Source organism: Mastigoproctus giganteus, chromosome 12 (assembly GCF_048544385.1).
Source record: "Mastigoproctus giganteus isolate SK-2022 chromosome 12, ASM4854438v1, whole genome shotgun sequence".
Lineage (NCBI taxonomy): Eukaryota > Metazoa > Arthropoda > Arachnida > Uropygi > Thelyphonidae > Mastigoproctus > Mastigoproctus giganteus.
Genome location: NC_143586.1, coordinates 10,269,544 through 10,557,901, shown reverse-complemented (window position 1 = coordinate 10,557,901; position 288,358 = coordinate 10,269,544).

The window sequence follows — 288,358 nt, the reverse complement described above, 5'->3', positions numbered from 1 at the left end:
AACTTTTGTCTATCCACCGCTAGAAGAACTGCAACCTGGTTTCTTCTTGCAGCAGGATGAGGCCCCGCCACACTGGGGCTTGATTGTGCGCGAGTCTCTCAAAGAGAAATTTTTTAAACTAAATAAATATAGCGACCGAGTTATTATAAACGCAACATCATAAATTAATATAAGTTGAGAGGGGATAAGAAAGTCATATAACGTAACTCGGAGATAATATTCGGTACCGAAATACTATATATATATATATATATAGTGTTATAACTGCATTGGGATGTAGGTTTAGGGCTAAAGTTAATTTTATTGAACTTGAACAGAAATCATGACTCAGACCAGAGCAGCAAAGCAAAAGGCTCAAACTAGTGGAAGTGCTGTGGCTCAGGGGAAAACTGAGGGGGGCGGTTGTCCTCTGAATCACAGTCTATTGAAATGCACTGCTTGTTTCATGTTTGTGGAGTAACCAGGAACGGGACATGATATTGCAAAGGGGAATGTCTTTGTGTTGCGCGATGTAAGGAGTGCGAGGAAATCAGGCGCCAACTCGGCATCGTTATGGGCTTATATGAGAGTTTGAAGGACAGGGTGGATACCCTCGAAGGATTTAAATTGAGGGCCCATCAAGCTGTCATCTGCCCACATCAATGCCAGAGCTTGCACTTGAACATCATGCAACACAGCGGCAACACCCAAGGCAGAATGCGCTGGTCCCAAAGGAACTAGTTGTTGTAGGTGACTCTATTGAGAGGGAAACTGGGAACGTATTGTGGAAAAGGATAGGTGGAACAGGACCAGGGTATGTCTGCCAGTGGCAAAGGTTGATGATGTTGTAGAGAAGATATCATCTTTTAAGGGCACAAAAGGTGATATTGTTGTACATGTTTACACTAATGATATTAAGAGCAGGAGACCAGCGGAATTGCTTAACAAGTACAGGTCACTGCTGAAAAAAAGCTGTGAATTAGGGTTGAATCTGAAAGTGTCTACAATTCTGCTCAGACACAATAGGAGGGAGTATATGACGAGAGCCTTGTCGATCAATTCGGCTCTATAAAGATTGTGCAAGGCTCAAGGGGTAAAATTTTTCTCAGCCTGGACTGTACTTGTTAACAGGAGAGACTGTTTTTAGAGGGATGAGATACATTTAAATAGAAAGGGTGCAAGAATATTTGCTGATGCTATCGAGGTAGTGTTAGGTGGATCGGAAAACTGCTAGATTGGGAGGATACAAGGACTAATAGATTAACAGTAGCCACTGGCAGAGGTGAAAGAGATTCTTGCACTGCTTCTATTGGAATGAGCAGCAGCCTGGAAAGCAAGGCATTGGGAATTTCCAGGACTGCTGCGAGTCATAGTGGAACAAGTAAATACATGGGCTGTGTGAGAGTAGAAACAGGTGCATGTATACTTGCATGTACACCAATGCCAGGAGTGTAGTTAATAAATTCGATGAGCTTGAAGTGCTAGTCAAGACATCAAAGGCGGATATTGTTGGGATATCAGAGACATGGTGTCACACAGATATAAGGAAAGCAGAACTGGAATTTGGGGAGTACAACGTCTACAGAAAGGATAGACAGGATAGGAAGGGGGGGAGGGGTTATGCTGTTAGTTAAGAAACATGAAATCTAAGGAAGTACACCCAATTTATGTGGGTGGACAACGCAATGTTGAGTCTGTTTGGTGTGACATAAGCATTGGGAGATCAAAATTGAGAGTAGGAGTGTGCTATAGCCTAATGACTCTGATGAGTATAAGAAGAAACTGTACAGGCAAATAGAGTGGGCCAGTAAATCAGAGAGTCTTATAATGGGGGATTTTAATTTCCCAGATATTGACTGGAATTTGGGGGTTGGTCACTCACACACTAGCAAGGCTTTTGTGGATTTTTTGGATGATTTTTTGCACAGCAGCATGTTTGTGAGGCAACTAGAGGGAGGAATACTCTTGATTTGATTATCAGCAGTTATTCTTTATGCATTAAGAATCTGCAGATATTTTTTTCACAGTAATTGTATGAGTTATTAGCATTAAGTTCTCTTTATATTACAGGGGATCTGGGGAGACCAGCCACGAGAACAAAAAAAAAAAAAAAAACCACTAATTTCTGTTGATGGGCATGAGCAATTCTCATTTGTTAATGCATGTGAAATCGTTTAGTAATATACGGGACTAAGATTGTGTTTAAGTCATGCCAAGTGGACAATTATTTATTTTTCGAAAGCAATGCCCAATGGGTGATAAGTGTTTTTATTATTTACTCAGCGTAAGTATTTAATTCGCAGAATAGCAGCGCCACCGTACAATCACATGAGTTTCAAGGAATTTCCAGCAGATCTAGCACAGTTTATGTCCATGCTGAAACAGCTGCAAATGAGCTGTTATGAGCTGTAAGTGTGAACCGCTTTGTGTCTGCATAATGGCAGATTTGAAGACTGGACATCGTTTTGTTATTCGCTGTTGTGTTCGATGTGGTCTGATTGCTGTCAGAGAAATGTCAGAGATTACGGAGACTTATGGTTTTAAGAAAACTGCAAATGAAGTTGCACAGTGAAGGGATCATGGATGGCACAAGCGTATACACTTCGAAGTAGATAATTTCGGAAAAGAACAGCACCAGCAGACTTCAGCGACGATGGTTAAAATTAATGTAGGACGTTTCGCTAATTAAATGATGAACGTGTGGCATTTGAAGAAATTTTTGCAATCACTATCTCAGTAACCAAAATGAAGGCAGCTATAGCGTAGTTAGCCGCCAGGAAATATAACGCCATCCGAATGTGCTTCACCTTTAAAGCCGTATTACTTTCAATATCTTCAACTTGGTTCCTCTTCTTTTCCTTAGTTCCTTTTAGTTCTTCTCGAAGCCGGTATTCATTCAATATCTGCTTTACCAATCCTGCCTCAATAATCTTCATTGTTCTGTTGATAAGAAAAAATAATAATAAATAAATAACAGAGATCAATAAAAGTGTAAAGCCATGCTTTTATTTTTTATAACATCTCCTCTCTCATAGCTTTTCGACTGCTTTCGCGTTTTTAATATACAAAATTTCAAAGTAATCGGAGGAGGAGGAAGGGGGGGGGGACAATCGTCAAAAGAAAAGTTAAAGCAGAAACTTTGAGGAATGGACTATAAACAAAAATACCAGGAAGATGTAGCTGCGTTTTGAGTGGATAGCAGTACCTTGCATTAAAAGAGGATGAGAAAGGAAATGCTTCTTTGGGGCCATCTACTCGTTAACAGATTAACAATAAATATTTAAATTAAAAATAAACCCGTTTATTTGGTTTTGTTATTTTTAACTGTTCGAGTAAATATTGGGAAATGCAGTTATCAGATTATCAGAATAAGAATTATTTAAGAGGAAGAATCAAAATAAAAAATTGCACAACGTTTCTTTTCCACAATATATAAATCAGATAACGGACTACCTAATCCTTAACTTAAGTTCATCATCATATGATGGTGAAGAAAACGTTCATTTTTTTGCTTTATTTTTTTATTCTTTATTTATTTATTTTTCACTTTAATAATTCACTACGTTTAATATCCAGAATTCCGGGAGGTGTGTAGTAAAGTATACAGTAGTATTAGTATTAATAGTGGCAAAACTGATGTAAGAAATCAAGCTTATACATTAGCTTGCATTTGCCTAAAACAATAAAAAAATAATAAATAAATAAAAAACCCATTTCGCCTATCCATGCTCTCTAATAACTTGTCTAGCTCTTCCTTGAATTCATTGAAACTATCCACTTCCACAACGACGGACGGAAGTTTGTTCCAGCAATCACCACCCATTGGCTGAAGGCAAACTTCGACACATCTATTCTGCAACCATCCTTCTTCAATTTGAATCTAGGCTTCCTCGTGTGCACAGTGTGGAAGGAAAAAGAATCCCATCAGCATTGAGCTTGCTCAATCCTTTCAAAGCCTTAAAAACCTCAGTCAGATCACCTTTCAGGTGCATAATCTCCAGACCCTGCAATTTGAAAAAATGAAGTCTTTCTTGGTAAGGGCACCTCTTTGTTCCCCTCACCAATTTCGTTGCCCTTCTTTGTACCCATTCCAGCAGCTCTACATCTTTCCTAAAATGAGGGTTTCATATCTGTATGAAGTTCTCACGGTGTGGCCTGACCAATGCCTTATACAGTTACATAATCACCTCTTTATCCCTTCTGGCAAAATTCCTGTGTATCATTTACAAATCCAATTAGATGTCCTGTCAGCCTATCTTCATGACTGTAGTACTACACACTTTCATTACTGTCGTTAACTACCGTGCCAACCTTTGTATCATCAGAAAGCTTAGAAATTAAGCCTGATATGACCTCATCCATAAATACAGAAAACAACAATGGACCCAGCTCTAAATCCTGTGGGACTTCATTAATTACATTAACCAAAGAAGAGCAGCGTCCATTGATAACCACTCTCTGGTTTCTTCCACTGAGCCAACTTTTCATCCACTGAGTCAACTTTTTATCCACTGAGCCAACTTTTTATCCACTGAGCCAACTTTTCATCCACTGAGTCAACTTTTTATCCACTGAGCCAACTTTTTATCCAAGCAGCAACTTTCCCTTAATGCCACACTGCTCCAATTTATGCAACAGTCTCTTATGTGCGTGCAACAGTATCAAAAGCTTTCCTGAAATCTAAGTATATGATATCAAAATTGTTTTTTGCATCCAGTTCCCTTTTGACTGCTTCATAGTTATTCAATCAAATTGGTCAGAGAAGATCTCCCCTTAACAAACCCATGCTGTGACTGAAGTCTAATTACATTCCTATCCAGATGGTTCTGCATTACTTCTTTAACCAGTGACTCCATTATTAATTTCCCTAGAACAGACGTGAAGCTAACAGGTCTAAAATTACTCGTGTCATCTTTTGATTCCCATTTGTAAATTGATGATACATTCACACATCTCCAGTCCTCACGGACCTCCTCTGAATCCAAAGATGCTACAATAATTATGGATAAGGGTTTTCTTACCTCCTTTGCTGCCTCCCTTAATGTAATTGAATAGAGCCCATCCAACCAAGTTGTCTTTTTATGTTTAACGTCAGCAATTTCTCTTCCACTTTCCTCTCGCTTAGCACAAAATCCTTTAGCTGCTTCTTAGAATTTGATAAATTTCTGACGTTTCATAAACTTCGCGTGTGAATGACCAACCATCAATTTCTACTCTATACTTGGAAAGTTAAAAATCCCTCATTAAAAGATATATTCCGATTTACTGCTCCACTCTATTTCTCTGTACAGGGTTTTCTTGTAATCATCAGAGTCATTAGCCCTATAACACACTCCTACTCTCAATTTTGTTTTCCCGGTGCCTATGTCTCGCCACGCTGACTCAATATTGCACTGGTCACCCATGTAAACTGGATGCACTGCCTTAGGTTTTATGTGCTTCTTAACTAAGAGCATAAACCCCCTTTCCTATCCTGTCTGTATTTTCTGTATTATTACAGTATAGTATAGTATAGTTTTATTTGACATCCCAACAATGACCTTGGCTGCGCCGTGAGTGTACGCAGAATGGCTCCAACGCGCACCAACTCCTCAGTCAGTGTCAGTAAGATGGCCACCAAGAAGTCACTCAGTCAGTGTCAGTAAGATGGCCACCAAGAAATCACTGTCAGTGTCAGCTTTGGTCAACAAGAAGTCCTGACCTGACACCATTAGACATTTTCTTGTGGGAGCTACCTAAAGAACATCGTCTACGCAGAAAAGATTCGCGATCTGCACCATTTAAGAGAGAGGATCACAGCTGCAATAGCAACGGTTACGCAGGAAATGATTGAGCACTCATGGACAGAACGGTGCTCATATTGAAACATACTAAGGTATGAAGTAAAACTTGAGATATTTCTGTAGATATTAACAAATAAATCAATTGATAGAAGTATTTGCGTTGTTATTTTATCATGAAATCACGGGCACTTTTTTCGATGACCCTATATATCCTTCCTTCTCAAATTTACATCTTTTGAAAAATCAAGAAACCTTTTATAACTTTGTTCATTGTTAATGAACTCCTGAGGCTCCATGCTATCATTACATTCATTGACTATTTCCCTTAATCTTCCTAGAAAAACGAGATTGCCTCATTCTATGATCCGTGGGATCAATATTACCACAACCACAATTGCGATTCTGCTCAATCCCTTTTTAACACAGCTCAGACTTCAATCCACGCTCAGTCAAAATTTTAATTGCAAATACCCCTAAAGGCGCTGTACGCCTAAATTAATACCCCAAAACGGCAGTGTACTCATAAATACGATGAGGAGGAAGGCGATGGCTTGTTTTAGCAGGTCAGCGCCTTACCTTCATCGTGTTTACCCGCAGCAGAAAGCCATAGGTGACCCCGCTCTTTGCAGAAGAATCCCAACGTGCCTGCCATTTTTCCATTATTTCCTTTTGCAACCTTTTTATTCTCACGTTTTAATCTGCCTTTCTATGTTCTTTATTCAATCTTAAACATGATGTTATTCCAATCATCTCTTTTGAAAAATTATTCTTTAGTGCAAATTCTAAATTCCTTTTCACTACAACCAAATCTGTGGACTCACGTCCCGCCAATACTTGCAGAGCAACATTACAATCGATCTGCAGGCCCATGTTACCTCAAGAAGGGCAAGTCTCTGAGCTGTTATTAACACTCTTCTCACCATTACATTACTCATTCTATGATCACACGCGTATGGGGAAATAGAAACTAATACATTTATAAAACATATCAAGGGACCTGCCCTTTACTCCCCATTCCACTCTCACTATCTTTCTTATCACAGCATATACATTTCTTACCCTATCTCAAATTTATTTAACACGGGGAAAAGGTGATATATTCATCAACTACCATCCCTAGGTACGGGCATAAGGGGGTATACGAAACAGGGCTTTCAAGGATCTTAACGGTGGGGTGTACTTAGCTTACCTTTCGCCATCACCATTTTAGTTTTATATTGAGAGATTTGCATCTTATTCAGCTCCATTCAGTGTTCCACACCAGCAACCGCTGTACTCTAGTTGTTTCCTTGAATTACTGTGCTATGCAGAAGCAAGACTAAATTCCACGCATGTGCAATAAACTTTACACCATGACACTGCTCATGTAACAGTTCATCCGATACACAATTACAGGAGTACGGGCCAACTAAGGAGCATTAGGGAGCCCATCGAGTTACCCTCTTCCTTATTTCAGTAAATCCTGTTTTTTTTTTGCTTACATATATATTAGAAAATAATCTCCCATCAATTTACATAATTGTTTAGCGCTCTCCATGTCATTAGTCTACTAAGGAGGCTATGCCACCAGATCCCTTCTAGTATACCTGGACCCGTTCTTACTCTTAGTTACCCTAACACAGCCTATGTATTTCCTTGTCCATGATGATCCATCGAGGCATTGACAAGATCAATTTCTGAAGATAATTAACTGATAGTACACGAATTATGGCTTCCACGAAGGGTCTTTGGCTCTTTCTGGCAACTGCAGATTCCACACGATGCCAACAGTTCTGTACAGGATTCAGGTCCCGGCTGTTTCAGGTCTGGCCAGCTAACAGTTGTGATGGTCCTTCCAACCATTTTTTCACCTGTAAAAAATGTAAAAACATTACTATCGAACCTCTAATGCATAAATGAAGCTAAAGTAACTACAGAAGTGCCTACTTACACATTTCGCCTCCCGATGACAAGAGCAGAGTCGTCCTGAAAGAAGAAGTTACTTGGCAGGTTGAAATGGTGTCTAATGGTTGGCAGAAATTTGCCTTCCAATATAGCCAGGTATCTATTGGCATTTATGGAATCTTTTATAAACTACAGGTGATACGAAATGCACACCCATATCATTTGGGGTGCTGGTAGGGAATTTCGCTATAAACACCATACAGTCTGGATGGTATTCTTCACCACGTCTACGGCAAATCGTTTGTCTCCTATCAGAGCCATTCAGGTTGAATTTCTTCTCATCCGAGAAAATAACTGACTTTCAATGCTGTGGGATCCATTGCAATGGGGATCCATTTTACATGCTTCTTACACCAAATTAATCGGGCCTTTTTCATTTTTTGTGTGAGGACGGGCTACAAGTCCATTTTTGAAGAGGCATCTTCTGATTGTTACTGCACTTGCTACCACTCCTGTACGTTCTTCCCATTCTCTTTTCAGCACACAAGAAGAAGCTTTACGGTTTTTAAGGCATAAGCGCTTCAAAATGTTGTGCTGTCTTGGCGTAGAGAAACTGCTTGTAATTCGCCATCCTGAGACAAGCAAGGAATGACTGCAACTCTTGCCGAGCGTGCTTATATAGTTGAAAGTAACAACTGATGCAATATTACGTCATCGCCTACGTGTGCCAATCTTCTCTGATGCAATCTGTAAGAAATATTGCCATATACTTGTAATTGTCTTCCCAATAACGTAAGTTATTCGGACGCAATTTTAAAGGGCGATGCACTTTCTTTGAACACCAGTGTCGAACATCGAGTTTATGTTATTTATATTAGGTTTTCGGGTTTATATTATACGTATTACGTTATTGGGTTTACCCTATACCGTTACGCTTGTAAGGTTATAAGTTAACAGTAAACATAAATAAACAGAGAAGTAATAGTAATCGTACTTAATGTCAAACTGCTCCCTGCACTGATGACCTTTTGGAAGAAGGAAACCATACATGCTAAGGTGCCATGGTTCCTTCGATATGAAGAATTTATCCGCTTCATTAAAACTAGCCAACATTTGTAAATTCACGATGTCATATAGAAAAGCGAACTCCCCCTTGAGAATTCTAGGGATGTACTTTGTCTCCTGTGCTTGCGGCGCAAGCAATGACTTATCTTTTGCAAATGCTTCTTTGATAACATCAAAGGCATCATCAGTGGATACCTATAATTGAAAACAACATTATATTACAAATCATAGATAGAATCGTGTATTATATTAGACATTGTAGATACATCACAGCTTAAATCAGCTAAATAGATCCCAAAAACTATCCTCCTTCTACCCTTGCACATCAAACTGGGTTTGATGAAACAGTTTGTGAAAGCTTTACCTCTGGAAGGTCTCTGTTTCAACTACCTTTGTACTAAATTCCCACCGATCACTCAACAGAAGCTAAAAATGAGGGACTGTTTGTTTTTAGGGAACTATGAATAAAATAGAAAAACAGGCATGGATTAACATCATGTTTGGTGTTGAGAACTTCTTATTGAAAAACAACGATCCTGATTACAAAAATATAGCTGAAAATATGTTCGCAAACTGCAAGTTGTTGTTTTCGTTCTTCTTCTAGTGCTTGAGGAGCATCATCGACAAAGGCGTGTTTAGTGTTTGTGAATTGCTTCGTGTTTAGTGACTGTAATTTGTGTGTGTTCTAAGGGTTTATTTTCTGTTTGCTGGACGAAAAACCAAAGTTTCCAGGAGAAAAATCATGCTACCTTCGCCTGAGGCTGACTGATTCAGCCACGTTTTGAAAAATGTTCATAAAGTCCTCAAGTCTTCTAAAACTCCCCCCCTCCGTTCTAACTAAACAACTTTTCCACATCAGCCTTTTCAAATCCATTACTCCTTTCCTCATAGATCCATTGTGACTAACCTGTAAGCCATCACCAGCTCTATCCTCTCTCTGCATTTGATCTCAAGCCGAGCTTGCAGTCAGCTATGTAGACATTGAAGCAGCTTTAGACTCTATAAACGTTCCTGCAACTGAAGCTACTTTCAGACCATTATCACATCAATGGAGACACTCTACAGTTCCTCACATCACTCCTTCAAAACATAATAATCCAGCTTACTGTCCATGAGCACATATACGAGCGATGTATTTCTTCTGGCGTGCCACAGGGTATCGTCTTATTTGTGCCTTTTTTTACAGAGCTTATCTCCCCACTTCTTGAGTCAGGCATGATAGTTCATGTTATGCAGTTGCTATGAAGCTCCTCATTCTGATTTATCCACACGATGATCTTGTTGTGATAACCGCATCAATTAATAATACACTCATGGAATTCGCAAACTACCTCAACCAGTTCGGATTAAAATAAACCCAGAAAAGTCTGAATTTATGATATTCTCCTTAAAGAAAACGCATTCCTATACTCAGCCAACACTGTGTAATTCTACTATTCTCGTCGTCAACAAGCATACTGATCTCGAGGCTGTTTTTGATCCGAAGCTCTGTTTCAGTCACCAAATAGACAAGTTTCTCGACTCCGATGGATTGCCAAACAGCATTTACATCACGTTAATGAAGTCACAACTACTAGAAAACATATAAAAACTACAGTATATACTCTCCGCTTTTATATGCTGCAAAGGTATGGGCATCCATCTGCTCTTAGCACAATTCGACCACATTTTTCTACTGAGTTTTTGCTCTTAAACTGAGCCATAAACAAACACAAACTTCCTTCATAGTTGTCCTTAGCTATGTCCAGTTTGGTACAAATTCACAGGCTCCCTACGCTGATTAGGGTGAAAGACTTACCACGACTGTCAAAATGATCGTTGGCAAGATTTCGGCACTATCATTCTGGGGCTTGTGCTCTTAGAGAGTCCCTCAGAGCAACTCCAACTCTGTGCTCAAGTCTCAGCCTTCTCCACCCTGCCTTTTCAGCTACTTTCATATACCCAGTTTTTTGATGCTGATCTTAATAAGTTTGCTTGTGATAGGGAATAGACGCCGCATCCTTGTATTGTACTTCCCTGATCCTTCTCCTCGAAGCTCGTCTTAATGCTGCAAGCCAACAATACCATCTGATATAAAGATGGCTTACTAACGTTTCAGTATTACAGTGAGTAATGATGAACTAACTTCTGTTCCGTGCAAAGCACGTTGCCTGTTTTATATTACTATATATATTCCACCTGTATCTTCTTTGTGTACTGTGACGTATATAACTGTATTATACTTTGAGTTTTGAGCTGTACTTCCTTTTATGCCTCCACATGTGTATTTCTTTATGTTCGATTTATCAATTTTCCCTGTTTCTTATAATATTGTGTTATCACTGTCAACCCTTGGCCTGGTGGCCGAGGTGCCACCAGGTGTGAGAACAGTGCCAATGGAAGTATCTGTAGAAAAGGCATGCAGCAGAAACAGAACACCTATGAGACAGAGTGTGTGAGACTCTGTTAGAGATGAATCATTAATTAACCAAACTACCCTCTTTTGAATGGAATCCAGAAACCTGAGAGAGGTTTTGGGGGAACGGCCCCTAAAACCTCTCTCACTTGTTTACGTGGCTCACTTCCAAAGTGAGTCATGGAAACAGGTTTTTTTATCGACAAAAACATTGCAGTCTTTCTACACCCACCTTATTTCTTGATTTGACACATGTGACTTTGGCTACGCCACAATTAAAAGAGGATACGAAAGAAAAATAATTTAGTCAATTAAAAAAACCCAACCAAACCCGAGGGACCAATTTCCACAACTGATCATTGGCAGGCACGATGGAATAAGCTTGTTTTTGCGGATGAAAACAGTATTGAAGAATCAACAATGTAGACATCCATCATTTAACAAATTAATTTTTTGCAACATTGACCGAACATTTATATCAAATCTGGTACATATGTATACTGTCCTGATTCTTTTCCCACACTGGAATGGACAACCACTAGTGTGCACTGGATAGAAATATATAGTATGAACCAGAGCTCATTATGGTAAGAAATACTTACCATAATTGCGTAGTAAGGGGAAGAGTCTGCCATTGTTGCTATGGAATATTCTTTGTCTTTTATGGCATTAATTAATTCTTCCATTGTCTCTATTGGTTTCTCTTTCTCCAGGATGGTGATCGATGAGAGCAAATCTCCGCTGTATATTGTGGCCATCATGAAGGCAAACCACCACCAAAACACTGAGAATGTCCGGAAGGACTCATTTCGAAATAAGGACGTTGGGATCCCTGAAAAAATATGGATAACAATCAGAAACAGAAGAGACGGATGAGTTGATTTGTTGTAATTTACACACAAGAATAAAATTATTTAGAAAATAAAACTAAAATTCAGAAAAGATGTGGGAATGAATACCATAGCCAAGCTGGAATGATTTACATCCGTCGAAATAAGTTGGTGGCATTATAAAAAAAAAGATATCATTATATATCACCCTGATTACCAGTGTGAAATTAGTTTCGAATAGACTTTTATTGAGAAAACAGTAAGTAACAAAATACACGTATACAAAACGGGACAAAAATACGTCATACAAGATGGGGGTTAAAAACAGTTACAGAATATTTTATTTATGTATAATAAATGCTAGTATGAATCAGAGCTGTAATACTCAATATGTTCTACGTTGATAATAATATTAGTAAATTAATAAGAGGAGTTTACCTCAATATAGTACGTGGAACACTTCCGCACGGAAGTGTTCCACGTACTATATTGAGGTAAACTCCTCTTATTAATTTACTAGTATAATAAATGCATAAACAACACCACATATTTTGTTAAAATCTATCGGTTGGTTGGTTGGTTATTGGACGTTTAATGGCGCATCAGCAACTAAGGCTATCATGCGCCAATAAAATCTATCGACTAGGTACAATAAGTAACTCATAATTTTAACACATACAAATGAAAAAACGTTTTGGATAAAATGATAATGCTAGATCTTTCTTCTTATATCAAGCAAGACTTAGCATTATCAATTTGTGCCGGCTCAAGGAAATGCATTCCCAAAAAGCTGGATGGTTTCTGACATTGCATGCAAATTTTTAAGGAGAAAAAACGGTTTGACCAATTTTTTTTATTAGCATCTGACCATCTTAAATCAGCATTGACGCGACTCCAAAATGAACATTCTAATTTAGGAGAAAGTTGAAGGTTACAATTTTTCCCTCCTTTCCACTATTTAACAAATATGATGTTTGTCGATGATATAATCTTTCTGGGTGACAGGAATCAATATACAATATAGAAATGATATTAGTTTCAACTGTTTTCGGGATTTTCCAGAATTTTGAAAACTGGAACTATGGTGGTAGACTTTTCGGATGGAAATCGGTTACATTACATAATAAACAAGGACGAAAAATGCTAAATTTAGAATATTATTTGCTTTTATCTGAACAGTGTTTTGAGAAAAACGCAAGAATGAAAAAAACTCCAATGAATACCATTCTGTCGTGTCGAATCTGCAATGCTTCTCATTTTCCGGATTAGAATGAATTCTTTTAGGACGAAAACGCAGCTCTCCACCTGCAAAAATTGCATCTCAATGGTTCGACGATCAAGAATTCCAGCATCTCCCCTTGCTGCCTAATTCTCCATTTGAATACAGTTGAGAATGTCTGGAATATATAGTAAGGGGCTGTTCGGCTTTGCAGTTCTCTACCGACCACGATACAACAGCCGACAAATATCCTGATGGAAGAATGACGAAACATGGAGCTAAATCTCCTCAGATATCTAGAAAAATGCAGACCACGACGTGTACGGATTGTAATTTGGGAAAAATGTGGACCTCTCAGATATTAAAAAAAAGAAAAAAGTTAATTTTTTGGCTAATGATTCTATGTTGTTCTAGTGTAATTTACAGACACCAAATCCAATACATCATACCTGTAAATTACACCTTACGTTGTAAGTCGCCGCGATGTAGACTCTAAGGTAATACAAACCAAAGGGAAGTAGTAACGAACGAAATGATTATGGAGAGTTCATTACCTTTCAGGGTTAGAGTTCCGAAGTAGAACCACGTAACTTCAACAAATGAGATTCTTCTACTCTTGAGAAGCCAACTGGGCTTTAGCAAAAAGAAATATGCGAAGAAACTGGACAGAAGGAGCGTTGTAATCAGCATCACCCACAGCTGCAGAGGAAAATGCATTGAAATTGCGGTGGAACATGAATTATTATTATTTTTTTAAGTTTCTGTAATCTTATTAATTATTTAATTATTTCTCATGCAGTAATACGGTCTTAAAATTAAAGTTATAAAATCCTTTGTCTGTTACAAGGCATGCAAAGAGGGGCGAAATACTCAAATTATCTGCGATAACTAAACGCTCACCCGCAGAGAAAACGGATGGATGATTGCTGATGGTCTTAGAATTGAACGTGGAGCCCTGGTGATGAAGGTTATTGGAGTTATCCATGCTGGAAATACCAACTCAGTTGCTAAGCCTGATTCGTAGGACAAATCAAATGTAGGAACATTGATGTCAGCCTCCTGGAATTGTAATTATGGATATAATTGGCGACGAAATTCCTATAAATATTCTTAGAAACACATGAAATTAAAATGCATCTTACGTGAGTGAATATCATATCTAGAAATCCAGTAAAACTATTGTTCTTTAAGTCTCCATATTCTCCATCTTTGGAATCGATGAGCTTGTAACTGTAAAAATAGTTTGTAACTTTGTTAACATATAATTCGAAGCGCATTAGAAGAGACATTTCCATCAAAGAAATTGAGTATCACAAAGATGTTAACCACTAAAAACATTCTCCATCAGACATATTGCAACAATTTTTTCTAATTATTAAACATAAAAGTTTGTAAACCTTTAATGAAAGATCCAATCCTTGGAAAACATTTATATCCCGTTTCAAAAACTGACTATAACATTGGCATTTAGGATGATGTGTTTTAATTTGTTTCTCCCAAATCAAATAAAGAACATTATCAAACATTCAGCAATTCTTTTCCTTCCTCCACCAATAAAAAAAGGGGTTTGGTTTTAGTTACGCCCTCCAGTATTTCAAAAGCCTACTTACAATCAAAGCATTCATCCTTTATTAATCGGAGAAAATGGCTGCCCAAAATTAGACTTCCTGGCTCATCTTCACAAGCTTAAACAAAATCAGTAATCTAAAAACCAGATATCAGCTTAGAAGCTATGCATCTTTCAGCACACTAATTAGAAGAAAATTCAAAGAGGAAAATCAGTATCTTTAAAGAATATTAAAAGAACAAATCCATTCACCGGTGGATAAATTAATGCGGTCGTCCTCAAAACAAGATTCACAGAATTACATTATTCTTGACCCTCTAAACGTCAGTTCATAGAAGTCCTCGTGGGTTGCACATTTGGTATAATCGCCCTCCTCCTACTGGTTCGGGCGAGTGTAGCATGGTTATTTCGTTTGGAAACTCGGGTGTTTCGTCCAAGAAACAGCAAATCGACCACAGAACACACGTAATTGTTTAAGGCGCATTAGCATAAGTGGCTAATGCGCCTTAAACAATATTCGAGTTCATCCGGTTAAAATTAACTCCAAATGTCTTACCAAAAATACTTTAGAAAGTATTCAAAGGAGTTCAAAGGAGCCAATTGTATGTTATAAATTGTTTATGTCATATTCACCAAGAACATGACCCGATCTCCTAGAGTCCTTTGAAATTCATGCTTTGTATACAACAGTTTCCTTAAACAAAGCAAAATGTTCTTTAAGATTCTCTCGACTTTCTTAAATGTATAATTTAAGACGTCATGTTGCCAAGGACATATTCTTTGCAGTCAGTTGATCCAAAGAGAGTTGCACACTCTTTGGATTTGAAAAAATAAAATAAAATAAATATTGTGTCAATAAAAGGTTAGCTGGAACGTGCAGGTATCCGGTTACTTTTGGCAATATAGCATAAGTTACAGCAGGCCCATCTCTATAAACTCATTTCAAACCTTACTGACCTTTCGGCTGAAGAATTATGTTTAAAGGTTTTTGATTCCTTTTACCTTCCATGATCTGAACTAATCACGATTACATGATAGGAGTTTCCCCTCTTTTTTTCTACGACATTTGCAACTCATATTGATTGCAATTGAAACAGTTCATCTGATGAAAAGGCGCATAGTTAGCTCTAACTGAAAATCAAAGATACCATTCTGAAAGTTCTTTCTGAACCGTTCAAATCCGAGAAAAGAAACCCGTGAAACTTAATGATTCGGCTTTTTTTAGGATGTTAAAACTCAGAAGATTTGGGCATGGTCGGAATGAAAGATCACGGGTCTTCATAGTGTGAATAGTGTTAGGGTCAGGCGCCACATGTGGTTTCCCACATCTGCGCGATATGTACGCTGTGAAGAAATACAGAACTACTATAAATGCCAGAAAAGTGTTGCTTGTTGAATGTGTAGTATTGTTTTGGGTTCTGTTGCGAGTCCTGGCATTTGACCGCAGGGCCCCTGCTAGCACAACCGCTAGGTAGTAGCCAGGCTGCCCATAATTCTCTGGCTGGTCTGTGTCAGGGTCGCCTCAGCTTCCTGGGCGGAGACTATAAGTTTAAAAAAAAAAAGCCGATTAGATAGAGTGTACCGAAGAAGGGAGGGTTGAAAGTAAGAGTAAGGGAATGTAGGCGAAAGCATCCCCAAGCGGTCAATGGAGACTAAGTTCCATCAGGCAAAGAAAGGGGGAAGGGATGGGGTCGAAAGTGACTGTGCAAGGGAGCACAGATAGGATCGCCATTTGGCGCCTCTGTCAAGTCCGGGTGGTGTCCAATCCAGAGGTTTAAGTCAATCGGATGGTAGCTATCAAACTACAATGGTAGGGTAGTTTTCCGTTTAGTGGTGTGATGGTCAAGTTCATGACATATCAATTCTGGATGGTAGCCCATCATGGTCTCAAATCGTCTATTGTCTTCCTCGGAACCGTTGTGGTGGCAGTACAGGAACTGTGGATAAGGATTTCCTTCGGCTGAAGAGCTCTTGCGCGAAACGCGTAAAAGCTATATGTCCCTCCCTACTATCAAGTAGGTATGCTTCTTGATCTTTGGGTATGTAGCTCAAGGAGGTGATAAAGGCGCAACGGAGATCCTCATACAGAGGGCAGTCATACATGAGGTGGGACCAACTCTTAGTGCCACCACAGGTGCAAGTGGTAACATCGGTGATTCTCAGGGCCGTCAGTTTGCCTTTTAATGATTAATGGCCAGTTAACAGGTATGTAACATATAGGCCAGGCGAAAACCAGGGGGAGGAAGCCTGGGGGAACACCCTGCCGATGTGAGGGAAGAACTTTCTAATGATTTCACCTTTGTTGGAGGTGAAATCTCGCTTGCCATGTCTACTGCAGAAGTGTGTTCTTACCAAGAAAGGCTTCTGTTCTTCAAATTGCAATGTCTGGAGACTAGGCATCTGCGAGAAAATCTGATTGAGGTGATGAAGGCTTGAATGGATTCAGCAAACTGAATTCTAATGGCATTTTTCCCTCTTGATCAGATCACACATTTTTAAATTGAGGAAGGATGGTCGCAGGAGACAGATGTGTGGGAGTTTGGCTGTGTTCCAACAATCAACCAACGGCTGGCTGGCTGGTTGATTGTTGGAACACACTGCCATCTCTTGTTGTAGAAGTGTGTAGATTTATCCAATGATTTATCTTCAATAAATTCTAGACAAACTCTTGGAGAAATGTACAAATGTGGTGGGAGTTTTTTTTTTTTTTTGGATGATTCTATTTAAGCTTGCTTTCTTGCATCATTTTCCACTACTAACATTGATACTATTTACATTACTGAGCAGTGCTTTTGGCAAAAGCAGCAAAAGTAAGTTACCTAATTAATTACAACTTATTTCATAATAGAAATAAATTGATTTCAACAAGCCCTACAGCTAATATATACCAGTGTATATAAAGAGAAGTACTGTACTTACTCAAAATTCAAATATTCGGCGTTTAGGCCTAGGAGAAATGCATCCATTCCATTTGACAAGTCCTTTTTCCCTTTGCTGTTTCTTGATATCTCATAGTAGAACGGCCACTTAAAAGGCAAATATAAATGCGGTATAAAATATCGCTAATATATTTTATCTGTTATTATTAAATTATTATAAAAAGCCTTAATTGGAAAGCTAAAACTCCGAATTTTTCATAGATGGGAGTGTGTTATCACCAATAAATCCTTTTTGTTACTACAGAAGGAACGTGAAAAATACCACGTCTTAGGTATCACAAGGCCAAAACGAATTTGTAAACTTACTTCGAGCGTGGCCACATTCAGCGTAGCGTGATTGAGGTTTTTGCAGTGGTAGAAAAGCAACGACCTCATCGGACGAAAATGGCTCAGCGTGTATGATTTTCTGTGAACATCCTTAGAATTCGATGGGAAAGCTGGCCTTCTGTAACTATGTATTTCGTAGAGGACATCCTTCCTATTCTTTCGAAGTTGAGAAGCTTCTCTCCCTGTTGTCTGAAATATAATCGGAGGTAAAAAAAAAAGAGCAAATTATACGAGTTGTTAAAATAACTCAGCGATATTAAAATCCTTCACTTATGAGGACACAAACAGTTACTTACATTTCGAGATATGCTTTCTGTGTGGGAGAAAACGCTTACAAAAACGGCATGGTAAACTCCACTCATTGCATTTGAAAATTCATTTGATAATTCAGCAGTGTTCACTTCTCCATCTACGAAAACTAACCATCTCATGTAAAACTTCGCAAACACAGGAACCTGTGATCAAGAAAATATGAACCTAACTACCACTCGTCCAGTAAGCATCAGTGTATCGTTAAGGCAATGAGGTTTTTTTTTAAATGGAAATGAAAACATGTAAAATTCCCGGTTTCGATTTCCGGGACTTTTCATCCCAAAAATTCAATTCTTTATCATAAAATGCATTTAATTACGATTATAGAAATTGAAACAAAAAAAATATACGACCTTCATAAAAATCCTGAATTTTTTTCTAACACACTATAAATAAATGGCATAACTATGTTAACTGGAGAGGGCTGGAACTGGACAATACCGATACATGCAATATCCAACATATTATATAACATACCCACTGTCTTACTAACTCACCTCATTTAAAAAGCGTTTAGTGTCGTCTTGGGATCCGGCTAAGTATATCACGAGGAATTTCTTGTTCAAAATGAAAGGTTTCTGTTTGAATGGATCGTACATCTTGATGATTAAAGCCAACCCTCGGTGATCTTCTAAAGTCATTATTGAAATCCCAAATTTGAAGATCTCTTCCGAAATACAAGCGGTCGTGACTCGTTCTGTTAAAAACATAAAAAAAAAAAAAAAAACCCACATTTATTAAGGTCACTGGGGTGACCTTAATTTGGTGTATTAAGGTGTATTGTGTCTGTAAATTGCGTGTGTTCTCTGGTCGATTTGCCTGTTTTTGTGGACGAAACACTCCAGTTTCTGGAGGGAAAACTTGCTATCTAAGCCTGACATCGACAAACTCAGAAACTAAGTGAAAAAAACTCACAAGTTCCTCGCGTCATCGAGTTTGGAACCCAGGCCTTTTTCATCCGGTGTGAGAAGGACGGCGACGCTACAACTACGCTACGCACAGACGACTCAACATAACGTTTTCCCATACCATCAAATAAATGAGCATATGCATTAATGCTAATTCTGCTGCCTCCCTTAAATAGTGATTTCCTCAAACTCTTAAAGGATTCTCAATGATATTAGCAAAGACCCTTACGCCAAATGTATTCCTTCTCAACAAAATAGATTTCTTATGTCTATTAGGAGGGCCATTATTATAAAAAACTTCCCTAAAAGCCTTACAGATTCCCTGAAGCCTTGAATTAATCTTTAAGGTTCCCAATCTATAGTCCCTCATATCGCTCGTCAGACTTACAGACACATACTCACTAGTTCCCAAAACGTATCTGGACATTGCCTTCCTTATATATCAGTCTGACTCAATTGATTATCTGGGATGGTCCAATGGACTATGAAAATATCTGTCCAGATGGTTTTTTTTTCTTTTTTTGGAGGGTAGCGAATATTCTTCCCGAATTCCGGCATGGGCCTGTATTAATCCAACAAATGGTCAGTTCGTTTTTGTTTAATATCATTAATTTTCCCCATATGTATAATAATGAATTCTTTATCCCTGGTTAGAATCAGCTGGTAACAGCATCAATTGTTCTCAGCAGATACACTCGAGGTTCTAGCCCAAACAGGGAACCTAACTATGAGAACTGAAATGTAAATAATAGGTCATTTTAAGAAATTCTGTTCAAAATTATCGTACTCGAATTTTTGTTCATACTTGCATTGTTTTTCATTTTTTATTATATTCATATTTTAAATACTTAGCTAACTGCTCAACTCAGTTGTAGTTATTATAAACATGTACCTGATTTCGAGGAGAACAAAATAAGGATATGAGATTCCGGGCGTAAGTAGCCAGTATACACATCGCTGACCGCCTTCAGTACAGCAGAACATTTCCAGAAAGAGAGGTGGTTTACTCCGGGTGTAGTAAGAAATTTTCCTTCTGTAAAAGATAGACGGAAAGTCATAATAAGGATATCAAAATTAACAACGATTCTCCCACACAGTAAAAAGGGCCTGTTTTTAACCCCACTGAACTCAATCCACCAACCCAACCCAACTCTTGCTAGATCATCAATGACAATCAATGCAAGCAGTGGTCAAAATTTAACAATGTACTACCTCAAATGCGTTATCATGCACTTGAACCTTTTAAATTTCACATGTTTGTAGCACGCAAAGGTACCTTAAAAATTCAAGCTCAAGAATAATTCAGAAGTCCAACATGTAGTACATAATTCCATGCACTCTTTAAAAAAACACCCTCTCCTGGCGGCTAGTATGCTCTGATGATGGGATCACAGCATGCTAGCTGCCAGGGTTACAGCATTCTAGTCATTAGAGAAACAGACCGGCAGTCCACTACCAAACGATCAATGTAATCCTACCAGGCTATATTTGAGGCAAAACTGCACCTTGAATTCTTTTGAATACACTTCTTACCATTTTGATGTGCATCGAGGACGGCACACATAATTGGGATTAGAATCCTCCAAACTCTCCAAGTTTCTGACATGCCACTTTTCTTTCCTTTCTTTCTGAACTCCAAACTAGTGATGTGCCTTCAGCAATCATTCTCCTCACTATAAGTAAAGTTGTCGTGAAATGTGCTTCGACTTCCCTCCTCTGACGTGTTCCCAAACACGTCAGAGGGCTGCAGTAAAATCAATCGGTTACGAAATTTTCAGACGCAAATGACGTAACTTCCTAAATGGCACTAGCAATGCTAACTCAGTCACTAGCATTGATTCAGTAGAGTAAGTAGCGAGAGTAATATTATGTAAAAATAAAAGCCTCAGAGCCACCGAAGAAGCCTCTCATGTCGACAAAAGAACGAGTTCAAAAACATAGCGAACGAAAAAAAAAATGCAGATTTTAATAAAATCTGCTTCTCAAGATTTTGATCAACATCAACCTTCTACATCGACTTTTCTTCAAGTAGCTGGAGCGTCAACATCAGGAAATTATATTCAAGAACTTCCTGATGATTTCGATCCAGAAAATTTGAGTTCATATCAATTACCTGAGGATTTTCAATTGATTTCAGAACCGGCTAGACAGAGTATACTGCAACAACCAGTTTCGATTGCATCATCCAAAAAGAAACAAAATCATATTTCAGCTCAACCTCGTGTTGTACACCCTCCACAAGTTTCAACAGTAGTCGAGCATGAAATCATTTACAAGAACCTCGTACAACATGACCGTAACTCCTATAAAGAATTTGGACTACAATTTCTGTAAAATACATTTGCATCTGTTTGAGATATCTGTGATGATTATGGTATGAAAATGATGTAAAATTGTGATCTCCAGAAAGTTATCCGTTAGTTCTTTTAGAATTTCCAACTGCAGATGTAACGAGTAAAAAACAAAAAAAAGGAAAAAAAAAACTATTATATTCAGGCCACCAGAATAATTAACTTCATCTGCCGTGCTGTGTGTGTGTCTATGTCTGTTAATTGCGTGTGTGTTCTATTGTCGATTTGTCTGTTTTGCTGGAAGAAAAAACCCAGTTTCTGTGAGGAAAACCTTGCTGTCTACGCCTGAGACCAACTAACTCAGCCACGGAGTGTAAAAAGTCAATTAAAGTTCCTCGCGTTTTTTTTTCACAATGTCGCTCGGTAAGTAGGTTCAGGCGAAAGTAGCGTGCATTTTTCTGCCTGAAACTCGTGTTTATCGTCCAGCGAAAAAATCCACCAAAGAACACACGCAACTTATAGACATTTAATATGTTTTCTAAGTTTCTAATATCCTTAAAAGCCTACGAGAACAACATATCGAGAAAAAGACCGCTCTCTGAAAGTTAAAATTTGGGAATCGACAAGTTACATACGCCTATTTCAAGACTTGTATATGGTACTCGCGTGTGCACAGTCTGTATAAAATCGTTTTGGAGAAAAACAAACATCGCTTAGTTGTGTACTTTCTGTTATAAGCATTAGTAGAGGCATATGATGCAAGAAAGCGAGCTTATGCGCAATCAACCAAAAAAAAAAAAAAACTTCCACTTCACCCCTCAGTTCGTTCAAAATACCTATCCAGCTGAGCCTTAAACTTACTTAGGCTATCAACTTCCACGACAAGGGATGGAAATCTGTTCCACCAACCAACCAACCAACCACCCGCTGGTTAAAGGCAAATTTCCGCACATCTATTCTACCTCTGTCTTTCCTCAATTTGAATTCATGCCCTCTCAGGTGATTATTCTTAGCCAGAGGCAGAATCGCATTAACATTGAGCATGTTCAAACCATTCAAGGCTTTATACACCTCTATCAGATCACCTCGCCAGTGCCTAGTCTCCAGACACTGTAATTTGCAAAACTTAAGCCTTTCTTCGTAAGAGCAACCCTTTGTTCCCTTCACTAATCTTGTTGCCCTTCTCTGTACTCGTTCCAGCAGCTCAACATCCTTCTTGAAATGAGGCCTCCAGAACTGTATACAGTACTCGAGGTGTGGCCTGACCATTGCCTTATACAAGGGAATAATCACCTCCTTATCCTTGCTAGAAACATTTCTGTATATCATTGACAAGACACCATGAGCTACTCTTGCAGCCCGTCTGCACTGCTCAGAGAACTTCATATCCGCCTGCACAATTACCCCCAGGTCCTTTTCATTCTCTACCACTGTCAATGTAGTACCACAGAGTTGATGCGTTGCTCTGGGGTTGCTGTTTCCCATGTCTTGTCAATGTTAAACTTCATTTGCCACCTCTCAGCCCATCTGCTGAACCATTCCAGAACCTGTTGAAGCAGCATAGCGTCAGTAGTGTCCTTAACAACCCCGCCAACCTTTGTATCGTCTGCAAACTTGGACATTAAGCTTGATATACCATCGTCAATATTATTTATAAATGCAGAAAACAATAATGGACCCAACACTGAGCCCTGAGGGACTCCACTAATAACATTAGTCCACGATGAGCAGTGTCCATTGATTACCACTCTCTGTCTTCTCCCCCTCAACCACCCCTTTATCCATAGCAGCAATTTGCCACCAATGCCACACTGCTCCAATTTGTGCAGCAGTCTTCCATGTGCAACAATATCAAAAGCCTTTCTAAGATCCAAGTATATAATATCAAAGTTATTCTTCACACCAGTTCTTTTGTAACTGCATCATATGGCCGACCGGGCTAGCCGGGTGGGTAAAGTGCCTGCCTGGCAACTCAAAGGTCGCGGGTTCGAATCCCGCCTCGGGCTTGGATCAGAGTAGTGCAAAAACCTTGGGAGGTGCATTATGGCGACAGAAGCCGATGTGCCAACAACTAACAAAAAAAAAAAAAAAGCTGCATCATAGTATCCAGTCAAATTGGTCAGGCAAGACTTCCCCTTAAACAAACCATGCTGTGTCCGAGCTATAACTGAAGTCTTGTCTAGATGATCCTGCAGTGCTTCTTTAACCAGTGCCTCCATTAAATTTCCTGGAACAGAAATTAAACTCACAGGTCTATAATTACTTGTGTCAACCTTTGATCCTCCTTTGTGAATTAGGGTCACATTTGTACATGTCCAATCTATGGGCACCTCCTCTGAGTCCAAGGAAGTCTCATAATTATGGCTAAGGCTTTGCTTACTTCCTTTGCTGCCTCCTTTTATATAACTGGATAGATCCCACCCACCCGAGGTGCCTTTTTTGTGTGTACCTTCAACAATGTTTCCTCCACTTTACTCTCAGTTATGACAAGATTATCTAGCTTACTGCCACAGTTGAATATACCTCTAGCATTCCCCTCGCTGAATAACTCCTCATGTGTGAATGTCGATGCAAAATATTCATTTAGTTTGTTAGCTACCTGAGCAGGATCATCTACAGTTGACCCATCGATATCAAGTGGACCAATCTGATTCATCCCCTTCCTTCTAGAGTTTACATAAGTAAAGAACTCTTTGCTGTTTTTCTTTGCATCCCTTGCCAAAGATTTCTCGTAATCTGCCTTCGCCTGCCTAATCTACTTTGTAACTTGGTTACAGATCAACTTATATCTATCATAGGCTTCTGTGTCACGTGTTAATTTATATGTATCCCATGCATTTTTCTTCTCTGCCATATGTCTCATAGTTCATCTGACATCCATTTAGTTCTAAACCTTGATCAATATTGCTTAATTGGTATGTAGAGCCTAGTAGCTTCCAAGATAAATTCTTTGAATGCTTCCATTTTGATTTTGCTGTTGGTAATATCATCAGTTGTTCCCACTGTGTACAATTTAAATACTGTCTCAGACCATCGTAATCGTCTTTACGAAAGCAATAACCCTTCCTTTTACTCCTGATGGTAGTTACCTCTTTGAGTAAATCCCACTTCAGCATACTGTGATCACTGCCACCTAGTGGTTCCTTTACCTCCAGATTCTTAATGCATGAAGAATCACTACTGATAATCAAATCAAGAGTATTACTCCCTTTAGTTTCCTCCCGAACATGCTGATGTAGAAAACAATCATCCAATAAATCCACAAAAGCCTTGCTAGTGTGTGTGTGTGACCAACCCACAAATTCCAGTCAATATCTGGGAAATTAAAATCTCCCATTATAAGACTCTCTGATTTACTGGCACACTCTATTTCTCTGTACAGTTTCTTATTATACTCATCAGAGTCATTAGCTCTGATGCCTATAGCTCCTACTCTCAATTTTGATCTCCCAATGCTTATGTCATACCAAACTGACTCGACACTGCACTGCCTAGCGATGTCGACTGGCTTCACTCCTTGGATTTTGTGTTTCTTAACTAATAGCATAACCCCTCCTCCCTTCCTATCCTTTCTATCCTTTCTGTGGACGTTGTACTCCCAAAATTCCAGTTCTGCTTCCCTTATTTCTGTGTGACACCACGTCTCTGATATCCAAACAATATCCGCCTTTGATGCTTTCAGCAATACCTCAAATTCATCAAATTTATTAACAACTCCTAGCATTGGTGTACACGCAAGTATACATGCACTTGTTCTTTTTCTTAGCTACCCTAACACACCCCATGTGTTTACTTGTACTGCACAGATCCCCAGCAGTCTCTGAAATATTGTGGAGCACTATAGGCCAATATCTACTGCATCTACCTTGTTAAAAGTACTGGAGAAAGCTCTGTTGCCAAAGTTGTCGAATCAGATACTAGCTGGGCAGCCTCAACAAATTCATTATTCAATGACTGCAAGATCAACAATAACTAACCTCCTCACAGTTCAGGCCACGATATTAAATGCTTTCCAAGCCAGAAAGGAAATTGCAATAATTTATGCCGATATAAAAGCAGCATTCGATAGTCTAGATGTACATGCCTTACTTCATCTGCTCCAACACGCTTTCCAAATAAAAGGAAATTTGCTGAAGTTCCTACAGGCTCTACTTACTTGTCGGTCCATTTATTACCGCACAGATAATCAGATCCTCCAACGCCAACTCCATGCAGGAGTTCCACAGGGTGGAGTTTTATCAGGACTCCTCTTTACCGCAATGATGATCCCGTTCTGCAACGGTAGGGATGATGTATGCACTTATGCAGATGATATTAAGATCCTAACACCTATCCAACCGTCCATGAACAATTGGGCATTATGTGAGCAGATTAATTATAAGCTTCTGAACTTATTCGTGTACTTGGACAAATTTGGCTTGGTCCTAAATCCGCAGAAGACCGTAGTCATGGTGTACTCGCTCAAAAAATCGCCTACGCTCGTACACCCGAAACTTCATGGCAAACCTATCCCAGTTGTTGAGACGCATAGAGATCTCGGAGTAACATTTGATACGAAACTTTCGTTCAACTCTCATATTGACCTGACTGTAAAGAAAATGAACTACTTACGTTGGGCAACAAAACAGCACCTCTTGCACGTGAAACAGACTGCAACAACCGCACGATATTTAAGAACCACAGTGTATTCAGCCATTTTGTATGGCGCTGAATTGTGGGCGTCAGCCACCCCTACCCACATTAGGAGAATATATGCGAGTGAATTCTGGCTGCTGAAGTGGGCAAACCATAAGCACCACCTCCCACAACAGTTAAGGACCACGCAGCTCTCTGAACAGCTTAAACTGCAGCGTTTACCAGACATCATTGCCTGGAAACGATTGATAATCACCACCAAAATGATGACTGGCATGATATCATCACCATGCTTCTGGCAGCTTTGTGAGTGGCACATCCCGCCATCTGCATTAAGAGGTACAAAATCCTTGAGAATGAAGACCAACAGACTGAAGATGGCCGACAGGTTTATACCCGCCAGTGCGTTAGAATCAATTCAGTGCCTAACACATATCGGAATTGACCTACTAAAGCTCATAGAAGACCCGAATTATAGGAAACAAACCGCAGTGTGGCTCGCTGAGGCTACTGTTGCCTAGTAGTTGTGTGAATTTCTGTCAAGAACTGTGTGTACGCAATTGAACAATATATATCTCGCACAAGTTGATCAGTGGATGCGATGTTAAGATGAACTTTTGTATTACAATTGCCAGGACTCTAGACAGAAATGTAGTGAAGAGTAATGCAATTTATATGTCATCTTTTCGTGTATATTTATTGTATATTTGTTGCCCTTTCTTGTATATTTTAGACATTCTTTTATTCACATTTTATGGTAATCCCCTGGTATTGTCTGCCGTGAAGGGAATTTGTCGCTTACCAATGTACTCATATATTTTAAATTCGGTAGGACAAATAAAGATTTATTTATTTATTTATACATGCACTTGTTCTTTTTCTTAGCTACCCTAACACACCCCATGTGTTTACTTGTACTGCACTGATCCCCATCAGTCTCTGAAATATTGTGCATCTTGTTTTCCGGGCTTCTGCTCATTCCAATAGAAGCAGTGCAAGAATCACTTTCACCTCTGCCAGTGGCTACTGTTAATCTGTTAGTCGTTGTATCCCCCCAATCTAGCAGTTTTCCGACCCACCTAATACTGGCTCGATAGCATCAGCAAACATTCTTGCACCCTTTCTATTTAAGTGTATCCCATCCCTGTAGAAGCAGTCTCTCCTGTTAACAAGTACAGACCAGGCTGAAAACAATTCTACCCCTTGAACCTTGCACAATCTTTTCAGCGCCGAATTTATCAACACGGCTCTCATCATATACTCCCTTCTATCGTGTCTGGGCAGAATTGCAGACACTTTTAAATTCAACCCTAATTCACGCCATTTTTTCAACATTGACCTGTACTTGTTAAGTAATTCTGCCGGTCTCCTACTCTTAATATCATTAGTGCTAATGTGTAAAACTATATCACCTTTTGTGCCCTTAAAACATGATAATCGCTGTACAACGTCATTAACCTTTGCCTTGGCAGACATACCCTGGTCCTGTTTGCTTGAAAACTAAATTACGAATCATGAGGAAAAGTTTGGGAGACTTGATACTTTCATCCGAAACCGTTCACCCTCAGAGAACCATTTGTTGTTCGTTTTTGGTCCAAAGCGACTGAGGCTCAAAGGCATCACTGGCTGTTCTGTGGTAGATTTTTCTGGATGAAAATTTCGAATTTACGAGGGTGTTATAAAAGTGCGCAAATCTTTGTACAGAACATTTGGTCCGATATTAGAAAAACACCTACGGTTTTTTCCATTTCAGCAGATAAACTTCGAAGAAATTTATATATTTTTCAAGTTTGAAGAAATTTCAACATCAGAAAGTTTCAAATTTCTTGTGTTTCATTCGTTTTTATTTTAGATCTGTGTTGCGACGCGTTTATCATCGCCTCGCAACTAGCGCCACCTATTTCTTAAATTATAATAGCGAATTTCTTTGCGTTAGTAACTGTTTTTCATATATTAGCATTAGCATTAGCATTAGTAGAGGCATTTGATGCAAGAAAGCAAGCTTATGCAGCATCAGCAAAAAAAAAAAAAAAAAAAAAAATGTATCATTTTGATTCGAATTACGTTAATTAATCTTCTTTTCTAGTTACCAATATCAGTTAGCAGAAGAATAACCAATATTCGAAACCAAGGGAATACAACTTTAAATGTTATCATCAGATATAAAGCTAAGAATGAGACGAAGTTTCTTTTGATACTGTTATTGCCACATGTGATTCTATCAGTGCTCTTATAAAATTTGCTCGTAAAATAGAGTTAAAAGGAATTATATAATGGAAGTTACATAAGAGAAATTACATTATTTCTTCTGTTTTTTCACAGTATTTTCGTGTGGATAACTGCCCTTGAAAGAATCATTAAGCGAATTTAAGACTTAAAAACAAACCTATGTTGTAACGATATTAAGTAATTATCTGTAATTACGAACACATTAACAATTATGGTATTGCGTCATATAATTTTCCAAAACTCATAAACAATACAGGGTTACCAAATAATTATTCTTTATAATTATTCTTCTTTACGAAATTATTCGTCCTCGAAGCGAACCGGATGCTGAATTAACATAAAAAGCACATAAATGTGGCGTGGAGAAAGCAACTGCTGTCGATAAACAGCACCGCCTATTGCCAGCTGTTGTTGTGCAGGCGTTCAAAAAGGAATGGAGAGAGAAATAGTTTTTTTAAAACACACTGATTCTATATATGCGTAGAACGATGTGGGAGACTCATAAAGATTTTAGAAGCAGAACATTTTCTATAGACCAGACATGGTTCCGCCTAGTGCTAGCTGTTATTGCGCAGGTGTTCAGTAAGGAGGAGAGAAAGAACTAGTTTCTTGCATACATACTTATTCTAGAAATGCATGGGACGATGTGGGAGAGTCATGACAGAACGTTGCAAGCAAAGCAAAAGCAGTGTCTACGAACTAGAATCAGCTCCACCTACCGGTGACCGTTTGATAGCAGGTTTTCTATCAAGGAGTGAAGAGAGAATGCGTAGGATGATTTTTTTTTTTTTTTTTTTATGTGAACCCCGAAACACGAGAGGTATTAGAACCTATAGTACTTAGTACCGTGCTTGGTTTGGAGGTTGAGAAAACGAAAGAAGATATTTTTTGACATGGACTTGAACTTCTGCAGATTGTAATTTTAAGGAAATACATATGAAGGAAGGTTGTTCCAGAAACCGGCAGTTGAATGAATAAATGAGGAAGATGAAAAGTTGGTTCTGTGCGTTTGAAGTTGGACAGTAAATGGATGTTGGCTGTTGGCGCCACGTGTTCGGACTGTTTTGAAAGAGAGAGCGGGAATTATAGAAGCCAATTCAGCAGAACAGTGCCCATGGAAGTATCTGTAGAAGAGGCATGCAGCAGAAACAGTACGTCTATGAGACAGCGAGTGGAGAGACTCTGTTAGAGATGAATCATTAATTAACCTAACTGCCCTCTTCTGAATGGAATCTAGAAGCCTGAGGGAGGTTTTGTGGACACCACCTCGGATGTGGGAACAATATTCCATGGCAGGGCGGATTGGCGATTTATACAGTGAGCAGCTCTGTTTGGAAGAAAAGTAACGCCGAGAGCGAAAGAGAAAACCAAGTTTTTTAGATGCAGAGGAAGCAATATTTGTAATGTGCTTGTGCCAAGAGAGATTACAAGTCAGGGTAATCCCCAAAAGAGATACATCATTTTGCCTAGAAATCGTAGTGTCACTAAAGATAAGCATAGGAGCATAAGAATCCTTTTTGCGAGATATAAGACAAGACTGAGTATTAGAAGGGTTGAAATCAAATACTTTGTCTTTGCCCCACTGGAGAAATTACCTGAAGATCGGTATTTTCGGAATTGGTAGCAGATTTTTGAGAAGTTCAAGCTGATTGAACAGGTTAAGGTTTCTCAAAATGGAAAGTGGAATGCAATGTGCTATCATCGGCAAAACTATAGATAGTATTTCCAGTCAATGGAAGAAGGACATCAATATACAAAAGGAAAAGGGTGGGGGAAAGAACTGAACCTTGGGGACACCGGCATTAGTGGAGAAGTTAGAAGACATAGAGGTATCTACCATCACCCTCAGTGAGCGATCGGAGAGAAAATTGTATAACCAATTACTAAAAACAGTTGGCAAACCATAAGATGGAAGCTTGTTTAGAAGACCTTTATACCAAACACGATCAAAAGCCTTTGAGATGTCAAGAGCAACTACTTGTGTTTCACCGAACCTTTCCATTGAATTAGTCCATAAATGGGTAACATAAGCGAGAATATCACCAGTGGATCGACACTGACGGAATCCATGCTGGCGATCGTTGATCAGACGGAAGGTTTCTAGGTAGTTTAAGAGTTGGCGGTTAATTGATTTCTCCATTACTTTAGAAAGAGTAGAAGTAATTGCAATGGAACGATAATTGGATGGGAGGGATTGGTCACCCTTTTTAGGAACTGGCTGGATATGAGTAAATTTCCAAGCAGAAGGAAAAACACGTTTGGAATAAGAAAGTGCAAAAAGGCGGCAAAGAATAGGAGTAAGTTCAGGAGCACAGGTTTTGAGAACAAGTGGAGAAATACCATCAGTACCTGGAGCTTTGTTAGCATCAAGATTCATCAAAATCCTTCTGATATCCTTTTGATGGAAGACCACAGGAGGCATTGAATGGAGAGTGTTGGGAATGGTGGGAGGTGTTTTACCAAGATCATTAATACATGAGCTGGAAGAAAAATGGGTTGCTAGCAGGTCAGCTTTATCCTTGGCTCAAGTGACAACAGAATCATCTGGTTTGGACAGAAGTGGGAGCAGAGATGGGCAAAAGCTGCGGCCAATAACTTTGGCAAGAGATCAGAATGCTCAACTACCATCAGGGCAAGAAGCAAGTTTTCTACTCTTAGCCTGTTCAAACTCTAGTTTAGATTGATTAATAATTGCTTTACAATCGTTGCGAGCTTTGGTGTAGGCAGAAAATGAAACTGAAGAATTAGAAAGAAGCCACTTACGATATGCAACATTCTTCTCTTGAACAGCCTTAGCACATTTATTGGAAAACCAAGGTTTAGATAAAGGACGAAATTTTAAAGTGGAGTGTGGGATAAGGGATTCCATTCCTGCAAGAATAATTTCGCTAACACGATCTGAGCAAACGTTGACATCGGAAGTTTTGAAACAGTAATCCGACCAAGGAAAAGAAGAAAAGAAGTCTCACAGGTCATCCCATTTTGCATTATTGTAATGCCAAACAACACGAGGTTGGGAATAGCCATGAGATAAAGGTTCCATTGGTGAAGAGGCAATTACCAAGTTGTGATCTGAAGTACCTAAAGGACCTCTCACTTCGAGCGTGTACTTAGAATGGTTGTTTGTGAGAAAAAGATCAAGCGTATTGGCTGTATGATTAGCATTGTCCGGTTTTCTTGTAGGTAAATGAACAATCTGTGCTAGGTCATTGGTAGGCCGACCGGGCTAGCCGAGTGGGTAAAGTACCTGTCCGGCAACCCAAAGGTCGCGGGTTCGATTCCCGCCTCGGGCTTGGATCAAAGTACTGCAAAAACCTTGGGAGGTGCAATATAGCCACAGAAGCCGATGCGCCAACAACTACCAAAAAAAAAAAAAAAAAAAAAAAAAAGGTCATTGGTAATTGGAAAAGCCTCAGCATCTCGACCTGCTGGGTCGGTGTGACTAGAAAACGGAAGGCAGCTGGAGTTGTGAACATTAAAATCACCAAGGAAAATTACCTCACTGTTAGGAAAGTTGGACTGGAGAAAGTCAAGTTGCAAAGAGAGGAAGTCAAAGAGCTCCAAGTGATTAGTTGAGTTGGGAGAACGGTAGAGACAACAGATGAATTTGACACAATGAGGTAGAGAGATTTTCAGCCAGAGGAGATCAAAGAGAGGAGATTCCAAATTGCCAAGTCTCTGACAGGGAATATCAGAACGGACATATGCACAAGTACTGCCTTTGAGGTGAAAGGAATCATACAGCGAATAATTTGGGCATCTGAGATGAGCAGTAATTGAATCAACCGATAACTGATATTCTGTCAGAAAAAGTACATGGAAAATTCCGCTGTAAATTAATACTACTAACTACAATGAGAAGATCCAAAGTTAAAACCTATTTTGGAACAATTAGAAGGAAAAACAGAACGTCATTAACCCAAACTGGCGAATCAGTATTTTTTGAGAAATGAACTGTTATACTTTACCATTTGACAAATCGACTAGAGCTGAACCATTAGAACAACTAGTCGTACCAAATAAATTAAGGGGTGAGATTTTGAGAGCATATCATGATGCACATTGTGCAGGACATATGGCTCTTGCCAAAAACTCTTCATATAATTAGGCAGGATTATGTATGGGATAATATGTGTTCCGATACAAATTACTATGTTAGTTCTTGTCCAAGTTGTATGGAAAGAAGAGGTAGTAGTAGTAGTGGCATGTGATGCAAGAAAGCAAATGTATGAGCTTATGCAGCATCAGCCAAACAAAAAAAAAAAAAAAAAAAATCACACACCATTCCCTCTAAATGCCTCTCCAGTTCCTCCTTCAATTTATATAACCTATCAACTTCCACAACGACAGATGGAAGTTTGTTCCAGCAATTAACCACCCACTGGCTAAAGGCAAATTTCCGCACATCTATTCTACATCTGTCTTTTCTTAATTTGAATTTATGCCCCCTTAGGTTCGTAATCTGAACAAGTGGAAGGATCCCATCAGAATTCAGCGTGCTGAACCCATTCAAGGCCTTATGCACCTCAATCAGATGACCGTGCAGGTGCCTAGTCTACAGCCACTGCAATTTGCAGAACTTAAGCCTCTCTTGGTAAGAGGATCCCTTCATTCCCCTCACCAATCTTGTTGCCCTTCTCTGTACACGCTCAAGTAAATCTACATCCTTCCTAAAATGAGGTCTCCAGACCTGTATTCAAGGCGTGGCCTGACCATTGCCTTATACAGAGGTATAATCACCTCCTTTTCTCTGCTAGCAAAATTCCTATATATCATTGACAAAACCCCATGACCTGCCCTGGCAGCCTGTCTGCATTGCTCAGAAAACTTCATATCTGACTGCACAATTACTCCCAGGTCTTTCATTTTCTACCACCTTAAGTGTAGTATCACACAGTTGGTACGTTTCTATGGGGTTACTTCAACCCATATGCAGTACTTTTCATTTCTCAAGGTTAAACTTCAGTTGCCACTTCTTAGCCCATCTGCCCAAATGATCTAGATCCTGTTGCAGTAGCACACTGCCATTACTGTCATTAACAATCCTTTGTATCATCTACAAACTTCGACACTAAGCCTGATATACCTTCATCAATATCATTGATAAATATACAAAACAACAGTGGACCAACACCGAACCCTGTGGGACTCCACTAATAACATTAGTCCAAGAAGAGCAGCACCCATTGATTACCACCCTCTGTCTTCTCGCACTTAACCTTACTTTTATCCATTGTAGCAACTTACCCTTAATACCATTCTACTCCAATTTGTACAATAGTCTTCCATGCGCAACAGTGTCAAAAGCTTTCCTGAAATCCAAATATATGATATCAAAATTATTTTTTGCATCCAGTTCCTTTGTAACCACATCATAATATCCTATCAAATTTGTCAGACAAGACTTTACCTTAACAAACCCATGCTGTGTCTGAATTATTGCTGCAGTCTTGTCTAGATGATCCTGCAATGCATCTTTAACCAGCGACTCCATTATGTTACCCGGAACAAAAGTTAAACTAACTGGTCTGTAATTTCTTGTGTCACCCTTCGATCTCCCTTTGTGAATTGGGGATACATTTGCACATCTCCAGTCCGTGGGAACCTCCCCTGAGTCCAAGGATGCTCTCATAATTATGGATAAGGGTTTGCTTAGTTGCTTTGCCGCCTCATTTAATATAACTGGATAGATTCCATACACTCCAGGTGCCTTTCTTATGTTTAACTTCAACAATTTCTCCTCCATTTTGCTCTCAGTTATTACAAAATCATTAAGCACCCTACTCCAATTTGATAACCTTCTGCCATTTACAAACCTTAATAACTCCTCATGTGTGAATGCAGATGCAAAATACTCATTCAGTTTGTTTGCTACTGAGCAGGATCATCAACAGTCGAACCATCGATATCAAGTGGACCAATCATTCCTCCCCTTCCTTTTAGAGTTTATATAAGTGAAGAAATCCTTGCTGTTTTTCTTAGCATCCTTTGCCAAAGATTTCTCGTAATTTGCCTTCGCCGCCTAACCTTTTTTGTGATTTGATTACAGACTAGTTTATATCTGCCATAGGCTTCTAAGTCGCTTGATAATTTATATGCATCCCATGCATTTTTCTTCTCTGTTACGAGTCTTATTAGTTCATTCGACAACCATTTAGGCCTAAACCTTGAACAATATTTCTTAATAGGTATGAAACTTTTAGTAGCATTCACGATTAATTCCTTGAATGCCTCCCACTTAGAATTTACTGTTGGTAAAATCGTCAGTTGATCCCACTGTACCACTGTACTCGCCTTTACGGAAGCAAAAACCCTTTCCTTTACCCCTGATGGTAATTAAATCTTTAAGTAAATCCCACGTCAGTACACTGTGATCACTGCCACCTAGTGGTTCTTTTATCTGCAAATTCCTAATACATGAATGATCACTGCTGATAACCAGATCAAGAGTATTACTTTCTCTGGTTGCCTCTCGAACATGCTGCTGCAAAAAACAATCATCCAATAAATCCACAAAAGTCTGACTAGTGTGAGTGCCCAACCCACAAGTTCCAGTCAATATCTGGGAAGTTAAAATCCCCCATTATAAGACATTCTCATTTAGTGGCTCACTCTATTTCTCTGTACAATTGTTCATTGTACTGATTCGAGTCATTAGGCCTATAACACACTCCTACTCTTATTTTTCCTTTCCCAGCGCTTATGTCACACCAAACTGACTCAACAGTGCACTGTTCATCTATATCAACTGGATGCACGTCTTTTGATTTTATGTTTTTCTTCATTAACAGCATAACACCTCCTCCCTTCCTATCCTGTCTATCCTTTCTGTACACATTGTACTCCCCAAATTCCAGTTCGGCATTCCTTATACCTGTGTGACACCACGTCTCTGATATCCGAACAATATCCGCCTTTGATGTCTTGACCAACACTTCAAATTCATCAAATTTATTTACTACACTTCTAGCATTGGTATACATGCAAGTATACATGCACCTATTCTTATTCTGAGTTACTCTAACACATCCCATATACCCACCTGTTTCACGATGACTGCCACCCGTCCCTGAAACCACCAACACCCCTCGCTCCAGGTCGCTTCTTATTCTAATAGAAGTTGTGCAAGAATCACCTTCACCTCTGTCTACGGCTACTGTTAAACTATTAGTCCTTGTATCCCCCCAAGCTATCAGTTTTCCGACCCACCCAACACTGCCTCGATATCATCAGCAAATATTCTTGCACCCTTTCTATTTAAGTGTATCCCATCCCTGTAGAAGCAGTCTCTCCTGTTAACAAGTACAGTCCAGGCTGAAAAAAATTCTATCCCTTGAGCCTTGCACAATCTTTCCAGGACTGAATTGATCGACAAGGCTCTCATGATATACTCCCTCCTATCGTGTCTGGGCAGAATTGCAGACACTTTCAAATTCAACCCTAATGCACGGCTTTTTTCATCAGTGACCTGTACTTGTTAAGTAATTCTGCCGGTCGCCTACTCTTGATATCATTAGTGCCAACGTGTACAACTATATCACCTTTTGTGCCCTTAAAAGATGATATCTGCTCTACGACGTCATCAACCTTTGCTCCTGGCAGACATACCCTGGTCCTGTTCCATCTATCCTTTTTACAAAGCATGTTTCCCGTTTCCCTGACAATAGAGTCTCCAACAACTACTAGTTCCTGAGGGACCAGCGCATTCTGCCTTGGGAGTTGCCGCTGTGTTGCGTGATGACCAAGTGCAAGCTCTGGCGTTGATGTGGGCAGCTGAGAGCCTGATGGGCCCCTCAATTTAGATCTTTCGAGGGCATCCACCCTATCCTTCAATGGGCGCCTCCGTAGCCTGGTGGGAAGGAGCAGCAGTGTGTAGCACACACTTCTTGATTAGACTGGGGTTCGAGCCCGTCACCACCAAATACAGAGGATGCGGAAAGGTCAGGGAATGACCACCGCATATCCCGGAACAATATGGCCTTAGTTGCTAATGCTCCTAAAAACCAAATAACTAACTAAGTAACTGTCCTTCAAACTGTCATATAGGCCCATACCAACGCTGAGTTGTCGCATGATTTCCTTACACTCCTTACATTGCGCACACACACAAAGACATCCCCCATGGCAATATCATGTTCCGTTGCAGATAGTTCGGCAAACATTTCACAAGTTGCACATTTTTTTAGGCTGTGATGCGTTGGAGAATCGCCCCCCTCAGTTTTCTCCCGAGTCACAGCACTCCTGCCACTTTGTGCCCGTTGCTTTGCTGCTCTAGCTTGGGGCATGATACTTTAAATTAATAAAATCAATAAATTAAATTAATTAAATGTCAATACTACGCTATCTAATATTTAGGTTTTAAACCTAAAGCCAAAGCGAATTTGGTTCGAGCTGAATCAGTTGATGTGTTAGGGCCGTTACCAACTTCAGAAGAAGGTTATAAGTATATTTTAATGGTAGTGGCTCATTTCACACACTATGTGGAAGCATATCCTATGCGTACCCAAACAACTCAGCAAGTCGCAGAAACTCTCATTGATGGAGTAATAAGTCATCATGGGATACCTGCCATAGTACTCTCAGATCGTGGCAGTAATTTTGTATCACAGTTAATGAAGAAGTGTATACAAAGCTTGGAGTCAGAGGAGTACGCACGAGTGGATATCATCCCTCGAGTAATGGAAGATGTGAAAGAATAAATCATACATTAGAAAAGATCTTGTCACATATGATTGCTTCTACTCATCATGAATGGCCTAGATTTTTGCAGATTGCTTTGTAAGCATATCGCTCTGCCTTTCATAGTGCTACAGGAGAGACTCCTAGTTTTCTGCTGTACGGATGCGACATTGTGTTGCCACAGCATATCTGGAAGTCAGATAATAAACCAACGTACTCATCATTGGAGAATTATAGAGAAAATTGTGTGCACGACTGAAGAGAACTTATGAGATTGTCAAAGAAAATTTAGAGGAAACTTATAGACGTAAGAAAGCAGTTGATAAGCAAATACGTGTTGGTAGTATGGTTTATTTATATGTGCCTATTTTTGAAATTTGGATGTTTTCTTTTACGAAAAAAATTCTTTCAGCCTAGGAATTATTTCTTAAAGAGTGAGATAAATATTTTATCAGTAATGAAGAATTTAAAAAGAGGTATTTTCAGGAATAGAATTAAAATTGCATTGTGAGAACAGAAGAGACTAGGTGAGTGTCCCTGTTTCTGCTCGTCTTGATAAATTAGAATGAGAAAGGGAAAGGAACCAATCATTAAAATCCTAACCCTTCTAATCCTAATCCTAATCCTAACTTTTAAGGTAGAAAAGTAAAAGGGAGAAAAGGCTTATGTACCACCTTTCTATAATAAAAAAAAAAACTTTACTTATTGTCCTCTGTGAACACGTTTTTAGTTATTAGCATCATTCAATGCACAATTTAAGATGCATTCATCACCTTGCAGGAAATCAAGGCATTAGAGATATCTATTTTCACAGAAGGATTAAGTATTGTCATGGCAACAGGAGGAGTGGAGACTGAAACTGTCAAGAATCTTGAAGACGCATTAGCCGATCTCAGAGTAAAGAGTAAGCGGACCAGAGAATATTATTATGGTTCTGAAGTCTCTACGGGTATTAGTTTCGATTGTCAAGATTGGTTAGCATACGCATTATGAAATTCTTTGCGTATAGATGGTCTGTCCACATTGTGTGACTATCAAGCAGAAAAATTAAGTCCTACGCAAGTCGAACAAGCTGAAAAGGATTCATTATGTGAGTATATCAGGGAGCATCTACAGCAATTATTTCCTCAATCTTGTGTATCGATGATTCGATCATCTATGTCTCGACTCGATGTTTATAACTCAGATTTGGATCTGAATTTCAACCTCACTACTCATGGACCAAGATGTGGCGAGCAGAGATAATAAGAATGATCAAAGAACTTTGTGATAAGCTGAATAATCAAACCTCATGCCTAGGGGCAGAAGCTATCAACCGCACCCAGATGCCATTTGTTAAAGCAATGTACCCAAATCAATGTACCCGAGTGGGCCAGTAAATCAGAGAGTCTTATAATGGGAGATTTTAATTTCCCAGATATTGACTGGAATTTGGGGGCTGGTTACTCACACACTAGCAGGGCTTTTGTGGACTTATTGGATGATTGTTTTCCTCATCAGCATGTTCGGGAGGCAACTAGAGGGAGTAATACTCTTGATTTGATTATCAGCAGTGATTCTTCATGCATTAAGAATCTGCAGATAAATGAACCACTAGGTGGCAGTGATCACAGTGTGCTGAAGTGGGATTTACTCAAAGAGGTAACTACCATTAGGGGTAAAGGGAAGGGTTATTGCTTCCGTAAAGGCGACTACGATGGACTGAGACAGTATTTAAATTCTATACAGTGGGACCAACTGATGATGTTATCAACAGCAAATTCAAAATGGGAAGCATTCAAAGAACTTATCTTGGAAGCTACTAGGCTTTACATACCAACTAAGAAATATTGTTCAAGGTTTAGGCCAAAATGGATGTCAGATGAACTAATGAGGCATATGGCAGAAAACAAAATTGCATGGGATACTTACAAATTAACACATGACACAGAAGCCTATGATAGATACAAGTTGATATGCAACCAGGTTACAAAGGAGGTTAGGCAGGCGAAGGCAGATTACGAGAAATCCTTGGCAAGGGATGCAAAGAAAAACAGCAAAGAGTTCTTTACTTATGTAAACTCTAGAAGGAAGGGGATGAATCAGATTGGTCCACTTGATATTGATGGGTCAACTGTTGATGATCCTGCTCAGGTAGCTAACAAACTAAATGAATATTTTGCATCGACATTCACACATGAGGAGTTATTCAGCAAGGGGAATGCCAGAGGTGTACTCAACTCTAGCAGTAAGCTACAGAATCTTGAAATAAATGGGAGTAAAGTGGAGGAGAAACTGTTGAAGATAAACACAAGAAAGGCACCTGGGGTGGATGGGATCTATCCAGTTATATTAAAGGAGGCAGCAAAGGAAGTAAGCAAACCCTTAGCCATAATTATGAGAGCTTCCTTGGACTCAGGGGAGGTACCCATAGACTGGAAATGTGCAAATGTGACCCCAATTCACAAAGGAGGATCAAAGGCTGACACAAGTAATTATAGACCTGTGAGCTTAACTTCTGTTCCAGGAAAATTAATGGAGGCACTGGTCAAAGAAGCACTGCAGGATCATTTAGACAAGACTTCAGTTATAGCTCAGACACAGCATGGTTTTGTTAAGGGGAAGTCATGCCTGACAAACTTGATTGGATACTATGATGCAGTCACAAAAGAACTGGATGCAGGGAATAACTTTGATATTATATACTTGGATCTTAGAAAGGCTTTTGATACTGTTGCACATGGAAGACTGCTACACAAATTGGAGCAGTGTGACATTGGAGGCAAATTGCTGCTATGGATAAAGGGGTGGTTGAGGGGGAGAAGACAGAGAGTGGTAATCAATGGACACTGCTCATCGTGGACTAATGTTATTAGTGGAGTCCCTCAGGGCTCAGTGTTGGGTCCATTATTGTTTTCTGTATTTATAAGTGATATTGATGATGGTATATCAAGCTTAATGTCCAAGTTTGCAGATGATACAAAGGTTGGCAGGGTTGTCAAGGACACTACTGACACTATGCTGCTGCAACAGGATCTGGAAAGGTTGAGCAGATGGGCTGAGAGGTGGCAAATGAAGTTTAACATTGACAAATGTAAAGTACTACACATGGGAAACAGCAACCCCAGAGCAACGTATCAACTCTGTGGTACTACACTGACAGTGGTAGAGAATGAAAGGGACTTGGGGGTGATTGTGCAGGCAGATATGAAGTTCTCTGAGCAGTGCAGACGGGCTGCAAGAGTAGCTCATGGGGTATTGTCAATGATATACAGGAATTCTTCCAGCAGGGATAAGGAGGTGATTATTCCATTGTATAAGGCAATGGTCAGGCCACACCTAGAGTACTGTATACAGGTCTGGAGGCCTCATTTCAAGAAGGATGTAGAGCTGCTGGAACGAGTACAGAGAAGGGCAACAAGATTAGTGAATGGAACAAAGGGGTGCTCTTACGAAGAAAGGCTTAAGTTTTGCAAATTACAGTGTCTGGAGACTAGGCACCAGCGAGGTGATCTGATAGAGGTGTATAAAGCCTTGAATGGTTTAAGCATGCTCAATGCTGATGGGATTCTTCCTCTAGCTCAGAAAAATCACCTGAGAGGGCATAAATTCAAATTGAGGAAAGACAGATGTAGGATAGACGTGCGGAAATTTGCTTTTAGCCAGCGGGTGGTTGGTTGGTGGAACAGACTGCCATCCCTTGTGGTGGAGGTTGATAGCCTAAATAAGTTTAAGGCTCAGCTGGACAGGTATTTTGAACGAACAGAGGGGTGAAGTGGAAGTGGGGTTTTTTTTTTTTTTTTTTTTTTGGCTGATGCTGCATAAGCTTGCTTTCTTGCATCAAATGCCTCTACTAATGCTAATGCTAACAACCAAAGTCAAGGACTAAGGCGAGGAAAAATTCTCATAGATATTTATATCAATCATTTTTCAGCTGGAGCTAATAGTAAGTTATTGTATGCCTACACTCAAATTGATGTAAGAGTTAGAAATCTTATCTTAAATTTTAAATATCTGATTAGGCAACTTCAAGTTGAAGGGACTGGAAAGTATGGAGTTTCTTCACTTGGTTTGTCACTGTTAGTGGTGTATTTCTTACAAAGAATTCATCCACCGGTTCTTCTAGTGCTATCAGAACTACCTGGTGCGCCAAGAGACTATTGGATAGAAAGAAATCCGATTCACTTCCAAAATGAAGTGGAAAGAATACCAAGAAGTTGGGCTGGATATAAAAAGAACAAAGGCAAAGTTGGTGAACTATGGCTGCGAATGTTGTTATATTATTGTGAAGAGTTCGACCATCAGAATACAATAATTTCAGTAAGAAGGAGAATTAATTATTCACGAGCAGCGAAGCCAGGATGGAATTCGCCATTGGCTATTGAAGATCCTTTCCAGCTGGATTGTAATTTGGGAAGGTATTTCAACCAAGTAAATTTCGAAAGGTTTAAGCAAACTCTTAAAAGCAAAAGTATTCCTTTTCGATCTAGAAATCTGTACAAAAGAAAATATATCTATAAATAAAATATAAATATATACAAAAGAATATATATCTTAGTGAATTTAATATCCATTTAGGCTTAAGTTTTGAAGAGTACAATCTTTTTGCTTTGCATTAAGATGCATAAGGATGTGATAGAAAAAGAAATATGAAGTTCGTCGATATATTCCATAAAGTAAAATTGGAAAATGGCAGTTTTATCAACCCTTCGAGGATAGTACTATGGGAAATAGTAGTTCTTTGAAATCAACGCTAATCTTTTTAAAATGCTGCCCTATTTTGTGGCTTTATTCAAAGTCCACTTTTCAAGTGATAGCCGGGGAGATAGCTACATTTGTAGAGAGCTACTTTTAAGTAACAGAAAGAGAAATGATGTATCCTGTAATTTATTTCATGGAGTTGTTGTGCTTTCAGGCGTCAGCATGATTTACAATACAGTTGACGTGCAATATAGTTGACAAAAGCAGAGAAATGTGTAAAACCAAATTACAAGTTTGCCTATGAGAAAACTGCAGTAGTCATTATGGAGGAAGTATTTTATTTCGAAGTATTGCTCGTACATAATGTTTGGAAACCATTGAGATTCAATCTTTATGGATTAAAGTTATTTTTATTCCATTGAGCTATTTTTGTATACTCAAAAGAGAAATAATGGAAATATGGAATATGAAGAAATTCTTTAAGAAAAGCATCCCATATCATAAATGATGATGGATATTTTGTAAAAGAGAAGGGAAAATCAAATATGTCTATATAGAACTAAATCAACCAAAGTGGAAGTAGTATAAGTAAAAATATAACTTTCATCATTGAGTAAAAAAAGTGTCTAATAGTAGATTACACAATGCCTCCTCAAACCCCAATACGTTATGAAGGATGTATGAAGATCCGAAATAATCAGCGAGAATTTCGACATAGTAAATTTCATTTCTTAAAACATATCGGGAAGATTCAAATACCTTTTCTGCATATTTTGAGCAAATATGCAAGACCACAGATGAACCGTTGTCCTCTTATAAGGAACGTATCAACTCAAACGGATATCACTGTCAGAGAGCTCAAGATTAAAGGAGTTGCGTATACGATGTATCTTTATTATTCATTAAAACCACACCCAAAACAGCCAGTTAGTGCCGATTTGATCTATGACGACGAAGAGTTAGCATTAGCATTAGCATTAGTAGAGGCATTTGATGCAAGAAAGCAAGCTTATGCAGCATCAGCCAAAAAAAAAAAAAAAAAAAAAAAAAAAAAGTAACATAAATAAATAAAAATAACCACTTCCACTTCACCCCTCTGTTCGTTCGAAATACCTGTCCAGCTGAGCCTTAAACTTATTTAGGCTATCAACTTCCACGACAAGGGATGGAAGTCTGTTCCACCCACCAACCACCCGCTGGCTAAAGGCAAATTTCCGCACATCTATCCTACATCTGTCTTTCCTCAATTTGAATTTATGCCCTCTCAGGTGATTTTTCTGAGCTAGAGGAAGAATCCCATCAGCATTGAGCATGCTCAAACCATTCAAGGCTTTGTACACCTCTATCAGATCACCCCGCTGGTGCCTAGTTTCCAGACACTGTAATTTGCAAAACTTAAGCCTTTCTTCGTAAGAGAACCCCTTTGTCCCATTCACCAATCTAGTTGCCCTTCTCTGTACTCGTTCCAGCAGCTCTACATCCTTCCTGAAATGAGGCCTCCAGGCCTGTATACAGTACTCTAGGTGTGGCCTGACCATTGCCTTATACAAGGGAATAATCACCTCCTTATCCCTGCTAGAAAAATTCCTATATATCATTGACAATACACCATGAGCTACTCTTGCAGCTCGTCTGCACTGCTCAGAGAACTTCATATCTGCCTGCACCACCACCCCCAGGTCCCTTTCATTCTCTACCACTGTCAGTGTAGTACCACAGAGTTGATACGTTACTCAGGGGTTACTGCTTCCCATATGTAGTACTTTACATTTGTGAATATTAAACTTCATTTGCCACCTCTCAGCCCATCTGCTCAACTTTTCTAGATCCTGTTGCAGCAGCGTACTGTCATTAGTTCATTAACAACCCTGCCAACCTTCGTATCGTCTATAAACTTGGACATTAAGCCTGATATACCATCATCAATATCATTTATAAATACAGAAAACAACAATGAACCCTACACTGAACCCTGAGGGACTCCACTAATAACATTAGTCCACGAAGAGCAGTGTCCATTGATTACCACTCTCTGTCTTCTCCCATTCAACGATCCCTTTATTCGTAGCAGCAATTTGCCTCCAATGCCACACTGTTTCAATTTGTGCACCAGTCTTCCATGTGCAACAGTATCAAAGGCCTTTCTTAGATCCAATTATATGATATGGAAAGTTATTCTTTGCATCCAGTTCCTTTGTTACTACATCATTGTATCCAATCAAATTGGTCAGACAAGATTTTCCCCTTAACAAACCAATGCTGTGTCCGAACTATAACTGAAGTCTTGTCTAGATGATCCTGCAATGCTTCTTTAACCAGTGCCTCCATTAATTTCCCTGAAACAGAAGTTAAACTAACAGGTCTGTAATTTCCTGTGTCTCCCTGTGATCCTTCTTTGTGGATTGCGGTCACATTTGCACATCTCCAGTCCTCCCCTGAGTGCGGGGAAGCTCTCATAATTATGGCTAAGCGTTTGCTTACTTCCTTTACCGCCTCCTTTAATATAACTGGATATATTCTATCCTCCCCAGGTGCCTTCCTTATGTTTATCTTCAACAATTTCTCCTCCACTACTCTCAGTTATTACAAGATTATCTACCGTTATCTATTGTGTTACCTATTGCGACATCGTTACCTATTGTGAAAAAGTCCGTTTTTCCCATGTTCGTTCTCACAGTTCCTTCCTGTTCCTGGTACAGTAGCTTAATCAGCTGAATTATGTGGGTTGGGAAACCCATAATAGTCATCGTTTCCCATAGTTTCTCATGTTGAAACAATCAAATGCAAAGCATTTGATTGTGTTTGACAACGTTTACAACGTAGTAAATACGAATGCTGAATGAAAATAAGCAGTGCAGTGAATTGATGTCATCGAAAAATAAAAATATACCAAATCATTTAGAAATATCCATTATAGTGCGCATGAAGCACGTTGTTCTGAATAAAAAATTATTATAAGGCAGGCACATTTATGTTTTCTTGCAGCAAACATTTGTTTTATCATTAAAATGGTTTAATACGATTGTGAGTCAATGCATGATATCGCCACCTGCTGGTAATTTTAACAGTTGTCATGGAAATTGAGAATAGTAATAATAACGTGTTAAAATCTGGTATTTGTGTATAACGTCTAGTTCAAATGTGTATAATGAATGCTATAAGTAACAGAAATTAATTATTTACAACCAGATTTGGTACGTTTGTTTCATCCTTATACAGTATATTATATTATATTATATTTTATTATGTTAGTGACTATAACTGAGTTTGGAAACAGATTGTAATGTTGTGTAGGCTTCGTAACCTTATAGCTAGCAGACGAACTAGTCTTAACAAAAATTTATAATTATTTAAATTTAATAATTTTTTGCTAATACACCTGCAATTTAAATTATAAAAAATGTATTTCACAGAGCCTAAATGACTCAGTGGCCACTGGAATTAAATATTTTACAGGATTACTTAGCTATATAACTTTAGCTACGCAACTAAAATAAATTAAATTTACTTTAATTTCAACACTACTGTAATAAACTATGGCTTATGGAATCTTTATTGTATTCATGGTTTATACGGGCTTGTTTGTTCAATAGTTGTGCCAGCAAGGTGTTTATGCTTTTTACTGAGAATATCCTACCTTACATGTTATTTCATGCTTAAACCGTTATGGTTAGTCTTAGTTGGAGTGGTTTTTTACCCCCCCCCACTTTTCGTTGTTTTAAAATGGAAAACTCGTTTTCCGATTTTAAAACAATTCCTTGAGCGTAACGAGTTCATTTATAATACGCAATAATTCATATAATAATACACAAATAATTATTTGTGTATTATTATTAGCGTAGCTAGTTCATTTTTCATTGCATTTTGGTTACTATAATTATAATTATTTATGTGCATTATTATTATTTATTATTTATTTTTTTTTTCTGATACGGACTGGCTGAAAGCAGTTGGTAAGTATGATGGTATTCGACATCAAGATAATTATGCATCATTATTATATAATAATGCTAGACTGTGTGGAGCTCATCTTTATGATTGGTGTTTTCAAACCTTATCAAATTTGCTTGGCCGAATACTGAGTTTCTCCTTCAACTGATTGTGAGGCGTTCAGTCCATGTTTTTCAGCCATGCCCAAGGCTTTTGCTTTTAATGTTTACCTTCAAAGCCCAAGTTATTGAGAAGAAAGCTCAATTTACCAAGCAGAAAAACCCTGAAGAATTTAATGTTGAACATTGCTAATAAACCAGGATTCTGCCCTGTTTTGTTGAATTGTTTAAGGAAGCAAATAGCAGCTATGCAGGAAAAAGAAAAACTGTGCATGCAATGAATAAACAAAGTGGATTATCTAATTGTGAAAATGATACAATTTCATTTCGGTTGGATGGAATTCTATTGTCTGGTTAACTCCAAACCACTGAAGTGTCTTCTTCTGGTTTTCAGAGACATTCCAAAGTAATCTTCAGAATGTCTCTGAAAGCCAGACCCGAAAATTATTGTAAATATGAAAAATACCTGTTCCTTTTTATTAAAAAAAATAGTTCAGAATTGGCATCATAGTTTAAAAAAAGTTCGGATATTGTTGAAGATGACAGCTCCCACTTGTTTTAGTCTAGTGAACTGTCCACAGGAAAGTCTGAAGCATGTTTCAGTCTTTATCTGTATTAGTATCTTACAACTCCAGTATGAAAATTATCTAAATTTTGATGCTGGAGTTGTAAGAAAGATGCTGATTTTTCTGTTAGCAAAGGAAGCAAAGCTTATCTCTCAGTAACAGCACATCATCGCATCTTTACGGTTTATGAAATCAAGGATTGTATTGAAGACTGTGTGATACAGTGCTTTATTATTATTAATTTATTGTTTATGTTGCTTGTACTGGGCATATAAGTCTTGCTTTTAATTTTATGACAAATCAGTATGCTTTATATATATATTACAGGACAGTTCATGTGATGATATTACTATTTCAAATCTTTCATATGTAATGAGAAACTTTATAAATTAAAGGAATTTGAATAATAAAGTGTGAAGTTTGTCCTTTTTTTTTTTTTTTTGTAATGCTAACTGAAATAAATAGTGATCTAAGTGAAATAATGCTAAATTTTGTTAAAGAAACTAACTAACTCAGCAATAAAACAGTCAAAATTTAGTCACATAATTGTATTCCGAATTTTTCATTGATTCTATATTCTTTGTATTTTTGTGTAGTATACAAAAAACTATGCGTTTTTCTATGCGTTTTAACGTGTAACCCGAATTAACATTATCGTCTATGGGAGTTGACACTGTATCTTACTACTCTGTGACACTAACCATAGTGGGCTAAGGATGTCAATCACTGCTGCTCGAAACGATCAATCGGAAGAGGTACCAGATTGTAAAGTCTGACCAAAAAAATATATATATAATAATAAATAAATATATATACTGTATATAAATCCGCGGCCATTATCAATCCATTGCAGGATAGAGGCCTCTCAATACAACATGTTGAAGAAATGGACCATAATGTGCCACCCTGGCCCAGTGCTAGTTGGGATATCGACTGTATTTAGCAGTCCGGGACTTGAACTACGTCTACTCAAGTGACGTGCGTTATTCTACTTCCTCCACTGACCACTAGGCTATAGCGGGCGTCTTAACACATATTAAAAAAAAAAAAAAAATATATATATATATATATATATATATATATACGAGGGAAGTTTTCACCTTGGAAAAGAGGAAGAAGTTCGCTGGTGCTAGATCAGAGTAGGGTGGATGGTTCTTTTGTACAATGGCATGTTTCTTAGGTTCTTAAGTTCTTGTTGTTTTGACGGCTGACTCTTCAGAAATACGTTAAAATCATCGAATTTGAAGTATTAAGTACATTTAATGCATTATTCTTTATTTTTATTTTACAGGTACCTTTGTTTTATTTCATGATTTCGACTTCCGGTTTTGTTAGACTACCAACTCTCCCTTTACTACATTCATCTATCTTCTTTTTATATATATATATATATATATATATATACAGGGTGTCTCAAAAATACGCGGCATAACTTCAGGAATGAGTTTCTCATATGTAGACAATAAAAATATTTTATAATCAACGTAGTTCCGGAAATGCTTGGTTCCCGAGTTATTGACCGGAATGTCTTATCTCCCGCAGGTGATTTCTTTCATCACAAGATACTGACAGAATCTGGTGGTTTTCCATTCCGACCATGTACTCAAATCAGGAGCAAGCGGATTGGCACTTTATGTACGGTTTGGCGGACGGAAATGCTCTGGAAGCTCCTCGTTTGTACCACGAAAGGTTCTCAGAACGAAGATGTCCAGACAGGAAAACAAACATGCGTGTGCTGATTCCAAGTGTGTGCTGATTCCAAGTGTGTGCTGATTCCAAGTGTGTGCTGATTCTGCGTTTGCTGATTCCAGGAGTGGCATGCACAACATCCAAAATCTCCTCCTCTACTTCAGGAGTCGTATATCTTGGTCGTCCTCTGTCGGCAGCACGAGGTGTAAAAGTCCCATGTTCACAAAGGCGGAGATGGATACCTTCAAACGCTTTCCTGTTTGGACATCTTCGTTCTGGGAACCTTTAAATAAAGTGCATATCCGCTTGCTCCTGATTTGAGTACATGGTCGGAATGGAAAACCACCAGATTCTGTCAGTACCTTGTGATGAAAGAATGTCTTATCACCTGCGGGAGATAAGACATTCCGGTTAATAACTCGGGAACCAAGCATCTCCGGAACTATGTTGATATAAAATATTTTTATTGTCTGCATATGAGGAACTCACTCCTGAAGTTATGCCGTGTATTTTTGAGACACCCTGTATATATAACAATGAGATTTAGAATATACTAGTTTAGAAATTAAGTTATTATTATTTTTTTAAATTATAAAATGTTCCTTTACAATTCACTTGCATCAATCAGGATAATATGGAAAGAATTTTTATTCTACTGCATACACATATTGCTTCAAATACTCGTATTTACTGCATTGGCCTGTACCTACTTGAAAGGTGAAAGGACATTTTCCAAATTAAAAATTAGCTATGATTTTTTTGAATAAAGAAATGTTATCAATATTAAGGTAAGAGGACATAATATCGCCTTGGAGGACGTTTTAGACGAGGTTTGGAGACGCTCCAACATACTAGAAAATAAATTCTTTATTTGAGTGGTAAGTACTGTACAATTTATTAACAAGTAATATTTTTTCAATATAATTTTACAGTTCAGTTGTTATCACCCTCTCTATAGCTCAGTTTGTTAGTATTTCTGTTGTGAGAGTGTTTTTTTTTCTCTTTGTTTAATTATTTATATATTTTTTCCTTTAATTTTTCCCCTCTTCCTCCGTATTGCTGTCAGTGGAAATTGTTGCTATTATTTTTGTATAACAGCTCCCCTCAAGCATTAAGGTCCCCAAGCTGCCTGACTGCATCAAAACAAAAACAAATGTGTTGATTACGGGAACGGTTCTCCATGACTGTTTGGCTTCGGTGGATGTGTGTCATCGGTTATTTTCTCACCTGTAACACAGAGTCTGAACATTTGCTTATTTCTCAATTATGTTTTTTCTTTTGTTTTCCCTTCAAGACTACGCGCGCTTACCAGATACATCTTCCGGGCGAGTAACCACATCTCGATCTCCCCTCAGGCCCCTCTAAACTCCATTCTTACGCTTTACTACTTTCCCTCACTCACTTCGCTCTTTTTCTTTCTCTCCTCCCTAATTTTACGGACACATCTCATGGACACTGCTCTTCATGAACTAATCTTATTAGTGGAATACCCCAGAGTTGTATGGGGTATTTTATTTTCTATATTTATCAATGATATTGACTTAATATGATAGCATAGCTTAATTTATTATGGTATATCATTGATGATATACCTTCATCAGTGATATTGATGAAGGTATATCAGGCTTAATGGCCAAGTTTGCAGACAATACGAAAGTTAGCTGGGTTGTTAATGGCAGTGTACTACTGCAATAGAATCTAGATAAGTTGGGCAGATGGATTGAGAGGTGGAAACTGAAGTTTCACAATTGACAAATGCAAAATACTGCATATGGGTAGCAGTAACCACAGAGTAAAGTACTTCTTCTTCTTTCTTCTTTGGTCCTTAGCTGGCAGCTGGGGGAGGCGGTTGGCTATGCAACCAGTATGCTGTTGTAGGTGCCGCAGGGTTTCGGACTTGCTCTGTGATGTTCTTCCAAAAGTACTAAATGTGCGGCACTGCACTCAGGGTAGTGGAGAATGGAAAAGACCTTGGGGTTATTGTGCAGTCAGATCTGAAGTTTTCAGAGCAGTGTAGACAGGCTGCAAGAACAGGTCATGGGGCCTTGTCAATGATATTTGGCAAGCGAGTCAATGAGGCGGCAAGCGAGTGCATTGAACCACTGAGGCTGGTAATGCGAGCATCACTAGACTCTGGGGAGATTCCCTTGGATTGGAAAAGTGCAAATGTATCTCCCATACATAAGGGTGGCTCTAAAAGTGAAGTGGGAAATTATCGACCTGTCAGTCTGACTTCAGTAGTAGGGAAAATCATGGAGGCATTGATCAAGGGTGGAATTCAGGATCATTTGGATCGAATTGAAATTCTCAAGGATACTCAGCATGGTTTTGTAAAGGGAAAATCATGTTTAACAAATCTGGTTCGCTATTTCGAAAGGGTCACTCACGAGCTGGATTTAGGGAATAATTTCGACATGTTTATTTAGATTTCAGCAAAGCTTTTGACTCAGTCCCACATGAGCGGTTGCTTTATAAGCTGGAACAGGTTGGAATCACTGGGAAAATCCTTAGATGGATAGAAGGATGGCTTCAGGGCAGGAGGCAGAGGGTTGTGATAAATGGCTATTCCTCAGATTGGGTTGATGTAAGAAGTGGGGTTCCCCAAGGATCAGTATTAGGACCACTGTTGTTTTTAATTTTCATAAACGACATTGATGAAGGGATAGAGGGCGTGATGTCTAAATTTGCAGATGATGTTAAAATTGGTAGAGTAGTTAATGATCACTGTCAAGCTGAGCTTCTTCAGAGAGACCTAGATAGACTTCAAGAATGGTCAGAAAAATGGCAGCTGTGCTTTAATCCAACAAAGTGTAAGGTATTACACCTGGGAAACAGTAATCCCAAAATAACTTATTCACTTGGTGGAGCTCAACTAAACCCAGTACTGGAGGAAAGGGACTTGGGTGTTACGATACGGTCAGACATGAAATTCTCTGAGCATTGTAAACAGGTTGCAAGGAAGGCCCATGGTGTCCTATGGATGATCTATCGAACGTTTGCAAGTAGAGATAGGGACGTGATAATCCCATTATATAAGGCCTATGTTAGACCACACTTGGAATACTGTGTTCAAGTATGGAGACCGCACCTAAAGAAAGACATCGAGCTTCTTGAAAGGGTGCAAAGAAGGGTAACTCGCCTGGTGAGATCGGCAAAAGGGCGTCCTTATGAAGAAAGACTTCGAATATGTGGGTTGCAGAGTTTGGAAACTAGACACCTTAGAGGAGATTTGATTGAGGTGTTTAAGGCTCTGAGAGGCATCAGTAAAATGAATGAGGACAAAATTTTCAAGATTATAAATGATGCTAGAACTAGGGGACATAAATTCAATTTACGCGGGGAAATGTTTAGATTGGACTGCAGGAAGTTTTATTTTAGCCAGCGAGTTATAAATTACTGGAATAAGTTGCCTTCATGGGTGGTAGAGGCCGACAGTTTGGGGAAATTCAAAGGTCATCTGGATAGTACTTTCGGGTAAGGGAAGCGCATAGGATGATAGGATTAATTTCCTTTTTATTTAATTTTTAATTTCATTTTATTATTTTTATTTATTTATTAATTATTATTATTTATTTATTTAATTTTTGTTTTTATCATTGTTTTGTTCGGATTTTTTTTTTTTTTTTTTTTTTTGGCTGGTGCAGCATAAGCCATAGGCTTTCTTGCACCATACGGCCGTTACTAATACTAATACTAATACTAATATACAGGAATTTTGCTAGTAGGGAAAAGGAGGTGATTGTCCCTTTGTATAAGGCAATGGTCAGGCCACACCTTGAGTACTGCGTAGAGGTTTCATTACTGGAGGTTTCATTTTAGGAAGAATGTAGAGTTGATAGAACGAGTACAGAGAAGGGCAACAAGACTGGTGAGAGGAACAAAGGGATGCTCTTACCAAGAAAGGCTTAAGTTCTGCAAATTGCAGCGACTGGAGACTAGGCAAATGCGTGGTGACCTGATTAAACTGTATAAGGCTTTCAATGATTCTAGCAAGCTCAATGCTAATGGGATTCTTCCTCTCGCTAAGTTTACGTACCTGAGGGGCATAAATTCAAGTTGAGGAAAGCCAGTTGCAAAACAGATGTGCAGAAATTTTCCTTTAGCCAGTGGGTAGTTGATTGCTGGAACAAACTTCCATCTATTGTTGTGGAGTTTAATAGCTTAAATAAATTCAAGGAAGATGTGAATAAACTTTTGGAGCGAATGGTTTGCTGAAATGGAAAGTTTTTTTTTTTTTTTTTTTTTTTGGCTGATGCTGTATAAACTTGCTTTCTTGCTTCATATGCCTCTACTAATGTACTGCTGATTTCCCGGCGAAAACCGTATATATTTCCCTCTCATTTACATATCTCTACCTATCTAATTCGAAACTGACCTAATCAGGGTGTTATTTCTTAAACGTACTCTTCTCACACGTTGCTGACTCATAATTTTGTTTTTCCACACACCGGAAGTCTTTCACCTTTTACTCTTAGACCACCTGCTGACCATACTTTTGAACTGCCCCGTACCGACACACATTCCAAAAATAACTGTGCGTCCTTGAGTAACGGTGTAATAGAGGGATTAAATTATTGTTCTGACTATTTCCAAGAGCGCCTTTTAAATTTACCCTTTTTTTGTAGCATCTATTTGCTACTTTTTCTGTTGTTCCAATGCTTTTAACTTTAACTTACTTCTACACTTTATCATATTGTTGTTTACCCTATATGCCTTAAGTGCCCTATCGACAGGCCCACTCCCACTAATGGAAATATTTATGTAATGTTCTTTTCTTTTTCTTTTTTTTTTTCGCTAAGTCCTTTATTTCCACACACTATTCTTAGCCAGCGAAATAGATATTTGTAAGACTGTGTCTTACACTGTCCTTTTACACAGAAGAGTTGCCACCTCTGCCGAATTTAAGCATTCGAGTTCAGGGTTTTGTTGATATTATCGTATATATTACTATATATATATGTTTTTTTTTTGAATATATGTTTTTAATAAAACTATTTAATACCTGTACACGTACCACAATGTCGTGTAATTAGTAATGTACTCATTCTTCAGGCATCACTTCCCTGAGCCTGCGTAGATCAAGGAACCGTCCAAAAATCTCTTAAGCGTCAATTTGATTGGTATCGGGAACACGCACGTTTCGGAAAGTCACAACTTGGGATCGATAAAATACATATATCACAGGTATATTTAGCTGATTCAAGTGCGTGTTTTATAACGCTACAATCTTTCAAATCAAACTTAGAACTGAGACACGATATCCACCTTGATCTTTTAGGTACCAGGAGGGGTGTGTCTGTTTTATCACTATTTTTCAAAAGAGAAGGGGGGTGAGAAGACAGCACGCTGACATAAATGAATCTACTTGATACAACGTAGAAACTTGTATGTCAAGGCTAAAATCCATTGTAAATAATCAAGATGAAAACGGAGTCTTATATAATTCATAGCCTTAGTTGCTTTCTCGAAAAAAGGGGGATTCCTGCAAGTAAACAGCAATTTGCCTTAAAAGCCGTCACAAACTGCATACTTGTGCCGATTTTATATAGGTTTTCTGAAGGCTTTGTGATACGCCCAATAGGCAGTTACAGTTAACCACATTACTTACGATAATCTTATGGAAAAGGCCTGGTTTCCAATCCCATTTCGACCTGTGAAACTTTTATCAGATATTTTGTCAACCTAACCACGTTAGAACAGTGGTTCCCAATTTTTTGTCACTTGAATTGCCCAGTTGGTAGAATCACTATCCTCCTCAAACCCGGCGGAAAAGATCTGAGTTCGAGTCCCGTTGATGAAGTGCGTAATTTTTATAGCCCTTTTTCACAACGTTGCTGAATTGCTCGGTCTCAAGCGAAGGTAGCATGGTTTTTTCTCCAGGAAACTCGAATTTTTCGTCCAGAAAAACAGAAAATTGACCTCAGAACACACGCAATTTACAGACAATATGCACGGAACAATATGGCCTTAGTTGCCGATGCTCCTAAAATCCTTTTACATTTGAAATTAAAAGGCGAATATTCACGGCACACCTAAATGGTGATCGAGTTCAATGATTTTCCTTAATCTCGAGAAAAACGTTTATTGATTTTTTTACATACCGTGACCGTAGTTGGTCTCGACCGAGAGTTGCCTAGTTTTCATCCTGAAATGCAATGTATGAATGCCTCAGTGCTTTATTGCCCATTCTTTCAGACAACAACAACAAATTGCCCGAAGAAAACAATGCGTCCCTTGATCCATACTGACTAACTTGATGAGCTGTGAAAAAAAACCCCAATGTTGCACCCCATCGAGACGCGATTTGAACTCGCGCCTTTTCCACAACCAGCACTAGGAAATGTCTCGATTTAATTTGCAATGGTTTACTCTGAATGCTGATTGCTTCTTTGTATCTTGGTCTGATAATATTTGTTCTCCGAAACTTATCCTATTTTAGTTAATTAAAGCTGAAAGTCAATTTGCCTAAGGCAATATTTTCTGTTTATTTTACCGCACGTGACGTGCTGAAAAATGAAGTCTGTGAGGAACATCGTATTTTCTATTGCTGTGTTTTCCGAATGACGTGATTGTGGTTTTAATTTCGCCAGCCGGCAGTAAAATGCAACACGCGATGACTCCCAATACGGTTCAGATATAGATATTAAAATATGTCGCGAGAAGGAAAACATTGTCTCGAAAACAGATGGATTGTTTCTTTGGCAACGGCAGTGCGCAAAATTAACTACAATATACAATATATAAATAAATAAATTTTCGCTTATTTTTTATACAGCCAAGGAAACTCAGGTTTTCTTTCTAGCAAACCGGCCGAAGAATAAACTCAAAGCAACGAAAGCTGCGAGGCTCACCTCATAGCCTTAGTTGCTCTGCCGCTTGACACACACACACACACACACACACACACACACACACACACACACACACACACACACACACACACACACACACACACACACACACACACATACGTAATCAGTATACTATCATGCACTCACTGGCTAAAAATTAGAAACTTTTATTCAATATGTAGTAGGGCCAATTTTGCCAGCAAGTACCCCTCGTGGAATGGATTGTACTAAATGTGAGAAAGAGTACAGCTGTAGATTTGACCATTCTTCCCTCAGTATTTGTCAACTGTTGTATTGTGGTTAGTAGAGAATTGTGAAGCCAAACTGTCCTTTCCAATATAATCCAGTCATTCATAATTGGATTCAGATCTGGAAAATCAGGCAGCTAGTTCGATGTTGGAAACCTTGGGAATGTTCCTCGAACTGTTCAGATTTTGTAGGGTGGATAATTGCATTGTCATCCTGAAAGAATCCACCGCAGCCCAGATGAAAATGAAGCATTACAAAATGAAGTTGAACCGATACGACAGAAAGAATTTCATTGGAGGTAACACGACTTTCTAATGTTATGAGCGGAACCAGACTTTATCAACAGATTAACTATTATATTAGGTTCACCCGGAATGTTAATTCAACTACCCATGTGTATTGTGTGTGTAAACTGCTTGTATTCTCTAGTCGATTTGCCTGCTTTGCTGGACGAAAAACTCCAGTTTTTTTTCCAGGGGGGAAAACCTTGCTGTCTATGCCTGAGGCCGACTAACTCAGCCGCGGAGTGAAAATACCAACAGAACACACTCCATACAAAGATACCACCTCTGGACATTTCACGTCACAGTTGCGCTCTCTCTGTCCTGGTGCAAGTCCCAGATTCATCAGCTCCCGCGGCTTAGTTCGGATGAAAACCGGCCGTGCTTTACTTAAATTGAATTATTCAGTCGTTTGCTGCACACTGAACCTGCTGTTCTGGCCCACAATTCGTTTTAAATTTTTAGGATGTCGTTCATGGGGTACCGACTTTCTACTACATTCTCTTATCATCTTCCATTCATTGTCTACTTTTCAGATTGTTGCTTTCGACACATCAGTGATTTCCTTTATTTTCTCGATGTGACCGCTGCTAGCCTGCTCCAATAATAACACCTTTTTGAAAATCGGAAAGATTATCAGTCTTCCCCATAAATGTTCGTCTAAGAAGCCCCAGGAAAGCATGCAGTATTTATCTGATACAGAGGAACTGTTGATCATACCGTGTGAAAACTAACATTTGTATATTGTATGTTTAATCTTCTGTTGATGCCAGTGGCAGAAGGCTTTGTCTAGTAATATATGACCAAAAGTATTCAGACACCTCTCCATGAATCCTGTGTACTGTGCCAGAATATCCGCATGCAGTCGTATTGAGCCAATATAAATCTGACGGGTCTGCCTTTGTAAAAGCAGTACGTTTGAAGTATGGGTCGTGGATCTCAATTTAGAATTTCAACAAGGGACTGGGATTAGATGCCACTTCAGTATCTTTTCTGTTTGCGTTACTGCGACTCGTCTAAACTTCTCAAAATCCAGTGTGGATGATGTTAATGAGAGATAAAAAACCATAGGATCGTGATTGTTCAAGCTTTGTTATTATTATCTGCTGAAAGCAACACGCAGTAAGTCCATAAAGCCAACAGAAACTTTTTTCGCTTATCAGGTGGTCATTAAGCCTTCCATAGCAGGTGCATAGCTTGAATTCCCTCCTTCTCCGCAACCATCCTGGAGTCCATCTTGACAGTTATCCCAATGTGTTCACTGAAACATTTCGAGCGATAGAATCAAATGGTTTGAGCAATTGAATAAATTAAAATCCAAATAAACAATGTCGAAACTATTTCCTATCTTCAGCTTATGAGTAACTTTGTCAATATGCGCTGCCACTTAAAAGTTTGGAATCACGTTTCATTTTTTTTTTAATTTTCAAACTTTTTATTAAAATAGGACCAATTTTTAATGAAATAATTTCTATTATGTATAAAAGAAACTAGAATAATATTCAATATATATTTAAGAAATATCTAGAATATTCGAGAATAATACAGAAAGGTGTGGATGATTCCAGAAAGTGAGGGTATTTTTTCAGTATTATAAAAGATTGTAGATAATATGATTCCAGAATGTTTTTCAATAATATACGAGTGGTGATCATTTAATTCGCGGACTAGTGCAAGATCTTATAATAATTGTCATCATATGAATCTTCTGTGGATTTGTCCTTCTCGAAATACTCTTCCTTGTGCTTTACACACTTTCTCCACCATCGTACCATACCCACGCATTGAACGCTTCTTGCAAGCCATTTTTCGAGAGACTGTGAAGTGCTTCCGTTTTGGCTCTGCGAGTATCGTTGTGTCGCACGCTTATCCTTCAGAGCTTTCTTCACAGGTTGAAACAGGAAGAAATCACACGGGAAATCATTTCGGTGAATAAGGGGGGTGTGGCAGAACCTCGGTACCTATGGCAGTGATTACTGGCTGCCCAATATTAGCAGTATAGATCCTGATGCCCCAGAAACTGGAGTTTTTCGTCCAGCAAACAGACAAATCGACCATAGAACACACGCAATTAACAGACATAAGACCAGATGAGGATGGAGAAACCGCTTCACACGGGAAAGTTCTGTCACCCGGAATATGGTCACCCTACCAAAACACATTACCATACGCTTCATTCATCTCATTGTCAGCACACTAAATAACACTTATCATTGACCAGAATGTTAGCTTGGGTCTCGTTGCATAAGCTGCAAGTTTCTGCGCACAAGTCTTTGGCTGTGCTGCTGAGGGGACGCCTCAACTGGTCGCGGCTGCCCCTGTGCTGTTCTGGGATTTTTCCCTTCGAGTAGGGCGTAAAGTCTTGTATCTAGAGGTGTTCCTAGAGGAGCGTTTGACATTTTTGGCGCATGCCAATTATTTGCTGGAGAAGGTGAATTGGACATATGCCAAGCTCCAGCAAGTTACACGTGTGGATTGGGGCATTAAGGGAAGGGCCCTCCACTGTCTGCACGGGTAGCACAGTGTTATCGTCACCGTCCTCCCCACACCGGGTGGAAAAGGCCCGGGTTCGAATCCCGTCGATGACGCTGGGAACTTTAATGGGCTTTTTTCACTCCGTGGCTGAGTTAGTCGGTCTCAGGCGTAGATAGCACGGTTTTTCCCCCAGAAACTGGAGTTTTTCGTCCAGCAAACGTGGACCATAGAACACACGCAATTAATAGACATAAGACACAGCACGGCAGATGAATTTAATTATTCGGGTGGCCTAGATATAATAGTTTTTTTTTTTTTTTTTTGTTTTTTTTTTGGGCCCTGCACTTCCTTTATGATAATATCTTTGTCCAAATCCTGACATACGTAGTTGGGGCTTGGGGAGGGAGAGTTGGACATTCTCATGTCCGTTGGATCCTTCTCTTTGCTCAGCGTCCTGCTGTTCTGGCGATTACCAGGGCCTGTAGGACTGATGCTACAGATGCTTTGTGTGTTCTGGCAGAAAAGATGCCGGCAGATCTCAGCAAAGACCCACCTACTGTACCGCTTGAAGCCGGAACTTCTTGGACTGGTTTTCGCGTTCCAGTCGAAACACCTGATCATTTTCAAAGTTCTGCATGGGTTGGTGGATTTTTGTGATTCTAACACGCCTTTATTGGTCATTTCTCCAAGAAAACCCCTCTGCTGTATCAGTAAACTGCTCATAATAATAACTGGAAGTTCTCATATAAATAGAACGTATTGCTATATTCGTTTAATATACGTGGCGAAAACACAAATTGAAAGAAGAAACAGAGAGAAAGGGAGAGAGAGAGAGAGAGATCTTTATTTGTAGTAAGCGAATAGCAACTGGCGTGGGAAACAGCGACGTAAAGAAACATAATCCACCATAAATTACGCATTGATATAGTGTGGTAGGGCCTTTGTTTTAATCCCACCACAATAGAATTATCCAAAGGACCCATGTGGTGTGATAAAATTCAGGGCTTGCTGGTCATTTATCAATACGGTATACGGGGTGGTTCAGGAGGAACAGTATACAGGGTGTTTCAGTTAAACGTTTCAGAACTTCTAAGAGGGGTAGGGTACATCCTGACAACTCGAAATCATATAGCAATGTGGGGTCGGAAATGCTTTCCTGAAGCGGTGTTGTACACAGAAGCACCATAAAGAAAAGAGACCGTAAGTGAGAAATCGTTTTAATAATACATGAAAAGAAGCAAAAGGTACATGGATTAAAGTAAGTGTTCGAAGTTTCTTCCACGGGCTACAATGCACGCCTCACATCTCCGACGCATGGACATCCGAACATTCTGGAATACTCCAGGCGAATTTCGAATTTCTTCGGCAGCTACTGCGATTCTTGCAACCAGCTCCTCAGCATTGTCAACAGGGGTGTCATAAACTAGCGATTTCATATGACCCCAGAAATAAAAATCAAGACATGATAGGTCGGGTGACCAAGCAGGCCAACGCACGGGACCACCACGTCCGATCCACTGTTGACCAAATGTGACATCCGGGTAGTTACGAACATCTCCGCTATAATGGGCAGGGGCTCCATCGTGTTGGAACCACATTGTCTGTTGCGTCGATGCAGAAATCTGTTCATCTCTCAAAAGTTGTGGCAATACTTGCTGCAGAAAGATCAAGTAGATAGGTCCGGTTAGACGACACGGTAACAGGTAAGGTCCGAAGAGGTGATCTCCCATAATACCGGCCCATACATTGACCGAAAATCAAATCTGTGCTGCACGACGTCGTATTGCATGCGGGTTCTCGACCGCCCAGATATGGTCGTTATGCGTGTTGAAAATTCCTTCCCTTGTGAAGGATGCCTCATCGAAAAACAACACTTCAGCAGGAAAAAGGGGATTTGTAGCACATTTTCCAAGGTACCACTGTGCGAAAGAAATACGAGGTGCATAATCCTCCGGTTGCTGTGTCTGGACACGCTGCACGTGAAACGGATGCATGTCTTGTTCTCGGAGAATCCTCCAGACGCTGCAATGGGAAACCCCGACTGCGTTTGCTAGACTTCGTGTACTCGTTCTTGGATTCCCCTGTACATGCTGCAGCACATTCTGTTCGACGGCTGGAGTCCGTGCTGTTCTTACCCTGTCCCTGTCAGCTCTTTCAAATGAACCTCTCTCAGCTAACCTCTGGTGCAGTCTTGCAAAGAAATTATAACTGGGAATACGCCTCGTCGGATATCGTTCCGCGTACAAACGCTGTGCGGCTGGCCCACTACAATTTGCAGCCCCGTACGCCAAATGCATATCGGCTAACTCTGCGTTCGTGTAATCATCCATCCTACTAACTTGGCGTTCTTGTGCGAAATTAAGATTCCCTGCACTAAAGCTCGGAATTTTCGATTCTGCCCATTGGTATATGATTTCGAGTTGTCAGGATGTACCCTACCCCTCTTAGAAGTTCTGAAACGTTTAACTGAAACGCCCTGTATATTTTGTGAGGTTATAGTATCGATTATTCTGAGTAAAAAAATTCATATAAACATGTGTCCAATTCTGAATGGATACAGCTGTTTGAAACTGGAATGCACAAAGCCATTATGAGAGGTATTAAAGAACAATAAATGACTTATTGTTGGTATTTTTTGACTTTTTGAATGATACAAAGCACAAATAATTGACAATTTTTTTTACAGTTCACAATAAAAGTTCGAAAATTCCACCGCCAACCTCAATGCAATTTTCAACTCTTATGGTAATATGACTTATTCTTCTGAGGTCGTCTTGGCGTTCCTTTATGAGGGTAGCAGTATCCAAAATGCGAGCGAGAAATTCGTCTCTTGTATTCACCTGTTCTTTGTATACTGCGCCACATCCAGCCCCACAAACAAAAATCTAACGGAGTGCGATGAAATATTGGTGGCCAATGAACGGGACCACTGCGGCCGATCCATTGTTCAGGGAAAGTTCGATTTAGATTTGTATCACCAGACGAGTATAATGTGCAGGAGCTCCGTCATGCTGAAAGTACATACCAATCATTATAGCCAAAGGAACATCCTCTAATAGCAGTGGAAGTTAGTTTTGCAGAAATAGGTAAATGGGCCCTGTAAAACGATTTTGTAACACAACAGGCCCAATCAACTGATTTTCGATGATACCACACCACAGAGAAGCGATGTTGAAAATTTGTTTCTGCAGTGGTATGTGGATTTTCTTCTGATGAGAGTTATGGATGTTGTTGATACCGTCACAGGTGAAAGTAGCTTCACCGCTGAACAGGATTAATGGAATTAATCGGCGATTAGCATTTACCGACCGCTGGACAAAATTCCAGTCGTCTCCTGGTTGGTGTTGCACCCGCTGTATGTGAAATTGATACAGGCTGTGCTCACGTAATGTTTGCCATATTCTTGTCTGTGGAACACAAAAATTCTTCATGTGCTAATAGTAGGACTACGTTCTACCGACCAAAGATTGTGTTCTATTTCATCCACATTTTGTTCATTTGCACGTTCAGAAGAAATATGAATGCTGGAAACTGTACCAGTCTCAACCAGTTTTGTGCAAACACTATTAAACGCTCTTGAATCCGGTATTCTGCGATTAGGAAACCGTCGATGGTATTCTCTACAAGCAGCAGTAGCACTTCCACCACAAAAACCGTAGACAAACACCATATCGGCATATTGAGCATATGTGAAGATGTTCTTAACAACACGTCTAACACCAAACAGCGTCAGGTTATAGCTGCTTCTTGGTCACATCTGATTCAGGAAGCTATGTGTGCCAGTTTCAAACAGCTGTATCTCCGTATCCATTGAGAATTGGACACATGTTTATGTGAACTTTTTTAATCAGAATAATCGATACTATAACCTCCCAAAATATTTACTATTCCTCATGAATCACCCTGAATGTTTCATTATTTAAATAAAATCTGAGTGCTCAAGGCATAATATATTGAGTTTGAAACACTATAAAATATCGGTGTAAATACATCATAGTGAACTCATAATGAAAAAAAAAACTGCATAATTGTGTAAAGGCATCGATTTAATTGTATCTCATATTGTGACTACCTTGACAACGAGTTACCGTGTATTGCATTACCTCGAAGAAGACTATTGTCACATATTCTCAGTGGACACCACCACCACCACCACCATCCAGACGGCACCGTTTCAAGGCTTATTGGCCTATCCTCGGTGGGTAGACAGATACATTGGTGTTGTTGCTATCATGCCAACTCAGTTATGAAGTTAATTCCATAATATGAGAGTCGCCAAAGAGGTCCTTTTGGCATCTTTCATTTGGAATTAAATCGAAGCCTTTACACTACTTACGTAGTTTTTTTATAATGCTTTATAATTTATAATGTTTCATTACTAAAACTCTCATAGTAGGAAAAACAAACAATCTCAACCACGGCGAAAAAACAAAAAGATCTAAAATTTCCTTTTGTCTTGCGGAGTAGTATTTCTTAACTTCACTGTCGACATCAATCCAATCTAGAATGTGAGACGGAAGTGTCCTGACCCGCGAGAGGGTCACTAATTTGAGAATTTTGCAATTAAGAGTTCAGTAACCAAAATAAGAGTAGCTGCAGCATAGCTGGCTAGAAGTAAATACAACGCCATCTGGATGTGCTTCACCGTTAAAATCAAACTGCTTTCATTTTCTTCTGTTCGTAATCCCTGCCTTAGTCCTTTGATTTCCTCCCGAAAGCGGTATTCATTTACAATCTTATCCACTAAGCCGGCCTCATGGATCTTCACTGTCCTAAAGAAAACGAAAAGTATTAATGGTTAAGTGTGTGTTAAGGGAAAAGGCAACCAAGGCTAAGAAGTGTCAGTATGTATATAATCTTTATTGTACACAAAAGTGATATATGTATAATATACCCTTCACAGCAGCAAATGCCAGAGGTCTGTAACTGCGTGTCGGTGGTAAAACTATGCAGACCTTCCTGTGAGACGGACTTTTCAATCTAGTTGAACAAAAAATCCATAAAAATACCTCACGTCATTGACAGGATGTACTTTTCGATCATGGGTAGAAGAACGGCGAATGTTCCATTTGGTGATGGACATGTGTTATTGAAAAGGAGTGCTATTAAAACGTCAGTTCAAATCCGCCTTGTGTCTTTATGAACTACAGTACTACTGTCAATGGTCCAGGCATGTGATTTAGTGTGGTTTGTGTGTATATAGTGTATATAGTGTGTGTGTTATGTTGTTGTGTTCTTCTGCCCACTTGGCTATCCAAAAGCAGTAATCACCTCGAAAGCTGCTTCTCGATACTCGGTCACACCAAGGGAAGGCGGGTCAATCCATCAAATAACTCTCAAGGTCTTATTTTTGAGATGATTTCCACCCACAGGAAGTATTACCATACATCTGGAGAAGAGGATAATTGGAATTACAATTCTCAAGCTTGTTCAAGTAAAGCTCCACATTTCCCAATCAGCAAGAATTGAACAGACTTGGCTGCAGCCTGACGCGCCCAATGTAGTAAAATCCCTTAATTCCATGAAACAGTCTTGCTTTCACCACTCCATGCATCGGGTCCTCAACGTTTCTAAAATTTTCGGTTACAAAAGTGAATAATGGAATATTAACTGCTCCGCAAGTTAAGCGGATGTTAAGGAGACAACAAACAGAAGGCAAATTATTGATGCTGATCAAAATGCGTGGTAGGTGTTCGCTTTGTAATTATTGACTTTCTTGGAAACATTAAGAGTGAAAATTTCAAAGAACTGGTCAGCAAGTTGGTTTAAAATTGCAGAATGTCCACCAAGCTCTTATTTGCAAAACTTTCATCTGGATGTTTTAAAATGAAGTCTACAGTCAGAGATATTCCAGAGACACACAGCCAATGAAGAAGAGTGGAATGAGCTATGACAGGCGACTGTTTAGGATTATCACGATGACTAGAGACAAAGACGTTAAAATGTTTATTCTTAAGCTTTTGTTTTCTGATTAACCACAGAAGTGCTTCTTAATTTTAATTTTAGTAGTTTTTAACTCGTTTATGGTTTTTTTTCTTCAGCTCGATGAACCTCCAAGGTTCTTGCCTGCAAGCCACTCTTCCTCCATTCCTTTCTGTCCTTCACTCGATCGGTCCAGTCTGTCATTCCAAGCTCCTCAAGATTTTGCCGAATGCTGTTCTTCCATCGTTGATGGGGCTTCCTCTTGGTATTTTACCTGTTGGTATGCCTGTTTGGGTGCACTGGAGTCTTCCATTCTTTCAGTAGGTCCTAACCATTTAAGTCGCATCGCCTTCATTTTGTAAACGACTAGTGTTGTTTTGTTTTTAAAATGGTTACAAAATTTTATGGTTACAAAGATTAATATTCTATTCTTCCCGGACGTTAAACATTGTTAAGAAATCTAATCTGATATTGTATTGCAATTTTTTTTTGTTTTCATTACTTGGAACCGAATGATACCATGCAAATTCCAAGTTATAAGGTCAAAATCAAACTCGACTTTGGAAATTCATAAAGACATGTCAAGAAGTGCAAATAACAGAACTTTATTTTATTTATTTTTCTTTTGAAAATTTTTGGTCACCGTAGTCATTGGAATTCTTTACCGATATTAAGAATCTTTTTATTTTATTGTTCTTGGTAAAACTAAAAAAGGTAAACTGCAGTCATTATCAATCTACTGCAGGAGGGAAGCCTCCTCAACGATTCATGTTGAGGGAAATGGACCATAATCTGCCGCGCTGGTCCAATGCGGGGTGGCAGATCGACCGTATTTAACAGTCAGGGGCTTGGACCCCTGTCTACTCAAAGAGCCTGTGCTGTTTCATTCACGCTCCTGGCTACTCGGTTACGGAGGCTGTCCTTGGTACATTAAGCCTAAATTCCGTAATATTTATACTGAAGTCGAACATGTTTTTAATAACCAAAATTGCAAAAGTGCTTAGTAAAGTGGGATTTGTTCTTATAAATATAAAATAATTATCTTACTTGATGTCAAAAGCCTCCTTGCACGGATGTCCTTTAGGAAGAACAAAGCCGAACAGACTTAGGTGCATTGCATCGCTGGATATGCGGAACCTTTCATAACCGTTTGAACTGGCCAACATTTTTAAAGTGACGATGTCAAATAGGAAAGCAACCTTTCCCTTTAGAATTTTAGGGATACACTGTTGCTCCTGTCCGGAGGTGAGAAGTAGCGACTTATCTCTTGTTAATCCTTCTTTGATGGATTCGTAGTCGGACAGCTGTAATTGGAAAGAACGCTAACTTAGTTGAATTCAGTGAAATACATTTATCATAAATATTTGATATTTATGATAAATGTACTTCACCTTTCTATCTTGCAAATTACTCTGATCATATTTCCCAGATTCGCCCTAAGATTAATTTGTCACTTGGCAGGTGGGAAATATTTACTTTATAAACAGTTCAAATATTTGTTACCTCAACTTAGGTTTTGAAATCTTATTATCACGTGAAAACATATTGAGAAAAAAGGGAGCGGAATGCATAAAGAAATCATAAAAGGAAAAGAATTAGGATGAGGCAGGCTAATCTTATCTGACCCTGTAAAAAACGTTCCTGGAATGGTGCTGTTGCGGTCATGTTTGGTGAGTTTAAAAATAAACGAAAGTTATTTTTTATAGTTAAGACTTCCTCTAATAGATGGTGGTACAGAGGTTGTTCAGTAGGCTGAGCAAGTAACAACCAGTTTCATTAGTAGCTTTAACATTCCACGTCACGATTTTGCAATAGAGCAAGGAATGAATTTAAAATTTTTCTACAAACTGGGAAAATCTGTAACCGAAGCGTATGAAATGTTAAAAACCGTTTATTACGATGAAACGTCAAGTCGTACCACTATGTTTGAATGGTATAAGCAGTTCAAAGATGGAAGTGAAGATGTTCGTAATGACCCAAGAAGTGGGTGTCCGTTAACTTCTCCAACTTTTGAAAATCTTTTGCAGAGTTGCAAAAGTTCGAGAAATTTTGGCAAGACATCGTCGTTTGACATTCAGAATGATGCCTAATGAGTTGGATAGAATAAGGAGACGATTCATCAAATTCTGTGTGAAGATTTAAGAAAAAGGATTCTCTTTGGTGGGAAAACACACTCGAAATTCTTAGAACTTTAAACTACCCTGCTAACCTATACGATCTTATGAATCATTTTTCAGGTAGATCTGTTAAGGTTTACATTAAATTTTCACACAGGTTTTCAGAAAGTCTTACGTAGATGTCTGCAAGGGTCTATTCTTGGACTATTGTTTTGGAATCTTGTTCTCAACTGATGGGTGCTAAAGGTTTTCCAAATCTCTCTCTCTCTCTCTCTCTCTCTCTCTCTCTCTCTCTCTCTTTCAGGGTAACTCGGAAATTCTTTTTTGGCTGGTGCAGCATAAGCCTCAAGCTTCCTTGCAGTATATGGCTAATAATAATAATAATAATAATAATAATAATAATAATAATAATCTGTTATTGGTCCTGTTACTCCTGGTCAGAAATCTGTCTTCATTTCCTCTCTTGCTTTCTTTAAGTCCTTTCAGAATTTCTCAAGCTCTGTCTTTCTTAAAAGACGACAGTTATTGTCTGAATTATAAACCTATTTTGTATCTATCGATCAATACCTATATTTAGATTTAGATTTCAGCAAAGCTTTTGACTCAGTCCCACATGAGCGGTTGCTTTATAAGCTGGAACAGGTTGGAATCACTAGGAAAATCCTTAGATGGATAGCAGGATGGCTTCAGGGCAGGAGGCAGAGGGTAAATGGATATTCCTTAGATTGGGTTAATGTAAGAAGTGGGGTTCCCCAAGGATTAGTATTAGGACCACTGTTGTTTTTAATTTTCATAAACGACATCGATGAAGGGATAGAGAGCGGGATGTCTAAATTTGCAGATGATGTTAAAATTGGTAGAGTAGTTAATGATCACTGTGAAGCTGAGCTTCTTCAGAGAGACCTAGATAGACTTCAGGAATGGTCAGAAAAATGGTAGCTATGCTTTAATCCAACAAAGTGTAAGGTATTACACCTGGGAAACAGTAATCCCAAAATAACTAATTCACTTGGTGGAGTTCAACTAAACCCAGTACTGGAGGAAAGGGACTTGGGTGTTACGATACGGTCAGACATGAAATTTTCTGAGCATTGTAAACAGGTTGCAAGGAAGGCCCATGGTGTCCTATCGATGATCTATCGAACTTTTGCAAGTAGAGATATGGACGTGGTAATCCCATTATATAAGGCTTTTGTTAGACCACACTTGGAATACTGTGTTCAAGTATGGAGACCGCACCTAAAGAAAGACATCGAGCTTCTTGAAAGGGTGCAAAGACGGGTAACTCGCCTGGTGAAATCGGCAAAAGGGCGTCCTTATGAAGAAAGACTTCGAATATGTGGGTTGCAGAGTTTGGAAACTAGACACCTTAGAGGAGATTTGATTGACGTGTTTAAGGCTCTGAGAGACATCAGTAAAATGAATGAGCACGAAAATTTCAAGATTATAAATGATGCTAGAACTTGGGGACCTAAATTCAAGTTACGGGGGAAAATGTTTAGATTGGACTGCAGGAAGTTTTATTTTAGCCAGCGAGTTATAAATTACTGGAATAAGTTGCCTACATGGGTGGTAGAGGCTGACAGTTTGGGGAAATTCAAGGGTCATCTGGTAGTACCTTCGGGTCAGGGAAGCGCATAGGATGATAGGTTTAATTTCCTTTTCTTTTATTAATTATTATTATTTATTTATTTATTATTTATTTTTATTTTTATTTATCATTGTTTTATTCGGTTTTTTTGGCTGGTGCAGCATAATCCATAGGCTTTCTTGCACCATGCGGTCATTACTTATACTAATACTAATACTATTTAAATTTCTTAAAAACATTAATAATTCCCAAATGCTTTTGGAACCTCACCAAGCTTCTTCCCTAAATTTGATAAATTATTAATTTTAATACATTTTGTAAAAATTTGAGACATTCAGACACACTTTGGATATATTCCTAAGGAATGTATTCTGAAACTCCACGAGATTCATCAACGGGACTTCGTGTGATTTTAACAACCAATTCAAATGAAGCAGGTTCCCATAACCTTCCCCTTCCCCTTCCCCAAATGGTCCCCAAATTGTCTACACGAAAGCTTCGCACTGTTTAGCAAGAATTCAAAGAAGTTTTCATCGTAGGGTTACTTGCCATAATTGAATGGTAGGTATGGGAACCCTCCACTGTTGCGCAGGAATATCGTTTATCTTCTACGGCCGTAAGTAGCTCCTGAAATGTTCTTAGTAGTTGCTCTTTCTCAGCAATGGTAATGAATGACAGCAGTTGCCCGCTGTAAGCTGTAGAGATGACAAAGGCGAACATCCACCAGAACGCTGAAAAGGTCCGAAAGGGTTCGCTTCGAAATATAGAATTTGGAATACCTGAAAGATTATAGGAAACAGTTAAAATGAGGAGTGGAATGATATCTGAATCCTTAAAAACAAAAGGTTGATAAATTATTTTTAAATGAAAACTCCAAAAACGAAAGGTATTAGAACCTACAGTACTCAGAACTGTGTATGTGTGTGTGTTGAAGATCCAGAAGATGAAAGAAGATACATGTAAACTTGAATTTCTGTAGATTGTAATTTTCAGGAAATACGTATGAAGAGAGGTTATTCCATAAAACGGAGGTTGAGGAGATAAATGAAAAAGGACAATAGTTGGTTCCGTGGGTTTGAAATTGGACAGTAAGAGGATGATGACTGGAACGTGTTCTGACAGGTTTGAGAGAGAGAGAGAGAGAGAGAGAGAGAGAGAGAGAGAGAGAGAGAGAGAGAGAGAGAGAGAGAATTAAAATAAAAATGAAATAAATTAAAATATGAATAGAATAAGAAAAAGAATGATACACTGTGATAATACAGAAACCCTCCGGAAAGGCCAGAAATGTGTGCAATGCTGTGTTTGTGATGTGCTGTGCATATGTTGTTTCTGGCCACTTTGATACCAGGGAGCAACAAGCACCAGGGAGATGCATCTTGATACCCGTCGACTCCACGAGGAGGCGGGTATCATGACTATTGGCACAGTGAGGACAGGACGTGTCAGCTTCTTTCATACAGACTCGATGCCCTTTCGGTATCCACAATTGTCTCCTTCAATCCAAATGGAAGACTTACTTCAAAAGGATCGAATACCAGAAGCAAATTGGTAAATTACAAATATGTTAATGACATTTCCACAGTCTGCAAATCGACCTACTTATATTTTGCACGCAAACGGAATAGAGGATACAAATGCATTTACTTATACTCACATGTGATGGAATTATCTACGTTTCTAACTCCTTTAATAGCTTTAGTACTGTAGGTACCAATAACTTTCGTGTTTGCGGTTTTCATAAAAAAACAACAATTAGCTAGCGCAGGAGTTAGAAAAAGGAACTTACCGTTGAAAGTCAGAGTCCCGAAAAGTATCCACGTCACTCTAGAGTAAGGGATTCTTCTACTGTCATATACCCAATTGGACTTCAGTAAAAGAATGTACGCACAATAACTGGAGAGGAAAAGCACTGCACACAGCGACAACCACAGCTGCAGAAGAGAAAAAGTAAATGTGTGATACCATGGCGTATTGACATACAAATTTCAATTACTTAAAAAAAAGAATGCAACTCTGCGTTCATGAAACATTCAATGAAATATGCAATGAAAGATGCAGTGAAACATTAACGTCATTTATTATTAGTATTTGCAAAACTCATGCAGATTAAAGAGGGTTATAAAGAGCATAAAATATTTAGATTTACGTGTTTTCTTTTGACAATATAACACCACCGCAGTATACAACAAAAAGACACAAAAATGAACAATGCACTGTTCAGTCAGTTTGGTGTGACATAAGCACTGCGAAAGCAAAAATAAGAGTAGGAGTGTGTTATAGGCCTAATGACTTGAATGAGTACAATGAACAATTGTACAGAGAAATAGAGTGGGCTAATAAATCGGAATGTCTTATAATGGGGGATTTTAACTTCCCAGATATTGACTGGAACTTGTGGGTTGGTCACTCACACACTAGTCAGACTTTTGTGGATTTATTGGATGATTGTTTTCTGCAGCAGCATGCTCGAGAGGCAACCAGAAAGGGTAATACTCTTGATCTGGTTATCAGTAGTGATTCTTCATGCATCAAAAATCTGCAGATAAAGGAACCACTAGGTGGCAGTGATCACAGTGTACTGATGTGGGATTTACTCAAAGAGGTAACTACCATCAGGGGTAAAGAAAGGGGTTTTTCTTCCGTAAAGGTGACTATAGTGGTCTTAGACAGTTTTTAAATTCTGTACAGTGGGATCAACTGACGATGTTACCAACAGTAAATTCTAAGTGGGAAGCATTCAAGGAATTAATCGTGGATGCTACTAAAAGTTTCATACCTATTAAGAAATATTGTTCAAGGTTAAACGGTTGTCAAATGAACTAATCAGACTCGTGGCAGAGAAGAAAAATGCATGGGATGCATATAAATTATCAGGCGACACAGAAGCCTATGGCAGATATCAGCTAGTCTGTAACAAGTCACAAAGGAGGTTAGGCGGCGAAGGCAGATTACGAGAAATCTTTGGCAAAGGATGCTAAGAAAAACAGCAAGGATTTCTTTACTTATATAAACTCTAAAAGGAAGGGGATGAATGATTGGTCCACTTGATATCGATGGTTCGACTGTTGATGATCCTGCTCAGATAGCAAACAAACTGATTGAGTATTTTGCATCTACATTCACGCATGAGGAGTTATTAAGGTTTGAAAATGGCAGAAGGTTATCAAATTGTAGCAGGGTGTTAATGATTTTGTAATAACTGAGAGCAAAGTGGAGGAGAAATTTTTGAAGTTAAAATAAGAAAGGCACCTGGGGTGTATGGGATCTATCCAGTTATATTAAAGGAGGCGGCAAAGCAACTAAGCAAACCCTTAGCCATATTTATGAGAGCATCCTTGGACTCCGGGGAGGTCCCCACGGACAGGAGATGTGCAAATGTATCCCAAATTCACAAAGGGGGATCAAAGGGTGACACGATTAATTACAGACCAGTTAGTTTAACTTCTGTTCCGGGTAAAATAATGGAGTCACTGGTTAAAGATGCATTGCAAGATCATCTAGACAAGACTGCAGCAATAATTCAGACACAGCATGGGGTTGTTAAGAAAAGTCTTGTCTGACAAATTCGATAGGATATTATGATGTGGTTACAAAGGAACTGGATGCAAAAAATAATTTTGATATCATATATTTGGATTTCAGGAAAGCTTTTGACACTGTTGCGCATGGAAGACTATTGTACAAATTGGAGCAGAATGGCATTAAGGGTAAGTTGCTACAACAGATAAATGGATGGTCGAGTGGGAGAAGACAGAGGGTGGTAATCAATGGATGCTGCTCTTCGTGGACTAATGTTATTAGTGGAGTTCCACAGTTTTCGGTGTTGGGTGCACTGTTGTTTTGTATATTTATTAATGATATTGATGAAGGTATATGGCAGGCTTAGTGTCTAAGTTTGCAATTGATACAAAGGGTTGTTAATGACAGTAATGGCAGTGTGCTACTGCAACAGGATCTAGAAAATTTGGGCAGATGGGTTAAGAAGTGGCAACTGATGTTTCACCTTGACAAATGCAAAGTACTGCATATTGATAGAAGTAACCTCAGAGAAACGTACCAACTGTGTGGTACTAAACTTAAGGTGGTAGAAAATGAAAAAGACCTGGATGTAATTGTGCAGTCAGATATGAAGTTTTCTGAGCAATGCAGCCAGACTGCCAGGGCAGGTCATGGGGTTTTGTCAATGATATATAGGAATTTTTCTAGCAGGGAAAAGTAGGTGATTGTCCCTCGGTATAAGGCAATGGTCAGGCCACGCCTTGAGTACTGCGTACAGGTCTGTGGGCCTCATTTTAGGAAGGATGTAGATTTGCTTGAGCGTGTACATAGAAGGGCAACAATATTGGTGAGGGGAATGAAGGGATCCTCTTACCAAGAGAGGCTTAAGTTCTGCAAATTGCAGTGGCTGGAGACTAGGCACCTGCGAGGTGATCTGATTGAGGTGTATAAGGCACTGAATGGGTTGAGCACGCTGAATTCTGATGGGATCCTTCCACTTGTTCAGATTACGAACCTAAGGGGGCATAAATTGAAATTAAGAAAAGACAGATGTAGAATAGATGTGCGGAAATTTGCCTTTAGCCAGCGGATGGTTAATTGCTGGAACAAACTTCCATCTGTCGTTGTGGAAGTTGATAGGTTAAATAAATTTGAGGAGGAACTGGATAGGCATTTGGAGGGAATGGTGTAATTTTTTTTTTTTTTTGTCTGATGCTGCATCAGCTCTTATTCACTTGCTTTCTTGCATCACATGCCACTACTACTACTACTACTACTAAAAATGCAATTTGTTTTTGTTGACAAAGCACTCACCTTAAGAGAAAATGGAGCGATGATTGCTGATGGTTTTAAAAGTGATCGTGGAGCTCTGGTCATGAAACTTACTGGGATAATCCACGTAGGAAAAATCGAGTCACTGGCCATGCTCATTTCGTGGGACATACCAAATGTTGGGATGTTGATGTCTGCTTCCTAAAAACGTGTTTCTCGATATAGTTAGGCGTCAAAAATTTTAAAATTTTAAGAATGACATGCAAATATAACGCATCTTACTTGGGTAAACATCATGTCCAGAATCCCATTAAAACTGTTGTTTTCCAAACTTCCGTACATTCCATCTTTGGGTGCAATGAATTTGTAACTGGAAAAACAAAAAAATGTCATTGAGTTCATTAACAAAAAACAGTTAAACAAAATAACATATTATAATTATAAAGGAAGTTGCAATATGCTGATAGGGAGAGGATCATTCAAATAACAAATGCAATGAGTTCTTTGAATTCTTGTGTGGGTTTTTCAGCCCACAGGCGATCTGCCTGTGGGTCCATCGGTCCATGAATATAACTTCAATAGCCACAATACTCGTACATACTGTTAAGAACGCTCGCTTGGGGATCGTTAATACCAATATTAATATTATTAATTAGTCCGAGTTTGGACACTGAACACACGAGCTATTCCTTCCCATGACGTCACCCTTAAGCAGACAGAGCTGAAGAGAGAGAGAGAGAGAGAGAGAGAGAGAGAGAGAGAGAGAGAGAGAGCGAAGACTCCTTGGCAGTCAAGATGTGACCTGTAATTTCTGTATTTTGAAGCAGATGATTTAAAGAAGTAAAGAATTAAATTAAGAAGTAAAGATGGCTTAAATTATCTGAAAGTAGACATCATCATCATCATCATCAGCCATTTTCAATCCACTGCAGGATGAAGGCCTCTCCAGCAACTTTCCAGTTCCTTCTGTTTTGAGCACTGGCCATCCATTTACTACTCAAAAACTCATGAATTTCATCTATCCACCTCCGCCTTTGTCTTCCAGGTTTTCTTCTAGCTCCTCTTGGGTACCATTCTGTTATTTTCTTAGTCCATCTGTCATCATGTCTTCGAGCTATGTGTCCTGCCCAAGACCATTTTAGTTCTTTAGTTTTGATAAGAATGTCCTTTACTTGAGTTTGCTGCCTAATCCATGTGTTTCTCTTCTTATCTAACAGTCTGATTCCCAATATAATTCGTTCCATTCTTCGCTGTGTAGTTCTTAGCTTCTCTTCCATTCTTTTGGTGAGTGCCCAAGTTTCACTTCCATAAGTCATGGTGGGGAGTATACATTGATTCATTATTTTACGTTTCAGACAAACTGGGATATTGCTCTTCAGTATGTGACTATATTTCCTGAATGCTATCCATCCAAAATTTATTCTTCTCTTGACTTCCAGCCATTTATCATTATTACAGCTAATAACTTGTCCCAGATAAGTATATGACTCCACCTTTTCAATTACTGCTCCTTCAATCATTATTTCCCTTTCCGTGGCATACTTGTTCATCATTACTTTTGTTTTAGCCATATTCATCTTTAGTCCAAAATCCTTACTAACTGTGCATAACTGATTAAGATTTTCCTCTAATTCTTTGGGATCGTGGCTTATGACCACAATGTCATCTGCAAATCGTAAATGGTTTAGGTACTCTCCGTTCACATTGACTCCTTTCTGCGACCAGTCTAATCTTCTGAAAGCTTCCTCAAGGGCAGCAGTAAACAGCTTCGGAGATATTGTGTCTCCTTGTCGAACTCCTTTTTCGATTTTAAATTTGCTACTGTCTTTGTCTAGTCTAATAAAGGAGGTAGCACTCTCATATATTTTCTTCAAAATCATAATATATGGAGTATCTATGCCTTGTCTTTCCAGTGCCCGAAACATTGCCTTATGCTGTATGGAGTCAAATGCCTTTTCATAATCCACAAATGCCAGGCATAATGGTGTTTTATATTCATTCGCTTTCTCCATTAGCTGTGATATTACGTGAAGGTGATCCATAGTTGAGAATCCTGTCCTAAAGCCAGCTTGCTCTTTTGGTTGATTCTCATCAAGTATTCTTTCTAATCTGTTAGTAATGACCCTTGTGAACAACTTGTAGATATGGGATAACAAGCTAATTGGTCTATAATTTCCAATTTCTGATTTATCTCCTTTCTTATGCAGCAAAACTATGATTGCATTATTCCACTGCTTAGGCATCACACCTTTTCTAATGCACTTTGTGAAGAGCCTTGCCAGTTTTTGTGTTATGTCTCTTCCTCCCAATTTTAACAACTCTACAGTAACTTCATCTTCCCCCGGGGCTTTCCGATTCTTCATTTTCTTCAATGCATGTTCTACCTCATCAGGAAGAATATCGGGTATGTCGTATGTGTTGCTACTTTGCAATCCATGTTCCCCACTGCTGGTATCATTCCCTCGCTCCTTGTATAATTCTCTATAGTAGTCTTCTGCTATTTGAATTATGCCTTCTCTGCTGTTTATAAGTACACCATCGCTATTCTTCAGTTTCAGTATCATTTGTCTTTCTATATTACTGCTCATGGCTGCTGATTTAAATCCTTTGTTTTCCCTTAATGCTTGTTCTACGTTTCTTGTGTTAAATCTTCTTATGTCCTCCCTGAGTCTCTTTCTAATGGCTTTGCATAACTCAGTATACTCAATTTTCTCCCTGTCAGTGTTTTTCTTGCTCTTCATTTGTCGTCTTTGGTTCATCATGACAAGTGTTTCTTGACTAATTTTTTCTTCTTTGGATTTCTGTTTCCCTATAGGTTTCTTGGGCTTTATCACTTTCAGAAAGTTGTAATATTCCTCGTCGATATCTTGGTCCTGAGCAGTCTGCAGAAGCTCAAACTTGTTCTTAAGTTCCAGTACATACTGCTTTTTCTCCTCCTCTGTTATTTCAAAGACCTTTGTATTATTTACTCGAGTCAGTTTTTTCCTTTCCTTTCCTGCATCTATATCAAGTGTACATCTTACCATTCTGTGATCACTTCCAACATTTACCTTATTCAGGACGGTAACATCATTCACAATATATCTTCTGTTAGTGAGGATGAAGTCGATTTCATTAGTTGTTAATCCATTTGGACTCTTCCATGTCCACTTTCTGTTCGCCCTTTTCTTGAAAAAAGTGTTCATTACTGACAGTCCTTAAGATTCTGCAAATTCCACAAGTCTTTCACCTCTTTTATTTCTTTCACCAATTCCAAAATTTCCTATAGTTCCTCTTTCTGCGCTGTTTTGCCTTTTTCCAACCTTAGCATTGAAGTCCCCCATAATAATAGTGTAGTGGGTTTTCTGCTCATCTAGAAGACTCTCAATTTCAGTGTACATTTCTTCAACCTCTTCATCATCATGGCTTGATGTTGGTGCATAAATCATTATAATCTTTAGCTTATACCTCTTAGAAATCTTGAATATTAGTCTTGACACCCTTGGTGATGCACTTTTGAATTCCAAAATGTTGTTTTTTATATCTTTATGGACCAGAAAGCCAACTCCACCTTCACTCCTTTCACTATTTCCATTGGTGTACAGCAGATTTCCACTTGATAAACTTATAAGTGATTCATTTCTTCTTCTTGTTTCAGCCAAACCGATGATATTCCAATTCACATTTTCTAATTCCTTTTCCAGCTCTAATATCCTGTCTTCACCGATGAGTGATCGTACGTTATAACAGGCCAAGTTCAATTTCCGTGCATGGCAGCCTGGTCGTACCCAGAGATTCTTAGCACCCTCTGCTTCCACTCTGATCCTCTCGCTGCCGTAAGAGGGAGAGTGAAAGCTGCTGGGGACTGAGGGCCATTTGTATTGTTGTGCTCTCATTGCTGGAGGGTTTGGTCTTTTCCTCTTCACGCTGACCAGGCGTCTTGAAGAGAACCACTCTACACGTTCGTTGCCACCTAAGTGACGTAACAGGGCTTACCATCGAGAAGGTGTGGCTGAGTGGATTTTAGGGAGGCAGGCCAACCGGACTTCTCCTAAATCTTCTGTAATAGAGAGATATTGGATCCATCAGTGTTTTAGGCTGAGTGTCGGATAACACACAGGATACCTGTTCCCCTCTAAGCCCCTGAAAGTAGACATGTGAACGTAAATATGAGTCAGTGGCATTCAGAATATTGCAATGCGAAATAATATTTGGGAAATTAAATTTACTGGTTATTCAGACAGATTTATTTCTAAGTAATCTCCTTTTCTAAGTTCCTGAGTAATGTTTTTAATAATTTCTACCGCTGTGAAGCATCTGTGATGTTTCAGAGTGTTTTAAGCTTAGGGAAACTAAAATGTAATCACAGGGAGCTAAATCGGTGAATACGGTATATGGGTGGAACAAAGTGATGGAGTGTTTCGGGGAATTGGTTCCAGTCATGATGCAGGAACCAATTACCTGAAGCTCAAGTTTCCGACTGTTTTCTCAGCACAGCATTGCGCAATCTCAGAAGATCTGTTTTGTAATATTGTTGGTTCACTTTTTCACCGTATGGGACGCATACATAACGAACGATGACCTGTGAGTCAAAAAATGCCATGATCTTATGACACAGTTGATCGAGATTGTCTTGCTCCTTTTTGGATCTTAGAGTGCATGGAGTCTTCCAATGGGGGAGACCTGGCCGTTGTTTCCGATCAGAGCCATATACCCACGATTCCAAAAAAATTCTTCATCGTTACTGGTAATTAGAAATCACCAGTAATGATGGAAGAAACAAAGTGTGGGTCAGCAGTAGTGGATGCAGACAGACTGACGGGTGAGTTGTGTGTTGCTATGTATAGAGAGTCACCGAACATATTGCAACAAGTTTCAACTCGCAATAATGCCACATTTTCAAGATAGAAAGTTAATTCCCAAATATTTAATCGCTCTTCGCATGGATGTATGTATGTTGTTGTGTGCATAAAAGTCTTTCGTATGTAAACATATAGACTTTCATAAATAGAGAGAAAGTCTTACTTGAAATGCAAAGATTCAGCATATAGACTCAGGTAAAATGCATCCATTCCATTTGACAGGTCCTTTTCTCCTTCAGCATTTCTTGATATTTCGTAGTAGAGGGGCCACTTGAAAAGTAATTATAAACAAACTGTACGATTTTTATATTCAATAATAACAACAACAGTAATAGATGTGTACAGCAAAATTACTAGGTTCACATAGAAGCAGATTTTTCCAAACTCGGATTCTTCTTTTTTAATTCACACATATATATTATTTTTACACACATATTATTATACAGGAATTCCAAATAGAATGTGTGAAGAACATTTATGAAAAATAAGAATTAAAAAGATAAAAATAATCTTACAAGTTACAAATCGTCTAAAATGCATTATAGCAAGAGGAAAACAAAGAAAAAATAATAATAATATGATAAAATAAAAATAGCATGTATAGTAATAAACCTGGAAAAAAATTAAAATTCGAAAGATAACTATGTAAAAAGGGATACTGTAAAGAAGTGGCATCATATCCTATGCTGCAGGTACCTCTCTTATGCACCACCTCACTCGAGAAGGGGGAGTACCCAAAGGAACCAAGAAAATAAGAAAACAGTTCTCCCCAAGTTTACTGAAACAGAACAAAAAGGCTAGCAGAAGTTTATCCAATCAGAATCCAGTGTATAATATAGTCCATTAATCCAGATAGAGGTGAATAATATAGGACAGCCAGTGTTATGTTAATATCTACAGAAATTCAAGTGTAATATCAACAAGGCTGTAATTACTCTCATCTTCTCGACCTTGAAGAATGGGGAAAAGGAGTGATCTAACGGACTTCGAACGTGGCATGGTAGTAGGTGCAAGACGTGCTGAACAAAGCATCTCTGAAACGGAAGTTCTCCTGAACTTTTCATGCACCACAGTTTCAAAGGTGTATCGAGAATGGTGCAACGGAATGGTGTGAACAGAAAACCCACTCACAGTACTAAGTATGTAGGTTTAAATATTTTCCATGAACCCTTTCTTTCTAAGCATTCATTTTTGACTGTTTACAATAATTTTACAGGCATTCCAAGTTCGATATTTCAAAGCAAGCCTTTTCGGACATTTTCAGCGTTCTGGTGGATGTTCGCTTTCATTATTTCTACAGCTTTCGGTTAGACATTGCTCATGTCCAGCCAGTTCCTATAAATGGTAACAAATTCCTTCCATCCAATTATCATCCCATTTTACTTCCCCTCTTTCTAAAGTGATGGAGAAATCCATTAACTGCCAACTCCTAAACTATCTTGAAACGTTCCTTATGATCAATGATTGCCACTATGGATATCATCAGTGTCGATCTATTTGTGATATACTGGCTTGTGTTACTCATCTATGAGCAAATGCAATGGAAAAGTTTTGTGAAACTCAAGCAGTTTCTCTTGACATTTCAAAGGCTTTTAATCGTGTTTGGCATAAAGGCCTTCTAAGTACACTGTGCTGTCACTTTATTAGGTACAGCCCTGCTGTGCACACAAATGGTTTATCCCACAATGTTGCAAGTCACATGACCACAGTTGTGAATATAATTGTAGCAGAACAGCCTTTCTAGTATCAGTTAAGCGTACAAACCGTAGCAAGAATGGGGAAAAGAAGTGATCTAACGGACTTCGAACGTGGCATGGTAGTAGGTGCAAGACGTGCTGAACAAAGCATCTCTGAAACGGAAGTTCTCCTGAACTTTTGTTGCACCGCAGTTTCAAGGGTGTATCGAGAATGGTGTGAACAGAAAACATCCTCTCAACGGCACTCCTGTGGAAGAAAATCGCTTGTTGATGAGAGTGTAGAGTGTATTTAGTGTCAAGTGGCACCAGGGGTTTCCCCCATCTCCGCGTTCCTTTCATTGTAGGTGCGCCAGTTCACTGGAAAGGCCAGAGATTTAAAAGTGTGTGGATATTGTATATGTATAGTGCTATGTACCGTTGTTCTTCTGGCCATTTAGCCGCTGGATCCCTGCTGAGGCCCAACGTTGTCCACACTCAGCCCCGTGGAGGCAGGCCAGGTATATCAGCATTATAATTAATTACTCTGGCAGGTCCTGCCTCCTAATTTCCTGAGATTTCAGTGGCTAGGACCTAAAAAAAAAAAAATTTTTGATCTTTCGCGTGGGGGGGGGCGTTAAGAGCGCTAGGATTTGAAAGGCCGAAACTATTGGCAAACAGTAATTTGGACATGATTAAATTTGGACGTGTAGGGCAATTGCTTGTGTACAGATAGAGTAGGGGAGGGAGACTGAAGACTGGGGGGGGAGAGACAGAAATATGGAGTCAATAGGGAAGGCGACTCCAATAGGTGTCAGTGGGGCATGCCCATGCCCCACCAGAAGGGAAAATGGGGGTGGCGAGGAAGGGAGGAGACAATAGGACAGGCACCTCCCCCCCTGCCAGGGAAGTGGAGTGGAAAGAAAGCCAGGAAAGAGTGCCCAGCTCGGTCGCCAGTTGGCGCACTGGCAGCAAATCTGCTGTTCAATGTGGGGAAAAAGATATGGGTCCAACGAAGCAGTCGGAACCAGTTCCCCGATGTCATTCATTGGCTATGTGTCCATCCAGGTAAGTTGAGGTCAGTCACATTTATGGGTTATATACACGACCAGGGTAGTCTCGTGGAGTGTCTCTTTTGCATCCCGGATGGGTCTGGTCCGTTGATCCTGTTTCCATCATCAGGAAGGGTGGTCTAGTGCTGCTTATAGTCCGGTGTTGTGGAAGTTTAATGTCTGCTACAAGGCATACTGTGCCCTTAGTTCCTGATCGCAGAACAGGTTCTTCTTCTGGCAAAGAGTTCCTGTGCAAATCTGGTGAGGTTCTTATATTCTTCGCTTGTGTCCAAGAGATGATGCTCCTGGCCTCGCTGCACGTAGGTCAATCTTGTTATTAGATTTCCACGTAGGTCCTCGTAGTTTGTACATTCGTGCATGAGGTGGGTCCAGCTTTCCGGTTTGCCACATGAACAGTTGGGGTCTTGGAGGAGGCCCAGAGATGTTAGTTTCTCGTTGAAGGGGCCGTGACCCGTCAATAAGTAGGTGGCATTTAGGCCTGGGTGGAACCATACAGGTAGTTTTGGGAAAAACCTGTCTACATCAGGTATGAAGCGTCGTGTCACCTCTCCTTTGGTTGAGTCTGTCCACCTGTTTTGCCATTCCTGTTTTAAGTGTGCCAAGAGCCGAGCCTTTTCCATTTTTATATTGTGTGTGGGTTCAATCGTAAAGCCCGAGTAGGTCACAGAGATTCCTTTTGATATGTAGTATGCTAGTCCGCATCTGATCACTTCGAGATCTAGGGGTAAGGATCCAGTAAGAACCTGGAGCGCCTCCGTGCTGACAGTATTGCAGGCTCGGGTTGTTTTGAGCAATATTGTTCGTTGTGTTGAGTCCAGTATTCTTTTGTTGGTGGTCAGTCTGGTTCTATGGTACCATATTGGTGCACCGTATGTGATCGCTGGGAGAAAAGTAGTCTTGTAGTATAGCAACATGGTTTGTTTACTCAGTCCCCAGTCCTTGCGTGAGACTCGCGCAATCAGGCCTGAGTAGTTCCTAATCTTCGTCCTGAGTTGCCTGAGATGCGGTTGGAATGTGAGCTTACTGTCAAAAATGATCCCGAGGCATTTCATTTGTTGGGCGAATTTGATTGTAGCGCAATTTATTTTAATTTGCGGTGGCCTCCTTATGTCCAATGTTCCCTTAAGCAAGATGGAAGTCGTTTTGGCAGGCGAGATCTGTAGAAAGTTCTCCGTAGCCCACCGCTGTAGAGTATACAGAGCTTGATTTGCTCGAATCTCAAGTTGTGTCCTATTATCTGCCATCACAGTGAGAATTAAATCATCCGCAAATGCTTGAGTTACCACCTCCCCAAGGCCGGTGTTCAGAAAATCATCAAATACTATATTCCACAGCAGTGCACCGAGCACGGAACCCTGGGGGTTCCCTGTGGATGTTCCTGCTGATCTGTTGGTATGGTACTTTCACTTCTATTTTTCGGTGTGAGAGGTAGCTTTTGATATTATTTTAAAGGTTGCTTGGGACCTGTGCCATTCTGAGCCTGCCCAGGACGCTCGGCCACCAAAGTGAGTCGAACGCCCCGGCAAAATCCACTGCAATAGCGAGAAAGTACTTCTGTTGGCAATCATTCACTGATATCAGTAGGTTTCTCATCGCATCGATAGTCGAGTGACCTGGCTTGAATCCGAATTGGTTTTTTGCCTCAAGGTTGGCAGTGGAGTAGTAGTGTTGTATCCGTCTATGAAGGAGCCGTTCATATAGCTTAGTTAAAACTGTTAGGAGCGCTATGGGTCGATATGATTCCGGGAATGCCGGATTTTTGCTTGGGGCTTTGAGAATTAATTTGACATTTGCTGTTCTCCACTCCATAGGGAAGTAGCCAGCCTCCAGGAAGCAATTGTACAACCTTAAGAGAAGTTGGGGTTCTAGGTCAGCAACCTTCTTTATGATTTCAGGTTCAAGCATATCTCTTCCAGGGCATCTTTTGGGCCTAATCCGTGCAGTCACTTCTTGAAGTTCCTCCATTGTAAATGGTTGTTCTATCTGTTCCGTGAGGTATTCTTCATTTTCTTTGCACAGCTTGAGTTGTTGTTCACTGGTTGGCTGTGCTGGTTCGTTCAGTATTGCGTTTAGGAGGTTGTTGACTGATTCCTCCCACGTTGTTGTTAGAGTGCCTTGTGGAGTTTATTCGTAGTTACTTTGTATATAATCCCCCAGGGATCCGCATTTCCAGCTGTGGAGACAAGTAACTCCCAGGATTTTCTTTTACTCTTTTGGATTTTGTCTGTGTATAGATTTCTTGCCTCCCTATAGCGTTGTCTTAAGGCCTCTACCTCAGCCTGCGGCCAAGACTTGCGGGCTCTTTAGAATTGTTTCCTTCTATTTGTGACCTCCTTCCTAAGGGTCTGCAGCTCCCGGATCCACCATGGGACCATTCCTGGGGAGGGTCTCTTCTTCTTTATGGTTGCACTGCTGGACTCTGTGATTATGTTAGTCACTGTTCTTTGCAGGATGTCTGGATCAGTTTCCTTCTCTATTTGCTGTTGTCTAGCTTTGATAGCTATGGCTAGGTGAACCGCAAACTGATTCCAGTCCGCTTTGTGGATTGCAAATCTGTTGGTGAGATATCTGGTGATTGGGGTTCTGGTTAGCGTTCTTGAGACGAATCTCAAGCTGGTGAGAGCTCTACCACCCAGTTAGTGGCGTTTCCTGCTCTAGCTTTAGTACGTGATCACCCGGTGATAGGATGTTGTCCAGGAATTTTCGACTGTCCATCTGTCGATGTGCGCGGCCATATTGGCTGTGGCTATTGTTATGTCTATGTCTGCTTCCCAAAGCAGGTTGCAGAATGTGGGCAAATGGTGTGGCTGGTTAAGGATCATAAACGGCGAGGTGGCTAGGAAGTCTTCAAGTAGCTGACCATTGTGCGTAGCTCTTCTGCTCTCCGTTTTGCTATGCCATGCAGGCGACCGACAGTTCACGTCTGCTCCCACAATAATCCGCTGGTTTGGTAGGATGTCAAGTAGCTGTTGCAAGTAATTTATGGCAGTTGTGATATCCTGTCCCGGTCTAGAGTAGAGGGATATGGCATAGAAGGCTCCTATTGGTGTGATGACATGGGTGCAGGCTGCCCATGGTGTGTACAGCTGTGCGATCTTCGTTGCCGTGATGTCCGGGTTTCGGACCAGGACCGCGGCCCAGGGAGTGTCCTCATCAGATTGGATTAGTTTATATGCAAGTGGATCCCTTACTTGTTTGGAATGTGCATACGGTTCCTGAAGTAGCAGGATATCAGCGCTCTCTTGGTCGGCCTTAAGGCGTAGCTGGTCAGCCACAGCCCTGGCTCTCTGTGCGTTATGCTGGAATATTTTCATCTCTGTGGTGTTGAATTTCTTAGGTGTAGTCGCCATAATCAGTTCTAGTTTGGTGCATGCTCTTCGCTTTGATGTATGAGGGACAGTTAGGGTCCCTTATCGAGTGTTTGCAATCCATTTTTACCAACTTGCAATTAGCACAGATAGGGTCTTTGTCCTTATTTGGACAGTTTTTAAACTCGTGTCCTCGCTCTGTACAATGGCCACAGGTGGGCTGAGTCTGAGCGCAGGTGTGGGTAGTATGCCCGAATTTACAACACCGGAAGCATTTTGGGACGGGTACGTACTCCCTGAAGCGGTGGCTGCCCCAGTTGATAAAGACTCTGTTTTGCTGGCATATAGTCTTCCAGGCCGCTGGTGAGAGCTCTACCACCCAGTTAGTGGCGTTTCCTGCTCTAGCTTTAGTCTGAAATCTCGGAGTAACGATGGTTGATGGTGCCTTCCCTGGATAGTCTTGCTGTAGGTTTCTCATGTACAGCTCTGTTTGGATCTCAGTCGGGGTTATGTCCTTGTCCAAGTCGTATATAATTACACAAGGTCCCTTTCTTTTCGGTGGTAGGGCCTCTAATCCAAATGTGTGGATTCTTTGATTGTTTAGTATCAGGTTTGCATCCGCCTTTGTCTGGGTTTCAATAATAACACCCACATTTCTGGTTTTGCGAACCGATTTGATTTTTGCCGCTTTTAAGTCTTCGGTAAGGTTGTTTACTACTATGCTCTTTACCTCTTCGCTGGTGTGGACTTCATCTTTGGAGGTCGGTCTTACGATGACTAGGTGAGGGGTTGGCAAGAGGGTCTTGCGTTTAGTGGTAGATTCCTTAGTTACTGTTTGGTTGGTGGGTTGCTGTGTCCTCAGCACTTCAGCAAAAGTGGGGGCTCGCTGTTGCACTTTGTTCGCCCCACTTTCAAGATAGGCATCAAGCCTGGCAGTTATTTTTTCATTTTCTAGGTGCGTTTGGTCCAAAATTGTTTCTAGTTTGGTCCACAGGGAAACGATTTCAGCTCTTAGTCCTGTAGTCACTCTGCTGCTCTGCTTCTTGAATAAGTTTTCAAGGGCGGTTCGCAGGATTAGTTTCTGTTCAGGGACGGTGCCCCTGGGCAAGGTTGAATCCAGTGGTGGTTCCTCTTGTTTCTCTTCGGTAGAATCCCGTTGGGAGGCATGAATCTCTTGTGATTCTCTCGTGTCGGTTTGTGAGCGGGTTTTCCTTTTAGCGGAGGGGGCTCCGGCGCGGGGATCCACCGGCCCCTCGTCATGCTCGATGACTGTAATGTCGTCCTTGTTGGTATGCTGCAACGAGGTTTGGGTTTTATTGGTTTTACCTTCCATGTTGGGATAATTTCAAATAATCGAAGTAGGTCCGGATTTCCGAGTCGGTAGGGTGTTGCTTCGGTAGGACTTGATTTTTGGTGCAGGAAGACACCCGCTACAAGTTCGTAATCCAATTTTGTGAATTTTTGTGCACTAAAGAAGATTTTGAAAAGCAGGTGGTCGCTGCAAGGCAATTACTGCCAGAGGCGTAGAGTGCGCCCAAGTAGCGCTCGCTAAAGAAAAGCTTAAGCCGCAAGTGACCTTCAGCTATGACTGTGAGTGTGGCCCGAGACGTTGATATGCGCCTAGCAACTGGTGGCGGTGGCGAAGCTAGTGTCGAAGGCTGTAGATGGCAACCAGGAGCTCTCGCTAATAGAGGCTTAAGCATTAAAACATATGGGGGGTCACTCCCCCCACTCAATAATGCAGATTACCGTAGTCACGCCCTCCAGTTCAAGAACTATGGGTGAAGCAGTATGTGTGTCGTCGCAGGCCGTCCCAGTGTAGCACGGCGCAGTAAACAATAGTTCTCTACACTAAGTACATGTTCAAAGCACACGATTTTACACAATTCGGCAGTTTACGGTACAGTTTGGTGGAGCGGTCTTTCAGCTCAGTTTTAAACACAGTTTGGGCAACTCCCCAGTCAAGTGTAAACTACCAACGTGGCTTCTGCATTACATCAGTGCCTCTCTATGACCCTTCTGCCAGCCACATGGTGACCATTGTAGTCTGACAACAAAGGACACAGATAGAAACGCTGGTAATTTACTAAATTCCCAATAGATAATAAAACTAATCTCACCTACGGAATCCTCCAGATAAGCTCTTTCAGATGGAACACTTTTTTAAACTGATTAAACATTTTAAACACTTATTTTCCACACAAATTCAGGAGCGCGAAATAACGTGTCCGGTCGTAACCCGGTCAAGCGGACTAATCCTTGTTGATGAGACAGGTCAAAGCAGGATGGCTAGACTTGTGCAAGCAAACAGACGTGCCACAATGTCGCACATCAATTCAAAATACAACCTTGGTGCGCAGAACAAAATATCGCAACGGACCACTAGTCGCACTTTGTTGCGAATGGGCTACAAAGCCGACGGACACATCGCGTACGCCTTTGTTATCAATGAAGAACAAGAGAGTACGCCTCCTGTGGGCACAGAAACACTGGCACTGCACTATCGAGGATTGGAAAACTGTTTCTTGGTCTGACGAGTCAAAGTTTCTAGTGCATCACGTTGATGGAACACTCAGAATTTGGCGAAAAGAACATAAGTCCATGGACCCATCATATCTGACGACTACTGTGCAAGGTGGTGGGAGCAGTGTTATGGTGTGGGGAATGTATTTTTGGCACACGTTGGGTCCAATGATACTCATATAGATTCACGTCTGAATGCCACATTGTACCTAAACATCGTTGCTGACCAAGTGCATCCGTTCTTGTTGACAGTTTATCCTCAGTCAGATGGTTACTTCCAGCAGGATAATGCGCCGGTGCACAAAGCCCGAATCACTATGGAATGGTTCCAGGAATATGACAATGACTTTTCTTTGCTGCAGTGGCCTGCTCAGTCTCTGGATCTCAATCCTATTGAACATCTTTCGGATGAGCTGGAAAGGGCTGTTCACTGCAGGCTTACACCTCTGTCGAATCTCAAGGAATTGCGTGACACAGTCATGTCTGCATGGTACTCCATTCCTGCACAAGATGGTTTTCAGCATCTTGTTCAATCCATGCCTAGACGAATTCATGCTGTTTTCAAGGCTAAAGGAGGCTCAACACACTACTAGGTAGGTGTACCTAATAAAGTGGCAGCACAGTGTATGTTTCTGTCTTATTCATTTTCTGCTATTTTTTGTAATTGGGTATCCAGTTTTTTCTCTGACCGCTCACTGCGGGTGATGGAAGATGGCTCTTTGTCTTCTAACTTCTCCACTAATGCAGGTGTTCCCCAAGGTTCAGTTCTTTCTCCCACTCTTTCCCTCTTATGTATTAATGACTTTCTTCCATTGACCCGAAGTCCTACCCATAGTTTTACTGATGATAGCACATTGCATTCCACCTTCAAGTTTGAGAAACCTTGCCCTGCACAAGTACTTTTAATTTCTCGAATATCCACTACCAATTCCTTAAATGCTGATCTCCAGGTAATTCTCCAGTGGGACAAAGATAATTTAGTTAATTTCAATCCTTCTAAAACTCCATCCTGGTTTATATCTCTCAAAAAAAAGTCTTCTGCTCTTATGCTAATTTTCGATGACACTGAGATTTATAAACATGATCACATGTTTCTATTAAAACTTAAACTGTCTTGGCATAAGCACATCACAAATATTGCTTCCTCTGCATCCAAAAAACTGGGTTTTCTCTTTCGCTCTTGGTATTACTTTCCTTCTAAACATTTACACGCTCTGTTGTAATCTCAAACCCCCCCTACCATGGGTCATTCTTCCCAAGTCTGCGGCAGGTCTTTTGTAAACTCTCTCAGACTTTTAGACTCAGCTCAAAAAGGGACAGATAGGTTAATTTATAGCTCCTCTTTCTCAAATTCTCTTCACTCTCTGTCTCATATAAGTTTTGTTTTTGCTGCATGCCTCTTCTTTAGATGCAAAAAATGTTACAATAAATTTTTATTTCTGTTAAATATAAAATAACCATGGAGTAATCAAATAAAGGTTCATACAATTAAACAATGCTTTACCACATACGAAAATGAAATGAGAATTTTCTTGGTGTGTGTGAGGGAGGTTGGCAGTGAATGTCCTATTTAGTAAAGACCTTTTTGAATATTTTGAATGACATTTGGAATTTGACTATTGAGCCTGCTCAGATAGCAAACAAACTGACTGAGTATCGCATCTACATTCACACATGAGGAGTTATTAAGAGAGGAAAATTCCAGAAGTTGATCAAACTGTAACAGGGTGCTTAATGATTTTGTAATTACAGCAAAGTGAAGGAGAAATTGTTGAAGTTAAACTTAAGAAAGACTCCTGGGGTGGATGGGATCTATGCAAGACTGCAGCAATAATTCAGACAGAGCATGGGTTTGTTAACGGAAAGTCTTGTTTGAAAATTTCATTGGATACTATGATGTGGTTACAAAGGAACTGGGTGCAAAAATTTGATATCATATACTTGGTTTTCAGGAAAGCTTTTACCACTGTCGCGCATGGAAGGCTACTGTGAAAATTGGACCAGAATGGTTTTAAGGCTAAGTTGCTACAATGGATAAAAAGATGGTTGAGTGGGAGAAGACAGAGAGGGTGGTAATCAATGGACGCTGCTCTTCGTGGACTAATGTTATTAGTGGATTGCCACAGGGTTCGGTTTTGGGCCCACTGTTGTTTTGTATATTTATCAGTGATATTGATGACGATATATCACGCTTAGTTTCGAAGTTTGCAGTGATACTGATACAAAGGTTGGCAGGGTTATTAATAATAGCAATGGCAATGTGCTACTGCGACAGGATCTAGAAATATTGGGCAGATGGGCTGAGAAGTGGCAACTGAAGTTTAACTTTGACAAATGCAAAGCACTGTATATGGGTAGAAGTAACGCCAGAGGAACGTACCAACTGTGCGGTACTGCACTTAGGGTGGTAGAAAATGAAAAAAAAAAAAACCTGGGAGTAATTGTGCAGTCAGATATGAAGTTTTCTGAGCAATGCAGACAGGCTGCCAGATCAGGTCATGTGGTTTTGTCAATGATATACAGGAAGTTTGCTAGCAGGGAAAAGGAGGTGATTATCCCTTTGTATAAGGCAATGGTCAGGCCACACCTTGAGTACTGCGTACAGGTCTGGAGGCCTCATTTTAGGAAGGTGTAGATTTGATTGAGCGTGTATAGAGAAAGGCAACAAGATTGGTGAGGGAAATGAAGGGATCCTCTTACCAGGAGAGACTTAAGTTCTGCAAATTGTAGCGGCTGGAGACTAGGCACCTGCGAGGTGATCTGATTGAGGTGTATAAGGCCTTGAATGGGTTGAGCACGCTGAATTCTGATGGGATTCTTCCCCCTGCTCAGATTACGAACTTAAGGGGACATAAATTCTAATCGAGGAAAGACAGTTGTAGAATAAATGTGCGGAAATTTGCCTTTAGCCATCGGGTGGTTAATTGCTGGAACAAACTTCCATCTGTTGGTGTGGTAGTTGATAGGTTTAATAAATTCAAGGAAGAACTGGACAAACTCTTAGAGGGAATGGTTGTGTGAATTTTTTTTTTTTTTGGCTGATGCTACATAAGCTCATACGCTTGCTTTCTTGCATCGAATGCCTCTATTACTATTACTATTGTAAAAAGTGATTTCAATGAAAGTAATTTTTCAAAATGAACGCACGTTCTTCTAAAAATCCATATTAATCATTGCACCAATGAATGCTGTACTGCTCGACAAAATTAATACTGCTGTCACAATGAAAAACTGCCTTCTCTTTGAAATATGCAATTCCATAATGATGACATGTTGTGTTCTGTTGACAATAGATGTACAAGATTGTATTATTTCTTCACTTACCTCGAACTCCGCCACGTTCAGAGTAAGGTAGTTGAAGTTTTCACAGCGGAAGAAAACCGATGATTTTAACGGACGAAAATGGTTTAGCGTATACGATTCTCTCTGAACACTCTTGGAATTTGAAGGGAAAGGTGGCCTTGTGTAGCTGTTTATTTCGTAGAGAACGTCCCTCGGTTTCTCACGAATTGTAGTTGCTCCTTTATCTGTTGTCTGGAACATAAACGGAAAAGAAACCACGGTGCCTATTACACCATTTAATACGAAGAGACTTAGCGATGCTCATAGACTTCAGTTATAACAGAACACATTATTTAAAGAATAAATGTTACTCACTTTTCTCGAAATGTTTCCTGCAAGGGAAGAAACACTGACAAAAACTGCGTAGTAGAGTCCTTGCATAGCATTTGCAAAGTCGCGTGATAGTTTGGTAGCTTTGACATCCTCATCTATAAAGATGAACCACCTCACATAAAACTTGGCAAAGATAGGCATCTGAAATCAAGAAATGAACTGCTTAGTCACCAGTTGTAAAACGTATATCTTAATAAAACATAATTAATTATGTTTGGAAAATGATGCAAGAAAGAAAGCTATATAAAGCATCATTAAACAAAAAAAAACAATACTTCCCATTTTATCTGTCCATCCCCTATAACAGTTAACGAGTTCTTACTTGAATTTATTCAAACTATCCACCTCTACAAGATCAGACTGCAGTTTGTTCCAACGATTAGCAGCCTGCTGGCTCAAGGCAAATTCTGTACATAGATCCTGCAACCACCCTTCCTTAATTTGAATTTATACCCACCCGGGTGCAGTCTCAGCAAGAGAAAGGATTCCGTCAGCAGTGAGCTTACTCAATCCATTGAAGGCCTTAGACACCTCAATCAGATTTCCTTGTAGTTGCCTAATCTCCAGACGCTGCAATTTTCAGAACTGGAGCCTTTATTGGTAAGATCACCAGCATCAACAGATCTACATCCTTCCGCAAATTAGGCTCGAGAATTGTATTTAGTCATGATGCGGCGTAACCATTGCCGCCTTATTCCTGTTGGCAATGTATATATCATTGACAAAACCTCATGGGGGAGCTGGCAGCTTGTTTGCACTGCTTAGACGCTGGAACAATTGAGTGCACAATTATCCACAGGTCTTCCTTGATTCTCCACAGCATTGAGTGTGGAATCAGACAGCTGGTACGCTAATTTGAAATTACTGCTCCCACATGATGTACCTTGGATTTGTGAATATTAAATTTCAATTGTCACTTCTCAACACATGTGCCTAATTTTTTTATATCTGGATACAGCATCGTACTCTAGTATGATAAATTACCCTACTGATCTTCGTATGATCTGCAAACTTAGACTTGCATCCTGATATACCGTCATCAATATCATTGATAAATATAGAAAACAACAATGGGTCTAACACCGAACCTTGTGCGATTCCACTAATAACATTAGTCCACGAAGAGCAGTGTCCATTGATTACCACTCTGTCTTCTCTCACTCAACCATCCCTTTATCCATAGCAGCAACTTGCCCTTAATGCCAAATTGTTCCAATTTGTACAGCACAGCAGTCTTTTGTGTGCAACAGTATCAAAAGCATTTAAGCATTTCTGTATCATAGTATCCAATCAGACTGGTAAGACAAGACTGTCCCTTAACGAATCCGTGCTATGACTATAGTATACGAGTATCTGCACTTCTGTATAGATGATACTGCATTACTTTTTTAACCAGTGATTAAATTATTTTCCTTGGAATAGAAGTTAAGATTTCAGGTCTGTAATTACTCGTGTCTCCCTTTGATCTCCCTTTATGAATTGAGAGAAACATTTGCGCACTTCCAGTCAATGGGGGATTTCTCCTTAATCAGAGAATGCTCTCATAATGCTGTACAAACTGGAGCATTGTGGAATTAAGGAAAACTTGCTGCTATGGATAAATTTATGGTTGAGTGGGAGAACACAGAGAATGATAATCGATGGACGCTGCTCTTCGTAGATTAAAGTTGTTAGTGGAATCTCACAGGGTTCAGTGCTGGGCCCATTGTTGTTTTCTGTATTTATTAATGATGTTGGTGAGAATATATCAGGCTTAATATCTAAGTTTGCTGATGACATGAAGGTTGACAGGGTGATAAGGACAATAATGAAGGTATACTACTGTAACACGATCTAAAAAAATTAGGCAGACGGGCTGAGAAATGGCAATTGAAGTTTAACATTGACAAATGTAAGGTACTGCATGTAGGTAGCAGTAATCCTAGAATAACTTAGCTGTGTGGTACCACTCTCAAGGTAGTGGAAATGAAAAAAACTTGGAAGTAATTGTGCAGTCTGATATGAAGTTCTCTGAGCAGTACAGACAGGCTGCCAAAACAGCTCACAGGATTTTGCCAATGATATACAGGAATTTAGCTAGCAGGGATAAGGAGGATGTAGAGCTGCTGGAACGAATACAAAGAAGGGCAACGGGATTGGTGAAGGGAACAAGGAGTGCTCATACGAAGAAAGGCTTCAGTTTTGCAAATTGCAGAGCTGGAGACTAACCCCTTGGAGGTGATCTGATTGAGGTGTTTAAGCCTTTGAATGGCTTGAGCATACTGAATGCTAATGGGATTATTCCTCTTTGTACAGTTTTCAGAATAGATTTGTAGAAGTTTGCCTTCAGCCAGGGGATGGGTGATTCCCGGAATAAATTTCGAATTGGGTAGTTTAAATAAATTTAAGGAAAAATTAAAGAAGCTCTTGGAGGGGATGAATCAGTGAAATATGATTGTTTTTGGCTGATGCTGTATAAGCTTGCTTTCTTGCATCATTTGCCACAATTAATACTAATACGAATACTAATAATCATGGCTAAAGGTTTGCTTACATCTTTTGCTGCATCCTTTAAAATTGAATGGATCGCGTTTACTCCAGTTGCTATTTTATGTTTAGCTTCAAGAATTTCTCCTCCGCTTTCCTTTTACTTATCACACAAATAATTCAGCTCCCTTCTAAAATGTGACTCACTTCTGTCATCCCATTCCCTAAAATATTCATCATAGGTGAATATGAATGCAAAAGCAGAAAACCACTTGGCAATCATTCACTATCCAAAAAAATCTTACCGGAATTATCACTGTTAGTCCCTGTTGTTTAGAGAACAGCAGAAGCTCTGATGTATCCCTTATTGGTCTCCCAGGGATCTTCCTTTCACTCACAGAATAATCACCGTCTCTTCCTCATAGACAAATAATTCAGAGTCCAATAACTCGCCACTGATCTCCGATTAAAGAGCTGAAGGAAATGCTGACGTCCGGAATCAAATGAATCTAAAAACTCATTCATACCTTAAATCATAATGAAAATCAGCTTACCTCATGTAGAAGGAGCTGGGCCTCCTCCTGCGACCCGGCCAGGTATATGACGAGCAGTTTTCCAGTGTTCAAAAAGAATGGTTTCTGTTTGAATGGATTGTACTTCTCGATGATTAAATTTACGCCTTGGCGATCATTTATAACTATTGCTGAAATCCCAAATTTGAATATTGTTTCTGCAATGCACATGACCGTCAGTTGATCTGCAAAGAGTATCAAAACAGACATTTTACGAGAATTATTGCGTTTAAATCGAAATTAATCGCAACTTACACAATACTAATTAACAGAAGTTATCTTGTAGCAAGGTAGATTATCATTCGAAACCTTTCGGGTGATGTGATTACCATCCTCCCACACGGTGGAAAAAGCCTAGATTCGAATCCGTCTCGGAAGGAATATACTCACCTATATTCCTTCCGACAAACAGTAAATAACGGATTAAGAAATGTTATGTATGACATCAGATGAGGAGATTAAAAGTAAACATGCTGAGTGTAATTTATTTGAAAGACATTAATAAAATTTAGAGATTAAGCAATTGTGATTATAAATTTGTACCTATATTCGATGAAACCATAATGAAAATACGAGATTCCACACGTAAGTGTCCAGTATAGACGTCTCTGACCATCTTCCTTACCGCAGAACACCTCCAAGGTGGCGGGTTCCTTGCTCCAAAAGAGTAATGAAAATTTCCTTCTGAAAAAGAAGACAAAAGTCAGTTACCACATAATAAAAGTTGTGAAAGAGTGACGTTAGCATCAAAACTTTCCGACGCCAAATAGTGAGGCAGTTACAAAACTAAGAGACTCGGCTCAACGAATCAATGGTATGATACCTCAGTCGTTATCTAATTTTATTAATACGTGCTACTCTTTTTTTCACTTCTTGTAGCAGAAAGAACGAAAACAACATTTTTTCTCTGCAAATGAATCTAGTAAATATATCAAAACAAGAATATATCGATTAGATTGTGAAGGACTTAACTTTGAATATACTCAAAGCTAAGTGCTTCACAATCAATTCTTCTTTGACTTTAAATGAAATCTTCGGTTACGTGCACGCGAAAGCACATGCATTTTCATCGTCCAATATTAAAAAAAAAACTTAAAGCGCATTATCTGAGGATAATGGTCGGCAGGCAAGAAGAAAACATCCATTTAAGCGAATGCATTGCAGTTTTTTTTAGTGCAATAATGGTGTTGTTCGCAGCATTCACGACAGCTGAATTATCCATGCACTTCATTTAGCTAGCCAAGCTCGATTATACACTGCCCTACTGAAATATTATGAACGGTCCCTAATAGAATATACGACCCCTTCTTCCGGGTACAACGTCAGCATTATTGGACGAAGTTGTTTCTGTTGAGTGAGAGGGCAGCTAAGGCCTTAAGTGGTCAGCATTATGAATATAATGGCGTATATTGCTCAGTTTACCTGTTTGATGGATGGAAAACTCGATTTTCAGGTGGATGAACTAGGCCACTCCTACACCTCAACTGACTAGCTCAGCCGCAGTGGAAAACACGATACATACCATTTCTCCATTAAAACTAGATCAAGGGCACTCTCAATTATGGCTGCAACTATATGCTACCCATCGAGCAGAATAGTGTGGCCTATTTTCTGTCTTCACTGATGGCGCAAAGTTAGAATCGTGTATGGATTCTTCCTCCACTCACAGATAAAACTCTATCTGAAAATATTCCCCACTGTTGCAGTAAATACACAGCAGAGGTGTAAGTTCAACCTTTTTTTTGACTGAACTGGCGCATCTGTATTTTTTTAAGCATTTGGAAGATAGCATTAAAATTTAAAAAAAAGTTAGGTATATTCGATTTTTTCTTAATTTAAATTAACTTTTTTTTTTTCAGTGAATATAACTATCACTTAATAAAATTTTATAGTTTTACGTGCTCTAAACATAGCCGCTCAGTTTAATTACAACTGTATAATGTTTATTACTCTTCTCCCATATACATTTAAATCTCTCTCTCTCTCTCTCTCTCTCTCTCTCTCTCTGTTCAATAATTTGTCTAGATATTCCTTGAATTTATTCAAGCTAGCTACTTCAACAATAACAGACAGAAGTTTGTTTCAATAATCAGCCATCCGCAGGCTGAAGACAAACCTCTGCACATCTGCCCTGCAACCATCCTTCCTCAGTTTGAATTTATGAATGTGTGTGCGTATTTTAAGCAAGAGGAAGAATGCCATGAATCCCATTGCCCTTCTCTGCATCAGTTCCAGCAGATGCACTTCCTTCCTAAAATGAGGCCTTCAGACCTACACGCAGTAGTCAAGATATGGCCTAACCATTGCCTTGTACAATGTGATAACCACTTCCTTATCCCACCCAGAAAAGTTCCTGTGTATTATAGAATTTCATATCTGCCTGCACAATTACCCCAGATCTTTCTCATTTTCTACTACCTTGAGTGTAGTACCACACAGTTGGTGCGTTAAACTGAAACTACTGCTAACCATATGCAGTACTTTGTATTTATATGCATGCCGTGCATTTTTCTTCTCTGCTGCAAGTCTTATCAGTTCTTCTCACATCCATTTAGGTCTAAGAATATAACGGTATTTCTTATTTGGTATGAAAAGCCTGGTAGCTTCTACGATTAATTCCTTGAATGCTTCACATTTAGCATTTGTTTTTGGTAGCATCATCAGATGGTCCCACTGTATACAATTTAGTAACTGTCTGAGACAACTGTAGTTATCATATATAAGCAAAATCCCTTTACAGTAGTCGGCCCGCTGTGGTCACCGATATCCACAGGGTCGTTTACCTACATGCTCTTAATCCATGAAGAATAACAGCTGATAACCAGATCAAGAGTATTGCTTCCTCTTGCCTCTCTAACTTGCTGTTTTAAAAAGCAGTCATCCAATAAACCCACAAAAGTCCTTCTAGTGTGTGAGTGACCAACCCACGATTCCAGTCCATATCTGGAAAGTTAAATCCCCCATTATAAGACATTCTGATTTACTGCTCCACTATTTCTCTGTAGAGTTGTTCGTTGTACTCATCAGAGTCATTAGGCCTATAACGCAACCCTACTCTCATTTTTGTTTTTCTTAGTGCTTATGTCGCACCACACCGACTCAACATTCCATTAGTTACCAATGTCAACTGGATGCTTGTTGTTTGTTATTTGGTTTTTAGGAGCATTAGCAATTAAGGCCATATTGCTCCGGGGATATGCGGTGGTCATTCCCTGACCTTTCCTCATCCTCCGTATTTGGTGGTGACGGGCTCGAACCCCGATCTAATCAAGTAGCGTGTGCTACGCACTGCTGCTCCTTCCCACCTGGCTACGGAGGCGCCTTCAACTGGATGCACTACCTTAGGTTTAATATGCTTCCTGACTAAGAGTATAGTCCTCTTCTATCCTGTCTGTCTTTTCCGTACACTTTGCACTTCCTATATTCAAATTCTGCATTCCTTATGTCTGAATGTCACCATATCTTTGATGTCCATACAATGTCCGCATTGGATGACTTAATCAGTACTTCAAATTCATCAAGTTTATTTATTATGCTCCTAGCATTAGTGTAAATGCAAGCATAAATGCATGGGCTCTTAGCTGTAGATGATTATGTCATCTACAGAATTAGCTGTAGATGATTATGTCCAATTATTAACTGAAAAAATAATTCAATCCTGTAATTGTAGCATGAAGAAAATGCGAATATCTGGTAGGCCAGTCTTTTAGTGGTCTAACGAGCTAACAAAGATGAGAAAAGAGGTAAATAAATTAAGAAGGATATGTCAAAAACGACGACGGAGGGGCAATTTAGACATTGTAATAAATTATATAAGCATGTATCAAGAAAAAAAAGATTGTATATAAAGGCTATAAATGAATACAAATAATCACTGGAAGATATATGTCGATGAGCAAGGATCCCGGGACCTATGGGGTACAATGTACAAAATTTTTAATTCTAAGAAAAACATAAATTTAACTAACCTAACTACACGGTAGGATCTGAGGGAGATCAAACGTTAGGATGGAAGGAAACTGTAAGCAGGATACTTGGCGACCTTTTTCCAAGCTTAGACCAAGAGGAAAATATCATATCCAGACAGGAAGCGATCTAATAATGTAAAATGAAGAGTACTTAATGGAAGATGAATAACATTAGTTTACAACTCAGGAAGTTGAGTCCGCTGTAAACCAGGCAAAGGATGGTAAGTCCCCGGGCCTTGACAGAGTTGAAGTAGTAGGGCTAAAGAAAGTCTTTGTGTTGACACCACAAATCTTTGTAACTTTGTATAATACATGCCTAAGAGGGGGTTTTTTCTCTAAAAGCTGGAAGATAGCACACGTGAAGCTGCTAATAAAAGGAACAGACGGATTATTAAATGAGACTGATGCATACCGACCTATTGCTTTCCTCTCTGTAATGGGAAAAGTTTATGAAATGCTGTGTGTGAACCGGCTGATGATTCCCTATGAGAATAAGTCTATATCCTCAGAAAACCAGTATGATTTTAAAAAAGGAAGAAGTACTAAGGATGTAGTATATAGACTAACCAGAACTGTCGAGGAGAGCAATGCTAAGTATGTACTGGCCATATTTGTGGACTTCCATGGTGTATTTGATAGGCTCTGGTGGGAGAGCATCTTGTCTAGAACAAGAAGAATAGGTTGCACTAGGATAATGTACAAAGTTATAAAGGACTACTTTAGTGAAAGGAAAATCTTGGTAAGAAATATGTATGAGCAGATAGAAAAGGAAATGTGTCGGGGTTGTCCGCAGGACTCGGTGATGGGCCCCTTTGTCTGGAATATAGCGTTTGATACCTTCTTAGAGAAAGAAATTGATGGCGTACAATGTACAGCGCCAATGATCTAGCTATGTTAGTTCATGGAAGGTCTCGCTTTCAGATAGAGGCTAGTGCTGGAAATGCTCTAAGTTTATTGAGCGAATGGAGTTGCCGAAACAAACTGGAAATCTCTATAGGAAAAACTGTTCAGATGCTCTTAAAGGGTAGGCTGAGTATGAACCGACCTCCCGGCTTGCGGCTGAATGGGGATCCCGTTAGATGTCAGGATGATTAAGTACTTGGGCCTCCAGTTAGAAGAAAGACTCTTCTTTACTGAACATGCAGACTATTCGAAAAATAAGTTGACTCTTATATGCCAAGCTCCAAAGAGTTGTTAGGTCTGATTGGGTCATAAAAGGACTTTCACTGATCTTACTATATAACTGTCTATTTATCCCAATTGTGACTTATGCTTCTAGGCCATGGGTTCATAGAGTAGGAACTGTGATGGTCCAAAAGTACGTAACCCAGTCACAAAGATTCGCATTATTGGGAGTCACCAGGGCATGTCGGACGGTTTCCTCTGAGGCCTTGCAGGTGGTTGCAGGAAGGATGCCGGCCTACTTTGAGATTCTGTTAAAAGGATTATTATATTTTACTAAAAATAATATACGTAAAGTTATCCTAGACATCTGTTCATGTCCAGATGAGGAACATATATATTCTAGAAATGATATACGTATGGAGGGAAATATATAACCAATGGCAGGATTTGTGGGGTAACATAAATAAAGGAAGATAAACTTTTCTATTCTTAATAACTGGCCACGGATTAAAATTTAGACTCTTTGAGCTGGGTCTCCAAGAATCGGGGATATGCACCTGTGGATATGCAACAAACATATTATGTTGGAATGTACTCAATATACCAACATAAGATCAAAGCTGGAAAGATCGGTTGGTTGCTTGGATGAAGCAGAGCTAAGTGTCCTGTTTACTAATAGAGTACAATTTTCATACTTTAATGAATTTGTAAAAGACGTATTTAGAAGAAGAAAAAAACTTAATAGATAGTAGAAGTCCGCCTCCACGAGGCAGGGATGGAAATTGCGTTGATTAGGGCTAGCAGTTAACAAAGCTTAACAAAATGTTTGTCCTCCTCAGAGCAAGCTAAGTGGCTTTTGAGTTTATGTGTTAATTGTATTTTGAGTTTTAAATTTTTAAAATACTAACTTACTTCAGATTCAGAAACCAAAAAATTGAGACCCTAGCCACGGATGTGCTGCGGCACAGGTCGTGGTAGGAGCTGGTATCTTCAAATGGAAATGGAATGTACTTATGAAGTAAGTCCTCAGACCTCCTACACTTAATATTATTAGTGCCCGCGTATACAACAGTATCATCATATGTGCCCTTAAAAGATGATATCTGTTCTACATCATCATCTACCGTGGTCCTTTGCAGACACACCCAAGTTGTATTCCACCTATGCTTTTGTACATTATTAAATTATTATATTAGGGTTACTCGTAATTTAATATATTAACCTGTATTTGTGTCTGTAAATGGCGTGTGTTCTCTGGTCGATTTGCCTGTTTTTCTGGACGAAAAAATCCCAGTCTCTGGGGGGATAAAACCTTGCTGTCTACGCCTGAGACCGACTAACTCAGCCACGGAGTGGAAAAGGCTCACTAAAGTTCCTCGCGTCATCGACGAGATTTGATCCCTGGCCTTTTCCACCCAGTGTGGGTAGGACAGTGACGATACCACTGTGCTACCCGCGCAGACTATGCTTTTGTACAAATTATTTCCCGTTTCCCTGACAGAGAGTCACTGACCATGACTACCTCCTGTGGAACCAGCGCATTCTGCCTTGGGGATTGTCGCTATTGATTGCCACTCAGATAAAGAAGTATTGCAGAATCATTTTGGCAGGAATGCGATCGCTTAGAAATCATAGAACAGATTTGTTAAGGTGAAACACTGAGTAATTTGATTAAATACTATGTTTAAATACATACATAGTTAAATTCATAGTCACAAAGCAACTCGATGTAAATAATAAATAATATATTTTCTTCGTTCTTAGATTTCAGTAAAGCATTTGACATATTTTATATGAAACCCTGGTGTGCAAATTGGAGTGTCGCATTATTCAGAGCAAGGGTACTCCACTAACTACTTTATAAAATTATAAACTAATAAACTTATAATACTCGTAAAACGAGTGCTGTACGTTTGTCAGTTTAAATAATTGGAGTAAAACTTAATTAATATTGATCATTTACACGTCCGTATTTATTTAATTGGTTTAACGGACAGTAAGCTGAAATATTCTGTTCTAGCCAAAACCAGACACCATTATCCATAATCACCGTCCTCCTACACCGGTTGGAAAAGTTTGGATTTGAAATACACTTCTTACCATTTTGATGCGCATCCGTGAAAATACACATGACCAGAATTAAAATTCTCCAAATTCTCCAAGTCATTGACATTTCACCTTTTCTCTCTTTCTTTCTGTACAACCTCTTTGGTGATGACTCTTCAGCGATCAAACTTCACTCCACAAGAAATGCTTCAGTGGAATGTGTTTCCGATCACCAAAATGATTCCCTCTTAGTTACCTCTCGACGTGCTTGCTGGGTACATAGCTGTATAGCTACGTACCCAGTGTACCCACGTGCTTATGAACATTACTTGGTACATAGTTGTACAGCTATGTACTCAGTAAACTTCGCAAGCACGTGGATAGTGATTTAGTGTCAATACAAGTACATGCGATTTTCTAACCTCACAGTGTTTGAGATTTACGCGAAAAATATAATGTTTATGGCATCCAACATTGATCTGTTAGGGTGTTTCATTATCGAAATATCTCGTAAGGAGAGAAGTACAACTTGATAGTAATGAACGCATCTAAACATAGAAACGTGTACGATGTTGTGACAGAGAAACTCCTCTTAAAGAGTTTCTGTATTATTACTTTTATTGACTTTCCAATATGGAAGCTTGTTAAAACGTACACTATGTGCACTCAGCTTCACACGGAAGTTAGAACTTTAGGATGGCAAGTTATCAATTAATTACTGAAAACACTTTATAGAACTTCATACAACACTTAATAAAACTCAATTGGTTTACATTCTCTAAACTTAAAGATTTTGTTTAATTACAACTGTATAATATAGCCAAAAAACACAACAAAATGCACACTAATATTTCATTGGCTCATTCCTTGCTTTGAAGATTGCTGCACATCTTCGTGGCATCGACTGGATAAGGTTCTGGAAGTATTCCTGGGAAATCTCGTGGTACCAAACACGGATTAATGTCTCCTGTAGCTCTCCGAGTATTTTTAATTTCTTTTGCATTACTGAAAATACCCATTTTGTTCGAACAATTTTTAATTGTATTGAGGTCTAGACTGCTTCCAGACCATGTTATTGTGCGAATTAATTTATCCTCCAACCATTTTTTTCACCTGTGGATAGTAAAGACAGTGAAATAAATTACATTTATTTAAACAAGAGTGCGACGTTTCAAAAATTTAAAACTTTTGCTAATTTTATGAAGTAGTATTAACCATTTTGGCTCTATGACATGGAGCAGAGTCGTTCTGAAAAACACAATTGGCAACATCCCCAAAGGGATCGCTACTTGTGGGAAATAATTCTCAAGAATGTTCTTGTAAACTTCATTATTCACTGTACCCTTCACAAATTCAAGATGACCAACTCTTCTATGTGAAATACAGCAACATATCATTTGAGGTGCAGAATGTTGTCGTCCGAACCCTGAAAGCTGAATTTTGATTCATCAGAGAAAGTAACACATTTGCACTGATCCTTAGACCAACTGGCACGCTCATTGGCCCACTTTAGACGCTAGCCTTTCATTTTTGTGTCGAAAGTGGCTTTTTTCTTGAGCAACTACTAATTCGGATGAGAGAAGGCGTCTACATACTGTAGCAGTACTTGCCTTTACTTCTGTATCCTCCTACCATGCTGTTTTGAGATCTGTCGATGAGCATCTTCTGTTTCGGACACACAGACAGACTTGAAATGTGTCCTGCGCTGCAGAAGAAATCTGTGGACCTCCACTTCCTTTCCTTCTGTTAAGACTGCCAGTTTCTGATAATTTTCTTAATAAATACCACTGTTGGCGGTTCCCCTTTCAGTGGTGGTGGCGTGCAACGTAGGTTCCCATTAGGAACCTGCGACCAAGCAGCCAGACATAACACAATACTTCATAAAACAGACATTATACTTTTTTCTGGCCTTTGCAGTTGTTCTGAAATCCATCACAGAGTACATACGGCGCAGATGTGGGAAACAACCGGTGGCGCCAGAACATAAATACTATGCCACTATGTTGGCTGATTACATTAAATCAAATCTTTTAGCTATTTCATGCGTAGAATGTCCCGCTGCATTCAACGCAGCTGCAACACTTTCCCTGTGTGGTATTAATTGTGAAAACTAAGCCATTGTAACAGCACAGAATACTGGGCTCGTGGCATATCCCCTGCTGCTACGGTGATGCAATCAGGTATGGCACGTGACATAAATAAAATTTCTGTTTATACTCCGGGACGACCAAACTGTCAGAGGAGTTCACAAGATAGGCGGAATACAAGAAACATCACCGTTTCAAAATACAAGAAATACAAGAAACAGCACCGTATTTAGCAGTCATGGGCTTGAACTCAAGGCACGTGTACTTACGTTCCGTGCTCTGACCACTCTGCTACGGCGACATCATCTAAGAGATCTTTCTAGAGATGGATGATGCAATAGAGTAATGCTGTTACAAAACAGATATGATATATTGTTAAATTTCCCAGAAATTCGATGAATTTTACAAGGGATGCAATTTTTTGAGTGCCACTGTATGTGTATTTGTTCCCAAGCGACATCACATTCGCGTCTCTTGTATATCAATACACGAGAAACACGCATGAACTGTCTAAAGCTAACCAAACTGCATTAAACTACATTTAATACATGAATTTTCTTTCTTTCCATACGTGTGTTAACATGATACACTGGTGTGAAAAACTTAAGGACCACACTATTTCTAAAGTTTACAACCACAAAATCTTTACTTAAGGTACTCTTTACTGATGAGAGTAGATTCAGTCTCAGCAGCGATTCTGGACGTCAGCTAATCTGGCGAGAGGTTGGCACATGGTATCACCCGCAAACATAACTGAAAGGGAATGATATGGCGGTCGAGGTGTTCTCGTCTAGGAAGGCGTTATCTTGGATGGACGTACACAACTGCAGATACTAGAAGGCGGTACTGTAATCGGTGCACGAAGGATTACCTACAGTAGTGAGGTAATGCTTCCCCATGTGCGTCTGTTCCAAGGTGCCATTAGCCCCGAGTTCATGTTTATGGATGATAACGCCACACCCCATCGCACTGCAGCTGTTGATATGCTTTTGGAAAGTGAGGACATTGTTCGTATGGATGGGCCTGCCCATTCCACTGAGCTAAATCCCATCGAACACATATGGGACGCTCTGGGGAGACGCCTAGCGGCACGTCCACACCCACCAGAAAATATTCACCAGCATAAGATGGCGCTGCCAGAGGAATGGACGATGTTACCGCAAGAACTTATCAACAACATTGTTCGAAATACGGACAGGCGGTGCAAAGCCTGCATCGACATTAGGGGTGGCCATATCTCCTACTGAGGACCACCTCTTCCCTTTGTTCCATCTTTGGCAGTGATGCATCTGTATCATGACAGCCAGTACTATGTTGCCAATTTTGAATAAAGTTCCTCTGTACCGTAGTTTCCGTTGTTGTTTCCTTCATCATTTCTGCACCTCACGAGGTTCCTTTGGTATGCTTTTCCCATATCCAGGCCACTCCTATGAAAAGCTACAGGTGAAAACTTGACTGGTCCTTAAATTTTTGCACACCAGTGTATGATTTGTATAGAAAAAGAAAAAAAAATTTCAGGTTTTATATTGGTCTGATTTTAATAAAATTTGTTTCGATTCAACAAATGTTTTTAAGAAGCCCAAATATAAAATTTCCTGAAAATTCATCAAATGGAAGGCCCTCTGTTACACGCAGACGGATGGACGACATGATGAAGAAACTAGGCGCTTATCAGATGTATATGCAAACGCGCCTAAAAAAGAAAGGGGTCAGAATTATAGATGCCAAAATTAAAAATCATGACAGAAAACCACACTAACCGATTCATCTTAGAAGAGCTTTTCAACGTAACATCGTGATTCTCCTTTGGTCAAATAACAACGAATGTTGATAAAGCCATGAATGTAGAAACAGGCCTTGTTTATTTGCAGCACTTTGGCTAGCAACTCTGAATTTTTCCCAATTGTGATAAACAAATGTTCGTTTGCCTTAACACTTAAAATTATTTGGATATTCCTCTATGCAATATCCGGATTGTCCAGAATCGTCAATATACCCAATGACACTTATTGTTAAGGGAACATCTATAAATGATCCAAACTCAAACCACGAAGAGAAAAACAACCCTGACAACTTTGGGGACAGCACGTTCCCCAAACTTCATAGCTGGAATGAAACTCTCTCGTGAACAATCCGCCACACCTAAACACACTTGCAGGATAGATGCGCGGAAGTTCGCCATCAGCGAGCGGGTGGTTGATTGTTGGAACAGGCTTCCATCTGTTGTTGTGGAAGTGGATAGTTTGAATCAATTCAAGGAAGAACTAGACAGTTTTTTGGTTGATACTATATAAGCTTGCTTTCTTGCATCATTTGCGCTACTACATGTGTACTTCGGTTCGTCACTTCATAACCTCATCTTGAAATATTCCAGGGGGCAATTGCGATTATTTGTGCACCAAGAAAGTCGATACTGTGAATCGCGTTTGATTTATGTGCTGCAGCTCTTCGTAAGAATCCAATGCTATACAGCTCCCCCCACATATCATTGTACAGGGTTGGTTGTAGTGCTTCCCCTCAACTCCTTGTTAAGAGTACCCAGACGACTCGAAAATATGGGTCATATCTCATTCGGCTGAACAAACACTGAGATACAATGAATATGTTGAGGATTTTCCAAAAAATAATCTGTAATTTACTGTTTTCCTTTGGCTTTGTCCTAATCCCACAAAATTCTGCTTCTCTTTCAATCAAGGCGTGCTGCTCCATTTCAATTTATTCCTGTTATAGGAAATTTTAGGGTTGAAAATGCTGCAGTTCACAAGGGTCTTCGAATTTATTTTGATTGTAAACTTTCGTTTAAAACATGTCTTCAAAATTCCAAGACTAAATCTCTGAAATACGTATGAAATTTAAGACAATTTAATTCACATCTCTGGCTCTTCCACAATAGCAAAATTCGAGGGAGGGGACATTTGAAAATTTCTTGGCTTGAATATGAAGGTCTTATTTCATGAGTTTTGTAACATCTTTCTTTTCAACATATTCCTTTGGAGTCAGTATACTTTTCGCCGGATGCTGAAATGCGTTAATTCCAACTTCGAAGAAAGTTTCCCCTTGAGCCTCCAGGAATGCATCTGCTGCAGCAATGCCGTCACTGTCGGTGGGAAAAATGGATGCCAGCCAATTATTTTCTTTCAAATTAGTAAATAGGTGAAATTCCGATGGTGCTAATCTAGTGAATATTGGAGATGGTCTAAGATTTAAAAGCAGCACTCATTCAGTGCAACCATGGCAATGATAGGCTTGTGAGCAGGCGCGCATTCCTGGTGGAAAAAAGACTCCTTTGCTGAGTTTTTCTCTACATTTCTCTTCGTGTGACTGTCAGGCCTTTCTGAAGGTATTCCACTAGCAACACGCCATCAGCATCCCAAAAGACCTACGCCATCACCTTTCCAACAGAAGGAATCGACTTAGTTTTCTCTGGAAGGGGAGAAGAGCTGTACTTCCACAGTTTGAACACTGCTTCTTTGTCTCTTACAGAAAATGATGAATGTCTCATCCATGATCACAAACCGTGCAAAGAAATCTGCTGGGTCTTCTTGGAAATAATGGAAATATGCAGTTGACTTTTTCTTCTGCAGTTAGAAACTTTGGGACTGATTCTGCTGATACTTTTTTCATATGAGATGAGATACCTAAGATACCTTCAGATGAGATACCTAACGCACTGGCAATGTACCTAACTGTCATTCTTCCATCCATTAGTCCCTTTTTTTTGGATTACTGTACAGATTGATTTTGTCCATCTTTTCTCATTCAGAAAACTTTGTTAACTTCTAATTAAAAAAAAAGACTTTATTATATGGTTCCTTATTTTGTCTCCCTCTGCTAAAACTAACCTTAGTCTTTTCCTTTTCTCTAATGAATTCAGTGTTCTTAAATGGGCTAACTGTAAAACTGGATTTTCTTTCACATGGTCGAGAAACGTACAAAATGTACATTAGGCTTTTGTACAGAAATGTACAGAAACCTAGACTATACTGCAATCTTTAATGTATCAGTAACTGAATCTCATAAACGTTTTGCTCTGATGTATTTGTTAATTATTCCTTTTCTAAAATCGATTTCAAAATCCATTCTACCAGATATAGATGTTCTTTGTATTCCTTGCAGATGGATTGAAAATCGCAGATAGATTTTTCCTTTGTCCAGCTGTAAACTTAATGATCATGGCATCGATCTCCCTTGTTTATACAGAATAAAGAATGCTGTTCTAAAACTGTTTTTGCCATTTCCTCTAATGAAATGCATGCTTAAAAACTCTAAATAACTTCTTCACTATTTGCTTTTTCTTTGCAAGTAATAATACTGCGTGCGGCGCTTACCACTAATGGTTCTGTTTACTATCTTTCCGGGTTTTGTTTCCAGCTTAGACTGTTTGAACAATTCCTTTAACCTTTTTAGAGTTTTTAAAAAAAAAACTCAACGTATTTTTTTTAAACAGAAAAAGACAGCATCGACTACTACTCAACCATAGCATCAGGTTTAACTAACTAGCGTATCAGTCAATAGGGACTGAAATTAGACTTATTGATAAAATTTCATATAGACATAATAGGGTTAGGAATATAGACTGATAGATATAACAGGGCTAACAGAAACGTGGTGCCATCCGGAAATAGGGGATGAGAAGTTTCACTGTCGTGTATATAATGTACTTTTGAAATATAGAGAAGGTAGAAGGGATTCATCATCATCAGCCATTCTCAATCCACTGTAGGATGAAAGCCTCTCCAGCAACTTTCCAGTTCTTTCTTTTTTGCTCAATGGCCATCTATTTACTACCCACGAACTCTTGAATTTCATCTATCCATCTCCGTTGTTATCTTACTCCATCTGTCATCACGTCTCCGAGTTGAGTCCTGCCCAAGTCCATTTCAGTTCTTTAGTTTTGATAAGAATGAATAGAAGGGTTGGTGCGATTTAATCAAATTTCTTATCAAAAGCAGACTCTGCGCGAAATGTGCTTTTGCTCAGTCTGAAGCTATGTCTACCAGCAGCGAAGTCTGGTGTGAGCTAATTGGAAGCAAAGTAACAATGAGAGTAATCTACAGACCAGAAGATTGTAAAGAGTATGACGAGAATCTCTAAACGCAGATGAAATGGGAACGCAAGTGTGAATGTCTTATTATGGGCGATTTTAACCTTCCCCAGATAGACTGGAATAAGTGGGAGGGAAACACCATGGTGAAAAATTTTTTTAAATAAACTAGATTATTATTATTTGTACCAGGATGTTAGATGAAATACTAGGGATGAGAACATTCTTGACCTTATCATTACTCACGAACCAGATGGCATCACACTGCTTAAAGTGCAGGAACCAGTGGCAGGTACTGATCACTCAGTCATTAGTTGGAAGATGACGAAAAATGTTGCAGTAGTTAAAGATAAAGGCACGATTTTAATTCCAGAAGAGGGGACTATGGCAGTTTAAAGCGATATATGCCATCTATTAATTGGGCGGATTGCAGAGGAAGGGCGTATACATTTGAATCATGGGATACCTTTAAAACAAAAATCACAGAAACCGTGAACAAATGCATAACATCAAGAAAATATTGCAAGAGGTGGATACTAAAATAGATGAATGCCGAAGTAGCCGGTCTAATAAAGCAGAAAAAGATAGCATGGGAGTTACGAAGTGACGTAAAGTACTGAGGCCTACAAGAGCTACAAGTTGGTGTGTAATAGTACCACAAATAAGGTTAAGAAGGCCAAGGCTGCATATGAGGAAGTACTGACCAAGGGAGGAAAGGATGGGAAGAAAGAATTTTTCATGTAGGTGCATACAACGAAGAAGAATGCGAATCAGATCGGAATTTTGAAGAAGGCCGCCAGAGAGTCTGTTGAACCATTGAGGTTAATTATGAGGGCATCTTTGGATTCGGGAGAGACAATTGGATTGGAGACGGTGCCAAGGTATTGTCAATATATAAAGGAAGTTCTAAGAGTGAAGTCAGTAACTACAGACCGGTTAGTCTGACTTCAATTGTAGGGAAAATCTTAGAGGCGATAATTAAGAGTGCAATCTAGGGACACTTATATACATATGGCATTCTGAAGGACGCACATAATGGTTTTAAGAGAAAATCATGTTTAACTAACCTAATGTCTGCACGGGTAGCACAAGGTATGTTCGTGTCAGACGGCCTGGGATTTCTCCCATCTCCGCGTGTGTTTCGCTGTATCGAGGACAGTACACTGTCAAGCCAGAGACTTGAAAGTGTGTGGGTCGTGTCTATGCAGTGTGATATGTTGTGCCCATTGTTTATCCGGCTTACTGGCCGCCAGGCCCCTAGTGGAGCCCGACGTTGCCCATACCCTGCCACGTGGAGGCTATCCGGGTGTATTCAGTATCACAACAAATTGCTCTGGTAGGTCCTGGCACCTAGTTTCCTGGGATTTCAGTGGCTAGGACCTATTAAAAAAAAATTGCGTTTGACATTAATGCTTAATGGGATTGCAGTTAGGAAATCGCTGGTTGGGGTTGAACGCTAAAGAGATGTGTTAAAGGCCAAATAGGTCGGGCAAAATTTTGATGTTATTAAATTTAGACATGTGAGGCTATACGCTAGATAAAGCTAATAGTGTTAGTTAGTTGTCAGATTTACACAAAACCGGTAGAATTTAGACGTTGATTATAATTTGGCGGCATTGTTAAGGGTGTACTCGGTCGATTTAGTGAGAGGGGGAGATTGAAGACTGGGGGGAAAACAGATAGAAGAATAGGGACGATAGAGTAGGCAGCCCCAAAGAGGTCAGTGAAGACGAGCCCCACCAGGCGAAGTATGGGGGTAGGCAGGGAGGACATGTGGACATGTAGGGTGGCTCCTAGAACGTCCGTTCAAATCCACCTCGTTTCTTTGTACGTTGAACAGACTCTGTAAAACAGGCCAGCGTGTAATATAGTGTAATGTTCGTGTAGTTTAATGCATGTTATGTTGTTGTGTTATGCTGATCTCTTGGCTACGCAGAAGCAGCTATCACCAGGAAGGCTGCTTCTAGATACTCGTCCACACCACGGGAAGGTGGGCCAGTTCCAGTAGATGGGACGCATAAGGTCTCAGGTTATGAGACAACAACACTTAAAAAAAAAAAAAAAAAAAATCCTCTGGGGGCCCAATCCAGAGCAAAAAAAAAAAAAAAAAAAAAATATATATATATATATATATATATATATATATATATATATATATATAAATAAAAAGAAAAAAAATAAATAAAAAAAAATAATAATAATAAAAAAAAATAAATAAATAAATAATAAAATAAAATAAAATAAATAATATAAAAAAATTAAATAAAAAATAATAATAAATAAAATAAAAAATAATAATAAAAAAAAAATCCTCCTCATCATCACCATTAGTCTCTTGGGCATTCTGGACACACTTCGGTAATGTTTTCAGAACACTATTTTGGTTCAAGTGTTTAACAGGCGTTTCCTCAGTTCAAAGGCTCCCTTTGCAAACTCCTGGAATAATTGAAATACACTCCTATTAGATAAGAACACCTCTTCCCGACCTAACTCATTTTCAGCAATGATTTCCCTGATTATTTCCCTGACATTATCATAAATTGTACACACATATAATATATGGTGCCAACTTTCAACCTCACCACAAAAACAGAGATCTGTATCCGAAAGTCCCAACTGAAATAATTTCGCTTTCATCGAGCCGTGACCTGTTACTAAAAATGATGTTTGTAAACTTGGTGTAAACCAGCTTCGAACTGTTCTGTCACTTAAAAAGGTAACATCAGGAATAAATTTCTTTGTCACTCGACCAGAAGATACAGTGTCCCATCTTGTTTGTCACAAGTTAACAATCTCATTTAAACATCTTCTCTTCTCCCTCTTAATGTCAGAATTTATGTCAACTTCTATACCAACCAGTCTAGTAGATATTTTCTTCTTAATGCCATAGCACAGCACTCGATAAGCCACAAACAAATCCAAGGGGACTGCCCCAGCCATCACTTGAAGTGCAGTCGTAGCTACAGTTCTACATACTCTTAATATACTGAGAAGCATTGTTCTTTGTAGTGAGTTTAATTTAGCCTGAAATCTAACAAGAGCCACTCTGTGAGACCAAACTCCCGCTGCATACGTAACCATAGGCAGAAACACCACCTTATAATATAAAAATAAAGTTTTATTGGACACACCCCAATCTCCTCTTGATACTCTTATAATATAACCGGCAAATTTCCTGATCTTGCTATGTAGATGTGTTATATGCGCATAATAAGACAACTTGTGATCAATAATGAGCCCCAAGTATTAGTTTCAGAAACCATAGTCAACTGTCTCCCATGTAATTTTATTTGCGGCGGTCGTCCCAAATCAAGTTTTGTTTTAAAAAGCATCATTTTGGTCTTTTGGGGGCTAATGGTAAGCTTAAATCCTTGTGCCCAGGTATTAATATCATTTATTACACGGTTTGCATTTTGCTCCAAATCGTGTCGTGATCGACCTGCCACAATTAATGTGACATCATCAGCAAAAGTTATCACGTGACAATTTACTTGTGGTCGAACCAGCCAGTTCTGTAGCACCAAATTCCAAATGGAAATACCTAATACAGAGCCCTGAGGGCAACCTCGCGTGATTTGTCTTTGAAGGAGAAAATGTTTAGACCTTACAGTCACATATCTCTCAGAAAAATAACTCCTGAACACACTGTATAACTGCTTAGAACACTCAGCACGACACAGTTGAGAAAGAGCTGCCTCCCACCATACTGAGTCGAACGCACCTTCAAAATCTATATATATAGCAAGTTCATATTTTGAATCAGAGTTTGAAATGTATGAAAGTCCAGAAGAGCATCCTCGCACGATTTCCCCGGTGTAAAACCATACTGATTAGGTGTAATCATGTCATGGCGTTCTAACAATTCTTGTAAACGTATTGCCATTAACCTCTCTAACACTTTCCCCAGATTAGCCAACAAAGCAATTGGACGGTACGATTTAGGCTCAATTAAAGGTTTCCCAGGCTTCCTAATTAGCCTCAATAAAGCAATCTTCCATTTCAATGGAAACAGTCCTTCCTCTAAGCACTTATTATACAGGGTGTTTCAGTTAAACGTTTCAGAACTTCTAAGAGGGGTAGAGTACATCCTGACAACTCGAAATCATATAGCAATGTGGGGTCGGAAATGCTTTCCTGAAGCGGTGTTGTACACAGAAGCACCATAAAGAAAAGAGACCGTAAGTGAGAAATCGTTTTAATAATACATGAAAAGAAGCAAAAGGTACATGGATTAAAGTAAGTGTTCGAAGTTTCTTCCACGGGCTACAATGCACGCCTCACATCTCCGACGCATGGACGTCCGAACATTCTGGAATACTCCAGGCAGCGTGTCCAGACACAGCAACCGGAGGATTATGCACCTCGTATTGCTTTCGCACAGTGGTACCTTGGAAAATGTGCTACAAATCCCCTTTTTCCTGCTGAAGTGTTGTTTTCCGATGAGGCATCCTTCACAAGGGAAGGAATTTTCAACACGCATAACGACCATATCTGGGCGGTCGAGAACCCGCATGCAATACGACGTCGTGCAGCACAGATTCGATTTTCGGTCAATGTATGGGCCGGTATTATGGGAGATCACCTCATCGGACCTTACCTGTTACCGTGTCGTCTAACCGGACCTATCTACTTGATCTTTCTGCAGCAAGTATTGCCACAACTTTTGAGAGATGAACAGATTTCTGCATCGACACAACACACAATGTGGTTCCAACACGATGGAGCCCCTGCCCATTATAGCGGAGATGTTCGTAACTACCTGGATGTCACATTTGGTCAACAGTGGATCGGACGTGGTGGTCCCGTGCGTTGGCCTGCTCGGTCATCCGACCTATCATGTCTTGATTTTTATTTCTGGGGTCATATGAAATCGCTAGTTTATGACACCCCTGTTGACAATGCTGAGGAGCTGGTTGCAAGAATCGCAGTAGCTGCCGAAGAAATTCGAAATTCGCCTGGAGTATTCCAGAATGTTCGGATGTCCATGCGTCGGAGATGTGAGGCGTGCATTGTAGCCCGTGGAAGAAACTTCGAACACTTACTTTAATCCATGTACCTTTTGCTTCTTTTCATGTATTATTAAAACGATTTCTCACTTACGGTCTCTCTTTTCTTTATGGTGCTTCTGTGTACAACACCGCTTCAGGAAAGCATTTCCGACCCCACATTGCTATATGATTTCGAGTTGTCAGGATGTACCCTACCCCTCTTAGAAGTTCTGAAACGTTTAACTGAAACACCCTGTATAACAAAAGTAACATGTTAGGTATCAACTTAAAAAACCTCACTATAAATGCATTCTCAATCAAATCTATTCCTGGACATTTTGCAAAATTAAGTTTCTTTAACACCCCTGCCAATTCATCTATTGTAAACGCCATGGTATTACCTCTAGCTACATAATACTGATTTTTTTTCTCCGCAGTTCGGATTGGCACTGTGAGTCTAAGATGGGATCGTCAACCGGGAACAGCCTAGTTAATATTGTTTCCTCTGAAACAATATTATAATACTGAATCCTCCCAGCCAATAGTCTCAGTAGAATCCTCTTGAATTGTATTAAATACCTCCAAACTTCTCAGCTATCTCTTGATAACTTATATAGCAAACCCCAGGGATCATTTCTCCCCGATTCTTTTACAAACAATCGTCAGGTTTCTCTCTTCCGAGTTGCCATGGTTCTCTTGTAATTATTCTTAAGAGATACGTAATTTTCATGCAATCTAACTACCTCAGAATGACCCCAGTTCCGATGCCGCTGGTACTGTCTCCTAGCTCGATATACAGCCCGTCGTAAGACAGTCAATTCGTTTGTCCACCATGGGCAGGATTTTAGTTTAATTACCTTCTTCCTACCTGACTTATATGCCGCTCTTACTATTGAATCCTCTATAGTATTAGCTAAATATATTGCAGATTCACGAACTATCTGTTGTTGTTTATCCGAGGAAAAGTCCCGAAGAACACAAGCTTCACACATGGACCAATCAAACGATTTCAATGAAAACCGTACAATGTGCGGTATCCGATCTTGAATGCCAGTTAAATCCGGCACATTCTTCACATAAAACAATATGGCTCGATGATCACTTGATGTCCAATCAGGCATTACCTTCCAGTTACAAATACAATGTCTAATACCAGAAGTTGTTATAGTTAAATCAATATTAGATTCACCCATTGGTCCACAGAAAGTAGACAGTTGATTTTACTTGTTCATTACAAATAAATTATGGCTCGATAAAAACTCTTCCAGCAATAAACCTCTCATGTCAGATGTTGCACTATACCACAACGGAGACTTTGCGTTAGCGTCTGTCGAAATAATCACTTGTTTAGGCCTTAAAATGAGCAACACATACTCTAAATAATCCACGCAATTATTAAAGTCCATTGAAGGAGCACAATACAGAGATATAAAATAGAATTGAACATTTGCCGAGGCCACCATAACACATGTAGCGAACTGGTTGCATAACCTATGAACAACCACTACGTCTAGATCTCTATTATTGACCACAATTCCAGTTTTAGGCTCTTCCTGCACCGGTTGTATTATTCGTGACGTTAAAGGATAACCAAATATTCTAGATGTTTGCTCACCTGGAACTCTAGCCCAATAAGGTTCCTGTATTGCCACCAAATCAATTTGAAAATCCTCACTAATCTTCCTAATCTCGTCCGCTACCAATCTCGATCGTTGTCCATTAATCTGCATTATTTTAATTCCTGTAGAATAAAAAACTTCAGTTAACTCAGGATCTTCGTCCAACCCCCTTTCTCTTCGTTCATTACAACTATTCATTAGCAGTCCGAGTTCGTACCATTTCCAGTGCTCTTTGATATTCTGGGCATCTAACGTCCCTTACTGAATAGCAAAAATCCCGCTTACGGCGCTTGCAGTTAGCACAGCTTGGCTCCTGATCTTTGTTTGGACATTCAGCGTATACATGCCCCCCTTTTGCACAATGACCACAAGTAGGGGAGCTGTGAGTACAATATTTCGTAACGTGTCCATATCCAAGACATAAAAAGCATCTGGAAACTATAGTAAAGGGGCGGTGCCTATGCGCACCTACTGCCAAGTATAAACGATGCAATGTGGATATAAGCTTATATAACCTTGGGGAGAGAGTAATAACCCAGTGTACAAAAGCTGTACTTCTAGACTTGGTCGTAAACCTAAAACTTATGTCTTTCTTAACTTCCTCTAACGTAATCCCGCGTTCTTCCAGATTCTTACAGTATAATTCTTCAATGATATCTTCCTGACTTAACTCCTTAGGAATATCATATATAATCACTGATGGGTTGCCCTTTTTGGGAACACCCGTTGTTATTCCAACAGACGCCAAAGAATCCGATGCAGCTATATTCACCAAATCCGTCTTTATAGCTGTTTCTAATAACACACCTTTATTTCGCACCAACCGTAGAGCTCGGACTTTCACTGACTTAAATTCATTTTTTAAAGCATTTGCCACAGCAGTTTTCACTTCAGAACTCGATTTAAGCTCACTACTATCAGAAGCTCGAAGAATCATAAGATTTTCCCCAGACCTGGGTATTCCTTCCTTAGGACGAGTACCACTCGCTATCTCCGCATAAGTACGCTTTACTTCCACCCCCCTGCACTTGCGCGTGATTTTGACTATCTATTACACCCTCCTCTCCACTCACTACTTCTTTGTGGGCCTCAGTCTTACTATAAGGCTCAGACGAAAATGTTTGAATTAAGTGTTCTAATAAATTCGCCCGTTTACTAATCTCAGCATTTAAAGCTCTAAGTTTTTCATTTTCTATTAATACAGCCGTAGTCGCTGTTTCTAACTTAGCCCACTTGTCCATAATTATGTCTCCTGCCTTCTTTGTAACCTTATTAACGTCTGCCAAGAGGAAGCTCCTAATATCTTTCCTCATTTTAGAGATCTCCTCACACCTTGACGATACATCTTGTACATTGTATAGCTCATCTGTCATAGTTTCAACATCCTGACTTGGTATAAGTTGCACCTCAGTATTATTCACAGCTACTTGTTCACTAACTTCCTCTTCATGCGCTAACTGAATGTCCGTATTCCCATAAGCTCTAAACTGATCCTGACTACGTCCTCGAGAGTATACAAACTCCCCATATTTTATAAACTCTTCCCGCGACTGTGGCATTTTAGGTGGCAGTAGGGGGGAACCGTCTTCCCCTGTATCAGATCCCACTGTATGCTTCCTAACTGTTCCACTTGATCCTTCCATAATTCTTATTAAATTCAATTATCCAGCTACACAGCTAACAATATGTTAGTTCTTATTATTTTCAAACAGTAAACTCAAACTAATTACTTTGCAGTGAAAACTAATCAACTGCTAGATTATCCAAAAAAAAAAGAAAAAAAAAAAAAAACACATGCAGAACAATAAACCAGTACGCTATTCTTTTCTACTGATCCTTATTGATATTCTTCTTCTTCTTCTTCTTTGGTCCTTAGCTGGCAGCTGGGGGAGGCGGTTGGCCACGCAACCAGTATGCTGCTGTAGGTGCCGCAGGGTTTCGGACTTGCTCGGTGATGTTCTTCCATACCTTACGATCAATGGCGTCAGTCCTGGCCTGGTTAAGGTCGAGTCGTCTGCTCTTCAAGTCATTTTCCACTTGCTTGGCCCACGTTTTCCTAAGCGCGGTCTGTTGGATGCTCCATTGGGTGGGTCGTTGTCTCCAAAGGAGTCTGAATGGTATTCTGTTCGTGCCCATTCTACATACGTGGCTAAACCATCTAAGCCTTCGCTTCTGGATTTGGTCGGCAATGGTTGGTTGGTTGCTGTTGGCATCTGGCGCGGATGGTATCATTAGTGATGCGGTCGCGAAGAGAGATGCCCAAGATCTGCCGCAGGCATCGCATTTGGAATACCTCAAGTTTGTTCAAATCTAACTTGAGACAAATACATGTTTCCGATCCGTAAAGAAGAATGGGCAGGATCAAAGTCCGGAAGAGTCGGATTTTAGTCTTTGTGGAAATGTTGGTCCTCTTCCACAGACACCATTTGAGCGAGGCGAACGCAGTGGCCGCCTGTCCAATTCTGCTGTGGATTTCCATGGTGGATGCAACTTCCTTCTCCTGGACCAGCGACCCAAGGTATTTAAAGTCCTGCACTTGCTCGATCTGGACGCCTTCGAGATAGATGGTGGCTTGCGACCCATCTGTTGTCAGGGCCTTTGTCTTACCAGCATTGATCTTCAAACCGTATGGCCGGGCAATGCGGGCAATGTCGTAGAGGATGTCCGTGGCTTCAGCGTCGTTACTGGCAAGGATAGCACTATCATCAGCAAACATCAGGTCAGTCACATAGTGATCCTTGTCTTATTGATATTAATAAATATTAGTTTCCAAAAATAAATAGTTCTCAAACAAAACAGTAATTCTGACTATAAAAGCCGGAACAACCGCTACTATTTCTATCTGCTATGAGGCAAAGAAAACACGGAGCACAGTAGAAATGCGACCGCACCACACATCAAAATACAAAATATAAAATTGAGGCACGGAGGAGAGGAGACAGAGATCCGTCTCCTCCCTCCCCTGCCTCGGGATGGGGTTTTTAAAGGGAACCAGGTTGGAGTACCCAGTTCAGATCGCCAATGGCGTGTTGGCAGCAAAGCCGCAGAATGTCTTCGTCGGTGTCATGTCCAAGGAATGTCGAATCCGGTATGAAGATCAAGCTGCCCATCCCAACAGGCGAGGGGGTGGGAGAGACACACATTTACTTCATTCATAATCTGCATTCTCACTCTACTTGCATTCTTTTTTTTTTTAATTATTATTTTTTTATTTATTTATTTTTTTTAAATACTTTTTTTCTTATTTTATAATTTTTTTTCCAAGTTTTATATATATATATATATATATATTTTTTTTTTTTTTTTTACTCAACTCATTCATCTTTTTCTCACACACCAGGAGGGGATGCAATGATATGTAGTGTAGATTTAAATACTAATTAAAACTAGGGTTAGTGTGTACTTAACTGTAGCATTTATGATTTGTGTTCTTTTTCTCACACGCTTACACCTTTATTCATTCTTCTAGCTCTCATCTCATTTATTCGACTCTTACTTTCTGCACTGCACTCTCTGGGCACCTCAACTTACTGTTATTCTTCAGTTGTGGTGCAGGCCTAGCCGCAAGTTTTTTTTTTTTTTTTTTTTTTGTTATGCAGACCAGGGGAGAATGCAGTGATAGTGGTTATGTGGTTAGTAAATGTTTGATGGTACAGTATATATAAAGTAATGTAAGTTATTTTTAACTTTGTATTCTTTCGGCCAATTACATTTGCTCTTCCACTCATTCCCATTCACTCTCTCTTTCCCTCTCATGTTAGGTCACTCTTTTTTTCACCAAAACTGCCATTTCCCTTTTACCATAATTCCTAGTTCACTCAGTGCCCAGCCTATTTATTCTATCTTTCATTTTCATTCATTCATTCTATCTTTCATTCTCATTCATTCATTCTTCTTTCATTCTACATTGCATTCCCTTGCTACTAGCTTACTGATATTTTTCAGTTAATCTGCTTCCCTGGCTGCCTGTACATCTCCCTCCCCTACATGGTTACTTATTTGGTGTGGGGCCCCAGGTTCCTACACATGGCAGGGTAGTCCTGGAGAGTTTTGTTATGTCAGGTGTCTGTCAGAGTGCAGAATACTGCTGTCCTAACAGTTTTTAAGTCATCGTCTGGGCGTGGTGGGAAACTTGGGCAAATTTTACTATTGATTATTGTTTAATTCCTGGGGGGGGCTGAATTGCCATTCTTTGCATTGCTCTGCGCATTTCGAATACTTTCTGTGTGAAAGATGTAAAAGCTTTATAATTTTGCTCTTCTATGATGAACAGATGTTCTTCTCCCCTGGCAGCAGATTTGTGCCCACCTGGGAAAGGGGACCAATCTGTGTTATTAGCTGTGTTCTGGTGATGTCATATATTATACATTCATATACAATGTGTGCCCAGTCTTCACTTTCGCTACAGGTGCAGTTTGGGTCATCGGTCAGGCCTAAGGAGGTTAGTTTCGCCTTTAGGGAGCCGTGCCCTGTCAATATAAATGTTGTAAAAAGTCTAGGGGCATACCACTTAGGTGGCTTTGGGCTAACCATTGACACCCGTGGCAGAAACCGTTTGGTAACCAGACCTCTGGTTTCCTGCTCCCACTTTGTTTGCCATAGCTCGTGGAGCTTTATGGCTATTCTTTTTCTTTCATCATTGAAGGTGTTGGTTGTATCAAGGGCTATCCCCAGAAATTCTGTGGGTATGCCTTTTTAAATCTATAATATAAGCCTCTTTTGGCTACTTCCAGGTAAAGTGGGAGAGTTCCGGCCAGCAACTGTAGTGCAGGTGTGCTTACTGTGCGACATGCTCTGGTAATAGTGAGTAATATTGTCCTTTATATCGATTCTAATTTATTCCTATTTCTTACTATGGCCGAGCGGATGAACCACGCACCGGCTCCATAGGTGATAACAGGTAGGAACATTGCACAGTATATGATTGCCAGGGTCTTTCTTTTGAGTCCCCAGTCTGCTCGACTGATCCTGGCAATCATACCTGCATAATTTCTCACTTTCTTCGCCAAGTAGATCAAATGGGGGTAAAAAGTTAATTTTGAATCAAAGACTACTCCAAGATATTTTAGTTCTGTTACCATTTTTATAGTGGTTGTGTTAATTTTGATTTGTGGACGTCTTCTTATGTCCAAATTGCCTTACAGAAGTATTTGTTTGGTTTTTTCAGGCGATATTTTGAGCATGTGCATTTGTACCCACTCCTGCAGCTGCAAGAGGGCGGCATTTGATCTTTGCTCTACAACCACTCGTGAGTTACCTAACGTGAGTTACCCGGTCTAATCAAGAAGCGTGTGGCTTCTTGATTAGACCGGGGTTCGAGCCCGTCACCACCGGATGCGGAAAGGTCAGGGAATGACCACCGCATATCCCGGAGCAATATGGCCTTAGTTGCTAATGTTCCTAAAAACCAAATAACAACAACAACATAACAACAAGAAAAATCATGTCATCTGCAAAGGCCAGGCTTTCCACGGGGCCCAGATCCAAGGCCAGAAATTCGTACAGAACAATGTTCCAAAAGAAAGGGCCAAGGATTGAACCCTGCGGGAAGCCTTTATTCACAGGGCGTGTCAATTCCTGGAACCTTGTGCGTACTGAGACACTTCTGTCTGTAAGGTAGCTGTTTATTACCTTATAGAGATTTTGTGGGACATTTTCCTGGCGAAGTCTCCTAAGGACACTAGGTCACCAGAGTGAGTCAAATGCTCCAGCAAAGTCAATGGAGATTGCCAGTATATATTTCTCCTCTGTGTTTTTAACTGTTGTCAGTAGGTGGTGCATGGCATCCTCCGTAGAATTGCCCTGCTTAAAACCGTACTGATTGTTGGAATGCAAACCTGCTTCTGTGTAATATTGAGCTAATCTGCTATATATTAGTCTTTCATACATTTTCCGTAGTACGGGAGTAGGGCTATTGATCTATATGATTTGTGATCAGTAGGGAGTTTTTTAAGGGTTTTTGAGGATTAATTTTAACACAGCTTGTTTCCATATTTTTGGGAATATACCTTCTGTCATACAGTTATTAATTTATCTGGTGCTATTTCCGCTAATTTTTTGATAAGTTAAACCTCTAAGAGGTCAAAACCTGGGCATTTATTGTTTTTGGTTTTAGATAGCGCTATTTCTAAGTCTAGTATAGTGAACAGAGGTTCAATATTGGCATTGTCATATTCAGTGTTTTCTTTTTAATGTTTAGCTGGGTGGGGAAATGATTTCCAGTTTCAGTCTGAATGATACTGTCTAGGATGTTATTTACAGAATCCACCCAACACAGGGTTGGGGTTCCATCTGGTTTGACAGTAGTTTCTAAGACATCTCCTCTTGGCAGCTTGTTGGTCACTATTCTGTAGACAACTCCCCAAGGGTTATTATTTCCAGTAGTTCCCACCAAGTGCCTCCAGCATTCCCTTTTCTTGTCTCTTATGAGGGCTGTATACTGATTACTGAGAGTTCTATGAGAATCTCTCAGTGCATCCATCTCATTTTGTGGCCAAGATGTTCTGGTTCGTTGAAAATGTCTCCTCGTCTGGTGTACCCTACTTCTGAGTATAGTCAGTTCGGGGCACCACCAGGGAACTATCTGCTTCCTCGGTTTTTTCAGTGGTATGGGCAGGGTTGCGTTTTTGTTAAAATGTTTGTCATAGTCAGTGCTTGCTCATCCGGGCTACAGTTGTCTGATCTGGACCACTCATTTTCCTGTTTTTGCATCTCAACTGCTGTATGTTCTGCAAAAATCTGCCAGTTTGCCCTTTTAAGGTTATACCTTTTGATATCCAACAGGGAGTGTTGGGTTGTTTGTAATTGCCTGTTTAGTTTGAAGGAAATGGCTCTGTGATCTGATGTGGTCCAGGCTGGCTGGACACACCAGTCTGTGATTTTATAAGCTATTGAATTGGTGGCAAGAGTAACATCAATGTCACTCTCCCACACAGTACTGCTAAAAGTTGGGAGGTTATTTGGTTGGTTTAGCACTTGAAAGGGTGAGGTGGCTATATAGTCTGAAAGTATCTGGCCGTTGTGTGTGCCTGCTCTGTCATCCCGTACGGCTATGCCATAAGGCTGACCGGCAGTTGACATCAGCACACACTATGATATTTGCAGTAGGTAGCAAGCTTGTGACTACTTGTAGGTATTCAATAGTTGGATTTATATCTTCACCTGGTCTGGAATATAGTGAAATAATATAAACTCGTCCTACTGCACTGGTGATATGGGCACACACTCCCACTGGGGAACAGAGGTGACCCACCTTTGTGACTGTAAGGTCAGAATTTGTAACTACTATTGCTGTAGAAGGGACACCTGAGGTGTATTCTATTATTTTATAGCCTCTTGGGTATCCCTGAACCCTACCCATATGTGTGTAGGGTTCCTGGAGTACCAAGATATCTATATTATTTTCTTCCAATTTGAGTTTGATCTGCTCTACAACGGCTCTTGCTCTTTGAGCATTCAATTGGACAAGATTTAGAGCCCTAGTCACATTTACGTTTTTAATCTGGCCCATAGTTGGTTCTAGATTGAATAAGTTTTGCCATTTTTTTATAACTGGGGCATTTATCATCCCTGATACTATGTATATAGTTAGTCAGCCGTGCTGCCTTGTAGGTAGCACATTTTGGCTGCTGAGGCTTATTTTTGCAATTTTTGTAATCATGGCCAGTTACTGCACTGTGACCACAAACAGGTTCTTTCTGACTGCAGTCTCTGGCAATGTGACCATATTTATGGCAGTTAAAGCAACTTTAGATAGGTAAGTGTTCTCTAAATCTATGACTGGTTCAGCCAGCATAGATTCTCTGTTGTGCTTGCAATGCCTTCCAAATTTTTGGTGTAATTTCTACAATTATGTTGAGTTCTCCATTCCTCTTGTTTTTTGTTGCTCTTTTCAGCAGGAATTCAGCAGAAAATTCATCTATTGTCATTTCATTGTTAAAGTTTTTGAAGTAGATATCCATCATGAATTCTTTTTCTATTACTGACACAGGTACATCAAAGATTATAATATTAGGGTTTTTCCCTTTTGGTTTTTCAGGGAGCAAGCCCAGTTTTTCCATCTCGGGATGGTTTTCTATTTTTCTTAGATCTTCTTTGCTTGCTACCTCGATCAGGACTCCATTATTCCTGATTTTCCGCATGTTGTTTATCTTTATTTCTCTCAGATGAGGTCTCAGCTTTGTTACCACTGTGTCCTTAACTGCCTCACTGCTTTTATGAGTAGAGTCACTTTTTGCTTTCAGAATAATAATGTTGCTTTCCTTGTTTATATTAGGTTGCTTAGTAGCTATTTGTTTTGCTTTAGTTATGTCCTGTTTGCCATTAACCTTTGCACATTGGGCATAGATTAATGTGTTCATTGTTTTATAGTTGTTCTTCTCCTCAGTTGTAACCTCTAATTTTGATTTTAACACTTGGTTCTCTGTGTTTAATTCAATCAGGCGCTGCTCAAGCAGTAACCAACAGTTCACTATTTGCAGCCTAATTGCAGAAGTAATCCTGCTGGTTTGCTTGTGCATATATTCTTCTAGATACACTGTGGTTTCCTTTGCCTGTTTGATAGGGTCAGTCAAATTTGTTAGGTAGTCTAGTTTTAGTTTTTCTTCTTTTTTTTGTTGCATCTCTGGAATTTCTATAGTTTCTTGATTTTTTCCTTTCCTGCCCTTCTTAATACCGAGGAAGCCAGGAGGCCAGCTATCCAGTTCATTACCATTTTCGTCATTAACAGGGGCTTTCTCCCTGAGCACTCTAGCTTCATTTTCAGAGGAGTCTTTTAAGTCATTGTCCAGAATTTTGTCATTATTTGATTTTTCAGCCATAATTTCCGCATTAAATTCACTTTCGTAGCAATAAGTCAATTTCTGACGTTTTAAGTAGTGGTTTGAGGTACTTATTTCCAGTGTAGGCCCACTAGAAATCAGAAATCGCGATTTTGAAGTTTTGGCGGGAAACGACTGTAGACAAAGAAAGCTATCTTATAAACTAAGTACAAGTTAATTCTGTCAGTAGTATTATATTTTCCATACAAAATAACCTTATCACAAGTAGTTTGAAATATAATATATATTCAGATTTTTGGACTTTTGAGATGTACTCAAATCAGTGGATATGCCAGTGGGCTCGCTACCGCTGAAGCTGTAGCGATCTCGCTGAACAAAAACACTCCCAAAAGAGCAAAAATAGGCAAATACAATCACAAAAACTATTCTTGCCCGACTTAATTTACTTACCTTCATCTGTGCTACTCTTCAAACCTGAAAAATCCATGTTGTTATACTTGCCTAAATCGAAGATCGCGCAATGCCATCATCCTCCGTTTACATCAAGTGGAGCTTCGTGCCGCCGGTAGCACAAAAAATCAAATTATTTTAGCGTTGCCCGTAATTAAATACATTAACCCGTATTTGTGTCTGTAAATTGCGAATGTTTTATGGTCGATTTGCATGTTTTGCTGGATGAAAAAACCCCAGTTACTGGGGAGAAAAACCTTACTATCTACGCCTGACACCGACTAACTCAGCCACGGAGTTAAAAAAGCCCATTAAAGTTCCTTGCGTCAGTCATTGACGGGATTCGAACCCAGGCCTTTTCCAAACGGTGTGGGGAGGACGGTGACAATACCAATGTGCTACTCGCGCAGACTCCCCGCCGGTAGCACAGTGGTATCGCCACCGACCTCCCGACCAAGGGTGTGTAAGACACAAAGTCTTACAAATTAAATTAAATGTCTATATAATTTATGATAGAACGCTAGATTGAGTGATATTATAGACCTTACAAGAAAACACTTAAAGTCACAAATATTGTTTAAGATAATGGGTCTCGCGCTAATGGAATTAATTTAAGAGAAGGTTAAATTTAATGTACAAGCAAATATACCTTGAAGATAAACATTAGAAACAGATATACGATCAGCGCCCACTACCTGAAGCAGCAAGTGAAGATAACGAGACGGAACAGTGGGGGGTTAATTGAGGGCATGGCAAAAGGGACGGAGTGCTCCAGAGATTACAATAAGGGTAACAGGTGTAAGCGTTTTTGTTTACTGCAAACAGAGAGGTGTGTTCATTTTATAATAAGGCGAGACGAATCAAGAAAATGGACGCAGATGTTTTCCGGATGGATTCTGAGCTTCGAAATTTCTGGTCATTTCTAGAAGGATCGAGAATTCTCTAGAAACGGAAGTCCTCTCTACACCGGAAGGGGCTCGACCATCGTGTCATGGGTCATAGGCAAATAAGAATGGAGACGATGATGGTCAGATAGAAATGATTGGTCGAGGAAAGGAGGGGCGTTACGAAATTTTGGGAAATAAAAAGGCAAGAGCACGCGCGAATAAGGGAGCGATAAAGTTTTTTCGGAGTGTGATGAAGTATTTTTCGGAGAGGTATATTTTAGAAGGTGTGATAAAGGTTTTTTGGATGTGATAAAGTTTTTTCGGAAGATGATAAAGTTTTCTTCGAGGGTGATTTTTTGGAAAGATAGGCCCAGGAAACAGTCCCCGGAAGCGATCCACCAGTAGAACCAGTTATGGTGAGTTCACTAAATTCTGATAGTTTTAATAAAGTGTAGATGAGTTACAGAAAGGGGAACTTTCTCAGGATGAAATATAGAAGTCCGAAAGCGTCCACCGAGAGATATATTTGAAAGGAGGGCAGCGAGATAATGCTAACAGAAGAACACCGTACCGTCCTGTAGAAATAAAGTGATGGGAAGCGACTCCTACTGAATGATCCGGCACAGCAAAGAAGGATGCGACACCAGGATGATCGGCAAAGCGAAAAGTGTCCCTGGCAAAGTTTAGCATTCCAGATGAACGTTCCCAAACCAATGGAGGACCCGATGCAGAGCAGAAAGTCACAGGTCACACGTTGTATTAGCGGTAAAATCCAAATCCCCAGAAGTAAGTGGTTAAACAACGAATTTACCTCTATGTAATTGCAAAGGACTGCAGGGAAGATAGATAAATATTAAGTGAGATTTAGGGAAACATACAGTTAATTAAATGCATGTTGTATAGATAAGTAAGGAAATATCATAGAAATAGTTTAATGAAGGATGGTTTACAGTTGTGGTCTATTTACCGATCAATTAATGGAGTAAAAGTAATAATTTTGGACGGGTTAGCCTATAGAACAGGTACAGTTGTATGTTATTTATATAATGTTACTGAAGTAGAGAAATTAGTCGCTATATGCTGAAGTTTACCTGAGGGAATGAAGAAATAAATAATCCCATGTATATTTCATTAACATGTAACTTAAAGTGCTGGGGAGAGAATAGAATAGAATAGTTTGTAAAGTGGACATTAAATTCTAGAAGAAGAATTGTATCAACCATGAAGAAGAATGTAGGATTGTGCTAGATAGGTATGAAAAAGAAAGATATAAATAGGTAAATAATAAATGTCAATTGTAATTAAGAAAGAGTTAAATTAAACTGATTGTACGAGATGTTAGTGGGCCTATAGTAAGAAGAAGATGATGGATGGGAGAGCCTAATGACCAGGAACGTGATCCATGCCCTGTACCTATATATGAAGTGAATAATGTGTAATGATTTCTTTTATCTTTTATTTGTAAGTATGTATAATAAACTGATTGTATTTCACTTAATGAAAATGGAGTTTGGTCATTTCTGAACACACAGCAAAACCCAAAGGAGGAGTGCACTAATATAGAAACTCCCTCAGAACAGGAATTCTTCTGTGAGATAACAAGTCAGATGCAAAGTGGAGATTTATAATAATATAAAATAAATAATAAATAATATAAGCAAGAAACAATATAGAAATAATAAAACCCCACCCCCACAGGTGGAAAAGACCTGCGGTCGATGACGCGAGGATCTTTAATGGGCTTTTTTTTTTTTCGCTCCCTGGCTGAGTTAGTCGGTTTTGGGCGTAGATAGCAAGGTTTTTACCCCCCCCCCTGCAACTCTTTCGTCACAGTTTATTTTTGTTTAACAAAGCATTTCACTCAGTCCCTTATGGGAGGTTGCTGTATAAGCTGGACCATGGGGATTGCTGAAAAGATTCTAAGATGGATTCTGCTGGGTGACTGCAGGGCAGAAGGCAGAGTGTTATGATCAATGAATATTCTTAAGATTGGTGTAACGTCAGAAGTGGGTTCCCCAGAGATCGGTTTCTGGACCACTGTTGCTCTGATTCTCATAAACGACATCAACGAAGGGACAGAAGGAGTGATGTCAATTTGCAGACCACGTAACGATTGGGAGAGTCATTAATGATCAATGCCAAGCAGCGCCCTTTCAGAATGAGTTGAACAAATTCAAGAATGGTCAAAAAAGTGTCGGTTATATTTTAATGCAGCAAAATGAATGGTCTTACACTTGGGCAACAGCAACCCGAAAATGACATATACGCTTGGTGGGCTTGAATTAAAAACAGTGGAGGAAAAAAGGGATATGCTACTTACGATACTGGGTTACACTGCTCAGAAAACTTCAGATATGAAGTTTTCTGAGCAGTGTAAAGATGTGAAATATCACTAATAATGAAGAGTGAAACTAATTACAATACACGACCAACAAAACTAAAAATGAAAATAAGATAGTCAGACCATTATGTCCCATTTCGACAGAGGACCACAAGGCGAATAATAGTCAGGGAATCACTGCATTTCGAACATTAGACAGATACATGCACAGACGAACCGATACATTGATCGATCCGAAAATGCAATGGATTTGAATAATTGGTGGCCCTTATGCAGTGAAAAATTCTAATAGAACAGAACGTAGCACTCACATGGCAACACCATACAACTGACAAAGTCACTGCCAGATTTGATTTTGGTAGTGACAAAGTCAAACCAGAATATATACGGAATATTTTAGTTTATGTATGTATTGTATATATATATTTATTTTGTTTATTTTATTTTATTTCTTTGGCCGGGTCATCAAAAGCGTGTGGCTTCCTTGCATTATTTTGCTAGTACAAATACTAAATACTAATATCTCTCTCTTTTTTTTTTCATCAGTTTTCTGTGAATATCTGTTCCATATCTTTTCTCCATATCTGTTCACGCGTACGCCATTTTGAGTTGTTTTGATACTTAAAACCTGAAGGATCAATTTTGTCTGTTGCACAGAACTTGGCCTTCCTATTTTAATTAAAGATGTTGTCTTCTTAATGAAAAAAAAAAGTTTCTGTTTATTTTACCCTACACGCAATGAAAAAGTGAAATGTGTTAACAAAATATCATCACATTCTCTTTCATATCAGTGCTTTAGAATTTCTGGCCCTGTGACTTTAATTTCCCTTCCACCGGCAAGCAGAAAGTAAGAAAGTAAGAAACATGATTGCAACACGCGATGGCTAACAATAATTCCCATTTAGATATCAAGCTACGTTGATAATGGAAGAAGGTTGGGAAACCATAAATTGATGGATTTCTTCTTTGACGATTGTAAGCATGAGATTAACTCCAGAATGATGTTAAAAGCAAAAATTTATAGTTGAAAGAGTACACAAACTTTATCTTTTATATACACAGGCTGATAATTTAATTTCATTTTCTTTGCTGAAATCTGCCGTACACTTTCTTTTTTGGATCGATGAACCACTCGTATAAACAATCTAGAACCCATTTCTTGATGCCTTTGAGAGTGCTCGGAGTCACTGTAGTTTCTCGACAAAAATTGCACTTATGCTGCTTGTAAATCGAACGTTTTTACAAACACTTGTCTCCGTAAGCCTCTGACATTTCTCTCACAGTTGTTGTTGTTGTTGTTAATAGGGTTTTAGGAGCATCAGCGACTAACGCCATATTGCTCCATGTATATTATCTGTAAATTGCGTGTGTACTGTGGTCGATTTTCTGTTTGCTGGACGAAACACCCAGGTTTCCAGGAGAAAAAAACAATGCTACCCTCTCCTAAGACTACAAATTCAGCCACTTTGTGAAAAAGGCCCATAAAAATTCTTCACGTCATCGATGGGACTCGAACTCGGGTCTTTTCCACCCTGTGTGAGGAGGACAGCGATCCTATTATGTTCTCCACGAGGGCTTCTCTCACAGTCTCTGTAGCAATCGCACCACCTCGAACACAACAGCGAATAACAAACGTTGCCCAGTCCTTAAATCTCACATTTTGTGAGAGATATTCTGAGAATGGAGTCTTTCTCAATTTTAAATAGGTGGTAGGCCGATTTGTACTTAGACGTTTGACTGGAACAGTTTACTTGATTTCTATTTAAGTAATACCACTTATTTTCGTTCCTGCTCTTAGGAGTATCATATTTCTTCATTATTTCATCATAATATTTCTTACAAGCGAGCCCTTCAGCACAAAATAGCCATACATATCTGTTGTTGTGGTGAATTTTGTTGAGCCTGTTTAATAAATGTATACATCTGATACCGTGGACCTGTCGAATATTGGTTGCAGCACCTGCAGAAAGTTCTGAAATATGCTTTTTCTATATTAAAGTCTTAAGGAAGTTGTTTTCCATTTAATTTTTCTTTAATTGATATGAGAATTCTTTTACAACCTCATTCGATACTGGATATTCATTTTTGCCAGATTTTAACTCTGATAAGGATCTACTTTTCATGTTGTGTGCCAGAGGAATATACGAATCCTTATTTTTAATACAACCGTTATAAATAAATAGTGTTTATTAAATGCTAGATGCAGTACAGCATGGTAGTTTCATTGCTGTGAAATACTTTTTGTTGGAAGCTCTCCTTTCTCCTTCTCTTTTCGAGAGGAGAAACCACAGCTTTTCAATTTTTCATATAGAGAAAGTTACCGTGGACTTGCTGGCAATTGCCTAATAGACTCGTAGCAATCTACGGAGAAGAATGTAGGTTTTTTAGTGCAGGAAGTATAGCCTTTTCCATTAATTTCAATAGTGTTGACATTGAGGTAATTGATTGGTGTGTTTCAATAGCATGTTTCAATCTTCTTGATTGGATTGCATTTCCTTTTCGTGTACCGAGAAACGTTTGCGTGTCTACGTTGATAAAAACTGCCTCATTTTCATAGTGAAATAATAACTGGTATCGATTTCGCACCAAATATCTAGGTGCTCCTGGATGGTCCTGCATCCAGAGTTTTGTCAGACCTGCTTTTACTACAACCCAACTGAAGTAATTGGTCGGCCTCCTCCGTAGCCAGGTGGGAAGGAGCAGCAGTGTGTAGCACACGCTTCTTGATTAGACCGGGGTTCGAGCCTGTCATCACCAAATACGGAGGATGTGGAAAGGTCAGAGAATGACCACCGCATATCCCGGAGCAATATGGCCTTAGTTGCTAATGCTCCTAAAAACCAAATAACAAACAAACAAGTGATTGGTCCTTTTTGACCACTTCTACCTACTCAAATACTCTCTGATGTGCGCAAGAGGTCGCGGATGTCTATTCGCATTTCTTAAGAAATGCGAATAGACATCCGAATAGACAGAAAGGAAATCTTGCAATACCAGTTCACATTCAGTCAGCCAAGTTGAATTACGTGTTGTTCTCGCTGGCAAGATTCGGAGTAAGTCTTCGGAATAGTCACAATAACCAATTAGTATACTGCCATCTTTTGTCACTTCTCCTTTTAAATCTTTATGCCGAAGATATCATGCGTGAAGCTTTCGAAGATTTAGAGACTGGCATCAAAATTGTAGGACTGAAGATAAACAACCTTCGTTATGCAGATATTACTGTGCTAATTTGTAATTCTAAGGATCATCTTAAAGAAACTCTGAGGAGAGTATGTGAAGCAAGTTAGAAAAAAGGATTGTTTCTGAATGTGTGTAAAACTAAAATTATGGTGATTGGTGATAATCTCGATTCCAGTAAAGTGAAGGTTAATGGGCAAGATATCGAAGAAGTTGATGAATTTGATTACTTAGGGTCAAGAATAAATAAAAATAGTGACTGCCACTTACTGAAGGATGGAATCTGAAAAGAGTTGACAGGAAGAAAATTGAGGCATTTGAAATGTGGCGTTACAAGAGAATATTGCGTATTTCTTACTTGGATCGAAGAACAAATGAGTGGGTATTGAATAAAACTGGCAGGCCTAAAATTCTTCGACATAACATCAACAAAAGAAAACTCAAGTTTTTTGGTCATATAGTAAGTAAGAAGGGAAAACTTTCTGTTTAAGAATATAATGTAAAACCGAGGGGAAGATGTGCAGAGGAAGACCTGCAACTAGGTGGAAGGATGGGATCAGTGAACTTCTGGGCATGACACTTTGCGATGCCGCTCGTATAGCACACGATCGATGCAGTTGAAGGAATTTGTTGGTGGCCAGAACAGCTCCTCAGAGAGCTGTGTGACTGGAAGAAGAAGATACTTCCATCTACAAATATGGAGGTGCCTTTTCAAAATTTCCATTGATATCATTATTTATTGATTTGTAAAACATTGAATCAATGCATTTCCCTGAACTATAGCCTTTCGGTTACCCTGCACAAGTCTTTCTAGCCTCCATTGGTCTCTCACGTCAACTAGATGTGTCCGACCTCAGGATTGTCGCTGTCTGGATGTTGTTTGGCTATTGGACAATCTCGGTGCACCCGAAAGACAGTTGTAAGTGAAAACTCACCAACACGTCAAAATCCAAAAAGACTCAGAATGGTTGTGAAAGCACCACAATCTATTTCAGTTCGATATTTGAATCACATATACTTGCTTAGAAATTAGAAATAAGTTGTTTTATTAACAGGAGCTCCGTTTCGATCAGGAATTCATCTGTCTTCCCTTACTTGACAAAAGTACAAAACTAGATCGTTCTCTCTTATAATTTGTAGGGTCTTCAGTGCCATAAGTTGCTGTCCCCATCCTACTTCCTATAATTGTGCGCCTTTGTTTATGCAGACACAAGTAAAAAAAAAGGTCAATTTAAATATTTTGTAAGCCATTTTTTATTTAGTTGTTTCTTTCGTTTCTAATAGAAACGAAGGAAACAACACAGTAAAAAAAATAAATGTCAGATATGTGGATTAAATGTGATTAAATGTTAATAAATATGAAAAAAAGCAAGCTTATACAGAATCATACAAAAAATAACCACTTCCCAAGTAATTTGACCATATACTCTTCAGTTCAGCTTGTTCAGTTCTTTAAATTTATTCAAACCACCTACTTTCACAATACCAGAAGGAAGTTTCTTCCAACAATCAACCACCTACTGGTGGCTGAGGGCGAATTTCCGAACAGCTGACCTACAACCTTCCTTCGTCAATTTAAATTTATGCCTCCTGATGTGAGTAGTCTGAGCAACAGGAAGGATTCCATCAGTAGAGCTTACTCAATCCATTCAATCCGGCCATAAACACCACACTCAGATCGCCTCGCAGGTGCCTAGTCTCCAAATACTGCAATGTGCAGAACTAAAGCCTTTCTTGGTAAGAGCATACTTTTATTCTGCCTCACCACTCTCGGTGCTCTGCTCTGTACTCGTTCCAGCAGCTCTACATCCTAAAATGAAGTCCCTAGACCTATTTGCAGTGCTCAAAATGTGGCATAATCATTGTCTTCTAGAAAGGGGTAATGATCTCCTTATTTCTGCTGTAAAACTTCTTGCATACGATTGACAAAACAACATGAGGCTCTCCTGGCAACATGTCTGCACTCTCAGAGAGCTATATCTGACTGCACAGTTTCACCCAAGTCTCTTTCATTCACCATGAGTGTGGTACCACACAGATGGTATGTTATTCTGAGATTACTGCTACCCATATGAAGTACCTAGACTCTGTCAATTACTTCTCAAACCATCTGCTTTATATCATTTGCAAATTTATATATTAAGCTTGATATAACTTCATCAATATTATTTATAAATATAGAAAACAACAATGGGTCTAGCAGTGAACCCTAAAGAATTCCAGTAACACCTTTAGTTCAAGAAGAGCAGTGCCCATTGATACTTTACTCTCTGTTGCCTTTCTTCAACTATCCCTTTATTCATGGCAGTAATTTGCCTTTAATGCTACACTGCTACAGTTTAAATAGCAGGTTAATATTTACAACAATATCAAAAGCTTAGTCCTCGTGAGCAGCACAGTTGTTATAATTACCGTCCTCACCGCACCGAGTGAAAAAGTCCTGTGTTCTAATCCTGTCAGCAAATTGAGGAATTTTTATGGGTTTTTTCGTGGCTGAGTTAGTCCTTCTCCGGCGAGGGTCGTATGGGGTTTTTCCTCCCCGAAACATGGGGAACCTTGCAAACAGCAAATCGACCACAGAACACACTCAGTTTATCGACATATTATACACGGTGCAATATGGTCAATGTTGCTGATGTGCCTAAAATTTTACAAAAACCAACCAACCATCTATAAAGCTTTTCTAAAATCGAAGTATATGATGTAAAAATTATTTTTGCATCAAGTTCCTTTGTTACTGTATCACAGTATCCAATCAGATTGGTTAGACAAAATCTCCCCTTAACAAATCTATATTGTGTCTGTAGTATAACTGCATTTCTCTCTAGATGATTATGAGTTACTTCATTAACCAATGACTATATTATTTTCCCTGGAACAGAAGTTAATCTACACAGACCTGTGATTACGCATGTCTCCATCTTATCCCCCTTTCTGAATTGGGGATATATTCCCCATCTGCAGTGCATAGGACCTTCCTTGAGTCCAAGGATGCTCTCATTATTATGGCAAAAGAGCTTACCTCTTTTATCGCCTCCCTTAATATAACTGGATAGATAAATTTCTCCCTGTGTTCTGTGTCTCATTTGTTTTCTGGGCAAAAATCAGTTTCCTGCAACATGATTTTATGATTTTATAATTTTTTCCCTGAATGCTTCCCATTTAGAATTTGTTTTTGGTAACTTCTTCAGTTCGTCTCACTGTATAGAATTTACAAACTGTCTAAGACCACTGTGGTCACTCTTACAAAAGGAAAAGCCCTTCCTCTTTACCCTTGACAGTAGTTATGGCTTTAATTAAAGCCCACATGCTGTGATCACTGCTACCCAATGGTTCTTAATTCATGAAGAATCACTGCTGATAACCAGGTCAAGAATACTATCTCTTGTTGCCTCATTAACATGCTGTTGTAGAAAACTGTGATCTTATACGTTCAGGGAAGCCTTGTTGCTGTGTCAGACACCACCCACAATGTTCATTCCTTTAAACTAAAATAAACGCGTATCTCCTAATTATAAATACGACTTGTAAAATTTTTGTTACCCAATATTTTTTGTTCATATATATATATACTGTGCGTACAAGCAGTTCGCTACCTTTAAAAATAAATAAAACACATGTGGGAGTCAGAAAATCAGATAAATAAAACAAAGTATATCTCTTTACAAACACTGACAAGTAAGGAACAATACATAAGAAATATTGTTCAAGGTTTAGGCCTAAATGGTTGTCAAATGAACTAATGAGACTCGTGGCAAAGAAGAAAAATGCATGGGATGCATATAAATTATCAGGCGACACAGAAGCCTATGGCAGATATAAACTAGTCTGTAATCAAATCACAAAGGAGGTTAGGCGGCGAAGGCAGATTACGAGAAATCTTTGGCAAAGGATACTAAGAAAAACAGCAAGGATTTCTTTACTTATATAAACTCTAAAAGGAAGGGGATGAATCTGATTGGTCCACTTGATATCGATGGTTCGACTGTTGATGATCCTGCTCAGATAGCGAACGAACTGAATGAGTATTTTGAATCTACATTCACACATGAGGAGTTACTAAGGTTTGAAAATGCCAGAAGGTTATCAAATTGTAGCAGGGTGCTTCATGATTTTATAATAACTGAGAACAAAGTGGAGGAGAAAATGTTGAAGTTAAACATAAGAAAAGCATCTGGGGTGGATAGGATCTATCCAGTTATATTAAAGGAGGCGGCAAAGGAAGTAAGCAAACCCTTAGCCATAATTATGAGAGCATTATTGGATTCAGGGTAGGAACCCACTAATTGGAGATGTGCAATTGTATCCCCAATTCACAAAGGGGGATCGAAGGGTGACACGAGTAATTACAGACCAGTTAGTTTAACTTTTCTTCCGGGTAAAATAATGGGGTCACTGGTTAAAGATGCATTGCAGGATCATCTAGACAAGACTGCAGCAATAATTCAGACACAGTTAAGGGAAAGTCTTGTCTGACAAATTTGATTGTATATTACGATGTGGTAATAAAGGAACTGGATGCAAAAAATTATCTTGATATCATATACTTGGATTTCAGGAAAGCTTTTGACACTGTTGCAGATGGAAGACTATTGTACAAATTGGAGCAGAATGGTATTAAGGGTAAGTTGCTACAATGGATAAAAGGATGGTGGAGTGGGAGAAGACAGAGGGTGGTAATCAATGGGTGCTGCTCTTCTTGGACTAATGTTATTAGTGGAGTTCCACAGGGTTCGGTATTGGGTCCACCATTGTTTTGTATATTTATCAATGATATTGATGAAGGTATATCAGGCTTAGTATCAAAGTTTGCAGATGATACAAAGGTTGGCAGGATTGTTAATGACAGTAATGGCAGTGTGCTACTTTTTCCACTTGTTCAGTTTACGAACCTAAGGGGGCGTAAATTCAAATTGAGGAAAAGCAGATGTAGAATACCAGCCAAGGAATTAAACATTTTTACTATAAAAATAAAATATACAGAAATGCTGTGATACACTATCGGAAGACTAAAATATTGCAATAAATTACGATAAAATAAACTACGATAAAACGTTAAAAATATACCGAAGCAATAAAATTATCTAAAGTAAACTGGATTAAAAGCGATAAAACTTGAAGCTTTCGGAGACTGCTGTTTCCTTCTTCAACTTTTTTAGCGTTTTATCGTAGTTTATTTTATCGTAATTTATTGCAATATTTTAGTCTTCCGATAGTGTATCACAGCATTTCTGTATATTTTATTTATAGTAAAAATTTTTAATTCCTTGGCTGGTTTTTGTCTTTAATTATTGCAGTATGGAATTTCCCAGCCCCATAGGCCTGTTTGAAGATACAGATGTAGAATAGATATCCGGAAATTTGTCTTTAGCCAGCGGGTGGTTAATTGCTGGAACAAACTTCCATCTGTAGTTGTGGAAGTTGATAGGTTAAATATATTTAAAGAGGAACTGAACAAACATTTAGAGGGAATGGTTGTGTGGATTTTTTTTTTTTTTTTTTCTTGGCTGATGCTGCATAAGCTCATACACTTTATTTCTTGCATCACATGCCACTATTACTATTACTACTACTACTACATACTACTACTGCTACTACTACATGGATTGAGAACACATATATACAATACACGTTCGAATAAACGCTTATTGTATATATGTGAATATTGCTTATTGTGGCAAAACATTGTCACTTATAGTATTTCTGGCATGTAAAAAACCGAATACGAATATCTGAATTTTCTGATGCTTCAGAAAGAAGTAAGAAGAGTTCTTAACAAAAATCTGCTGCATAGTTGTGAGTAAAATCCTGTTCTCAGTAATGATGAACGGCAATGGATATCGCGCTTTGTAAACGAAAAAAAAAAAAATAGAACGACGAGTAACTACTGGAAAAAGAGTCAGTTAGGACCTCATCAACCGATTTCTAAGAGAACATTGCATATCATGGATGTCTGGATTTAGCTCCCCGAAAAAGAACAAGGTAATAGCTGCGCATAAAAGAAGCCTGGTAATTATAGACTAAAAAGTATAAAAAATGTACACTATTGATGACTTTGTAAAATAAAAAGAGGAGTTTACCTCAATATAGTACATAAATTTTTTTAAATTATTTAATTATTTATATTTTACTCTAATGTACCGGTAAGTTGTCGATTTTTTCGTTTTTTCCGTTTTAATTTCTGGAGAGTATCATACGGAAGTGTTCTACGTACTATATTGAGGTAACCTCCTCTTTTTATTTTACAGATATTAATATCAACCTAGAACGTATTGAGTATTACAGCTCTGATTCATACTATCTAACTATTGATGACTGCAAAGCTATGACGTGTTGTGAAGAAACAGAAATTTTCCCATACTCTAATGATCCCAGGCATCGAGTTAACAGGTAAGCCAGTTAGGCATTTCATTCTGGCTGGGTGTAAGATATCTTATAATCTCGAGTGGACCATTCATGCTTTGGCGATGTTTTAACTATTTAAACTGGGTTCCCTACTTGATGTGTTAACCAAGAAGAATCCGACTGGTTATTCAAATATTCTGGATGATCAGAAAGTGCCTTTTGCTCAATGTTTAGGGAAACTTTATTTCGATAATCGTATATTCCATGTTGACAACTGTCCGGCTCACACTGTCTTTGCCGATAGAAATAGCAGAAGGAACACGAGGGAATGGTAGGGCATTTAAATTGGTCAACCAAGTAACCAGCTAGAAATCCTAGAGAAAAGATATGGAATTATCTTGAATACAAAGCGAAAACACAACAGCATCCACGAAACCTGAATGACTTAGAGATCAGTTGTTTTCAAAACAGATTAATATTGAAATAAACTATTTAAGGATTGACTCCATTACAGCGAGAAATCATGAAGTGATTCTAACTAAATGAAGGGTTACATATTATTAATTTAAAAATTACGTAGGTACCTAATTTTTATGTCCGGTGTCTGTATATCAACACGCAGATTGTCTATTAAGTGATCCTGTTAATTACTTTAGTGTATTTCTTGACAATGTCCTCAGAGAGGTTTTTTTTTTTTTTTTTAACTCATTCTTTCTCACATGGATAAGCATACACCTTATAGACGTACGCAAAACTGAATTCTTTTGCAATAATAGTCCAAACCTAGTTCCTACACCGGACCAGAGTATTGTTCCTAATGTTTTTCGTGTTTGGGACACCATAATTAAAATATATATATATACATGTTGTACAAACCTGTTAGGGGAACAAGAAAAATTACAACAGAAGCAGAATTAAAGACATTTTATTAGAGTTCAGATACTCTTTAGGCAAGAAATACATAACACACTTCTTATGAAAGAGTCCACACAAAATTACGTACAATTCGATGAAAACACTTCATTCTTCCAGCAGTCTTCCTGATTCGCCCTCAGCGGTTTTGTGCTGCTTCCAACTACGCTATCAGCGTACTGATAACACTTGAAACGTTCTCTGCACAGAAACTTAAACACAATTGAACACAGGTGATCAACTTAAGAAAGGTCTGTGGGTATGGAAGAAGTGAGTGCATGAAATTTGGCGGTGTTTTGCACTCATATCAGAAATCTATACGAAATTTCAGATAGAAACTGGAATATTTTCACTTAAAAGAGTTTGCGGATAAATTTTAATATTAAAGTTTCAATAATTAGGTCTGCAAGACTACCAAGTTTCATGCTCCCAGCAATTTGCAAACAACATAACCCTCATTTGAAATGATTGCCGTCTATGGCCAAAAATGCTTGAGATCACGCAAATTTGGGTGGAGAATTTTTGTCATGCTTTATTCCTATTGTTCTAAACTGCAAGAAATAGCAAAATTTTAAATACAAAGATAATTTATTTTTTTATGATATTTTATTCAAAATCATTCTTTATTCTCCAGGAATTAAATTATAAAGTGGAGTTTATCATTAACACAAAGAAAATAAGATAGAGGGTATTTTATAGAAGTAACCAAATTCGCATGAAGAGGAACTCATATGTGTGGAAATTTACCGACATGCGGTGCGCATGTCAGCAGATTTCCACATCAACCCTCCACCCGCCCTATGAGCATCCTCTTCATGGATGGATACGCCAAATCCCAACTACGCATGACATTGTGTAGAAGATAATCTCGTGTCCTACCATCCGCCTAACGGTCATATTCGCTACAACAGTGTGCTGCTAGAATTGGGACTTAACATACCCATCGCTCATCCCTAAAAAACACTAAACCTATTAAACCTATTGGGGGGGTGGAGAAAAGTGTATGATGTTAATAATTCTAATTCTAAGGAATTCACAGCTAGTAAATCATAGCTGGTGAATTCTATAACTTCTATTCTAATTCTAAATTCACAGCTAGAAAATCATAGCCGGTGAATTGGCTTACATCTATGTGTAACTGTTCAAAATTTAACTAAATAAAAAAAGCAATTCTCTAACACAAGAAATAAACCTAACTACGAATAAATGAGTAATCCTAAAAAATGTATAGTTAGTTTTTCGAATGTGTGTTGGGTCAAGAGGTGAGGCGAAATCTTACCTGGTCTAGAGTAGTGGAACCTTCGGACAGATAGGGACATCAGGAATGACAGACAATGATCCGTTCCCTCCCCCAACCCCACGGGTCGGATGAATGCCACACTGATGCCCCTACCTGCCATCAGGTTCCAAACTCAATTATTGTGCTCCTGCTTGTCCATCGCGTTTTCTGGATACCGTGAATTCGTCTGCGAGATACTTTATGAAGAAAAAATTAATACTCATTGTAATATCCGTAAAGATAATTTATATTCTTTCCATAAAGAGAATTTCCAGGAAAAGGCCCGTAACCCAGGCAAAGACCATCAAGGCATCGCCGAATAGCTAACCAGTGCCCTCTGAACACACTGATTGTTCTTGCTTTGGATTGCAATCATTACTTGCCATATCGCCATTATGACGTACCATAGCCACAGTTGTTAAGTTTTACAGAAATTTCATGACTCGAACAAACAGAAGCGAACTTAGACAATGACGAAAAGTGTCTATTGTCATCGCGATTATTACGTTGTAATCTACGTCTTTACTGAACTGTGCAATTTATTGCAGTAATTATTTCGAAATATTAATTGGAAAGTATTTTTAGACGAGTTCGCAAAGGAAAATATGCCCCATTGTCTTTTCTAACTCTCCGTACAGATAGATTGTACCGAACTTTTTTTAAATGTGTATTTGGAAATATTTGTCACAGCAGATTAAATTTAATTAAACTGGGACCGGTAGATATTCGTATTTTTGTTTTCAATAAATTTAGAGTTATCTCTACAAAGAGCAGTTTCTGATACCTTGAGCATTACTCAACCAGAAAATTCGCCAATGAAAAAAAAATGATATGATATCACTAAGAAGTAAAATAAAGTATTTTCGGACCCATGTATTAAAGAGGAAATTTTAGGAAAAAAAAATATTTTATTGCTTCTATCAGAAGAATAAACTTCAAGCGGCTACTCAAGAAATCATCAGTGTAAAACGAATTGACTGGTCAAAGTATACCCATTGTGCTACCGCGCAGAATGTACAGGAAAGACAGGAGGGGTGGGAGGTATAATACTCTAAGTTAAGAAGCATATTTGATCTAAGTCAGTGCAACCATATGATGTGGGTGACCAGTGAAATGGTCTTCGTGGGTATCTCAGTTGGTAGGATCGCCGTCCTTCCCATACCGAGTTCTAATCCCGTCAATGATGGCAGGAATATTTTTGATGGGTCTTTTTCACAACGTGGCTGAGTTAGTCGCTCTCAGGCGACAGTAACATGGTTTTTCGTCCAGCAAACAGAAAATCAACCTCAGAACGCACTCGATTTACAGACAATATACACGGCCCAATATGGCCTTAGTTTCCGAGGCTCCTAAAACCCAAAAACAACAACGACGAGCGAAACTTTCATTCAGTTTAGTGGAACAAAGTAGAGGGGGAAAGAAAAATAAGAGTAAGAGTGCGTTAATGGCCTAATGAATGTTATACGTAAAACGAACAATTATACAGAGAAATAGAGCGGAAGACTGAGTCAGAATGTCTTGTAATAGATTTTAACTTTCCAGACATACAACTGGAACTTTTGTGGATTTTTTCGTTGACTGTTTTCTACAGAGGCGACAAGAAACGGCAATAATCTTCATCTGATCATCAGTGACTCCTTATACATTAATAATATCCCCTTGAACCACTAGGTGGCGTATATTGATCAACTTAAAAGTTATAACTATTGTTGAGGGTAAACAGAAAGGATTTTTCTTTTCGCGGAGGTGACCCCAATGGTCCAATGATGTTATTAAAAACAAACTATGTATGGAAGGTATTCAGACAAGTAATCGTAGAAGTTTCTAAATATTTTATACACTGGTGTGAAAAACTTAAGGGCCAACACTATTTCTAAAGGTTACAACCAAAAAACTTTACTTAAGGTACTCTTTACTGCTGAGAGTTGATTTAGTCACAGCAGCGATTCTGGACGTCAGCTAATCTGGCGAGAGGTTGGCACACGGTATCACCCCGCAAATATCACTGAAAAGGATCGATATGGCGGTCGAGGTGATCTCGTCTGGGGAGGCGTTATCTTGGATGGATGTACACAACTCGAAATACTGGAAGGCGGTACTGTACAGTACCGGTGCACGCTACTGTGCTGAGGTAATCCTACCCCATGTGCGTTGTTCCGAGGTATCATTGGCCTCGAGTTCGTGTTTATGGATGACAGCGCCACACCCCATCGCACTGTAGCTGTTGATTTGCTTTTGGAAAGTGAGGACATTGTTCGTATAGATTGGCCTGCCCGTTCTAACGATCGAAATCCCATCGAACACACATGGAACGCCCTGGGGAAACGCCTAGCGGCAAATCCACGCCCTCCAGAAAATATTCACCAGCTGAAGATGGCGCTGACAGAAGAATGGTTACCGCAAGAACTTATCAACAACATTGTTCTAAGCATAGACTGGCGGTGCATCGACATTAAGGGTGGCTATATCTCCTACTGAGGATCACCTCTTCCCTTTTTTTCCATCTTTGGCAGTGATTCATCTGTATCGTGGCAGCCATTTTTGAATAAAATCCCTTTGTACCGTTTTGTTTCCGTTGTTGTTTCCTTCATCATTTCTGTTCCTCACGAGATTCCTTTGGTATGCTTTTCCCATAACCAGGCTACTTCTGTGAAAATATCCTGAAAAAGGCCTCTGAGGTTGGGAAAATTCATATTTTAGTATTAAATCAGCTCACACCAACCATAAGAATAAGCATTTACTGTAACTAGAATATTTATTTACATATTAAAATAAAATAAATATTTACAAAAAACTGCTATTATATTAAATATACATGTAAAAACATTAAAACTGTGATAAAATCCTTGAGATAAAATACACTAAAATAAACCGGATTAAAAGCGATAAAAACGATAAAAATCTCTGGAGCTTTCGGAAGCTTGCGCTCCCTTCCTCAGCAGTAACAAAACTTCCTGCAGCACGTCCATATATAACAGGCTCACGGTACCTATACTCGTGGTGCAGTCGGCGCATGGTCTGAACTGGAAGCGGAAATAGCTCGGGAACGTGTTAAGCAAAACCGTTCATCCGTACTTAGGATAATAGTTTCAAACAGAGGATGCATACGCATACCTCTGTCCCTATTCATAATATTGTGGTCGGATGAACAGATTCGTAGGCTCTCGAGCCATTTACGGTTCCAGAACCCATGCGCTCGATCCATGATAACCGCATCCTCTGGGGAAATTTGATGCTGCTTCTCCCAAAAATGTTCGGCCACAGCAGATTTATTGTAATCAGCGGTTTTTATAGCATTTGCATGCTCCCCCAGACGATCCTTGAGCCGTCGTTTTGTCTCGCCCACATAACATTCCCCACAATCCGGGCATTCTATCCTGTATACTACTCCACTACTCAGGTCCTTTGCTATTGGGTCTTTTACCTGAGACAACACAGTGTGCAACCTCCGCCCGGGAAGCTGCACACAGCGTGTTTTATAGCCCCGCAAAATTCTAGCGAGATGCTCAGTAACGCCCGGATAGTAAGGAATGTATGCGGTAGCGACAGGAACAAACGGTTCCTGACGGTTAGACTCTATTCCTCTACTAAATCTGTCTATGATCCTCTGGGGGTATCCGCATTTTCTAAGGTCTGCTGTGACCCGTCTAATTTCACATTCTTTGTCCTCAGAGGTGGTGCAGTGTGACCCTGCTCTATCTAGTAGAGCTTTCACTACACTATTCTTATGCTGCCCAGCTTGTGCTGAACTATAATGGGTGTACTGGCCTCTGCACATAGGTTTTTTAAACACAGAAGTTTTTAGCCTAGGGCCTACCCTAGAGACCAGTACATCCAAGAAAGGAAGGGTACCTCCTGTTTCCACCTCTGAGGTAAATTGTATAAATTGGGAGAAGCTATTAAGCCAATGGAGTGCATCATCCTCTCTCCCCTTCTGGACCACGGTAAAGGTATCATCAACATACCTTTTCCATTTCTTTATGGGAAACTGACATCCACTAAAAACCCTCTCCTCTAACTCCTCCATGGCCAGATTGGCCACGATGGCGCTAATAGGAGATCCCATGGCTGTACCGTGAACCTGTTTGTACATAACACCTTGGTACACCATAGTGGTGCTGGCCAGACAAAGTTCCACACCCGAACAAATATCCTCTACGTTTAAAAGCGATCTACTACCCAAAGAGACATCATTACTCAAAGATCTTCTAACACAATATATTCCATGTTTAATTGGAATGCATGTGAATAGTGACACCACATCAAAAGAAATCATGCTCTCGTTTTCATTTACAGTCAAATCTTTCACAAAATTCACAAATTCTTTACTGTCTTTTATGACATAGTTGGACTGGCCCACTATAGGCGAAATCAATTTAGCCAAATACCCTGACAAAGCATATGTGGGGCTTCCTATAAATGATACAATAGGTCTGAGTGGGACTTCTGTCTTATGAGTTTTTGGAAGTCCATAAAACCTCGGGAGTTGACATCCAGTAGCATGTAAGAACCAAGAGGTCTCCCTGGAAATCTTCTCTGCCTTTAACCAATCCTGTACCAGTTTATTAACTCGCCGCTCTAGGCCAACCAACGGGTTTCTCTGAGTAACTTTATACGTATTATTGTTCTGTAAAAGGTCCATTGCTTTTTTGTGATAGTCTTCTTTGTTTAGGACAACCGTCGATCTGCCCTTGTCCGCAGGTAAAACCACAATTCCATCGTCTCTTCTCAGTTCATTCAAGGCCTTTCTTTGACTAAAGTTAAGATTCGGAGATACTTTCTTTACCTGGCTCAAAATAACGGCAGATTTAACCCGGATCTCATTAGCTAGGGCCTCCGGTAGCTTGCTGATGGCCCGTTCAATACCCATTGCTATCTCCGCAATGGGAGGTTTGGGAGGTACAAGCGTAAACTTAGGACCTAAATTTAAAACTCCCTCTTGCTCTTCCGTAAGTTGCCTATTACTCAAGTTGTAAACAACATTAGTACTTCTATCTGTACGTTGTACTGTACCTTCTCCCAACAACCTATTAAACTTCATAATCTGCCTCTGTCTATAGGTGTCTGCTATCCTAATAACTTTATCCAAAACTAATCTTCTAACGAGAGCCAAATGTCTAGAAGATACACTACTACTAATAACATCCAAGTACATACCTATTTGCCTCCTAGTATCTCTTAACTCCTCATGTAACTTACGGATCCAAATATTCATGATCTTCTTTTGATAACACAAAGTAACCCACTTTAGTCGGTCATCCTGAAATGGTGTTTTGACTCTAAAGCCATATGGTATAAGTCCATGCGTTTTGCATCGATGCGCAAACCTTAGATGCTGCTTCTGTCTGGCCTCTTTTATACAATACTTTTGATATTGTCGGACGTGTTGCACTACAAATTGGCCATAGCTGCGGACAAGGGCAGATCGACGGTTGTCCTAAACAAAGAAGACTATCACAAAAAAGCAATGGACCTTTTACAGAACAATAATACGTATAAAGTTACTCAGAGAAACCCGTTGGTTGGCCTAGAGCGGCGAGTTAATAAACTGGTACAGGATTGGTTAAAGGCAGAGAAGATTTCCAGGGAGACCTTTTGGTTCTTACATGCTACTGGATGTCAACTCCCGAGGTTTTATGGACTTCCAAAAACTCATAAGACAGAAGTCCCACTCAGACCTATTGTATCATTTATAGGAAGCCCCACATATGCTTTGTCAGGGTATTTGGCTAAATTGATTTCGCCTATAGTGGGCCAGTCCAACTATGTCATAAAAGACAGTAAAGAATTTGTGAATTTTGTGAAAGATTTGACTGTAAATGAAAACGAGAGCATGATTTCTTTTGATGTGGTGTCACTATTCACATGCATTCCAATTAAACATGGAATATATTGTGTTAGAAGATCTTTGAGTAATGATGTCTCTTTGGGTAGTAGATCGCTTTTAAACGTAGAGGATATTTGTTCGGGTGTGGAACTTTGTCTGGCCAGCACCACTATGGTGTACCAAGGTGTTATGTACAAACAGGTTCACGGTACAGCCATGGGATCTCCTATTAGCGCCATCGTGGCCAATCTGGCCATGGAGGAGTTAGAGGAGAGGGTTTTTAGTGGATGTCAGTTTCCCATAAAGAAATGGAAAAGGTATGTTGATGATACCTTTACCGTGGTCCAGAAGGGGAGAGAGGATGATGCACTCCATTGGCTTAATAGCTTCTCCCAATTTATACAATTTACCTCAGAGGTGGAAACAGGAGGTACCCTTCCTTTCTTGGATGTACTGGTCTCTAGGGTAGGCCCTAGGCTAAAAACTTCTGTGTTTAAAAAACCTATGTGCAGAGGCCAGTACACCCATTATAGTTCAGCACAAGCTGGGCAGCATAAGAATAGTGTAGTGAAAGCTCTACTAGATAGAGCAGGGTCACACTGCACCACCTCTGAGGACAAAGAATGTGAAATTAGACGGGTCACAGCAGACCTTAGAAAATGCGGATACCCCCAGAGGATCATAGACAGATTTAGTAGAGGAATAGAGTCTAACCGTCAGGAACCGTTTGTTCCTGTCGCTACCGCATACATTCCTTACTATCCGGGCGTTACTGAGCATCTCGCTAGAATTTTGCGGGGCTATAAAACACGCTGTGTGCAGCTTCCCGGGCGGAGGTTGCACACTGTGTTGTCTCAGGTAAAAGACCCAATAGCAAAGGACCTGAGTAGTGGAGTAGTATACAGGATAGAATGCCCGGATTGTGGGGAATGTTATGTGGGCGAGACAAAACGACGGCTCAAGGATCGTCTGGGGGAGCATGCAAATGCTATAAAAACCGCTGATTACAATAAATCTGCTGTGGCCGAACATTTTTGGGAGAAGCAGCATCAAATTTCCCCAGAGGATGCGGTTATCATGGATCGAGCGCATGGGTTCTGGAACCGTAAATGGCTCGAGAGCCTACGAATCTGTTCATCCGACCACAATATTATGAATAGGGACAGAGGTATGCGTATGCATCCTCTGTTTGAAACTATTATCCTAAGTACGGATGAACGGTTTTGCTTAACACGTTCCCGAGCTATTTCCGCTTCCAGTTCAGACCATGCGCCGACTGCACCACGAGTATAGGTACCGTGAGCCTGTTATATATGGACGTGCTGCAGGAAGTTTTGTTACTGCTGAGGAAGGGAGCGCAAGCTTCCGAAAGCTCCAGAGATTTTTATCGTTTTTATCGCTTTTAATCCGGTTTATTTTAGTGTATTTTATCTCAAGGATTTTATCACAGTTTTAATGTTTTTACATGTATATTTAATATAATAGCAGTTTTTTGTAAATATTTATTTTATTTTAATATGTAAATAAATATTCTAGTTACAGTAAATGCTTATTCTTATGGTTGGTGTGAGCTGATTTAATACTAAAATACTTCTGTGAAAAGCTACAAGTGAAAACCTGAATGTTCCTTAAATTTTGCACACCAGTGTACTGACAAAAGATGGGAGTGTTACACTCAGAAATGCCGATCGACAAGTCTCTAGAAATGTCTACAGAGGCTACCCCTATGGTTATGTCCTTGGCCCATTCCTATGGAATGTGGTTGTGGACGAGTAACTGAACCTAGACCTGGGCCTTGTTTCCACTGAAGTCTTTGTAGACGACCTGATTCGCACAGTCGCCGGAACCTTCAGAGCTTCGCTTGAAACAACAGCCAATGAAGCCTTAACAAAGTTACAAAAATGGGCCGGCCACCATATATTTCATATATCTCCTGAGAAAACCAGTTCAGTTCTTCTCAGAGGAACCCTTCAAATAAGCAGGCCGCCTCAGATTAAAATTGGTAGTAGGAAATACGCCGTAATGGTAAAGAGGATCAGCAGGAGATTGACGTAGCCCAGTGGTCAGGAGCGAGAGTGCATAGCACGCATTCCTTGAGTGGACCGGGGTTCAAGCCCGTGACTACTAAATACGATAAATATTTGTATTGACGATTTATTGTAAACTCTACTGACTGGGTTGTCGTGCCGGAGTATAAACAGAAAATTTATTTATTTGTTTATGTCCGACTGAGGCCTCAATCGTCACTCTCTGCAAGCGCTATTCAAAACTGTATTCATTCCCACTATAACTTATTGTGCAGGTGTCTGATATAATTTGCGCACTCATTGTTCGTAATCAAAGAAAGCTCACTTCCATTCAGCTTAATATCATTCTCACCTTAACCCGTGCCTGTTACATGGTCAGCAACTCAGCGCTCCAAATACTGGCAGGATTTCCCCCTCTGAACCTGGACGTAATTCTCAAAGGCGTGCAGTATCGTTTGTCAAAGGGTTCGCTGCCACCATCTGGATTTCACAGCTAACCTGTCTGTGTCGTAGCACAGTGGTATCGTTAATGTCTTCGCCACACCGGGTGGAAAAGGCCCGGGTTCGAATCCCGTCGACGAGGCGAGGACGTTTAATGGGCTTTTTTCACTCTGTGACTGAGTTAGTCGGTCTCAGGCGTAGATAGCAAGGTTTTCTCCCCAGAAACCGGGGTTTTTTCGTCCAGCAAAACAGGCAAATCGACCGAAGAACACATGCAATTTACACACACAAATATTGTTCGGGTTAATGTAATCAATTATGGGCAACCCTAAAATAATAATCTGGTTTTTTGTTCACTACTAACCCAGCAAACACCATCACAGAAGAAAAACAAACGACTTTCAGTCCACCTTCTTAACGTCAGGCAAAATAGATAGAAACCACCCCCGAAGGCTCCATTACAAAAAAATTCTTACCTCAAATATCCCAGATATACCCTAAAACTCCAGCATTGTACGGCCCACATTTATACACCACATTTCTGATAACAGACCATGGATCCATAAAACTCCAGCATGGTACGGCTCAGATTTATACACCACATTTCTGATAACAGACCATGGATCCATGAATCACAAACTTGTCTCTGTGATTATTGTGGCTGACCTCACTGCCTTTGTGGTTAAAACGAAGACTGCGTTTATGGATTCTATGTTTTCTCTCTCTACGGTGACATGCGAACATTGCTCATAACAAAAATACATGCCTTGCCTCGAGGTAATGAACATCTTTTGATCAATGAGGAAGACCAGTACCAAGGTTTCTCTACCGTCGTCCATGATCAGTTCACCAAAAGAGATCATTGGTACAGAGTCCTAAAACCAATGCACACTGATCGACAACTTCATCTCAAATATAGAACAATCCACCAGATTCGTTTGTCTTAACTTGCCTGTGAATGTCTTTACCTACATTGTAACAACTTCCACATACTGGACTTGACACTCAGGTGACTTGAATTGCTAACCCCGGTAATTTCACTTCGACTCCAGGGCATAATTTTTAAACCCTAAATCTAGGGTAGAATCTGTCCAAGCCACCTGACGATTTCACGTGTTTTTCTTTCCAATCCTCTTGAGGGCCCCCTTCTTCCATTTTCCGCCTAGGTGGAAGAAATGCTATCTTTACTTCCTCCGTCGCTCTATCTGTATGCCGTTTCCTTCACTTTCATCAGTACATCCTGTACTCCTATCCTTTTTCTTTCTTTTTTTTTTTAACTTGAAAAAACTATTTTATAGGAAATTCACTTAACTTGAAAACTATGTTCCAGGCATATGATGCAAGAACGCAAGCTTATGCAGCTGAAAAAAAAAAAAAAAACCTTCCATTTTACCCCTCCGTTCGTTCGAAATACTTGTCCAGCTGAGCCTTAAATTTATTTAGGCTACCAACTTCCACAACAAGGGATGGAAGTCTGTTCCACTAACCAACTAACCGCTGGCTAAACGCAAATTCAGGTGATTATTCTGAGCAAGAGGAAGAATCCCATCAGCATTGAGCATGCTCAAACCATTCAAGGCTTTATACGCCTCTATCAGATCACCTTGCCGGTGCGTAGTCTCCAGACACTGTAATTTGCAGAATTTAAGCCTTTCTTCGTAAGGGCAACCTTTTGTTCCATTCACTAATCTTGTTGCCCTTCTCTGTACTCGTTCCAGCAGCTCTACACCTTCTTGAAATGAGGCCTCCAGACCTGTATACAGTACTCGAGGTGTGGCCTGACCATTGCGTTATACAAGGGAATAATCACCTCCTTATCCTTGCTAGAAACATTTCTGTATATCATAGACAAGACACCATGAGCTACTCTTTCAGCCCGTCTGCACTGCTCAGAGAACTTCATATCTGTCTGCACAATTACCCCTAGGTCCTTTTCATTCTCTACCACTGTCAGTGTAGTACCACAGAGTTGATACGTTGCTCTGGGGTTACTGTTTCCCATATGTACTACTTTACATTTGTGAATGTTTAACTTTATTTGCCACCCCTCAGTCCACCTGCTCAACCTTTCCAGATCCTGTTGCAGTAGCATAGCGTCAGTAGTCTCCTTAACAACCCTGCCAACCATTCTATCGTCTGCAAACTTGGACATTAAGCTTCATATACGATCATCAATATCATTTATAAATACAGAAAACAAAAATGGACCCAACACTGAACCCTGAGGGACTCCACTAATAACATTAGCCCACGATGAGCAGTGTCCATTGATTACCACTCTCTGTCTTCTCCTCATCAACCACCCCTTTATCCATAACAGCAATTTGCCTCCAATGCCACACTGCTCCAATTTGTGCAGCAGTCTTCCATGTGCAACAGTATCAAAAAAGTCTTTATAATATCCAAATATATAATATCAAAGTTATTCCCTGCATCCAGTTCTTTTGTGACTGCATCATACTATCCAATAAAATTGGTCAGGCAAGAAAACCATGCTGTGTCCGAGCTATAACTGAAGTCTTGTCTAGATGATCCTGCAGTGCTTCTTTAACCAGTGCCTCCATTAATTTTCCTGGAACAGACGTTAAACTGACAGGTCTATAATTATTTGTGTCAGCCTTTGATCCTTTGTGAACTGGGGTCACATTTGCACTTCTCCAGTCTATGGGTACCTCCCCTGAGTCCAAAGAAGCTCTCATAATTATGGCTAAGAGTTTGCTTACTTCCTTTGCTGCCTGCTTTAATATAACTGGATAGATCCCACCCACCCCAGGTGCCTTTTTTATGTTTATCCTCAACAATTTCTCCTCCACTTTCCTCTCAGTATTACAAAATCATCGAGCTGACTGCCAGCGTTTACTTCACCTCTGGCATTCCCCTTCCTGAATAACTTTTCATGTGTGAATGTAGATGCAAAATACTCGTTTAGTTTGTTAGCCACCTGAGCAGGATCCTCAACTGTTGAACCATCAATATCCAGTGGACGAATCTGATTCATCCCTTTCCTTCTAGAGTTTACATAAGTAAAGAACTCTTTGCTGTTTTTCTTTGCCTCCTTTGCTAAGGATTTCTCATAATCTGCCTTTGCCTGCCTAATCTCCTTTTTGACTTGGTTAGACCAGCTTATATCTATCATAGGCTTCCATGTCACCCATTAATTTATATGTATCCCATGCATTTTTCGTCTCTGTCATATTTTTTTTTTTTTTTTTTTGGTAGTTATTGGCGCATCGGCTTCTGTGGCCATATTGCACCTCCCAAGGTTTTTGCAGTACTTTGATCCAAGCCCGAGACGGGAATCGAACCCGCGACCTTTGGGATTCCGGGCAGGTACTTTTACCCACTCGGCTAGCCCGGTCGGCCTCTGTCATATGTCTCATTAGTTCATCGGACATCCGTTTAGGCCTAAACCTTGAACAGTATTTCTTAGTTGGAATGTAAAGCCTAGTAGCTTCTAAGATAAGTTCTTTGAATACTTCCCATTTTGAATTTGCTGTTGGTAATATCATCAGTGGGTCGCACTGTATAGAATTTAAATACTGTCTCAGACCATCGTAGTCGTCTTTACGAAAGCAAAAATCCTTCCCTTTACCCCTGATGGTAGTTACCTCTTTGAATAAATCCCATTCCAGCACACTGGGATCACTGTCACATAGTGGTTCCTTTATCTGCAGATTCTTAATGCATGAAGAATCACTACTGGTAATCAGATCAAGAGTATTACTCCCTCTAGTTGCTTCACGAACATGCTGATGTAGAAAACAATCATATAATAAATCCCGAAAAGCCTTGCTAGTGTGTGAGTGACCAGCCCCAAAATTCCAGTCAATTGGTATGCTGGTAAATATCTGGTAAATTAAAATCCCCCATTATAAGACTCTCTGATTTACTGGGCCACTCTGTATTTCCCTGTACAGTTTCTTATTATACTCATCAGAGTCATTAGGCCTATAGCACACTCCTACTCTCAATTTTGATCTCCCAGTGCTTATGTCACACCAAACTGACTCGACACTGCACTGTTCAGCGATGTCGACTGGCTTCACTTCTTTGGATTTTATGTATTTCTTATCTAATAGCATAACCCCTCCTCCCTTCCTATCCTGTCTATCCTTTCTGTACACATTGTACTCCCCAAATTCCAATTCTTCATTCCTTATATCTGTGTGACACCACGTCTCTGATATCCCAACAATATCTGGCTTTGATGTTTTGAGCAATACCTCAAATTTATCAAATTTATTTACCAAACTCCTAGCATTCGTGTACATGCAAGTATACATGCACGTGTTCCTAATTTTAGCTACCCTAACACAACCCATGTGTTTACTTGTACCGCAATGACTCTCAGCAGTCTCTGAAATATCCTGCATCTTGTTTACCAGGCTGCTGCTCATTCCAATAGAAGCAGTGCAAGAATCACATCCACCTCTGCCTACAGCTACTTTTAACCTTTTTGTCTGTGAATCCCCCCAAGCTAGCGGTTTTCCGACCCACCTAACACTGCCTCGATAGCATCAGCAAATATTCTTGCACCCTTTCTGTTTAAGTGTATCCCATCCCTGTAGAAACAGTCTCTCCTGTTAACAAGTACAGACCAGGCTGAAAAAAATTCTATCCCTTGAGCCTTGCACAATCTTTCCAGGGCCGAATTGATCGACAAGGCTCTTACCATACACTCCCTCCTATCGTCTCTGGGCAGAATTGCAGATACTTTCAAATTCAACCCTAATTCAGGGCTTTTTTTCAACAGTGACCTGTACTTGTTAAGTAATTCCGCTGGTCTCCTACTCTTAATATCATTTGTGCCTACGTGTACAACTATATCACCTTTTGTGCCCTTAAAAGATGATATTCGCTCTACAACGTCATCAATCTTTGTCCCCTGACAGACATACACTGGTCCTGTTCCGCCTATCCTTTTTACAAAGGATGTTCCCGTTTCCCTGACAATAGAGTCACCAGCGACTACTAGTTCCCACAGGAACTAGTAGTTGTTGGTCTCCGGCAGTTATCGGATATTATCGACATATATCAGATGTCCGGCAATTATCGAGAATTCAAAGCTATTTAAGCAAATCTTATGTTGGAGAAGCGATATATTCTCTAAATGTTATATGTATTTTATTGTTACTCAATGGTTTCATTTTTTCTATGCAATTTTCTATTTTATCATCTTGTATGTAAATATAATTAATGTCTCCAATTAGATTGTTAGATTCCTCTGGATGCCTGTAACGGAATTTAAAACTTGAAAAAAAAATTGGGAATAAAGAATTTTATTATTATACACTGAGTGATCACTGAATTATAACCACCTACCTAATATTTCTTCGGTCTTCCTTTTGCCCTCACCTAGGTGTGGGCGCCACACCTCGACCCCTGCTTACTTTGGTTCACGCCTGGGTGGTCACCCATAGTGTGCTTATGCATTGAGGTTAAACCCGGGGTTACTAATAGTCCCACCATCGTGAAGGTGCAAGCAGAGGATTTAGCTGTCACAGACTGTCCGGACTTCGCCGGAATTGGGTCCAATTGACTTGAATGTCATCCGAGTTCCACCGCGTTTTAGACTCCCAGGTAGCAAGTTCAGCATGTCTGGCATATCTGAGAGGATGTCTGTGACAACTTCAAGGACCAATGCTGCATTTATAGTTTATTATTCGATTATATAATCTGGTTCAGATTACGTTTTGTCACTGGCGTGGCTTTGCATTGGAGTTCTGGTATCTGCGCTATTTTTAATTTTCCCTGCATTTGGTCTACCACTATTCAGGTCCTCTGCATTGGCGGTTCGACCTGGGATCAGATGGTGGACTGATATTTCGGTGGACTCGCATTTGCGGCGATCGAAATGCAGCGATTCCCTGACTATTATTGGCCTTGTGGTCCTCTGTTGAGATGGGGCGTAAGGGTCAGTCTCTTTTGTTTTATTTTATTGTAGTTGGTTTACATCTCTATTGGTGATATTTTCATAAATTTGGACATGTTGACTGTGAGGGTGGCGGAATTAAATTTCTATTTAATTTGCATTCAAAATTTAATTGATTATTATTTTATTATCTTTCCATTTAGATTTTCTTAATTATTGTTTTATTATCTTTGCATTTAGATTTTCTTAATTATATTGGAGAGTTTCTGCTGCATTATTTTTACTCTTGTTACTTTTCTCTTCCCTTCCTGTTGGTTGGTTTGATCATCATGTTTAATTTTGACTATTTACGCTCTTCTGTTTTGCCATGCTGTTGGCATTATTTTTATTTAATTATCGTTCTAATGTTTATATTTCAAGCATCATGTAGAGGAATATGCTTTTTGCTGCCTCTGATGTTTGTTTTTGTGTTTTATTTCTTGTTATGAAAGATTCAGTTTCAACTGTTTTAAACATTATTCAAATATATATATATATAGGTTATAGAAATAAGCCTTAAATTGACTTTTTAGTATTAGTATATTAATAGTGGGATTAAATGTGAAAATAGCAAGCGTATACAGAAACATACAAAAAAAAAAAAAAAAAAAAAAGACAATGCTTCCCATGTAATTTGTCCATATACTCTTAACAGTTTCTTCAGTTCTTCTTCAATCTATTAAAACTACGTACTTTCACGATACCAGAAGGAAGGTTCTCCAACAATCAACCTCTCACTGGCTGACGGAAAATTTGTGAACAGCTGACCTACAACCTCCTTTCATCAATTTAAATTTATGCCCTCTCATGCGAGTAGTCTGAGCAACAGGAAGGATTCCATCAGTAGAGCTTACTGAATCCATTCAACGGGGCCTAGTCTCCAAATACGGCAATGTGCAGAACTAAAGCCTTTCTTGGTAAGAGCATACTTTTCTTCCCCCTCACCACTCTTGTCGCTCTACTGTGTCCTCGTTCCAGCAACTCAACATCCTAAAATGAGGTCCCCAGACTTATTTGCTGTGCTCAAGATGTGGCAATGTCATTGTCTTGTAGAAAGTGATAATGACCTCCTTATTCCTGCTGTAAATTCCTGCATACAGTTGACAAAACACCATGAGGCTTTTCCGGCAGCCCGTCTGTACTACTCAGAGAACTCCATATCTGACTGCACAATTTCGTCCAAGACTTTTTCATTCTCCACTACCCTGAGTGTGGTATCACACAGATAGTATGTTATTCTGAGATTTCTGCTTACCTATATGAAGTACCCAAACTCTGTCAATGTAAACTTCAATTGTAACTTCTCAAACCATCTGCTTTGTATCATTTGCAAATTTAGATATTAAGCTTGATATACCTTCATCATGTGAATTGGAATATCATCAGTTTGGCTGAAACAAGAAGAAAAATGAAACACTTATAAGTTTATCAAGTGGAAATCTGTACACCAATGGAAAAAAAACAGTGAAAAGAACGAAGGTGGAATTGGCTTTCTGGTCCATAAAGATATAAAAAACAACATTTTGGAATTCCAAAGTACATTACCAAGTGTGTCAAGACTATTACTCAGGATTTCTACGAGGTACAAGCTAAAGGTTATTACTCAGGATTTCTAAGAGGTACAAGCTAAAGCTTATAATCATTTCTGCATCATCGAGCCATGATGATGAAGTGGTTGAAGAATTGTACACTGAAATTGACAGTCTTCTAGATGAGCAGAAACCCACTACACTATCATTATGGTGAACTTCAATGCTAAGGTTGGAAAGATACAAACCAGTGCAGAAAGGGGAACTATAGGAGAGTTTGGAATGGATTGGTCGTGGTGGATCGGTTACCTGGCCCCCACGTTCACCTGATTTATCGAACCTTGATTTCTTTCTGTAGGGGGACCCTCAAATATATCATATATGAATCGCCTGTGGAGACAGAAATGGATTTCGTGGCGAGACTCGTCTGCGCTGCTGCTGCTACTGTCAAAGAAACTCCAGGTGTTTTCGACCGTGTCCTCCAATCCATGCTACGTCGGTGTCACACATGCATCGCGTCTCATGGTGGAACCTTTAAGCATTTGTTGTAACATTATAAAAAAATGCATCCGTCTCGTACTACATTATTAATATTATGTCAAATAAATGTTTGCCACTAATTACTGTCTTCTGTCATTTCTGCTTCATGTGCCTCTACTACTACTTTCCCGTGACGTTTCCGGTTATGGGTTCCTATGCGATTCACATTCCTTTAGTTGTCACCTACCCCCTCTAAACATTTGTACCAATATTTGTGAGACATCCTGTATATATATATATATATATATATATATATATATATAGTCATATAAATTAGAATAAGGTTTAAAATAATAACATAATGCCAGCAGTACGGCAAGACAAGAGCGAAAAAAACAAAATTAAACCTAGATTCAAATCTAACAGGGAGGGAAGAGAAAGGTAACAAGAATAAAAATATATTGCAACTGAAACTAAATTAATTTAGAAAATCTAATTATACGAATAATAATTCATTGAAATTTAGGGCCAATTAAATAAAAATTTAGCGGTGCCCCCTCTGATGGGCACCATGTCCAAATTTATGTGAAATATCACCAAACAGAGATTTAAACCATTCACAATAAAAAAAAGCAAAACAAAATTAGAAAAAATAGACTGACCATTATGCCCCATCTCAACAGAGGACCACAAGGCCAATAATGGTCAGAGAATCGCTGCATTTCGAACGCTAAACAAATCGCCGCAAAGGCGAAACGATCGTAAGATCAGTCCGCCACACCTGATGCAGCGAAAATCAAAAATAGAACAGACAGAAGCACTCCAATACAAAGCCACACTACTAACAAAAGTAAACTTAACCCGTTTATATAAACAAATGATAAACTATAGATGGCAGTACAGGCGCAGCGTTAGCAATTCCCCCAATACTATCATGTGACATAATTATATTTAAATAATGTTGGAAAAGAAGTATTACTTAATAAAAATAAAAAGGATATTCTAATTTATATGACTGTATTTCAAGCATCATGTAGAGGAATATGCTTTTTGCTGCCTCTGATGTGTGCTGTACCCTCCTTTTTATTTTTATTAAGTAATACTTCTTTTCCAACATTATTTAAATATAATTATTTAAATATAATTATATATATATATATATATATATATATATTTTTTTTTTTTTTTTTATGTAAACCCCAAACACGAGAGGTATTGAAACCTATAGGTATTAATACTGTGCTTGGGTTGGAGGGTGAGAAGACGAAAGAAGATATTTGTTGACATTACACTTGAAATCTGTAATTTTCAGGAAATGCGTACTGGGGAAGGGTGTTCCAGAAAACGGCAGTTGAATGAATAAACGAGGAAGATGAAAAGTTGGTTCTGTAAGTTTGAAGTTGGACAGTAAATGGATGTTGGCTGGTGGCGGCACGTGTTCGGACTGTTTTAAAGAGAGAGAGAACGGGAATTATAGAAGACAATTCAGAAGAACAGTTCCTGTGGAAGTATCTGTAAAAGAGGTATACAGCAGAAAGTGTACGTCTATGAGACAGCGTGTGGAGAGACGCTGTTAGAGATGAATCATCAATTAACCTAACTGCCCTCTTCTGAATGGAATCAAGAAGCCTGAGAGAGGTTTTTGGGGCACCACCCCAGATGTGGGAACAATATTCTATGGCAGGGCGGATTTGCGATTTATACAGAGTGAGCAGCTGTTTGAAAGAACAGTAACGCCGAGAGCGAAAGAGAAAACCAAGTTTTGTAGATGCAGAAGAAGCAATATTTGTAATGTGCTTGTGCCAAAAGAGATTAGAAGTCAGGGTAATCCCCGAAAGAGATATATCATTTTGCCTAGAAATCGGAATATCACCAAAGATAAGCAGAGGAGCAGAAGAATCCTTTTTGCGAGATATACGACAAGGCTGAGTTTTAGAAGGATTGAAATCAACTACGTTGTCTTTGTCCCACTGGAGAATTACCTGGAGATCAGCATTAAAGGAATTCGTAGCAGATTTTCGAGAAGTTGAAGCTGATCGAGCAGGACAAGGTTACTCAAAATTCCACTGGGATGCAATGAGCTATCATCGACAAAACTATGGATAGGATTTCCAGTCAATGGAAGAAGGTCATTGATATACAGGAGGAAAAGAGTGGGGGAAAGAATTGAACCTTGGGGGACACCGGCATTAGTGGAAAAGTTACAAGACAGAGAGCCATCTACCATCACCCTCCGTGAGCGATCAGAGAAAAAACTGGATAACCAATTACAAAAAACAGTTGGCCAACCATAAGATGGAAGCTTGTTTAGAAGACCTTTATGCCAAACACGATCGAAAGCCTTTGAGATATCAAGGGCAACTGCTTGTGTTTCACCGAACTTTTCCATTGAATTGGTCCTAAATGGGAAACATAAGCCCGAATATGACCAGTGAATCGACACTGACGGAATCCATACTGACAATCGTTGATCAGACGTATGGTTTCTTGGTAGTTTAAGAGTTGGCGGTTAATTGATTTCTCCATTACTTTAGAAAGAGTAGAAGTAATTGCAATGGGACGATAATTGGATGGGAGGGATTTGTCACCCTCTTTAGGAACTGGCTGGATAAGAGCAAATTTCCAAGCAGAAGGAAAAACACCTTTGGAATAAGAAAGTGAAAAAAGACGGCAAAGAATAGGAGTAAGTTCAGGAACACAGGTTTTGAGAACAATTGGAGAAATACCATCAAAACGTCGAGCTTTCTTAGCATCAAGATTCGTCAAAATCCTTCTGACATCCTTTTGACGGAAGATCACAGGAGGCATTGAAATCAGCGTGTTGGGAATGGTGGGAGGTGTTTTACGAAGATCATTAATACATGAGTTGGAAGAAAAATGGGATGCTAGCAGGTCAGCTTTATCCTTGGCCGAAGTGACAACAGAACCATCTGGTTTGGACAGAAGTATGAGCAGAAATGGGCAAAAGTTGCAGCCAATAGCTTTGCCAAGAGACGAGAATCCTCGGCTACCATTAGGGCAAGAAGGAAGTTTTCTACTCTCAGCCTGATCAAACTCTAGTTTGGACTGATTAATTACTGCTTTACAATTGTTGCGAGCTTCGGTGTAAGCAGAAAATGAAACTGAAGAATTAGAAACAACCCAATTACGCTATGCAACATTCTTCTCTTGAACAGCCTTAGCACATTTATTGGAAAACCAAGGTTTAGATAAAGGACAAGATTTTAAAATGGAGTGTGGGACAAAGGATTCCATTTCTGAAAGAACAATTTCACTGACACTTTCTGAACAAACGTTGATATCAGAAGTTTTGTAACGGAATCCGACCAAGGAAAAGAAGAAAAGAAATCTCGCAGGTCATCCCATTTTGCATTCTTGTAATGTCGAACAATACGAGGTTGGGAATAGTCATGAGATAAAGGTTCCATTGGAAAAGGGACAATCACCAAGTCGTAATCTAAGGTACCTAAAAGACCTCCCACTTCTACCGTGTACTTAGAAGGGTTGTTTGTGAGTAAAAGATCAAGCGTGTTGGCTGTATGGTTAGGATTATCCGGTATTCTTGTAGGTAAATGAGCAATCTGTGCAAGGTCATCAGTAATTGCAAAAGCGTCAGCATCTCGACCAGTTGGGTCGTCGGTGCGACTAGAAAACTGAAGGCAGCTGGAGTTGTGAACATTAAAATCACCAAGGAAAATTACCTCACTGTTAGGAAATTTGTACTTGAGAAAGTCAAGTTGCAAAGAGAGGCACTCAAAGAGCTCCAAGTGATTAGTGGAATTGGGAGAACGGTAGAGACAACAGATGAATTTTACACAATGATGAGGTAGAGAGATTTTAAGCCAGAGAAGATTGAAAAGATGAGATTCCAAATTAACAAGTCTCTGACAGGGAATATCGGAACGGACATATGCACAAGTATCACATTTGAGGCGAGAGGAATCGTACAGCGAATAATTTGGGCAACTGAGATGAGCAGTAGTTGAATCAACCGATAACTGAGATTTTGTCAGAAAAAGTACATGGGGTTTGGCAGACTGCAAGTGGAAATGGACATTGTTGAGATTGGAATTGAGACCACGTATATTTGTGAAATAAACTAGGAAGTGTTGGGGAGGTTTCGATCTTTTCGCAGATAAGCTTACTCAATTAGTTTGACAATTCATGGTGTATTGAATGGTAAGAAAGAGAGAGTGGGACATGCTGTATGAAGTAATGAAATTTTTGAGTATGGCGTACACATGGTAAGAATATACCCAGATCCTTAATGGCAGTAAGGAGAATCGTCGAGGCCCCATAACGTGGCCTCGACAATGCCCCCCGCATACACACTACTCGGACTCCCTCCAATCACTATCTGGCAGAATAGAGGTAGCAGGATTATACACTAGCTGATCCGGAAGCCTCCTAGAGAGTTACCAATAGGTTCGGTCCGGTGTACTAACTAGCGGCCGGCCTGCAAACACCGTTTTAGAGCTATACTCTCGAAATGTAAGGAAGATTGTATCTCGCCACGATGTTCATCATAACCTCAAAGTCATCAATCATACTGCATAACGGAAGAGATGGGGAAGGATTGACCGGAACGTAGCACTGGAGTTCATGGGTTCCACCACTTCAAGCCTCCAATAAATAAAGTATGCACCGGTTGATGAGAGTCATCTCCCACCTAGTACTGCCTGGTAACACAGAGGGGCGGCATTCCTCCATGTTTTGTGGTGTGGGCGCCACACCTCCACCCATGCTTACGTTGGTTCACACCTGGGTGGTCATCCACCGTGTGCTTGTGCATGGAGGTTATAACCAGGATTACTAAAAGTCCAACCATCGTGAAGGTGCAAGCAGAGGATTTGGCTGCTACAAACCGTCCGGACTTCGCCGAAATTGGGTCCACTTGACTTGAGTGTCACCCGAATATCAGTTCCGTCAGGGTTTTAGACTCCCAGGTAGCAAGTACAGCTTGTCTAGAATATCTGAGAAAATCTGAGACAACCTCAAGGACCATATCCACCAAGAAGTATGGCAAATAAAGCAACTAGGGTTAGGTATATCAGTATTTCTGGGACATGTCCCGTTACAGATCAAAATTGTTTATGATGAACCTCCCGATATGTACAACAATTGATTATGGTAGAGGTACCTGTCGCCTAAACTCGGCTCTCTTGTAGGACGATTGGTATAACGTTGAGAGTTTAACGCATGAATTGGAGCAGTCTGAGCGCTGGACATGGGAAGTACAGGCAAATTTCAAGCAGGCAGTATAGACAGCATTCCAAAAATTAGTGAAGGAAAGAGGGGTCGAAAGTAGAAAAGTGCTAAGGCATCTGTGTGAAGTGAGGCGACTGTTAAACTATTGTTATGATGAAATGGGGGTACAACAGGTGCAAAAAGAAATACAATTGCATCCGGAAACGCAGGCAGAAAACAAAGGAGTCCAAATGCGATTGCGGTATAGGCTTGTCGACAAGAGGGAAGGGTTTATTTTCGTTCAATATAACAGGACGCAAAAAAGTCGTTGCCCCATATAGCAAATTCAATTGTCATCACGTCAATACGATACTACCGAGGACATCATGGAGTATTTTAATGAAGCGTACAAACAGACATATGCAGTATTCCAAGGGCCAGCTTTACCAGTAAGTTGGAACATGTCGTGGTTCTCTGTGGCTCATCGGCAGGAATATAACCAGCCAATCTCTTTGAAGGAAATGTCCCTGGTCTTGGGAGAAATGAAAGGGGTAAATCGCCAGATCCAGATGGGATAATAATCGAATTTTGCAATAAAGCTTGAGAAAAGATAGGGCGAAATTTGGCTGCAATATTTTCTAGTTTCTTCAAGGCAGGTCAAGTCCCGAAAAGTTTTCTGGAGGCCCAGACGATATTTTTACGAAAGCAGTGGAGAATGTGGAAGGAAGTGGGAGACTGGAGGCTGGTATCACTACTCAATGTATATTAGAAGCTATATGCCAAAATACTAAATAGTCACCTTAAAAGACATTTAGGATCCATTATACGAGCAATCAGATATATGGGGTCCCAGAAAGAGCTATGGGATCAAATCTGATTTTTTTTTTTGAGAGACTTGCAACCATATTGTAAGCGGAAAGGTTACAGTATTGTCTTAGAGGTGCTTGACCTAGAGAAAGCTTTTGGTAAATTTTCCCACAATTATCTTCAAAATTTGTTATATATTGTACAGATGGGCTCACAGTTAAGAGCAGCTATACAAAATATCAGCTTATACAAACGAGCAAATACTACTCTAGTGATCAATGGGTATAGCTCGGATAAAATAAAACTGGAGAGGGAGGTGAGACAGGGTTGCCCACTAAGCCCTGCTCTCTTCTCATTGGCGTCGGAGCCTATGCTTAGGCAGTAAGGAGTTCAACTCCCTGGATCAAATCCTGATTGCAAATATATAGCTCATGCCGATGATGTCATTTTAACCGTGTCTGATTGCAACGGTTAAAGAGATCCAACGATTGAAGAGATCCAAAGTATTCTGCAGGGAATGCGTTGGATCTCTTCAGTTACTATAGTTTGCCTAGTGGTCTATGTCTTAATAAAAACGAGGCAAAATGTCAACAATGGGGAAGGAATGCTCCACTGCAACTACCAGTGGGCCTCTCTTTCTCAGCGGAGCCCATCACCATTCTGGGGATACCCTTCGCAAGACGGCCAATAATAACAACCCGACAACTATTGAGCTTCTGGGAAGAAAACATCGGCCAGGGGAACCTAGGTCTATTGTCGTTCTATTAATCATGTGGATGATTCTCATCCCAATAGTGATGAATATTGTGACAGTAACCACTTTTAAATATCTCACACAGAAAAAGTTACATAGGAGACTATTTAAGCTATTTTTGAATAATAGGCAATAAGAAGTGAAGCAACAAAGATTGCATTGAAGAAAGGCTCTCGGAGGCTATGAAATACCACAATTAAAGTGGCTACGGTAGGCGTATGTAATAAAGAACGTCCGATCGGCTCTGTGGGACACACATCTAACTTCCACCCTAGTAAAAAACAACATTGGAAGGTTTACAAAGTTGTTAAGAGTTGAGTATACAGGCCCTACATCAGAAACAATACCACCCTTTTATAAACTGATTATCAAATATCTTCAGCAACTATCGGAAGGAGGTCTAGATATGGGAACAAAACTAAAAGTTTCAGAAATATAATGGAAATTATTTGACTTATACACACCACCAGTACAGAATCCCCGAGAATGGCACAGTTTAGACGAAATCCAGATGTTTACAAGTCTTCATAAACATATAGGGTATGGGTCAAGAAGCGACGTAGCTTGGAGGGTGATTTACGGGCATTTGCCGGTAGAGGTAAATAAAGCTAAGTTCCGGGGATACTCAAATACTGAGTGTCAATATTGTAAAGCGCAAAACAGTAGAACATGCGTTTTCTTCCTGTCCAGCTGTTCAACGTATCTGGAACAGGGTTCATTAAATTATGAAAGTACCGCGATTAACAAGGGATCAGGTGCTATTTTTGCAGTTTCCGGCGCCTTTCTCTAGAGCTATACATATATTGATGTTCGTAATAAATGAAGGAAAATACCAAGCATGGAAGGTTAGGAAAAGAAAAATAGAAGGAACTTGTATGGAGGTATACAAATATACTATTCAATCCATGCATGCTGCAATTAGAAGATTTCTGGTGTTAGAGTTAATTATTATTATTATTATTAATATCAATTTATTTCCGGAGAAATGTCCCTTTACAGCTATGCAGCTAGGACATGAATTACATACAAAGATAAAACATAAAATACAAACAAATACATTGTATACAGAGCCAGATACAATATACGGCCTTAAACAGCCACTGGTAAAGATACAAAAACATAAAGTTACAACAAATACAAAAACATAAAGTTATAACAGATAAAGTGCATACGGATACATCGGAGCGTGGATAGTGCGGCATCACAAAGGGTCCTCCTAGAGCATGACTAAGGAATACATGTCTGCAAGAATGGAAGCTCTGTATGTTCTGTCCTTGCAAAGTTTCTCAACGCCTATGGCTAATCTATTAAATATCTGGAAGGAGTTGCGTGGAAACATGTTGTCCAGGGAGGACATGCTACGCAGCTTCGATCTGTATGGGGAGGTGTTGGACTGGCATCTTCTCCTGTCGGATGGTCTGGCGATGATAGCCCATATATCGGGTGACTTCAGTTTTACGGATAGAAGCTGAGAGAGGGTAAGAAGGTTCCTAGAGATGATGAGATACCTCCAAGGAAGCGTATTAAGATTGGTGACCAGAACAGATTTTGAGATTGTAGGTGTTAGCCCGGCAACCCTATTTAGCCATTTCAAGATCCAGAATTCCAGGGAGAGGAACCTGGCTTGGTATGATGAGGGTGCTGAGGACCATATAGTCGAGGCATATAATGGAATTGGGAAAATGCAACGGAGAATGTATTTGATGATAAGGTCCGGGTTATGGAAGTTGGAGATCTCTTGTTTTACTGCCCATAAAGCCGAATATGTTTTCGTTCGAGTGGCATTAAAGTGAGGCAACAAGGTGAGGTCTTTGTCCCAGATGATACCCAAATCTTTATGTTGGGTGACTTTTTTAACTAGAGAGTTCGCTATAATGATGTTCACATCGTTGGTATTTTTCTTCTTGGTGAACCAGAAATTCCTAAAACAGTGGTGTTATCCCACACACACTACTGTGTTGGTTTGTAGATAATAAGGTTTATGTCCAGCTTAGGTGGTAAAATCTAGTTTAAGTTACGGATTAAGGGGGCAGTAATCTAACTAGCTTAGTCTAAAAGGGATATGAACCAAGCCGGCTGCAGGAAAATGGTCCCTTCCCGACATAGTGTCATAGTGGCATAGTGTTTTGTGGAAGGCGCCACCGGTGGTTTCCCACATCTGCACCATGGTACTTTGTGAAGAATTTACAGAATCTCTGTAAAAGCCAGAAAACGTGTGGTGTCTGGTTTGTGACAGAGTTGTGCTGTGGTCTGTTGTTCTGTCTCTGGCTGCTTAGCCGCAAGGCCCCTAAGGGAACCCCACGTTGCCCGCCACCAGCACTGTGAGGTGAGCCAGGCTGCCCATTTTACTCTGGCTGTTGCCTAAGCTTCCTGACGGAGACCAAAAAAAAAAAAATAAATAAATAAAAAAATAAAAAAATAAAAAATAAAAATAAAGTAACAGATTAAAAAATATATATAATAATAAAATAAAATAAAAATAAAAATAAATAAATAAAATAATAAAATAAAATAAGTAAAAAAAAAAAAAGAGAGAGAGAGAGAGAGAGAGAGAGAGAGAGAGAGAGAGAGAGAGAGAGAGGGGCATAGAAGAAGAGAGGATTAGAGGGGGAATGAATTTGGGTGGGTTGACAGGGGAGAATAAATCCACCCTAATTTAGGCGAAGTATAGGAGAGTGTGGGTTTAAAAGTCACAGTGGACAGGCGCCCTTGTGTAATTGCCAATGGCATAGTGCCTGTAGATCCCGCACGGAGGTCAGTGCCAGCAATCCCGCACCTAGATCGATGCCAGCAGTATATCCTACCCATTTCGGGTTTGCGATGACTTAAATCCCGCACTCCGAGGAGTGCCAGCATCCCGCACCTTGGATGGTGACTGCAATAGATCCTACCCTATTAGGGTTTGCATGATTATGTCTGCGTTTTTCCGGGGGAATGGAGAGTTATCCCACGCCGGTCCGGTTTAGTTCTTGGGCTCTGAGTTCTGCAATCTTAGCTCGCCTAAGTGCAAATGTTTCTTGCGCGTAGGTGGTTAATGCCTTACAGGTATCTTCCTCGAGTAGCAGAGTGGATTCTTGATTGCGAGGGTTTCTCTGTATTGTGGTGAGGAATTTAAGCCTAATGTCCCTTCCCGACAATGCGGCGGCTTACTTTTAAATAAAGCCTTGTGTAAAGATAAAAGAGTGAAAGAGGTGGAGGACCTGAGAACTCATGTATAGCAAGCCAACTCCAGGCGGCTGCCTTCTGAGCAGGCAGTCACTTGGACTGAGCCCTCCACGGAGTGTTTCTGAATGAGATTGACCCTATTGGGATATAAGATCATTATAACGAGTATAAGTGTGATTAGAATGTGGAAACTGCCCCTTTCTGTTTCTGACGGCGTTTTCTTTCTTCCCTCTGATGTCCCCTTTTTTTCTCTTATCTTTCTTCTTTCTTAAAGCTAATAAAGGCAGTAAGTATGGAAGAGGATTATTTATCCCTTACCCGTATACAAACGGTGCAGTCTGAGTGATAGTGCCCACTAACAACAAGTAACAGTAGTCTTCTCTTTTAGTAAAGCTTTATTTATTCGAGGTAGTGCAATACATGGCAACTCGTTGTGAAGGATGAGCACAATGTGAGATACAGATAAAATGATGCCCTTTTACACTACGAACGTAGCTTTTTCGTTTAAGAATTTCTATGGTGTATTTACACCAATATATTATAAATTTTTATTTTAAAAATTACGCAGGTACCTCATTTTATTGTCCGGTATCTGTATATCAGCACGGCAGTTGTTTATTCAGTGATCCCGTAAATTATTTCTTGACAATGTCCTCAGAGTGATTATTTTTTTAAACCATTCTTTCTCACATGGATAAGCATACACCCTATACACATACGTAGAATTGATTGCTTTTAAAATAATAGTGCAAACCTAGTAGCTACACAGGACCAGAGTATTGTTCCTAAAGTTTTTCGTGTTTGGGACACCATAATTAAAAAAATATATATATACATGTTGTACAAACCTGTTGGGGAACAATAAAAATTGCAAAAGAAACAGAATTAAAGACATTTTATTAGAGTTCAGATACTCGTTAGGCAAGAAATACATAACACATTTCTTATGAAAGAGTCCACACGAAATTACTTAAAATTCGATGAAAATACTTCATTCTTCCAGCAGTCTTTCTGATTCGTCCGCAGCGGGGTCGTTCTGCTTACAACTCAGCTCTGAGAGTACTGATAACACTTGAAACGTTCTCTGCACAGAAACTTAAACAATTGAATACAGGTGATCAACTTAAGAAAGATCTGTGGGTATGGAACAAGTGAGTGCATGAAATTTGGCGGTGTTGTGCACTCATATAAGAAATTCCAGATAGAAACTGAAATATTTCACTTAAGAGTTTTCGGATAAATTTTAATATTAAAGTTTCAATAATTAGCTCTGCAAGACTACCAAGTTTCATGCTCTCAGCAAATCGCAACCAACATAACCCTCATTTGAAATGATTGCCGTCTATGACCTAAAATGTTTAAGGTCCCACAAACGTGGGTGGAGAATTTTTGTCATACTTGATTCCTATTGCTCTAAACTGCAAAGAGATAGCAAAATTTTAAAAACAGAGATAATTTATATTTTATGACATTTTAATCAAAATCATACTTTATTTTCCAGGTATTAAATTATAAAGTGGAGTTATCACAAAGAAAATAAGATAGTGTATATTTTATAGAAGTAACCAAATTCGGATGAAGAGGAACTCATATGTGTGGAAATTCACCGACATGCAGTGCGCATGTCAGCAGATTTCCACATCAACCCTCCACCCGCCCTATGAGCATCCCTTCAAGGATGGATACGCCAAATCCCAACTACGCATGACATTGTGTAGAAGATAATCTCGTGTCCTACCATCCGCCTAACGGTCATATTCGCTACAACAGTGTGCTGCTAGAATTGGGACTTAACACACCCATCGCTCATCCCTAAAAAACACTAAACCTATTAAACCTATTGGGGGTGGAGAAAGTGTATGATGTTAATAATTCTAATTCTAAGGAATTCACAGCTAGTAAATCATAGCTGGTGAATTCTATTACTTCTATTCTAATTCTAAATTCACAGCTAGAAAATCATAGCCGGTGAATTGTCTTACATCTATGTGTAACTATTCAAAATTTAACTAAATAAAAAAAGCAATTCTCTAACACAAGAAGTAAGCCTAACTACGACTAAATAAGTAATCCTAAGAAAATTATAGTTACTTTTTTCGAATGTGTGTTGGGTCAAGAGGTGAGGCGAAATCTTACCTGGTCTAGAATAGTGGGACCTTCGGACAGATAGGGACATCAGGAATGACAGACAATGATCCGTTCCCTCCCCCAACCCCACGGGTCGGATGAATGCCACACTGATGCCCCCACCTGCCATCGGGTTCCAAACTCAATTATTGTGCTCCTGCTTGTCCATCGCGTTTTCGGGAACCGAGAATTCGTCTACGAGATACTTTATGAAGAAAAAATTAATACTAATTGTAATAATAATATCCGTAAAGATAATTTATTTTCTTTTCCATAGAGAGAATTTCCAGCAAAAGGCCCGTAACACAGGCAAAGACCATCAAGGCATCGCCGAATAGCTAACCAGTGCCCTCTGAACACACTGATTGTTCTTGCTTTGGATTGCAATCATTACTTGCCATATCACCATTGTGACGTACCATAGCCACAATTGTTAAATTTTACAGAAATTTCATGACTTGAACAAACAGAAACCAACTTAGACAATAACAGAAAGTGTCTATTGTCATTGCGATTATTACGTTGTAATCTACTTCTTTACTCAACTGTCCAATTTATTGCAGTAATTATTCCGCAATATTAATTGGAAAGTATTTTCAGACAAGTTCGCAAAGTAAAAATTGCCCCATTATCTTTTCGGACTCTCCATACAATGAACTACCTTCCAAGTGGATAGATTGTACCGAACTTTTTTTAAATGTGTATTTGGAAATATTTGTCACAGCAGGTTTAATTTAATTAAAATGGGACCGGTAGATATTCGTATTTTTGTTTTCAATGAATATAGAGTTATCTCTACAAATAGCAATTTCAGATACCTTGAGCATTACTCAAACAGAAAATTCGCCAATGAACAAAAATATGATATCACTAAGAAGTAAAATGTAGTATTTTCGGTCTATAAGGTGCACCCGTGTTTTAGAGAGCAAATTTTGGAAAAAAAATATTTTATTGCTTCTATCAGAAGCATAACCTTCAAGTGGCTACTCAAGAAATCATCAGTGTAAAACGAATTGACTCGTCAAAGTATACCCATTGTGCTACCGCGCAGACTGTACAAGAAAGACAGGAGGGGTGGGAGGAATAATATTCTAGTTTAAGAAGCATATTTGATCTAAGTCAGTTTAACCATATGATGTGGGTGACCAGTGAAATGGTCTTCGTGGGTAGCTCAGTTGGTAGGATCGTCGTCCTTCCCATACCGAGTTCTAATCCCGTGAATGACGGGAGGAATATTTTTGATGGGTCTTTTTCACAACGTGGCTGAGTTAGTCGGTCTCACACGAGAGTAACATAGTTTTTCGTCCAGTAAACAGAAAATCAACCTCAGAACGCACTCGATTTACAGACAATTTACACGGACCAACATGACCTTAGTTTCCGAGGCTCCTAAAACCCAAAAACAACAACAACAACGAGCGAAATTTGGACTCAGTTTAGTGGAACTGTCATTAATGGTCTAATGACTGTTATAAGTAAAACAAACAATTATACAGAGAAATAGAGCGGAAGAGTAAGTCAGAATGTCTTGAAATAGATTTTAACTTTCCAGATATACAATTGGAACTTTTGTGGATGTATTCGTTGACTGCTTTCTACAGAGGCAACAAGAAACGGCAGTAATCTTCATCTGATTATCAGTGACATTATGCATTAATAATATCCACATGAAGAAACCACTAGGTGGCGTATATTGATCAACTTAAAGTTATAACTATTGTCGAGGGTAAACAGAAAGCATTTTTCTTTTCGCTGAGGTGACCCCAATGGTTCGATGATGTTATTAACAACAAACGGTGTATGGAACATATTCAGAGAAGTAATCGTAGAAGTAACTAAATATTTTATACTCTGGTGTGCAAAACTTAAGGACCAACACTATTTCTAAAGGGCACAACCAAAAAATCTTTACTTAAGGTACTGTTTATTGCTGAGAGTAGATTCAGTCTCAGCAGTGATTCTGAACGTCAGCTAATCTGGCGAGAGGTTGGCACACGTTATCACTCCGCAAACATCAGTGAAAGGGATCGATATGGCGATCTCGTCTGGGGAGGCGTTATCTTGGATGGACGTACACAACTCAAGATACTGGAAGGCGGTACTGTATTGTACCGGTGCACGCTACTGCACTGAGGTAATTCATCCCCATGTGCGTTATTCCGAAGTACCATTGGCCCCGAGTTCGTGATTATGGATGATAACGCCACACCCCATCGCACTGCAGCTGTTGATTTGCTTTTGGAAAGTGAGGACAATGTTCGTATGGATTGGCCTGCCCGTTCCATCGATCGAAATCCCATCGAACACATATGGAACACTCTGGGGAAACGCCTAATGGCACGTCCACACCCACCAGAAAATATTCTCCAGCTGAAGATGGCGCTGACAGAGGAAAGGGAGATGTTACCGCAAGAGCTTAACAACAACATTGTTCTTAAGCATGAACAGGCAGTGCATCGACATTAGGGGTGGCCATATCTCCTACTGAGGACCACCGCTTCCCTTTGTTCCATCTTTGGCAGTGATGCATCTGAATCATGGCAGCCAGTGCTATGTTGCCTTTTTGAATAAAATCCCTTTGTACCGTTTTGTTTCCGTTGTTGTTTCCTTTCTCATTTCTGTTCCTCACAAGGTTCCTTTGGTATGCTTTTCCCATAGCCAGGCTACTCCTGTGAAAAGCTACAGGTGAAAACCTGATTGGTCCTTAAATTTTGCACACCAGCGTACTAACAAAAGATGGGAGTGTTACACTAAGAAATGCCGTTCGACAAGTATCCAGAAATGTCTACAGAAGCTGCCCCCTGGGTTATGTGCTTGGCCCATTCCTATGAAATGTGGTTGTGGACGAGTAACTGAACCTAGACCTAGGCTTTGTTTCCACTCAAGTCTTTGCAGACGACCTGATTCGGACAATCACCGGAACCTTCAGAGCTTTGCTTGAAACAACAGCCAATGAAGCCTTAACAAAGTTACAAAAATGGGCCGCCCCACATACTTCGTATATCTCCTGAGAAAACCACTTCAGTTCTTCTCAGAGGAACCCTTCAAATAAGCAGGCCGCCTCAGATTAAAATTGGTAGTAGGAAACACGCTGCAATGGTAAAGAGGATCAGCAGGTCCGACTGAGGCCTCAATCGTCACTCTCTGCAAGCGCTATTCAAAACTGTATTCATTCCCACTATACCTTATTGTGCAAGTGTCTGATATAATTTGCGCACTCATTGTTCGTAAACATTCAGCTTAATATCCTTCTCACCTTCACCCGTGCCTGTTACATGGTCAGCAACTCAGCGCTCAAAATACTGGCAGGAGTTCTTCCTCTGAACGTGAACGTAATTCTCAAAGGCGTGCAGTATCGTTTGTCAAAGGGTTCGCTGCCACCATTCTGAATTTCACTGCTAACCTGTCTGCGCGATAGCACAGTGGTATCGTCAACGTCTTCACCACACCGGGTGGAAAAGTCCCGGGTTCGAATCCCGTTAACGACGCGAGGAACTTTAATGGGCTTTTTTCACTCAGTGACTGAGTTAGTCGATCTCAGGCGTAGATAGCAAGGTTTTTCTCAACAGAAACCGGGGTTTTTTATTCTAGCAAAACAGGCAAATCGACCATAGAGCACACGCAATTTACACACGGGTTAATGCAATCAATTATGGGCAACCCTAAAATAATAATTTGATTTTTTTTTCTCTACTAACCCAGCAAATACCATCACAAAAGAAAAACAAACGACTTTCAGTCCATCTTCTTGACGACTGGAAAAATAGATAGAAACCACCCCAGAAGGCTCCATTACAAAAAAATTCTTACCTCAAATATCCCAGATATACTCTAAAACTCCAGCATGGTACGGCCCAGATTTATACACCACATTTCTGATAACAAACCATGGATCCATGAGTCACAAACTTGTCTCTGTGAATATTGTGGCTGACCCTCACTGCCTTTGTAGTTAAAACGGAGACTGCGTTCATGTATTCTATGTTTTATCGCTCTACGGTGACCTGCGAACATTGCTCATAATAAAAATACATGTCTTGCCTCGAGGAAATGAACATCTTTTGATCAATGAAGGACATTAGTACCACAGTTTCTCGGCCTTCGCCCGTGATCAGTTCACCAAAAGAGATCACTGGTACAGCGTCCTAGAACCAATGCACACTGATCGACAACCTCTTCACAAATATAGAACATTCCAGCAGATTCGTTTGTCTTAACTCGACTGTGAACGTCTTTACCTACATTGTAACCATTTCCAGATACTGGACTTAGCACTCAGGTCGCTGGAATTGCGAACCCCGGTAATTTCAATTCGAATCCATGGCATGATTTTTAAACCCTAAATCTAGGGTAGGATCTTTCCAAGCCACCTGACGATCTCACGTGTTTTTCTTAATAAGCGGCTTTCTTTCCAATCCTCTTGAAGGGCCCCCTTCTTCCACTTTCCGCCTAGGTGGAAGAAATCCTATCCTTACTTCCTAAGTCACTCTATCTGTATGCCATTTCCTTCACTTTCTTCAGTACATCCTGTGCCTCCTGCACTCCTATCTTTTTTCTTTCTTTTTTTTTAAATTGAAAAAAACTACTTTCAGGAGACTCTGACGACCCTGGCGGAGACAGGCAGAGAATTATGGGCAGCCTGGCTACCTCCTAGTTATATGTGCGGGTAACGTGGTGTACCAACAGGGGGCCCTTCGGCCAAAAGACAGAACATACAACAGAACCCAACACAATATATCAGATGTCCGGCAATTATCGAGAATTCAAAGCTATTTAAGCAAATCTTGTGTTGGAGAAGCGATATATTCTCTGAATGTTATATGTATTTCATTGTTACTCAATGGCTGCATTTTTTCTATGCAATTTTCTGTTTTATCAGCTTGTATGTAAATATAATTAATGTCTCCAATTAGATTGTTAGATTACTCTGGATGCCTGTAACGGAATTGTATACTTGAAAAAAAAATTATCAATAAATAATTTTATTATTATTATTATATACACTGAGTGATCACTGAATTATGACCATCTACCTAATACTCTGTAGGTCTTCCTTTTGTCCTCACCTAGCTCACCTAGGTGTGGGCGCTACACCTCGACCCCTGCTTTCCTTAGTTCACACCTGGGTGGTCATCCATAGTGTGCTTGGGCATTGAGGTTATACCCAGGATTACTAACAGTCCCACCATCGTGAAGGTGCAAGCAGAGGATTTAGCTGTCAGAGACCGTCCGGACTTCGCCGAAATTGGGTTCAATTGACTTGAATGTCATCAGCGTTTTAGACTCCCAGGTAGCAAGTACTGTACAGCTTATCTGGCATATCTGAGAGAATGTCTGTGACAACCTCAAGGACCAATGCTGCCATCTACAGTTTATTATTCGACTATATAATCTGGTTAAGATTACCTTTTGTCAGTGGTGTGGCTTTGCATTGGATTTCTAGTATCTACGCTATTTTTAATTTTCCCTGCATTTGGTCTACCACTATTCAGGGCCTCTGCATTGGCGGTTCGACCTGGGATCAGATGGTGGACTGATCTTTCAGTCGACTCGCCTTTGCGGCGATCGAAATGCAACGATTCCCTGACTGTTATTGGCCTTGTGGTTCTCTGTTGGGATGGGGCGTAATGGTCAGTCTCTTTTGGTTTTATTTTATTGTAGTTGGTTTACATCTCTGTTGGTGATATTTTCATAAATTTGGACATGTTGACCGTCAGGGGGGGGCGCCATTAAATTTCTATTTAATTGGCATTCAAAATTTAATTTATTATTATTTTATTATCTTTACATTTAGTTTTCTTAATTATCTTGGAGAGTTTCTGCTGCAATACTTTTACCCTTGTTACCCTTCTCTTCCCTCCCTGTTGGTTGCTTGGTTTGATCTTTATGTTTAATTTTAACTATTTTCGCTCTTCTGTCTTTCCATGTTGCTGGCATTATTTTTATTTAACTATCATTCTAATTTTTATATTTCAAGCATCATGTAGAGGAATATGCTTTTTGCTGCCTCTGATGTTTGCTTTAGTTTTTTAGATTTTCATCTTTTATTATGAAAGATTTAATTTCAACTATTTTAAACATTATTCAAGTATATATATAGGTTATAGAAATAAGCATTAAATTGACTTTTTATTATTAGTATATTAATAGTGGGATTAAATGTGAAAAAAACCCAACCTTATACAGAATCATACAAATTAAAAAAAATAAAAAAGACAACGCTTCCCATGTAATTTGTCCATATACTCTAACAGTTTCTTCAGTTCTTCTTCAATATCTATTAAAACTACCTACTTTCACGATACCAGAAGGAAGGTTCTCCAACAATCAAGCACTCACCGGCTGACGGCAAATTTGTGAACAGCTGACCTACAACCTTCTTTCATCAATTTAAATTTATGCCCAGTCATGCGAGCAGTCTGAGCAACAGGAAGGATTCCATCTGTTCAGCTTACCCAATCCATTCAACGCGGCCTAGTCTCCAAATACGGCAATGTACAGAACTAAAGCCTTTCTTTGGCAAGAGCATACTTTTCTTTTCCCTTACCATTCTTGTCGCTGTGCTCTGTCCTCGTTTCAGCAACTCAGCATCCTAAAATGAGGTCCCTAGACTTATTTGCAGTGCTCAATATGTGGCATTGTCATTGTTTTGTAGAATGGGATAATGACCTCCTTATTCCTGCTGTAAATTCCTGCATACAATTGACAAAACGCCATGAGTCTCTCCCGGCAGCCCGTCTTTACTACCCAGGGATCTCCACATCTGACTGCACAATTTCGCCCAAGTCTTTTTCATTCACCACTATCTTGGGTATGGTATCACACAGATGGTATGTTATTCTAAGATTACTGCTTACCAATATGAAGTACCCAAACTCTGTCAATGTAAACTTCAATTGTAACTTCTCAAATCATCTGCTTTGCATCATTTGCAAATTTAGATATTAAGCTTGATATACCTTCATCATGTGAATTGGAATGTCATCGGTTTGGCTGAAACAAGAAGAAAAAATTAATCACTTATAAGTTTACCAAGTGTAAATCTGCTGTACACCAATGGAAACAGTGAAAGGAGCGTAGGTGGAGTTGACTAACTAGTCCATAAAGATATAAAAAACAACATTTTGGAATTCAAAAGTACATCACAAAGTGTGTCAAGACTATTACTCAGGATTTCTAAGAGGTACAAGCTAAAGGTTATAATCATTTATACACGAACATCGAGCCATGATGATGAAGAGGTTGAAGAAACGTACACTGAAATTGAGAGTCTTCTAGATGAGCAGAAACCCACTACACTATCATTACGGGGGACTTCAATGCTAAGGTTGGAAAGAGACACCCCAGTGCAGAAAGGGAAACTATAGGAGATTTTGGAATTGGTGAATGTCAGTAATGAACACTTTTTTCAAGAAAAAGGTGAACAGAAAGTGGACATAGACGAGCCCAAATGGATTATCAACTAATGAAATCGATTTCATCATCACTAACAGAAGATATATTGTGAATGATGTTACCGTCCTGAATAAGGTAAATGTTGGAAGTGATCACAGAATGGTAAGATGCACACTTGATATAGATGTAGGAAAAGGAAGGAAAAAACTTACTCGAGTAAATAATACGAAGGTCTTTGAGATAACAGAAGAGGAGAAAAAGAAGTATGTACTGGAACTTAAGAACAAGTTTGAGCTTCTGTAGACTGCTTTGGACCAAGATATTGATGAGTAATATTACAACTTTCTGAAAGTCATAGAGCCCAAGGAACCTATAGGAAAAAAGAAATCCAAAGAACAAAAAATTAGTTAATCAACACTTATCATGATGAACCGAAGACAACAAATGAAGAGCAAGATAAACACTGACAAAGGACAAAATTGAATATACTGAGTTATGCAAAGCTATTAGAAAGAGACTCAGAGAGGCCATAAGAAGATTTAACACAAGAAAAGTAGAACAATCATTAAGGGAAAACAAAGGGCTTAAATCAGCAGCCATGGGCAGTAATACAGAAAGACAAATGATACTGAAACTGAAGAATAGCGATGGTGTACTTATAAATAACAGAGAAGGCATAATTCAAATAACAGAGAAGGCATAATTCAAATAACATAAGACTACTATAGAGAATTATACAAGGAGCGAGGAAATGAATCCAGCCGTGGGAAATATGGATTGCAAATTAGTAACACATACGACATATCTGACATTCTCACTGATAAGGTAGAACATGCGTTAAAGAAAATGAAGGTTTGGAAAGCCCCTGGGGAAGATAAAGCTACTGTAGAGTTGTTAAAATTGGGAGGAAGAGACAAAACACAAAAACTGGCAAGACTCCTCACAAAATGCATTAGAAAAGGTGTGACGCCTAAGCAGTGGAATAATGCAATCATAGTTTTGCTGCATAAGAAAGGAGATAACAGATTAGAAAGAATACTCGATGACAATCGACCGAAAGAGGAAGCTGTCTTTAGGACAAGATTCTCAAATATCGATCACCTTCACGTAATGTCAGAGCTAATGGAGAAATCAAATGAATATAAAAGACCATTATGCCTGGCATTTGTGGATTATGAAAAGGCATTTGTCTCCATACAGCATAAGGCAATGTTTGGGGCACTGGAAAGACAAGGCATAGATAACCCATATATTATGATTTTGAAGAAAATATATCGGAACGCTACATCCTTTATTGGACTACAAAAAGACAGTAGTAAATTTAAAATTGAGAAAGGCGTTCGACAAGGAGACAAAATCTCCGAAGTTGTTTACTGCTGCCCTTGAGGAAGCTTTCAGAAGATTAGACTGGTCGCAGAAAGGAGTCAATGTGAATGGAGAGTACCTAAACCATTTACGATTTGCAGATGACATTGTGGTCATAAGCCAAGATCCAAGAGAATTAGAGGAAAATCTTAATCAGTTATGCACATTTAGTAAGGATTTTGGAGTAACGACGAATATGGCTAAAACAAAAGTAATGATGAACAAGTACGCCACAGAAAGGAACATAATGATTGAAGAAGCAGTAATTGAACAGGTGGAATCATATCTAGGACAAGTTATTAGCTGTAATAATGATAAATGGCTGGAACTCAAGAGAAGAATAAATTTTGGACGGAGAGCATTCAGGAAATATAGTCATATACTGATGAGCAATATCCCAGTTTGTCTGAAACGTAAAATAATGAACTAATGTATACTCCCGACCATGACTTATTGAAGTGAAACTTGGGCACTCACCAAAAGAATGGAAGAGTAGCTGAGAACTACACAGCGAAGAATGGAACGAATTATATTGGGAATCAGACTGATAGATAAGAAGAGAAACACATGGATTAGGCAGCAAACTCAAACTCATTCTTATCAAAACTAAAGAACTAAAATGGTCTTGGGCAGGACACATAGCTCGAAGACATGATGACAGATGGACTAAGAAAATAACAGAATGGTACCCAAGAGGAGCTAGAAGAAAACCTGGAAGACAACGGCGGAGATGGATAGATGAAATTCATGAGTTTGTGGTTGTAAATGTATGGCCATTGCACAAAACAGAAGGAATTGGAAAGTTGCTGTAGAGGCCTTCATCCTGCAGTGGATTGAAAATGGCTGATGATGATGACACCTTCATCAATATTATTTACAAATATAGAAAACAACAATGGATCCAGCACTGAACCCTAAAGAATTCAAGTAATACCTTTAGTCCAAGAAGGGCAGTGCCCATTGATAATTACTCTTTGTCTGCTTCCTTCAACTATCCCTTTATTCATAGCTGTAATTTGATCTTAATTCAACACTGCTTCAATTTATATAGCAGATTATTATTTACAACAATATCAAAAGCTTAGTCCTCGTGAGCAGCACAGTTGGTATTATTACCGTCCTGTCACACCGAGTGGAAAAGTTCTGTGTTCGAATCCCGTCATGGTTCCCTTCGTGCTAAACTTGCTATGTTTATCCTGTCTGATTCATCCCTCTGTAACTGTTTGCAGCCCACAAGACTGCAGCATGTTCTTTTCACCTGTCCACATTACTTGGATCTTCGTCAGCCTCTGTCTTCTCTGTGTCAACCATTCTCCCCTGGCAATGAGTCTTCTCTGTTGGATTCCAAAAAAAATTTCATCTTCTGCAAGATTTTGCACTTAAAGCCTTTGCCAGACGTGGACAAATCATCAGCAGTGCCCCAATTTCAAGACCTACTATTCCAACTCTACATGCAGTCGAGACCAGCATCTCTATCATCGCCATCTCGTGATACCACCAGCATCGTCACTACCACCATTTGTTTAGCTCAATTACCATGTTCCTCACCATCTTCGACTTGGACAGTTGGTTAACAAACGTGTATGACGCCGAGTAACATCACGGTGCCTTCTTGACTTCTATTTCCTGCTAACCTTATACTGGTCCTGAGGCGGGGCCATCTGCTGGCACCACATGGTTTCCCCCCCATTTTATTAACTTATTTTTATCTTTATTTTTACTGAATTATATATATATATATATATATATACAGTGTGATTCGTCTGCGCGGGTAACACAGTGGTATCGTCACCGTCCTCCCCACACCGGGTGCAAAAGGCCTGGGTTCGAATCCCGTCGTTGACGCGAGGAACTTGAATGGGCTTTTTTCACTCCGTGGCTGAGTTAGTTGGTCTCAGGCGTAGATAGGAAGGTTTTTCTCCCCAGTAATTGGGGTTTTTTCGTCCAGCAAAACAGGCAAATCAACCATAGAACATACGCAATTTACAGACACAAATACGGGTTAATGTATTTAATTACGGGTAACCCTAAAATAATAATAATAACAATACAGTGTGATTCACTACCAGTGCGACAAACTTGCAGGAGGTGTTGGGGGTACAAAGACGAATCGGAATCACATAGCATTGCAGGGTCCGAAATGCCTTCGTCATGCGGTAGAGGACGTTGAACGGGAAATCGCGTAAACAGCGATCCCACTGGAAGTCAGCATTTGCGAACCGTTTCTGTTGAAGAAACCAAGTAGCAAAAGTCCTCCGGAGTGGATAATCCGCAGGCTCCAATGATTGGACGCGTTGCAGATGGTATGAACTCATTTGGTTTGTTGACAGTATCGTCCATACAGTGGATTGGGAAATACGCAATCGTTGGCCTATCGCTCGAGTACTCGTACTCGGATTGCCTTCTGCAAGACTTAGGACATTCTCCTTATTGTCTGGCGTCCTCGTCGTTCGCTCTCGATTCATGGTACCTCTCGTGAAACAACCAGTCTCACGTAACCTTCTGTGCACACGTCCGGAAATCGTATGATGAGGAGCACGCCTGTGCTGGAAACGTTCCTGGTACAAGCGCAGAGCGGCGCGCCCGTTACAGTCCGCAACTCCGTACGCGTGGTACATGTCGGTTAGTTCAACGTTTGAATACTCGTCCATCCTACTGCCTCGGGAACCGGTTGGCAAATGCTGATTTCCAGCGGGATAGCTGTTCACACGACCTCCCGTTCAACTTCCTCTACCGCATGACGAAGGCATTTCGGACCCTGCAATGCTATGTGATTCCCATTCGTCTTTGTGACCCCTACACCTCCTGCAAATTTTTCGCACTAGTAGTGAATCACCCTATATATTTTTAGTTATTTTTATTTTTAAGTTGTCTGATTTTTTTTAAAATTTTACCGTTAAATTTAATTTTATTTGCTCATATTTTGAATGATTTCGACATTCAGTACGTGACACTCGAGGTGTGCTGTGGTTCGCCCTCAATTGTGGCCCGCTTCCTCGCGGCGTAGACGTGTATCAGGACGAACCACCCGTGCTGGTTGCTTCCTGATAGCAAAGCGGCCAGAAAAAACAACTAAACAATATAACAAACATATACACGGCACAAACATAGCATTGCACACATTTCTGGCCTTTCTGTAGAGATTTTGTCACATCACAGTGTACCACAGCGGAGTTGAGTTAGCGTTTCCGAGCAGAATTACACAACATACTTTAAAAAAAAAATTGACTTTAAATATTCCTCTTCCATAAACCAACGTGTAATGTGATTGGGGTTCCATCTCATGGGACCAGATGGGACCACAGTTCACATTTCAAATTCCCGCTCAATACTGTACAATTTTTTAAAAGAAATATCACCACACATAAACAAAGAAATAACGATTTGTTGAATTACTTTAAAGATAACCGTTCTTTTGTGCCTTTTAAATGAAACAACCCTGTCGTGCTTCATTTTAATCCAACTACTTAGCTGCGTAATTCTCCAGGTCTTAATCCAATTGAAAATTTCTGGGATAAATTGGAAAGATCAGTTCGGCTTCGCAGTCCTCTGCTGTGAGGTCAAATAATAGAATACAGTAGCTGACAAATATCCTGATGGAAGAATGGTCAAACCTGGAACTAGATCACCAAGACATCTAGTGGAATCCATGCTGTGATGTTTAAATAGTTATTGATCAGGACTGTAATTGACGAGAAGTCATCGTAGGCAACTCTTTAAATATAAGAATCGTCCTCCTGAAAATGGTTGGGGAAAGTCTGAGTCCGAATTCCATCAGTGACCCGAGGAATTTCTGTATAAATTATATATTTTAAAAACACTTGCCTGGTTTTCGCCTTGGGAGATTGGGAATGCCAACTTCATATTCTTCTGGCAATGTTTATACTGAGCTAGATTAATATACCGCAGTTGAAGTCATTTACATCGATCTTTCCAGGGCTTCTGATTCGATTGATTATTCCTTGCTCAAGCAAAAAGCTAATCATATATGGAATTACCAACCCTTTATTAAGTTAGATTATATCCCAAAAAGAAAGAGTATGCTCCCAAATTAAATTAATTATTTTTGTGGGCTTCTTTTGAATAAGGCCCCTAAAAATTCTTGTCGACACTGATGCGGTTCGAACAGACTTCTTTTCAACCCACTCTAGGGAAGACGGTGTTTACATGTAGTTTTTGCAGTAAAACCCTTGTGGGGAGTGAGAATATGGCCGCCGTTGTGTTCGGACGTACGATTTATCGCTCCGTGATTTTTGTGTAAAAAATGTGTTTAAACTACAGATTATGTTCAACAGTGTGTTTAGCATTAGCATTAGTAGAGGCATTTGATGCAAGAAAGCAAGCTTATGCAGCATCAGCCAAAAAAAAAAATAAATAAAATAAATAAATAAAATAAAATAAATAAATAAAATAAAAATAAATAAATAAAAAATAACCACTTCCACTTCACCCCTCTGTTCGTTCGAAATACCTGTCCAGCTGAGACTTAAACTTATTTAGGCTATCAACTTCCACAACAAGGGATGGAAGTCTGTTCCACCACCCAACCACCCGCTGGCTAGAGGCAAATTTCCTCACGTCTATCCTACATCTGTCTTTCCTCAATTTGAATTTATGCCCTCTCAGGTGATTTTTCTGAGCAAGAGGAAGAATCCCATCGGCATTGAACATGCTCAAACCATTCAAGGTTTTATACACCTCAATCAGATCACCTCGCTGGTGCCTAGTCTCCAGACACTGTAATCTGCAAAACTTAAGCCTTTCTTCGTAAGAGCTCCCCTTTGTTCCATTCACCAATCTTGTTGCCCTTCTCTGTACTCGTTCCAGCATCCCTACATCCTTCTTGAAATGAAGCCTCCAGACCTGTATACAGTACTCTAGGTGTGGCCTGACCATTGCCTTATACAAGGGAATAATCACCTCCTTATCCCTGCTAGAAAACTTCCTATATATCATCGACAATACACCATGAGTCGACAATACACCAATACACCACTCTTGCAGCCCGTCTGCACTGCTCAGAAAACTTCATATCTGCCTGCACAACCACCCCCACGTCCCTTTCACTGTCAGTGTAGTACCACAGAGTTGATACGTTGATGGGTTGCTGTTTCCCATATGTAGTACTTGACATTTGTCAATGTTAAACTTCATTTGCCACCTCTCAGCCCAACTGCTCAACCTTTCCAGATCCTGTTGCAGCAGCATTGTGTCAGTAGTGTCCTTGACAACCCTGCCAATCTTCGTATTGTCTGCAAACTTGGACAAGAAGCTTGATATACCATCATCAATATCATTTATAAATACAGAAAACAAATAATGGACCCAATACTGAACCCTGAGGGACTCCACTAATAACATTAGTCCACGATAAGCAGTGTTCATTGATTACCACTCTCTGTCTTCTCTCTCTCAACCACCCCTTTATCCATAGCAGCAATTTGCCTCCAATGCTACACTGCTCCAATTTGTGCAGCAGTCTTCCATGTGCAACAGTATCAAAAGCCTTTCTAAGATCCAAGTATATAATATCAAAGTTATTCCCTGCATCCAGTTCTTTTGTGACTGCATCATAGTATCCAATCAAATTGGTCAGGCAAGACTTCCCCTTAACAAAACCATGCTGTGTCTGAGCTATAACTGAAGTCTTATCTAGATGATCCTGCAGTGCTTCTTTAACCAGTGCCTCCATTAATTTTCCGGGAACAGAAGTTAAACTAACAGGTCTATAATTACTTGTGTCGCCTTTTGATCCTCCTTTGTGAATTGGGGTCACATTTGCACATCTCCAGTCCATGGGTACTTCCCCTGAGCCCAAGGAAACTCTCATAATTATGGCTAAGGGTTTGCTTACTTCCTTTGCTGCCTCCTTTAATATAACTGGATAGATCCCATCCACCCTAGGTGCCTTTATTCTGTTTACCTTCAACAATTTCTCCTCCACTTTACGCTCAGTTATTACAAGATTCTCTAGCTTACTGCCAGAGTTGAATACACCTCTGGCATTCCCCTCGCTGAATAAGTCCTTATGTGTGAATGTAGATGCAAAATACTCGTTTAGTTTGTTAGCTACCGGAGCAGGATCATCAACAGTTGACCCATCGATATCAAGTGGACCAATCTGATTCATCCCCTTCCGTCTAGGGTTTACATAAGTAAAGAACTCTTTGCTGTTTTTCTTTGGATCCCTTGCCAAAGATTTCTCGTAATCTGCCTTCGCCTGCCTAACCTCCTTTGTAACTTGGTTACAGATCAACTTGTATCTATCATAGGCTTCTGTGTCACGTGTTAATTTGTATGTATCCCATGCATTTTTCTTCTCGGCCATATGTCTCATTAGTTCATCTGACATCCACTTAGGTCTAAACCTTGAACAATATTTCTTAGTTGGTATGTAAAGCCTAGTAGCTTCCAAGATAAGTTCTTTGAATGCTTCCCATTTTGAATTTGCTGTTGGTAACATCATCAGTTGGTCCCACTGTATATAATTTAAATACTGTCTCAGTCCATCGTAGTCGCCTTTACGAAAGCAATAACCCTTCCCTTTACCCCTAATGGTAGTTACCTCTTTGAGTAAATCCCAAGAAGTGTTCTCTCAAGAAGATATTGTAAGACACAAAGTCTTACAAATTAAATTAAATGTCTATATAATTAATGATAGAATGCTAGATAGAGTGATATTGTAAACCTTACAAGAAAACACTTAAAGTCACAAATATTGTTTAAGATAGTGGGTTTCACGCTAATGGAATTTAATTAAGTGGAGTCTATAGTTAATGTAAAAGCAAATATACCGTGGAAATAAACATTAGAAAGAGTTTTGAATCAGTGCCCACACCTGAATCAGCAAGCGAAGATAGCAAGACGGAACAGTGGGGGGTCAACTGATAGAATGGCAAGGGACGGATTGCTCCAGAGATGACAATAGGGGTACCAGCGGGGGGCGTTCTTGTTTACTGCAAACAGAGCGGTCGTGGCGAGACGAATCAAGTAAATGGACGCAGGTGCTTTCTGGATGATACTGAGCTCCGAAATTTCGATCACCTTCCAGAATATTCGAGAATTCTCTAGAAACGGAAGTCCTCTCTACACCGGAAGGGGCTCGACCATCGTGTCATGGGTCATAGGCAAATGAGAATGGAGACGATGATGGTCAAATAGAAATGATTGGTTGAGAAAGGGAGGGACGTTACGAAATTTTGGGAAATAAAAAGTCAAGAGCACGCGAGTTAAAGGTGTGATGAAGTTTTTTTTCGGAGAGGTATGTATTAGAAGGAGCGATAAAGTTTTTTTCGGGAATGATAAAGTTTTTTTGAGGGCGAGAAAGGTGTTTTTGGAGAGATAGACTCAGGAAACAGTCCCCGGAAGCGATCCACCAGTAGAACCAGTTATAATAATAAATAAATAAATTGTCTGTTTATACTCCGGCACGACAACCAAGTCAGTAGAGTTTACAATAAATCGTCAATACAAATATTTATCGTATTTAGTAGTCACGGGCTTGAACCCCGGTCCACTCAGGGAACACGTGCTATGCACCCTCGCTCCTGACCACTGGGCTACGTCAGGCCTTAATGGTGAGTTGACTAAGTTCTGATAGCTTTAATAAAGTGTAGATAAGTTACAGAAAGGGAACTTTCTCGAGATGGAACATAGAAGTCCGAGAGCGTCCACCGAGAGATCTATTTGAAAGGAAGACAGCGAGATAATGCTTACGGAAGAACACCGTACCATCCTGTAGAAATAAAGTGATGGGAAGCGACTCCTACTGAATGATCCGGCACAGCAAAGAAGGATACGACACCAGGATAATCGGCAAAGCGAATAGTGTCCCTGGCAGAAGTTAGCATTCCGGAATCGGGGAAGAACGTTCCCAAACCAATGGAGGACCCGATGCAGAGCAGAAAGTCACAGGCCAAACATTGTATTAGCGGTAGGATCCAAATCCCCAGACGTAAGTGGTTAAACAACGAATATACCTCTATGTAATTGCAAAGGACTGCAGGGAAGATTAGATAAATATTAAGTGAGATTTAGGGAAACATACAGTTAATTCAATGCATGTTGTATAGATAAGCAAGGAAATATCATAGAAATAGTTTAATGAAGGATTGTTTACAGGTGTGGTCTATTTACTGATCAATTAATGGAGGGAAGGTAATAATTTTGGACGGGTTAGCCTATAAAGCAGGTACAGTTGTGTGTTGCTTATATAATATTACCGAAGTAGAGAAATTAGTCGCTAAATGCTGGAGTTTACCTGAGAGGATGAAGAAATAAATAAACCAATGTATATTTCATTAACATGTAATTTTAATTTGTTAGGGTGAGACTAGATTAGAATAATGTGTAAACTGGACATTAAATTCCAGAAGAAGAATTGTGTTGACCATGAAGAAGAATGTAGGATTGTGCTAGATAAGTATGATTAATAAATAAAAAAAATGTCAATTGTATTTAAGAAAGAGATAGGTGAAAATGATCGTAGGAATGTGTTAGTTGCCGAATATTAAGAAGATGATGATAGGAGAGCCTAATGATCAGGAACGTAATCCATGCCATGTACCTATATGAAGTGAATAATGTGTAATGAATTGCTTGATCTTTTATTTGTAATTATGTATAATAAACTAATTGTATCTAACTTAATGCAAATAGTGTTCGGTCATTTCTGAAAACACAGCAAAAAAAATCCAAAGGAGGAGTGCACTAATATAGGAACTTCCACAGAACCGGAATTCTTCTGTGAGATAACTGGTCAGATGCAAAGTGGGGATTTTTAAGAATATAAATAATAATAAATAGTATAGTAATAATAAACAACAAAAAAAATAATAACAATAAATATAATATAAAACGCCACCCCCACAATATACGTGCATTAGTCCCTTGGTGAGAAACGTTTTGCATTCTACCGGGTATTTAGTTAGATCCCAGCGTCATTTATCTGTTTCCTTTGTTGCCAGACCGCACTGGTCACCATGTGGCTGATGGCAGGGAAATAGAGAGCCGACCAATATAACGTGGCTAGCACGCTGGTATCTGGCAGCTGACTGGGGAGGTTGGCTTCATAGTGATTGCCCCTTGTGTTAACTTCGACAAACACAATGTTCCAATATTTCTGGCCTGTGTTTAAAGCAATATTATAGAGGAAATTATGACTTTTGTGCTCCCCTCCCCCTCTCCCATAAACTTTCAATGGTGACGCGTGAATTTTCTTACTCGTGCGACACATTGAAATCCTAACGTCACCATCGTCTTCAGCGTTCCCAGAAAACACCACAGGGAACTAATCCGATTGCTCTGGGTGCATTTTAGTGCTTGGCTGTTCCTTCCCCCCCCACGTGATGAACAGGAAAACTTAAACTTGCGATTTACAGTTGCAAGACACCTAATAAGCCTACGGACTTATGGTTAATGTCCATCGACAGTTCTTCAAGCCATACTTTTAACAAGCACGCCCAAAACCCGATAATCCGGAAAACCACTTTAATGAAGAATACCAACAAAATGGATGGAAAATCGGACAGCTACCGTCGCTGCGGAACAAGATCAAAATAATGACTCGATATTGATAGAAACGGCCTCCGTAGCCGAGTGGTCAGGAGCGGGATTGCAGTAGCACAAGCTCCTTGAGTAGACTGGTGTTCAAGCTCCTGACTGCTGAATACAGTCGATCTGCCAACCCGAACTGGACCAGCGTGGCAGATTATGGTCCATTTCCCTCAGCATGAATTGTTCAGGAGGCTTCCATCCTGCAGTGGGTTGAAATGACTGCACTTGACCTTTTTTTTTATTATTGATAGAAAACCAAGAAGAGACGGAAAACCCCCGCTCAGGAGCCCCTCAACCAAAGGAAAAAATTGGAAAATGACCGTCCCGAAATCAGAAAGGAAAACACGCTCGCAATCCGAGCAAAAGGTGACAAATGAAGTAGCTGCCACACAGAATGACACTACAGAGGACAAACGGGATGCCAACGACGCACCAAAAAAGGCGGAGTCCCCTCCATGGAACATACGCTGCCCGAGGGTCCTGTTCTTGACCAGATGCTGGTCCTCCGGGTGCAGCTGGAAAACAAGCTGAAGGAATCCTCTAGCAGAATAACCGTTGCCCTCAGAGGAGAAATTGTGACCATCTGGACCAAGCTGGAAACAATTCTACAGAAGGTCCACGTAGACGCGGTAAGAAATAAGGCCTACATGGAATGTGGGGAAAACAAATGCCACAGCGGGCACCCACTTACGCAGAAACGCTGAAGAAACCTACAGATGTACAGACTAAAAGTCAATCGGTCTAAAGAAAAACCCTTCTGCCCACACCCACAAAGTGGTTGTACGATCAGTAAGGAATGAAAAATCCACCAGTGAGGTAATAAGAAACCCCAAGATCTTCACCCTAGGCCTTACCGCAGAGGCTCCCAAAAGAAAAACCTCCGAAACAAACTACCTGGCTAGGATGAAAAACAGCTCATTATACCCAAGTACAGAACATAATCAAGAAATAGTGGAAACTGCAACTGGGTGGTAAAGCTGGCCCCCTAAGCATAGCAGATGGTACGAATGCAAAACACCATATACATAGAGTGGAGCAGTGATAGATTTAGAGAATGTGTGGATGTACCAAGGTGCATCCGATGCTGCCGAAGGAACATGCGGTCACTGCTCAGAAATGGGTCAGAATGTGGTAACTGCCCCTTTGTTCTGACGGCGTTGCCTTTCTTTTCTCTGCTATCCCCTTTTTTTCTCTTAGCTTTCTTCTTTCTTAAAGCTAATAGAGACAGTAAGCATGGAAGAGGATTATTTATCCCTTACCCGTATACAAACGGTGCAGTCTGGGTGATAGTGCCCACTAAGCACAAGTAACACTAGTCTTCTCTTTTAGTGAAGCGTTACTTATTCGAGATAGTGCAATGCATGGCAACTTGTTGTGAAGGTTGAGCACAATATGAGATACAGATAAAATGATGCCCTTTCACACTACAAACGTAGTGTTTACGTTTAAGAATTTCTATGGTGTATTTACACCAATATTATATATATTATTAATTTAAAAATTAAGCAGGAACCTCATTTGTTTGTCCGGTATCTGTATATCAGCACGGCAGATTGTCTATTAAGTGATCCCGCAAATTAATTCAGTGTATTTCTTGACAATGTCCTCAGAGAGGTTTTTTTCTTTTTCAACCCATTCTTTCTCACATGGATAAGCATATACCCTATAGACGTACGTAGAACTGATTGCTTTTCCAATAATAGTCGAAACCTACTAGCTACACAGGACCAGAGTTTTATTCCTAATGTTTTTCGTGTTTGGGACACCATAATTAAAATATATATATATACATGTTGTACAACCCTGTTGGAGGAACAATAAAAATTGCAAAGGAAACAGAATTAAAGACATTTTATTAGAGTTCAGATACTCGTTAGGCAAGAAATACATAACACACTTCTTATGAAAGAGTCCACACGAAATTACGTAAAATTCGATGAAAACACTTCATTCTTCCAGCAGTCTTTCTGATTCGTCCTCAGCGGTTTTGTTCTGCTTACAACTCAGCTCTGAGAGTACTGATAACACTTGAAATGTTCTCTGCACTGAAACTTAAACAATTCAATACCGGTCATCAACTTAAGAAAGATCTGTGGGTATGGAACAAGTGAGTGCATGAAATTTGGCGGTGTTGTGCACTCATATACGAAATTGCAGATCGAAACTGGAATATTTCACTTAAGAGTTTTCTGATAAATTTTAATATTAAAGTTTCAATAATTAGCTCTGCAAGACTACCAAGTTTCATGCTCCCAGCAAATCGCAACCAACATAAACCTCATTTGAAATGATTGCCGTCTATGGCCTAAAATGCTTGAGGTCCCACAAACTTGGGTGGAGAATTTTTGTCATACTTTATTCCTATTGCTCTAAACTGCAAAGAAATAGCAAAATTTTAAACACAAAGATAATTTATTTTTTATGACATTTTAATCAAAATCATTCTTTGTTCTCCAGGAATTAAATTATAAAGTGGAGTTATCGTTAACACAAAGAAAATAAGATAGTGTATATTTTATAGAAGTAACCAAATTCGGATGAAGAGGAACTCATATGTGTGGAAATTCACCGACATGCAGTGCGCATGTCAGCAGATTTCCACATCAACCCTCCACCCGCCCTATGAGCATCCCTTCAAGGATGGATACGCCAAATCCCAACTACGCATGACATTGTGTAGAAGATAATCTCGTGTCCTACCATCCGCCTAACGGTCATATTCGCTACAACAGTGTGCTGCTAGAATTGGGGCTTAACACACCCATCGCTCATCCCTAAAAAACACTAAACCTATTAAACCTATTGGGGGTGGAGAAAAGTGTATAATGTTAATAATTCTAATATTAAGAAATTCACAGCAGTAAATCATAGCTGGTGAATTCTATTACTTCTATTCTAATTCTAAATTCACGGCTAGAAAATCATAGCCGGTGAATTGTCTTACATCTATGTTTAACTATTCAAAATTTAACTAAATAAGAAAAGCAATTCTCTAACAAGAAATAAACCTAACTACGAATAAATGAGTAATCCTAAGAAAATTATAGTTAGTTTTTTCGAATGTGTGTTGGGTCAACAGGTGAGAAGAAATCTTACCTGGTCTAGAGTAGTGGAACCTTCGGACAGATAGGGACATCAGGAATGACAGACAATGATCCGTTCCCTCCCCCAACCCCACGGGTCGGATGAATGCCACACTGATGCCCCCACCTGCCATCTGGTTCCAAACTCAATTATTGTGCTCCTGCTTGTCCATCGCCTTTTCTGGAACCGAGAATTCGTCTACGAGATACTTTATGAAGAAAAAATTAATAGTCATTGTACTATACGTAAAGATAATTTATTTCCTTTCCATAAAGAGAATTTCCAGCAAAAGGCCCGTAACCCAGGCAAAGACCATCAAGGCATCGCCGAATAGCTAACCAGTGCCCTCTGAACACACTGATTGTTCTTGCTTTGGATTGCAATCATTACTTGCCATATCACCATTGTGACGTACCATAGCAACAGTTGTTAAGTTTTACAGAAGTTTCATAACTTGAACAAACAGAAGCGAACTTAGACAATAACAGAAAGTGTCTATTGTCATTGCGATTATTACGTTGCAATCTTCTTCTTTACTGAACTGTCCAATTTATTGCAGTAATTATTCCGCAATATTAATTGGAAAGTATTTTCAGACAAGTTCGCAAAGTAAAAATTTCCCCATTATCTTTTCGAACTCTCCATACAGAGAACTACCTTCCAAGTGGATAGATTGTACCGAACTTTTTTTAAATGTATATTTGGAAATATTTGTCACAGCAGGTTTAATTTAATTAAAATGGGACCGGTAGATATTCGTATTTTTGTTTTCAATAAATTTAGAGTTATCTCTACAAATAGCAATTTCAGATACCTTGAGCATTACTCAAACAGAAAATTCGCCAATAAACAAAAATATGATATCACTAAGAAGTAAAATTTAGTATTTTTGGTCTATAAGGTCCACCCATGTTTTAGAGAGCAAATTTTGGAAAAAAATATTTTATTGCTTCTATCAGAAGCATAAACTTCAAGTGGCTACTCAGGAAATCATCAGTGTAAAACGAATTGACTCGTCAAAGTATACCCATTGTGCTACCGCGCAGACTGTACAAGAAGGACAGGAGGGGTGGGAGGAATAATATTCTAGTTTAAGAAGCATATTTGATGTAAGTCAGTGTAACCATATGATGTCACAGTGATAGAGATGTTTCCAGTCGGAGACAAAGCTAAGAATCGGTATTGCTTATTCTGAACTGGAAGAGTTTGGAGTTGAGCCATGTCCTGTTATGATAAATGATGTGTAGAGATTTCGCTAGAACCATAGGGAATATTTCTTGTTGGGCAGTAAAGGAGACATCTGGTATAAACTTATATTAGTTCTGCCTTTAGGAGTTGTATCCCAACGACCTTGCTAAATTATTATTAAATCACACCAAATCCGGTTTTATCAGCTTTGGTGTCTGCAAGGACATCATTCACCCCCAGGGACTCACATCTGGTGAGTATGGGCTTGGCACACCCAAGGTCCTGAGCTGGATATCATCATTCTTCTCTCCTGAGAGAGAGAGAGAAGTAGAAAGGTGATTCCTTTCTACTTCTCTCTCTCTCTCAGGGTAAAAGGGAAAATTTTTTTTGGCTGGTGCAGTATAAGCCTCAGGCTTCCTTGCACCATATGGCTAATAATAATAATAATAATAATAATAATAATAATAATAATGTGGGTGACCAGTGAAATGGTCTTCTTGGGTATCTCAGTTGGTAGGATCGTCGTTCTTCCCATACCGAGTTCTAATCCCATCAATGACGGAGGAATATTTTTGATGGATCTTTTTCACAACGTGGCTGAGTTAATCGGTCTCAGGCGAGACTAACATAGTTTTTCGTCCAGTAAACAGAAAATCAACCTCAGAACGCACTGGATTTACAGACAGTTTACACGGACCAACATGACCTTAGTTTCCCAGGTTCCTAAAACCCAAAAACAACAACAACGAGCGAAATTTGGATTCAGTTTAGTGGAACTGTCATTAATGGTCTAATGACTGTTATAAGTAAAACAAACAATTATACAGAGAAATAGAGCGGAAGAGTAAGTCAGAATGTCTTGAAATAGATTTTAACTTTCCAGATATACAATTGGAACTTTTGTGGATGTATTCGTTGACTGCTTTCTACAGAGGCAACAAGAAACGGCAGTAATCTTCATCTGATTATCAGTGACATTATGCATTAATAATATCCACATGAAGAAACCACTAGGTGGCGTATATTGATCAACTTAAAGTTATAACTATTGTCGAGGGTAAACAGAAAGCATTTTTCTTTTCGCTGAGGTGACCCCAATGGTCCGATGATGTTATTAACAACAAACGGTGTATGGAAGATATTCAGAGAAGTAATCGTAGAAGTAACTAAATATTTTATACTCTGGTGTGCAAAACTTAAGGACCAACACTGTTTCTAAAGGTTACAACCAAAAAATCTTTACTTAAGGTACTGTTTATTGCTGAGAGTAGATTCAGTCTCAGCAGTGATTCTGGACATCAGCTAATCTGGCGAGAGGTTGGCTCCGCAAACATCAGTGAAAGGAATCGATATGGCGATCTCGTCTGGGAAGGCGTTATCTTGGATGGACGTACACAACTCAAGATACTGGAAGACGGTACTGTACTGTACCGGTGCACGCTACTGTACTGTACCGGTGCACGCTACTGTACTGAGGTAATTCTTCCCCATGTGCGTTATTCCGAAGTACCATTGGCCCCGAGTTCGTGATTATGGATGATAACACCACACCCCATCGCACTGCAGCTGTTGATTTGCTTTTGGAAAGTGAGGACATTGTTCGTATGGATTGGCCTGCCCGTTCCATCGATCCAAATCCCATCGAACACATATGGAACACTCTGGGGAAACGCCTAATGGCACGTCCACACCCACCAGAAAATATTCTCCAGCTGAAGATGGCGCTGGCAGAGGAATGGAAGATGTTCCCCCAAGAGCTTAACAACAACATTGTTCTAAGCATGAACAGGCAGTGCATCGACATTAGGGGTGGCCATATCTCCTACTGAGGACCACCGCTTCCCTTTGTTCCATCTTTGGCAGTGATGCATCTGAATCATGGCAGCCAGTGCTATGTTGCCTTTTCGAATAAAATCCCTTTGTACCGTTTTGTTTCCGTTGTTGTTTCCTTTCTCATTTCTGTTCCTCACAAGGTTCCTTTGGTATGCTTTTCCCATAGCCAGGTTACTCCTGTGAAAAGTTACAGGTGAAAACCTGACTGGTCCTTAAATTTTGCACACCAGCGTACTAACAAACGTTGGGAGTGTTACACTCAGAAATGCCGTTCGACAAGTATCCAGAAATGTCTACAGAAGCTGCCCCATGGGTTATGTGCTTGGCCCATTCCTATGAAATGTGGTTGTGGACGAGTAACTGAACCTAGACCTTGGCCTTGTTTCCACTCAAGTCTTTGCAGACGACCTGATTCGGACAATCACCGGAATCTTCAGAGCTTTGCTTGAAACAACAGCCAATGAAGCCTTAACAAAGTTACAAAAATGGGCCGCCCCACATACTTCGTATATCTCCTGAGAAAACCACTTCAGTTCTTCTCAGAGGAACGCTTCAAATAAGCAGGCCGCCTCAGATTAAAATTGATAGTAGGAAATACGCTGAAATGGTAAAGAGGATCAGCAGGTCCGACTGAGGCCTCAATCGTCACTCTCTGCAAGCGCTATTCAAAACTGTATTCATTCCCAATATAACTTATTGTGCAGTTATCTGATATAATTTGCGCACTCATTGTTCGTAAACATTCAGCTTAATATCCTTCTCACCTACAACCGTGCCTGTTACATGGTCAGCAACTCAGCGCTCAAAATATTGGCTGGAGTTCTTCCTCTGAACGTGAACGTAATTCTCAAAGGCGTGCAGTATCGTTTGTCAAAGGGTTCGCTGCCACCATTCTGGATTTCACTGCTAACCTGTCTGCGCGGTAGCACAGTGGTATCGTCAACGTCTTCACCACAGCGGGTGGAAAAGTCCCGGGTTCGAATCCCGTTACCGACGCGAGGAACTTTAATGGGCTTTTTTCACTCAGTGACTGAGTTAGTCGATCTCAGGCGTAGATAGCAAGGTTTTTCTCAACAGAAACCGGGGTTTTTTCTTCCAGCAAAACAGGCAAATCGACCATAGAGCACACGCAATTTACACACGGGTTAATGTAATCAATTATGGGCAACCCTAAAATAATAATTTGATTTTTTTTTTCACTTCTAACTCAGCAAACGCCATCACAAGAGAAAAACAAACGACTTTCAGTCCACCTTCTTAACGACTGGAAAATTAGATAGAAACCACCCCAGAAGGCTCCATTACAAAAATATTCTTACCTCAAATATCCCAGATATACCCTAAAATTCCAGCATGGTACGGCCCAGATTTATACACCACATTTCTGATAACAAACCATGGATCCATGAGTCACAAACTTGTCTCTGTGAATATTTTGGCTGACCCTCACTGCCTTTGTAGTTAAAACGGAGACTGCGTTCATGTATTCTATGTTTTATCGCTCTACGGTGACCTGCGAACATTACTCATAATAAAAATACGTCTTGCCTCGAGGTAATCAACATCTTTTGATCAATGAAAGACATCAGTACCACGGTTTCTCGGCCTTCGCCCATGATCAGTTCACCAAAAGAGATCACTGGTACAGCGTTCTAGAACCAATGCACACGTATCGACAACCTCTTTTCAAATATAGAATATTCCACCACATTCGTTTGTCTTAACCCGACTGTGAACGTCTTTACCTACATTGTAACCATTGCCACATTCTGGACTTGGCACTGAGGTTGCTTGAATTGCGAACCCCGGTAATTTCACTTCGAATCCAGGGCATGATTTTTAAACCCTAAATCTAGGGTAGGATCTTTCCAAGCCACCTGACGATCTCACGTGTCTTTCTTGATAGGTGGCTTTCTTTCCAATCCTCTTGAAGGGCCCAGTTCTTCGAAGTTCCGCCTAGGTGGAAGAAATCCTATCCTTACTTCCTCCGTCACTCTATCTGTATGCCGTTTCCTTCAGTTTGTTCAGTACATCCTGTGCCTCCTGCACTCCTATCTTTTTTCTTTCTTTTTTTTTAACTTGAAAAAAACTACTTTCCAGGAAACTCAGACGACCCTGCCGGAGACCAGGCAGAGAATTATGGGCAGCCTGGCTACCTCCTAGTTATGTGTGCGGGTAACGTGGTGTCCCAACATGAGGCCCTTCGGCCAAAAGCCAGAACATACAACAGAACCCAACACAATATATCAGATGTCCGGCAATTACCGAGAATTCAAAGCTATTTAAGCAAATCTTATGTTGGAGAAGAGATATATTCTCTGAATGTTATATGTATTTTATTGTTACTCACTGGCTGCAATTTTTTTATGCAATTTTCTGTTTTATCAGCTTGTATGTAAATATAATTAATGTCTCCAATTAGATTGTTAGATTCCTCTGGATGCCTGTAACGGAATTGTATACTTGAAAAAAAAATTATCAATAAATAATTTTATTATTATTATTATATACACTGAGTGATCACTGAATTATGACCATCTACCTAATACTCTGTAGGTCTTCCTTTTGCCCTCACCTAGGTGTGGGCGCTACACCTCGACCCCTGCTTTCGTTAGTTCACACCTGGGTGGTCATCCATAATGTGCTTGTGTATTGAGGTTATACCCGTGGTTACTAACAGTCCCACCATCGTGAAAGTGCAAGCAGAGGATTTAGCTGTCAGAGACCGTCCGGATTTCGCCGAAATTGGGTTCAATTGACTTGAATGTCATCAGCGTTTTAGACTCCCAGGTAGCAAGTACTGTACAGCTTATCTGGCATATCTGAGAGAATGTCTGTGACAACCTCAAGGACCAATGCTGCCATCTACAGTTTATTATTCGACTATATAATCTGGTTAAGATTACTTTTTGTGAGTGGTGTGGCTTTGCATTGGATTTCTAGTATCTACGCTATTTTTAATTTTCCCTGCATTTGGTCTACCACTATTCAGGGCCTCTGCATTGGCGGTTCGACCTGGGATCAGATGGTGGACTGATCTTTCGGTCGACACACCTTTGCGGCGATCGACATGCAGCGATTCCCTTACTGTTATTGGCCTTGTGGTTCTCTGTTGGGATGGGGCGTAATGGTCAGTCTCTTTTTGTTTTATATTATTGTAGTTGGTTTACATCTCTGTTGGTGATATTTCCATAAATTTGGACATGTTGACCGTCAGGGGGGGGCGCCATTAAATTTCTATTTAAGTGGCATTCAAAATTTAATTTATTATTATTTTATTATCTTTACATTTAGTTTTCTTAATTAACTTGAAGAGTTTCTGCTGCAATATTTTTACCCTTGTTACCCTTCTCTTCCCTCCCTGTTGGTTGCTTGGTTTGATCTTTATGTTTAATTTTGACTATTTTCGCTGTTCTGTCTTTCCATGTTGCTGGCATTATTTTTATTTAACTATCATTCTAATTTTTATATTTCAAGCATCATGTAGAGGAATATGCTTTTTGCTGCCTCTGATGTTTGCTTTAGTTTTTAGTTTTTCATATTTTATTACGAAAGATTCAGTTTCAACTATTTTAAACATTATTCAAGTATATATATAGGTTATAGAAATGAGCATTAAATTGACTTTTTATTATTAGTATATTAATAGTGGGATTAAATGTGAAAAAAGCAAGCTTATACAGAATCATACAAAATAAAAAAAAATAAAAAAGACAACGCTTCCCATGTAATTTGTCCATATACTCTAACAGTTTCTTCAGTTCTTCTTCAATCTATTAAAACTACCTACTTTCACGATACCAGAAGGAAGGTTCTCCAACAATCAAGCACTCACTGGCTGACGGCAAATTTGTGAACAGCTGATCTACAACTTTCCTTCATCAATTTAAATTTATGCCCCCTCATGAGAGCAGTCTGAGCAACAGGAAGGATTCCATCAGTACAGCTTACCCAATCCATTCAACGCGGCCTAGTCTCCAAATACGGCAATGTGCAGAACTAAAGCCTTTCTTTGGCAAGAGCATACTTTTCTTCTCCCTTACCATTCTTGTCGCTGTGCTCTGCCCTCGTTCCAGCATCTCAGCATCCTAAAATGAGGTCCCTAGACTTATTTGCTGTGCTCAAGATGTGGCATTGTGATTGTCTTGTAGAAAGGGATAATGACCTCCTTATTCCTGCTGTAAATTCCTGCATACAATTGACAAAACACCATGAGGCTCTCCCGGCAGCCTATCTGTACTACCCAGAGATCTCCACATCTGACTGCATAATTTCGCCCAAGTCTTTTTCATTCACCACTATCCTGAGTATGGTATCACACAGATGGTATGTTATTCTAAGATTACTGCTTACCAATATGAAGTACCCAAACTCTGTCAAAGTAAACTTCAATTGTAACTTCTCAAATCATCTGCTTTGAATCATTTGCAAATTTAGATATTAAGCTTGATATACCTTCATCATGTGAATTGGAATGTCATCGGTTTGGCTGAAACAAGAAGAAAAAATTAATCACTTATAAGTTTACCAAGTGGAAATCTGCTGTACATCAATGGAAACAGTGAAAGGAGCGAAAGTGGAGTTGACTTTCTGGTCCATAAAGATATAAAAAACAACATTTTGGAATTCAAACGTACATCACCAAGTGTGTCAAGACTATTACTCAGGATTTCTAAGAGGTACAAGCTAAAGGATATTACTCACGATTTCTAAGAGGTACCAGCAAAAGGTTATAATCATTTATACACCAACATCGAGCCATGATGATGAAGAGGTTGAAGAAACGTACACTGAAATTGAGAGTCTTCTAGATGAGCAGAAACACACTTAACTATCATTACGGTGCACTTCAATGCTAAGGTTGGAAAGAGACACCCCAGTGCAGAAAGGGGAACTATAGGAGATTTTGGAATTGGTGAATGTCAATAATGAACACTTTTTTCAAGAAAAAGGTGAACAGAAAGTGGACATAGACGAGCCCAAATGGATTATCAACTAATGAAATCGATTTCACCATCACTAACAGAAGATATCTCGTCAATGATCTTACCGTCCTGAATAAGGTAAATGTTGGAAGTGATCACAGAATGGTAAGATGCACACTTGATATAGATGTAGGAAAAGTAAGGAAAAAACTGACTCGAGTAAATAATACAAAGGTCTTTGAGATAACAGAAGAGGAGAAAAAGAAGTATGTACTGGAACTTAAGAACAAGTTTGAGCTTCTGCAGACTGCTTCGGACCAAGATATTGATGAGTAATATTACAACTTTCTGAAAGTCATAGAGCCCAAGAAACCTGTAGGAAAAAAGAAATCCAAAGAACAAAAAATTAGTCAAGAAACACTTGTCATGATGAACCGAAGACAACAAATGAAGAGCAAGATAAACACTGACAAGGACAAAATTGAATATACTGAGTTATGCAAAGCTATTAGAAAGAGACTCAGAGAGGCCATAAGAAGATTTAACACAAGAAAAGTAGAACAAGCATTAAGGGAAAACAAAGAATTTAAATCAGCAGCCATGAGCAGTAATACAGAAAGACAAATGATACTGAAACTGAAGAATAGCGATGGTGTACTTATAAATAAGACAGAAGGCATAATTCAAATAGCAGAAGACTGCTATAGAGAATTATACAAGGAGCGAGGGAATGATTCCAGCAGTGGGAAATATGGATTGCAAATTAGTAACACATACGACATATCTGACATTCTCACTGATAAGGTAGAACATGCGTTAAAGAAAATGAAGGTTTGGAAAGCCCCTGGGGAAGATGACGTTACTGTAAAGTTGTTAAAATTAGGAGGAAGAGACAAAACACAAAAACTGGCAAGACTCCTCACAAAATGCATTAGAAAAGGTGTGACGCCTAAGCAGTGGAATAATGCAATCATAGTTTTACTGCATAAGAAAGGAGATAACAGATTAGAAAGAATACTCGATGACAATCGACCGAAAGAGGAAGCTGTCTTTAAGACAAGATTCTCAAATATCGATCACCTTCACGTAATGTCAGAGCTAATGGAGAAATCAAATGAATATAAAAGACCATTATGCCTGGCATTTGTGGATTATGAAAAGGCATTTGTCTCCATACAGCATAAGGCAATGTTTGGGGCACTGGAAAGACAAGGCATAGATAACCCATATATTATGATTTTGAAGAAAATATATCGGAACGCTACATCCTTTATTGGACTACAAAAAGACAGTAGTAAATTTAAAATTGAGAAAGGCGTTCGACAAGGAGATATTATCTCCGAAATTGTTTACTGCTGCCCTTGAGGAAGCTTTCAGAAGATTAGACTGGTCGCAGAAAGGAGTCAATGTGAATGGAGAGTACCTAAACCATTTACGATTTGCAGATGACATTGTGGTCATAAGCAAAGATCCCAAAGAATTAGAAGAAAATCTTAGCCAGTTATGCAGAGTTTGTATGAATTTTGGACTAAAGATGAATATGACTAAAACAAAAGAAGTGATGAACAAGTACGCCACAGAAAGGAACATAATGATTGAAGAAGCAGTAATTGAACAGGTGGAATCATATCTAGGACAAGTTATTAGCTGTAATAATGATAAATGGCTGGAACTCAAGAGAAGAATAAATTTTGGATGGAGAGCATTCATGAAATATAATCACATACTGAGGAGCAATATCCCAGTTTGTCTGAAACGTAAAATAATGAACCAATGTATACTCCCGACCATGACTTATGGAAGTGAAACTTGGGCACTCACCAAAAGAATGGAAGAAAAGCTGAGAACTACACAGCCAAGAATGGAACGAATTATACTGAGAAACAGACTGTTAGATAAGAAGAGAAACACATGGATTAGGCAGCAAACTCATTCTTATCAAAACTAAAGAACTAAAATGGTCTTGGGCAGGACACATAGCTCGATGACAGATGGACTAAGAAAATAACAGAATGGTACCCAAGAGGGGTTCGACGAAAACCTGGAAGACAACGGCGGAGATGGATAGATGAAATTCATGAGTTTGTGGTAGTAAATGTATGGCCATTGCACAAAACAGAAGGAATTGGAAAGTTGCTGTAGAGGCCTTCATTCTGCAGTGGATTGAAAATGGCTGATGATGATGATGATGACACCTTCATCAATATTATTTATAAATATAGAAAACAACAATGGATCCACCACTGAACCCTAAAGAATTCAAGTAATACCTTTAGTCCAAGAAGGGCAGTGCCCATTGATAATTACTCTTTGTCTGCTTCCTTCAACTGTCCCTTTATTCATAGCTGTAATTGCCCTTAATTCAACACTGCTTCAATTTATATAGCAGATTATTATTTACAACAATATCAAAAGCTTAGTCCTCGTGAGCAGCACAGTTGGTATTATTACCGTCCTGCCCACACCGAATGGAAAAGTTCTGTGTTCGAATCCCGTCATGGTTCCCTTCGTGCTAAACTTGCTATGTTTATCCTGTCTGATTCATCCCTCTGTAACTGTGGCAGCCCACAAGACTGGCAGCATATTCTTTTCGCCTGTCCACATTACTTGGATCTTCGTCAGCCTCTGTCTTCTCTGTGTCAACCATTCACCCCTGGCAATGAGTCTTCTCTGTTGGACTCCAAAGAAAAAATTCATCTTCTGCAAGATTTTGCACTTAAAGCCTTTGCCAGACGTGGACAAATCATCAGCAGTGCCCCAATTTCAAGACCTACTCCTATTCCAGCTCTATATGCAGTCGAGACCAGCATCTCTATCATCGCCATCTCGTGATACCAGCAACATCGTCACTACCACCATTTTGTTTAGCTCAAGTACCATGTGCCTCACCATCTTCGACTTGGACAGTTGGTTAGGAAACGTGTATGACGCCGAGTGACATCACGGTGTCTTCTTGACTTCTATTTCCTGCTAACCTTATGCTGGTCCTGAGGCGGGGTCATCTGCTGGCACCACATGGTTTTTTTTCCCCCATTTTATTAACTTATTTTTATCTTTATTTTTACTGAATTATATATATATATATACAGCGTGATTCACTACCAGTGCGACAAACTTGCAGGAGGTGTAGGGGACACAAAGACGAATCGGAATCACATAGCATTGCAGGGTCCGAAATGCCTTCGTCATGCGGTAGAGGACGATGAACGGGAGGTCGCGTGAACAGCGATCCCGCTGGAAGTCAGCATTTGCGAACCGTTTCTGTTGAAGAAACCAAGCAGCAAAAGTCCTCCGGAGTGGATAATCCGCAGGCTCCTATGATTGGACGCATTGCAGATGGCATGAACTCATTTGGTTTGTTGACAGTATCCCCCATACAGTGGATTGGGAAATACCCAATCGTTGGCCTATCGCTCGAGTACTCGTACTCGGATTGCCTTCTGCAAGACGTAGGACATTCTCCTCATTGCCTGGCGTCCTCGTCGTTCGCTCTCGATTCATGGTACCTCTCGTGAAACAACCAGTCTCACGTAAACTTCTGTGCACAAGTGCGAAAATCGAATGATGAGGAGCACGCCTGTGCTGGAAACGTTCCTGGTACAAGCGCAGAGCGGCACGCCCGTTACAGTCCGCAGCTCCATACGTGAGGTGCATCTCGGCCAGTTCAACGTTTGAATACTCGTCCATCCTACTGCCTCGGGAACTGGTTCGCAAATGCTGACTTCCAGCGGGATAGCTGTTCACGCGACCTCCCGTTCAATGTCCTCTACCGCATGACGAAGGCATTTCGGACCCTGCAATGCCATTGGTTCCGATTCGTCTTTGTGCCCCCTACACCTCCTGCAAGTTTGTCGCCCTGGTAGTGAATCACCCTGTATATTTTTACTTATTTTTATTTTTAATTTTTCTGATTTTTTTAAAAATTTTTACCGATAAATTTAATTTTATTTGCTCATATTTTGAATGATTTCGACATTCAGTACGTGACACTCGAGGTTTGCGGTGATTCGCGCTAAGTTGTGGCCCGCTTCCTCGCGGCGTAGACGGGTATCAGGACGCACCACCCTGGTGCTCGTTGCTTCCTGATAGTAAAGCGCCCAGAAACAACTAAACAACATAACAAACACATACACGGCACAAACATAGCATTACACACATTTCTGGCCTTTCTGCAGAGTTTTTGTAACATCACAGTGTACCACGGCGGAGTTGAACTAGGGTTTCGGAGCCGCCTTACATAAGATACTTTAAAAAAAAAATGTTACTTTAAATATTCTTCTTCCATAAACAAACGTGTAATGTGATTGGGGTTCCATCTGGTGGGACCAGATTGGGCCACAGTTCACATTTCAAATTCCCGCTCAATACTGTACAATTTTTTAAAATAAATATCACCACACATAAACAAAGAAATAGTGATTTGTTGAATTACTTTAAAGATGACCGTTCTTTTGTGCCTTTTAAATGAAACAACCCTCTAGTGCTTTATTTTAATCCACCTACTTAGCTGCGTAATTTTCCAAGTCTTAATCCAATAGAAAATTTCTGGGATAAATTGGAAAGATCAGTTCGGCTTCGCAGTCCTCTGGTGTGAGGTCAAATAATACAATACAGTAGCTGACAAATATCCTGATGGAAGAATGGTCAAACCTGGAACTAGATCACTCAGACATCTAGTGGAATCCATGCTGTGATGTTTAAATAGTTATTGATCAGCACTGTAATTGACGAGAAGTCATCGTAGGCAGATCTATAAATATAAGAATTGTCCTCAAAATGGTTGGGGAAAGTCTGAGAGCGAATTTCATCAGTGACCCGAGGAATTTCTGTATAAATTATATATTTTAAAAAGACTTGCATGGTTTTCGCCTTGGGAGATTGGGAATGCCAACTTCATATTCTTCTGGTAATGTTTATACTGAGCTAGATTAGGACACCGGAGTTGAAGTCATTTACATCGATCTTTTCAGGGCTTCTGATTCGATTGATTATTCCTTGCTCAAGCAAAAAGCTAATCATATATGGAATTACCAACCCTTTATTAAGTTAGATTATATCCCAAAAAGAAAGAGTATGCTCCAAAATTAAATTAATTATTTTTGTGGGCTTCTTTTGAAAAAGGCCCCTAAAAATTCTTGGGGTCACTGATGCGATTTTAACTCAGTTCTTTTCAACCCACTCTAGGGAAGACGGTGTTTACATGTAGTTTTTGCAGTAAAACCCTTGTGGGGAGTGAGAATATGGCCGCCGTTGTGTTCGGACGTACGATTTATCACTCCGTGATTTTGTGAAAAAAATGTGTTTAAACTACAGTTTATGTTAAACAGTGTGTTCTCTCAAGAAGATATACAGTGCATGAGTCCCTTGGTGAGAAACGTTTTGCATTCTACCTGATATTTAGTTAGATCCCACGGTCATTTATCTGTTTCCTTTGTTGCCAGACCGCACTGGTCACCATGTGGCTGATGGCAGGGAAATAGAGAGCCGACCAATATAACGTGGCTGGCACGCTGGTATCTGGCCGCTGACTGGGGAGGTTGGCCTCATAGTGATTGCCCCTTGTGTTAACTTCGACAGAAGCAATGTTCCAATATTTCTGGACTGTGTGTAAAGCAATATTATAGAGGAAATCATGACTTTTGTGCTTCCCCCTCCTCTCCCATAAACTTTCCATGGTAACGCGTGAACTTCTTACTCGTGCGACACATTGAAATCCTGACGTCACCATCGTCTTCGGCGTTCCCCGAAAACACCACAGGGAACTAATCCCAATGCTCTGGGTGCATTTTAGTGCTTGGCTGTTCCTTCCCCCCCCACGTGATCAACAGGAAAACTTAAACTTGCGATTAACAGTTGCAAGACACCTAATAAGCCTACGGTTAATGTCCATCGACAGTTCTTGAAGCCCTACTTTCAACAAGCACGCCCAAAACCCGATAATCCGGAAAACCACTTTAATCAGGAATACCAACAAAATGGAAGGAAAATCGGACAGCTACCGTCGCCGCGGAACAAGATAAAAATAATGACTCGATATTGATAGAAACGGCTTCCGTAGCCGAGTGGTCAGAACAGAGTGCAGGAGCACACGCTCCTTGAGTAGACCGGTGTTCGAGCCCCTGACTGCTGAATACGGTCCATCTGCCAACCCGAACTGGACCAGCGTGGCAGATTATGGTCCATTTCCCTCAACATGAATTGTTGCGGAGGCTTCCATTCTGCAGTGGGTTGTAATGGCTGCACTTGACCTTTTTTTCTTATTGATAGAAAACCAAGAAGAGACGGAAAACCCCCGCTTAGGAGCCCGGACCATCAGGACCGTCCCGAAATCAGAAAGGAAAACACGCTCGCAATCGGAACAAAAGGAGACAAATGAAGTAGCTGCCACACGGAATGACACTACAGAGGACAAACGGGATGCCAACGACGCACCAAAAAAGGCGGAGTCCCCACCCCATGGAACCTACGCTGCCCGAGGGCCCTGTTCTTGACCAGATGCTGGTCCTCCGGGTGCAGCTCGAAAACAAGCTGAAGGAATCCTCTAGGAGAATAACCATTGCCCTCAGAGGAGAAATTGTGACCATCTGGACCAAGCTGGAAACAATTCTACAGAAGGTCGACGTAGAAGCCGTAACAAATAAGGCCTATATGGAATGTGGGGCGAAACAAATGCCACAGCGGGCACCCACTTTCGCAGAAACGCTGAGGAAACCTACAAATGTACAGACCAAAAGTCAATCGGTCTAAAGAAAAACCCTTCTGCCCAAACCCACATAGTGGTTTCACGATCAATAAGGAATGAAAAATCCACCAGTGAGGAAATAAAGAAGAAAGTCACAGAGACCTTGACAGAGGACTTCGGCGCTACCAGAATCAAAGCTATCCGAAAAACCAGGAACCCCGGAATAGTTATTGAAACGGCAACCAAAGAAGAAGCACAGCAGGTAATAAGATACCCCAAGATCTTCACCCTAGGCCTTACCGCGGAGGCTCCTAAAAGAAAGGGGCCATCTGTAATCATTTTTGATATTGACCAGGACATGACATCTGAAAGTGTAAAGGTAAGAGATATACAGGAAAAACCTCCTAAACCAATTACTTGACAAGGATGAAAAACAGCTGATTATACCCAAGTACAGAACAAAATGGAGAAATAGTGGAAACTGCAATTGGGTGGTAGAGCTGGTCCCCGAAGCATGGCAGATGCTACGAATGCAAAACACCATACACATAGAGTGAAAACACCATACACATAGAGTGGAGCAATCATAGATTTAGAGAACCTATGGATGTTCCAAGGTGCTTCCGATGCTGCAAGTACGGCTACACAACACACCCCAGCACCCAAAAAGAAGCAACATGTGGCCACTGCTCAAAAATGGGCCAGAATGTGGAAACTGCCTCTTTCTGTTCTGACGGCGTTTTCTTTCTTCCCTCTGCTATCCCCTTTTTTTTCTCTTATCTTTCTTCTTTCTTAAAGCTAATAGAAACAGTAAGTATGGAAGAGGATTATTTATCCCTTACCCATATACAAACGGTGCTGTCTGGGTGATAGTGCCCACTAAGAACAAGTAACACTAGTCTTCTCTTTTAGTGAAGCGTTATTTATTCGAGGTAGCGCAATACATGTTGTGAAGGATGAGCACAACATGAGATACAGATAAAATGATGCCCTTTCTCACTACAAACGCAGTTTTTACGTTTAAGAATTTCTATGGTGTATTTACACCAATATTATATACATTATTAATTTAAAAATTACGCAGGTACCTCATTTTTATGTCCAGTATCTGTATATCAGCACGGCAGATTGTCTATTAAGTGATCCCGCAAATTATTTCAGTGTATTTCTTGACAATGTCCTCAGAGAGGTTTTTTTTTTTTTTTTCAACCCATTCTTTCTCACATGGATAAGCATATACCCTATAGACGTACGTAGAACTGATTGCTTTTCCAATAATAGTCGAAACCTAGTAGCTACACAGGACCAGAGTATTATTCCTAATGTTTTTCGTGTTTGGGACACCATAATTAAAAAAAAAAAATATATATATACATATTGTACAAACCTGTTGGAGGAACAATAAAAATTGCAAAAGAAACAGAATTAAAGACATTTTATTAGAGTTCAGATACTCGTTAGGCAAGAAATACATAACACATTTCTTATGAAAGAGTCCACACGGAATTACGTAAAATTCGATGAAAATACTTCATTCTTCCAGCAGTCTTTCTGATTCGTCCTCAGCGGTTTTGTTCTGCTTACAACTCTGAGAGTACTGATAACACTTGAAATATTCTCTGCACTGAAACTTAAACAATTGAATAGCGGTCATCAACTTAAGGAAGGTCTGTGGGTATGGAAGAAGTGAGTGCATGAAATTTGGCGGTGTTGTGCACTCATATAAGAAATTCCAGATAGAAACTGAAATATTTCACTTAAGAGTTTTCGGATAAATTTTAATATTAAAGTTTCAATAATTAGCTCTGCAAGACTACCAAGTTTCATGCTCCCAGGAATTCGCAACCAACATAACCCTCATTTGAAATGATTGCCGTCTATGACCTAAAATGCTTGAGGTCCCACAAACGTGGGTGGAGAATTTTTGTCATACTTGATTCCTATTGCTCTAAACTGCAAAGAGATAGCAAAATTTTAAAAACAGAGATAATTTATATTTTATGACATTTTAATCAAAATCATACTTTATTTTCCAGGTATTAAATTATAAAGTGGAGTTATCACAAAGAAAATAGGATAGTGTATATTTTATAGAAGTAACCAAATTCGGATGAAGAGGAACTCATATGTGTGGAAATTTACCGACATGCGGTGCGCATGTCAGCAGATTTCCACATCAACCCTCCACCCGCCCTATGAGCATCCTCTTCAAGGATGGATACGCCAAATCCCAACTACGCATGACATTGTGTAGAAGATAATCTCGTGTCCTACCAGCCGCCTAACGGTCATATTCGCTACAACAGTGTGCTGCTAGAATTGGGACTTAACATACCCATCGCTCATCCCTAAAAAAACACTAAACCTATTAAACCTATTGGGGGTGGAGAAAAGTGTCTGATGTTAATAATTCTAATACTAAGAAATTCACAGCTAGAAAATCATAGCCGGTGAATTGTCTTACATCTATGTTTTAACTATTCAAAATTTAACTAAATAAAAAAGCAATTCTCTAACACAAGAAACAAACTAGGAATAAATGAGTAATCCTAAAAAAATTATAGTTAGTTTTTTCGAATATGTGTTGGGTCAAGAGGTGAGAAGAAATCTTACCTGGTCTAGAGTAGTGGAACCTTCGGACAGATAGGGACATCAGGAATGACAGACAATGATCCGTTCCCTCCCCCAACCCCACGGGTCGGATGAATGCCACACTGATGCCCCCACCTGCCATCAGGTTCCAAACTCAATTATTGTGCTCCTGCTTGTCCATCGCGTTTTCTGGAACCGAGAATTCGTCTACGAGATACATTATGAAGAAAAAATTAATACTCATTGTAATATCAGTAAAGATAATTTATTTTCTTTTCCATAGAGAGAATTTCCAGCAAAAGGCCCGTAACCCAGGCAAAGACCATCAAAGCATCGCCGAATAGGTAACCAGTGCCCTGTCTCCCTCTGAACACACTGATTGTTCTTGCTTGGGATTGCAATCATTACTTGTCATATCCCCATTGTGACGTACCATAGCCACAGTTGTTAAGTTTTACAGAAATTTCATGACTTGAACAAACAGATGCGAACTTAGACAATGACAGGAAGTGTCTATTGTCATTGAGATTATTACGTTGTAAACTTCTTCTTTTCTCAACTGTCCAATTTACTGCAGTAATTATTCCGCAATATTAATTCGAAAGTATTTTGAGACAAGTTCGCAAAGTAAAAATTGCCCCATTCGGTACAATCTACCTTCCAAGTAGGTAGATTGTACCGAACTTTTTTTAAATGTGTATTTGGAAATATTTGTCACAGCAAATTTAATTTAATTAAAATGGGACCGGCACATATTCGTATTTTTGTTTTCAATGAATTTAGAGTTATCTCTACAAATAACACTGTCTGATACCTTGAGCATTACTCAACCAGAAAATTCACCAATGAAAAAAAAAATATATGATATCACAAGAAGTAAAATTTAGTATTTTCGGTCTATAATGTGCACCAATGTTTTCGAGAGTAATCATCAGTGTAAAACGAATGAAATCATAGTATACCCTTTGTGCTACCGTGTAGAGTGTACAGGGATGGGAGGAATAATACTCTAGTTTAATAAGCATATTTGATATAAGTCAGTGCAACCATATGATGTGGGTGACCAGTGAAATGGTCTTCGTGGGTATCTCAGTTGATAGGATCGCCGTCCTTCCCATACCGAGTTCTAATCCCGTCAGTGATGGGAGGAATATTTTTTATGGGTCTTTTTCACAACTTGGGTGAGTTAGTCGGTCTCAGGCGAGTGTCCAGCAAACAGAAAATCAACCTCAGAACGCACTCGATTTACTGACAATTTACACAGACCAACATGACCTTAGTTTCCGAGGCTCCTAAAACCCATAAACAACAACAACAACGACCGAAATTTGGATTCAGTTTAGTGGAACAAAGTAGAGGGGAAAAGAAAAATAAGAGTACGAGTGTGTTAATGGCCTAATGACTGCTATAAGTAAAACATACAATTATACAGAGAATAGAGCGGAAGAGTAAGTCAGAATGTCTTGTAATAGATTTTCCAGATATACTTATTATATCCAGATATAGACTTTCCAGATATACAACTGGAACTTTTGTGGATTTATTCGTTGACTGTTTTCTACAGAGACATTATGCATTAATAATATCCACATGAAGAAACCACTAGGTGGCGAATATTGATCAACTTAAAGTTATAACTATTGTCGAGGGTAGTAGTAGTAGTAGTAGCATTTGATGCAAGAAAGCAAGTGTATGAGCTTATGCAGCATCAGCCAAACCAAAAAAAAAAAAAAATCCCACCATTCCCTCCAAATGCCTGTCCAGTTCCTCCTTAAATTTATTCAACCTATGAACTTCCACAACTACAGATGGAAGTTTTTTCCAGCAATTAACCACCCGCTGGCTAAAGGCAAATTTCCGCACATCTATTCTATATGTCTTTTCTTAATTTGAATTTATGTCCCCTTAGGTTCGTAATCTGAACAAGTGGAAGGATCCCATCAGAATTCAGCGTGCTCAACCCATTCAAGGCCTTATACACCTCAATCAGATCACCGCGCAGGTGCCTAGTCTCCAGCCACTGCAATTTGCAGAACTTAAGCCTCTCTTGGTAAGAGAATCCCTTCATTCCCCTCACCAATCTTGTTGCCCTTCTCTGTACACGCTCAAGTAAATCTACATCCTTCCTAAAATGAGGCCTTCAGACCTGTACGCAGTACTCAAGGCGTGGCCTAACCATTGCCTTATACAGAGGGATAATCACCTCCTTTTCCCTGCTAGCAAAATTCCTATATATCATTGACAAAACCCCATGACCTGCCCTGGCAGCCTGTCTGCATTGCTCAGAAAACTTCATATCTGACTGCACAATTACTCCCAGGTCTTTTTCATTTTCTACCACCTTAAGTGTAGTACCACACAGTTGGTACGTTTCTCTGGGGTTACTTCTACCCAATGCAGTACTTTGCATTTGTCAAGGTTAAACTTCAGTTGCCACTTCTTACCCCATCTGCCCAAATTATCTAGATCCTGTTGCAGTAGCACACTGCCATTACTGTCATTAACAACCCTGCCAACCTTTGTATCATCTGCAAACTTCGACATTAAGCCTGATATACCTTCATCAATATCATTGATAGATATACAAAACAACAGTGGACCTAACACCGAACCCTGTGGGACTCCACTAATAACATTAGTCCAAGAAGAGCAGCAGCAATTGATTACCACCCTCTGTCTTCTCCCACTTAACCATCCTTTTATCCATTGTAGCAACTTACCCTTACTACCATTCTGCTCCAATTTGTACAATAGTCTTCCATGCGCAACAGTGTCAAAAGCTTTCCTGAAATCCAAATATATGATATCAAAATTATTTTTTGCATCCAGTTCCTTTGTAAATACATAATAATATCCTATCAAATTTGTCAGACAAGACTTTCCCTTAACAAACCCATGCTGTGTCTGAATTATTGCTGCAGTCTTGTCTAGATGATCCTGTAATGCATCTTTAGCCAGTGACTCCATTATTTTACCCGGAACAGAAGTTAAACTAACTGGTCTGTAATTACTCGTGTCACCCTTCGATCCACCTTTGTGAATTGGGGATACATTTGCACATCTCCAGTCCGTTGAGAACCCCCCCTGAGTCCAAGGATGCTCTCATAATTATGGCTAAGGGTTTGCTTAGTTGCTTTGCCGCCTCCTTTAATATAACTGGATAGATCCCATCCACCCCAGGTGCTTTTCCTATGTTTAACTTCAACAATTTCTCCTCCACTTTGCTCTCAGTTATTACACGATCATTAAGCACCCTGCTACAATTTGATAACCTTCTGCCATTTTCAAACCTTAATAATTCTTCATGTGTGAATGTAGATGCAAAATACTCATTCAGTTTGTTTGCTGAATAACAGAAATTTCTGGGTAAACAGAAAGTATTTTTCGTATCGCTGAGGTGACCGCAATGGTCCGATGATAAATAAATAAATAAATCTTTATTGTGAAGTAGAGTTACAGCAGAATATCCCATCACGGCGACAAGCGCCACGGGTTCACATCTAGATAAGATAAGTACGACATACAAATACAAAAGGCTACAAAATACAGCGAACATACAAAAAGGCTACAAAATACCGATCACAAATGCAACAGAAATACAAATACCGCATAAAAACACAGAGCTAGACACAAATACAGAAATAAATACATAAGAAATACAAATAAATAAATATCAAGGTTCAATGGCTTTGATAAAGTTGTGTCTGTCCTTCTTGTTACTTATTATGCTGTCGATGTCGGCATCCACAGGGTTAAGTACGGGGAGCATCTGCTTGGGAAGAAATCTCTCAGTGAGTACAAGCCTGTTGTGGTGAGCCACGAGTGCTGGTACCGACCTTAGGCTTGGCTGTGGAATCCTCCAAGAGCAAGCGTTCCAAATATTTGGAGATGATATCTGTCCCGTGATGAGTTTGGTTGTGAAGACCAGCCTCTTTTCCACGATCAGGAACTTCAACCTCGGGATGTCGAGTGCTTGTGCCATCATGGTGGTTGTGGTAGCAGGAGGTAGCCGAAGCTTGTTATTGGTCCATTTCAGTAACCAGTATTCAGCGGTGTACACCCGCTTGAGGTTTGTAGGTGCAGCAGAGGCCCATATTTCTGCACCATACAGAATGGCGGGGTAGACGGTGGAGGTGATGAACCTTTTGACAGTGACAGGATGTCGGACGTGTAGCAGCTGCTGCTTTGAGATCCACCGTAGACGAGAAAATCTGGTACTGATTTTGTCAATCTGGTTGACAAAGGACATCTTATGGTCAAACAGAACGCCAAGGTCTGTGCGCGAGGGTACATTTGGTATTCGTACCCCTGCGAGTGAAACGTTGAGTACTGTCGGCATGGATTTAAGGGAGAATATAACCTGAGCAGACTTCAGTGGGTTGATTTTTAGATTGAAGTTTGCCAGGTACAATTCTAGATCCTTAAGTTGGGAATTGATCCTGTTGCTGAGCTGACCGGGGTTGTCGCCAGGGTTAATTTGAGTCAGCAGTTTGAGGTCATCGGCATAGCATAGGAGACCATTCATTGAGGTAATAATGGGCACGATGATAGCTGTGAACAGGACACCGGATAGGACACCCCCTTGCGGTACTCCAGCAGTAATGTCGCAGGATAGGGTGTGTTGTTGCCGATGGAGAATAAGTACCCTGTGACAGAGAAGAGATTCCAAAAAGCACAGCATATCACCTCGAATGTGAAATTTCTCCTTAAGTAGGAGGAGCAAGGCCGGGATCGACACGGCATCAAAGGCTGCGCTTATGTCGAGATAAGTGGTGAGCTGAGCTAGCTCAGCTCTTTGTTCGAATGCTGAGAGGATGCGTTCTGTGGTGGCTGCCAAGTTAGTGATTGATGATTTTCCTGCGATGGCATAGTGAATTTCAGGTGGTTTCGTCTGGAGGATTTGTTGAGTGATTGTGGGTAGCAAAGCCTTTTCAAGCGTTTTTAACAGACAAGAGGCAACTGATATGGGTCTGAACTGGCTGACGTTTGTGGAAAATTGGTTTTTAGGGATGGGGTACACTCCATACTTATTCCACTGGGGTGGGAAATAATGCTCAGCGAGGCATCTGTTGTAGATCGAGAGAAGAGAGTTTATGATGAATGTGCTCAAGCATTTGATCATAAATTGCGGAATTCCATCCTCCCCAACAGTGGCTGTTGTGGGAAGGGAATTGATGGCACGTATGAGCTCCTGTTTCGTAATCTGGATAGTCCCTAGGACATCTGAAGGGTTTTCATAGTCAGGCTGGACAACTGTAGATGGGACTGTTGTTGTATTTGAAAACCTGGCGATGTATTTGAGCCATTCTTGAGGTTCAGGCATATGACTGAATCCACCATGTGGGGCAGCATAGAATGGCTTTCCTTTCCTCAGAGTCCGGTTTAGATTTACTTGAATTGCAGCAGCTTTCTTTAGATTAAAATGGGCCCTGGCGCGGGAAAAGGCGATTCTGTCTTGACTGCCATTCGTAAGTTTCCATTTCTTATGTAGGACTTGTTTCATTTTGAAGCTGTTGTTGAGGTCAGCAGTCCACCACGATCTGGAACGGGGAGTTACTGTTACTCGTTTGGTGGCAGCATAGTCGGTGACGGATTTAATCCAGTTGGACAGGAGTGTCACTGCGAGGCTGAGGTCGCAGTCAATGAGGACATCCCAAGGAATGCAGGATGCTGCTTCTACACAGAGTTGAGGATTAAGGTATTTAGGTGCTGAAACGTATTTGACTATTTTGTTGTCAGGGATGTTGAAGTTTGGCACCTGCAATGACCATGTCAAAACTATGGGCTGGTGATCGGACAGGAAGAATGCGACGGGATCATCCTCAGCTGTGCATGGTGTTGAAGCAAAAGCGAGATCCAGTAGGTTCAATCCCCTGGTGGGGTTCTTATTGACCCGTGTCATGTTGATGGATTTGAAGAACTCGCATAGCCTGATAAAGAGGTGATGTCGGTTTGGAGGCAGGTTAAAATCACCACAAACAAGGCGTTGTGCGGACGGACGAAGATAGTTTAAGAGCCAGTTCCCCAGATCTTCAATAATTTCAATTGTAGGCCCTGGGGGAATATACACAGAGGCGATATCAATGTGGCTAGAGTGGAAGTGTAGCGAGACTATAATCGCTTCGAAAGCTTGAGTTGTAGTTGAGGTCGAATTCTCATATGAGAATAAGGAGGTGTTGTACAGTATGGCTACTCCACCGCCTCTAGATTGCTCCCTGGAGGCAGACAGCATGTGGTAACCAGCAATAGCTGAGCAGAAGAGTGTGTCTTGATTAGGTTGAAGCCACGTTTCTGCGAAGCAGACCACGTCAGCGACCTGGGAGAGGAAGATCTGTTCTGCTGAGTCTAGTTTTTTCCTGATGGACCTGATATTTTGGAAGTACACCCTGATGACAGGTGTTCGACGAACTTCCGTCCTGATTGGAGGTGTTCTGAGTTGGCATGTTCTCGAGCGAACGGCACGACTTCCTAATGAAATATGGACTGGTATTTTATGGGGACCGTCGTATAGAGGACTCTGGATACTCTTATCATGGCGGGGTGGTGCTTTAACTGTGGGGCTTGGCAGAGCAGTGGTATGAAAGGAGGACTGCTGAGATCTTTGGAAGTTGTCCGGGAGTGAGTCCAGTCAGCTGTGGGTGGTGACGTTGCAGACTTGGTTTTGGTACAGAGGTGGAGGGTGGAGAAGGTGACTGGTTCTCCTATTATAGAAGGGTCTAATAATGGTGCCAATAGGCCAGATAGATTCGGTTCCAATCAAATTGAACAGGTCCTGTGGGCAGTCAACCCTGAACGATGCGCAGTGGGGGTTCCTGGTGTGAAGTTGCTGCACCTTTAATCGAAGGTTTAGTTGATCACGTAGAACCTCAGCGACATGATTTGCTGTGGTATTTGGGGCTAAGCGAGATATGAAAAGTCCACTAGAGGGTCTGGACTTCTGCCGTCTGGGAGGTGTGTGGGAAGGCTGCAGTTTGGAGTTAGTCGACGTGCCAATTCGAAGCCAGTCCCGTGAAGCTGCACTTGTTCGTTGGCTCACTCTGAGGTTCATACGTGTACTTTCCTCTGGTTGCATAGGATAGGATGGATTTGCAGTGGGGTGAACTGGGAGTGGAAATTGTAGTGTGGAAGAATCCGCTGGTTCGTATATTGAATTCACTCCGACACTGAGTCCCAGACCTTGTGAAGATGAGAAGTGCGAGTGAGGTATGACAGGACAGGCATTGCGAGAAGTTGGGTGTGAAGGTGGAAGTGATGACTTTTGCCTCCTTGGCATAGAGGTAGAGAATTCGTTATTGCAAGTAAGAGAGTTTCTACATGCGGTGCCATTGACCGTTGGTGGAGGCTGCTTCTGTAATTGTGGAAACCTCTCTTTCGTTGAGTGGCGATTAACATCAGTTGCCTTTTTCAGGTTCTTCTTGAGCGTACGTGAATGATGGGCTTTTGTGGGTGGTTTTTGTCCTTTCCCATCTATTTTTAGAAGCTGGTTGGAGCGAGGAGATGGCGCTCGACGATGTCCAGTGTTTGGCCGTTTTTCAGATTCATTCCTACCTGGAGCTTCTGATGGAGGACTGGATATTGATTTTTTGCTACATTCGGGGCAGACTGATACTGTAATGGCCTTTGGGTAATTTTTATATAATCTACGAAGATCGTCTGAGTTCAGAAGGTTAGTGAGTTTGCTCGGATCTGCTAGCTTACTCAGTTCAATCTTATTATAGATATCAAGGAGTATAAATTTCATCTCCTTGTTTTCTTTGTGTAGCACTGTGATGTCGTCTTGTAGCTCTGCCAGTTGTGCTTTTGAGATTTCGTTTCCATGATCTATTTTCGCAATTGCTTCTGATGAGGGTGTCCTGAAGTTTAATAATTCATTTTCGAGCTGATTAAATCTGGAGATCAACCGCTCGGTACTCTCAACAACTGCGTCCGTGGTTCCTGAACATGACACACCGGGTTCAGGTATCCTCAGTTCTAGAAGTTCATCAGGTTTAGCACCTGTGATGTCGGTTCTCTGTTGCACTGAGTCCTTTAACTGTGTAAACTCAGCAGAAAGTTGAGAGATTGCGGTCTGAATTTCGTTTACAGAATCACTTAGTTGAATAAAATCACGGCGGGATACGCACTCCGGATCAGTTTGTAAATTAGATGAAGTGTCATCGATATTCCTCGAGTCATTTTCTGCTTGTTTGCAAAGTTGACATTTCCAACAATTTTTAATTTTCTTTGCGAGTCTTTTCAGATCAGCGTATGGGCTACATGGCCCACAGAGGCGAACGGCTTTGCACGAAGTGCACGGGAGGACATAGTCAACTTGATAACCACACCCTGTGCAAGTAGTAGGTTCGCTCATGGCTGCAGAAACCGTAGATATTTGCGATTTAAAGGATTATCAGCGTCCTTGAAGACAGCGAAAAACTGAACGACGAGTACAGAATACGTGTGAAGTCGCTGAAAGCACCGTGAGTGAGTGAGGAGTAGTCAATGAGCCCTGAGGCGTAAATTCCAAAGATGTTTCGGACAAGATTAGTATCGGCAGCTCGATTTGCAGGCTAGGAGTTCTGTATGTCTTCATACAATCCGGAAAAGCAACGGACAATTGCCTTTATCACAGAGAACAAAGTAATATTCAAAATTCAAAATTAACCCGAATCGAATTACGAGCTGCTTGTAGTTACAGGTATAAGTGCGCTTTACTGTCACAGAAAGTTAGGGCTGTCTTTCAGCCTGGGTTTAGCATTGATGGGGGCAACCTCCCCAGTCAAGTGCAGGGTATTTACGTGGCGATCGCGAGATAGCGGCGCCTCTCTATATCCCTGCTGCCAGCCACATGGTGACCACTGCGGTCTGGCAAACAAAGGATACAGATATTAACGCCAATAACCTGCTAATTTCCCAACAGAAATTTCAAATTTTCTTACCGGGGGAGTCCAGTACTTGACATCTTTGAGTGAGAACACATTTTGAGACAAGAACTGAAGTTAAAACACATTTTTTTAACAAATTTCTACGGAGCGTTAAACTGCACGTCTTCACTATACGGCGTCCTGAATATGCTCAGATGTTATTAACAACAAACTGTGTACGGAAGGTATTCAGACAAGTAATCGTAGCAGTTACTAAATACTTTATACACTGGTGTGCAAAATTTAAGGACCAACACTATTTCTAAAGGTTACAACCAAAAAATCTATACTTGAGATACTCTTTACTGCTTTGAGTAGATTCTGTCTCAGCAGCGATTCTGAATGTCAGCTAATCTGGCGAGAGGTTGGCACACGGCATCACCCCGCCAACATCACTAAAAGGGATCGATATGGCGGTCGAGTTGATCTCGTCTGGGGAGGCGTTATCTTGGATGGACGTACACAACTCAGGACTTGAAGGCAGTACTGAACTGTACCGGTGCACGCTACTGTACTGAGGTAATCCTTCCCCATGTGAGTGACGCGAGGAACTTTAATGGGCTTTTTTCACTCCGTGGCTGAGTTAGTTGGTCTCAGGCATAGATAGCAAGGTTTTTCTCCCCAGTAACTGGGGTTTTTTCGTCCAGAAAAACAGGCAAATCAACCATAGAACATACGCAATTTACAGACACAAAATACGGTTTAATGTATTTAATTACGGGCAACCCTAAAATAATAATTTGATTTTTTTTCCCCATGTGCGTTTTTCCGAGGTACCATTGGCCCCGAATTCCTGTTTATGGATGATAGCGCCACACCCCATCGCACCGCAGCTGTAGATTTGCTTTTGGAAAGTGAGGACATTGTTCGTATAGATTGGCCTGCCCGTTCCAGCAATCGAAATCCCATCGAACACACATGGAACGCTCTGGAGAAACGCCTAGCGGCACATCCACAACCACCAGAAAATATTCACCAGCTGAAGATGGCGCTGACAGAGGAACGGGCGATGTTACAGCAAGAACTTATCAACAACATTGTTCTAAGCATGGACACGCGGTGCATCGACATTAGGGGTGGCCATATCTCCTACTGAGGACAACCTCTTCCCTTTATTCCATCTTTGGCAGTAATGCATCTGTATCATGGCAGCCAGTGCTATGTTGCCAATTTTGAATAAAGTTCCTCTGTACCGTATTGTTTCCGTAGTTGTTTCCATCATCATTTCTGTTCCTCACGAGGTTCCTTTGGTATGCTTTTCCCATAGCCAGGTTACTCCTGTGAAAAGCTACAGGTGAAAACCTGTCTAGTCCTTAAATTTTTCACACCAGCGTACTAACAAAAGATGGGAGTGTTAGACTCAGAAATGCCGATCGACAAGTGTCCAGAAATGTCTATAGAGACTGCCCCCAGGGTTATGTCCTTGGCCCATTCCTATGGAATGTGGTTCTGACGAGTAACTGAACCTAGACCTAGGCCTTGTTTCCACTCAAGTCTTTGCAGACGATCTGATTCGCATAGTCACCGGAACCTTCAGAGCTTCGCTTGAAACAACAGCCAATGAAGCCTTAACAAAGTTACAAAAATGGGCCGCCCACCATATATTTCATATATCTCCTGAGAAAACCACTTCAGTTCTTCTCAGAGGAACCCTTCAAATAAGCCGGCCGCCTCAGATTAAAATTGATAGTAGGAAATACGCCGCAATGGTAAAGAGTATCAGCAGGTCCGACTGAAGCCTCAATCGTCACTCACTGCAGGCGCTATTGAAAACTGTATTCATTCCCACTATAACTTATTGTGCAGGTGTCTGATATAATTTGCGCACTCATTGCTCGTAATCAAAGAAAGCTCACTTCCATTCAGCTTAATATCATTCTCACCTTCACCCGTACCTACTACATGGTGAGCAACTCAGCGCTCCAAATACTGGCGGGAGTTCTCCCTCTGAACCTGGACGTAATTCTCAAAGGCGTGCAGTATCGTTTAACAAAGGGTTCGCTGCCGCCATCCTGGATTTCACTGCTAACCTGCCTGCGCGGTAGCACAGTGGTATCGTCAACGTCTTCACCACACCGGGTGGAAAGGGCCCGGGTTCGAATCCGGTCGACGACGCGCGGAACTTTAATATGCTTTTTTTCACTCAGTGACTGAGTTAATGGATCTCAGGCGTAGATAGCAAGGTTTTTCTCCCCAGAAACCGGGGTTTTTCGTACGGCAAAACAGGCAAATCGACCAGAGCACACGCAATTTACACACGGGTTAATGTATTCAATTACGGGCAACTCTAAAATAATAATTTGATTTTTTTTTCTTACCTCAAAAATTTCTTACCTCAAATATCCCAGATAAACCCTAAAATTCCAGCATGGTACGGCCCAGATTTATACACCACATTTCTGATAACAGACCATGAATCCATGAATCACAAACTTGTCTCTGTGAATATTGTGGTTGACCCTCACTGCCTTTGTGGTTAAAACGAAGACTGCGTTCATGTAATTTATGTTTTCTCGCTCTACGGTGACCTGCGAACATTGCTCATAACAAAAATACATGCCATGCCTCGAGGTAATCAACATCTTTTGATCAATGAAAGACATCAGTACCACGGTTTCTCGGCCTTCGCCCATGATCAGTTCACCAAAAGAGATCACTGGTACAGCGTTCTAGAACCAATGCACACGTATCGACAACCTCTTTTCAAATATAGAATATTCCACCACATTCGTTTGTCTTAACCCGACTGTGAACGTCTTTACCTACATTGTAACCATTGCCACATTCTGGACTTGGCACTGAGGTTGCTTGAATTGCGAACCCCGGTAATTTCACTTCGAATCCAGGGCATGATTTTTAAACCCTAAATCTAGGGTAGGATCTTTCCAAGCTACCTGACGATCTCACGTGTCTTTCTTGATAGGTGGCTTTCTTTCCAATCCTCTTGAAGGGCCCAGTTCTTCGACGTTCCTCCTAGGTGGAAGAAATCCTATCCTTACTTCCTCCGTCACTCTATCTGTATGCCATTTCCTTCACTTTGTTCAGTACATCCTGTGCCTCATGCACTCCTATCTTTTTCTTTCTTTTTTTTTTTTTTTTTACTTGAAAAAAATTACTTTCCAGGAAACTCAGACGACCCTGGCGGAGACAGGCAGAGAATTATGGGCAGCCTGGCTACCTCCTAGTTATATGTGCGGGTAACGTGGTGTCGCAACAGGGGGCCCTTCGGCCAAAAGCCAGAACATACAACAGAACCCAACACAATATATCAGATGTCCGGCAATTACCGAGAATTCAAAGCTATTTAAGCAAATATTATGATGGAGAAGAGATATATTCTCTGAATGTTATATGTATTTCATTGTTACTCAATGGCTGCAATTTTCTGTTTTATCAGCTTGTATGTAAATATAATTAATGTCTCTAATTAGATAGTTAGATTCCTCTGGATGCCTGTAACAGAAATGTATACTTGAAAAAAAAATTGTGAATAAACAATTTTATCATTATTATATACACTGAGTGATCACTGAATGATTACCACTTATCTAATATTTCGCAGGTCTTCCTTTTGCCCTCACCGAAGTGTGGGCGCCACACCTCGACCCCTGCTAACGTTGGTTAGCAGGGGTCGAGGTGTGGCGACCACTATGGGTGACTACCCTGCTTACGCCTGGGTGGTCACCCATAGTGTACTTGTGCATTGAGGTTATACCCAGGGTTACTAACAGTCCCACCATCGTGAAGGTGCAAGCAGAGGATTCAGCTGTCACAGGACTTCCGGTCTTTGCGAAATTGGGTCCAATTGACTTGAATGTCATCCGAGTTCCATCAGCGTTTTAGACTCCCAGGTAGCAAATACAGCTTGTCTGGCCTATCTGAGAGAATTTCAGTGAAAACTTCAAGGACCAATGATGCCTTCTATAGTTTATTATTCGACTATATAATCTGGTTAAGATTACTTTTTGTCACTGGTGTGGCTTTGCATTGGAGTTCTAGTGTCTGCGCTATTTTTAATTTTCCCTGCATTTGGTCTACCACTATTCAGGTCCTCTGCATTGGCGGTTCGACCTGGGATCGAATGGTGGACTGATCTTTTAGTCGACTCACCTTTGCGGCGATCGAAATGCAGCGATTCCCTTACTATTATTGGCCTTGCGGTCCTCTGTTGAGATGGGGCGTAATGGTCAGTCTCTTTTTGTTTTATATTATTGTAGTTGGTTTACATCTCTGTTGGTGATATTTTCATAAATTTGAACATGTTGACCGCAGGGGAGCGTCATTAAATTTTTATTTAATGGCATTCAAAATTTAATTGATTATTATTTTATTATATTTTCATTTAGATTTTCTTATTTATCTTGGAGAGTTTCTGCTGCAATATTTTTACTCTTGTTACCCTTCTCTTCCCTCCCTGTTGGTTGGTTGGTTTGATCTTTATGTTTAATTTTGACTATTTTCGCTGTTCTTTCTTGCCATGCTGCTGGCATTATTTTTATTTAATTATCGTTCTAATTTTTTTTATTTCAAGCATCATTTAGATGAATATGCTTTTTGCTGCCTCTGATGTTTGCTTTAGTTTTTAGTTTTTCATTTTTTATTATGAAAGTTTCAGTTTCAACAATTTTAAACATTATTCAAATATATATATAGGTTATAGTAATAAGTATTAAATTGACTTTTTATTATTAGTATATTAATAGTGGGATTAAATGTGAAAAAAGCAAGCTTATACAGAATCATACAAAAAAAAAAAAAGACAACGCTTTCTATGTAATTTGTCCATATACTCTAACAGTTTGTTCAGTTCTTCTTCAATTTATTCAGACTACCTACTTCCAGAAGGAAGGTTCTTCCAACAATCAACCACTCAATGGCTGACGGCAAATTTCTGAACAGCTGACCTACAACCTTCCTTCATCAATTTAAATTTATGCCCCCTCATGCGAGCAGTCAGAGCAAAAGGAAGGATTCCATCAGTACAGCTTACCCAATCCATTCAATGCGGCCTAGTCTCCAAATACGGCAATGTGCAGAACTAAAGCCTTTCTTGGTAATAGCATACTTTTCTTCCCCCTCACCACTCTTGTCGCTCTGCTCTGTTCTCGTTCCAGCATCTCAGCATCCTAAAATGAGGTCCCCAGACTTATTTGCAGTGATCAAGATGTGGCATTGTCATTGTCTTGTAGAAAGGGATAATGACCTCCTTATTCCTGCTGTAAATTCCTGCATACGATTGACAAAACACCATGAGGCTTTCTCGGCAGCCTGTCTGTACTACCCAGAGAACTCCACATCTGACTGCACAATTTCGCCAAAGTTTTCTTCATTCACCGCTACCCTGAGTGTGGTGAATGAAAAAGACACAGATGGTATGTTATTCTGAGGTTACTGCTTACCAATATGAAGTACCCAAACTCTGTCAATGTAAACTTCAATTGTAACTTCTCAAATCATCTGCTTTGTATCATTTGCAAATGTAGATATATTCAGCTTGATATACCTTCATCATGTGAATTGGAATGTCATCGGTTTAGCTGAAACAGAAAGGAAAAATGAATCACTTATAAGTTTATCAAGTGGAAATCTCCTGTACACCAATGGAAACAGTGAAAGGAGCGAAGGTGGAGTTGGCTTTCTGCTCCATAAAGATATAAAAAACAACATTTTGGAATTCAAATGTACTTTACCAAGTGTGTCAAGACTATTACTCAGGATTTCTAAGAGGTACATACTAAATGTTATAGTCATTTATGCACCAACATCGAACCATGATGATGAAGAGGTTGAAGAAATGTACACTGAAATTGAGAATCTTCTAGATGAGCAGAAACCCACTACACTATCATTATAGTGGGCTTCAATGCTAAGGTTGGAAAGAGACACCCCAGTGCAGAAAGGGGAACTATAGGAGATTTTGGAATTGGTGAAAGAAATGAAAGAGGTAAAAGACTTGTGGAATTTTCAGAATCTCAAGGAATGTCAGAAATGAACACTTTTTTTCAAGAAAAAGGTGAAGAAAAAGTGGACATGGAAGAGCCCAAATGGATTAACAACTAATGAAATCGATTTCATCATCACTGACAGAAGATATCTCGTCAATTATTTTACCGTCCTGAATAAGATAAATGTTGGAAGTGATCACAGAATGGTAAGATGCACAATTGATATAGATGTAGGAAAGGAAATGAAAAAACTGACAAGTAAATAATAGGAAGGTGTTTGAGATAACAGATGAGGAGAAAAAGCAGTATGCACTGGAACTTAAGAACAAGTTTGAGCTTCTGCAGACTCCTTCGGACCAAGATATTGATGAGGAATATTACAACTGTCTGAAAGTCATAGAGTCCAAGAAACATATAGAAAAAGAAATCCAAAGAACAAAAAATTAGTCAAGAAACACTTGTCATGATGAACCGAAGACAACAAATGAAGAGCAAGATAAACATTGACAAGGACAAAAATGAATATACTGAGTTATGCAAAGCTATTAGAAAGAGACTCAGAGAGGTCATAAGAAGATTTAATACAAGAAAAGTGGAACAAGCATTAAGGGAAAACAAAGGACTTAAATCAGCAGCCATGAGCAGTAATACAGAAAGACAAATGATACTGAAACTGAAGAATAGTGATGGTGTACTTATAATTAGCAGAGAAGGCATAATTCAAATAGCTGGAGACTACTACAGAGAATTATACAAGGAGCGAGGGAATGATGCCAGCAGTGAGAAAGATGGATCGCAAATTAGTAACACATACCAGATATTCGACATTCTTCCTGGTGAGGCAGAACATGCGTTGAACAAAATGAAGGATCAGAAAGCCCCTGGGGAAGATGAAGCTACTGTAGAGTTGTTAAAATTGGGAGGAAGAGACATAACACAAAAACTGGCAAGGCTCTTCACAAAGTGCATTAGAAAAGGTGTGACGTCTAAGCAGTGGAATAATGCAATCAGTTTTGCTGCATAAGAGAAGGAGATAAATCAGAAATCAATGTATACTCCCCACCATGACTTATGGAAGTGAAACTGGGGCACTCACCAAAAAATGGAAGAGAAGCTGAGAACTACACAGCGAAGAATGGAACGAATTATATTGGGAATCAAGACTGTTAGATAAGAAGAGAAACACATGGATTAGGCAGCAAACTCAAACTCATTCTTATAAAAACTAAAGAACTAAAATGGTCTTGGGCAGGACACATAGTTCGAAGACATGATGACTGATGGACTAAGAAAATAACAGAATGTTACCCAAGAGGAGCTAGATGAAAACCTGAAAGTCAACCGCGGAGATGGGTAGATGAAATTCATGAGTTTGTGGTTGTAAATGTGGTTGTGGATGGCCATTGCACAAAACAGAAGGAATTGGAAAGTTGCTGTAGAGGCATTCATCCTGCAGTGGAATGAAAATAGCTGATCATGTAGATGATGATGATGATACCTTCATCAATATTAATTATAAATATAGAAAACAACAATGGATCCAGCACTGAACCCTAAAGAATTCAAGTAATACCTTTCGTCCAAGGAGAGCAGTGCCCATTGATAATTACTCTTTGTTTCCTTCCTTCAACTATCCCTTTATTAATAACAGTAATTTGCCCTTAATTCAACACGGCTCCAGTTTATATAGCAGATTATTATTTACAACAGTATCAAAAGTTTAGTCCTCGTGAGCAGCACAGTTGGTATTATGACCGTCCTCCGCACACCGAGTGGAAAAGTCCTGTGTTGGAATCCCGTCAGCAACGCGAGGAATTTTTATGGGTTTTTTCGTGGCTGAGATATTCAGTCTCCGGCGAGGGTCGCATGGTTTTTTTCCCGAAACTGTGGGAGCCCTGCAAACAGCAAATCGATCACAGAACACAAGCAGTTTACCGACATGGTATACACGGCGCATTATGGTCAATTTTTCTGATGGGCCTAAAACTATACAAAAAACAACCAACCACCTAAAAGATTTTTGAAATTGAAGTATATGATGTAAAAATTAATTTTGCATCAAGTTCCTTTGTTACTGTATCACACTACCCAATCAGATTGGTTAGACAAGATCGCCTCTTAACAAATCTATGTTGTGTCTGTAATATAACTGCATTTCTATAAATATAGTGCAAATGCATCAGGAATACATAGCTGTATATGAATAAATCAGATTATTAATAAAACGGCATCGTTTTAAGTTATATCTCACATTGTGAATACCTTCACAACGAGTTGCCATGATATTGCACTACTTCGAATAAGTAACGCTTTATAGTTCATAACTGTTTTGCCATCATTGCATCACTCGGGTACCTACCCACCCACCGAAGAAGGGCCAAATAGCCCTGAAACGGTGCCGTCTGGGTGGTGGTATCCATCTGAGAATAAGTAACATTAGTCTTCTCCTTAGGTGAAGCGTTACTTATTCGAAGTAGTGCAATATCATGGCAACTCGTTGTGAAGGTATTCACAATATGAGATATAACTTAAAACGATGCCGTTTTATTAATAATCTGCATTTCTCTAGATGCTTATGAGTTACATCATTAACCAATAAATATTATTTTCCTTGGAACAGAAGTTAATCTTACAGATCTGTAATCACTCATGTCTCCAGGTGATCCCCCTTTCTGAATTGGGGATATATTCGCCCATCTGCAGTACGTAGGACCTTCCCTGAGTCCAATGATGCTCTCATTATTACGGAAAAAGTGCTTACCTCTTTTATTGCCTCCCTTAATATAACTGGATAGATAAATTTCACCCATTCCACCCCATATACCTTTTTTTTTTATTTTTAGATTCAATAATTTCACAATTATCACAAAATCATTCTCTCCCTGTGTTCTGTGTCTAATTTGTTTTCTGGGCACAAATCCAGTTCCCCCCCCCCCCAAAAAAATTATGATTATTTCCCTGAATCTTCCCATCTAGAATTTGTTTTTGGTAATTCATTCAGTTCGTCTCACTGTATAGAATTTACAAACTGTCTGAGACCACTGTGGTCACTCTTACAAAAGCAAAAAGCCCTTCCCCTTTACCCTTGACAGTAGTTATGTCTTTAATTAAAGCCCACATGCTGTGATCACTGCTCCCCAATGGGTCTTAATGCACGAAGAATCATTGCTAATAACCAGATCAAGAATGCTGCTATCTCTTGTTGCCTCGCTAACATGCTGTTGTAGAAAACTGTGATCCTATACGTTCAGGGAAGTCTTGTTCTGTGTGAGAAACCACCCACAATATCTCGTCCTTTAAACTAAAATAAACGCGTATCTCCTAATTATACACATACGACTTTTTAAAAATTTTTGTTACCAGATATTTTTTGTTTATATATATAGTGCGCGTAAGCTGTTCGCTTCCTTTAAAAAATAAATAAGACACATGTGGGAGTCAGAAAATCACATGAATAAAACAGATTATATCTCTTTACAAACACTGACAAGTAAGGAACAATACGTGGATTGAGAACACACACATATATATATATATATATATATATATATATATTGGCGTTTCAATGTAAAGAGACAATTAAAGTTAACTTAAAAATTTATATAAAAATAGTGACTTATGAATAAGTAGCACATATAACTAGAAAAAAATTCCCAAACCAAATTTTAATATTCTGCGAAAAAATGTGCAGATCTAAATTTAAAAAAAAAAATTGTACGATTCGAATATTTTTCATTAATGGGATGAATACATATTTCTGAATTTTCCAAATCTATTTAAAGACGTATGTTCTTAATGATGAATCGTACCTGTCACACTGTCTCGACAGCTGCGCTCCAGGTTTTAAACGGTTGCCTAACTCTGGATCTCCAAATCGCATATCGAGGTTTTTGCTATTACCTTAGACATCCATTCCATTTGACTTTTTAAACCTCACTGCCGATATCCACTGCGATCCTAAAACCGAATAAACTCATTGCTGGAACCAGCTGGTTCAACTCTGGCAAGATCGGTGGTCTTTCTCTTCAAAAGGTATGTTTACAAGAAAGTTTATTCCATCTGTGTCCTTACAAAAGTCTATTCTAAAATGGTTCAGTCCGAGTCTCTGCACTATTTTTCTTCTAACTGGTTATGGTTCCCTTCGTGCTAAACTTGCTATGTTTAACCTGTCTGATTCACCCCTCTGTAACTGTGGCAGCCCACAAGACTAGCAGTATGTTCTTTTCACCTGCCCACGTTACTTCGATCTTCGTCAGCCTCTGTCTTCTCTGTGACAACCATTCTTCCGAGGCAATGAGTCTTCTCTCTTGGACTCCAAAGAAAAATTTCATTTTCTGCAAGATTTTGCGCATAAAGCCTTTGCCAGACTTGGACTATACTTGAAGCTGATTGAGCAGCACAAGGTTTCACAAAATGGAAACTGGAATATAATTAGCTATCATCGGCAAAACTATGGATAGGATTTCCAGTCAATGGAATAAGGTCATTAATATACAAGAGGAAAAGAATGGGGGAAAGAACTGAACCTAGCGGGGACACCGGCATTAGTGGAAAAGTTAGAAGACAGAGAGCCATCTACCATCACCCTCAGTGACCGATCAGAGAGAAAACTGGATAACCAATTACAAAAAAACGGCAAACCTTGTTTAGAAGCTTGTTTAGAAGACCTTTATGCCAAACACGATCGAAAGCCTTTGAGATGTCAAGAGAAACTACTTGTGTTTCACCGAACTTTCCCATTGAATTTATCCATAAATGGGTAACAAAAACCAGAATATCACCAGTGGATCGACACTGACGGAATCCGTACTGGCGATCGTTGATCAGAAGGAAGGTTTCTAGGTAATTTAAGAGTCGGCGGTTAATTGATTTCTCCATTACTTTAGAAAGATTAGAAATTATTTTAATGGGACGATAATTGGATGGGAGGGATTTGTCACCCTTTTTAGGAACTGGCTGGATATGAGCAAATTTCCAAGCAGAAGTAAAAACACCTTTGGAATAAGAAAGTCATAAAAGGCGGCAAAGAACAGGAGTAAGTTCAGGAGCACAGGTTTTGAGAACAATTGGAGAAATACCATCAGGACCTGGAGCTTTCTTAGCATCAAGATTCGTCAAAATCCTTCTGACATCCTTTTGACGGAAGACGACAGGAGGCATTGAATGCAGTGTGTTGGGAATAGTGGGAGGTGCTTTACCAAGATCATTAATACATGAGTTGGAAGAAAAATGGGATGCTAGTAGGTCAGCTTTATCCTTGGCCGAAGTGACAACAGAACCATCTGGTTTGGACAGAGGTAGGAGCAGAGATGGGCAAAAGTTGCGGCCAATAGCTTTGGCAAGAGACCAGAATGCTCGGCTACCATTAGGGCAAGAAGCAAGTTTTCTACTCTTAGCCTGTTCAAACTCTAGTTTGGACTGATTAATTACTGCTTTAGAATTGCGAGCTTTGGTGTAGGCAGAAAATGAAACTGAAGAATTAGAAACAAGCCAATTACGATATGCAACGTTCTTTTCTTGAACAGCTTTAGCACATTTATTGGAAAATCAAGGTTCAGAAAAAGGACGAGATTTTAAAGTGGAGTGTGGGATAAAGGATTCCATTCCTGCAAGAATAATTTCACTGACACGATCTGAGCAATCGTTGACATCAGAAGTTTTGAAACGGTAATCCGACCAAGGTAAAGAAGAAAAGAAATCTCTCAGGTCATCCCATTTTGCATTTTTGTAATGCCAAACAACACGAGGTTGTTTGGCATTACAAAAGGCTCCATTGGAGAAGAGACAATCACCAAGTCGTGATCTGAGGTGCCTAAAGGACCTCTTAATTCGACCATGTACTTAGAAGGATTAAGAGACCATTAACGTTTGTGAGAAAAAGATCAAGCGTGTTGGCTGCTTAGTTAGGATTGTCCGGTATTCTTGTAGGTAAACGAACGATGTGTGCAAGATCATAAGTAATTGCAAAAGCCACAGCATCTCGACCAGATGGGTCGGTGTGGCTAGAAAACGGAAGCCAGCTGGAGTTGTGAACATTAAAATCACCAAGGAAAATTACCTCACTGTTAGGAAAGTTGGACTTGAGAAAGTCAAGTTGCAAAGAGAGGAAGTCAAAGAACTCCAAGTGATTAGTTGAGTAGAGAGACAACAGATGAATTTGACAGAATGAGGTAGAGATATTTTAAGCCAGGGAAGATCGAAAAGAGGAGATTCCAAATTACCAAATTTCTGACAGGGAATATCAGTACGGACATTTGCACAAGTACCACCTTTGTGGCGAAAGGAATCATACTGCGAATAATTTGGGCATCTGAGATGAGCAGTAGTTGAATCAACCGATAACTGAGATTCTGTCAGAAAAAGTACATGGGGTTTGGCAGACTGCAAGTGGAAATGGACATCGTTGAGATTAGAATTGAGACCACGTATATTTGTGAAATGAATTAGGAAGTGTTTGGGAGCTTTAGATCTTTTCGCAGATAAGCTTGCTCTATTAGTTTGACAATTCATGGTGTATTCAATTGTAAGAAAAAGTGGGTGGGACATGTTGTAGGAAGTAATGAAATTTTTGGATATGGCGTACACATGGTAAGAATATACCCAGATCTTTGACATAACATGGCCTCGGCAATGCCCCACCCCACATACACATAACTCGGACTCCCTCCAGTCACTATCTGGCAGAGTAGAGGTAGCAAGATTATACACTAGCTGATCCGGAATGTTCCTAGAGTGTTACCAATAGTTTCGGTCCGGTGTACTAACTAGCGGCCTGAGAACACCGTTTCAGAACGGTACCTTCGAAATGTGAGGAAAATTGGATCTCGCCCCGATGTTCATCATAACCTCAAAAGACATTAATCATACTGCATTATGGAAGAGATAGTGAAGGGTTGACCAGAACTTAGGTCTGGAGACTAAACATGGGTTCCACCACTTCAAGCCTACAATAAGCAAAGTGGTGGTATTGCACCGGTTGATGAGAGTCATCTACCACCTAGTACTGCCTGGTAACATAGAGGGGAGGCCTTCTTTCATGTGGTGTGGGCGCCACACCTCGACCCCTGCTTACGTTGGTTCACACCTTGGTGGTCACCCACCGTGTGCTTTTGCATGGAGGTTATTCCCAAGATTACTAACAGTTCCGCCGTCGTGAAGGTGCAAGCAGAGGATTTGGCTGCCCCTGACCGTCCGGCATTCGACGAAATTGGATCCACTTGACGTGAGTGGCACCTAAATATCAGTTCCATCAGCGTTTTAGGCTCCCAGGTAGCGAGTACAGCTTGTCTGGAATATCTGAGATAATGTCTGTGACAACCTCAAGGACCATATGCACCAAGAAGTGTGGCAAATAAAGCAACCAGAGTTAGGCATATCAGTATTTCTTCGACACGTCCCGGTACAGATCACAAATTGTTAATGATGAACATTCCGGTATGTACAACAATTGGTTATGGTAGAGGTACCTGGCGCCTAAACTCGGCTCTCTTGAAGGACGATTGGTGTAACATTGAGAGTTTAACGCATGAGTTGGCGCAGTCTGAGCGCTGGACATGGATAGAATGGGAAAATTTCAAGCAGGCAGTAAAGACAGCATTCCAAAAATTAGCGAAGAAAAGAGGGGTGGAAAGTAGAAAAGTGCTAAGGCATCTGTGTGAAGTGAGGCGACTGTTAAACTATTGTTATGATGAAATGGGGGTACAACGGGTGCAAAAAGAAATACAATTGTATCTGGAAACGCAGGCAGAAAACAAAGCAGTCCAAATGCGATTGCGGCATAGACTTGCCAACAAGAGGGCAGGGTTTATTTTCGATCAATATAACAGGACAGAAACATGCAGTTGTCCCCATACAGCAGATTCAATTGGTATCCCGTCAATATGATATTACCAAGGAAATCATAGAGTATTTTAATGAAGCGTACAAACATGCAGCATTTCAAGGGCCAGCGTTACCGGTAAGTTTGGAGATGTCATGGTTCTCTGCGGCTCATTGTCAGGAACATAACCAGCCAATCTCTTGGAAGGAAATGTCCCTGGCCTTGGGAGAAATGAAAAGGGGTAAAGCTCCAAGTCAAGATGGGCTAATAACCGAATTTTACAAGAAAGCTTGGGAAAAGATAGGGCCAAATTTGGCTGCAATATTCTCTGGTTTCTTCATGGCAGGTCAAGTCCCGGAAAGTTTTCTGGAGGCCCAGACGGTATTTTTAAAAAAGTATGGGACAATGGGAAAGGAAGTGAGAAAGCCGGTATCACTACTCAGTGTACATTACAAGCTAAATGCCAAAATACTGAATAATCGTCTTAAAAGACATTTAGGATCCATTACAGGAGCAAATCAGACATATACGGTGCCAGGAAGAGCTATGGGATCAAATGTTTTTTTTTTTTTTTTTTTTTTTGAGAGACTTGCAACGATATTGTAAGCGGAAAGGTTACAGTATAGTCCTAGCAGTGCTTGACCTAGAGAAAGCTTTTGATAAACTTTCCCACAATTATATTCAAAATTTGTTATATACTGTACAGATGGGCTCACAGTTAAGAGCAGCTATTATCAGCTTTTACAAAGGAGCAAATACTACTCTAGTGATCAATGGGTATAGCTCGGATAAAATAAAACTGGAGAGGGAGGTGAAACAGGGTTGCCCACTAAGCCCTGCTCTCTTCTCAATGGCGTTGGAGCCTACGCTTAGGAAGTTAGATAACTCTAGAAATATCAAAGGAGTTCACCTCCTCCAAGGATCAAATCCCGATTGCAAATATAGCTCATGCTGATGATGAAATTTTAACGGTGTCTGATTGCAGTTCCCTACAGAATGCTCTGGATTTCTTCAGCTACTTTAGTTTGCCTAGTGGTCTATGTCTTAATAAAAACAAGACAGAATGTCAACAATGGGGAAGGAATGCTCCACAACAACTACAAGTGGGCCTCTCTTTCTCAGGGGAGTCCATCACCATTCTGGGGGGTACCCTTCGCAAGACGGCCAATAATAACCACCCGACAACTATTGAGTTCCTGGGAAGAAAACATCGGCCAGGGGAACCTAGGTCTATTGTCGTTCTCTAGAAGAGTATTAATCGTGGATGATTCTCATCCCAATAGTGATGAATATTGTGACAGTAACCACTTTTAAATATCTCACACAGAAAAGGTTACATAGGAGACTATTTAAGCTCTTTTCGAATAATAGGCAAGAAGAAGTGAAGCAACAAAGATTGCATTGTAGAAAAGCTCTCGGAGGCTATGAAATACCACAATTAAAGTGGCTACGGTAGGCGTATGTAATAAAGAACGTCCGATCGGCTCTGTGGGACACACATGTATCTTCCACCCTAGTAAAATACAACATTGGAAGGTTTACAAAGTTGTTAAGAGTTGAGTATACAGGCCCTACATCAGAAACAATACCACCCTTTTATAAACTGATTATCAAATATCTTCAGCAACTATCGGAAGGAGGTCTAGATATGGGAACAAAACTAAAAGTTTCAGAAATATACTGGAAATTATTTGACTTATACGCACCACCAGTACAGAATACCCGAGCATGCCACAGTTTAGACGAAATCCAGATGTTTACAAGTCTTCATAAACATATAGGGTATGGGTCAAGAAGCGACGTAGCTTGGAGGGTGATTTACGGGCATTTGCCTGTAGAGGTAAATAAAGCTAAGTTCCGGTGATACTCAAATACTGAGTGTCAATATTGTAAAGCGCAAAACAGCAGAACATGCGTTTTCTTCCTGTCCATCTGTTCAACGTATCTGGAACAGGGTTCATAAAATTATGAACGTACCGCGATTAACAAGGGATCAGGTGCTGTTTTTTCAGTTTCCGGCGCCTGTCTGTAGAGCTACACATGTATTAACGTTCGTAATAAATGAACGAAAATACCAAGCATGGAAGGTTGGGAAAAGAAAAATAGAAGGAACATGTATGGAGGTATAGAAACATACTATTCAATCCATGCATGCTGCAATTAGAAGACTTTTGGTGTTAGAGTTAATCCGCCCGGGGGACCAGAAATTCCTAAACCAGTGGTGTTATCCCACACACCACTGTGTCGGTTAGTACATAATAAGGTTTATGTCCAGCTTAGGTGGTAAAATCTAGTTTAAGTTAGGGATTAGGGGGCAGTAATCTAACTAGCTTAGTCTAAAAGGGATATGGACCAAGCCGGCTGCAGGCAAATGGTCCGTCTCCTGACAGTGCGGCGGCTTGCTTTTAAGTAAAGCCGTGTGTAAAGATGGAAGAGTGAAAGAGGCGGATGACCTGAGAACTCGCGTATGGCAAGCCAACTCCAGGCGGCTGCCTTCTGAGCAGGCCGTCACATGGACTGAGCCCTCCACGGTGTGTCTCTCAGTGAGATTGACCCTATTTGGATATAAGATCATTATAACGAGTATAAGTGTGACTAGAATGTGGAAACTGCCCCTTTCTCTTTTTGACGGCGTTTTCTTTCTTTTTCCCTCTGCTATCCCCTTTTTTTCTCTTATCTTTCTTCTTTCTAAAAGCTAATAGAGGCAGTAAGTATGGAAGAGGACCCTCTCGTTATCTACTTAATCTCATTAGGCTTAACATTCTGCTGACCGCATGCTAACGCGTTTTGCTGTAATCACATACGCATTGTTGAAAATTAGGCTTAGCGGTTTCACTATTTCAATTTAAAAATTAGAATCTGGGGTTTCAGTGATATTGGCTCGTTCCCACTAGATTGCTTCTTAGTTTGGACAATAACTATCAACCGTTTTTGCGTCCGTGGAGTTTTCATAACGACAAAGTTCATCCTGCCGCCTGAATCAGGTAAATAGAATTTACTGTTTTTCCATATTCGTATCACTGCAAACGAATAAGAACGCTATAGCACGTTGTATTCTGCCAGCCTTTGTTCACCAGCCATAGCCCCGGGTGCTGAAAAGCTTACTTTCTGATCACAGCATTAGGCTGAAGTGCGCCCTTTCTTTTCACTCAGCTTCCCGCTTACTCTGCTTGCCGTACTATTTCGACTGTGCGGAAAGTTCGCAACCCCTAGCCCGAAGCCAACTCACAGAAAGACATCCACGTAGACTACGCAAACGCCCGTCCATTGAATATCCCCCACTGCTTTCCTCCCAAATATGAGCAGAAACGGAAAACTCCTAAACTCGACACAGAAATGTGCCCTTTGCTATCATTTGGCTGTTGACGTCATCCTCTGTACCAGCTGTGATAACCCCATCTGTCCCGGATGTTCGGGCCTGTCCCCATCCAGCTGGAAGAAACTTTCCATGGCTGCCAGGCTGAAATTCAAGGGATCATGCTGCAAGAAGCTACGCTCATTAGGCCACAAGGACAACCCGAAAATTTCCAACAATAACTCACAGAACTCGCCATGCACAGCCCAAAGCGCAAAGCAAAAACAGCCCAGTGAGGTAGATTTCACGGAAGTCGCGTCACCACTAGATAATACTCAGCACTATGCCAAGCTGCAAGAAAATATGGGCGATAATACCTACGAGACTGACACCATCGCTACAGATATAACGCCTCATACCGGCGCCTCCTACAGACCAACACCAGGCCACCTGAACCTGCCCACATCGCATGCAAGCATCGATGCATCTTCAACAACCCCACAGACACCTTATATCATGCCAATATCTGAAAATAGCCAAAGCGCACCTGCGCGGAGGGACGAAGGGTGCCAAACCGAACCAGAAATTAACATCCAATACTTAAAGTCATCCCTAAAGCAAATCTTTGACAGCAAAATCAACGAAATAGTGGACGTCCTCATAGAGAAAATAACTAGTTGCCTAACAAGTCACGAAATCAATGCCAGTCCGCAAGCCAACTCTCACACACTGGAAAGCATGACGTGCAAATGTGCTGATACATCAGCATCACCCCAACATGGCTGCAAAGCCCTAAGAAACATCCATGATGCGCAACCTTCAGAGTCCCCCCGGGATAAGTCATACGCAGAAATCCTGGCCACCGAGGTGAGCAATAGTGGCAAAACCATCAAAGGTCAAGCTCTAACATGCACCACGATAAAATTGCACAGTTCCCTCCAAACTTCAATCCCTCACAGTGACCTAAACCCATCGCTGACTTCCCAACGCAGTCAAGAAAATATACCGACAATCTCATCAAGCCACGTCAACGCCCAAGCGAGCTCAATCGACATAATTCAAAATCAGACGAATGGCAACCACGATAACAGCACTGCCCAATCTGTAGCAGCTTCACTAAACGGCGATACCAGACAAGAAACCCGCACTCAGAGAAACTCTATAAAGTACGGCATAGCAATAAACTCCAAGCTACGAGCTTTCAGGACTCAAGACACTATCAGAAACAGTACAACCAGCCTTTTCGTATCTCGACTGGATCCATGCACAACCCCTGAACTAGTCAAACAGGTTATATATGAAGAGCTGAATCTACGGCCAACTGTACATAAACTACAAACTAGGAGTCAACAATATGCTGCATTCAAAATTGACTGTAGCCGACAGCAAGTAGATCTGATAGGAAGCGTCGCCATTTGGCCTGTCGGAACGAGAATCAGGCCATTTGTTCACTATCAATCAACCTCGAAACCTAAAGCGACTACTCAGATCCGACAAAAGTACTCCCACCGAAGTCCCAGCTGACTTGGCGAGTATAATTGCCTGCCAGAAAGGATGCCAGCACCAGAATCTTCCCACACCAACATACTGGAACAAACTCCGCCCAAGGTTGGTAATACCATCCTCCAACGCGAGAGAACCCGAGGTCGCCTCATCCCTGTCCTGATCTCTCATTATCGAGAGCCTCTACTTGTTCACAGCCGGGAAGCAAGGCTCCCTCCTGTGAGGATAAGCATTACAACCTCTCCTACCATCCGCGTAATGTTCCAGAATATCAGGTCCTTAAGAAATAAACTTAATACACTGGAAGAGATTCTACTCTCAAACTCACTAGACATATTGTGCCTCGCTGAAACGTGGTTAGAGGCGAACCAGACAGATATCAGCTGCTCCATTCCTGCAGGCTTTCATGTACTGGCTGCCTCTCGCGATAATCGCAGAGGGGGTGGAGTTGCTATAATTTTCAATACGACAAAGTTCTCCATCATACACTCTGTCTCAAATATCTCTCAAGACGTGGAAGCCTTAATGATAACTCTGGAACATCAAGGTACCACTATAGACGTCGCATCCCTGTACCTTCCTCCAACGCCAACTATGATGGCCATTGATACAGCCACTAACTGGTTAATAAATAATCTCCACCCAGCAGCCACTCACATCGTATGTGGGGACTTCAATCTTCCGCCATCTACCCAACACCTCAAAAGTCGTCTCACAGAATCTTTCCAATCAATCCAAATATTCCAAGTTAACTACCAGCCAACGAGAGACCGAAACCTACTGGACATAGTCTATTCCTCGGCAAGATGCCAAGTCGAAGAAACCACAGCCGACATGTTTCAATCAGACCACCAACCAATCATATTTACAGCTCTTCTACCCAAAAAAATATTTCAATACCCCCAAAACCAAATCTGTGAAAAAGGTCACCGCCCCAAAATTTCTGAATCCAGCACTCTGCATTGAAGCCGCATCCACAGTCCCTTGGAACATCTTAGATGGATGTGAACTGAGCCTCGCAATCGATTTAATGACCAAATGGATCAATACCATAGCCCTTCACACCGCTACCAAGACAGTCACCATTACTCCGCGCTCCAGAGCATTGTGGACTCCCCAGCTCAACCAAAGTTTCCACTACAAACAATTACTACACGCCAAGTGGAAAGCTTCCGGCGATGTCCAAGACCGCATTTCATTCTCCAAAGCCAGGGCCGAATTCAACAGAAACAAATCAGCTTCAATTAAAAAGCACCTCGAAAGAACCCTAAAAAGGGGAAAACCATTCTACAAAACAAAGGCTAGTTCTTCCAGCAACATCGACCCAATTGACTGGCTCAACTACGTCGCCAGATTTTCTAATCAACCTCCAGCTGTACCTAATCGGCCACTCCTCAACCGCTCTCATCTCACTGATAGTCTCGCTACGATTCGAATTTCCAAGCAACAACTGATGCAGGCCATTAATACTCTCCCTCTCACAACAACCACCGGTGACGATGGCATCCCCCAGTTCATAATCAAATGTTTAAGTGTCTTCATCATCGACTCACTCCTCAACCTATACAACAGATGCCTCGAAGTTCATTTCTTTCCACCCCAGTGGAACAGGTACTCTGTCTGGCCCCTTCCTAAGCACCAACAATCGACGCTCCCAAGCCAACATAGGCCCATTGCTTGCGCCTCTGTATTGCTAAAAATTCTGGAGAAAGCATTGCTACCGTCTGTCACCCATCAAATTCTCCGTGACAGTCCTCAGCAAATACACTATGGGATATCAGGAAGGTCAACTATAACTAACCTTGTAACAACCACTCTGCACATCTTAGATGCCTTCGAACAAAGACAGGAATTGTCAGTTATATATCTTGACATCCATTCCGCTTTTGATGCCATCTATATACCTAATCTCCTACGTCTCTTAGAAAACTACTTCAATTTTCGCGGCGATGTTCTCTGGTTCCTAGAATCTCTCCTATCGAAGAGGACCCTTGTTCTAAAGATCGGAACAAAGACCTTCACGCGCCACATAACTGCCGGTGTACCTCAAGGGGGGGTCCTGTCTGGCATTCTCTTCTCAGCAATCATGGTGCCATTTGTGACCAATAAGTGCAATTGGATCACATATGCTGACGATGTCAAGCTCCTTACTAAAATATCGCCATCCAACTCGGCAGCCGAAATCACTCAGCAAATCACTAGCAAACTGCAGGACATGGCTGACTACCTCAATACCTTCAACCTCCAAATCAACCCCCTAAAATCAGCACAAATAACTTACTCTCTAAAGGGCAGCCCAACAACGTTGGAGCCTGTGCTTAACGGCTCCTCAGTTCCAAGTGTTCAAACACACAAAGATCTGGGGGTCGTTTTCGACTCCAAACTATCTTTCAACGATCACATAAACCTCATACAGTCGAGGTTCAATTCACTACGCTGGGTCGCCAAACAACAGCTGCTCCACACCACCGACCCACAACTGGTAAAAAGATACATCGTATCAATCCTTTACCCGACAATACTGTATGCTTCAGAGATATGGGCCTCGGCCGCCGAATCCAACATCAAAAGAATATTCTCTGCCGAATTCTGGCTTCTAAAATGGGCCAACAGCAAACTCCACCTTCCCCCAGCTCTCAGATCAACGCAGTTAGCAGAAGCTCTTCAACTACGCAGGCTCCGGTCCTACATCGCAGAAAGAAGGCTGCTGTTCACCATCAAGATGGCCACCGGTAAAATTACAGAGCCGAACTTCTGGGATCACTGCTCTTTGCGCATTCCTCCCCCTTATCTCCGGTCTTCAGCACAGCTGCTAGCAAACCGTAACCGGCTAGTACTAACCGACAGATTCCTGCCAAAGCAAATGCTGCCCTCACTGCAAGCCATCGACGGGGACCTCCAAGAAGTGGTCAATAATAAAAAATACAGGAAGGGTATCCTCGTCGAACTGAAAATGTAAAACTGTGCTTTGTTAATAATCTGATTTATCTTTTTTCACATGTGTATCTCTTTTGTAAATATGTTTTGTTAACCCCTGGCACCACCATGCCGTGACGGGACTAATTGTATGTCTATCATTGCTGCAATTAAAGATTCTATTCTATTTATCCCTTACCTGTATACAAACGGTGCAGTCTGGGTGATAGTGCCCACTAAGAATAAGTAACACTAGTCTTCTCTTTTAGTGCAGCGTTAGTTATTCGAGGTAGCGCAATACATGGCAACTCGTTGTGAAGGATGGCACAATATGAGATACAGATAAAATGATGCCCTTTCACAATAGAAGCGTAGTTTTTTCGTTTAAGAGTTTCTATGGTGTATTTATACCAATATTATATACATTATTAATTTAAATATTACATAGGTACCTCATTTTTTTGTGCGGTTTCTGTATATCAATCAGCACGGCAGATTATCTATTAAGTGATCCCGTAAATTATTTCAGTGTATTTCTTGACAATGTCCTCCGAGTGGTTGTTTTTTTAACCCATTCTTTCTCACATGGATAAGTATGCACCCTATAGCCTTAAGTTGGACTGATTGCCTTTCCAATAATAGTCCAAAACTAGTCCCTACCCAGGACCAGGGAATTGTTCCTAATGTTTCTCGTGGTTGGGACACCATAATTAAAAAATATATACATACATGTTGTACAAACCTGTTGGGGAACAATAAAAATTGCAAAAGAAACAGAATTAAAGACATTTTATTACAGTTCAGATACTTAAATACATAACACATTTCTTATGAAAGAGTCTACACGAAATTACGATGAAAATACTTCATTCTTCCAGCAGTCTTTCTGATACGTCCGCAGCAATTTTTTTCTGCTTACATCTAAGCTCTGAGAGTACTGATAACACTTGAAACGTTCTCTGCACAGAAACTTAAATACAATTGAACACAGGTGATCAACTTAAGAAAGGTCTGTGTGTATGGAACAAGTGAGTGCATGAAATTTGGCGGTGTTGTGCACTCATATCAGAAATCTATACGAAATTCCAGAGAGAAACTGGAATATTTCACTTACGAGTTTTCGGATAAATTTTAATATTAAAGTTTCAATAATTAGGTCTGCAAGACTACCAAGTTTCATGCTCCCAGCAATTCGCAATCAACATAACCCTCATTTGAAATGATTGCCGTCTATTACCTAAAATACTTGAGGTCCCACAAACTTGGGTGGAGAATTTTTGTCATACTTTATTCCTATTGCTCTAAACTGCAAAGAAATAGCAAAATTTTAAATACAAAGATAATTTATTTTGTTATTATAATTTAATCAAAATCATTCTTTATTCTGCCGGAATTAAATTATAAAGTGGAATTATCGTTAACACAAAGAAAATAAGATAATGTATATTTAATAGAAATAACCAAATTCGGATGAAGAGGAACTCATATGTGTGAAAATTTACCAACATACGGTGCGCATGTCAGCAAATTTCCACATCAACCCTCCACCCGCCCTATGAGCATCCTCTTCAAGGATGGATACGCCAAATCCCAACTACGCATGACATTGTGTAGAAGATAATCTCGTGTCCTACCATCCGCCTAACGGTCATATTCGCTACAACAGTGTGCTGCTAGAATTGGGACTTAACACACCCATCGCTCATCCCTAAAGAACTCTAAAACCTATTGGGGTGGGGAAAAGTGTCTCATGTTAATAATTCTAATACTAAGGAATTCACAGCTAGTAAATCATAGCTGGTGAATTCTATTACTTCTAATTTAATTCTAAATTCACGGCTAGAAAATCATAGCCGGTGAATTGTCTTACATCTATGTTTAACTATTTAAAATATAACTAAATAAAAAACAATTCTCTAACACAAGAAGTAAGCCTAACTACGAATAAATGAATAATCCTGACCAATTTATAGTTCGTATTTTCGAATGTGTGTTGGGTCAAGAGGTGAGGTGAAATCTTACCTGGTCTAGAGTAGTGGAACCTTCGGACAGAGAGGGACATCAGGAATGACAGACAATGATCCGTTCCCTCCCCCAACCCCACGGGTCGGATGAATGCCACACTGATGCCCCCACCTGCCATCAGGTTCCAAACTCAATTATTGTGCTCCTGCTTGTCCATCGCGTTTTCTGGATACCGAGAATTCTTCTGCGAGATACTTTACGAAGAAAAATTTTATACTCTTTGTAATATACGTAAAGGTAAAGATAATTTTTATTTTTTCCATAGAGAGAATTTCCAGGAAAAGGCCCGTAACCCAGGCAAAGACCATCAAGGCATCGCCGAATAGCTAACCAGTGCCCGGTCTCCCTCTTCTGAACACACTGATTGTTCTTGCTTTGGATTGCAATCATTACTTGCGATATCATCATTGTGACGTACCATAGCCGCAGTTGTTAAGTTTTACAGAAATTCCATGACTTGAACAAACAGAAGTGAACTTAGACAATGACAGAAAGTGTCTATTGTCATTGCGATTATTACGTTGTAATCTTGTTCTTTATTAAACTGTCCAATTTATTTAATTTATTGAAGTAATTATCCCGAATTATTAATTGGAAAGTATCTTCAGGCGAGTTCGCAAAGGAAAATACATCCCATTGTCTTTTCTAACTCTCCATTCAGAGAACTACCTTCCAAGTGGATAGATTGTACCGAACTTTTTTATATGTGTATATGTAAATAATTGTCACTCCAGATTAAATTTAATTAAAGTTGGACAAGTAGTTATTCGTATTTTTGTTTTCAATAAATTTAGATTTACCTCTACAAAAAGCAATTCCAATACCTTGAGCATTACTCAACAAGGAAATTTGCCAATGATAAAAAAGATGTCATTAAGATGTAAAATACAGTATTTTTCGGACTATAAGGTGCACCCACGTTTTAGAAGACAAATTTTGGAAAAAAATATTTTATTGCTTCTATTAGAAACGTAGAATTCAAGTGGACAAGAAATCATCAGTGTAAAACGAATTGACTCGTTAAAATATACCATTGTTCTACCGCACGAACTGTACTGGAAGGACAAGAGGGAGGAATAATACTCTAGGTTAAGAAGCATATTTGATCTAAGTCAATCTAAGTCAGTGCACCCATATGATGTGGGTGACCAGCGAAATGGTCTTCGTGGGTAACACAGTTGGTAGGATTGCCGTGCTTCCCATGTCGAGTTCTAATCCCGTCGATAACGGAGGAACTTTTATGGGTGTTTTTCACAACGTGGCTGAGTTAGTCGGTCTCAAGCGAGAGTAATATGCTTTTTCTCCCCGAAGCTCTGGTTTTTTGTCCAGCAAACAGAAAATCGACCTCACAACTCACTCAGTTTGCAGACAATATACACGGAGCAACATGACCTTAGTTGCCGATGCTGCTAAAACCGAACAACAACAATCATCGAAATTTTGAGTAAGTTTAGAGGAACAGCGTAGTCGGAAAACAAAAGTAAGTGTACGAGTGTGTTATAGGCCTAATGACCCTGATAAGTAAAAGAAACAATTATACAGAGAAATAGGGCGGACGAGAATGCCTTGTAATAGAGGATTTTAACTTTCCAGATAAACAACTGGAACTTGTTCTTCGGTCATTGGCACACTGATAAAACTTTTGTGGATTTATCAGATGACTGTTTTCTACAGCAGTATGTTAGAGTCGACAAGAGAAGGCAATAATCTTCATCTGATCAGCAGTGACACATTATGCATTAATAATATCTACATGAAGGAACCAATAGATGGCGTATTGATCAACATAAAGTTATAACTATTGTCGATGGTAAACAGAAAGGATTTTTATTTTCGCAAAGGTGACTACAATGGTCCATTGACGTTATAACAACATATTCAGTTTGGTTGTTTGGTTTCTAGGAGCATTAGGAACTAAGGCAATATTTCTCCGGGGATATGCAGTGGTCATTCCCTGACCTTTCCGCATCCTCCGTGTTTGGTGGTTACGGGCTCCACAAATTCTGTATGGGACGTAATCTAAGTAATCTTAGAAGTTAATAAATATTTTTACTAATAAAAGATAAGAGTGTTATAGTCAGAAATGCCTATCGACAAGTCTCCAGAACTGTGTAGAGAGGCTACCCCCAGGACTCTCTCCTTACCCCATTCCTATGGAATTTAGTCGTGGACGAGTGCTGGACCTACAACTGGGCCGTGCTTCCACTCTATCCTTCGCAGACGACCTGATTCTGACAATCACCGGAAAATCCAGATCTTCGCTGGAAATAACAGCCAATGAATCTCTAATAAACCTACAAAAATTGGCCATCCTCCATAAACTTCATATATCTCCTGAGAAAACTACTTCAGTTCTTCTCAAAGAAACCCTTCAAATAAGCAGGCCTGCGCAGATTAAAATTGCTGGTAGGACTATCAAAGTAGCAACTGAGTTGAAGTACCTTAGGGTCATTTTCGACCCCAAACTCATATTTTATCCTCATCTACTCTACCTTCACTGCAAATTCAGGAACCACATTGCAATGGTAGCGAGGATGAGCAGGTCCGATTGCGGCCTCAATATCCGCTCACTGCAACGCCATAGAAAGTTGTATTCATTTCCATAGTGCATTCATTGCTCGTAATCAAAGAAAGCTCACCTCCATTCAGCGTAATAGCCTTCGTACCATCACCCATGCCTGCTCTATGGTCAGCAACCCTGCGCTCCAAATTCTGGTGGGAGTTCTCTCCCTGAACCTGAGGTAATTCTTAACTCCCTAATACCACCCTGGATGTCATTACTAAACCAGCAAACACCGTCACAGAAAAGAAAAAGAATGCCATACAGTCCACCTTCTTAATACCTGGCAAAATAGATGGAACACCACACCAAAGGCACCATAACTAAAAATTCCTTATCTCAAATAGCCCAGATATACTCTAAAGCTCCAGCGTGCTGCATCCCAGATTTATGCACCACCCAGGCCATGGATCCATGAATAGGCCATGGATAACAGGCCATGGATCCATGAATCACAAATTTGTGCCTATGAATATCGTGGATGACCCTTACTGCCTTTGCAGTGAATACGGAGAATACTGGGACAGTAGTAGTAGTAGTAGTAGTAGTGGCATGTGATGCAATAAAGCAAGTGTATGAGCTTATGCAGCATCAACCAAAAAAAAAAAAAAAAATCACACCATTCCCTCCAAATGCCTGTCCAGTTCCTCCTTGAATTTATATTTAATCTATCAACTTCCACAACGACAGATGGAAGTTTGTTCCAGCAATTAACCACCCTCTGGCTAAAGGCAAATTTCCGCACATCTGTTCTACATCTGTCTTTTCTTAATTTGATTTCATGCCCCCTTAGGTTCGTAATCTGAACAAGTGGAAGGATCCCATCAGAATTCAGCGTGCTCAACCCATTCAAGGCTTTATACACCTCGATCAGATCACCGCGCATCTGCCTAATATCCAGCCACTGCAATTTGCAGAACTTAAGCCTCTCTTGATAAGAGGATCCCTTCATTCCCCTCACTAATCTTGTTGCCCTTCTCTGTACACGCTCAAGCAAATCTACACCCTTCCTAAAATGAGGCCTCCAGACCTGTACGCAGTACTCAAGGCGTGGCCTGACCATTGCCTTATACAGGGGAATAATCACCTCCTTTTTCCTGCTAGCAAAATTCCTATATATCATTGACAAAACCCATGACAAAACCAATGGAGCCTGTCTGCATTGCTCAGAAAACTTCATATCTGACTGCACAATTACTCACAAGTATTTTTCATTTTCTACCACCTTAAGTGTAGTACCACACAGTTGGTACGTTTCTCTGGGGTTACTTCTACCCATATGCAGTACTTTGCATTTGTCAAGGTTAAACTTCAGTTGCCACTTCTTAGCCCATCTGCCGAAATTATCTAGATCCTGTTACAGTAGCACACTGCCATTACTGTCATTAACAACCCTGCCAACCTTCGTATCATATGCAAACTTCGACACTAAGCCTGATATACCTTCATCAATATCATTGATAAATATACAAAACAACAGTGGACCTCACACCGAACCCTGTGGGACACCACTAATAACATTAGTCCACGAAGAGCAGCACCCATTGATTACCACCCTCTGTCTTCTCGCACTTAACCTTACTTTTATCCATTGTAGCAACTTACCCTTAATACCATTCTGCTCCAATTTGTACAATAGTCTTCCATGCGCAACAGTGTCAAAAGCTTTCCTGAAATCCAAATATATGATATCAAAATTATTTTTTGCATCCAGTTCCTTTGTAAATACATAATAATATCCTATCAAATTTGTCAGAACAGACGTTCCCTTAACAAACCCATGCTGTGTCTGAATTATTGCTGCAGTCTTGTCTAGATGATCCTGTAATGTATCTTTAACCAGTGACTCCATCATTTTACCCGGAACAGAAGTTAAACTAACTGGTCTGTAATTGCTCGTGTCACCCTTCGATCCCCCTTTGTGAATTGGGGATACATCTGCACATCTCCAATCCGTGGGGACCTCCCCTGAGTCCAAGGATGCTCTCATAATTATGGCTAAGGGTTTGCTTAGTTGCTTTGCCGCCTCCTTTAATATAACTAGATAGATCTCATCCACCCCAGGTGCTTTTCTTATGTTTAACTTTAACAATTTCTCCTCCACTTTGCTCTCAGTTATTACAAAATCATTAAGCACTCTGCTACAATTTGATAACCTTGTGGCATTTTCGAACCTTAATAACTCCTCATGTGTGAATGTAGATGCAAAATACTCATTAAGTTCGTTTGCTATCTGAGCAGGATCATCAATAGTCGAACCATCGATATCAAGTGGACCAACCAGATTCGTCCCCTTCCTTTTAGAATATATATAAGTAAAGAAATCCTTGCTGTTTTTCTTAGTATCCTTAGGATGCAAGAAATAAACATCTTTTTATCAATGAGGAAGACGAATACCACGTTTCTCTGCCTTTGCCCATGATCAGTTCACCAGAAGAAGATCACTGGCACAGCTTCCTAGAACCAATTCACACTGATCGACAACTTTCTCTCAGATATAGAACATTCCACCATATTCGTTTGTCTTAACCCCACTGTGAACATCTTTACCTAGATTGTGACCACTTCCACCAACTGAACTTGAAACTCAGGTCGCTTGAATTGCTAACCCCGGTAGTTTCACTTCGACTCTAGGGCAGGATTTCTAAGTCATAACCGAGGGTAGAACCTTTTCAAGGCCACCAGACGATCTCACGTGTCTCCCTTGATTCGTGGCTGTCTTTCCCAGTCTATGGAGGGTCCTCTTCTTCCACTTTCCGCTAGGTGGGAGAAATCCCACCCACTTTGCCCTTGCATCCTTCGTCAATCTATCACTTTCTTCAGTACATCATGTGCCTCTTGTACTCTTATCTTTTTTCTTTATTTCTTTTTTTTTATTAACTTGAGAAAACTACTTTCCAGGAAGCTCAGGCGATCCCGGCGGAGACCAACCAGAAAATTATGGGCAGCCTGGCTACCTCCTAGTGGTGTGTGCGAGTAACGTGATGTTCCACCAGGGGCCATCCCATTAAAAGACAGAACACACACAGAACCGAACACAATGTGTCATGTACAAAACACAACACTTTCTGACTTTCACAGTGATACTGTTTGTTTGCACGGAATTTATATGGCGCTGTTGTGAGAAACCATCGGAGGCGCCTTTCCCCTAACACTATGCACTAACAAAAGATAATGTTCAAGTTTTAGAATAAAATGTATGTCAGGTGAATGTATGTCATCTGATCGTAGTACACTGCTCGACAGAATTAACAGAACAAAATGTTTTTCATGAATATTTTAACGTGAACATTGTCGAAGAATGCGAATATTTGATATAATAGGCATCGTGGCATGCAAAATCTGAATATCCAATAGAAAGTCGCACAGTATGCAAATTATTCATGCCTATAAAACACATGTTGCGACCACATCACTGCATTCATGTTTTTTGGTTTGCTCAGTGGGACAGCCATATCTCCAATACTTAGGATAGCAGCTCATCGTCGTTTAGATGATTCTTTGAGATGGTGGCCGTTGGACGACTTGAAACTGGGCAGTCGCAGGCCACGTTGGTTTAATGTGTCATGCAGTATCGTCTTGGAACCACGAAAGAGGTTTCAGTAGACATAAACCATTAAATGTAGAACTGGCCAAGGTCGCCCGAGGGCTACTTCATCCAGAACAGACCGCTATCTGACTCTAACAGCAAGAGGGAATCCTACGATGTCTAGAAATCAACTCTCTCTTGAGATTGCAAACATTTCCAATCGGACTGTATTAAGAAGGCTCAATTCATGTGGATTCTGCACAAGGAAGCAAGTGATTTGTGTGTCATTAATCCCAAACCACTGCAGTGCTCGTGGAAATTGAGCTGGGTCCAGCTGACTAGGAATGCTATGGGATTTGAAGCGGTATGGGATTTTCCCTTTTTGAAGTTGGGCGCCCAGGTGTGTGTTATTGCTCGTGATTTCTCCCTATTAAATTGCGCTCGTGCTCTTGAATAAGATATCCGGTCGGAAGTCTGTTGAGTTCTTTTCCAGATCTGGTGTAGCTGCTGCTTTAATAGGAAGGCCATGTGTATATTTGGATTCCACCAGGCTTTGGAGTAAGATGAGATCTTTATCTTCTTTGATGTAGAATATTGTGCAATGGTGTTCATCCAGTTTGTCAATAGTGTTAGCAAGCGAGACGTCACACGTTTCAAGGACATGCCAAGGTATAAGGATGGCGGCTTGCAGGCATTTTTGGATGTTAAGGAGCTTGGGGCTCACGATGACGGCGGTTTGAACGTTTTTTCAGGCAGGTGGTCCCCGAGCAGGAATAATTACTTTTGCATAGATAGGGTTGTGATCAGATTTGTAGTGCGTCTCAGGTGATTCTTCAATGATACATGCTAAGGAGGAAAATAGCAAGTCAAGGTGGTTTTCTCCTCTAGTAGGTCAATGATCGATTAGGTGTATATTTGCTGACTTCATGTAGTCAACAAGGATCTTTTTGTGGGCAGTGAGCTGTGGTGTGAGGTTGAAATCTGCGATGGCGATATGGTGAGCTGAGGGTGAAAGTGGGTGATTGCCCAGTTGGCTGCCTCAGTAATGATATCAATTGTGGGTACCGGCGAGATATACATTACGCAGATATCTATTGTGGATGCGTTTCTGAGCAGTGTCATGGCTAGGGCCTCGAAATTTGGTGAGTCACTGTAGATAGTGTTGATCACTTTGAAGCCTGCGTCTTTGAAGAACATAGCAACACCACCTCCCCTTCTATTAATCCTGGAGGTGAACTCCGCCACATAGCCTGCTGGTGTAGCTATCACTATGTTCTGTTGCTCATGCTCAAGCCATGTTTCGGATATAGCTAAAATATCGAATTCGCCTGCTAGCAGGATTTGCTCCGTAGTCTCCATTTTATTTCGCAAGCTCCTAACGTTCTGATACATTACGCTTACGGTGTCAGAGCGGTGCACTTGAATTAAATTTTTGGACCTCGAAAAAGGAAGTACCACATAAGGTCGTGGGTGTCTCATTGTGATCACTGTTGGGATCTGACAGCGTAGCTGGTGTTGCTTGCTCGGAGAATTTGGGCTTTGGAGTAAAATGGGGCTGCTGTCTGCTGTGATGGTAGAACCGACTGTCTTGTTTTGTGTATGGCATAAGGGGCGCGACCAATGTAGAGCCTGGATCTTGAGTCAGCTTCCATTTAGTCGAGTGTCCGATGCGTGCTCCGCGATGTTTCTCCTTCTGACGCTGTTGCTTGGGTAGAATGGTCGGACAATAACACCAATCGGCCAGGAAGAGGGGGTTACTGATAGCTTCGACGGACGTTGCTTCACAGGATAACTTGAATGAAGCGTAATTATTGCTCTTGGTAGGTAGCTTAGTGACTTCCGCACTGACGTAGAGGTCTTGAAGGAGGACGTTAGCTACTTGTTCAGGAGTTGTTAGGGGATGCAGCCTAGAAGAATTTGACGTGCCTGTTACAGACGCATTTTTCATTCGTGCAGCTGCTTCGTGTGACTGTTTGACCCTTGGTGATGGAGTGTTGTGAGTGGGATGGGGCTAAGATCTACCCACAATCCCTGCCCATGTTGTTCTGATGGTCTTTATATTAGGACGAATTTCAGCGACGTGAGCTAGCGGTTCTGTATGATGGCTGATGTCAGTTCTTGGTGCAATTCTTGTGTGTGCCGATGGCATAATTTCTGGACTTTCTTCACGACTGCATGAATTGACTGGTGAGTTGTGCACGTGTATAGGTTGTGAGGCACTCGTGATGGCTGTGCTACGGCTGGTTGGAAGGGACATGGAATGCTCACTCGGTGGAATTTTTACCTTGTAATTTGACGTGTACGTTGAGGACCGCATTGCGGGTATATTACTGCCTTTTGCATGGGAATGCGATATTTTCTCTGTGTAGTGATGGATTTCTGCAGCTTTACTACACTGTGAGTCAGGAATAGAATAAATTATGCTGCGTTTCACATCCTCACGAATTTTACTAGAGAAAAGCTCGTAACACTTATCGTAGAATGTATCAAGCTCCAATTGTACACGTTTTAATAGGGCAGCCTTGAAGTTACTCAACTTTGGCAACAGGACCTCATCGGTTATATGTGGTTGGGTGGAACGAACAGGAGGGTTTTTATTTCGCAGCCCTATTGAATACTGCGTATTCTTCTCGCTGTGACTTCTGCATCAAGGTACATGCTGACACTGCTTGCCGTCCAGATCGACGCGGCGGCCTCGGGTGCGTGGATTCCATTGAGTCTGTGAGGCAGTGCTAATGTGAGAGGTAGGATTGAGGTCGTGCTGTGTTCCGATGGTGCGGTTGGTCGTGGGAATCTCCTTAGCGTTACTGGTTTCACTGGTAGTATCCTCAGAGTCAATTAGTCCGAGGAACGGAATGGCACTTTCAGTATCAGTGGTCGATGTAGCTGGCTGTGTGCCCTCCGGTTTCTGAGCTCGATTCCCGTCTTGAGACGTCGAACCGGGTTTCTCCGGTGAGATTTCAGATTTCCTTGGGGATACCCTCCGGCAGTGAGCACAAAGGTAATCTGCTGTTGCAGCAACAAAAAATATTTCTTGAGATGTGTGCAAATATTACTTTGAAATTGGCATCAGTTAAAAGCGTATCTATATGCCTTCTTCTAACTAGTAGTCTTCTGACCCTTAATATGTCCTTCAGTGATACTGGCAAAACGCGTCACATCTTTGTTGAAATGAATGACATCTCTACAAAATACAGTGGTGCTCAAAAAAACTTTGCGTCACTTGCAAAATTCACCGAATTTCAGTGAAATTTGGCAGGATAATATAAATTTTTGTAACAGCATTACCTTATTGCATCATCCATCTCTAGCAAGCCCTCTTAGATGATGTCACGTGCCACACGAATGCATACTCTAGCGGCAGTATAAATACAGTGCATAAGTAACGAGTCCAGTATTCTGTGCTATTGCAATGGCAAAGTTTTCACGATTTACACCTTTAAGAAATGGTTTGCTGCTGCGTTGAATTCTGCACATGAATTGTGCAGAATTCAACACAGGGGAATTGTGCACATGAAATAGCTAAAAGATATACTGTAGTGCGTCAGCAGGGACACGTTTATTACAAAAGCTATCAGAAACTATAGTGTAAACAGAAAGAAAGTAAGTGGATGTCCACGAATATCTTTTGTAGCGTAAGCCACATTCCTGGTCCGTCTGTGTGCCCGAAACAGAAGATCAAAAAATGAGGGTTCGTCGTCTAAATAGGGCTAAATAGCATGCTAGTGGCTCTGAGCATAGATGGAAATTTGTTATTTTTCTCTGATGAATCAAAATCCAACTTGCATGGCTCGGACAACCAGCAGACTGTTAGACGAAAAAAAGCAAAAGAATTTCATCCAGACTGTATCTTCTCCACAGTGAAATATTCTGCTTCTCATATGATATGATGCTCTATTTCACCTAGAGGAGTTGGTTGTCTTGAATTTGTGAAGGGTACATTGAATGCTGCGATATACAAGGATATTCTTGAGACAAAATTACTTCAAACAATTAGAGATCGCTATAGGGATGTTACCAATTGTATTTTACTGGACGCGCCTCCTCCATGTCACCGAGTAAAAACCGTAATTACTACTTCATAAAATTAACAAAAGTTTTAAATTTATGAAACATCGCCCTCTTGCATAAATAAATATAATTTATTTCGCTGTCTTTACTGTTCACAGAAGTAAAATTGGTTGGGGGGAAAACTCAATTCGAAAATAACAGCCTGGTAACAGCCCAGGACTCAATTCAGTTTAAAATTGTTGGAGAAATAGGTGTTTTTGAGTAATAGGTGTAATGCAAAAGAAATCAAAAATACTTGGAGCTGCTGAGACATTAATCCATGTTTGGTAGCATGAGATTTACCAAGAATGAACTGAAAGGACAGAATTCATGGGGCACCTGGGTCCTGGGCAACACAGCGCTGTCACACCTCTCGCTAGTGGACGAATTCACTGCTTGGCAGGTATATAGGTACATTGCATCACTGCATTGGCGTAGACGGTAATTCGATGTCAGTGTGGGTAAACGTCGTAAGTTAACCGACTTTGAAAAAGGGATGATAGAGGTTGCCCGACTCATGGGTCACTCTATTGCGGAGGTGGTACAGAAATGCACTGTCCCCATTCGACAGTATGAAGAGTGTGTCGGGAATACGCCATTTCCGGAATAACATCTCATCGTGGACAGTGATGTGGGCGGAGAAAGGTGGTGCATAAACGTTTCCGTTGACGTCTGTCTCGCATTATTTCAGCCAACCGTAGAGCGACAGTGGCACAATATTGAATTCAGTGCTCTGCTAAAATATTGAAATATCAAAGTAAACCTGAAAGGATTATACACGAATTACATATTGACAGAGAGCTTATGATGACCGGAATCTGGATATGGAGTCAAGCTAAAGGAATCCTGGTCAGGTAATATGTTAATATTTAATTTTTAGGCATCCATGCTTCGGTTTTTTGTTGTAATGAACAGTCAGTCTATAGTTGACTCAGCAGCGGAACGCAGCAATAGTCGCTTAAGACAATACTGTGCTTACAAGATCAAGGACAACGTCATGTAGCGACAAATTTGGGGATTAAACCCACCCCACCCCACCCCACACCAGCTGTACTTCTATTATTCTCACAGGCAAGAAGTTGCTTTGCTGTGGAATATTTCAGGAATCTGTGGCCTTTTGTGTGCCTTTAAGGGACAAACTTTATAGTTGGAAGACACCTGAAGAGGACATAACTAAACTGCATATAGTTTGTGTGTTTTCTTTAAACCGCTTAAAACTACACATGGATGACAGACAACTTCCTAATACTGAGGAGTTTCTTCTGTCAGTATCTACGGCTGAAAGTTCTGGGTTATTAAATCCACAAGTTGCCCTCAATGGATCGGATGATTCTGAGTCTTCGCAAGATGAAACTTTTCGTCAGAAATTTCTTTCCACTGAACAGATGGAATTGGATGTGCTCATTGCAGGACTCTGCAACGCAAAAAATACTGGCTAAAAATATACAGTTAGAGTTGGACAGTGATATCTCAAGGGGGGAGCCAACGAATGACAAGTTGGATACAGGCTCCGAAGGTGAATTGAACTTACAAACAAAGCTAAATGGAATGGACGCACCTGTCATTTTGGTAACCATATCTAAACTGCATAATGATTTTTCTGGGTTTCCCTCCCAAGAGGGAAACAAGATTACTAAAACAGCTGGTAATATCCTAAGAGAAAAGTGGCACAATCTGGAAACAGTGGAAATGTCACTTCTCATTGAAAACGAAAAACTAAAGGCTTTAATCAGGAGGTACAAAATAGAACAGATCTCTGATAGGATTATAAATACCTGCCCGGCCTTTGTGATGAATTCAGATGCGGCCAGACGAGAGAAATCAAAAGATTTGATGCGATCCGAGGTTGTCGATTCTCAGCTGATAAGGGAGCCAGACCTGTCATGTTCAGAACATAGCCATTCTGGGTTACTACCTCCTTTTCCTTTTCATAGATCATATATGCAGACACTGTTCGAATTTCGGTACAAAAGACTGGACAACCGAAAGTTAAAACTGATAATGTTATTATTCTTCGAGTTTCAGACACCAGTGGGTGCAAAACAAGTGGCGATGTAAAAAATCTCGTTACTGAGACCCTCAAGTCTGATCTTAGGACTGTTAAAATTAAGTCCCTACGCATGATACGAAATAAAGGAGTTATTATAGAAACTGCTACCAAATCAGACTTTGAAAATTTATCTACTTCTGAGTCTCTTACTTCGACTGGCGTCTCTCTCGGACGCCTTCGCACGGGAAACCCGTCTTTGCTACTTTACAACATTCCAAAGGATTTAACTGAAGACGAAATAATCGAATATCTTCATGCGAAAACTTGGCTGACAATGGATTTTCCTTAGAGGAATGTAAACAGGAAATTGCTCAGATTTACTACCCGTGCTAGATCGTCGTCACTTGTGAATTGGGTAATAAGCTTCTCGCCAAGAATGTACAAACGCCTGTCACAAGAAAGGATTTTTCTTATCTTGGAGTTCTCACAAATTTCGTCGGTTTACAATTCTAACAAAGTGTTACCTCTGCTTAGGATATGGGCACACTACACAGTTTTGTTCCCACGAATCCACTTCGTGCGGTCACTGTGCCCGCAGTGATCATGTTTTCTCTGAGTGCCCTCAAAAGGAAGAGGCGGCTTGCTGCGCAAACTGCAAGCGACGTAAACGGGAGTACAGCCATTCTGTAAAGGACAGTGAATGTCCTGAATATAAAAGAGCATTAGAAGCCTCAAGAATAAGGAGAGCTTATGAGTAATTTGGCTCATCACGCTGTACATAACGTAAACAACACTACCTCTCTAAACGGTTCTACGCCAGTTTCGTCACTGACGGAGACAGGCTGTCTGAGGATTATGCGGATAAACGGGCAGCGATCTCGGGCAGTAGCTGACGACATTAGGCTTTCTGCCGAGACAAATTGTATTGCCATTGTCGCTATACAAAAGCCTTACTTTGCACGCGTCCAGTCTGGACCACAGTCTAAAATCCTGGGTTACTCGTTAAAAATGAGAATAATACAACCTGTTGACCAGAATCCCAAATCTCTTTATATTAATTCTTAATGACTCTTTAGACATTACGGTTCTTCATGGATTTTGCGCTCAGTTCTCTACCTGCGTTCTTGTCACACACTCGGTAATGAATTTTTACTTAATTTCTCTCTACTGCCCTCCATCGGAGGATTTTAATCACTCTCTAGCTTACCTTGAGACTGTGATAAATACTTTGGGACCGAATAGCAATATATTGATCTCATCGGACGTCAACGCAAAATCAAACTTTTGGCACAGCTCTTCTACAGATGCACGTGGCCTTCTCTTGGAGGAGTTCATAATTAATCATTGTTTTTCAATTCACAACAAGCCTAATCACCCTCATACTTTTTCAAGCTATGCAGGAGAATCTAATATAGATATAACGATGAGAAACTCTCACTTCGATTTTCGGCTTACTGACTGGACTGTGCATACGGTGCACCAGTGACCATAGAGTCATCTATTATATGCTTTCCCCTGATTCTGCCGTTCGATTTTCACACCCTTTTTCACTTGCCAGAATTAATAAGATTTTCCATCAGAAATATTGACTGGAGTGCTTTTGACTCTTCCATTCTTCTGGACCTTGACGAACAGAAACTTGTTTCTTTTTAAACCTCACCTATTTCTTATCAAGTGAACTATATTCAAAATGATATAATAAAAGCGTCATATAAGTCTTCTAGGAAAAAGAGGGTTAATCAGAAGACGTGTTCATGGTGGACGCAGGATTTATCCCATTTAAGAAGGCAAGTTCATCGAGCCCCGTAGGTATTATCTATGGCATAGAGACTGCCCCCAAGCCGACGTTAATCGTTTTTCCAGTAGTATTCTTCATTGAGGAAAAGCTACATGAAAGCCTTTGCCTCTCGAAAGCGTGAAACGTGGATGAATTTCGTTCACACCTCTGGAAATACTAACCCTTGGGATCTTCTATACAAGATTGTAAGAGGAAAGACCTCTGGTTCTAACATATTTGGCTCAATTGTGGCGCACTCCGTGGAAACACTGAACTGGCATGATTCTGCAAATGCAATCTTAGATGCTCTTTTTCCGTTGGATGATCCTACCTCAGACTTAGCTGTTCATTCTAAAATCCGATCAGACAATGAATCTTATGTGTCCTCAATAACCACGAAACCTTTTACGTTGGCTGAACTGCAGGCTGTCTCGCATAAAGTTAATGTTCAGAAGTGCCCAGGACTAGATCTTGTAGAAAACATTTTTATTATCAGGGTCATGAAATTAAAACCTCATATTCTTCTAAACGTATTCAACAGATGCCTTTAGGAAAAAACTTTTCCTGAAATTTGGAAGGTCACTCTAGTTAAGTTGATCAGAAAGCCGGATAAGCCTTCTGGAGCGGCTAGATCGTACAGGCCGATCGCTGCTGGCTAATTTGGATAAATTGTTGGAGCAACTAATGGCCATTAGATTGAATACTTTACTGGTAGAACAGGATCTGTTTTCAAGGAGTCAATATGGGTTCTGTCCCGGACGTTCCTGCGAGGATGCTCTTCTGGACTTTGTCTCTTCAGTTCAAAACTCGGTACATAAATATAACCTGGCCGTTTTAATCGACTTCGAGCCTGGAGCGTCTATGATCGGATAGGTGCTCCAGCCACCTTTACATTTTACTCCGTAATTACTTCGCATACTCAAGTCATTTCCTCAAGCCATTTTCCTGTACTCTATTTCATTTATTTATTATGGTATTATTTATTTATATATTTTTGGCTTATTGAGGCAATAATGTCTCTGTAGTATATTGTTAACCCCTGGCCACTGTGCCGTGACGGGCTGTTGCAACTGCTATCATGTAAATTATCAATCTAAGCGTTGCAATAAAGATTCTTCTAATAGTGGGATTAAATGTGTAAAAAGCAAGCATATGCAGAATCATACAAAAAAAAAAAAAAAAAACACTTCCCGTGTAATTTGTCCATGTACTCTAACAGTTTGTTCAGTTCTTCCTTCAATTTATTCAAACCACCTACTTTCACAATACCAGAAGGAAGTTTCTTCAACAATCAACCACCTACTGGCTGATGGCAAATTTCCGAACAACTGACCTGCAACCTTTCTTCGTCAATTTAAATTTATGCCCCTTCATGTGAATAGTCTGAGCAACAGGAAGGATTCTATCAGTAGAGCTTACTCAATCCATTCAGCGCGGCCATAAACACCTCGCTCAGATCACCTCGCAGGTGCCTAGTCTCCAAATACTGCAATGTGCAGAACTCAAGCCTTTCTTGGTAACTGCATACTTTTCTTTTCCCTCACCACTCTCCTACTGCTCTGTACCCGTTCCAGCAGCTCAACATCCTAAAATGAGGTTCCCAGACCTATTTGCAGTGCTTAAGATGTGGTATAATCATTGTCTTTTAGAAAGAGGTAATAATCTTAATCCTGCTGTAAAAATTCCTGCATACGATTGACAAAACACCATGAGGCTCTCCTGGCAGCCTGTCTGTACTACCCAGAGAACTCTATATCTGACTGCACAATTTTACCCAAGTCTTTTCCATTCACCACTACCCTGAGTGTGGTATCACACAGATGGTGTGTTATTCTGAGATTACTGCTACCCATATGAAGTACCTAGACTCTGTCAGTGTTAACTTCAATTGTCACTTCTCAAACCATTTGCTTTGTATCATTTTCAAATTTAGATATTAAGCCTGATATACCATCATCAATATTATTTATAAATATAGAAAAGAACAATGGGTCTAGCACTAAACCCTAAGGAATTAAAGTAATACCTTTAGTCCAAGAAGAGCAGTTCCCATTGATAATTACTCCTTCCTTCAACTGTCCCTTTATTCATAGCAGTAATTTGCCCTTAATGCCACACTGCTACATTTTATATAGCAGATTATTATTTACAACATTATTATTACAACAGATTATTATTACAACACCCAAAGTCCTGAGCTGGATATCATCATTCTTCTCTTGGCGATTTCCTTTTACTTCTGACTGTTGCTCTCTCTCTCTCTCTCTCTCTCTCTCTCTCTCTCTCTCTCTCTCTCTCAGGGTAACTCAGAAAGCCTCAAGCTTCCTTGCATCATATGGCTAATAATAATAATAATACAATACAATACAACACAATACAATACAAATTTATTTATCATTTGAATTTGTTTACAATACAAGAACTCGTTAAGAAAAGTAAATTTCTTGACAACAAGTCGCGATTCATCAGTTAAATCAGTTTTTGCATACAAAACTGTTTGCTAACAGAAAAGACAATGAAGTCATTACACATAGTACATTCCACTCTGTAAACTGAGGTACTGATTGATCCGCATTGAAAATCTATTCTACGTATAATTGATTATCAAAAATTTTCTTACTAGGAATTTTAATTTGGAGATTGAATAACCTCTCCTGAGCCTGAAATCAACGCTTGCCAACAAGTTATTTAATATATTCAGATCATTCCAAGAGTTTGTCCCCATTAACAGTTTCAGAATCCTGTTTAGTAAACGGTTTATAACCCTTATTTCAGTTATATTTGCTCTTGCCCATACATTTACTAAATAATTGAGTTGAGAGTCCACTAATGCATAATATAAGGTGACTTTTGTTCTTTGATTCAATTCATTTTTAATATAATAAAATCTCATTTTTTTGTACAAATTTGTTATTTGCATTGTCCAACTTAGATTGTAGTCTATCCATAACCCAAGGTAACAGTGATTTGAAACTTCTTCAACTGTTAGACAATTGCAATTCTGGAAGTTCTGTTCATGTAGGCATTCATGTTTATGTAATTTAATAGAGGGATGAGTGTCCAGGGTAGGAGGGTCTAATTACCAAGAATTTGGTTTTTTCAAAACTGAGTGCTAATTTATTGTCATGCAACAAATTTTGTAAATGTATTACATTTACAAAATTGGTTGCATGACAATACTATGACCATGACAATACTCTAAGCCTGTCCAAACTAGAGTTTGAACAGGCTAAGAGTAAAAAATTGCTTCTTGCCCTAATGGTAGCCGAGCATTCCGGTCTCTTGCCAAAGCTATTGGCCGCAACTTTTGCCCATCTCTGTTCCCACCTCTGTCCAAACCAGACGGTTCTGTTGTCACTTCAGCCAAGGATAAAGCTGACCTGCTAGCATCCCATTTTTCTTCCAACTCATGTATTAATGATCTTGGTAAAACACCTCCCACTATTCCCAACACGCTCCATTCAATGCCTCCTGTAGTCTTCCGTCAAAAGGATATCAGAAGAATTTTGATTAATCTTGATGCTAAGAAAGCTCCAGGTCCTGATGGTATTTCTCCACTTGTTCTCAAAACCTGTGCTCCTGAACTTACTCCTATTCTTTTCCGCCTTTTTTCGCTTTCTTATTCCAAAGGTGTTTTTCCTTCTGCTTGGAAATTTGCTCATATCCAGCCAGTTCCTAAAAACGGTGACAAATCTCTCCCATCCAATTATCGTCCCATTGCAATTATTTCTACTCTTTCTAAAGTAATGGAGAAATCAATTAACAGCCAACTCTTAAACTACCTAGAAACCTTCCGTCTGATCAACGATCGCCAGTATGGATTCCGTCAGTGTCGATATACTGGTGATATTTACCCATTTATGGACTAATTCAATGGAAAGGTTCGGCGAAACACAAGTAGATGCTCTTGACATCTCCAAGGCTTTCGATCGTGTTTGGCATAAAGGTCTTCTAAACAAGCTTCCATCTTACGGTTTGCCAACTGTTTTTTGAAATTGGTTATCCAGTTTTCTCTCTGATCGCTCACTGAATTGTTGGTTTTTTTTTGGTTTTTAGGAGCATTAGCAACTAAGGCCATATTGCTCCGGGATATGCGGTGGTCATTCCCTGACCTTTCCGCATCTTTCGTATTTGGTGGTGACGGGCTCGAACCCCGGTCTAATCAAGAAGCATGTGATACGCACTACTGCTCCTTCCCACCTGCCTACGGAGGCGCCTCGCTCACTGAGGGTGAGGGTAGATGGCCCTCTGTCTTCTAACGTCTCCGCTAATGCCTATGGCTCCCAAGGTTCAGTTCTTTCCCCCACTCTTTTCCTCTTGTATATTAATGTCCTTCTTCCATTGACTGGAAATCCTATCCATAGTTTTGCCGATGATAGCACATTGCATTCCCCTTTCCATTTTGAGAAACCTTGTGCTGCTCAATCAGCTTCAACTTCTCGAAAATCTGCTACCAATTCATTAAATGCCGATCTTCATGTAATTCTCCAGTGGGGCAAAGACAACTTAGTTGATTTCAACCCTTCTAAAACTCAGTCTTGTCTTATATCTCGCAAAAAGGATTCGTCTGCTCCTATGCTTCTCTTTAGTGACACTCCGATTTCTAGGGAAGATGATATATCTCTTTTGGGGATTACCCTGACTTCTAATCTCTCTTGGCACAAGCACATTACAAATATTGCTTCCTCTGCATCTAAAAAACTTGGTTTTCTCTTTCGCTCTCGGCGTTACTTTTCTTCCAAACAGCTGCTCACTCTGTATAAATCGCAAATCCGCCCTGCCATGGAATATTGTTCCCACATCTGGGGTGGTGCCCCCAAAACCTCTCTCAGGCTTCTTGATTCCATTCAGAAGAGGGCACTTAGGTTCATTAATGATTCATCTTTAACAGAGTCTCTCCACTCGCTGTCTCATAGACGTACTGTTTCTGCTGCATGCCTCTTCTACAGATACTTCCATGGGCACTGTTCTTCTGAATTGGCTTCTATAATTCCCGCTCTCTCTTTCAAAACAGTCCGAACACGTACCGCCACCAGCCACATCCATTTACTGCCCAACTTCAAACCCACAGAACCAACTTTTCATCTTCCTCGTTTATTCATTCAACTGCCTGTTGTTTTCTGGAACAACCTTCCTTCATACGGATTTCCTGAAAATTACAATCTACAGAAGTTCAAGTCCAATATCAACAAATATCTTCTTTCGTCTTCTGAACCTCCAACCCAAGCACGCTACTAAGTACTATAAGTTCTAATACTTCTCGTGTTTGAGGTTTACATGAAAAAAAAAAAAAATCCTGCTGTAAATATAATGCCATTTTTGTAAGCTTGTTTCCGATTGTATATAAGATTAAATTATCTGCATAAATTTTTAAAAAGGAGTTCTTAATTACTTCGAATATGTCATTTATATAGATGTTGAACATGATTGTCCCTGCATGGGTGCCCTGTGGTACTCCTCTCTTTATATTGTATGATTTTCCCTTTGTATTCTCTACTTCATCTGTGATTTTTCTTTTGGTTAAATAAGATGTTAAGAGTTGATTGACTGTTCCCCTTATACCATATTTCAGTAATTTCTGTTTCAAGATTGAGATATCAATTAAGTCATGTGCTTTGGTCAAATCTATAAATAAGATCATTATGAAGTTATTGTTGTTCAAATGTAAGGTAAAAGAGTCTACTAAACTCTAATAATGTCTGTGTGCTCTTACCCTTCTGATATGAGAATGAGAGTTACAAACGGTCCATATTGATGTAGATATTTACTTATATGGGTAAATATATAATTTTCTATTATCTTATTTATAACTGACTGTATTGTTACTGGTCTATAATTACAAAAGTCATCAGGTGGTCCCTTTTTATATATAGGGATTATTTTAAAAGTAGGTTTGTAGGATAGACTCCTGACGCCATCATCCGTGCTATAAGCTGCACCAAGAGAACAGTGAACTGTTCTTTATTTCTCTTTATTTCGGTTACTGTAATACAGTCAAGTCCGTAAGATTTCTTGTTCTTTAACTGTTCTATGATCTTGAGAATCTCCGTGTACCGTGGAGCAAAGATTACACAGGAGTTCACTACCTGAGGAAGATTATCTTTTTGAGCAAGGGAGTCTTGGAAATAGTGTATATTGTATCTGCTGAGCTCTAATACAGCTTTGGCAAATCTGTTTGCAGCCTCATATTGTTTATTTGTACCAGATACCTGTTCTAATATTGTTTTGATTTGATTTCCCATTGACTTTTTCTTCCTTGTACTTAGGAGGTTATTTAAAATGCTCCATTTATCCTTTTGAGTCATCTGTTTATCCATAAAAAGTTGATTGTAGTAAGTGTGTTTTTTTGCTTTCTAATCAAACCTGTCAATTTATTTCTAATTGTGATAATGTTCTATCTTTGATGGACAATTTCTATACTGCCTGAAGTATTTATCTCTTTGTACCATCAATTCTTCTATTTCTCTTGTCATCCAAGGTTTCTTATGTTTAATCCTGCTACTCCCAGAATTTGTGTTGCAAGCTGACAGATTTATTTTTCTCTTCGTTTTAAACCTCGAATTGTTTATCATTTGTATTATTTTATTTGAAAAGATATATACATTAGTTGTGTAAGGTGCTTGCTCTTGTCTTAACATGTTTTCTATGTTGTGTTTCAGCTTGCCTGTTGATAAATATTTGTTCTTAGCAACATTTGTTAATTTTTTATGCTCACATGGGTGCTGTTTTGAGTACATATCTATTATTAGTATGCATGTTCTGTGATCTGAAAGTTGATTTAGTAGTATGTAGGAATTTGCATACTTCAACTTAATATTTGTTATGAGATGATCTAAGCAGGAGCTTACTGTTCTATCTCCCTCCATCCTTTGTTGCCTTGTTGTTCCAAATAAGGTATGTTCAAATCCATAATTATTTAGGATTGTAGAGTATCTGAGTATTACATTTTCTGTTTCATCGTTTAGTAAATTGATATTGAAGTCTTCCACTAGTATGGACTTTTCAGCTTGTATATCATCCCATTGTAGAATTATGTTATCTAATTCTATTAGAAAAGTGTTTATAGAATCTGATGGTAGCCTATAAAAAGCACAAATCATGAATGTGCAATAATAATAATAATAATAATAATAATAATAATAATAATCGTTTCAATGTAGAGACCATTAAAGTTAACTTAAAATTTTAAATAAAAAATAGTGACTTCTGATTAAGTAGCATAAATAACTAGAAAAAAATTTCCCAGACCAAATTTTCATATTCTGCGAAAAAATGCAGATCTAAATTTAAAAATAATTATTATTCGAATATTTTTTAGTAATGCTATGAATACATTTTCTGAAATTCCAAATGCCACTTTAAATATCCCTCTTCCATAAACAAACGTGTAATGTGATTGGGGTTCCATTTGGTGGTACCATCAGATGGGTTCACAGTTCACATTTTCTCGCTCAATACTGTACAATTTTTTAAAAGAAATATCACAACACATAAACAAAGAAATAATGATTTGTTGAATTACTTTAAAAATGACCGTCGTTTTGTGCCTTTTAAATGAAACAACCCTGTGGTGCTTCATTTTTATCCATCTACTTGGCTGCGTAATTCTCCAGGTCTGAATCCAATTGAAAATTTCTGGGATAAGTTGGAAATATCAGTTCGGCTTCGCAGTCCTCTACTGTGAAGCCGAATTCCACAATACATACAGCAGCCGACAAATATCCTGATGGAAGAATGGTCAAACCTGGAGCTAGATCACCCAGACATCTAGTGGAATCCATGCTGTGATGTTTAAATAGTATTGACCAGCACTGTAATTGAGAAGGAATCCTTATAGGCAGCACCATAAATATAAGAATCGTCCTTCTCAAACTGGTTGGAGAAATTCCGAGTCCGAATTCCATCAGTGACCCGAGGAACTTCTGTATAAATTATATATATTTAAAAGACTTTCATGGTTTTCGCTTTGGGAGATTGGAAATGGCAACTTCATATTCTTCTGGCAATGTTTTTACTGAACTAGATTAGAATACCGCAGTTGAAGTCATTTACATCGCTCTTTCCAGGGCTTTTGATTCGATTGATCATTCCTTGCTCAAGCAAAAAGCTAATCATATATGGAATCACTAACCCTTTATTAAGTTGGATTATATCCCAGAAAAAGTATGCTACCAAATTAAATTAATTATTTTTGTGATCAGGTATTTTTGTGGGCCACTGTTAGAAACAGGCCCCTAAAAATTCCTGGGGTCATTGATGCGATTCGAACGCAGTTCTTTTCAGTCTAGAGAAGAAGGTGTTTACATGCAGATTTTGCAGTAAAATCGAAACCTTTCTGGGCAGGCCTTATTGATATTTTGTCGGATGCTTCACTACTATAATATATAGGTGTGTTGTCTTCTACAGTATACTTCAAGAACGAAATGATGGTCGTTCGCTTGAATTTGCATGTTCTCGAACTGTATTTGTCGAAGAGTTGAGTAATTTAGATCTGTCAGTAAATATATGCGGTCATTTATACCACAATGTACAGACACGTGGCAAAAAATTGTCACTTGTAGTATTTCTGGCATGTAAAAAACTGAACATGAATATCTTCTGAATTTTCTGATGCTTCAGAAATAAGTAAGAAGAGTTCTTAAGGAATGGTGTAAGTAGAAATAACAAAAATCTGCTGCATACTTGTGAGTAGAAGTCTGTTCTCAGTGATGGTGAACGGCAATAAATATCGCGCTTTGTAAACGAAAAACTCTACAACGCCAAGTAACTACTGGAAAACAGTCAGTTAGGACCTCATTCACCGATTTCTAAGAGAACATTGCATACCATGGATGTCTGGATTTAGCTCTCCGAAAAAGAACAAGGTAATAGCTGTGCATAAAAGAAGCCTGGTAATTATAGACTAAAAAGTATGAAAAATGTACACTATTGATGACTGCAAAGCTGTGATGTGGGGTGAAGAAACAGAAAATTTTCCATACTCTAATAATGCCAGGCATCGAGTTAACAGGAGAAACAATTAGACAATTCAGGCTGTGTGCGAGATGTCTTATAATCTCAGGTGGACCACTTTGGAAATGTTTTAATATTTAAACTGGGTTCCCTGGTTGTTATGTTAACCAAGAAGAATCAGGCTGGCTAATCAAATAACCTGGATGATCATAAAATGCCTTTTGCTCAATATTTCGGGAAACTTCATTTCGATAATCCTGTATTCCATGATGACAACTGTTCGGCTCACACTGTCTTTGCCATTATAAATTGGCAGGAGGAACACGAGGAAATGGTAGGGCATTTAAATTGGCCAACTAAGTCACCAGCTAGAAATTATAGAGAAAAGAAATGGAATTATCTTGAATGCAAAGCGAAAACACAACAGCATCCACGAAACCTGAATGACTTAAAGATCAGTTGTTTTCAAAACAGATTAATATTAATATAAACTATTTAAAGGTTTGACTCCATAGCACCGAAAAATCATGAAATGATTCTAATTAAATGAGGGGTTACACATTATTAATTTACAAATTACGCACCTAATATTTTTGTCCGGCGTCTGTATATCAACATGACCGATTGTCTAATAAGTGAATCTGTAAATTATTTTAGTGTATTTCTTGACGATGTCCTCAGAGAGGTTTTTTTTTTTTGTTTGTTTGTTTTAACCCATTCTTTCACACATGGATAAGCATACACCCGATAGACGTACGTAGAACTGATTGCTTTTCCAATAATAGTCCGAACCTAATTCCTACACAGGACCAGAGTATTGTTCCTAATGTTTTTCGTGTTTGGGACACCATAATTAAAATATATATATATACATGTTGTACAAACCTGTTGAGGGAACAATAAAAATTGCAAAAGAAACAGAATTAAAGACATTTTATTACAGTTCAGATACTCGTTAGGCAAGAAATACATAACACATTTCTTATGAAAGAGTCCACACGGAATTACGTAAAATTCGATGAAAACACTTCATTCTTCCAGCAGTCTTCCTGATTCGTCCGCAGCGGTTTTGTTCTGCTTACAACTAAGCTCTAAGAATACTGATAACACTTGGAACGTTCTCTGCACAAAAACTTAAAGAAAGGTGATCAACTTAAGAAAGGTCTGTGGGTATGGAAGAAGTGAGTGCATGAAATTTGGCGGTGAAGCATAAAATCTGTATGAAATTTCAGATAGAAACTGGAATATTTCATATAAGAGTTTTAGGATAAATTTTAATATTAAAGTAGCTCTGCAAAACTACCGAGTTTCATGCTCTCAGCAATTCGCAACCAACATAACCCTCATTTGAAACAATTGCCGTCTATGACCTAAAATGCTTCAGGTCCCACAAACTTCGGTGGAGAATTTTTTCTCATACTTTATTCCTATTGCTCTAAACTGCAAACAGATAGCAAATTTTAAAAACAAAGATAATTTAATTTTTATGACATTTTAATCAAAATCATACTTTATTTTCCAGGAATTAAATTATAAAGTGGAGTTATCACAAAGAAAATAGGATAGTGTATATTTTATAGAAGTAACCAAATTCGGATGAAGAGGAACTCATGTGTGTGGAAATTTACCGACATGCGGTGCGCATGTCAGCAGATTTCCACATCAACCCTCCACCCGCCCTATGAGCATCCTCTTCATGGATGGATACGCCAAATCCCAACTACGCATGACATTGTGTAGAAGATAATCTCGTGTCCTACCATCCGCCTAACGGTCATATTCGCTACAACAGTGTGCTGCTAGAATTGGGACTTAACATACCCATCGCTCATCCCTAAAAAAACGCTAAACCTATTAAACCTATTGGGGGTGGAGAAAGTGTATGATGTTAATAATTCTAATTTTAAGGAATTCACAGCTAGTAAATCATAGCTGGTGAATTCTATTACTTCTATTCTAATTCTAAATTCACAGCTAGAAAATCATAGCCGGTGAATTGTCTTACATCTATGTTTAACTATTCAAAATTTAACTGAATAAAAAAGCAATTCTGTAACACAAGAAATAAACCTAACTACGAATAAATGAGTAATCCTAAAAAAATTATAGTTAGTTTTTTTCGAATGTGTGTTGGGTCAAGAGGTGAGGCGAAATCTTACCTGGTCTAGAGTAGTGGAACCTTCGGACAGAGAGGGACATCAGGAATGACAGACAATGATCCGTTCCCTCCCCCAACCCCACGGGTCGGATGAATGCCACACTGATGCCCCCACCTGCCATCTGGTTCCAAACTCAATTATTATGCTCCTGCTTGTCCATCGCGTTTTCTGGATACCGAGAATTCGTCTGCGAGATATTTTATGAAGAAAAAATTAATACTCATTGTACTATACGTAAAGATAATTTATATTCTTTCCATAAAGAGAATTTTTCAGCAAAAGGCCCGTAACCCAGGCAAAGACCATCAAGGCATCGCCGAATAGCTAACCAGTACCCTGTCTCCCTTTGAACACACTGATTGTTCTTGCTTTGGATTGCAATCATTACTTGCCATATCACCATTGTGACGTACCATAGCCACAATTGTTAAGTTTTACAGAAATTCCATGACTTGAACAAACAGAAGTGAACGTAGACAATGACGGAAAGTGTCTATTGTCATTGTGATTATTGCGTAGTAATCTTGTTCTTTATTAAACTTTCCAATTTATTTAAGTTATTGCAGTAATTATCCCGAAATATTAATTGGAAAGTATTTTCAGTTGAGTTCGCAAAGGAAAGTATGCCCCATTGTCTTTTCTAACTCTCCATTCGCAGAACTACCTTCCAAGTAGATATATTGTACCGTACTTTTTTTAAATATGTATTTTCAAATAATTGTCACTCCAGATTAAATTTAATTGAAGTTGGACCAGTAGATATTCATATTTTCGTTTTCAATAAATGTAGAGTTACCTCTACAAAGAGCAATTTCTGATACCTTGAGCATTACTCAACAAGAAAATTCGCCAATGATAAAAAATATGTCATTAAGATGTAAAATACAGTATTTTTCGGACTATAAGGTGCACCCACGTTTTAGAGAGTAAAGTTTGGAAAAAATATTTTATTGCTTCTATCAGAAACATAAAATTCAAGTTGCTACTCAAGAAATCATTAGTGTAAACCGAATTGACTCGTCAAAATATACCCATTGTGCTACCGCGCGGACTGTACAGAAAGGACAGGAGCGGTGGGAGGAATAATATTCTGGATTAAGAAGCATATTTGATCTAAGTGAGTGCACCCATATGATATGGATGACCAGCGAAATGGTCTTCGTGTGTAGCACAGTGGACAGGATCGCAGTCTTTCCCATGCCTTGTTCTAATCCCGTCGATGACGGGAGGAATTTTTATAGGTCCTTTTCACAACGTGACTGAATTGCTCTCAGGCGAGAGTTACATGGTTTTTCTCCCGGAAATTCGAGTTTTTCGTCCAGCAAACAGAAAATCGACCTCAGAACGCACTCAGTTTACAAACAATATACACGGAACAACATGGCCTTAGTTGCCGAGGCTCCTAAAACCGAACAACAACAAGAACGACGAGCGAAATTTTGATGTAGTTTAGAGGAAGAAATTAGAGGGGAAAAGAAAAATAAGTGTACGAGTGTGTTAATGGCCTAATGACTGATAAGTATAACAAAACATTATACAGGGAAATTGAGCGGACGAGTAAGTCAGAATGTCTTGTAATAGTTTTTAACTTTCGAGATATACAACTGGAACTTGTTCTTTGCTTATTCGCACACTGACAAAACTTTTATGGATTTATTGGATGACTGTTTTCTACAGAAGCGACAAGAAAAGGCAATAATATTCAATCTGATAATCAGCAGTGACTCATTATGCATTAATAATATCCACATGAGGGAACCGCTAGGTGGCGTATATTCATCAACTTAAAGTTATAACTATTGTCGAGGATAAACAGAAAGGATTTTGCTTTTCTCAGAGGTGACTACAATGGTCCGATGATGTTATTAACAACAAACTGTGTATGGAAGGTATTCAGACAAGTAATCGTAGAAGTTACTAAATATTTTATACACTGGTGTGCAAAACTTAAGGACCAACACTATTTCTAAAGGTTACAACCACAAAATCTTTACTTAAGATACTCTTTACTGATGAGAATAGATTCAGTGTCAGCATCGATTGTGGACATCAGCTAATCTGGCGAGAGGGTGGCATACGGTATCATCCCGCAAACATCACTGAAAGGGATCGATATGGCGGTCGAGGTGTTCTCGTCTGAGGAGGAGGAGTTATCTTGGATGGACGTGCACAACTCAAGATACTGGAAGGAAGGCGGTATTGTAACCGGTGCACGCTACTGTACTGAGGTAATCCTTCCCCATGTGCGTCTGTTCCGAGGTGCCATTGGTCCCGAGTTCGTGCTTATGGATGATAACGCCACACCACATCACACTGCAACTGTTGATTATGCTTTTGGAAAGTGAAAGTGAAAGTGTATTGATGTCTAACGGCAACAGGGGTTTCCCCCATCTCCGCGTTGCATTCATTGTGAGTGTACCAGTTCACTGGGAAATGCCAGAGATTTAAAAGTGTGTGGGCTTTGTATCTGTGTGATGTCGTGTTCCGTTCATCTGGTCGTTTAGCTGCTGGACCCCTGCTGAGGCCCAACGTTGCCCCAATTTTACCACATGGAGGCAGACCAGGAACCCAGTAGACTCATTTACTCAGGCAGGTCCTGCTGCGTAATTTCCTGAGATTTCGGCGGCTAGAACCTCAAAAAAAAAAAAATAAATAAATAACTAATCGATTGCGCGATGGTGGTGTCGCTTGAATTTGAAAAGGCCAAAATATGGGCGAAAGGTAATTTGACATGCTTAAATTTAGGTGTATGGGGTTTTCGCTAGCGTACAGATGGAGAGGGAAGGGAGACTGAAGACTTGGGGGGAGAAAGGCAGAAGTATGGGGCCAATAGAGAAGGTGGCCCCAGGTTTCAGTTGGGTAGGCCCATGCACCACTGGAGAGGAACAGTGGGGGAGGCGAGGAGGGGAGGAGACGAGGGAAAAAACCCCGTCCCCCCAGGGAAATGTAATTCAAAGATGAAGGGGCTAGGGTGCCCTCTTCAGGTCGCCATATGACCCCTTACTTCTACTTCTACCCCCCCAGTCTTCAGCCTCCCCTTCCTCCCACTTTTATCTTTCATCTAACGTATAGCCCAGACGTCTAAATTTAATAACAACAAAATTCTGCCCGACATATGGAGGAAACCGCTAGAGGGATTGTTGGTTGGATTAATCGTTAAAATGTGCTCCTGTTCTTAAGATTATTTAAAGTTTTTTAAGCCTCCCCCTGCTATAAAATTATGTGCTTCTTAAAGACGAAGAGTTGAGTTGGTGAGTTGTTCTGTTAAATCGAGTGAAGTATTCTCTTTCATTATTTGAATACTATACATAGGAATACATAGGTTTGACACTGGAATATATACCGTTCTGAAATTTCCCATAGACTTAGCATTAGCCCATAGACTTTTCATGGGAGAAAATGGCTACCTGAGAAATTTTGTTTAAAAATATCCATGGAGATGGAAAACACTAACTAGTGCCATCTCAGTAATTCATAGTACTGAATAATATTAAATATAATATAATTCAAAATATACATATTTTGAAGTTGTGTGATTATTTTCGGGGTATTTTGAAGAAGAGAAATCTATCCAGCTATAAGATTATTTATTTATGGCTTTTGTTTCTTCACTAAAACATACACTCTTAAACATGGATACGGATTTAGAATAAACTTTAACTAGACATTCTGAAGCAGAGAATTCGTCTTCCGGATCAGAGTTAGTGGATTCGGGGAGGAGAAAGAAATCTTCAGACAATGTAAAAATGTCTACAGGTAAAAAACCCCGAAAACACCTAAAACGCCCAGAGTGCTTGCTCCTCGATTGGACAAAGATAAAGACAAGGATGAGGATAAGGATAAAAATCCTCAGGTGTGGGTGGAGGAGTCTACCCCATCAATAGAAACGGATGTTAATCTTATTACTACTACGATTAATACGGATAATCAAAATAGTTCTAGTGAAAATGATGTGGTTCGGGATTCGTCATTTACCGAGGGTTTGGATCTTGGTGGGTCCATAGAGGCTTCTGCTGTGTATGCAGCGGTAGCCAAAATCCGAAAGGCTTTGGGTGAGGTAATGTCAGCTGATTCAAGCAAAGTAACAAAGTTGGCCTCAAATCGCATCCATAGTTTGTGGGCAGATTTGGAGGCAGTCACAACAGCTTTATTGATTGACAATGAGCGATTAAAAGCTAAATCAGTTGAACTAGAAATTCGAGCAAATCATTTTAATCAGCTAATGGAAAAACGGGCAGCTCCTCATGGATTATTTGCTGATGCTGTTAGGCAGAATTTGGTTTGTGAGAATTTAAATGGTGATACTATTGTTAGAGAGGCTACTGAGAGGTGCGCAATGGGTGTTGCAGCTGCAGATAAGGTTGTGCATGTGTCCTCGGTTAGTCCTCGTGGTATTTCGGACCCTAAAAACATTGTTATACTTAGACCAACAGAGAATTCTGCTTTGGCTTCAAGCGAAGACGTCAGGAATGCGGTGGCAGACGCAATTAAGAAGGATTATAAGAATATGAAAATTAAAAATATTCGTCTCCTGAGGAATAAAGGGGTTTTATTAGAAACCACAAACTCAGAAGATGCAACTAGGATAGGCAATGTTTCAGCTTTAAAGGAGGTTGGTATATCGATCGAGAGGCCTAAAATGTCAGATCCAACAGTGCTTGTATACGGGGTGCCCAAGGAGTTTACAAAGGACGAAATCCTGGAGGATTTATATTATAAAAATTTTAAAGATTATGAATTTACTCAGGATGAGGTAAAAGATGAAGTAACATTCAGATTTAATTCTGGATCTGGAACTAATGCAACTAATTAGGTCATTGGTTTCAGCCCTCGATTATATAAATGCTTGTTTCATAATGAAAGAATTTTCCTTGGATTCGGTTCACATAGGTTTCGGAAATTCACGGTGGTGAACAAGTGTTTTAGATGTCTGGGTTTTGGACATGGTGCACAGTCATGTTCACACAAGACTGTTTCTTGTGGTCACTGTGCTAATGGGGGTCATGTTTTCGCTGAGTGCCCTCACAAGGAGGATCCTCCACAATGTATTAATTGTAAGAGAAGAAACAGAGATTGTAATCACTCCGTAAGGGACATTAAGTGTCCTGAGTACATGAGAGCAGTGGAATTAGCAAACATGCGCATCAATCATGGATAATAACTCCTCTGATTTTACCTCTGGAGCTTTGCAAGGACATAGAGATTTAAAAATTTTGCAAATAAATGGTCAGCGCTGTCGGGCAGTTGCTGATGAAATAAGGGTGATTGCCTTGGAGCATTGTATAGATATTGTTTGTATACAGGAGCCATTTTATTCCTCACAAGTGGGAGGGGCAGCTCATAAGATTATGGGTTTTCCTTCTTCTACTAGAATAGTAGCAGCTGTGGATGTTCCTCCAAAATCCGCTATTGTGATTTTTAATCTAGACCTTGTTGTAACGTCAATCACGGGTTTGTGCTCGGCGTGTATGACAAGCATTATTGTGTCTTCACAAGTTTCTTCTTTCTGCCTAGTGTCACTGTATTGTCCTCCATCGGAAAATATTCAGATAGCGCTTCATAATTTGGAAAATATTTGTTTAAGATATGCATCCCATAATCTCATTGTGACTGCTGATTTTAATGCAAAATCACATTTTTGGCACAGTGGATATACTGATGTGAGAGGGAACTAATTTGAAGACCTCTTATTATCTCATAATCTTGTTGTTCAAAACCTTCCAAATAAGCCGTTCACCTTTTCAACTGTAAATGGAGAGTCTAATATTGACGTAACTGTGACATCTCTTCGTATGTGCGATTCTATTTTGAATTGGGAAGTCAATTCTGGTTTAGTAAATAGTGATCACCGTGCAATTTCATTTGATCTCTGTTTCGAAGTAAGGGAAAAGAGCTTCGCTACGAGTGATCTGTCTAGATTTTCTATGGACCGTGTTAACTGGAACAATTTTAAAAATTATTTGACTACAGTTTTCGATAGTGATAATTGTGAGATACCTGGAGAGAGTTTAAATGATATGACAGCTTATGAATATGTAAACTATGTACAGTATCATATTTTCCAGGCTTGTGTGCACTCCACGAGAAGAAAAAGGACTAAAAAGTTGTCTGTGCCGTGGTGGACTCCTGCTTTGTCTTCTCTGAGGTCTCAGGTATGCCAGGCTAGGAAAATATACCAAAGAAATATACCAAAGAAAATATACCAAAGAAATCTCTCTAGTGTTGATGTGGAATCATTTAAAAATGCCTATAAAGAGAGAAGAAAGGCCTTTCATAAGGCTATTGCTGAGAGCAAGTGAACTTGTTGGCAAAATTTGGTTAATGAAGTTGGTAACAGAGATCCCTGGGGTCTCGTGTATAAAATTTCTCGTAATAAGTTGCTTTGTGGAGAAATATACAACACTGTATTGATCAATAATGATGAGACATCGGATTGGTTTTCTACTGTGGAAACGATTGTTAGAAGACTATTTCCTCAGGATCTTCCTCAAGATGATTCACCTGAACAAACGGAGATACGCCGGATGAACTCTGAGTTTACAGGAGCAGGTGACGCTGAAGCTGAACTCTTCAGTTTGGTGGTGTTGGGTGCAGCAGTAGCTAAATTGAACGTTAAGAAATGTCCAGGTTTGGACTTAATTGAAAATCAAGTAATCATTAAGTTTTATGATTACTTTCCTCAAATTATGTTAAATTTGTTTAATAAATGTTTCACTGAAGGTACTTTTCCAAGACCGTGGAAGATGGCACTGCTAAAGATGTTGCATAAGCCTGGTAAGCCCAGGACTGATCCGAGAGCATACAGACCAATTTCTCTCTTGGCGAACATGGGTAAGGTTTATGAAAGGTTACTTGCTCCCAGAATTTCTGCGATGTTAGAGGATAAGCATCTGTGTTCTGCTGATCAGCATGGATTTAAGAAGGGGCACTCTACAGAGGACGCCATAACATCTCTTTTAAAGTACATTAAGGAGTCTTCTGAGAAATATGTTCTTATGGTCTTTATAGACTTCGAAGGAGCATTTGATTCGGTATGGTGGGAAAGTGCCCTTCGATCTCTAGTGCTTGCAGAGTGTAATAGTTACATATTTAACACTATAAGGTCATACTTTCAGGACAGATTTATTACTGTGCGCGCACGTCATCTGTCATATAGTGCCAGTGTCTCGAGAGGCTGTCCTCAAGGTTCGGTTTTGGGACCTCTCTTTTGGAATGCAGTTTTAGATCAGTGGCTTGTTAAGGAGAGTACAGATTTTGCTAAGATAGCTTATGCTGATGACCTTGTGATTGGAGTTTCTGGGCGCTCCAGACTTATATTGGAAAGAAAAATACAGTCAGTTTTAGATGATTTAATGGAGTGGGCCAATTTGAACAAATTGAAGATCTCTGCAAGTAAGACCTGTTTTATGGTTTTTAAGAAACAATTTGATTACGGCAGACTTCCAAGAGTTCTTTTAGGTGGAGTTCAAATTCCTTATGTTGCTAAAACTAAGTATTTGGGATTAATCATAGATGACAAACTTTCCTTTTTCCCACATGTTTCACACCTAAATGTAAAAGTAAGACACTTTACAGGCTCCATTGCTAGGATTTCTCGTAAGGAGTGGGGATTGAATAAGAGGGTGTTGTCATTGTATTATAAGACTATTTTTCTCCAGATAGTGGTATATGCGGCTGTTGTTTGGTTTTCTGTGGTAACTAAAACTAGGATTCGATCGAAACTTTTATCGCTTCAGCGCTCTATGTTATTAACTTTATTGAAAGTACAGTACCTAGAACAGCGTCTACAAACGCCCTACAGGTAATTGCTGGTACCATGCCATTGGATTTATTTATTGTCTACGGAAGCTTTTTGTACAAATTGAAAAAGGGTACATCAGTAACGTTTTTGGATATTACAATTGATTTAGAGAATAATATTAAAGAAGAAAAACAACGAATATGGAACAAATTAATGGATTTATGGCAGACCAGATGGGAAAGTGGTGATGTTGGAACTGTGACGAGGAAATATATTCCCCAGATGAACTATGCATTGGCAAAAACCGTGGCATCTTGGTTTACGCCTTCTATGTACACTTCTTATTTGTTAACAGGACACGGCTCACTTAGGGCCAAATTATATGAGAGAGGGTTGGAGACAGATCCTTTCTGTACATGTGGTGAGCAGGAGTCTTGGACGCATGTAATTTTTTTATGTCGGGAGTATGAAGACCAAAGGCGGATTTTGATGGCGCATATTCCTGACTTATCATTTGATACAGTGCATTTGCTTATTGCAAATCGTGACTGTTTTAATTTATTTCAGGAGTTTTCAGCTGCTGTTTTTGCAAGAAGAACTGTTCTCAGAGCCTTTCTTCAGAGGCAAACCTAGTGTCTTAATTGTCTTCATGGAGTTTCACTATTTGTTTCTACATCTGGCTGGCGGCTGGGGTGCTGGACCTGATTCATGGTGTTAAGTCAGGTGCTCTGGTTGGTTGTCTTTTGTGCTGTGATCATGAATACTCCATTCTGGATTCTGCCGTGCTGGATCAGATTCATTGCGTCGGGTCTGGTGGTCTAAAGGTTCTATTATCCGTGGCGTACAGTTGGAGATTGCTGGATAGTATCGTTATTGGTTTTGGAGGTTCCAGTGCATGTGAAACAGCAGCTGAGGAAATATTCAGTTGAACTGTGATTTTTGAAGTTTATAGTTGTGCCATCCAGACTATTGAATATTATTGTGTTTTATTATACGTGTTTTTTTTTTTTTTTTTTTCCAGCTGGCTCCCTGGTATGGGCAACCCGGGGAGCGGGATTGCTGGCACTCACTGGTATTGCACTACCTCAAGTGTATGCGGGATTTCAAGTGCGAATTGCGCTACAGTAAAATCAGACTCAGGTAATTTAACATACTTTTAAAGGACTGCTTTTTAAAGACTATATATTCCCAAGTTCTCAAGGTAGATTTGGGCTTATGCCTGGGAGCTACCCTGAATAAGAACACACTTGCACACACACACGAGAGTTTAATGTTTGTCAGAGCATATAATTATATGTAAATATATCTTGTATATAAATCATGTATATACTTTTATGTACATAATGTTGAGACTATATTGTGTAATTAATTAATAATTAGTGTGTAATTAATAAATGAATGAATGAATGAATGAAAGGTCGCCATATGGTATTTGGCAATTAAGCTACACTTTGTTTTGTCGTGTCCAGTTGCATCATTTATGGGGCTATCCCCGTCCTTGTGTTTTCTTATTCCTGCTTTGGGTGTTTTCTTTGGAGAGATTGGTTCCTTATTTGTCTCAGCTGGTGGCGAACCACTGTCAGCCAGGTGCTGCGTCCACCATCGTTGTTTGGCTGGGTCGAGTTATCTCAATTTGTCTTTGAGTGCTCAGGAGGATTGATCATTGTAGTTGAGAGTCATACTCAATGCCTCTTGGGATGTCTTGTCCTTGTGCGGTTTTGCTTACGACATTCTCTTCAGTGGATCTTCTTGTCAGTTCCTGATCGCATTTCGAGTTCTTCTTCTTGTGAAGAGGTCCCAGGAAAATCTGGACAGGATTTGGTATTCGTCCCTTGAATCCAATAGGTGATGTTCTTGCCGTTGGGGTATGAATCTTAGTCTCGTTATGAAGATTCCCCGCAGGTCCTCGTATATGGGGCACTGGTACATCATATGCTCCCAGCTTTCTTTTTCTCCACAAGGACAGTTTGGATCTTGGAGTATACCCAGAGTGGCGAGTTTGTCATTAAAGGGCCCGTGGCCAGTCAGCATGAAGGTTGTGTAGAGGCCCGGGTGGAGCCACGCAGGTGACTTCGGGTAGTTTTTTTCTCCAAGGGGGATGAATTTCTTCGTTACCTCGCTCTTGTGCGAGGTGGACCATCTGGTCTGCCACGTTTGTTTCAAGTGTGCCTGCAATCATACTTTCTCTTGTTGTTTTCCGGTTCTAATGTATTCCCCAAGAAGGTAATGGTAATCCCGTTCATTATGTAATATGTCAGGCCCCATTTAATGATTTCCAGATCCAGTGGCAAGACTCCCGCCAGAACCTAGAGCGCCTCTGTGCTGACTGTATTACAAGCACGCGTTATTTTCAAAATATTGACCGTTGTATTGAGTTCAGGATCCTTTTGTTGGCTACAGTCGTCACTTTGTGGTAGAATGTGACAGCTGCGTATGTGAGTATGGGGATAAAAGTGGCTTTGTAATAAAAAGCCAGTGTTCTTTTGTTTAGTCCCCAGTCTCGTCGCGTGAATCGGCATGAAACCATGCAGTTTCTAATTTTCTTTCTGAGTTGTATGAGGTGTGGCCTGAACGTGAGCTTTGTGTAGAGGATTATGCCAAGATATCTCATTTCGGTGGCGAACCTGATTGTGGCTCCGTTTATTTTTATCTGTGGGGGTCTTCTTGGATCAAGGGTTCCCCTGAGGAGTATAGATATTGTTTTGCTGGGCGATATTACCAGGTAGTTCGCTTCTGCCCATTCCTGTAGAGTGATGAGGGCTGTTTGCTGCTGTTTCCAACTGGGCTCTAGAGTTGGCCGCCACTGTCAATATTAGGTCGTCGGGGAATGCTTGTGATTTCACGTCCTCCAGGTCGATACGCAGGAACTCATCGAAGACGAAATTCCACAACAGTGGGCCCAAAATTGGCCCTTGATGGCATACTCTGTGTACTTCTCTGACTAATCTTTAGTAAGGGGTTATGACTTCTATCTTTTGCTGTGAGAGGTAGGAGCTGATGGCATGAAAGAGGTTTGTTGGAGCTTGCGCCTGTCGGAGTCTGCCAAGGACGCTCGGCCACCAGAGGGAGTCGAACGCCCCGGAAAGGTACACCGAAATGGCCAGGAAGTATTTGCTTTGGCATTCTTCTACTGCAACTCAGACCAGAGCAGCAAATCAAAAGGCTCAAACTAATGGGAGTGCTGTGGCTCAGCACTGAGGGGACAGTTGCCCTCTGAATCACAGCCTTTTAAAATGCACTGCTTGCATGATGTTTGTGGAGCAATCGGGTACGGGACATGATATTGCCATGGAGGATGTCTTTGTGCGTGCGCGATGTAAGGAGTGTAAGGAAATCAGGCGACAACTCAGCGTTTTTATGGGCCTATATGAGAGCTTAAAGGACAGGGTGGATGCCTTCGAAGGATCTAAATTGAGGACCCATCAAGCTCTCAGCTGCCCACATCACCGCCAGAGCTTGCACTTGGTCATCGCGCAACACAGCGGCAACCCCCAAGGTAGAATGCACTGGTCCCACAGGAACTAGTAGTTGTTAGTGACTATTATCAGGGAAACGGGGAACATGCTTTGTAAAAAGGATAGGTGGAAGAGGACCAGGGTATGTCTGGCAGGGGTAAATGTTGATGACGTTGTAGAGCGGATATCATATTTTAAGGGCACAAAAGGTGATATAGTTGTACACGTTGGCACTAATGATATTAAGAGTAGGAGACGGGCAGAATTACTTAACAAGTACATATCACTGTTGAAAAAAAAGCCTTGAATTAGGGTTGAATTTGAAAGTGTCTGCAATTCTGCCCAGACACGATAGGATGGAGTATATGATGAGAACCTTGTCGATCAATTCGGCCCTGGAAAGACTGTGCAAGGCTCAAGGGGTAGATTTTTTCAGCCTGGTCTGTACTTGTTAACAGGAGAGACTGCTTCTACAGGGATGGGATACACTTAAATAGAAAGGGTACAAGAATGTTTGCTAATGCTATCGAGGCAGTGTTAGGTGGGTCGGAAAACTGCTATCTTGGTGGAAACAAGGACTAAAAGATTAAGAGTAGCCACTGGCAGAGGTAAGAGTGATGCTTGTACTGTTTCTATTGGAATGAGCAGCAGCCTGGAAAACAAGATGCAGTGTATTTCAGAGACTGCTGGGAGTCATTGGGGTACAAGTAAACACATGGGTTGTGTTAGGGTAGCTAAGAATAGGAACAGGTGCATGTATATTTGCGTGTACACCAATACTAAGGGTTTGGTAAATAAATTTGATTAATTTGAGGTATTGCTCAAAACACCAAAGCCAGATATTCTTCGGATATCAGAGACGTGGTGTCACACAGATATAAGGAATGCAGAACTGGAATTTGGGGAGTACAATGTCTACAGAAAGGATAGACAGGATAGGAAGGGAGGAGGGGTTATGCTATTAGTTGTTAAGAAACATATAAAATCCAAGGAAGTGAAGCCAGTCGACATCGCTGGACAGTGCAGCGTCGAGTCAGTTTGGTGTGACATAAGCATTGGGAGATCAAAATTGAGAGTAGGAGTGTGCTATGGGCCTAATGACTCTGATGAGTATAATAATAAAATGTAAGGGAAATAGAGTGGGCCAGTAAATCAGAGAGTCTTATAATGGGGGATTTTAATTTCCAAGATATCCACTGGAATTTGTGGTTTGATCACTCACACACTAGCAAGGCTTTTGTGGATTTATTGGACTATTGTTTTGTACATCAGCATGTTCGGGGGGTAACTAGAGGGAGTAATACTCTTGATTTGATTATCAGCAGTGATTCTTCATGCATTAAGAATCTGCAGATAAAGGAACCACTAGGTGGCAGTGATCATAGTGTGCTGAAGTGGGATTTACTCAAAGAGGTAACTACCATCAGGGGTAAAGGGAAAGGTTACTGCTTTCGTAAAGGCGACTACGACGGTCTGAGACACTATTTAAATTCTGTACAGTGGGACCAACTGATGATGTTACCAACAGTAAATTCAAAATGGGAAGCATTCAAAGAACTTATCTTGGAAGCTACTAGGCTTTACATACCAACTAAGAAATATTGTTCAAGGTTTAGGCCTAAATGGATGTCCGATGAACTAATGAGACATATGGCAAAGAAGAAAAATGCATGGGATACATATAAATTAACATGTGACACATGAGCTTTTGATAGATATAAGCTGGTCTGTAACCAAGTTACAAAGGAGGTTAGCCAGGCGAAGGCAGATTACGATAAATCTTTGGCAAAGGATGCAAAGGAAAACAGCAAAGAGGTCTTTACTTATGTAAACTCTAGAAGGAAGGGGATGAATCAGATTTGTCCATTTGATATCGATGGTTCAACTGTTGATGATCCTGCTCAGGTAGCTAACAAACCAAATGAATATTTTGCATATATTCAAATGAATATATCTACATTCACACATGAGGAGTTATTCAGCGAGGGGAATGCTAGAGGTGTATTTAACTCTGGCAGTAAGCTGGATAATCTTGTAATAACTGAGAGTAAAGTGCAGGAGAAATTGTTGAATATAAACACAAGAAAGGCACTTGGGGTGGATGGGATCTATGCAGTTATATTAAGGGAGGCAGCAAAGAAAGTAAGCAAACTCTTAGCCATAATTATGAGAGCTTCCCTGGACTCATGGGAGGTACCCATAGACTGGAGATGTGCAAATGTGATCCCCAATTCACAAAGGAGGATCAAAGGCTGACACAAGTAATTATAGACCTGTGAGTTTAACTTCTGTTCCAGGAAAATTAATGGAGGCACTGGTTAAAGAAGCACTGCAGGATCATCTAGACAAGACTCCAGTTATAGCTCGGATACGGTGTGGTTTTGTTAAGGGAAAGTCTTGCCTGACCAATTTGATTGGATGCTGTGATGCAGTCACAAAAGAACTGGATGCAGGGAATAACTTTGATATTATATACTTGGATCTTAGAAAGGGTTTTGATACTGTTGCACATGTAAGACTGCTGCAAAAATTGGAGCAGTGTGGCATTGGAGACAAATTGCTGCTATGGATAAAGGGGTGGTAGAGGGGAAGAAGACAGAGAGTGGTAATCAATGTACACTGCTCATTGTGGACGTATGTTATTAATGGAGTCCCTTAGGGTTCAGTGTTGGGTCCATTATTGTTTTCTGTATTTATAACTGATATTGATGATGGTATATCAAGCTTAATGTCCAAGTTTGCAGACGATACCAAGTTGGTAGGGTTGTTAGGGACAATGCTGACGCTATGCTGCTGCAACAGGATCTGGAAAGGTTTAGCAGATGGGCTGAGAGGTGGCAAATGAAGTTTAACATTGACTAATGTAAAGTACTACATATGGGAAACAGTAACCCCAGAGTAACGTATCAACTCTGTGGTACTACACTGACAGTGGTAGAGAATGAAAAGGACCTGGGGGTAATTGTGCAGGTATATATGAAGTTCTCTGAGCAGTTGAGACGGGCTGCAAGAGTAGCTCATGGTGTCTTGTCAACGATATACAGGAATTTTTATAGCAGGGATAAGGAGGTGATTATTCCCTTGTATAAGGCAATGGTCAGGCCACACCTTGAGTACTATATACAGGTCTGGAGGCCTCATTTCAAGAAGGATGTAGAGCTGCTGGAACGAGTACAGAGAAGGGCAACAAGATTAGTGAATGGAAAAAAGGGTTGGTCTTACGAAGAAAGGCTTAAGTTTTGCAAATTACAGTGTCTGAAACTAGGCAACGGCGAGGTGATCTGATAGATAGAGGTGTATAAAGCCTTGAATGGTTTAAGCATGCTCAATGCTGATGGAATTCTTCCTCTTGTTCAGATTAATCACCTGAGAGGACATAAATTCAAATTAAGGAAAGACAGATGTAGGATAGACGTGCGGAAATTTGCCTTTAGCCAGCGGGTGGTTGGTTGGTGAAACAGACTTCCATCCCTTGTTGTGGAAGTTGATAGCCTAAATAAATTTAAAGCTCAGCTGGACAGGTATTTCGAACTAACGGAGGGGTGAAGTGGAAGTTTTTTTTTTTTTTTTTTGGCTGATGCTGCATAAGCTTGCTTTCTTGCATCATATGCCACTACTAATTCTAATGCTAATGCTAATGGTATTCTTAACAAGACAAGCACACGACTTTGTCGTTTTCTTAAGTTCCTTTAGAAAGACAAAATAGAATCACAGCAACCAAATATCTTTTTTCCTCACTGCTTTCAAAAGTCGCATTTCAAAGTTTCCAAAATCATTTCATATTTAAATTTTTAGTTTAAATGAAAATATATGTATACTTTAATTCGAAAATCAAATCGTATTGTAAAGTAATTTTCCAAATATTCTATACCTTTGAAAACCTGAATGAAAAGATGTTATTTTTTACGTGTTCTGTACTGTTTGAAGCAAATTAATTTTAACAATGTTAAACTCTGAAGGTGGCTCCATCTATCGAGCCTTTCTGCAAGTTGATTTATTATTTTTTGTTCTATATTTTAAATATAATTTTATTTTATTTTATTTTATTTTATTAATAAAAAGATACACAACAGGTAACCATTAACAGTGTATCTGAGATCAGATCAATAAACACAATAACAATAATGTGAAATCCTACAGGACGATAAACATTGATACAAATTCAAACAATAAAGCATATGTACAAAAGAGGATTGTATTAAGTTAAGTTACCGGTAAAACAAGTAATAATTAATCCGTTAGAGAATAGAAAAATAATATAACAAATAATAAGCTACAATAATTAGATGTGAGCTAGTCACTTTGCAGTTTAAGTGAAGAGGCAAACTTGTGGATGGAGTTCATCAGTGATTGGGAGTTGTCAAAGAAGTCAATGCGAGAGTCATTTGCTGATTTGCTGATTCTGTTCAGTGGACTGAACTTCATTAAGTCCGTGTTGGCAGAGTCAAGGCGAAACGGTGTAAGGTTCCTGACTTGTCTACAAGGAGCATTGAAGTTTATTGTACTCAGGATATCAGATGCTTCGTAAATTCCAGTGATTACTTTGGCTAGGAGGGCGATGTCAGCAGTAACTCTTCTAGTGCACAGAGGCCTTAGATGAAAGTAATCACACAGCGATTCATAATACACTGAGTGATAGAATAGAGGATTGCGGTACGTAAGGTAACGGATAAAGTTTTTTTGGACTGCTTCAATTTTGTTAGTTAAAGTCTTTGTGTGAGGATTCCAGATGGGTGAACTGAATTCAAGGATTGGCAGTACAATAGTTTTATAAAGGATAACCGCATATCTGTAGTTTTTGAACTTGTATGTGTTCCGTTTGATGAATCCCAGTGTTTTGAATGCTTTGCTGGTGATTTTAAGGACATGGGCATCGAATTTAGCACTGCTGGAAAAGAGAATCCCTAAGTCGTTAACTTGGTCACACCTTTCGATGATCACAGAGTTAATACTATACTCCGTATTCATTAGTTGTGGAGATCTGCAAGACGAGAAAGAGATAACTTTGCACTTCGAGGGGTTAGCAGACAAGCCATTCAGAGATAGCCACAGAGAGAATTTATTGAGAGCACATTGAAGTTGTTGAGAATCGGTAGTCTCCTTCACTGCTGAGTAGATCTTAAGATCATCTGCATAGAGAGCAACTTGAACATTGGAGGTGTAGATGAAAGAAGAAAGATCATTTACGAAAACAATGAAGAGAAGAGGACCTAAGGGAGAGCCTTGTGGTACTCCGCTTAGTGGTATAAAATGATTTTACATTATAATGATTTTACATTATAAAGTAATTTTCCCAATGTTGTTTAAGATTTGAAAGCTATTGATTAATTGCAGTTTTTACCAAGTTTCTATCAAGTCTCTTTCTATAGTAACTAAGAAATGACATACACAATATTTACAAATAGATATATTTAGTGAATTTAGAGATGGCTACAAAATTAACCCTTTTAAACCCAAACGCAGATTCAAAAATTAAACTTAAAAATTAAAAATTAAACAGCGGTTAATGTTGAAATTTAGACAATGAGCTGTTTGTATATATATATATATATATATATATATATATGTGTGTGCACGTCTAGAATCAGTACTTTTACTATGTTGTTTTTCTGAAATACAGATCACTCTGATATGTATAGAGCCGACGGTTAGCTGGATGGGTAAAGTGCCTACCTGACAACCCAAAGGTCGCGGGTTCGAATCCCGCTTCGGGCTTGGATCAAAGTAATGCAAAAACCTTGGGAGGTGCATTATGGCCACAGAAGCCGATGCGCCAACAACTACCCAAAAAAAGATATGTATAGAGGGTGGAGATTCATAACAAAAATAGAAGCCTTGCCTCGAGGTAATGAACATCTTTTGATCAAAGAGGAAGACCAGTTCCATGGTTTCTCTGCCTTCGCCCATGATCAGTTCACCAAAAGAAGATCAGTGGTACAGCGTCCTAGAACCAATGCATACTGATCGACAACCTCTTCTCAGATATAGAACATTCTATCAGATTCGTTTGCTTTAACCAGACTGTGAATATCTTTACCTAGATTGTGACCACTTCCACATACTGGACTTGGCACTCAGGTCACTTGAATTGCTAACCCCGGTAGTGTCACTTCGACTCTACGGCAGTATTTTTAAACCTAGATCCTACCCTAGATTCTAACTCTAGGGTTAGATTTTTCCAAACCACCTGACGATCTCACGTGGCTTTCTTTTCCATCCTCTCGAGTGCCCTCTTCTTCCACTTTCCGCCTAGATGGGAGAAATCCCACATAATCTGCCCTTACTTCCTCCATCGCTCTATCTATATCCCCTTTCCTTCACTTTCTTCAATACATCCTGTGCCTCCTGTACTCTTAACTTCTTTCTTTCTTTTTTTAACTTGAAAAAAAACTACTTCCAGCAAACTCAGACAACCCTGGGGGAGACCAGCCAAAGAATTATGGGCAGCCTGGCTACCTCGTAGTTATGTGTGTGGGTAACGTGGTGTCCCACCAGGGGCTCTTCGGCCAAAAGCCAGAAAATACAACAGAACCCAACACAATACGTCATGTAAAAACCCAACACTTTCTGGCTTTCACAGCGATACTGTTTATCTTCACAGAGTTTAGATGATTCTTTGAGATGGCTGGCAGTTGGACGACTAGAAGGCGAGCAGTTGTAGCTGAAGGTGGTATGTTGGTTTAACGTGCAAGCAGTATCATCTCGTAAGTATGGAAGAGGTTTCAGGAGACGTTCTCTTCCAACTGGACTGTGTTAAGAAGGCTCAATTCATGTGGAGTCTACACAAGGGAGCAAGTGATTTGTGGGTCATTAACCCCAAACCACCACGGTGCTCGTGGAAACTAGTGCCATGAATATTTGATTTGTAGTCCTGATAAATGGGGTACAGTTCTGTCCTCTGATCAATCCCGTTTTAGTCTACAAACAGATTCTAGACGTTATTTTATCTGGAGACAACGAGAATGCGGTACCATCCTTCCAACATCAGAGAAAGGGACAGTTACGCTGGAGGCGGTCTCGTTCGGGTCGAAACATGTGCATATTAGCTGTTCCACAATTCTAGAAACATAATCACGTGTTCAATCAATTAAATGCAGAACGCGCAACTAATTTGGAAATTCATTTGTAAACTTCAAACCATGGAAGAAATCTCAAACTGATCCATTATTAGTTTCTTGGATTCTCCTGAAGCTATTACTTATGAAATCTCCACCCTCATCACTTTTTTTAAGTATAAAACAAACGTAAGTGAAGAATTACCTCTGTGGGACACTTGATGGCTCATCTTTTCTCCCACCGCCCGGTTTAATTTATCCAAATCTAGGCCAACTTAGAATAGGATGCAACAGACTGTCGTACCTGATTTGATTTTACAGGCTTTGACTTCCCAGAATAAACCCATCTGAATGATGAGAACTTGACCCATCTTTCAAAAATCGGATAATTTTTTTTTATTTTGTTTTACCACTTCACTAAGCGGATGGATATTTGTGGCTGATGTGTGTCTTAGATGGCCATCTTTTATAATTTCAGAGCCCCAAATTTACCATTCTTTTATCCTCCAAGGCATCTTCTGGTTATTTTAACCACTTAGTCTTGTCCAATAGTGCGCAATGTTTGGACTTCACACAGTTTTCCGACTTTCTAGTTTTTTTACAACTTACGAGAATGCAATGTGATATAATCGTGTGTTTGTGATCACCATAAACATAAATTCATGTTTACTGAATATGTTGGAGAATCAAGAAAATGACAATAACAATAAAGCATTAAAAAGAAAGATAATGGTGTTCATATATTTTAATCTCAACAAATACTCAGCACATTTTCAATGGAAGACTTTGGGCCAATTTACGACGAAAGTCTCCAGAAATAGTTTATTATTCCATTAGAAAAGTGAACGGTACTTTCTCTCACACTTGTTTTGTTGCTTCCATCTGGTCTCTCGGCTGACAATCCTGTGATCTGATAAACTGTTTGAAATTGCTCTACACACGGGACTTTAAACATTCAAAAAGAGATTGATCATTTTAAATGAGAATTTTCTGCGTAGGAAAGAAGTGGGTGCAATATTTGGTAGCGGTTCAACTACTGTCTCTAATCAATGTAATTGTATTCATTAAACATGAATATGAAACACTGTAGTTTAAGAATGAATTGTACTGTTTCAATTTCAAAAGGGGTTTACTTTGCTACCAGGTTTCATGTCGCCTACACTTTCCTAGCAGTCTAATTCTCTGTAAAATTAGACATCCTGTATTACTGACGTCCATGACATTTTTAATATTTCGGTTACCTCTCTCTCTTGCTGACCTTTATTCTGCAAAGAAATATGGCAAAATTATTTCAACAAAAAGATCATATTTACAACACAATCTGATAATAAATAATGTTGTTTTTCTTGCTCTTATTTAAACAAAAAAAGTGACACGTTTCATCGAATAAGAAGATTTTCATAAAGGGGAACTCATTGTGTGGAAATTTACCAACATACGGTGCGCATGTCAGCAAATTTCCACATCAACCCACCACCCGCCCTATGAGCATCCTCTTCAAGGATGGATGCGCCAAATCCCAACTACGCATGACATTGTGTAGAAGATAATCTCGTGTCCTACCATCCGCCTAACGGTCATATTCGCTACAACAGTGTGCTGCTAGAATTGGGACTTAACACACCCATCGCTCATCCCTAAACAACGCTAAACCTATTGGGGTGGAAAAGTGTTTGATGTTGATAATTCTAACACTGAGGAATTCACAGCTAGAAAATCATAGCTGGTGAATTCTATTACTTCTATTTTAATTCTAAATTCACGGCTAGAAAATCATAGCCAGTGAATTGTCTTACATCTATTTTTAAATCTTACATCCTAAAAATAGTTAATAAGCCTAGAATATTTAAAGTTAGTGTTCGAATGTGTGTGGGGTCAAGAGGTGAGGTGAAATCTTACCTGGTCTAGAGTAGTGGAACCATCGGACAGATTGGGACATCAGGAATGACAGACAATGATCCGTTCCCTCCCCCAACCTCACGAGTCGGATGAATGCATTACTGATGTCCCCATCTGTCATCCGGTTCCAGAACTCAATAATGGTGCTCCTGCTTGTCCATCGCATCTTCATAATTACTGAGGATCCAACAACGAAATACATGATATGGGAGGGAACTCATTACAATAATCGCAAACAATTTATTTCCTTATTCATTGAAGCGTTTCCATCAAAAGAGCCGTAGGCTAAACCTGGTGCCATCAGGACATCGTCCAATAGTTGACTAGCACCAAGTCTCCAGCTGATCGCTTCATTCTTGGTTTGGGTTTTCCTCCCATTGTGATGCACCAGTCACAATTGCTGATTTGAACAAATGCTTCAACAATGAGAATGGAATTTTACACAGATTGGTTAGGTGTATATTTAGCTCCAAAGTAACAGTTATTTTGTATTAGTGATTTTAGTAATTTTGCTATTATCTGATGAAAAACTCGAATTTTCAGAATTAAAAAACAATGTACCTGAAATCAGTTAACCCAGTCGTGTTAACTGATTCCTCACAAAGGGTACATGACCCCTTGTGAGGAAGACAGTAATTTTAACCATCTGATACTCACGGAATCACTGTTGTAATCAGAATTATTCCGATATTTCGAAGCTTCAAAGAGAGAAGTAGAAACTCGAGTTTCTTGCTATTCCCGTATATCCACATTGATCTAGGGTTGAAAAACGTATGTCTTATACATGTTGAGGAATTTCATGATAAAATATTATCACAACTTGCACGTACGTGAAAAGTGGCTCTATTTTGACTGCCACTAAGAGTTCCTATTTTCATCTTTATTGAGGTTATGAGGTACTTGGTATCTCACTGCAATTGTACCTGCTAACAAAATTATAAAAAAAAAGTCGCCAGATTTAATGCAAGCTCAGGGTATTTCATTCCTAGCTGATGATTTATGATCGAATCGTTAACTAACCGAATATGAAGATTCGGTTGGTTAAAGATTCCCTTTTCCAAGAAATGTATTCTCGACGAAGTGTGTGTGGGGGGGGGGTGTTAAATGTGTTGTGTATATATATATTTTATTTATATTATATATATTATTTATATTATTTTAATTTATTCCCCTATTTAAACAACTCCCCTTTATAATATCTCCCCACGTGCGCATCTGACTATTCAACTTCACAGAAGACTTCAGGTTTTGGGGGGGAAACTTCTAGATGTATATTATTCCCTTCGGATGGGCTTGTGTCCAGTACAACAAATAATTACACAAATGTTATACAAAAAAAAACAAGTTTATTATGCATATTTACAGTCAAATCATAACAAATCTCCTTAAGAATAGAATTTGACTGTTTCAACACCACGGTACTTACAACATATCCAGTCTCTTCCAATCTAACAGGCTCCTTTACAGACTTGACCCCCTTTTTTTATCTCACCTTTCTCATTACACATACACAGGTTAAATAGTTACACTCTTTATATGCTCACCTTATTTCTGCTGGTTAATACAGGTTAAATAGTTACACTCTTTATATGCTCACCTTATTTCTGCTCCTATTACAACACAATCAAATCATACCTCATAGGTGTCAATAACATTTTTTATCATTAAAGTTAAACATATCATTGATCATATTACTTTTATGTATCATCATAACTACCAATTTATTCTTTAATTCCCTATTCCTCTTTCTTATATATTTCTTTAACCATTATCAGTTACAGAACTTGATCACCAAAATACAATATTACATTCAAACACACCTTTAAGGGTTGGCAATATACATAAATTTTATCTCCACACATTTAATATTTCTATTTTTACTACAATTCCTTCCGTTCACTTTCTCATCTACGTTACTATCCTCCTTATTCCAAATTACTGCCTAAACCAACCATAATTGCCTTAGAGTAGATTTTACTCCTATTTTGGTTCACCCATCTAATCTTATCTTTATCATTAAATTCTCAATATCGTATTACAGTCCTTTCACTAGTATTTAACTTACAGTATTTTCAAAATAACTTTCTCTTATCATTGAATTCCCCAAATATCGCTCTACAGTCCTTTCTCTAGCAGTTAACTTACAGTATTCTCAAATTAACTTTCACTTACTTAATTTCTGTGATCCGGTGTCTTCATAAGGGCCTTCTATCCTATCCTTATCCAGAGCTGCTATCTTCTGCTATCCAGGGCAACATCTTACAGCTTCCAGGGCATTATCATACGGCATTCGCAACTGCTACTCCGCTTTCAGGTTCTGCTACTTTTCCTGTCAGGACGGCTACCTTTGCCTTTCAAGACTATATCAGGATATTATCGACTTCCTCGGTGGACTGGGTGTTCTAAGGGGATCTTCTTCTCTCATTCTCACTGTTTGCAGAACTTCCTTTTACTACCCCTTTCCAGTTCATCTCCTAATTCCTCACTCACTACATTACTGATAACCCCACTTCGACTTTTTTTTCGTCGGCTATTTCTTCATCATCTTTCAAGCCACTCTTCCCGACTCACCCTTCCACTAGCACCGCTCAAAAAGTTCTCCTCTCCTTCTCTTCCTTTTTTTCACTCCCTCTTCTTGTGTCCAAATCCATCCACAATTTTCTCCAGGAGTTTTCCACGCCTCCCCACAGTGTTTTCTTCCAATCACTCTTTCTTTTTCATTTTTCTTTCTTTTCATTTGTTGGAAGGCTTAGTTCAGCCTGCCCCGTAGCACTAGCACGTGATTCTCTATACCCCTTTCTTTACAACCTGTTGACATCCGTCGGCCGAATACTCCAAAACAACTCTTCCTGTCTCATAACAGCTTGTCTCTATTGCACTCAAAAAAAAACCACAAATTGTGACACTGGAGACATAGCGTCTATTTTTAGAAACTAGTGTGTGTTGTTCAGAATACGTTTCCGGTGTGTGACCCCTCATAAACCTTAAGTTGTTTTTGTAGCGCCGGACCCCCTGCTGGGTTTGTCATAGTATTCTCCATCAGTTCCCTGTTTTAACGGAAGTAAAGCTAATGGCTCTGTTTTCGTTCCTACTGCCTTTTAATTTTTATACCTCCTTCCAGAATAATTCTTATTTCTGAAACTGCAGATATTACCCTTTTATCCTAATAATGGCAAGAATCAAAGGAAAACTAACTTTCAAAGTCTTAATAAAAATATTTTATTTTTTGTAAGATTTTCAAATCTTACAGAAGATTCGAGTGTATCTTCATCCAATAATAAATTCTGTTACAGAACATAACAAAAAAACAAGTTTTGTTTCTATTAATTAACAATGCTCGCACTGTGCTCACTTGGAGGGTAATACCATAGTCCATCGTCTTTTCGGGAATTCATTTCCATATATCGAAATCGGCAGAACAGAAAAGCTGAAAGTGTGAAAGGGAGGCTTTGAACATGTGAGATGTTTACATCGTTGTTTGTTAGTTTTTAAAATTAATTAAATTAGTTTTTTAAAAGTATATGCAATTTTTTAAAATCTTTCAGAGGCTCTTAATTTAATCGATAAGGATCTGATCATAAAATCCTCCTATAATCTGTTGGTGGAAACACAAACTTTTTCGTGTAAACTCCAGGCTTGTAGCCATGTTACTTCTGAAAAAACCCTAATTGATCCGCTAGCTTCATTTTGGAACTTCAGAAATACACTCAAAGGACAGAATCATGGGATACCTGGTTCCTGGGCAACGCGACGCTGTCACCCCTCTCGCTAGTGGACGAATCTACCCCTTGGCAGGTATATAGGTGCACTGCATCACTACATTCACCTAGGCACACTATAGCCCCGGCAGCTTATGCGCCCCTAAACCCCATAACACACACACACACACACACACACACTACATTCACGTAGACGGTAATTCGATGTCAACGTGGATAAACGTCGTGAGTTTACCGACTTTGAAAGAGGGATGATACTGGGTTCCCGACGCATGGGTCACTCTATCGCGGAGGTGGTACAGAAATTGCACTGTCCCCGTTCAGCAGTACATCGGGAATCCGCCATTTTGGAGGTGCCAGAAAGGTCTCCACCAAGACCATCAGGCGATAATTAGCCGCAGTAGTTTATGGAAGCCAGCGAACCACACAATGAGTCTCATTGCTAACACCACGACACAGGACGCTACGCCTCAACTGGGCGAAAGAACATTGGCACTGGACCTTGGATGACTGGACACGGGTCTCCTAGCCCGATGAGTCCCGTTTTCAGTTATTTCGAGAGGACGGGAGGTTGCGTATCTGGCGGAAACTGCACAAAGCTATGCACCGGTCATGTCAACAAGGAACTGTTCAGGCATGTGGACGGTCATGCAGGTGTTCAACTGGCACACGTTGGGACCTCTGGTACGTCTAGACGTATTTCTCAATGGTGCAGGTTATGTGTCCATCCTTGCAGACCATCTGCATCCCTTCAAGGTCATTGTGCATCCACAGGGAAATGGACTCTTCCAGCAGGACAATGGGCCTCTCCACAGAGCCGTGGCGACAAGAACATGGTTCGAACAGCATTCCACAGATTTTACCACCATGGAATGGCCTCCGGACATGAACCCTGTGAAGCATCTTTGGGATGCTGTGGAAAGGTTAGTTCGAGCTTTTGATCCTCAACCCAGGAATGCCACGTAATTATGGACAGCCGTGCAGCAAGTATGGATGTAAATACCTGTGGAACGCTTTCGTGTACTGTTGGACTCAATGCCTCGCAGTGTGATTGCCCTTATCCGGGCGAAAGGTGGGCCTACTCGTTACTAGGTACGTGTCCCATGATTTCTGTCCACTTAGTGTAGTAGCACCGCTGCGAAAACTCCTTATTCGATATTTTTTAAAGTGGTTAAAGGAACATCGAAAGGTGAAAAAAATTCGTTTTTAATATTGTAGTAAGACATTGTTTTACTCATAGGATTGGTGTTAATATTATCAGTTTGAGAATCAACATAAAACTTTTAGTTAGAATTTTTTTTCACAGATTTTGCTGTTATTGAATTAAAAAACTGGAATTTTGGAGATAAAAAAATGCGGCATCTCTTGAGATTGTCTAACTCAGCTATTCTAAAAAAATCCTGGCATCATTATTGCAATGGGAACAGGGCGTTTCTCAACCGCCGCCAAGGAACGATGGTTATAACCACGTTTCTATTCACAAACTTCGAGTTTTTAGGAAGGTGTTTGTTGTAATTGGAATTATTACGAAACTTCAAAGAGAGAGGTGGAACACTCAATGTTCTTGCAATTTCAGGACATCTAGATTGTTCTGGGGTTGAAAAATGTATCTCTCTGTACACCTTTGATGAATTTCTGGATAAAACGTGAAATATTATCATATCCTGCACGTTTGAGAAAAGCACCTCTATTATGGCTACCGCTGAGTGCCCTTTGGAACCATTTTGTGATAAGGAGTTACTATGTTTTTTGCTTTATTGGGCTAACAAAAACCCAAAAAAATTCTCTCCATATTTATTGCAATCTCAGAACAGTTAACCTCCACTCTCTCATCAATATCTACCTAACTTAAGCATTTTTTTCTGCGCACCAATTCTGAGATCACAATCCATTGTCTTCTCGTTAAAGCAACACCCAATATTAATTCATCCAGCGCTTTTTTTTCTTTTTTTTTTTTATGAAAACCCCAAACACGAAAGGCATCAAAACCTATAGTACTTAGTACCGTGCATGGGTTGAAGGAGAAGTATGGGGGAAAGGGGGGGTGCCGGAAACTTTGCTCTAGAGACTAAACATGATTTTCACCACTTCAAGCCTCCAATAAGCAAAGTGGTGGTATTTCACCGGTTAATGAAAGTCATCTACCACCTTGTGAGCTTAGTGGAGCTTCCATCCCAATTGTTCAAAATCACATTCACCTAGGAATCAGATTCGATCCAAAGCTTCTTTTCAGCCAACGTGTAGACATGTTTCTCACAAAAACCGCTAGACCTAGATGAATATGCAGGCAGCATGTGCAACATGTAACAGAGAAATCTACCATGGTCACAAATAACAACAATAGTTTATCCCCTACTTCTCTCTACTGCAGGGATTTAGTCATATGCATCTCCTCTACCAGCGTTCTCCTACGAGTAATGGCTCCTCAAGTGGGTTTGCTACAAGTTTAGCTTACCTCCCCAGCTCCAGACCACTGCTCTGGCTAACATCGAAGGCTGCGAGCAACTCCACAGCTATGCCTTCTTGAAACACGCATACACGTCCACCTGTCGGACCGGTTGCTTCCCAAGCAGATGTTATCACGCGTCCACGGTCTAGATGTCGACTTCAAAAATTTATTTAAGATTAACAATATAGAAAATGAATACATGGTGGTTGGCCGAAGCTACCACTATTATAACCTGTAGTCCCGATCAAGATATGCTTACTCAATTAAATTCAATGTATA